Raw genomic sequence first — 288,358 nt, 5'->3', positions numbered from 1 at the left:
ACTCCCCAACACTGGGAAAGTCCTCCACCAGCTGATTACACTTGTTTGAGTAACACAGAGTAACACAGCCAGGTGCTGGCTAACCCAAGGAGTAAAGAAGTCTTAAAAGACAATCATTACATGCTTTTTTTGGTTGTTTCTTTTTGGTTTGGATAGGAAGAAAAGGGAGATGGGTAAATGCATCTACAGGTATTTATTTCAGAGTCCGACATGCAGGGTAGGATTCTCATTATGTGGGACTCACCCCCCAATGTTGCCATTGCACTAGATTCTGCAACTAAAATTGCTATTCTTCCCCTCTTCTGGGAATTTCTTTTCCCTGCTGCACATCAGGGCAGATACCACAGGGGTCTTCTTGTGCTAACCCATTCCCCTTCCCAGCCTCATGCTCTCATCAAAAAAACATGGTGCCTATTGCACCAGCCACCCCTTTGCAGTTAGAGTAGCATTAAAATGGGTTACCAGTGATTATGTCTGAGAGTATTAAAACAAAGGGCGCCGGTACCATTTATATCAAGTCAAAGCTTGTGCCTTTCACAGAAAAGTTAGTCCAATAAAAGATTACCTCACCTACCTCGTCTCTCTCCAACCCTGATTTAGGTATAGGAGAAGTACCCATAGTCCGTATAAACCAAAAAACCTTGAGAGTTCCATTTCTCACTCTACACAAAACAGAAACTCTCCATGGAGACCCTAGACAACGCTATCTCCCTTGTTATAGAGAGCCTCTGCTTATAACAAGTGATGATAGGATACCCTCTCTGGGCGAAGGTGCAGAGGTGAGGCAGGCCTTCAGGCACCTGCATGCTGTCTTCTGTAACCCAGGGAAAAGAAATTAAAGCATATAATGGGCACCTTATATCTGGACTGCCTTGATACACCAGCCCTGAGAAATATTTGTTCTATTTCAGGTGTCCAGGATACCTAACATAAAAGGGACACACTCCAAGTCAGGCGAATGAGGCTACTGTATCAGGGTTGTTTCTCTGTTTAACAGATCGTTTCTTCTCATTGGGGGGTCTAAAGAACAAAGATTCCCAAGGAGTTGCAAGAAAGGCAGTTTGCAACTACAATGTTGGGAGGAAAATAGAGACCCCTGAAAACAGAGCCCCTGGTGTGTGCAGATAGGATCTTATTCCTTTGCTCTCCAAAACTCTGGGATATTCTCCTTTTAATTGCCACGCCTTTTCTGCACCAAGGATTCCCTCTCATGTGGTGTGTGTGAGGGAACAGAGTACAAATGATGTGAAAAAGGCAGTTCACGATCATTTTCTTGCTTTCCAAACCTCCTCCAGAACAGAAGGAAAGCAGGTGGTGGTGGGTTTTTTTTTTCTCTAAACAAAAGATTCATTTGTGCAACACAACTGCAACTCATCTAAACTTGGGAGGAGAAAAAACATCCTCCAGTGAAAGCAGAAGCTCTTACCTGCTGGGGAGGTAGCAATTGTTCTTTCTCTCCAGCAGTCTCCCTCCTGCTCCCTGGTGACTGACTGCCATTAGGCCCTAACCACCCCAGTTGGAGCTAATTTAAAGATTCACAGGTGCAGTGATCATCACTCAGCAGAAAGTGAGGCAGTGTGGGTATTCTGCTGTAGGAAAGCTCTGCAACTGAAGGTGAAATGATATCGCTAAGGCTCAACAAAAAAGTCACTCCCTAACCCACACATACAGAGATGTAAGTTTAAGAACTAATGTTATAGTTGTGTGAGCTTTTTGAAACTTGAATCACGTTTGATGTGTTTTTATTCCCCACTTATCTGGTTACTATATTTTATCATTTACGTATTTGGCCGCCAGTTGCCCTAAGACATAGACTACACTACCTGAGGTCGATATACACCAATGACTCAACTAGTAACAATCACATTCTGACCCTGTTCCAGCCTAAGGCAGCAGACGCATCTTGTTCATTTTTCATGGAAATAAAAAATTTTATTTTTTTCTCTGAAAAAAACCTGATTTTTTGATAAAAAATTAGATGAAAAACTTCATTTTGTTTCAAATTGAAATCAACCTTTTGTTCTGGTTCCAGAAGTTGGCAGTTGACTCCAAACAAAATGAAAAATTTTGATTTGTGATAAAAGTTCGTTTAAAAAATGTGAAATGAAAATTTTCAAACAAAAAAGTCAATTTTTTTTCATGAAAACAAAATTTGGATTTTTTCAATTTTTGACAGACTGTATTTATACATATGCATGCGCATACAGAGCCAGCATTTGGTCCAAAAATTTCTACCACTTGCAGTTTCTGAGACTGCTGGAATGCACAAAATTTAATCAGAAAAAGGGTGAAGGAAATGCACTTTCAGGGCAGAAGAACATTCTCTCTTGCACACTGTGAGAGCTGGTCAGTCCCTGATAATGAAATACACTGCTGGGTTACAAACGCTAGGGCAAAGTAGGTGATTCAAAGACTGATTTTGGCCTTTAACCCCCACAGAAGAGGTGTTGGATACTGGCACTGAAGACTGTAGGCTAAACTAGTGTCCCATGACGCTCCAAACCAGTCAATGAAGTGCATTCATTCAGCAAATTCCGTTTCAGAAAGTCAGTTTCTCAGTCATTTCTAAGTAAATTACCCAAATCTACTTAATACTTGGAGCCAAAACACTCTCCCTCCGCCCCCATGTTCGCGTATCCAAAGCCTAGCAGATAACGGAGCACAGAGTATCCTCTAACACCATTATTTATGCTGGCTGCTTGAAAGGGAGGAAAGGCAGGGCAATGGCCCTATCACCACTTGGCAGCAGCCCACAGAGCAGTGCAGTCATGGAAGGAAGAGCAGAGCCTCCCATCATACCCAGAATTCCTCCCTTGTATTCCTGCTTCAGGGTAGCCCATCCCATTCTCTCCACTACAGGTCATTGCTTAATACTTGCAGTATGCATCCCAAGCTGCCTCAGTTTCCCCCTATTCAATGAGAGGAGATAAGACTGCGGGCTCCCTAGGCAACCCGAGGTGTCAGAGAGCCAGCTACCTGCTGAGTAGGGCAGCCTGGGCAGCCAGCTACCCATGAAGCCAGGCAGCTGGCTGCCTGTGGAGTTGGGGGGCCCGTGGCAGACTGCTAGGGAGCTGCAGACAAGTGGATGAGGCTGAGGAGCAGCCCTCCCCCTCCCCCTGCCCGAGCCCATGCTCTCAGCCAGGTGGCCTGCTGAGGAGCCAGGGAGGCGGGTGGGCGGACAAGCTGGCAGCCAGTTTGCCTGCCTGGTTTCTGTCGAATGTTTCAATGGAATCGACGTTCCCGTGAAACGTTTCAGTTCTTTTAAATCAGCATTTTCCGATGGAAACGTACCATCGGACAGGTTTTGATCTGCTCCAGCTGTGGAATGCAGGTGATCGGCCGAGGGAGGAGGTAGGGCAATTCACTATGCATTTTGTGAGGATGTATTTTGTGAATTTTATTCTTTGCACTCCATACTCTTGGTGTTAAGATCTAAACAAATGAATACTTCAGCCTAATTTTGCAGCCTTATTCAGGCAAATATCCCAGTAAGATCAGGAATTTCCCCTGGCAAAGATAGATCAGGAATGCCAAATTTTATCCCTGTGTGAATTTAAACGTAGTGGCATTTGCACTGTGAACTCCATTGTCAAGATTTTATGACTACAGTACAAAAAAAATTGCATATGGCTGAAACTTGCCATTCAACTTATCATAGGAGTAAAATACCATACTGTACCAAAAAAAAAAAAAAAAAAAAAAAAAAATTTAGCAGCTTTTTAAATTATGCAGATATTTTTAATGGCTTTGGAGTATTCAGACACTCACTCATATGTCGCAAAACAGATTTGATTTATAGGAATGACATTTGGCAGAGCAATTAATCCATGCTATGTTCTAATCATGTTTGGTACTAGGGGAAAAATGTTTTTAAAAAAAAAGAAAGAAAGAAAAGAAAAGAAAGTGAAACTTGGTTTTCAAAGCTGCCTGTGCCACTAATTATTTTCAAAGAAGGCTCAGAAGAGTTTTCCGTGAGCACAAAGCCTGGTCCCAGCTAGAGCTGATTCACCAACGAGGCACATTATTTTGGCAAATATTTTAATCAAACTCACACCCTATCTTGTAAATTGAGATTAGAAGATTTCATCTTCATCACCATCTCCAATGTAGTAGTGTGTTGGGTACACAGACTTCTGCAGGGGCAAGGGAGACTGATTCTCCTTTCCATGCTGCTCATTGGTTGCTACTCCTGGCTAGATTACAGCCTTCCCAGTCCCTGTGCCACTCCTCCACCCACACTGGGGATAACTATTGGTGGATTGAAGTAGAGCCTTGCTCCCTTCCGAGCCTGAAAGAAGGGCTTCAGACAGCCATTCAGGAACCCCCGCAGAGCCAGTATCCTCTAATCACAGGTTCTGAAATCTCTGCTGTCCTCGTGTGCAGTAGAATGGCAATGGTAGGGCCCTCCAAATCTGCATTGGTGGGGGTCTGGAGGAATGGGTTTATCCAAAGGAAACCTCTGGCCAGGAAACTAAAAATGGCTTCTGCCTAGAAATATTGGACCTCATCATCCAGAAAGGCTCTGTGCATTCCTAATTGCTTCTGAAAACAATGGGAGCCAGGAATGCCCAGAACCTGGTAGGAGCAATGAATAAAATTTAACCACTGCTGTTGTCTTAACCTATTTTTTATCGATACATGATCTGTTCTTTCATCTAGGAGGTGACATGGTCAACTGGGTGTTAAAAGATGTTCCCACTTGCCTATTTACCAGAAGGATGAGAAAAAGTTATTGGTGACTCTCCATTAGGAACTGGAGTGAGGACTCCAGCCACAATTAGAGCTTTCTGATTTGGTTTTCATCGATTATCATATCCCACATCAATGCGGATGAAAGCCTGCTCCTCTTTAGGAAGCACAGCCACTCCAGCAAGCTTGAGACTGCAATAGCTTCCACTGTTGCTGGAGATGATGGATCTGCAGAGCAGTAGGGCCTTGAACCTACCTTTCCTGACCACCAAGCATGGGGGGAGTAGAAGCTGCCCTGGAGTTGGGCTCTCAAACATGGAATGCCCCATGTGGAGTCCAAAAATCCTACATTCCCCAGGTAGCAGAAACACAATGGTTCTGCTGAACCGTGACAGGCCACGCTTGAGGGAAATGGCAGTCGTCTTCACTAAATGCACAGCTCTAAATCCCTAACCATGATCTTACTTTCTAGATAAGTATTTAACTGCTGAAACCTTTTCCAGAGCAGTTTGTTTTTATTACAAATGCCTGCGCCGGTGTTTTTGCTAAGTGTGAGACTTCGGTTCTTGTATTTCCACTGGAATCCTTGACACTGAATTCTGGGTGGGGCAGTGGCAAGTCCAACACAAATATCATTCAGCGTGACAGGTAAGACCATTAAGAAAAGCTTCTCTGACAAATTCATTATAGAATACAAGAGCAAAGGCTGTGGGGTAGAATTTCATTTAGAGACTTCACAGAAGCTGCTAGTTAACTTTTACTGTAACTGCACCATCTCTAACACAGTAACGGTCCCAGTTTGCTGATAAATTCCTCCTAAAGCCTATTTTGTCTCCAGCCACTTGGAATTTAATCTGACAGCTGTTCCAAGATGTCTCTATGCTAGTCCTGTGTTTGGGTTTGTACCATGGAGTGGTGTCCACTAGGGGCTAGGCTTATACCAATACATTTAAAACTATAGCACTTGGTTTGCTTTTTCTGTTGATTTAAAAAAAGCAAAAACAGACAACTCCCTTCATCTCCCAAATATTCCCATTCAACTTGTTCACAGCTGAGAATATAGTCCTCCAGTCTCCTATAATTATATTTCTAATGTTTTTTTTAATAGAACTAAATACATATGTTAAGCAAGTTGCTAGTAACACCTGCCATTAAGGTTGCACTATACCCATAACTTCATTTTCTCCTGCTCACAACTTTCAGAAATACTTGCCTTTGGTGGTTACTGGTTTCCATAGTTGGTTTCTGTCTGAAGATGAATCATTGACTATTATTATTATTGGGGAAAGTTTGAGCAAAATCCCTTCAGTCATTTCTGAGTTGCAGAATAGTGGGATGGAAAAATCTAATCACGCTTTTAAAAAAAAAAAAAAAAAAAAAAAAAAAAACAGGCTATACAAAAAAAACAGCTCAAACCTGACACGGACAGAGTCCTTGCTGAGAACTAACATCTTTGGTGGGAGGGGCTGGGAAATGTGTGTGCATGGGGGGGAGAGTTCTAAACCACTGAAAAGACACTTCTGGGCATGTTGTGTGGGCATCTGCTAAACTCTTTTAGCAACCTAATTAACCCCGCCCCCTCAGACATTTCTGCCAGTTCTCTCTGCCCATCCTGACGAGGCCAGAGTCTGCTGTTCTCAGGCAGCTGCCTGGACAGATTGCAAAGGGGGGTTGTAACTGTTTTTACACACACCAACCTCCACCAAACCAACCAACCAACCCTGCCCTTGCATTAGGAACAGGAAAAAAAATCATAGGTCCTGTGATTTTCTTTCCACAATTATGGCTGCATTTTGCAAATTCTATGCTTTTCGTTATATAGAAAAATGTCTGTTTCTCAGTTGCAAAGATAAAGATCGGCTGACAGTGTGAGCAGGTGTGTGGCTGCTTTATGAACCCAACCTTATAGAAGACTAATTGGAGCAGTAAGAGTAGGAACTCGACCATCTCTTAGCCTGTTCAACCTAGTATTAGGTGGGAAGCAGTGTGGCTCACACAACAAAGTATTGGACTGGAAACCTGGGTTCTATTCCTGGCTCTGCTAACGGCTGCTAGGAAACTTAAGCAATTCTCTGTGCTTCAAGTTCCCCATCTGTAAAACGGGGTCAAGGACACTGACCTTCCATTGTAAAGCACTTTGAAATCTGTTGATGAAAAGTGCTGTGTAAGAGCAAAGTAGTAATAGCCTGCAAAAAGAAAATTGAGATCTCAAAAAAATAATAATAATCTTGAAAATGTTTGTGAAATGAAAATTTAAAAAAAAAACTAAATGTTTGTTTCAATAATTTTGAAACATTTCTTTGCAAATCTGATCATTTTCATTTTTTTACTATAATTCAATATAAATTTCAACATCATTTGAATGAAAATCTAGAATTTTTGTTTTCCAGAAAATGCTGAAACAAAACATTTGGACAGTTCTGAAACTTTTCAGAAAAAAATTTCAATTGACAAATTCATTAAAACGCACCCTCTCCCACAAATTTAGTTTTTGATGAATCAGCATTTTCCAACATAAAAATTGTTTTGTCAAAAAATTCCTGACTAGCTCTACTCAGTATGGTCTCATTCCTGCAGTAAGCTCTATACAGAGAGATCTCTGTGCCCACATGAAACCCCAATGAAGGCACCAGTTCTCTGACTTAAATTACCACAACATCTGAGCACCTCACAATCCTGAATGTGTTTTATCCTCACCACTCACTGCTAGGATCCCAAGCTACCACAGCTATACTACTATTTTTAGTACACAAGCTCAGATAAGAGCTAGCACAAGTATGTCTACATGAGCTGGGAATCACAACCCTAGCTCATAATGTGGACATAGCCTAAATGACTTGCCCATAGTCACATGGGAAGTATTTGATGAAGCAGAGGATTGAACTTGGGTCTCCTTCATCCCAAGCTATTATCTGACCTCTGGAACATCATTTTCTTCTTTGCCTTTGGGCAGGGACAGAAGCATGGTCTAAGACATCACCCTGACAGGTTAAGAGGGACCACTTAAATACCAGTTATTAAGCCTATGCATTGCCCCTATCCATTCTCTTCAAAAATCAGGATAAACTATGTCACAGTAAGATGATAAAAAGCAGCATAGACAAAACCTCAAAAAGTCAGGAAATTCTAAAGCCACAGTTCAGACAGCAGCATTCTGGCTTTGAAACTTAAAAAATGCTGTATGTGTTGGACTTTCCATTTCTGCTGAAACTTGGAGCTTAATACTGTATGTTAGAAAATGTATGCTGTCAACATACAGGATGTGCTAGGAGATAATGCTGCTCTTAGAACCTTAACTGTTGCATTTTCTAACCATGTTATTGACTGTGGAGCTAACTTTGAATGATCACTGAGGGCTTTTTTGTGCCTCTAGGAACTATTGTAATACTAATTAATGACCCTTTTTAGGCCTTGTCTACACTAGAAAGTTTTGTCGATGGTAGCTTTTTCGGTGATAAAAAAGCTATAGCGCTTGCACCCGTCCACACAACACTCATTTTGTCACAAAAACACATCCACACTTGGTGCTGTAATATCGACAGTGAGAGCAGTGCATCATGGGCAGCTATCCCACCGTGCAACTCGGCAGCTTCTGCCACTAGGAATTCTGGGATGGGGGAGAGGAGCGCAGAGCAGCATGGGTGCTGGCTCAGTCTCCTATGGTTCATTGCATTTCCGTGGCATCATTCATTGCATTGCTGGCAGCGACTTGTGCCATTTTTTCAATGGCACTCTGCTGTTTACTGCACGCCCACCATCGCTGTCTGAAAAGATGGATCCCGCGCTATTCTCCATTGTTACTTTCAGCATTCTGAATACATCATGTCTGGTCACGCAGTACATCATGAGCTCCGAATCAGAACAGGAATCCAAGGAGCCTGACCTGCTGAGTGAGCTGCAGACAAACAGCACTGCCTTATGGCTGTCATTCATGGAGCATCTGCACACGGTGAACTACCACTTCTGGGCCCGCAGGACAAGCACTGAATGGTGGGATCCCATCATTCTGCAGGTCTGGGATGACGAGCAGTCGCTACAGAACTTTCGAATGTGCAAAGCCACCTTCATGGAACTCTGTGAGGAGCTGGCCCCTGCCCTGCAGCACGAGGACACCACAATGAGAGCTGCCCTCTTGGTGGAGAAGCACGTGGCAATCACTGTGTGGAAGCTGGCAACTACAGACTGCTACCGGTCAGTCGCTAATCAGTTTGGAATCGGCAAGTCCACCATTGGAACTGTGTTATCGCCAGTGTGCGGGGCCATTAATTGCATTTTACTGTGAAGGACTGTGACTCTGGGCAATGTGCATGAAATAGTGGATGGCTTTGCAGCAACAGGATTCCCTAACTGTAGTGAGGCAATTGACAGCACACATATCCCAATTTTGGCCCTGGACCATCTTGCGATGGAGTACATCAATAGGAAGAGGTACTTCTCTATGGTACTGCAGGCGCTTGTGGATCACCGTGGGCGTTCCACAGACATCAGCGTGGGTTGGTCAGGAAAGGTGCATGATGCTCATATCTTCAGGAATACTGACCTGTAACAGAAGCTATAAGCAGGGACTTTTTTTCCCCCAGACAAAAAGATTCCAATAGGGGATGTTGAGATGCCCATAGTGATCCTAGGAGGCCCAGCCTACCCATTAATGTCATGGCTCATGAAGGCAACACACCGGCTACCTGGACAGAAGCAAGGAGCGCTTCAATAACAGGCTGAGCAGGTGCCGAATGACTGTTGAATGTGCATTTGGCAGGTTAAAGGCATGCTGGAGATGCCTTTATGGCAGACTGGTCTTAAATGAGGACAATATTCCTGTGTTTATAGTCACCTGCTGTGTGCTCCATAATTTATGTGAAGCTAAGGGTGAGAAGTTTGCCCCTGGGTGGACAGCCGAGGTGGATCACCTTACATCTGAATATGAGCAGCCAGATTCCAGAGGTATTAGAGGGGCACAATGGGGGGCATACACATAAGGGAGGCATTGAGGGACCATTTTGATAATAAGAACTCATGAGGTGTTTTTTGAAACTGCGCTGTGACATTCTATGACTGCTATACAGCTGTACATGTGTGTTGGTGGTAGGTGCACATATGTTCAACACATAAAGAAAGACTGCTTCTTGTTTAGAGAGCTTACTTTTATTATTAAACACAAAACAGCACACAACACAAACAAATCCTAGAGGCGGGAAACTAGTGAAGGGCAGTTCCAGCTATGACAGCTGCCTGTAAGTCCAACTGTCATTCTCATAGCTGTCTGAGGGGGTGGAATGAAGGGGGTAGCAAGATGGCCCGTGACTTTGGTAGGAATGTGTAGGGGGAGTTGGTGGAGTGCAGGGGAAGAAGTTTTGTTGTGGCTGAAAAGGGGGGGTCTTGCAATGCAATGGCACAATGACACTACTGTCTTTAGAAGCTCTGTCTGCTCCTCCATGGCCTTGATCATTCACTCATGCCGGCTAAAATTTTTGTTCCTGTCTGTCCATCTTTTGAGATTCTGACATCGATTGTCTCCATGCTCTTCTCTCTCTTTTGGACGCCTCAGAGGACAGGAGGAGTTCCTGGAACATCTCTTCCTTGCTTCTTCGAGTTGCTTCCTTATCAGTCATAGGTGGTCTGCCAGCATAGAAGCCTTGGCTGCAAAGGTCATATCTGTGTAAGAACAAGAAACAATTAACAAAATCATTAGTGTGAGTGTCCTAACAGTATACATGAATCACTGTGAAACATCTTATTCTCACTGTCCCTCTGTGCAGAGTACAGCTCCTTGATCAGCCTGAGAATGGCAAGTTGCGGCTGGGGGTTGGGGGCAAGACCACATAAATAGGTCTAGGTTCTGAGTGGGTGCTTGCTTGGGGCATAAATGCAGGTACATGGGGAAAACAAATTTCAAAATGTGCCACCATTCTCCACAGGCAGGGGCCATAGAAGCAGATATATCTCTCCTTGGAGTCAGCAAGGATGCTAGGATGCATCTCCTCCACGCAAGCAGCTTCAAACCGGGTCCCTATGCTGCGCAACTGTGCGCTGCTTTGGTCCCCACTCAAGTGATTGCCAATTGGTGTGGGAAAGAGACCTAAAACAGGAGCAGAAACACAGCTGCTCTGCTCAAGAATCTGACGCAGAGAATCAGAGAGTACCTCCAAGAAAGTTTCCTAGAAATCACACTGGAGGATACCCATGAAATCTCAGCATGGATTAACATGCTTCTCAGCAATACTGCCTAGATGTGCAAGGGAATGGGAAAGCACATGCAAACACAGCTACTCCTGTGCATTTCTATTTCTTCAAGCACCTGTATGCTTTAGCTAAGTTAAGGACCCCCATGCCTCCAGTACACAAGCAGCATCAGCTTCCAAACACTTACCAGAGCTCCCCTCTCCTGCATCCTGAGCATCTGAGCTGAATAGCTGGGGCTGGCTGTAGCCTTCCTGGTTCAAGAACTGCTCCTGACTCCCAACCTCAGCAACCAAACTGTTTTCCAGCTCCGGGCCATCCTTCAGTTCCACTTTCTCATCAATGACCTCTTTGTCGGGGTTCAGTCCAGAATCTGGTGGCCCTGGGGCTGCAGAGGTATCTATGGGCATCTTGGGGTTGGATGTGGGGTCACCACTGAGGATGGATTGCAGCTCTTTGTAGAAGCAGCAGCTCATTTGCTCTGCGCTAGAGAGACAGTTTGCCTCCCTGGCCTTGTGGTAGCTCTGCTGCAGCTCCTTGATTTTAGCTCAGCACTGCAGTGTGTCCCGCTCAGCCCTTCTCCGCCATGGCACAAGAACGCTGACTGTAGGTATCAAAGTTCCTTCAGCTAGAGCAGAGCTGAGACTGCATGGCAGACTCCCCCCAAATGCTGATCAGGTCCAGCAACAGTGTGCAGCAGTGTGCTCCAAGCGGGAGAGCTGGCATGGTCAGCTGGTAAGATGAGATGCAAGCTCTCCATGCCGACCAAACAGGAAGAAGTATAAAAATTTCAAACTTACCGCGACTGTAAAGGTGGAGGAGCGGGTGACTGTAGAGCAGCAGAGTCCAAATGGATGTCCAGAGTCATCAGAATTGGCATTGTGGGACATTTCCAGAGGCCAATTACTGCGACAAAAACATACAGCAGTGTCTACACTGATGATTTGTTGCTAAAAGTTTGTCGCAAAAAGCTCTATGCCTCTCGTCAAAATGGTTTAATTTTGTCGACAAAACAGGGCAATTTTGTCGACAAAAGGGTCATTGCAGCGTGTACACCAGGATTGTTTCATCAACAAAAGGTGACTTTAGTCAACCAAAACTTTCTAATGTGGACTAGGCCTTAGTGATTGCATCGCAGTTTCTCCAGCATTCTGGGTGAGGGAAGTTGAGCATTCTATTCCACTGCTGCAGAGATTTTTTCCAGGAGCCCTTCTACATGGGCTTGCTCCATTCCCAGGATTGCCCCTTACCTAAAGAATGATCTTCGTCTTGGCACATATTTGTGACTCAGTCCTAATCTTGCTACATGAAACATCCTGAGGAGTTGCTTACCCAGGATGTCACTGGATAAATTATCTTTGGTGCAAATAATTGAGCAAGAAAAGCCCTACCATAAAACTGTTTAAAAACATACCTAGTGTGGAGTTTAGAATCCCATTCTTCAGAAAGGACCTCAGGTCTTATTATACTCCACATTGTGCCCACACACAATCATTTAAATAAAATGGGAAGAGATGAAAATCTCCGAACAATTTTTCATGCATAAGTATTTTAGGAGTTGAGTCAAAGTCCATTAATGTCAATGGAAAGATGCCCGTGGACTTCAATAGGCTTTAGATCAGTCACCTAATTAACAGGCCTCCTTCAGACTAGAAGTGTCTACTAAGCATTTCAGTGTATAGCAGGATTTTTTGCCATTAAACATTTCAATTACACATACTTGAAATCTCCTCCTATGTTTAATAATAAATAGTACTTCTCTAGATACCAATAGACAGATCCAGTATCTGAGGAGTCATTATTTCCCATATAAGTACATGAAGCTGATAAATGTTACAAGTTTGATGTTACAACTGCATGCTGTCACCTTGGTGTGTCTCAGTGCTAGTTATGCCCTATGTGTACTCTGAGTCAAAGCGTTTACGGTTCTGCTGGAAGGCTTTCAAGTACTCTGTGTGAATTGAAATCCATAGTTTTCCCACTGCCTTTTTATTTTTTGACAAGTCATAATATGAGTTTTTACAGAACATCTAAAAGAGCTTGTCTCTTTAATAGACAGGATGATTTACAGAAATTTTGCTGAGGAAGCATTGAATTAAAAAATAATAGAAGAAAGGTGTTTCCTAAAAGTCAGAATTTCAAGAGCAGTCATGTGAATTTTTCAATAGAAGCGGCACCATGTCGGTATCCTCTACCGTTTTTAGAACTCAAGTTGCTATAACAACTCACTTCATCTGTGCAGTCAAGAACCTATGTCTCATATTTTTGCTTTTGGGTACCCTATTTTCCAGGAGGTTTCTATCAGATTTTTATTTAAGGGACCAGCTCATACCCCAGTGCGCAGACAGGTAAGTAACTGAAATGAGTCAAAATTTGTGCTGAAAAGGGTGAAATCTGCACTGAGAATGCAACAAAACAAGGCAAATTAAGGACTGATCTAGTTCCCATTGAAGTCAAAGAAAGTTTTGCCAGTTACTGAGTCTGTTTCTGATTACAGGCCACAGGAAAGTGAAAATGGATATTGCGGAAAGTGGAGGACATTCATACCAAATATGGACAAAGGACCCTGCAATCAGACAATCCTTGGCACAGTGAGTAGTAGAGTACATCAACAAATGAGGCACCTCAGAGTGAGCTGGTCATAAAATAGATTTCCCTCCCCCCATGGAAAATTTTGACTTTTCAGTGAAATAGTTTGGCCAAAAATAAAAAAATGATGGCCCAAACCCCAACGTATTTTATTCCTACTGGTGCTGTCAAGACCTTTATGGGAGTTGTAGTTCAGGCAACTTATACTTCCATTCTCCTCTATGGGCTAGACTCTCTGCCTGGACTACATCTCCCATGATGTTCCACATTTCCCCCCTCTTGGGAGGTGACTGGGTGCATCATAGGAATCCCTGCTGATGTGTGTCATGGGAGATGTAGTCCAACCAGACAGCCCAGCCTGTGGAGGAGAATGGGAACATAAGGCAACTGAGCTACAACTTGGATGCCATGGACTGGGTATTAAAGGAGCAGCCTCACAGGGGGCTTGAGGGTGCAGCAGGCTACAGCTAGCACTTATCCTCAATTGTGCTTGCACATGGCGATACTCCTACCTGTGCAGGTGAGCCACATCCTGACTGGGTCTTCTTTGCCCTGTACAAAGACTTGCAGGACCAACCCAAGGTAATGCAGTGCTGTGTGGGCCCCTGATAGGCACAGGCAGGCTGGCTTCCCATTTGTCTCATGGTGTGGAGGGTAATTTTCTCTGAAATCACACCTTTCTCCTTCAAACACTCTGTATATATTGGACAACTTTTACATATGTCATTTCTGTATGAGAGCCACAGCTCCCACCTGGAGTTTTGCAACATTGTCCACATGTTATCTTTCCTAGAGGATGTAAATGTGTTGTGGAGACTATTTTTGCACCATCGAGAGAAAGTGGGAGGAAGAGAAAGCAGAAAAGATTAAGTCACATTCAAATGGACAAATTGTGGCTCCCTTTGCACCATGGGGAAAGGGAACACAGGGGCTCCTTTCTGGAGAAAACGTGCTAACTATAGCAGTGCGGCCACAGCAGAACCTCAGGCTAGCTACCTGAGTACGTACCCTCAAGCCTCCCATGAGCCTGTTCCCTTAATCCCCAATCCACGGCATCTGAGTTGTAGTTCACCCCTGCCACCCTGGCTGCTCTGCTATTTTCACTAGCTCAAGCAGAGCTAGCGCACATCTGTCTACCCACATTGGGAAGCACGCACCCGGCTGCAGTGTAGCCATACCACAGCAGGCAGCCAGAATGATGCACCTATCACTCCCTGAGTGCAAGGAAGAGGCTGGCCAGAGCAGCTGGGAGTGCTGCTGTGTCCCCAAAGGAACATGACTGGTGGGTTGGGGTGTGACCTCACATCTCCACCCCAACCCACTCACCCCTAGAAGTTAGTGTCGACTTCTACTGTGATGTTATTACTGTGTGATAGACGCCTCAGTACAAATACTGTAAGAAGATAAAAGGTGAAATCCTGGGCCCACCAAAGTCAATGGTAAAACTTCCATCAACTTCAATGAGATGAAGATTTCACCCAGGGTTCCTGACCCAAAAAGCTTCTGATCTAATTTCAAACATAATTAATTTAAGTGAGTATCAAAACAGGAGACAGAAACTGAAGCAATAACACAGTTACTTAGCAAAGGCTTGAGTGCAGCATGGTGAAGTGCATATTTTAAAAAAGTAGCAGAGAAGAGTAATTAGTTAAATCAATGTTATTTCTCCATAAATGCTGTACAATGAAAGTTTTGTTTTCATTTATTTTGAGGTTTTAAAAAATCTCCCTGAGAGTGTCCCTGGCCCACATGCAAATCCAAATTGTGCAACATTTAATGGTGGAAGAATTAAACAAAAGATTCCCCTTCTAAAAGCCAGAATTCAAATGCACTCCATTGAAGAAACACCCCAGTAAAGAGGTGAATTTTGTCATATACTCAGTAGGGTAATTCACACGCAGAACTGACTTTCATTCATCAACAAACTATGAAAGTGCATTGTGGATCCCAGCAGTTCTTCTGTGGTTCATGGACACAGAACACTTCCTAATAATCCATAAATCATGCCTTCTCTCAGGCTCCAGTTGCTTCTACAAGATCTAGGCTCATTGTCATGCACAGCCTAGATGCCTGTGGACTGGAAATCAGAATGAATCAGTCTAGCAATGCACAAACAATTGTAGTTGCTGCTGAGATGTCACACCATCACAAATGGGAGAGGAGAGGGCCCCATGAGTTGACCTCACTGTTAAGATGTGGTCCACATGCCAATCCTTTTGCAGAATGTTCGGTCTGCACTGTACACTCAAGCCAGACTGGCAAGAACCAAAAGAATCTGAGAACTCCAGACACTGCACAAACTGAAATGTGCCACCAAATTTCTCAGTGTCTCAGTAATTAGAAAATAATCAAAGGGTGCTCAACTTCTTAAACAGCCATTAGAAACAGACAGCTATATATAAATAGAACAGCAACAAGAGGCTAAGAATTGAAAACATTCCCAACCTACATTTGTTTCTGTTACACTTTATTGGATTAACCAGACATTTTAACTCTGTCGGCCAGATCCTCAGCTCATGTAAATCAGCATAGCTCTATTGCTGAGATACACCAGTTTATACCAGCTGAGGAGCTGGACTCTGGGTTTAAAGTCTGAAAAGCATATGATAAATCACTAAGAAATGCTTAATGAATATTTGTTAAATAATCTAAACATTAACACTTTGAAAACTGCAGCTATATAGATAGAGAGAGACATGTTTTCCTGAACATTTAGTTGGTTTATGTTCTGGAAAATACCAGTGTGATCCAGGGGATTAAATTTAAATGTTTTAAAAACAACAAAATAACACTGTTCTCTTTCCATCACAAGCTTTTCTTACTGATATGCTGTAGGAAAGAAACCACTTAGACCCCTGTTGATATTTAATGACCTAATTGATGAGTTCATTGATGAGTTTCTGTAGATCCATGTATTAACTACAATTCAGAACCCTGAGCAAAAGATAGTTCAGCTAGAGTAGAACTTTATTATAAGCTTGGTTCAGTGCTATACTATCTAACATTCTATAACAAGCTGATTGATGAGATCAGACACTGAGCTCTCATTATTTCAAAGTGATGGACTTTCAGGAAATAGACTTTTGATTTAAGGAATAAGCAAATGAAATGGTAATACCTTTTAACAAAAGACCATGGCAGTTTATTTTATGAAAAGTCTGTCTTTGGGCTTTGGATCAGACTTTAACTGAAGACATCTGGCTATATACTGACACGATTTACATCCATATAAGTCCACTGCTTTCAGTTAAAGGTAGACTTGGGCCCCACTCCAGGAGTCACACTCAGAAGTGGGACCAAAATCATGACAATACTAAGTGAAAGTTCTTATCTTTATAATGGGGTGAACAAAAATCCTGGAAGCAAATACCCAGACCTTTGGGATGACCAACATCCAGATTTGGATGTGAATGTTAGGGCTTGACTCCATTGTTAATTTCAGTGGAGGGTCACAGGGAATGTAGCTAAGGGCAGGTTTTTGTTTTATCAGGCAGTAAATTACAAAGTGGATACAGTGTGGGGGCCCCATTATAAGGTCCTACTACATGTAACCTGGACTCTTTGCCACATGGGTAATTAGCACTGACAGTTCATTAAGGGCCTTCTATACATCCTCACCAAGGAAAACATGAGAGATTGTTAATATTACTAAGGCAGGCTGGGAGCACACTCAGAACAAGAGATGCTGGAAACTCTTTTCAGTAGGCAGCACTTCTAGCACCACCATTAATGCTGTGCAAAATGGAAAACAATACTCTTTCTAGCACAGTTTCAGAACATTTTAAATGATCATTCTAATTACTGCCTAATAGCACTGGAATGCATGCTTGAATGTTTTCAATACAGAGGGCAGGTACATTTTCACTTCATTAGTATACTGAACTTTTTATCATGGCTGATATTTCTAATTGAAATGTTTGATATTTCTATTTGATATTCCAAATTAGAAATGAATGAAACCTTCCTTTACCATTAACAGAGATCTAGCCCCCTGGCACATTAATATATTTTGAAAAGATCAAACTATAGCATGTTAATTCCATATGGACATAGAGCTACATTTTGATCATGGGGGAGCAAATTGCATTCAAGAAAGATTCAAGCTACCTCTGTCATTCTCACATCCAGAAATTTTCTACAGCAGAAATAAAACTAAACCTTTTTGGATTCTGAGACATCTGAATAATTTTTCCCCATTTCATTTCCAGCCATACTTGGAAATTCATGTCTCAAAGTACTATGAAGAAGCCAGTTCTCATGATATACCCAGCCCAAGTTTGCCAGTTCAGCTTTGGATATGTAGCCAAATGTTTTGATGAGTGTTGGAGAGAGTCCACATTTACAACTCTTTGAGGTTTGCCCATTACTAATCTGAGGTGCATTTAAAATGCAGAAAAAAGAAAGGTAAAGTCTAAGGGACAAATTAGGAGAGGAGTCTAAGCAAAAAAGCACATCTTGTGGAATCAGAAGGGAGAGTTCTTGCAGGAACAGCAACAAATAGGAAGGGCAGGAAGGCTTAGAGTCAGATTTTAAAAGGTATTAAGACATCTGAAGTTGTGGATAGGCCCCTAGTGGAATAATCAAAAGTATCTAGGCACCTTTAAATATTCCATAGGCACCTATCTGCAACTTTAGGTGCCTTAATCTCTTTAAAAATCTGTCCCTTGCTGCTTAGAACCTGTGCTAAGAATATGGACTGATTCAATTAATACAAGTCCCTCTCTTTTTTCTCCTCTAACAAACAGCTATTCAGCATAAACATCTTTGTTTGGTATATCTCGAGGAAATCTGCTGCTAATTATAATGCAGAACCCAGATGCTGACGGAGGAAATTAAACTATGTTCTGCATAGCTGGTTGGGCTTGTTTTGTTGGATTTGCCAAATATTTAGTGAGACCCCCATATGACTTTTATTATCTCAATAGAGTTATAAAGGGCCAAATGCTGATCTCATTCGTACTGGTGTAAATCTAGAGTGATTCCACTAGAATAAATTAACATAGTTACAGTGCTCTGGATTTACAGCAATGGAACTGGGAACAGTTCCACAATTCAAACCATTGATCGGAACTTGCATACTTCATTTAATAGTGTAAATAATCAGAATTTCTATCATGAAAAAGTCCAATATTTCAACATTTTTGTCCCAACTTGGGATGAAAAGTTGAAAAATAGAAATTTTTTGCAGAACAAATTGTACTGCCAAATTTTGATTCAGCTATGGGGACATGTTTCATTTCGGCTCAGTTTGATATTGAGCTTCAGTACCTCATGATAGCACAGCAGTCATGGGACTCCTATGATGCACTATGATGGTTCCACTACAGGACTGGTCCTGGTGAAAAATGGGAGATGTAGTACAGGTAGGGAGCCTAGTTCATAGAGGAGAATGGAGGCATGAAGGACCTGAAATGTGGACTCTCATAAGGTAACAGCTCAAATAGACAGATTCAGGTCAGTTTGACGTTAAACAAAATATTTCAATTCAGTCTGACAGACCAAAACATTCCTATCTGAACTGATGGCACCTCAAAAAATATTTTGTTTCGATTTTCCTACTGTAAAATTGAAAAATGGAGGCAAAAAAAATTCAACATTTCCTCACAGAACATGGTTTTGTGGAAACTGCATGTTCTGTCAAAAAAAATCATTTTGACGGAAAATTCCCAACCAGCCCTACATATAAGTTGAATAAACAAAAAGAAGATGCCTGTGTAGTACCAATTCACATTTAAGACAGCAACATGAGACCTGGAGACAGGAAATTTCCTGGGAACTTAATACCTGCTGAGAGAGTTGATGGCCTCAGGTACAGCTGATGGCTGCTCACTCCAGCTGGTCACTGACTTCCAGGAAATGCTCTGTCCCTCAGCTGGTGCTCTGACTCTAAGCAGAAAATACACATTTATAAAATAAGACTATGGATTTTTATTTTAAATATTGGGTTTCATTTCAGCTGGTATTGCCAGGGCATTCAGAGTGCATTGTAATGATACTTACCTTGGTAAAGCACCTTGAGATCTGTGCATATAAAGTGCTAAGTATTATTATGGGCCCAAATCATCATTCCTAACTTTGGGCGCCAGGGAGGGAGAGGTGAAAGGATAAATATTTGCACTGAGATCCTTGTCAGGAAGAGAGGATTTGCCACCCCATAAGTTAGGTCATGGAGCCTAGTTTGAACCTTGGATCCTCAGGGATCCAAGGGTGCTGGGACCATCTGTATGAACAGAATAAAATCCAAGTCTCAAACTGACAAGAACTGAGTGGGGTGGATACTAGACAAAACAAGTCCATTTTATCCTCTTTGGTAAAGTCCTTTGAGATCCTCTATGGTTTATTGCTACTCCAGGAAGCAAAAGAGGTTACCCATTTCTCATCCCCCCCAACCACATACCTTTTTCTTCATAGCAACTTCCCTGCCCTGTCACATTTGAGAGAAAGCTCCTGGCAAATGAGAACATATGCTGGCTTTCTCCACATCAGTTCTTTCATCTGGGAATCCCTTTCTACTGCAGAATTTAAAGCACTGTCACCAGATAAACTATTTTATGACATTCAAATCTTTGCCCTTCATTTCTCTTACTGTGAAGTTCGACGTGGAGCAGCTTAGCTATCATTGTTGCTACCTGGATTTAGTCTGTCTTTGCCTTGTCTACAAAGAACTGTTTGAATGTATTTAACTGACAACTGCATTTTCCAAGGTAGCAGTGGCAGAAATAATTGTATGTGCTGGTAGGCAGGTTAAGTATCCCCCTTCACTGCAGCAATTAATAACTATTCTTGCTGCCAGTCACCTCTGTAGCGATTCAGGGTGCATTCAGCTTTGAAGTGGGTTGGACAGCTCCAGTGCTCTGTGTCAAAAGCTAGTTCGCTTTTGGACAAAAGCAAATACAACATAATTTAGCTTTACACAGCATTGATCAGACGCACGATACTCCAAGTGCTTTACAAAGCAACATGGTAGATTCTTGTAATATAGTGATTGCACAGGCAATCAAAGTACCCATTATTTGCTACGCAACATCTAACACACAGCCTTGGCCATTAGAATAAAAAATAGGGGAGCCTGGGATCTTAAACTTCCACCTGCACAGTCACAGTGAGAACATCACTGTAGGTAACAATGTATTGATCAATCAGCATGAACCAGAAATAAGGTTAAAAAGAATGCTGTAGTAGCAGCAGATGATGAACCCTTCCCACTACGGACTCCTTTGAAAATTCACCCCTTCTGTCTTCAGGAAGAGAGAATATGATCAAAATGCGTTTGAATGAAATGGTAACAGCCCAACACAATGCATTGCAGCTAGAAAAGATATTAACATATAATTATGTAAAGCAAAAGGCATATCCAGTGCTGTCCCATGAACCCATTTCCTTAAAACATATGAATGAAAAGGGTAAACTGGATGGCCCAGGTAATTATAGACCTCTTGGTCTGACATTGATCCCAGGCAAGATAATTGAGTAGGTGACATGGGACTCAATTAATAAAAAATTAAAGGAGAATAATATAATTAATGCCAATCAACATGAGTTTATGGAAAATAGATCCTCTCAGAATAACTTGGTATCTTTTTTTGATGAAATTACAAGTTTGGTTAATAAAGATAATAGTGTTGAGGTAATATACTTATATAAGGCGTTTGACATGTTACCACATGACATTTTGACTAAAAACTAGAATTATATCAAATGACCTGGCATGCTTTAAATGGATTAAAAGCTGTCTAACTGAGAGGTTTCAAAATTTAAGTGTAAACACGGAATTGCATCATTGAGCATGTGTGTTTCTAATTGGGTCCCACAGGGATTGGTTCTGATTCTGTACTATTTAACATTTTTATCAATGACCTGGAAGAAAACAAAATCATCGCTGATAAAAAGTTGGCAAGACACAAAAATTGGAGAGTGGTCCATAATGAAGAGGACATGTCACTGATCCTGAGCAATCTAGACCTATTGCTAAGCTTGGTGCAAGCAAACAATACATTTAGCCATATTAAAACGTTTGTAACAGCATACATCTGGGAATGAAGAATTTAGGCCGTGCTTATAGAATTGGGGATTTACAGGACTCTGAAAAAGATATGGGGGTCATGATGGATAATCAGCTGAACAAGAGCTCCTAGTGTGATGCTGCGGTCAGAAAGGCTAGTGTGATCCTTGGATGCATAAGCAGTGGAATCTCAAGAAGGAGTAGGGAGGTTATTTTACCTCTGCATGTGGCACTGGTGCAACTGCTGCTGGAGTACCGTGTCCAGTTCTTGTGCCCAAATTCAAGAAAGATGTTGACGAATAGACGGCTCAGAAAAGAACCATTAGAATGATTAAAAGATTAGAAAACATGCCTTAAAAGGAGCTCATTCCATTAGCTTAAAGTAAAGGTTGAGGGGTGTCTTTTTCACAATTTATAAGTACCTACCTCAGGAACAAATATTGGATAATGGGCTTTTCAATCTAGCAGAAAAAGGTACAACACAATCCGATGGCTGGAAGTTGAAGCTAGACAAACTCAGATTGGAAATAAAGGCACAAATGTGTAATGGTGAGAGTAATTAACCATTGAAACAATTTACCAAGGGTAGTGGTAGATTCTCCAGCACTGCCAATTTTTATATCAAGATTGGCTGTTTTTCTAAAAGATACACTCTAGGAGTTATTATGGGGTGGTTCTATGGCCTGTGTCAGACTATGTGATCACAACAGTCCCTTCTGGCCTTGGAATCTATGAAACCATGAAAAAATGAATGCTGCTGTAGAACAGAGACAGAACACAATAAGCTGACACAGGATGCTGAACAGCATGATACAGCTCAGGGGCTAATTCATCAGCTGATGCAAATCTTTGGAGCTATAGCAATTTACTTCTGCTGATGACCTGGTTTTGGAAAGAACTCAGTTGTATGAATAGAGAAACAGACACCCAGGCATGGGTAAAAAAACAGGAACAAGGTTATTAAGGTAAATAACTCACTGTCTAGTTCACAACTGCCCAGATGGGACAGCCTGTACTCACAGAGCCAGAGGGAAACACATAGGAAGGACACAGAGAGGGTCAAGCTCTAAGAGAGACCTAGCGCGCAAACAGTACACAAAGAGATGTTCACTTTAACCTCCAAGCCCAAATAAGATATCTCAACTGGCAAATTGTCTGTAATATTTGGTGCTGTTTGGTAGAAATAGGCCTGAATGAACCAAAATACTGAACATGAACAACTCAAACTTTGAAAAATTCAGATCTGGATCTTTACTTTGCAGTTTGGCCAAATCCATATATTTTCAAGATGCCTAGGTATGGTGTAGGCTTCTTTGTGCTTCCAAAACTCATGTTGCAGCCTCAGCCCATAGACAGTTAGAGGAACGCTAAGAATAATGGAAAGAAATACTTTGTGAATAACGTTAAAAGCAATCCTCAAAACCAGTGCTAATTGAGGACAGGAAAGAACAGACAAGTTCAAAAATGTGTCAAATATTTCTCAACTTCTCCACACCAGAAATGCAACCTGCCCATTGATACTGAGAATCTGAATTGGGTGGCTAAGCACAGCTAAATTTCAAGAAAGTAAACTTGACATAATATCAAAAAGTGTACAACTAGAGCTGATTGAAAATTGCGATTTCCATCCCCCCGGAAATTCCCGTATCTCAACATTTGTTTTTTCTCTCGAATTGGGGCATAAAGATGAAATATCAAGATTTTTCATGGAACAAACAGTACCGAAAAATTTCAATTCTGAAATGTCAAAACATTTTGACTCAACATTTTCAATTCAACTGAAGTGTTTCGACATTCCCAAATAGAAATGTTTCATTTTAAATCTGCTTGACATAAATCTGTCTGCCTGAGCTGCTGCAGCAGTTGTAGATCAGGTGCCTCGTGCCCCCATTCTTCTCCATGCCCCCATTCTCTCTCCACACCCACGCTGGACTATATCTCCCAGGATGCATTCCTCTCAGGGGACTCCCATGATGCACAGGGACAGCTCAGCCAGAAGGAAGACTGCAGTGCATGATGGAAGATGAACTCTGTGCAAAAGCCCTGCCCATTGATGAAAATGAGGGCCTGATGCACCTAAACTGCAACTACCACAGCAACTGAGCCAAAACTAAATGTTTTGGTTCAGTTTAACAAACCAAATATTTTGAACTGGGTCAACTTGACCTGAAACATTTAGATTTTTACAATGGCAAATTGAAAAACTTGGACAAAAAACACCATTTTGCCATGGAAATTTTCAATTTTACAGAAACCACATTTTCTGTGGGGGGAAAAAAAAGGTCCACAGAAAATTCCCAACAGCTCTGTACATAACCAAAGAGGCCAGCTCAGCAGGGACTCTCAAATGAAGTGACTGATTTTCCAAGTTGGGACAAAGACCACATTAAAGGTCTGCTCACTTACACCCATCTGCTTCTCGCACCATTAGTCATAAGAGCTCATGGAGAGATTTCCTGGAAACCTTACATACCAAATGTGATCAACATCAACACATTTTGATGGCAGTGGAAGCACACTAAGGAACAGCTAGTGACAAATATTGAAAAATTAGTCAACCACATTAGTGTGGAGAACAAATCTACACGTGGTTTAGGCAGCACCCCATTCAGGAGAGCATTAAGCATATGGTTATGTCCCACTGAAGAGGGGGCATTAAATGGAAGTTTCAATCAGTCCCATAAAGAAAGAGATAACTCTGACTGTTGTCTAGGAGAAAGAAGCCAAGCCCATCCTTAGCTGTGTGAGTTCTCCACTCAGTGCACCTGAGGAGCAAGGAGGCCACTTTTGAGCTCCTCCCAATCTCTGGGTTGCAGGAGACTGGTTTAACCTCCACCACGCAATACAGCAACCGCAGGGCTGTTCAAATGTACACTAGCTAGTAATGGGGGCAGCTCAGAGAGACTTACAGCAAGGCGTGCTCCATTATTAATTTTAAACATGGAGATAGCTGGGGACCAGCAAACAAGTACTTTGAACTGCACTGAAACTTCCAGGGTCACTTGTGATAAGGGAATCCTTTAGTAGAGTCCCACTACACCACTGTTTTGACATAGAGTCTAATCCCAGAGATCTGGAGATAACACAGAATACAGTCAACCCCCTACAATATCTATTTAATTGAAAATATGCCACACTTATATAAGGCTTCATACAAGTGTCCTCCAAGAACTTATCATCTGCACAGGTAAATTACAGTAACAGTTTACATCTGAACGAGAACAATATGTTTCAGAAAGCAGAGTAATATAAAGCATTGTACAATTATTTTTCATAAATATAATCTGTATGCAATTAAAAGAACATAATGGCCATACTGGGTCCATCTAGTTCAGTATCCTGTCTTCCAACAATGCCCAATGCCAGATGCTTCAGAGGGAATGAACAGAACAGGGCAATCAAGTGGTCTGTCCCCTGTTGTCCAGACCCAGCTTCTGGCAGTCAGAGGTGTAGGGACACTCAGAGGATGGGGTTACATCCCTGATCATCTTGGCCAATACCTATTGATGGACCTATCCTTTAAGAACTTAGAACTTAGATAATTCTTTTTTTAATCTAATCGTACTTTTAGCCTTCACAACATCCCCTGCAACAAGTTCCACAGATTGACTGTTGTGCGAAGAAATACTTCCTTATGTTTGTTTTAAACCTGCTGCCTATTAATTTCATTGGATGACCGCTGGTTTGTGTGTTATATGAAGGACACACTATTTCCTTATTCATTTTCTCCTACCATTCATGATTTTATAGATCTCTATCATATCCCCCCCTCGTTCATCTTTTCTAAAATATACAGTCCCAGTCTTTTTAATTTCTCCTCCGATGGAAGCTGTTCCATATCCCTAATCATTTTTGTTGTTCTTCTCCGTACTTTTTCCAATTCTAACATCTTTTTTTGAGATGAGGAAACCAGAACGGCATGGAGTATTCAAGGGATGGGTGTACCATGGATTTATATAGTGGCATTATGATATTTATTGTCTTATTACTTGTCCGTTTCCTAATGGTTCCTAACATTCTGTTAGCTTTTTTGACTGCCACTGCACATTGAGCAGATGTTTTCGGAGAACTATGCACGATGACTCCAAGGTCTCTTTCCGGCATGGTAACAGCTAATTTAGACCCCATCATTTTGTATGTGTAGTTGGGATTATGTTTTCCAATATGCACTACTTTGCATTTATCAACATTGAATTTCATCTGCCATTTTCTTGCCCAATCACTCAGTTTTGCGAGTTCCCTTTGCAACTGTTCACAGTCTGCTTTGGACTGAACTATCGTGATTAATTTTGTATGATCTGCAAACTTTGCCAACTCACTGTTTACCTCCTTTTCCAGATCACTTATGAATATGTTGAACAGCACGGATCTTAATACAGATCCCTGTGGGACGCCGCTGTTTACCTCTCTCCACTGTGAAAATTGACCATTTATTCCTAATATTAATTGTGGTATAGTTTTGATTGTCATTCAATCTGCAATAGATGCTATCAGCATATTGAGTTAATACTGCTGAAATGTTAACTAAGATTATTGATAATGCCCTGTATTTAGTCTATTATAATCTCTACCTAGAGATTGCAGAGTTCATAATGGCTAGCAATAAAATATTTTTCATCCATATTACCAGACAAAGAAGATAATCACTGCATGTAAACCTTGCCCAAATATAGTCGATAGCTTGAAATTTCTAACTGTATAATACTTGTCCCAGCTAATGTTGAATTAGAGTTTCATAAAGTTCATTGTGTTGTCCTTTTAGTTACAAATTATATTTTTTCAAGGACAACTTAATACAGAGTCATTTAAATTGCTGGCATTTATATCTTTAATAAGCTATAACCAGATAATCGTGGGCTATAAAGGATTAATTTTTCACTTACGTTATCAAAGAGCAGCCATAAAAGTACAAAATCCACTGTTAAACCTGTGTACACAGTACTGATGACAAACATGGAGCTCTATCCTGCAGACCTGGGCAAGAACCAAAGGGCTGAGCCTTTTTAAAGTAGAACATAGCAAAGTTTCCCCTTCAGTATTTATTCATTATCTTCTTGCTTTCTCAGATCAAATGCCTAGCTGGCTCCCATAGTGCAGTAGCTGCCTTTTCCCTTTGTTCTGTTGCATTGCCATTGATTTCATTTTGAATCTATTCTTATTTACTAACACTGGAAAACTTCCAGCCCAGATTTTACAAGTTGTACCACTCACAGTTTTAGATATTTCTACATTGCAAGAAATCAGGGGAAGTGCTTTATTGATTTTACAGAAGGGGATTAGACATATACATCTGGGAAGCTGTTATTTTATTTCATCCTTAAAATGTATTTCAGCTACCCCTTTATCTTGTTTTCACCTCAGAGTGGGATAAACATCTTATTTGGATTCATTTTATACACAAATTCATCGGCAGTGAAGGCATTTGGAATCACAGGGACAAAGGAATTGCCAACGCTGGGCTAGACCAGTGGTCCATCTAGTCCAATATTCTGTCTCCTACAGAATATCTGACTATCTGCTTCAGGGGAAGTTGCAAGAAACCCTACAGTAGGCATTTTGTGGGGGAATCACCTGCCCCACCCCTTTCTCTGGTGCATATTATCCCCCTTTACCCACTCCACTTCCCCTGGAGGCTGCTGTCCATCCCACCCCCTTTTCCCCAGAAAGATCCAGTCCCCGACAGCGCCTCCTTTTCCCCTCTGCCTTCCCCCTATCCTCTTGGCTCACTTCAAGCCATGAGAGGCAGTTATAGGAATAGGAGATGTTAGAAAAAAACTTGGATTGGAAAAAAAATCAGGACAAGTTTGCTAACTATAGGCCAGATTGTAACACCCTTCTTCCCCTTGGATAGCACACCACATGTAGTCCCATTCACTTCAGTGGCAGTGCTGTGGACTGAGGTGGTACTCATTGTGGAGTCTTTCACAGGGACAATCTGTCCCAGAGGTCTGACTTGCTGTGACAGTCTCCCAAGAGAAATGGTGAAAGCCCCGCTTTTCTATCAAGTTCTCGCTCTCTGTCCCCATGTGTGCATGCATGCATCAATATAAATAGACCCAAACAAAAACACACTCGTTACTAATAGTGTTTACAAAAAACCAAGTCTTTAATAATAATGGACTTTCATTTATGGACAGGCTGTAATTCCATAGCTTTTACAGTCAATAGTTCATCTTTAATTTTCAATTGGATTCTGTTGCAATTCAGGAATAAGAGGATTCCTTTGTATAGCTTATTTAACACCTGTCAGAACCAATGGGTAGTACTTACGGACTAACCTAGGCCAGCAGATCTGAGACTCTGGTCCATAGACCATCAGCAATCCATGGAGCCCTTCCAGGTGGCTGGCAGAATGAAATGTCTTGGGAACCAATTAGTTTTTAGACCCAATCTAGAGGATTGGGTTGTTGGAGTGATGTGGGTCCCTGATGTCTCCTTTATGAAGCACTCTGCAGAATGAAGAGGATGGAGAATCCTTGGCCTAATGTACTTCATATTTCAAAATGTGTACTCAGTTTCAAGCCATTAAATTCAGAGCTGTTTATTACACCTTCTCCCATTCAGGTGGCCAGAGATCTGTTTTTACCACTTGTCTAAAACAAAACCAACGAGCCTGATTCTACTTGTTCTTGCATTGGTTTTACACCAGTATAACTCCATTCACTCCCAATTTACACTGGTCTAAGGGTAAGGAGATCCAAGCCCAATGGGTCAGATTCTCGATGCAGTCATTTACACCAATGCAAAGTGGGTGTAAAATGCTACCATATCAGAAAGACAGTGCAGTGCACCCACTTCGCACTTTGCAGTAACTACACAAGGTGCAGGGAACTGGAAATTCAGGCCTAACATCTTTAAAGTCAGTTCAGCTGCAGTACCCCTCTCCCCCTGCCAATGGGGCTATTACATTCGCAGCAAGAGGTGGTTATTGAAATGTTGAAGGAACCAGGTCTCCATTAAGGGCTTATGAAATGCAAGAGCCATTCTGCACAGTCCCACAAATTAAATTTCAGTAATAAGGTTAAAAAACCATCCTTGCCAACTATTTGAGAGGAGTGACGTTTAGAGGTTACAAGACTGATTCTCCTCCACTTAGAGTTACAGCCATATAAAACCAGCATAAGTGAGAGCAGAATCAGAGCCTGTGTTATCTTAAAATTCTTCACTGAACTGCTAAGTGTGGTGAGTGTGTGGAAATGCTGTCAGCAGCAAACAAACAATTAGGTCCACCTGGAGCTGCAGGAACTCAAGTAAAGTTCAGGAAAATGGAGATCAGGAGTCAAGTACAACTAATCATGTTAATTGGGGCCAAGTTTAGAAATACACTCATTTGTCAGATCCTTTTCATTCATGTTTAGGAACAAAAGACAGGCGTGGTGCTGAGAAAACACATCTCACTTAAAGAGTAGTTAGAGAAATATTCACTATCTCCACATTCTCTCCAAGAAAAATATTTATAAGATGGAATGTTTTTGTAAAATATCAGACTTAAATCACCTTTTTAAATGTTGCCCTATGGAGCGTTCTCTTCCTGTGCATGTGTGCTTGCTGTGAAGTGTCACTTACACAATCACAATTCACTCACAGAAAGCAGCATGTTGAAAGACTCTCCCTTCAAGCAAAAGTCAGCAAAACTCACCACATTTGTGGATTTCACTCAGCCAAAGACTTTGCAGTGAACCTCTCCTCAGTGACAAGATCTTTCCACGTCCCATTAAAGATGGACCCAACTAAAACCTCAGATCTGTACTACCTCAAGCTTTGAGATGATTGAAATCCACATCTGGACTTTTTACCTTGGCCCATTCTACCACACTCTTTTCAGTCAGGGCCTGCTCCAAAGCCTATTGAAGTCAGGAGGAAGCTTTCCATTCATTTCAGTGGGCATTGGATCAGGTCTTTATTTTTTTGCATTTGTTTTGAGAAAACTTGGGCCAAAATTTTGAGAAATTGGTGCTTCAGATTAAAAACACGTAAATCCACATTGAGGCACCTAAAATAACTGGACTGATATTCAAGCTAAACATCTCTGAAAAATCAAGACAACTATTTAGCCACCCGCATTTCATAATTTTGGATTTCCTGTCTGTTTTGGTTTCATTGGTATCAAGGTATGCTAGTGAAGACTCACCTTTACCCTATTACCAGAATCAATTATCTCTTGGGGTTCCCTAGGCAGAGATTCACAATGCTCAGCTCGCTCAAGTCAGATGAAAAGGGCCTTCATCAGCCCCTTCACTATGAATCACAAGTTTGAACTTTTAGTAATTACTCCTCCTGGGCACCATTCAACAGCAGCAGCTCAGAGTACATGCATATACCGCAGCTCTGAGACACTGGCTATTTCCTCTCAGACCAAAATATACTCCTGTATTTCAGAGCCTCACTTCTTTTTCTTTCACTATCACTTCTTGGTCTCTGTGGTTCAGATGCTGCTCTCCCTCACACAGACTAGAGTTTTACAGTGGTACAAAACTGGTGGAGGGAAGAATCTATCCCCAGCCCTGTGTGTGAAACTGTTTTGATCAGTCTCTTTCTGTCCTCATAATTTTGTAATTTTTAAGTCTGGCCTCAAGGGGGAGATACCAGTGTTATGGATCTTTGCTTATCAGCATGTACACATTTTCATAGTCTTAAAATTCTGCTAATCCCAGATTACATTACCCAGAAAACCCTGCCCATAGGTACTGGTTTGCCTAATGCCTTCAGGCCCATCCTCACTGGCAGCTGATAGTGAGTTCATGTCCAGTTGAAATTTGATCCTCCATCCTGCAAACCCTGATACACGAGTAACTTTACAACCACGAGTAGCCCCATTGAACTCTCATGTCTGATCCAAAACCAATTCAAGTCAACGGAAGTCTTTTGGTTCAGCTGACTGGGTTTTGGATCATCCCCAGCCAGACTACTCAAATGTGTAACTGTCTGCACAATCAAGTCCTTGGTTTGCATCACATAACACATTTTCACAAACAGCTTTGGAAGCAAACTTTTCACAGATCTTCACCTGTCCTCAGTGGCTAAATTCAGTATCATTTATGGATGATAAACAGGTATCTTTAATATACTCTCTCTCTCCCCACAGTGTGGAAGCAAAGTCTGAACCGTCTCAGCTGAATCAGTTCAATCAATCCTCCTAACATCCATTTATCGCAGCCGCTGGCCATTCTATGCTGCCTTTGACTTCCTTTTACAGGGGACTTTTTGTCTCATACACTCCATGCTATGTATTCCACAGGGTAATTTACCTACAGTATTTACATCAAAACAGGTATAAGAGTGATGGACTCTTTTACTGCCCATGTCAGTAAGTGATCACTCAGCTATTCAGCACATGGCAGAGGTGAAGACACTGATATTGACATGAGGGAGAGTTTTGATCCAAGGTCCGTTCAATTGTGTTATCAAAAGCCAGCGAGTCTACAAGCAGACTTCAGACAAACTCACCAAAGTAGGGTTCACAACAAGAACTGAACAATGCCTGGAGAAGATTAAAACAGTGAAGTTATGGTACTGAAGGTGTAAGGAGTCCAGGATCACAACTGTCGCTTCAGAGCAGAAAGGAAGACATTCTCTTTGATGGTGAAGTGACAATGTATAGATATAAATAATGACGCAAACCCTCATGCATACTCAGAAGCTATCATCTTGACCTACAGAGAGCACAGGGCCAGTTACTGCACAGATACAGATGAGAATGCATGAGGGACTAAGGGTAAGGAGCTAGAACTCCAGCAAGGTCAGTACCAGATGGAGAGGACAGGGGTGGCTTTACTTTTCAGTCCTTGGTCCTATGATGTGAGAGGGAATTCAGAGGCAGGCAAGAAAATTCCAAAAGTTCAGATTCAGTTTGGTTGGAGTTTATCTCCTCTTATTTGTCAACCACTATAAGAAATCAGGCTTTATACTGAGTCTATGTGCTAAAGCAAAATCCACCCCCTCAAACCAATGGCCAAATTCCACCCTCAAATGCACATGCAAGGCTCCAGTTGAAAGGAATGGGAGAGCCCCTCATGCATCTGAAAGCGGGATTTGGCCTTGTATATTTTCACTTTACACTTGCCTGAAGTTTCCTTCGCAATCACTGTGTAGTCGTATAATACATCTGTATTCTTTCTATGAATTGTGTCTCCTGGTTTCTAACTCTTGTATAATTAAAATCACATGAGGATGATGTAAAGTAAAGCATCTCCACTCATGAAGAGTTTTGGAGGGAACTTAGTCCTATTACTTGTGCATCCAAACTCCCACTGACTGTTAATCTACGGGCATTTTAGGTGCACAAAGGAATAAGATTGGGTCCTTCATTGACCTGATCCAGTTTCCATTGGAAATCTTTTGGTTGACTCCAGGGGAAGCTGGATCAGACAGTGTGCAGGCACTGAAGGCTGTAAGGACAGAGGATGCCAACAGAGCAATGGCTGATTTGGTTTGAACAAAGCTATGCTACAATAAATACAGAACTCTGCAAAGCCCTAAACTCGCCTAAAGGAATAGAAAATTCACTTGAGAAAGTATCTAAAATTATACTAGGAAACAGAAAATAAAATAAATTCCCCTAATGTACCACAAATATCAACCACGACACACTACCTACAAACCATATGGTTTCCCCATCTGTTCTGTTATCTTCAACTAAATTTATAGTATTTGGGCTATCAGAAGAATCGTCAAGCCTGAGTTGGGCAGCATTATAAAACCTAGGTGTTATTACACTTGAAAATAAATGGTCCCTTCCCCTCCTCACCATGTACAAGACAGACATTTCTTTTTCTGTTTGGTACTAACATAGAATGCCACTATTATTTCTAGTAATGGAAGGTGATAGGACATCCCCAACACCACAGAAAAGCACTGAACTCCATCACATGGATTTTTCTCTCTTTCCATTTCCTCTTTCATGTTTTTTCCACCCTTCACTATACACAGGTCAAAAAGAGTCAGAGAAAACAGAGCAGTAGGGCCAGAACCTCAGATTATGGTGAACTGACGGAGCTCCGCTGAAGTGAGCGAAGCTCTGCCAATTCCCACCAGCCAAGGACAGGGCCCACCTTCCCACAGTCTCCATAGGAGTACTACCATAGCTCAAGTTGAATTTCTCCAGCCTGAATGTCCAGTTCAACATCAGCCAATGCTGAATGGGCCTGATTTTCAAATGTGAACCTGTATGAAAAGGTAAATGCACAGGGGTGCAAAGATAGGCATTCACACATGCAAGCTAGGTTGAGGTGCCGTTGAGAATCAGGCCCCATAAACGACTGTCGTCATCCTGATAGTGATAGGTGATGGCTTTTATATGAACACACCCTTCATTCCCCACTAGGCAGTATCTTAGGGGTGCTTACCTAGTGTTCCAGTGAGCAAAAGGATTGTTCCTCACATCTGCCCACCATGGGACATCCATGCTGGGGCAGGATACAACCTATCCTCATGGGTCTAGAATTCAAGAACTCTTAGATATTCTCATTACGGTCACATTTAAATACAGCCTGGACAGATGTGATCACTTATCTTTACTACTACTCTTAGGGCTAGATTTTCAAAAGAGCTCAGCATGTATGGTAACTGAGTTCAGCGAAGCAAAACTTACAAATGAAACTTTTTTTGGAAGAAAATGCTGTGATACCAAAACGTTTTGCTTATTTGTGATGGTTTTCACCAAATTGTTTGTGTAAAAAAGAAATTATAAACAGGAAACTTCTCATTTTGTCATTTTAAAAACAAAAAGGTTTTGATACCTCAGTTTAAAACAAATTTACCTTTCAAATTTTCCTTTAATTTTATTTTTAAAAATTTTTTTTAAAAAAGCTTAAATCCAATGAAACAAGGGTTTGTTGCGGTTTTTTTCCAGCATTGCCAGTGAACTGAAAACTCATTTCTTCACCCACCGTAGTAGTGAGCTCTTTTGCAAATCTAGTCTTTGATCCTTTGTGGGCCATATTTCAAAATGTGGCTTTCATTTGTGCCTGTGCAGAACTAATACTTGCATGTGCATGACACAATATGTCATCTTCTTACACAGTGACAGTGCCTGAAAACACATTCGTGGACAAATGGAGGCCGGTCTGAAAACCTTGTCCTGACTGTCAAGTCATCTAATGCCCCTGTACAAGGAACACCACTCCCTTTGTGGACAGGACTTTCCCCAGTAATATTTCCCCTGTAATATTTTTCTGTGTTTAAACAACTTTGCCCTAGAAGTGCTATGCTCTCGTGGCTTCAAAATCCTCCTAGTAAGTACAAAAATAAACACTGCTTGGAAGATTCCTGTTTGGTTTTTCATTTACAAAGGTATTTGCAGGATGAAGGTAAATGTAACACTCTTTGGCACAGAAGGTCTTTAAAGAGTGTGCAGGATTCCAATAGTTGTCTAATTAATGTCAAGTCATGGAGCAAATGGCGTCACTTTCCTGCTGCTTTGTCCACCTGCCCACTGCCAAGTGGTGCTGTCCAGCACCCTGCCAACCTGCTGACTGCCAGGTGATGCTCTCCTGCTATCCTGCCTGCCTGCTGGGTAGCTGGTGCTGCCTTCAGATCCTTCTCTCTACTAGTTCAAAGAGCTTATTTTGGAAATGCACTTCCACATTTCAGCACTGATTATCCAGAAAGTCCTCCTTTTTCTTCACCCTTGGACAAATGTGCATAGAGGACATGTTGGCAACATGCTATGTCCCTCCTGATTTCCAGGGCAAATGGCAGGTTGGAATGTGATTTTGCTTACAGGCCATCAGAAATCAAGTTTTTGCCTGTATTAATCAACAGTCATTTAAAACTGGTTAGTGTCACACAGGAAATAGATTAGTTCAACAAGGAGCTAAAAGTGCCTCTATTCTGGAAAGTGATGCTGGACAAATGACATTGCAGGGTTTCACGTTTAATGTCTCTCAATGGCTCTGTATCAAAAGGTGCTCAATGTACAAATGAATTATTTTCTTCTAACTGCAAGGTCAGTCAACTCATACTGGGATCTGAGAGTCAAGCTGGGTTCTTTCCATCTTGTGCATCATTACCCATAATGCAGAGATCTCCACCAAATAATGTTTTCAGCACAACTGGGCAATGGTATAAATGAGGGGGGAATTCACCCTCTCAGCTATTTAATGCAAGCGATGGTGCACAAGGAGGGAAGAATTCATCTTGGCTTGCTGATCCCAGGGTAAGTTTGCAGGGCTGGCAGATAGAAAGTGCATCCTAAAATTTGTAAAATGAGCAAATTTGATATGGAATTGGCGAGACTGAATCATCGAACTCCAGAGTGCCATTTTCAGTCACCATCAGAGTAGAACAGCCCTTTCAAGCTGCTTATGTTTGGAGGAATCAAAGCTTTTATTTGATGGTTAATCCAGGATTTTAAAGGTTTTTTTTTTAATGTAAGACATAACAGAGAACGATGTAAAGGATAAGCAAAGACATAGATCTTACATATTCACAAAGAACAGGCCTGCAACAGCAGGGCTCACAAGTGAGTTGTTAGATCTACAACTGCTTTCATTCACATACACACACTTCATTCTAAATCTTCCTACGGTAAGATAGCTTCCCTTATGTAAATCAGTAGAGTGCTGGTACAGTGAGACAGGATAGTAACTGTTTGTCTATGATCAACCAGCCAGCCAGAAAGAACAACATCAGCGTAGGTGTACAGTCCTACCTTTCCCACATTGAATGGGGCATTAATTTCAAAGTCTCTGACCCCTTAAATCTTTAACAATAATTAATAGAAGAAAGACAACTAATATTTATGTTTGCTCTTAATCTATAATGTAAAAACAAAAAAATCCAAAGGAAGTGGCAAAGTCGACAGCATTAGTATTCCTGAATTTGTTTGGGTTAACTCAAATGTTAATGCTTTACTCAGACTTTGTGCTCCCAAATGGATTACACTTATTCCTGCAATTCCTAGATCATGGGGCTACTCTGCACAGACCTGGTCCTGTGGAGCTAATTAGAGCATCCTGATAGCTGCTCTAATTTATGCTAGCTGCCAGTGGCTGTTAGGGGCATCAGGAACTGCCACAGCACAGGGAAGCCCTGTTCATGCACCATTTCCCTAAATCACACCTCCTGGGCCAGCTGCCTCTCCATGCAGGGTGTTCTTCCTGTGGTTGGATAAGGGTTCTGTAGGACCATTTAGCACTCCAGAGAGGTGCAAAGGCCCTTAACATAAGGAAAAAGCTGGCTCTCTCTCTAGAATATGAAAAACAAAACTCTGGGGGTGAAATCCTGCCTCTATTGAAGTCAATGGTAAAACTCCCATTGATTTAAATGGGTCAGGATTTCAGCTCAGGTCCAGAGAGATTTTGTTTTTCCCATGCAGAAAAAGTAGAAAAAAGTACTTTCAGCCCTGATTAACTTGGGATATGTCTATACTGACGGCGGCAAATTCACCGCCACCAGATCGACCTATCTGAATCGATTGAGCGGTCAGTGAAGACCTGCTCAATCGATCCAGAAGTCGACGCTGGTAAACCCCCCCTTACGTGGCTTAGCGCTGCGTTGACGGGAAAGCGGTTCCCGTTGGTGCAGTGAAGATGGCGCACAGAAGGGAAGCACAGCAGTCGACTGGAGTTACTCAAGCTATTCTGCGTAGCTTGTGTAACTCCCGTTGGCTGTCGCCAAATCACCAGCTATATGTAGACCAGGGCTTGTAGTCATTATGCGGCTCCATGTTCATTATGTTTCTGTGATTCAGACATGCTCAGTTTAGAAGTAAAACAATGTGCTTCTCACAACCAGTCCAGCCAAAGCAGGTCTGGCAGTGAAGATAGGTTCCTTTCATCTTGTGCAACATCAGCTGTAACAATAGCCCACTACCAAACAGGGGCTTGCACAGGTGTAACTGATCAGGGCTGAGGAAACAATTCTGTTGTTGCACATGGAGGAACAGAATCCATCACAAACTTGGTATTAGCTGTGTCGGCTCTGCAGGGCTATTTGAAGTAAAAATGGATTATTTTCACTAAACTGAGCAGCGTCACTGCAAATACACACAAAGAATAGCTCAGCTGGGCAAGAAGGTGCCATTTTTACATAACCATTTTTCTATTTTAGGTATTTACATGCTGCCACGTTACCACAGTGTCTGAGCACCACGCAGTCTTTAACGTATTTATCCACACAACACCCCAGTGAGGTAAGGAAGAGCCATTAACAATATTTTCCAAGTGAGGACCTGAGGCACAGACAAAATGACTTGCCCAAAGTCACACAGGAAGTCTATTGTTGCAGAGATGGGAGTTGAACTCAGATCTCCCAAATCCCAAGCTAGAGTTCCAGCCACTGAACCACCCTTCCTTTTCAGAGTAGAGTGTCACTTTAAGGGAAATACAAACAAGTAGAAAATGTCTATGAGGAAGCACTATCTCACTCTGTAACAGACTCAATTTGCCTCATAAGCATTGCTCCTATACACAGGCTTGCTTTAAGGTGCAATACCATAGGATTAGACAGATAACTGTAAGGCTGTTTCCCGGGTATGTAGCCAAGTCCATCGAGTACACTCAGAAATTGAAGCAGATGCAGATCTGCATCTGAACTTCAATGCTCACATTTTGCTTGTTACAGGGAAAGATTCAACCTGTAAACTCAAATCCAAACCCAGAGCTAGCTCTGGGTTTTACACAGACCTCTCTCTGGGCAAGAATATCTTTTGGAAAACATTTTATTTCAGAAACTTCGTTCAAGAAAGAAGGATATTTTTCTAATTGACTTTCTAGCTCCCCTATGTCAAGACACACAAAATCAATATAAATGAGGACAACTGAGGGTTTAAAGGACATTGGTGCCTTCCCTGCCTATTTTTCTTAGCAACCTCAAACCTGCATGTCCTTAGGCAGTGCACAACAGGGAGAACGCCAGTGCAAGTGTGACTGGAGTTTCCACATGACCCTAAGGGTTAGCACCAGATACAATTTTGCGCATAAACAGAGTACAGGCCTGGCCATAGCAGGAGGTTTTGTACCAGTTTCACTAAACTGATGTAGTTGCACAGTTGCAAAACCAGGATAAGTCACCCTGGCACAAGCCCTGCTTTGCCCTGCTGCAGCTATGCTGCTCTCGTGCCATAGTATAGACACTTTCTACATCAACAGAAGAGGGTTTTCCACTGATGTAGTTAATCCACCTCTCCAAGAGGTGGTAGCTAGGTCAATACCCAGGTAGGATGCTCAGGATGCTCAGGGCGCAAAACTTTTCACAGCACAGAGACGTAGTTAGGTCAATCTAATTTTTAAGCATAGGTCAGGCGGGAGCATCAAGCCCTCTGCACACCGACTCCTATGCTCCCAAGAAGGCAGGGTGGGGATGTGGAGGAATGGACGTGTTGAGGAGACATGGCTCAAGTGCAGTTCTCAGCACCCAGCTGTGCACTCCCCTCTTTGGGCTTATTCCTGCTACTAGACCACAGATTTGCGGTAGTACTCTCATTAATACTGGACTGGGTTTCCCTGTGCTTCTTAGCCTCCTCATTCCTTTTACCATGAGCTGATTACTGCAATACTCATTATCTGCATTTTGCAGGGGAAAGCATGGGACATTTAGTCCTCTTGCCACCTCAGTGTCTTTTTTTCTCCCTCTTCAGCTCCTCCCCCCTTTTTTAAACTGGTCCAAATGATCACTGTGCAACACACATCTGCGCCACCCTGTTGATCCCTCAGGAGCTGCACTGAGAATTTGAACCAAAACCCACTGACATTAATTCTAAACTAGTCTCTACTTGTGGTTGCTAGACTATTTCTTAGATTTCCCATGAAAAGTGTCCTATAGTCAGTCCTACACTAGAGAGCTGGTCCCAGTGCCTCGGATTTCAGTAACAAAAAAGTGTCTGCTACATCTCAATCCTGCTGGCCAACACAGCTCTAGAAGACTGACTGGATTCAATGCTTAATTGGTAGTTAAGTTTCAACTGCAGAACCCGCACTGCTGATGATGTCAGTGCTAGCTGCAGTACGAATTGGCTGAGTTTGCAAAATTGGCAATTAGAACAAAAAAAAATGTCCTTGTAAATATGATACTGAAGTCACCAAGAGACAATAAACAGACCTCCACAAGGTCCAGAATGGGTTTTGTCCCTGTATCACTGGCTCTCTGCATGTTCAGTGGTACTGTGCTCCTTTGCATTACCAGGACATGGAATGGGCCTGTCGTTCTAGCCCCACTTTTCTGCTGTATTTCCCTTTAGCCTAAGCTCTTCTGTGCCTCCCTGCACTCGCACCGACTTTCTGCCAGAGATTCCTGGGGCAGCCCCCAGGAGCCATGCTCATCTCCTTGGCCTTCTGAGTTGCACTGCTGCTTCACTTCTGCTTTGTGGCTCAGATTGTGTATTGTTATTGCTCTCTGACTGGGGCCGTTTCCTGTCTTCCAGATAGCTGCATCAGCTGCACATGAGGTTTAAGGCAATTGTTTTAGCGTGAAGGTTTATTTTGCCCTAATATTTGCCTGTGGTGTTTGTTATTTGCTATTCACCATTCACTTGGGTTCTGAGGCTATGAGTCTATGTACTGCCACAGGGAAATGGCTTTAGGATTACTACCTATCAGCAGTGCACTGCAAAGCAACTCCAAAACAGGAGAGAATCTGGGCCAAAAACCGGGGCTCAGACTACTCTCTCCTGCTGCCCCACCAAGTCCTGTTGATTAGAACTGTCCGCCATTGGACCAAGTAACAGGGGCAAATGGGGAGGGGCGTCCCTCAGGACAGGATCAGGAGATCAGCATCAGTCTCAGGCCTGAATCTCAAAGAACTCAATTTCCTTTCCAATTCTGGAGTCCATTAAATTCTTTGTTAATCTATTTTTGTTTAAAAGGGGGAACTACTTAAGGCTGGAATTAAGAACCCTTGAAAGAAATTGAGGAAAAGAAAAATCCCACCCACTTTAGATTCCTTGAAATCCAATAATGGAACAAAATGGATTTTAAAAATAATGTCTCCTATTTTTAATAGAATTCACAGTCTGTTAGGGCCTGATCCAAAGCCCACTGAAGTTTTCAATGGGCTTTGGATCAGGTCATTAATGCCTAAACAAGATTCAGATGCCTAGTCATTTTCAGATGTCATTTGTAGAAATGGATCTGAGCTTCAAAGTTTAGATGTAGATCTGAACATTCCAGGACTTTGGCTCAGGTTCACCTCCACTCACCTGCAGACACAATCTGCAGTTTCCTAACTTTACTTGTTAAGTATAACACAGAAAGAGGTAAAAAGTATGGCTTTGTTTGTAAGAGATGGTCTATATGCAGTGTAACACTGGTTTTTAACAAAACCCATGGTGCAATCCCACTCTATACATAAGAACATAAGAGTGGCCAGATGGGTCAGACCAATGTCCATCCAGCAGGGCGGCCGGCAGAGTGAAGCAGCCAGCAGCCAGCCGCAACGTAGCAGCCAGACAACGGAGTGAACAAGGTACTTTCTTTCACACTCCCCCAACCAGGGACAAGGTGAACTCTGCAGCTGCACCTCTGAAATCTGGGTCTGCCCTGACTAAGGACAACAATGTTGTAGGGGCAGGAGCACATTAAAGGAACTTCTGGCTGTTGGATTTATGAACCTGAGGCAAAAGGAAACTACACAGTGTACTCTGGGGTGGGTTTTTTCCTCATGGTTTTATGTGTGAGAATCCTGCTTGGGGCATTTTCCCAAGTTAATATAAAGGGGAAAGGTGACCTGGCACTAAGTCTCTTTTCTACACTCAGGCCATGTCTATACTGACGGCGGCAAATTCACCGCCACCAGATCGATGTTTCTGGATCGATTGAGCGGTCAGTGTAGACCTGCTCAGTCGATCAGGAAGTCGACGCTGGTAAACCACCCCCTCAAGTAGCGTAACACTGCGTTGACAGGCACAGCACAGTGTAGAGAGCGCGCAGAAGGGAAGCAGAGCAGTCAACGTGAGTTACGCAAGCTACTCTGCATAGTTTGCGTAACTCCCGTCGACTGCCGCCGAATCTCCAGTTAAGTGTAGACCAGGGCTAAGTCTTTGTGCTTGCAAGAGAGGAAGTATTGCCTCTAAAGGGACCCAAGGGGTGTGAGTAATTATCACAGATTACTGGATGGGGACTCGAGCCAGTTGTGTTGTATTGTTGAAAGGAACCCCTAGATATTGAACCTGGCCCTTGTTGCTGCCAACTGCGCCTGGCAGAAGGGTTACACACATTTGAGTTCCTTCAGAACTCTTGGGTGAATACTATCCAATCCTGGTGACTTATCACTGTTTAATTCTGTTCCAAAACCTGCTCTAAATGACACCTCAATCTGGTACAGTTCCTCAGGATTTGTCACTTAAAAAGAATGGCTCAGATGTGGGAACCTCCCTCACATCCTCTGCAGTGAAGTCCAATGCAAATCATTCATTTAGCTTCTCCATAACAACTTTGTTTTCCTTGAGTGCTCCGTTAGCACTTCGATCATCCAGTGGCCCCACTGATTATTGGGCAGGCTTCCTGCTTCTCATGTACTTAATGTTTTTGCTGTTAGCAAAAGACACAAAAACTAGTTGCTCTTCCAGTTCTCTTTTGGCCTGCCTAATTACACTATACCACAAAGAGGGGAGCCAAACTACTGGAATTTAATGGCTCGCTCTCTGAAATGTATTGGCTGATGGATATGCACTATATTCTCATTTGGTGCTAATTTACTTTAACAAAAATCTTATTGACTAGTAGTGCCACATGAAAGAGGTTTCTATTTGGGAAGGGGAAGGGGAGAGGTGGGTGTGCTTTTCTCTTGTGTATAAAACTCACATACAGTAAGGAGGGGGAAGAAAGCTTAGTAATTTATCCTCATTAAATAAGAGGCACTCAAGTTCACCCATCTTAGTATTTAGATTTCTAACATTTGTAAATAAACATTTTTTTTAATTGTCATTTTTTAGCAGTCTGCCATTATGTAATGTAATTGAATGGGTCTCTTTCATTTGACTCTCATCAGATCCTACCCATATTTTATCGTCCATTCTCTCCTCCTTACTAAGGTATAGAGAATCTCCATTAATAGATCCTCCCCTAAGGGATGTCTCAATGCAAACCATGAGCTCTTCCACACCTGTCGGCTTTTCCCCAGCCCTTAGTTTAAAAACTGCTCTATGACCTTTTTAAATCTTACATGCCAGTAATCTGGTTCCATTTTGGTTTAGGTGGAGCCCATCCTTCCTATATAGGTTCCCACTTTCCCAGAAGATTCCCCAGTTCCGATCTAAACCTCCTCTCCCTACACCATCATCTCATCCACGCATTGAGACCTTGCAGTTCTGCCTGTCTAACCAGCCCTGTGTGTGGAAAAGGAAGCATTTCAGAGAAGGCTACCATGGAGGTCCTGGACTTCAATCTCTTACCTAGTAGCCTAAATTTGGCCTCCAGGACCTCTGTCCTATCTTTCCCTATGTCATTGGTACCTACATGTACTACAACCACCAGTTCCTCTCCAGCACTACATAAGACTGTCCAGATGTCTCTATTGATCCTTTGCAACCTTTGCGCCTGGCAGGCAAGTCACCATGCGGTTCTCCTGGTCATTGCAAACCCAGATATCTATGTTTCTAATGACTGAATCCCCCATTATTACCTAATAATTAGATCTTCCTAATAACCAGAGTTCCCTCCCATGGAGAGGTATCCTCCATCTGAGAGGATACCATGACGTCTGGAAGCAGAGTCCCAACTATGGAATCATTTCCCTCTGCTCCAGTTTGATGTTCTCCTTCTCTGAGACTTTCATCCTCCTCAAAAAGGTACAGAGGCTGTCAGACGGGGGGGGGGGGGGGGGGGGGGGGAGGAGTTGGATCGTTCAATTGTGTCCCATCTCATCTATGTACTATCCTCTCCCTTTGCTCCTCCAGTTCAGCCACCCTGGTCTCCAAAACTTGTACGTAGTCTCAGAGCCAGGAGCTCCTTGCACTGAATCACACATATGCCACTCGCCCATAAGGCAGGTAATCATACATGCAGTGTTCAGTACAATAAACTACACAGTCTTCACTCTGTTGCTGAGCTTCTGCATGCATTCTCTTCTCATTCCTGCAGCTCTTTCCTTTCTTTTGTTTTTCTCCACTTTAAAGAATGTTAATGAAGTGTAGCTAGCCACCCTCTCCCCCTTCTAAACACTCCCGTTACCTGCTCCTTTTGCTAGCTCCTCTGGGACGCTTAGGAGTGGGCTATTTAAAGAAATAAAATCTTTCAGAAAACCACACCTGTGTCATGGATAATTGCCCTCAAACTAGATCCAGCCCACCCCATGGCTATCCCTCCCTACACAACAGGAGTAACAGAAAAGGGTTTTCCCATCACAGAAGCCCACTCTGCAGCTGGTGTAAAGAGGTGTCACCCAATACCTCTTTCTCCAATGTGCAATCATTTCAGCTTTAGAATGGAGGGCTGGGTCTGCAAGGGATAGCTCACTGTTGCACTGCCCAGGAGCAGCCAGGTTGGGAAACAGATGGGGACATATCTAGGCTGCCCTCGTGAGGTGTGATTGCACCACATATAGGACATCCCATGCTAGCTAGATCAAATCTAGCTCAAGAAACAATAGCAGTGAAGCAGCAGCAACACAGGTGGTGGCCACTCAAATATGCACACACTCCAGGTCCCGCGTGGGTGGGGCCAGCCCAGGCCATTGCCTGAGCTGCCACAGCTTCGCTGCTATCATTACTCGAACTAGCTTTGACCCAGATGGATCGGATATGTCTACACATGGTGCAGTCACACCTCCTGCAATCGCACCCTCCAAAGTCTGACATGCTCTCTCGTGCTCCCTACTCCTCACTGATTTCAATGGAACTACTCGAGGAGTTGGGCTCTCCTCGGTGTGATCAAGGGTGGCAGATTCTAGCCATACATTAATAAGTGGGGGAAGATGGGATGGAAGGAAGAAATTCACAGAATCACCTGTCCACAAGAACTCCCTACGTGGTCAGAAAATTGAGCAAATATTTTACTAGGCTCAAAGGTCGCCATGGGCTTGGAGGTGCCTCAGGTTTTGGTTGCCCAATTTAAGACACCTGAGGCCTAATTTCAGTAGTGCTGAGCAACTGCCTCTGCCATGGACTTTAATTGGAGTTGTGGTGCTCAGCATCTCTAAAATCAGGCCCAGCTTGCCTCAAGTTGAGCACCAGCAGTCAATGGCCATTTCTGGTTGAAGGAAAGATGGTGATTAGAGGGTGAACATGAGACCTCAGAATCCCCACGTAACTGCCTGGTCTGCAGCCCAGCTAGTATCAGACTCAGTGCCCAGCACCAGCACCAGCACCTAAAGGAGAAACAATTTTTGTGAAGGGATAGAACTTGGTGGTACAGAACATACAGAGGTGCATGAAGGATCTCTAAGGCAGAAGTTCTCTCTCACAGACATAAAGCGGAGAATGGCTTCTCCTGAGGCTATCATTTATCAAGGAGCAGCTAAGCAAGCTGGCCTACTAGCTGGCTCAGAAAACCCCAATACACCCATTGCCGGCAGCTGCCAGAAACAGCAAAAAGGTCTAAGATACAAACAAAGAGGGAAAAGATTGTGTTCATATCATCCAAGAGTAAGTAAATCGAACAACAAAACACTCCTAGGCCTGATGTTGAACCAGGTTCCGATCATGGCAACCGTGCTCTGGAGCATGCCAAAATATTTCTGGAGGAACAGTTTTCCGTTGAAAGATGCAGTTTCCTTGAAATCTAAACGTTTTGTAGGAACGTTAATTTTAATGAAATGTAGAAAGGAAAAATCTAAATGTTACCGTGACAGTGCCAATGTTTTAGACTTATATTAAAATATTTTACTTTAATTACATGTAATATATTTATTTATATATTATGCATAACATTAATGTGTATATATTTACTATTAAAATGTAATAAGTCTCTAAATGAAATCAAAATACTAAAAAACACAATTTTCTGAGTTTTCATTTTGCAGGAAATTTCACAATTCAGGTTTTTGTTCCTACTCAGAATGGATTTCCCCCCCCCCCCCCACCACCACCACCACCACCACCACCACCACCACACGTGTTGGAATTTCCTACAGAACAGAAATTCTGGTTCTTGACCAGCTCAATGGTATACACTGGTCCAGACTCTCACAAACCCACTGAATCACTGATGTTACTCCAGCTGTATCCAGATGTAAAAACCATCAGAATGTGACTTGTGAAAGATATGGTAATTTCCTGCAATATCTTTGGGAGATCTTACTGTATTAAGTTTATGTAGGCCAGGGATTGTACCAGAGAAGTACTACCACCTGGATAATCTGGCCTCTACTGCTTCATAATGGAATCCCTAGAGATCCATAGGCAAAGAAAGGACTTTTGGATAACAAGCCTGAGTTTAAACAGAAAGAAGGCCCAGAGTCAGCAAATAGACAGGACCGCCTATCCAAGAGGTGCCCCAATCCTTCCTGGAAAGGGTTGGAAGGACTTTGACCTATAGAGGCCCCACAAGACTGATGAGTGGCCTCTGGAAAGCTTATTAGCATGAGGGTAGGTTCTTTTCATATGTTTTTTCCATAATGCTTTCACCTTAAGAATAAACATGCTGACTTAGAAAGGACTGTGGGATGACTTAAAATGTCTGGCAGCCAAGCTGGTCCTAGCATAAAGAGAGTGAAGTGAAGACACTGGCTGTTCAGGCAGTCTGGTTCACTGGGGATATCACAGAGTAGGTAGGGAACTCTGCAGCCCAGAAAAACTGGGGTCAGGAAAAGGTGAGGTGGGTCTTCACCCAAGAGAGGTGACAGCTGTGGAGTCAGACATCTAAAGAGCTGGTGTGCTGGTGGCAGACCACAGAGGGGGAGTACAGGTGCAGTTGCCTTAGAGACCTAACCTATTGAAAGCATTCCCAACAAAGCAAAAACTGTTTGATTTATTAGCTGATCACTTGTTGCATGCAAATGGGATTAGTGTATCACAAGTGAAGTCATGAGCGAAAGACAAGGCAATTAGTCCTAATGGCCAAAGCTTAGTCCTCAACTTCCTTTGCACAAGGAACAAAATCCTCTCCCACTGCACCACAGAGAACCAGCAAACTGCTACTACAGCTGAAGGAGCGTTATGGCAACTGCTGGCTGTTGTGTAATGACCAGCTGATCTGCGTAGCTGGGGACTGCCTCCACAGGTCACACTTGTGCCTTCAGCTGGCCAATCCTTCCCTGAAAATCCCTCCGTGTACCCCAGCATACAGAGGTTGCATGGTCCCACAGCTACTCTTTCAAAACCTGGTAAACCTTGTGCTGCCAGCATATTTCGGGCCTTGTATACCTGCAGATTTACTCCTAAATTGGTGTCTCTTATTAGTAAGAAGTCTAAATTACCCCATCAGCAGGACTAAAATGGCTGAGAAGACCGATATTGGGCTGCAAAAGTTTTCCCTTCTCAGTGATCAATTCAAATCTACTCTGGGAAATTTACAACCAAAATCTGTTTCCCTCTAAATGATAAATGGCCTCTGAAATTTGTCAGGGGTCTCTCCCTGCATCTATCCTACACATTTGTAAAGCATCCAATACAGTGGTATTCACTCAGGTAAGGACAGGGATATAAATAGGTGTCCCCATCACAAATTGTAGTCTCAGCAGATGATCTTTCAGGTCAGGAATGGGATGGGGCACAGGAATCTTGTATTACTGCTCCTGTTCTGTAGCTAGAGGGTCCAAGCCTGCATTCATGAGATGGGAAAATTCCTTTAGTGTACCAGTTTTACACATCACACAGAAGAAGTTGGCTCAAAAGGAAAGGGTTACAGACACTTCTGCTGTCTAGTACCTTTCATGAGCACTAAATTCATTGAAATATATATATTCATTTTCCTCACTTGGCTCAGGGAGCCACTTCAGGGTATGATGTTTATTCATTTTTTATATGTGTTTTTCAGCCTTGATGGCAGATGTGCCATCAAAGGTCTTTTGATCAGTAACAATTGCTCAGAAGCACTAAAAGCATGTAGAGGAAATATCTGAAAGGTGGGCAGCAGGAGCTAGTCCATAGCATTTATCTTAAGTGTCTGCCACACCTCCCTCCTCCTTACCATCCACTGGATCCCAGGCACTGCTACACACTGCAGTAGGGGGCATCTGCAGTTCAAGAGAAGTCTTTTGGCCCTGCATCCTCTCCTGCTTCCTTCCACCAGATCACAGTCTGGAAGCCAGTCCCAGAGTAACTCTTTTAAGGGTGCAGATGAATGTGATACAGGGGAAGGAAGCTGGAAGTGAAACACACTCAGCTTCTCCATACATAGCAGTTAAGAATTCTTTTACAACAGCTTAATATTCTTCCCATCCAATTGCAACAGGAACGGCTAGGAGGAAAATATTAAGCGATCAAAAACAAACAGTAATACACCTAAGGGGACAAGTTCTGCTCCCTTTAGTCTTTCAGGTCTTTAATTCTGTGTCCATAACCCTGCTATTTGAGTGCCTGCCCCTGCAAATAAACCCCCTGGTTCAGCAGGGCTGCTCGTGGACATATATGCAAGCAGGATCTGATCCCCAGCTGCACCTGAATGGGCTGCCAGCCTCGAGATTTTAGCACAAATCTTACAATATTTGGTGGTTTTTTTAAAGCCCCAGCTCCTGGTGTCATGTGAACACTTATGTTTAAATAAAAGCGGCGATTCCCAGGTGAAGTTTCCAGCCTTCCTGGTTGCAGAGTAAAGCCTGAAAACGTGCCCCAAGTGCACCCTACAGATTCAAAAACCAGAAAGGGAAATAAAGAACCCAATCTGTATTGACTTTTTTCCCCTAATATCTCATGATATTTAAGCCAATCACATGAGTTTGGCAGGCCTAATTCATTATTTTTGGATGTGTGAGCTTGGCAATATTGTAAGAATGTTTTACTGTAAAAAAACTAATCAATAGGGTTTTATATATAAATGAACTAAGATTCACAACTGGCTTTCAAAACTGGGACTCAAACTGGGTGGCGCAAAATTAACTGGTATTTTAGAAGCAATTTAAGGTGCATCAGTTCTCCACTAGCTTCTGAGAAAAATGGACTATCCTGACATCTTACAAATTTAACTTTCACTGTAGCACTCTAGGAAAGGATTCCTGACCTCACTGAGGAAAGAAATTCAGCTCTTTGACACATTGATTTGAGCCTGGGGGAAAGATAGAAATTCTGCAGCCAAGCTTTTCCAAGTCTCCATTATTTTTAAAATAGAGTGTTTTATTCAGTAGGTGAACAAAATGTGTACCTCCTTCTTCTCTTCATTCACCCAATACTAGTAAAGCTACACAGCAACACTACACAGCAACTTCTGGACACAAGATGACAATCACATCCAATAGGAACAGAGGGGAATTTAAGCAGCCAGAATGTAACATGAGACTCTCTCTGATGATCTAGGCTGGCCTTGAAATGACACAGCAGCCACTTCTTTTGCAACTGAAAGTCTTGTAAATTGTGACAAGCTATCAAGAAGCATCTGAAAGGCCAGGAGACTTTGGCTTAATAAATAGCAGTGCCTGCTTTCTCTATTTGCTTACAAAGTTATGGGCAATCAAATTAAAAAACTATAGCACATGAACCAACTCCTCATCCTTAGCAGAGCATGTGCATGTCCTATTCTCCCCATTGGCAAACGAGTTAGGTCACAAGGACTGACTTCCTGTGTTGCAGTGAAGATGTCAGATTATTTCTGAAAGCTCATGCAGTGCATTGTCTGATGAGGTTCACTTTTGGGGACAGGAAATCTCTGCTTCTTACCCAAATGGATTAAAAAGAAAACAGTGGCTGGTTAGCAATTTACATTGATCAGTGGCCCATATTCCAGAGTTCATATTCATCCGATTCAATTCAATATTCTCAAGCCTTGAGACACTGTTGCTTTAAGAGTTCCACACAGATGGAAAACTAGATTCTACTGGCTATGCAATGCACTGGAGTTGCGGATACCAAAAGCCTGCTACCTCTACAAGATTCAAAGGCACTGCAAGAATTTTGTCTGGGGAACGTAGAATGGTTTTTGGCTGAAAAGTCACCCCTTCAAACCTGCTGGAACACTGCTGCCCACTGAGCATTCACTGCAGCCAATCAATGGGAGACTGATTCCTGACTTGCTTCTAGTTTCTCCAGTATTCTGTGTATTCCTCCACTCAACCTGCTTGAATTGCAGGATCTGACGTCTACTTCACACTGCACAGATGTTTCTCCCACGCTACTGCATGGTTACTTTTCAAGGGACTTCTTAGAGCAGATGTTCCTGTGTGCATCCTCCTTCCCTTTACCATGAGCGTCAGGCTGCATTGCGGCTCTCCTTTGGATCGAAAGAGAAATAAATTCCCACACCAAGCATGTTTTGCTTTTCAGTTTTCTTGGCAGCAGCACATAGGGCCTGCTCTGCTCCGTTGTTGTCCTCCTTCCCCACAAAAACACTGCTGCATGCAAGGCTTTCTCTGGCCCTTGCACTTCCTTAGTCATTGTGTTTCCCTCTGCAATTTAATTTCTGGCACAGTACTTTTGAACTTTGGTTTGTTGAGCCTCTGCCTGCTGTGATTGTAGCCATTGCCCGCACAGCAGCTTCCTCAACTATTTCTTCCACTGCCTGACAGCTGTGAGTGTAGGCAGAGGCACGGATGCCACTACGCAAAAAGCCTTTATAGCGCATGCGACTACTGTTTGCCCCCCCCTCTCCGTGGTCAGCCTATCTGTTAAGCCTTTTCCATCATGCTATGGCAGCTCACTGCAGGACTGCCACTCATTTGCACCTTGCAGTTTGATTCCCTTGGTTGGTTTTGATCACAGTTTTATTCCTGTGGCATTAGGGTTGGCTAGCAAGAGCTGAGAGAAGACAACAGATCTCTCTCTAGCAAATGATCCTTATCTGCTGAGCCCTTCTAATTGTTTCTTTTATTAAGGAAAATTTAGAGGCTTAGTATTTTACAGTTCTTTTTACAATTCACCCTCTTATAGAAAAATTGCATTTCCTCTCCCGGTTTTCATTTTGCAAGATCATTCTCTTTTTCCTTTGCATTCCCCACCCACTCTTGCTCACTCTACAAAACAGAACTTTTCAATTTTAAGGGGGTGGGTGGTTACAACTAGTAATCCATGTGTGTTGTGGAAATGGAGAATCAGATCACTTTCCACCTTCGATGTGATTCTCTTGTTTGGAGAGTGAATGATGCCAATTGTCAGCCAGATTCTGTCCCCGTGACTCACACTGAACGGTGCCTTGTTCCATGAGTGAAAACCATGGGGTCACTCATGGAATAAGGTGCTATTAAGCAGAGTAAAGGAATAAGAGTCTAGCCACTATGCAACTGACCTCAGTCCCCATCAGTGAATGGAAACAAAAGTTGTGTGGAGTGGCACTGGGAGTGGTGGGGGGGGGAGGCTGAAATTCACTAAAGTTTTTCCGCCCTTTCAGAAAACATGTCCATTCATGTTTAGCTGCTTTCCCTTGTTGTGTGAAGTTTTTCACACCCACGCATGAGAGGGTAGGATTGTCCATCTGCTCAGCAATATTTTTAAGTCTCATTGGATCCAAAATCCAGTGCTAGCAGTGGGCCCATTCCAGTTCCCATTAAGTCAAGGAGAACCTTTTCTTTAAGAATTTCATTCAGTTTCCTTGAAGGAAAGTCTTGTCCATTTGAGCGTTTCCCCAGAGCTGCCATCAATGGCAGTGGGAGACTGCTTTGATGTATACTGTTCTGCAAAAGTTAGAGAACTCAAGTGCAAGCCCCAGATCATCCCAAGTTTGAAGATATCCAGTTCCCACCTGAAGTTTGCACCTTGGCTTGTTGTCAGAGATGTGACCTTATTTCACTACATTTCTGTGGCTGCTCTCTGATCTGGGTTGGAGTGGCCCAGTGATTCAGCTGCTACCTGAAGAGCTGAGTGCCATTCCCCTACTCCTCCACAGACTTCCCGTATCACCTTTGGTAAGTCACTTTGTCTTTCTGTGCCTCAGTTCCCCATGGATAAAGATTATTCCCATATGAGAGTAGTTCTTCCATTTCTCAAGAGATGATGGGGTGAGTACACTAACAATTGTGAGGTGCTCAGATATTACATTGATGGAGGTCATGTAAGTACCATAGACAGAATGAACGTCTTTGTTGAAAGCCAACAATTGAAACCACCATTCTTATTTATAGTAGCACAATACTCACATTTTATGTCTTATTTCACTGCCCATGCTATGCCAAATAGGTGTTCTTGTCAAGACAGATCTGATAGCCTAGTAAAATTGAATCTAAGGCAAAGAAGTGCTTCACCCTGGGGGTTAGAATTATTTTATTATTATGTGAATATTCATGTTAGATTTTTAAATCAAGGCACTGTATTAAGAGGCAGCTCGACCTACTTCGCTATTCCATGTCAAGTACAAAATGCTCTAGTTAATTCATCACTTAATACCTCAAAGAAATCACCTAAGGTTCTTGGAACTGTTACCATTTACGTTCACGCAGCAAGTTGAGAATCAATAATAGTTAATGGTGTTTTCTACATCAAATGTGAAATGCGTTGCAAATAAAGCCAGAGATGCTGTCCCATCATATATTTGCATCCTCCCCCTGTGTTCTAGAATCCCACCAAACTGACCCTTCATCCAGGAACTAATACCACTAATAAAAATAATCAGTATAGTAGGTTATGATAAAATCCAGTTTCATCTCCCTAAACACTTCAACATTTGCTGTATGTCCGTTGGCTTTCAAAAATCCATTAGGACTGGAACCACGTGGACAATTTTTCCTCCCCTTTTTTTGGAAGAAGATATTTCTGGAGCCAAAGAACTTGTAGGGTTACATTAATGAGAGATAGAAGGTGAGTTAGCCAGAATGTAACTCAGGATTCCTTTGGATCAAAGGGCAATTAGTTGGCACCACAATCCTAGTCAAAGTGCCTGGATGGACTTTAACATTTTCGGAGTACTTCAAAGATTGAAAATTAACTCTCATGTTAATTTTCCTTCAGGTTGCTTAAGTCTTTTAAATGCAAGAATGCAGTAAGTCAAACTGTTCTCTGTGGATGGCACACAGCATTAGCATCTTAATGTTAGATAACTATTGTATACGGGACTGAAACCCTCAGCTGTAGCACAAAAACGTTGTGATTTCCTTTATATATTGGGTTATATTCTACAATTTATTATTTTTAAACACACACATCTCCATTAAGAATTCTGCCACAGAATATTAGTTGCAGCTATAGCCCAGTAATAAATGAATGAGAAATTTGGCCCATATATAGAGAGAATATCGACCATTGCATTTATTGTTTTATCCAACGGCACTTTTGGTTTAAAAAAGCATCTGACATGAACTATCAAGAATATACAAGGTATATCAAAAATAACTGACCAAATAATGAACAAAATACCAGGGTGGTTTTAGTGCAGTAACTGGAGAAGTTTTCTCAGACAATAGCGACTAAAACAAATACACTTAGACATACAAAAGACTGTGTCCTTTTAAAAATATTTTATCATACTGTAGCCTATGGTTGAATTTTTTGTTTTTGTACCGTAGGTAAAGCACATTACATACTATATATTCATACACATGCACCCGGTGACTATATGGGGAGTTTTAATATGGGAACCACACTGCCCCTTTCAGTAGTAAGCTTCCTCCTCATGGAGAGTTTCTACAGCTTGGTCTACACCCAGTTTTTGTCCTGCTGTAGCTATATTGGTTGGTGATGATGTTAAACCAAAATAGTTAGCCCCAGTATTGATGTAGTTGTACTGGTATAAATGTGATTTATACTGTTATAGCTCATTCCCCTTTCCATATGAGAATACGCGACAGTGGTAAAAGCTTTAAACCAGTATAACTGCATCGCCACCATTTTATCTAAGCCTGCTAGAATGGTTCCAAAGATAAAATCTTACCTGGAGAGTTATTACAGCTGACTCAGCTGTTTGGGGCAAGTGGAGGCTCAGACTGGGGTGAAAGTCTTTGTGTCTGCATACTTCACACTCTGCCATAGGAAATAAAAAATGAGCAGTCAATAGTGGGCTATTGTTTTCAGTTCAGGCCATATTACTACTAAAAGTAAAATAAGTATCAGGGTGAATTCAAAGTGCCAGTCCACTTTGGGGGAAAAAAGTTTATGGAATCTATTTACATGGGGAATAGTATTTAATATTAACAAACACTTGTTAATGCATGCTTCAATCCAGCAGAGAAAAGTATGATACAATCCAATGGCTGGAAGTTGAAGTAGACAATTTTCAGACTGAAAATCAGGCGTAAACTTTTGACAGTGAGGGGATTGATTTAATATGGGTCATGGTGGAGCTCCATCACTGACAATGTTTAAAAATCAAGATTGGATGGTTTTCTAAAAGATCTGCTCTGGGAATTTCAGGATAGTTCTATGGTGTGTGAGATACAGGATATTAGGATACATGATCATAATGGTCCCTACTAGCCTTGAAATCTACGACTCTTGCTCCACAGACCTGTTCCCTGACAATGAAAATCACCCTACTGAAGAGGCCCAGAAACAGCTACATGTGCCACTTACTTCCCTCTTGAGCACTATTTTGCTTGTAGTGGCCTTCTGGACAAGGATGAATTTCACCCTTTCTAGTTTAGTGAAAAGAAGTCCTACTTTGTACTCCTCTTAGCCATGTGGAGACAGCACAGCTAAAACAGTGAGCTGGATTCGGTTCCTTCTTGTAGATTGTCAACAAAACTGATTACTAAACTCCAGTTACAGGGGTGATCTGTTACAACTGGGCAAATCCATTCAAGGCAATGGGTCTGAGCAGATGCCAATCAGGGCATTCTTTTAATATGGGTTGGCTGCCCAAGTGTAACTGACAGCAGAATTAGGTCTGCAGAACCTTACTATGGCGATGATGTTGCAAGGAAAGAACCAGGTTGACAAAGTCCTCAGCCTGAGTTCCCCATACTGTTAGCTAGAAAGAAAACATTTTTACTTCTAAACGTCTTACATTTGATCTGGAAGTTATTATTATATAGAGACAGTAAACATGGAACCCCGCAATGCCATTTTTGCAGAGTCCCTCTTCAGAGCCAAACCACACTTTATTGTACACTCCATAAATATTAGTCTGACACCCCTCATTAAATGTAAAATAAATTCCGGCACTGAGGGCAGATTGTTTATTAATTCTCTTTGCAGGATGGCAATTTTAAATAAAGCATAGTTATTCACAGACCTGCGTCTTCTTATATCACTGTATATCAGGACTAAGTCTATGGAAGTCAATGATGCAAGAGGAGAATTAGGCCCCGTAACTTTACATTTGATGCATGGGGATTGCAGACAAGCATCAAAGGGCTAAGGAAACAACCAGCGATACTGGAGAGGTCCAAGGTCACACCCCACACCCGCTACTGCCACCAGTTTTCCAGTGCATACTTGCAAACTTTTTGAGAGAAGCAAATCAGACATGTTTTATCTAAAAGTAGCTGGCGGCTCAGTAACCAAGCTCCATAGAAGTTTCATTTGAAATGAATGGCAGGCCAGAAAAAGCAGCAAAGGAGGAAATTGTTTGTTATTCCTTAAAAACAAACATTTTTAAGCACAAGTTGATCATTTAAAGCTTCCAAAGAGGTGGCATGGACTCTACCCTTGAAGTCAAGGTGGCAGTTGCATAGAGGTCAAGCAGGACTTTCTTGGAGCTGGAAATCCAGCATCCCATTCCATTGACAGTACGGTATCTAAAATGCCTTCTATAAACCTTCAGCATCTTTTAAACCTGGGGCCAGGTCCTCAGTATCATTCTGGATGCTTTACAGAACTAACACAAAGCTGCCTTAAAGGGGCAGCTGAGGATAAATAAAAGTTCTGTGTCACACTCTCTATACCGCACAGCTGCAGAGAGAGAGTGTAGAAAAATCAAGGCAATGTAGATGATCCTGGGATAAGGCCATTCATAGGCAACTGATCCAGCTAGCACAACAGAATAGCCCCCAAAGGAGTGAAGGTGTTTCTCCCCTATTTCAGGGCAGATGAGGATTTGGCCATTAATTCTAACTCTTTACTTACAAATACTGAAGTCAGTTAGAATAAATATGAAAAGATCCTTGAAAAGCTACTAGTTAGAGATACATAAATCTAGGATCAAGGCCCAGGTTTAACTTGGCTTGTGTTCACCATTAGAGCAATACAATTGTTGCACTCCTTTACTATCATATTTTCACGATTCCTTATTCCATTACACCTGTGGCATCCTGGCTGTCCAATTGCAGTGTGGTAGACCTTCTGGTTGGGATTTTCAAAAGAAAGAGGAAGTTAGGAATCCAACTAATTGAAATTCAATGGGAGCTGGGCACCTAATTCCCTTAGGTTCCAATTCAGGAAAGCCTTTAAGTGCAGAGTTAAACGACAAGCTTAAAGTTAACTCTCACTGAAGTTAATGAGACTTAAGCGTGTGCTTATGTGTTTTCTTGAATAGGGAAGTATTCAGCATGTTTCACCCCAATTAGGTCCTTGAACTCCCAATCTCAGGACCCAGAATGTCTAACTTGTTACTCGGTAAAATAGCCAAATATTAAAAAAATACGGACTCTTTTATATGGATATAGATTCAAATTAATCTATTAAACTTTTCACTAGTTTTAGGAGCAACATATGAAAAGAGACAGATGACAACTTTCCTAGCTTAATTTAAACCAGCTATGACAACATAGGATTTAGCTGCAATCCAGTTAATGATTCCAATACAAGAATCCCACTAGTTGTTTACATGTTTGGTTTTCAGGTTTTTCCAGCCTCTTTTAGAGGTCTATATGATGCATTGTTAATTGGTCAAGTTAACACTTAATAAGGGCAGATTAATATACAACAAATGAGTTGGTGAATTACAGGCTCTTTTGCTTTCTTTAGCAAGATCTATAACTTCTGCCTTTTCCCCTAGAATGTTCTAAAAAGGCCGAAAGGTCACCTTTTAAACAGGAAAGTCTGAAGTGCAAGTTAATGGGGACACATCTTTGGTGTTTACTTTTTTCTTTTATTGGACCTTAATTCAAAACTATACACATTAGGGCCAACCCACTCTACCAACTGGAAGATCAGAGTGTGGTTCTCCTCACTATAGGAGCCAATAGGGGTTGGAAGCCCATTGGTACACACAGTACGGCCTTAACGTTCTCCCATCCAAGAAATTTCTGAGCTAGCCGAGGGAAGGAATTAGAAAAGTCATTGACCCCACCATTCAGTTTGCTACATAGTACATTACTTTACCAGTTGCACCCATTTTCCAAACCCCCATATGCAATTTACACCATTGTTGACATCATAGCTGTACTTTACCTCCAAGGGAGTTGTGTCCCAAATCTGAAATTTAACCCACTGTATCTCTTTTCAATATATACAAGTTTCAGCTCAATGTTGCCTTTTGATTGTGCTTCTTTGTCACTTCCGAGCTGTTTTTATTATACTCTGTCATAAATTGTATTCACACTTTACTGTACTGAAAACTAGTATTTTTAAACTGACCATCCGTAACCCAAGATGAGTCCGTGGACACAAAGCAGAGGGATCTCGTCAATTTCTCCAATGTCTAGATACAGAAAATGCAATGTGTGTGTCCTATTTTGAATAAAGTATAGAAAATACTACAAGATGTGAATATGACTTTTTTATGACTGTCCCTTAAGTGCTTCCAACCATGGATAAAACAAGCGTTGGCAAGAGCCAAAGGGTCTCACACTGACTTTTTAAAAAGCATTTATTAGAAATGCCCTGGATACAGATAAACTTTCTTTTGCTCAATATTTATTATGGTTTCACCTGACTTGAAGTAGGGACTGCCAGCACTTTGATAAATGGACTGAAAGCTTGTCTAGTTTCACAAAGTATCTTTGCACCCTTTACTGAAATGCAGAGCTGTGAATCTGCAGAGAATCGCAATAGATATCCCTACACTCTTGGGGGGGAGGGGGGGGACTATTTTAATAGATCAGAAGAAATTACTGTCCATGCTACATTGAGGCTTTAATCCTTTTGATAGGGATGCCCATAGGTTCAACACGTAGAATACAATCTTAACAATCACTTCCAGCCCTTCAATACATGGGAAAGTTCCCAAAATAAAGTTTCTTAAATCTGCACTTTCAAAGAACGCAGTTATTGTGAGCAATATTGTGAGACAGAGAGACTCAATGGTAGCATTGATCCAGTTAAATTGCCATGATTTGGGGCTACATAGCCACAAGGAGTGGCATCAAACACTCTTAGTATTGACCAATATGTGCTCCCACTGAAGTCAAAGCATGTTCTACCATTCACTTAAATGGGACCTCATTCATTGACTTTGAGGCGAGCAGTTTTTTACTGAGCACCTTTTAAAAATCTTCCTCATCTAGGAACCTGTAGAACTCACTTATATGGAATGGGTGGGATTTTCACAGGCAAAAGGGGCCATTAGGTGCTGATAATAAGATTTAACCTTGATTTGTGCTGGGGGTGGGGGGAACCCTCACAAAACCTTTATCACAGCCCCATATGATAGGGGGCTCGGAGGGCCAGGTGGTTAGTGCAGCAGATCTCCAACCCTTTGTCTCACTGTCAGGGGGTGGCAGTGGTGCCTGGCCCCTGTCTCCAGGCCAGGAGTGTTTGCCCCCCCTTGCCCTTAAGGAGGGTGTGATACGGAAAACCCAGGCCCTCCCCCACCACTGGGTCCCAGGCCAGGACCCTGTGGGAAGTAACACTGGCAGATTCCTCTCCAGAAAGACTAAGTCTTTCACCCTAAACTACCTACGTGCCCCATCAGTTTGGGGCATGACTCCTATAGTCCAAACAGTCAATAGTTTCACAGAGTCCCAGATGAGCAGGGACCTGCAAGACCTGCAGCTTCTTGATATTGGGGGAAGGTGCTGGTGGGTGCCTTACCCACTATGTAGTCACCTCTCAGGCTTCACCTGCTGTCTGACTTCCTTGGAGAAGGACTCTTCTCTCCTTCAGCCTGTCCACCACTCCTTGCCTGGGCTTCTAAGCTCCTTTAAACCCGCTTCTCCAGGTCGAGCCTGCTCTGCAGGCCCAAAGAAGCAGGGCTCCCTGGGCCCAGTATTGCCTTTTAACTCCTCTGGGCACAGTGCAAGATTTGTATACCCCTTCTCAATTGTATACATGCCACATATTTTACAGGGGAAAATAAATGCATTAAACTATTTTTCCTATCTGTCCAGATGTTAAAATATCCAGAAAATGAGTGCAGTATCGCTATTGTTTTTTAAAAGCATGAAACACCCTAACCATAGATTTAAAAATCTGTTTCACAAACAATCGTAAGTGTAACCAAACAAAAGCAAGCAAGAGGGAGGAAGAGACTTTCTGGATAAGAGGTTAGTGGGAAAAAGATTTTCTTGTGTTATCCCTGAAATAAAAGTACAGGAGAACTGTAAATGAAGTTAAATGTCAGGGTTTCAATAGAAGCACAAACTATTTGAACTTCAAGGAATTCTGGTGACATCATAGTAATCAAGTGATGTGCTAGCCTCATGGCTCACAGTCATTTTCATAGTGTTACAGAGTTGGGCCCACGCAGCATTGCTTGGAGCCAAACTCCTTCAAAGATTAGGGATGTTGATTACCACAGAGAGTAGAGCTAAAGGTAAAGTTCAGGACCAGATCCAAACTTCCACAACATTTAGGTGTATTCAACATTGGATTTTAGTGCAGGACCATCTCAAATAGATACATACAGGTTTTTACTAGTTGTTCAAAGTATAATGTAATCAATTACAGCAATTCAGCTACAATTGAGCATACTTTTATACACAATTCCTAATAAACTCTAATGAAAGAAATAATTTCCTGATGCCTCTTTTCTTTCTAACCCCGTAGCATATTCCTAATACATTTTAAATGAAATGTATTATTGCAGTTGAAATATTGCTAGTTTTCCTTTCATGAGGTAAAACAGTGCTGGAACAAGAGATTACAAACTCTCCTGCTTCAGTTGTAATAGCATGTTAAACTACTGTGCTTTTTCTCTCTAGGTTTACAGAATAATTATTATAAAATGTTATATAAAATAATAAAGTGCATTTAAACATGTTCCAACACAAGATACCCAAATTACAACCGCACATTAGATAGTGGTCCTGATTCTCCATTACCTTGTATAATCATTTATATCCGTGAAGAGTGGGGGTAAAATGCTAACCCTTCTAGTTTGTTAGTATATTACCTATAAACTCAGTTTGCACAAGATGCAATGCAGTAGAGAATCAAGCCCTAAGCTTTTGTGCTGTTACTCGACTATGTATTGTACCTGATGTTAGATTTCTTCAGTTAGAATGCTAAAAGAAATAGATCAACATAAGTATCACTAAAAATGCCTAAAGGTTCACGCTGATCTCTCCAGAGAAAAATGAGGCTTGTTGTATCATCTTCAATAGTCTCACAACAAATCACACGCCATCAAAGTCAGTGGAAAAAGACTCCTCTTTAATTCCACTGGAGTTGGATCAAACAATAATCTGAAGAAAAAGGAAATTTAGAAGTTTTGACAGATTCAATGAGTCTTGATCTTTGTATGTTTCACCCAGCCATGATCACATTTAAAAAAAAAAAAAAAACAACAAGCCAGATTCACTCCTGCTGGTGTAGGGAGGCATAAGTCGCACATCTTTGCCAGCCTGGCCAACTGCCCCCTATGGAGGGCAAGTGGCAGTACTACCGCTCCTGGCACTTTGCACCACCACAACTCACCACTGGATAGACTTCTGCCCTCGGGGTCTCCTGCCACAATTACATGCCAGCTTGTGCAATATGGCAGCAGCTGCCATCTTCAGAAAATCCTTTCCAGAAAACAGATGCAGCACTTGGATGTTGCTGCTCTTTTTTCAAATTTCCTTCTGGTAAAGGTGAGCACATCCTACTACCTAGAGATCAGGGCATGTCTGTTTCTGCTCTAAAAGGGTGAGGCCTTAACCCAAACCCCAGGGCCAACCTCTGCCCTCAGTGACACTAGAATGAACCCACTGAAGTCAGTGAATTTTAAATTTACGCTGGTGTAAACAAAGACACAATTTGGCCTAAGACAGTCAATTGAGCAGCCTTAGAGCTAGAGTTCAGGCACCTGGTTCTACTCTCAAACTGGTTTTACACCATTGTAATTATTAGAGCTGCTAAAAAATTGTTGTTTTGATTCCCTTCCTCCCCTCCCCTGGGAAAATTTTCCCATGAAACAAGTATTTTTCATTTCATTCATAAATTTCACTCCCCACCTTCCTTTTTTTGGACCAAAAAAAAAAAAAAATCCCAAATCTACATTTTTCCAGCAGGGAAAAAAAGTGGGGAAGGGAAATTTTTCAAGAGGCAAAATGGGAAGTTCCCCTCTATTTTGAAACTGACAAGATTATTAAATTTAAGATTTAAAAAAAAAATCAAACCAAATTGTTCAGTGAAAAGCAAAGTTGATTGGACAATACCCCCGTTTTTCAATAAAAAACATTTGGTTGGGAAAAACGTCAACCAGCCCCAGTAATCACATTCCATTGACTCAGCTGGAATTACATTTGATTCATACCGGTGAGAGGCAGAATCTGGTTCCAAGAGCACATTGCTCTAGTGCACCCAGTATTTTCCAGCACACAGTTAGGAAACCTACGACTAACTCAGACTGTGGTCCCTCCTGAAGTGTCTATGGGCCAGATACAATTCAATTCTCCAAGTTCAGTGCATGTCAAAGGAATCCTCCGCCTGAGAGCATCCTCTGATGTCCCCATCTGGAGTTTAAAGATCGCTCCTCTCCTTTCAGAAGGTGGCAGTACAAACTACACACACTCCCTCCAAGAATGGGGCTTCAGGGGGGAAGGGTTCAAATTTTAGATCTCAAAAAGCCATTACACACACATCACTAACATTTTAAATAGAATCACTGCAGATTTAATAAGACACTAATTTTATATAATTTTTGAAAATGTCTAACTATAATATTTGATATAGTGTGCATCATATGGCTGTTAAACCAGAGACATTTCATAATCAATCGGTATTTCATATTATACTAGCTGTCTTAGAAAAATCTCAGTCAAATGATTAATCAGGAACTTTAATTGAAGGGCTACCCACAGTGCCATAAAACTAAAGGAGAAGGGGCCTGCATCATCTGTAAAGAAAGGAGTATCATCAACTTCTTTGATATACGGACAAGCTGTGGTCAGATGGAAGTTACACCTTTTGTACCACAGCACACTGGCCAATTTTCCAAATGGATATCTCCACCCTGAGCACAGCCAAAACACAGCATACTAGAACACTGTCTAATGACCTTCACTGCTAGGGACACTTCCACATCTTGCCCAGCCCACCCAAGCAGCAAGAAGCTTAGGACGTGGGAGCTCTCATAGTTTAAACTTTTACTTGATAAACCAAATGTTAAGAAGCTTTAATGAAGTGATCATTCCTCCTAGATGCAAGTGTGAGCAAATCTTTACCTTCCCCTTCTTTTGCATAGAAAGGACATCTGCCTCCATAATACTATTAGATAACCGACACAATCCATTCCCATTCTCAGACCGTGGAGAGCTAGCCACAGATCATCACATGGGAAGGTTGCAACTGAGAGGGAAGGGCAAATGGGACAAATGCCCAGTTTTGAGGGAAGAAAAAAAAAAGTGTCAGGCTGTCTGGGAGAGGGTTTAAAAAGGGGACTGTCCCAACCAAAACAGGATGTACGGTCACCCTAGCAATAAAGCCACTAAAAAGTCTGGCAACCTCAAGCTGCGCTGTGCATGGCAGATGCATCAGGGGAGAAGAACAAACAAGGCATCCTGGAGAGCCTGCAGAGCCCAATGGTTGGAGCAGTCACCACATTTCCTTACTCACCCCTACAGAGCTAAGGATGGAGGAATCATTCATATGTGGATATAGTCCCATCTCTCCCCCCAACCCCTTTATAGCCCACACACTGCCATAGGGAAGACCCTGATCAACTGCAGCTCCAGAGAGGGCATGGGTTAGACATTCACTGTGGAGCCCCCAGACTCCACTTCCCACTACCCATTTCCATTCCTTCGGTACCCTTGGGTCCATACAGGACAGGAGGGTGTCTGGATTTATCCTTTAGAGATTTAAATTATAGATTTCCTCTGGACTTGCTGTCCGTTTTGCTGTTTTCTTGATGGATAATTTAATTCCTCCCCCTCCCCTTGATTTTTCTGGGCACCAAAGACCGAGCTCTGCTTGGGCTATGTCCCTTTACCTGAATTGCTGCTGGTCAACTACCTTTTCCCATCAAAACAGCTACTTAAATAACAGTTGCACTGATGGATGAGAAGCTTTACGGCTGGCAAGGGGCCATAGAGCTCCACTTTGTGGTAATAATTGTTCACTATGGCTCCCTCTGAAACATCTAGCATTGGCAACTGTTTGAGATGGCACACTGGACTAGCCTGACCACTGGTCTGATCCAGCACGGCAATTCCCATGTTCTGTAAGCATGTATTTTTCACATGAAATACAAAGCAATTCTTACATACCTTCAGACTGTTTTTGATTTAGTCACACACCCAATGTGAAGCAGTTACCATTTTACTCCCCGCCCCTCACTTTGCCCCCCACCCTTATTTATTCTGAATATTTGTAAATAAAATGGTCATTGCGTGTGTGCACATGCACACAAGCTTTTAAGTGAGATGGGGTGGGGGAAATAGCTGAACCCAGGGAAGAGACCAAGAAGTATGACAAGCTGAGCAGTATGAAGCAGTGGGTGGAAGAACTCCACACCCAAGAAAGGCTTCTGGAACACTGGCAGGAGGCAGCAGTACTGTTTTTTAAAATATCACATTGGTGGCCATTTTAAATACCCATTGTTAGTACTTTTTCTGTGTGTGAATACGGACATGGTAAAATGGCCAGAATCAGGTACAAATGGTATTTTTGCGGGGATGCGGAGGAGAATTGCCTTGGTCCTTCTTGCAGTCTTTTGCCAGGTTATTGTAATTTAACACCTAAACTGGGGCGCATGAAGTTTGTTTCTAGCAGCTGCTGATTCCCAAGAGCTGAGCCAAGGCAAAGGACAGTGAATAAATTCACAAGTGGTGCATTGGCTCTGCACACAAATGCACTGTGCACGCCACCTCTGTGTCAGCTGATCAATTACCATTTTATTTGGATGTGTGCACCTTGGTTTGAACCCGGATTCTTTTGAGCTCTAGGTTTTGTATTTTGGGATTTGACTAGTTGTCTTTGTTCAGGTGTTCTACTCAGCTAAAGTGCTTTAGCTTTGGCATTACAGGTTGTGAAACAGACTGCATCCTGACATACAAGACAAAAGTACAGGTCTACTGTACATTACAGTGTCAGTGGCACTTCTATATACCTGTTTATCTCTACGGACAATGAAGGAAGCTGTGCTTTGCTAACAAAAGGTCTGACCCATATTCCTTGTGCACCCCACACTCATTATTATTTATAGATGGAAGCACTGCAAGACCCAAGTGGGATCCCATTGCACTAGGAACAGCACATATATGTGAAGACACTGAATTTATTTGGAGGCATAAGGCGTGTGGATTGGGATTCAACCAGTTGCTGAAGTTATTCTCATTCTGGAGCTAGAAAATGAATATGAAAAGCACCAAGTTTACATGAAAAATTCTTCACATTACTATATTATTATTAGATCAGTCTCCCATAAATATTTATGCTAGAAAATATTCTCAGTGAAAGTACTGGTGTCTTTGTTCAATGACATCAATTTAAGCATGAAAGGCTAGCAACGTAGCCATATCCCAGAATATATTCCAAGACCCAGACAAATATGAAGTGGTACAAACCAACAGTGGGAGGATCATTTATACTTAGTGACTAGCTTGTCAGTGTGAAAACCTCAAGTGGGTTGTAAATACAGGGTTGACTGTCTTTGGTTTTTTATATTTGCTGATTCAGCTCTGACAATCAAGGGATTTTTGTTGTTGTTCAATTTGACTAAGCAGACTAAATCAAATGATTTCATGTTTATTCTCAGTTTTGTTTGCCTTATCGCAGCTCAACTCCATGAAAATGCTCAATTTTGGCTGATAACTGGGCTTGGTAAAAATCCCTGGCATTTGCTTTAAATGCCAACTACTTTGAAGATGTTCCCATTGCCCTTTAGTGGCCACAAAGCCAGACATTTACATAGCAACAAGCAAACAATAGAACCTATTCTGTGTCCCTTTAAAACAAAAACAAACAAAAACAAAGCAAAAAACCTTCTACATGAAAAACCAGCATTGAAGGCTGTCGCCCATCAAAGGGGTTTGTAATCCTGACAATGCATTCTTCTGATTAATGCTAAAACAGATAATCTTCTTAATATTGCCAATTAAATGACAAAAAAACCAAAACACTTAATACCATGGTTTCCTTCAACCCTTGCTGTAATTTGAATGTGCATCTTTTTCATGGTCCTTGATCATTACTCAAATGAGGCAATGCCACACACACATGCTCGCTAAATATTACTTAGGCAGTTTTAAATGGGTCCATCAGTAAAATTCCAAGGGCTAGGGATTTAAAAAAAAAGATCTTATGCTACCTTAGAAGTTTATAATTAACGAACAATGACTCTCACACATTACCTATGTTCTATGCACAAATGGTAGGATTTTCAAAATTGCCTTGCGCCTTGTCGTCTCCCATTGAAGTCAATGGTAAAGCTTCCATTGACTTCCGTTGGAATGGAGTTTGGAAAATGCTGAGCTCTTTTGAAAATCCCAACCAGAGGAGCATAGTTAAGTAATCAGACCAAAACAGAGAAAATTCATGTGTTTCAGAATTAAAAGCAAAAACAGATCTCAGAAATATTCCTCTCCATATTAATTACCTGCATTTCTTAGCCTGGTTAGATGGTATCTGCTTCCTAGGAACAACCGATAGCTTTCTAGCCCAAGACTATCTCCCAGGCTGACAAACACCCCAGTTCAGCCCTCAAGCATTCCTTGTGCTCGCTCACCTTCCAACATAGTATGAAAAAAATAAGGCCCTGTTTTGATAGGGACAAAATGGTTGGTCAAATAGTTCTGCTAATTTCACAAAGATGCGTGATAATGTTTTACATATGGTCCTATGCTTTTTAACAACAGAAATTGAACACACATTTCGAGACAAGTTTGGTTGATATGCTGCTGATAGCATAGGATAACGGTATGCCTTTTGGTTTCAATTATTCTGAAGACAGCCTAGGGATTTACCCATTTGCCCAGAGCTAATGGGTTTATGGGCTCTTTAAGGAGCAAGATAAGCCCACAGATGTGACAGTGAACAGCATGTAGTCAGAGCTACTGCAGGGGCTAGAATTCTGGTGGACTGAGGTTGTTTAAAGGTATCAGAACAGAGGGTGTGGCATAGTCAGCATTCTTTGGTGCAACTAAAATACACGTGTGTTCTCATCCTGTTGGAATACTCTACATTGTAAACAATGTTCCATTTTATGAGGTCACAGCAGGCCAGCCCCTCAGCTGGTTTAAATGGGTCTCCCTCTGCTGAAGAGAATGAAGTACTACCCATTTTCACCAGCTGTGGGGCTGGCCCAGTTCATTTAGGTAAGCTGGCCAAAAGTGTTCCCTCTTTGCCAGATGACAAATTTGTGAATATTCCTGAAAAATCTGCTTTTGTCATATCGATTTTCAAAACTAAGGGGATGGGATAGGAGGCAGGAAATGTGCTTATCATTAGTCAACATGGCTAAATCAGCAACAATTACCTTTAAGCCAGAAGGTCGTATACATTTCTAATAGGTGTAAGGTCCCATACCAGTGCTTGGACTGATATAGTGACAAAATGTGCACGGCCAGCAAAACTGGATGGGGATTTACCATTGGGTTATTTACGTACTATGTACTGAGCACCAAGACCATACTTAGCATTTTACAGACAGGAGAAACAGTCCTTATACTTCAGGGAATGGACAGTCTAGTTCAAATACAGGCAAAATCAGATTAGAATAAACTATATCAAACTCATAGCTTTCTAAAGTGCTTCTGGATGTTTTACACCCAACTCTGATCTCACCTAAACTGATCAAGCACAAGTTGGTGTTATTACAGATTTATATTGGTATATGGCTGATCAGAGTCAGGACCTTTGAGTACAAGAGTTAAGGCATATTAAACAACATTCTTTTCTACAATATATCTTCTCTCTCTCTCTATTGATTTATTCAGATACAACTGTTAGGTAGATTATGCTAAAATGTTTTAAAGAATAACTACAACAGATGGAATACAAACCCCTAGCAACACCTCTATGGAGAGAGAGAGAAAAAAAATGGGTCAGGGATATACCAAAGAAAGGCAGAGAACCTAGTGAACCTTGGAAGCACTAAGGAGGCATAGGCAATGGTGTGTTAAGTTTCAGAAAGAGTTATAGATTAAGAATTGACAGTCAGACTTTCCCCAAGTGGATCCAGAAGGTAAAAACGCAAAGGCTTGATTCCGCTTGCACTGGTGAAAGTCAGGGCATGAGAGAAGAGAATCAGGCCTATTGACCTCAAAGGAGTTACTTGTGATTTACATGGGTGTAACCTGAGAGGGAATCAGGCCTACAGAGTTCCAGCTCCTTGCATTAGAAGTTTTTCTTCTGGGCAGAAGATCCTATCAATTTTGCAGAGGTTTTCAGCCCATTCTCACATTACAGGTAGACAGTTGTCACAAAGCATTAGATCTAAACAAGGTTGACAGTGTAACTGCGAGCTAGCCCCAGGCTTGGCAGGCTGTGCACCACCTGCAGCTTCCAGCACTGCAGCCATAGGGCAATAGTGTGTGCCATAAGAGATAGGCTGACATCATCTGCTGTGAATCACTTTGAATTGTTGCCCTTAACTGACAGTCTACTCAAGACCAGCCTGCCTTTCAAACAACACAGCCACTGCCAGAAGCCTGCTTGCCCCCATATGGCAACAGTTTAAAACCCAGCATGTGTGTCACGAGTAGCGTATGTACCTTTTGATCCCGTTGGTCATTGGTGGGGATTCCCCCTGGTAGTGGTGATCAGAAAGAGTTTCTCCCTCGGTTTGTTCAAGATACCATGTTCCCTAGGAGGCTTACTCAGCACAGGAGAAAGAGAGACTGGAGTTCTGTTCATACAAAGCTAAAAAGGGGATTGAAATCACCAGCCCTAGAGAACTAGCCGGTAGCAGCAAAACATGAGAGAGTCATCAGGTGGCTACCAGTTCCCACTTGATGGGAATTATGTGGTGATCAGCTTACCCAGCAATGGCTGCCAGCATCCCACCTACTACGTTTTAGTTCTCTCAGCACTGAGCCTCCACTGCCAGAAAACAATGGTGAAAGACCACATGGAAATGATCCAGATCGGAAAGGTTGTTTTTTTTTTTAAATGCAATGATCAATGTTGCTTAGTGAGTGGTTTTAACAGGATGGCCCTGACCCTGTGGAGAAGGCTGCGGTGTTTCTGTGTTGAGAGAGGGGATGAAGGCAGATGGTTCTTGGATTAGGAAGTGTAAATTGATCTAGGGCAAGCTTGAGGCTGGATAGGAATTTTAGAGAGGCCAAGGGGATGTTCTTCCATTTTGCTTACATCCTTTGTCTGCAGGATGCCCATGTAGATTGTAAGCTCTTGGGGACAGAGGCCTGTCCAGCCATTGTCCGTGAAGCAAGTAGAACAATTTTGGGTGCTATGTTCATAACGATACTATTCTGCCTTTGAAGATTATCCAATATATTTTCTGTGTTCATTTATTTTAAGGAACCTGAAAGCTTTTGTATGAGCTGCTTATAAGTGAAATGTACTCCTTACAGCTGTTGCATCTTTTTGAAAGGCAGTCACAAGGAAGCATCATAAAACCTAAAGAATATTACTTTTAACACACACACACACACAAGTACAGCTGTTGAGTCAGTGTTATTACATACGGTAGGAAAAACCCATCAGATACTTGATAGAGAAGATTGAGATGGTAGTGAGAAAGGGAGGTTGAGTAGATGACAGCTACCTACAAGGGGCCTGATGCTGAACACCTCATAAAGGTCCTGAGTGGCCTCAAACTACAGATGAGCTTGTCAATGGAGCTTAACATCATGATAATTATACTGAGCGCTCGTGACTTGCACAGATATGAGATTTGCGGGCAAACCGCTGAGAACAGAATTCAGCCCTATAGAAGTACCTTCTGAATGGCTCTCTGCGCAGCCATGCAAGAAATTACTGTTCTGTTATCCCTTTTGGTAGAAGGAAAGATACAGGTGACAGGAAATGGCCTAGTGGCTAGAGCACTGGACTGGACCTCAGGAAACTCAACTTTTATTCCTGGCTCTGCCACTAGTCTGCTGGATAACTTTGGACAAGTCACTTCACCCTTCTCTGCACCTCAATTTCCTCATCTATAAAGTGGAGGCAATGATACTAGCCTCCTTTGTAAAGTGTTTTGAGCTCTACTGATGAAGAATGCAACTTAAGAGCTAGGTATTATTTTTAGTTGTTGCTAGAACAGGCAGGTAGAGTTGAGGGCCAAAAGGTTTCAGAGTCATATCTCAGCACAGAAAAATTCTGTGCTCCTAGGAGTGAGAGAAGCCTAGCACTAGAGAACAGGGCTAACATTGCCTGTAGGGCAGGGATTGTTTCTTTGCTCTAAGTTTTATACCACCGAGCACAATGGGGCCCTTGGCTGTGGGTACTACTATGATGTTGATAATTGGCTAGGAGGGATATACTGGCTGATCTAGTCAGGCTTTTTTCTAGCTCTCATTTCTTTTTTGTATACATTTAAAAATAAAATGCATTAAAATGGTAAATGTGGTTGGATTGTGAGTAAAGGTATAATACAGCAGTGTACTAGAGGGTCCCACATTTCTGTATAGTACCATAGTCACCACCACCTTCAAACAAGAAAAGGCATCCATAGCCAGCTGGGCCCAGTTCTGGATGGTTAATCCAATGTAAAACTGAAGTAATTCCAATAACTGACTTTGGCTTTGTAATGGTGTCAATGAATGCAGAATCTCATCCAATGTGTCTACATTAAACAAGCCTATATTCCCTTCTTCTACCCGCAAAAGCAGCCTCTGAGGAAGAGCTTGGAACATGAATGATCTTTCTTCCCTGTCCCCCCCACTTCCTATATGGAAACCTTTATCCTAAAAACTAGTTTCCTGATTCTTGTTTACACTGTGACCCCTTTACACTGGTTTGGTAATGTTAAGAGGCCTTAAAGTGGATGTGAATTAAATTCACAGCCCCCTGACACAATCAAAATGGTGTAAAGAGGCCACAGTGTAAATGAGGATCAGGCCCTAATAGTCCTTAAAAACTTTAATTTTAAAAAAAACTTTAAAAATGTATACTTTAAAAGATTCACAAAGGGTTGGTTTTGTTTGTTTTTTAATTAAAGCTTTTAAGAAAGATTCAGCAAATTTTTTAAAATACACAAGGGTTGGTGGGTTATTTTTCCTCTTTCCTGATGATCTGATTCTTTCTCTGCCACAGATGCAGTATTGTTTGTTTCCTAATGAGAAGCCATAAAAAGATCACGTGACTGCAGGAGTGGTTTTCCATGACCAGACAAAGCCCTTTTTGTTTATTCTGTTAGCCAACTCAAGGCCTGGTTCAACCAGAGACAACTGGCAAAAACAATGCAGGTCCTACCCATAGATGAGCAATTAACCCCAGTCTTGCTCTCTCTCACATACACCCACCCACCCCCCACATACAACCATCTCCAAACTCTTCAGAGCTTGCTCATCCCAGATTTACATTTCAAGAGTTAGTTTGTAAAGGGACCACCAGCAACAAATGTCAGATCTGGTTTAGGGCTTGGGTCAAAGGCATTTAGATAGAAGAATAATTGCACAGGGATGTGGTTTGCTCTGGAGAAATAAAGACTGTGTTTAAATGTCTGAAATTCCTGGTGACGCTAATAATTGCAACCTCTGCCTCAATAAAATGCACAAATAATGTTATTGAAACATTTCCAATCAAAAAGGTATTATTTTTGGTTTAAAACAGATGCAGTAGTCAGTATTTAAAAGGAAGACGTCTGGGTGGGTTTACCTCTATTTCAAGGGAATACAAAACTACTGGAACTTTGGTCAAGTCCTTCTTTCTCTATTTTTATAGCCTTTTTATTACAATGTGAAAAGTTTAATACAGATCTTGGGCTGCCTTTTATAAACAACCAGAAAGTTCCACTCTCCGATCATCTATTAAAGATGTTTTCACTGTGACACATTGGATGAAGATGTGTTAGAGAACAGCCTAATAGTGGGACCTACTGAGCTTCTCCGGAAAAGTACTGAGCACACAACCCCCCCTGACCCCCTTGAGAATCCTTGACACCTCACAGGATCAGCCCTTTAACCCAGCTGTAGGCATCGATCCTGCAAACACAAGAGGGTCCAAGTGATTTAGAAGCTTCAGTCCCATTTTCAAACGGGATGGACATTGAATGTGAGATACCTACCTTTGAAAATCTGGATTTTAGAAGCCTAAGTTCCAGAATTTCCAAAGGTATTTAGACACTTAAAGGAATCTGCCTAACCAGGACCACTAATTCCAGGTGTTACGTGCCTAATCTGCTTAGGTGCTTTTGAAAACCCCACTAAGTGCCCAGCTGCCTCTTCTCATGCCTGTAGATCTTTGAAAACACGACCCCAAATGCCTGTCACTTTGGAAATTAGGACTGAGGTGCTTTTAAAATTTTACCTTTCTTGCTTTACTTTGCTCACGTGTCTTATCCCATTGAAGTCAAAGTCTTTACTCATGAGTAAACTTAAGCATGTCCAAAAGCATTGGCTGGACTGAGGTCATAATTATAACATATCATAGGCCTAATAAGTGTCTTCAAGTAAAATAAAAATTGTCTCCTATCATTGCACTTGATAGATATGATATCAACACATATTGAAGAAATGTATTGCTATAAATACTCAGGCACTCTTTATTATTACCCCCCCAAAAATAATCTTTAATCTTTCTATTGTACAATCATCTGAGACCGATTTGAACCCAGGTTTTTCTGGCTCAATTTAAACTTTTATATACATGATCATTTCTGACAGCTGGCAACCCTACATTCTTAGGGTATAGTAGTTCTTCTCTAATCAAACATATCTGCACAGTAATGTTACACAACTTAACTTTTTACATTCAATGTATTACAAAAAGATTCCTTCCAATTGCACAGAACTATGACAAATTAGGCAGTATAGGTAAAAACAGCTTTTCTTTAAGTTAATGATTAACATTACTCCAGGAAATAACTGAGACTATTGTCTTATTTCCAAAGGTTGTCCTGGGGCAAGTGAAAAGCTAATTTCATTAGACATCATACATATTACAAGGATAGATATGCAATCACTGCATGCATATGTATAAAATCATTTTAAAAAGCCCTCTTGGACAAGGAAGTCAAAGAATACTACGAGATGCCCATCAGAATGAAGGATAGAAAAATAAACACACTGGGTCATATTGTACCACTGGGGTTTAAGCAGAATTCCCAGTGATGTGAATGGGAGTTCTGCATAAAGCTCAGTAGGACAGCCTGGTCTCCCATTGTGCCTGGAGTTGATAATGCATGAAAACTTTCCTTGTGCTGATTAAAGGTGAGTGACTGGCCATTTTACAAGCCATATGTTGGGTTATCAGAAGAGAAAATACATGCTATTCAAGTGGCAAGCCTCATCTTCTTGAACTCAGATTGCATTCCTGGATTTAGGATCACAAGGCTATTGCACATTTTGTGCCTGAGCCTGCACTATGGAAGTCAATGAGAGCTTTACCGTTGCCTTCAACAGGATGCAGGATCAAGACTTCTGACAAGGATAATAAGTACAGAGCTGTTCTTGGTTACATCACGGACTTCAGTGGACTTCATCTGCACTGCCGTGAATGAGTGCCACACACCACGCATAGAGCAAAGGCAGATATGCAAGTTACTTGAAAGACTAATGATATCTTAAAAAGGGAACCGCAAAAATTGACAGCAGCCAGTAGCTAAAAATGAAATAAATTGTCTTTCATGTACCTCTGGGAGTTGGATGAAATTTCACAGGGCTATGAAGAGTAGCCCGAGTGTTTTGTTTGTTTTTAAAGTTAATGTAAAGCTTTTATGGATAACTGCTGGATTGACAGCCCTGAGAGTAGAATCTTCTGTTCATCCACAGCACAGCCTAGGTCAACTTCCCCCTACCTCAGACATATTCAGGAAGGACTCACATTTGATGTAGTGCTTGAGGATAAATGGGACACCTCAGCAACACATGAAATTCCCCCATACACAGAGAGCCAGCACAAAATCTGGGCACCACTTAAGAGAGTCTTGGGCAGTCTCTCCACATAATGGAGGAATTTGACCTAATAGGAGTTGAGAATGTATTTGTAGAGTGGCTAAATTCCTGCAATCCCCTCCCTTCCCCTCAACCTCCCTCCCAAAGTGGTCCCAAAAAGTACTGCGATCCTGCTTACCACAGTTGTCTTCAGAATGGGCTTATTGGCTTACTCCTATCTTTCCACTCTGCCCTGCAGTTTCCTCTCTCCGAGCCTTCAGGAGGTGTTGTAGAGCCATTTCCTCCTCTCCTAGAGTCTGCCCAGTATAGACTACCACCTTCCTTTTCTTGTCTATGAGTCAAGCATAAGCCAGTCCTTCCACGCCACACACTGCAAGGCGAGTAGGGAAAACACTTCTTCCTCTAAATAGAGGTCTCTCCCGGAGGCTTGCTAGCACCCACATGCTAAAGATTTCTTGGTTTGGGTTCTGCAAGTATCTTCTAGATAGAATCAGTCCCCAGATGCTGAAACAGCTCCTGTGTATTTAAGTAGATGGCCAAACCCCAGGTCCTCACTGAGCATTGCCTTTGTTTGAGCATGCAACGAATATTGAGCCCCTTTTACCATTGAAAATACAGGTTATGTGATTAGTCATCATTAAACATTTTCAGCTCTCAGCCCTACAACACTTGTGCAGCTGAATTAACACTTGCAGAGGTGCCAGTTACAGTATTTTCTGTTCCTCTTTCCTTCCTGTGTACAAACCTTAGCACCCTACTCTTTTTTGAGTGTTAGTGTACACCATAAAATAGACAAGATGTGTAACACTAAGAAGTTATCAGTGTGAGGGCACTCTGAATTTCTTAACTTTGGAGAGCTTGACCTTACCATCTTAATGCTGCATTGCTAGATTTTAATTTAATTTAATTTTTTTTTTTGCACATTTCATTGTGAATCTGTTTTTACAATACACAATGCAATACATTTTATTTGTCTGTGGAACTTTAATACCCTCCGCAAAGTGTTTTATGATGTAATGTGTGAGTGTCTGTTAATCATACGCTAAATGGAAAAGAAAAATTTAAGTGAGATATAAAAGGTGAAGTGAGTGACTCAGTAGGTCGGAGGGAAAGCAACAGGAGTTCCAGACATGGGACATGACTAACTTTTCTACCTCTTTTTTCTCCCAAGTCTTGCAGGAACTGCTGTGTTTAAATAGTCAATCATTAACTTTTTGATGATGTTTTAAAACCTGAATTGAATTCTCTGAATATGACCAACTGTCATTTCAGGGTCTGCATCACTGCAATGCAAGTCTCAGAGCACTTTAGCAAGCGATAGCATTGAATGCAGTATTGAAAGCTTACTGTTCCACATTGGGAAAAGCCACCAAACCAAGTCAGTTAAGTTTCAGATTCATATAGGTCTGGATGATGCTTCAAGAATCAGAGTGGCAATGGTTAGCAGTATGGCAGAGCTATTGCTACCAGATAATGCTATATTTTGTCCATGAGCATAGAAAGCAACAGAAGTTTAATGGAGTTGGGCTTACAGGGAGTGGTAATGCGATCAGTCTGTGTGAGAAACAGTTCCCAACATGGGTACGGCTGAAATTCTGCTGAACTAATATGCCTGTGGTTTTGTCTAAGGAACCAACTATGATCCACCTAAAAATTCCGTACTTTAGTCCCGATCCTGCAATTTGACCCAGATAGGTAGCCCCTTCCACTCTCACAATATCCAACTAACTTCAGTATGACTCTTCACAGCTGCCAACGCCCATCTGACCAAATCACATTGCAGAATTCAGGCTTTATTTATTAATACCACTGAGTACCAACCAGCAGAACTCAAAAGCAGGGCATGGGGAACAGTCCTGCAGACCTTATACAACAAAAATGTCCATCGATTTCAAGAAAAAAAAATTAAGAATTTCCCTTCTAAGACTCCAAAGGCTAATTGACCAGATGAGGGCCTGCTGAATTTGATAGAACTAGGGTGGATATAATCACTCAATAGAGCCAATAAGCAATTAACTGAATGGATTCAACTGTTTAGAGGTCTCTGTTTATTAAATATAACATTAAAGGTCAATTTCTTAATATGCTTCTTAATATCCATTATTCCTTCATTTGATTATTATTTAGAATGGCATCAATATATTTTACACAATGCAAGAGTAAGAAAAGGGCAGGAATTGCACATCTGGAGGTGGGGAATATGAGTGGACAACGTCTGAAGCCAAAGGAAGCTATAAGAAAACAAGAAGGGTGGTCTTGTGACTAAGGCACTGGAGGAACGCAGGGGGAGGGCTCAAGAGAGTTGGGCTCTGTCACAGACTTCCTGTGTGTGGATCTTGGCTAAATGACTTGGGTTCAGATACTCACACATACCTAGGTACCTAACTCCCAGAGGAAGTTAGGAACCCAATTACCTTTGAGGGTCTGGGCCACTGTGCTTCCAATTTCCTGTCTCTAGACTAGAGACAATACCTTACTCCTATCCCTTGTCCATTAAGTTCTGTGGGGCAGAGACCATCTCTAACTATGTATTTGTCAAAAACCTAGCACAATGGAGTCCAAGTCTCTAGCTGGGGCATCTTGGTACTACTGTAAAGCAAATAATAAACAAGAAAAACTGGAATCTTATTAAAAATCAGTGATCTTTGATGCACCCATTACTTTGAGTAATTCTTCCTGATTCCCTAAAAAGGACCACCAGCAATATGATCAACATAACCATCTTTTCACATTAGTGCCACGGTATGGCCCTGTTTTTGATGCCTCATTCTGCAATGGGATCATAAAGAATTTTTAACATATTTACTTCTCAAGCACTTTGTGATACAGGTTGCACGCAAGGTGCAGTACAATGGGAGTTGTATGGTATATTATATCAATTATTTCAGAAGGCAGCATAATTAAAAAAGGACTGTGAATCTAGTTCCAGCATCCCTACTGGACAATCTCCTTTCCTCTGCTCTGGCAGAGAAGCACCAAGGAGCAAAGATTCAGTCCTAGCTATAGAACTATTTCTGAGGAAATGATGCTGGAGCTATTGCAAAGAATGGGAGACACAACAGAAAGCTGATTTGCAGGGCTGGGGATTCTCTCCATGCACTGCACCAGTGTGTACTTGTTCGGGGTGGGAGTGCATGCCTTTCCCCTCCTCCCATGTGCAGTCAATGGGCGTGGGGTTAAGCCTTCATCTGCATGGAGGTAGAGGAACTTTTAGCCGTCAGAAAATGGCTTGGGAAGTTCAGCAGCAGTATGGAACATGCACATTTGGGACTGTGCAGTTGATTCTCACAGCTAGTAATGGGCCTGGAATGATAAGACACAAACCATTGTTTAGATAGTTACATATAGCATTTTACAGCTATGTAAGAAGACAAGATCCTTCCCAATATTTTATAATCCTCATCAGATTAATACCATACAAACAGATGGCCAGGTGTAAAAGTGAGAGCAAGCAGCACCGGACAAGAGATCAGCACTGGAAGGAGAAGCAAAGAGAGGGGTTTTAACAGAGAGGTTGCTCAGCATATAGGAGGACAGATGATGTCCCAAGCATTGAGGGTAGCCTGGAAAAAGGTATGGAGAGAGAGGGTGAGCATCCAAGAAGCAGCCTTTTCACAGAAGGTGTACACGTGCACATGCACTCCCAAAGGGGAAAGACAGCCCTGTGCCTAGCCACAGCACCAGGATGAGGAGATCCAGAGTGAAAACCCAGCCTCACTGAGGTCAATGGCAAACTCCCATTTATTTCACCTCTAGTTCTAGTCCTGGCTTTGCCACACTTCTTGTTTGATCTTGGATAAGTCACTTAGGGTCCATTTTTTAAAAGTACCAGTGGGATTTAGGAACACAAGTTAATTGACTTTCAAGGATACTTGAGATCCTAAATCCTTTAGACACTTTTGAATATCAGCTCCTTAATGTCTCTGTGACTCTGTTTCCCATCTGTAAATAGGGATGATAGTAATCCCTCAGCAGTGTGATCTGAAACTCATTCAGTCACATGCATAAAGTGCTGTGTGGTTCCTTCCACTGGGGGCCTCAAAAGCGTACAGGATTGTTATGTAGAGAACATATCCATATGTACGTTTATGCACATATGCACAGCATACATTTGAGGGGGAGTTGAAAGGCAGGTATCAAGATTACTTGGAAGCCTGTCAAACAATGCTATAGTGGGTCTGGCATCTGATCTGCCTCCCAGATTATAAAGAGTAAAAAACAACTCATTCTTATATGGCACTTTTCATCCATAGTTCTCAGAGTGTTTTATAATGCTTCCAACCTCCTTTGTAAAGCAAACAAGGCAGGACGTTACTCTCCTGGCCTGTTTTGACACATGAAAATAGTTATCAGTGTTTGGAAGAGTTTAGAAAAGGGCAGTTGTTGAAATGAGCTGGGATTCTGGGGCTGCTAGGTTTCAGAGAAGGGGAGGGCTTCATGTACATTCTGTTAAAATTTAATAATATGTAGCACTGTATGAACCATAACTAAATTGTCACAAGTCCTCTGAAGCAGGTAAACGTTATTGACATTTTACAGATGCTGAATGCACAGCAGCGGTCAAAAAGGCTAACAGTATGTTAGTAACTATTAGGAAGGGGATAGAAAATAAGAGAAAAATATCAATGTCACTATATTAATCCATGGTGTGCCCACACCTTGAATACTGTGTGCACTTCTGGTCATCCAATCTCAAAAAGATAGTGAAATTGGAAAAGGTTCACAGAAAGGCAACAAAAATGGTCCAGGGTGTGGAACAGCTTCTATATAAGGAGACTAAAAAGATTAGGGCTGTTCAACTTAGAAAAGATATGACAAGGGGGGATACGATAGAGATCTATAAAAGTGTGAACAGTGTGGAAAAAAAGTGAATAGAGAAGCATTATTTACCCTTTCCCACCTAATACAAAAGCCAGGGGTCACCCAATGAAATTAATAGGCAACAGGTTTAAGACAAACAAGAGGAAGAACTTCTTCACACAATGCACAAACAACCGGTGGAACTCATTTCCAGGGGATGGCCAACAGCATAACTGGATTCAAAGAATTAGATAAGTTCATGCAGGATAGGCCCAGCATTGGCTATTAGCTAAGACGGTCAGGGACATAACCTAATGAGCAGGTTGACCCTAAACCTCTGAGTACCAGAAGCCAGGAGTGGAAGATAGGGGTGGATCACTCCATCATTGCCCGTTACATACAGTCCCCTGAAGCTCTGGTACAGGTCACCATCAGAGACAGAATACTGGGCAAGATGGACCATCATCTGACCCAGCGTGGCAGTTCTTCTGTTCTTTTGTTCCAATGTGGAAACACCCGCAGAGGGATGAAGGCCACAATGTTCAAGTGTAGCTATATAAACTTAAATACACCCCTGGATGAAGAGCCCAGACGTAGGCCACCAGCTTTGAAAACTTTAGCCTAAGTGAGGTGGTGACAAAGTCACTAGCCACCCAGGGATTAGTTCCTTGCTCCATCCATTACACTTGTGGCCCCTCCTGTAGCCACAGGTCATTCTAGCAGCAGTCTCTCAGGGACTTTTCAGCAGCAATAGCTTGGCACTACCCCATACAGCTGTGATCTGTGGGACCCCTTGAGTTTAAGAAAGACAAGACCATTGCTATTCCTAGCCCCAGACCCCAGCCCTGGGTGACTGTTCTCTAGGAAGCTCCTAGCCCTAATGATCGCTTTCTGTGGGTTTATATTTCCAAGGCTGCATACATAAAGAACAAAGGGCTAGATGTGTACTGTTTTCAGTAACTGAAAGCAGAAATTCCCCTTTACTTTTCCAACAAACAGGGAGGTTGGGGTCACAGCCATGGGCTTTGTAGGACTGTCTAGCTCTGTCCAGATAGACTGAGAGCTCTGTCCAGATAGACTGTCCAGATAGACTCCTTAAAGTCCTGCTATTGTGATGCCTTGCAAGAGCCTTCAATTCTCTTAGTATGCTTTGTCTTCCAACTCACAGCCTGTCTCTCTTCAGATGCATGCTTTATCCAAATAAAAAGTCCCTTTCTCTTGTCAGAAAGCTACTGAAGGTCCCTTGCTGTCCACTCTGGCAGTAAATTAAGAAGTTAAGGAATAACAGGGCACTGTACAAGCTTCCCTCTACCCACTTCCACCCCCTGAAATCCGGGACACTGAGATAATGATCTCACCCATGAAGAAACAAACAGCGCAATCTACATTTTTCATCTGTTCCCATATATAGACTGTCACGTTTTATCAGGCAGCCTTCTGGTGAAAGTACAGGCTTCCCTTTTGGAAACATGACTCTGAATAGAACTTGAAAAGCCCCTTCCATTACGGCAATGTTATGATTTTGTTCATTTCCTTCGAGTACGTTTCAGTAGAAAGTTTTCTGTCAGTGTACAGAGCAAGTCAAACACTGTGAAGGAGATTCTGAAGGCGGAACTGAGGAGTGCATGGAAGGAGACGATCTCTCATATAGTTTTTAGGAGTTTAGCTGAAAATCATCCAAGACACAGGCGCATTGCTGACTATCTTACAGCAAAATGCAGAGGTTTGTCTAATGGATTTTAGTTTGTAACTAAATATTTACTTCTTTCAATATGAGGAACAGCAATACAAGAATAGTGATTTCCTAATGTAAATTGATCCATCACAGATGAGTACTTAGATCAATGTGTGATGTCCCAATTGGAATTAAAGCCATTTCCATAAAGACAACAGGCACAGATAGATTTTAGATAACAAAGTGTAATTTTAAAAGACTGAGCCCACCGACTATGAATTCACCCTTCCCTAAATGCAGTCTGCCACCTTTTAAAGGCATCCAGTATCTTGGAAAGGAGAAAAGGTTTGGAAATAAAATATGCAATGCACAGAGGACCAAATCCAGTTGCCACTGAAGACAATGTGTTTTGTAATTGCCGTCAGTGGAATCAGGATTCAGCCCTGGCATTTTAAAGAGCTAGTAGAGAAGCCTACCTGAAAATCTGAGGGCCAAATTCTCTATAGCTATAAACTGATTTAGCTTAATTGAAGTCAGTGGAGTAGCACTAATTTAGACAAGCAGAAAAGGTGTTTCTTGATTTCTAATGCTGCCACTAGAGAGAGAGAGAGAGAGACTAAGGGGCCAATTTCAGAGGGTGATGTGAATTGTAAATTGTAAAGGTGGTGTAAATTGCCCAGAATTAGAAGCCCCTAGACCAGTTTGCAGAGTCGGTCAGAATAATGTGCACGTGTAAGAAAAACTTAGTTTAACACACCCACTGCATACATTGGGATGGGCTGGGGATGGGGGAGGCACTGAAGTCGGGAAGCAGCATGGTCCCAAGACTGGGGCATTGGACTGGGACTCAGGAGACCTACCGTCTAATCCCTGTTTCTAATCCCACTGACCTTCTGCCAGCCCCTTCACCTCTCTGAACCTCTGTTTGTCCCTCCAACTTGTTATCTGTCTTGTCTACTTACATTGCAAGCTCTGCAGTGCTGAGACTCTCTTACTTCACGTTCATACAGCACTAGACACGATGGGCCCCTGCTTTCTGTTGGAGCTGCTAATCGCTATCATACCAAAAAAAACCAAAAACAAACCCCAAATAATTTTCACCATGTTAGATTCCCATCTGACCTTGTCTCAGGGGAGTTGGTTCTCTTTTGGAGGATTTATCATGCCTTCGAAATTTAATGTCAGACTCAGTGAGCTGCCATCTTAGTCCTTGTTGGATTGCCTGTCCTTGGAGAGATTCAGCTGGTCGCATGGCAGAGTTTAAATCTCACTCACCCCTGGAGATTCACACTCAGCTCCTTGGTTCTCTCTTTGGACTGTAGGACTGAGTCAGTGCCAAGCTTAGGGAGGATGGTGTGGAGCGCTTGGATTTGGTTTGCCCTCAGCCCCCTTGTTCAGCTTTCCTTAATTGGTGACACACGAGGCATCGTGTTGAATGAAGAGTTGTTGGACCTACAGCTCTGAATCTGGTGGCACCAGAGGGCATTCTCTAGCCTTCTACTTGAGATATTTGGCGTATTCTTGAGGCCTCAAGAATGCTGCTTATCCACTCACATTATACTGGAGTTCACTGGATCTGGAAAGCGGTCTGCCATATGGGATAATCGCTGTATAATTTGTATCCGATCTATTGACAACCCATGTTTTTTCATCTCTATGCAGTTAAGTTAATAACTCCAGCTACCTTCAAGTCATGACTAACAAGGGTGTTTCTGTTCACAAAGAATAGCAATGAGTGCCTTTCATTATCTCGCTTCCATGGTGCAGTTTGTTTTCTCCCTTCCATGCTGAAGAGGCTTTTTAAGGGCTATGGCAAGAGATGCCCTTTGCACAGTTTGGCATTACAGCCTATATGTTTTAGGGATCTGCTGCATGCAGATATATTCCGTATTGTCATGGCGAGGGCCAGCTACTTGAAGTGCATTCAGAATGGAAGTTTCTCATACTGAATATGAAAAGGCAATAGAGAATGTGAAGAATACACAAGAAGTCCGACAGCAGCATGGTGAAGGACGTAAAGCCACAAAAGCAAGGAAACACGGAATGAATGCTACTAGCCCTTTGGCCTTAACTCACACAGTTGTAAACTTCAGCCTGTTTAGAGGACATGGCTACGCGGCTGGATTTATAGTCTTAATCTGACTTTGCATGGTGTTAATTTTGACCCTTGTGGCTCACATTTTACAAACGTATTATTTCTGCTGACTGAGATCAAGGCTCCATGGGGCTAGCCACATAACATATGCATAGTAATGGAGACTCTGCCTCCAAGGAGCTTGCAGTTAGACGAGAAAGGAAAAGGATGGGAGAAAAATGAAGTGTTATTATCCTCATTTTACAATTGGAAACTGAGGCACAGAGAGATTGACTTGCCTGAGGTCATAGATGACGCCTGTGGCAGACAGGGAATTAAATCTATGTTTCCCAGAGTCCCAGTCCAGTACTTTAATCACAGACCACTCATCCACTCTGTGAAACCCCTATGCTGTAAGGGGTTGTGTGAGCACTACACATTTGAATGCTGCTGGGAAGCTCATGTACTTCCCACTTGGAGATGCAGCCTGAGCACCAAATTTAGACTGGCAGCCAGTAGGAAAAGAGGGAAGGGCCAGGGCCCAGAAAGTGCCTCATTACTGCACTTTTGGGGTTCCTCATGTCATTAGCAGTGATATAGACTCTCAGGAAGCACAGGACACCTGGAGTCTGGCTGCCTGCTGTCCAGCTGCACAAAGGACAGCAAGGCTGCTCCTTCTACCCTCTTCTCAACACTCACACCCTGGAAGGAGAGCCCGAATGGATGCCTTAGAATAGAAATGATCACCAGTGTGGGCTGCTGGTCTTAAGCATCCTTCAAATTAAAGCCTCCACTCAGGGATGCTTTTGAAATGCCAAAGCCAGATCCCATTGAAATATATGGTAAAACTCCCTTTGATTTCAGTGGGACTAGGATTGGACCCAGAGCACATAAGTAAAACCAGCCTCTTCCTGTGAGGTGAGGAGAGCATACACTGCCCACTAGAGTGTTTGCATAAACAATCCAAAGGAAATCTTGGTTATAGACAGCTGTGGAAGTGCCCCTTTTAAAGTATATTTTGTAATGCTGGCACCTAGCAATGAGTCTTACATTGAGTGAAGGATGTCACCTTTGACAGAAACAGACAGCAATGAATTAAATCATTGAAAGCAAGAGTCTTACCACAAAAACAACAAAACAAAATACTCACATACGCTACAGATACCTAAATATTAGACATTGAAAGCAGGACAGCCTAGGTTAGCTAACTGCTGTGATCACACTGAATTCAGATAATTGAGGTTTCAGGTAATCAAAAGAATTTTGGATATACATAATTCACAGGGAACATGTTTTGGCTAATGGGAAGTTTTGGATAACAGAAGTTGTTCTATATGTGGATAGAAATAAAAACACCTGAGAAACTAAAGAAATGCTAAGATTTGGAGTAAGGGGACACTTTCCCCATTCTCACGAATGTCTTAAAGCAATGTCTTAAGAACAGAAATCTAGCTATACCATGGCAATGAGACATACAGCCTTTCAACTCTAGGTGGCAAATTCAAATGCAACTCAAATGAGTAGATGCTGAAAGTTGTGTTCAGATCTGACGGCTGTTTGGTGGCCTTTGCAAATGAGTTTGATGGTCTTTCAATCCAATTCCCCAAGGGACAAGTGTCCACATCTCAAAAGCCACAACCAACCTGATTGACTAACTAGTGGTAAATAAAAATAAATAGTAGTAATAATAAATATCTAACTCTTATACCGCTGTTTCATCAGTAGATCTCAAATGCTTTACAAAGATGTTACAAATTGTTTTACTTTAAAAAAAAAACAAAACACATTTTCTCCTTTTACAAATGGGGAAACTGAGGCACAGAACAGGGCAGTGACTCGCCCAAGGTCACCCAGCAGGTCAGTGGCAGAACTGGGAACAAGACCCAGATTGCCTTAGTCCCAGACCACTGTTTTATCCACTAGAGCTGATCAACAGTTTCTGACAGAACAATTTTCTTCAGAAAATGCTGATTCCAGAAAATTGAAACATTTCACAGGAACGTACCGATTCCATCAAAATATTTTGTGGGACATCGTCAAAACATTTAATTTCAATATGGACAAAATGTTTCATTTTGAAATTATAGTTTCAACTTATGTGGTATTATAGTACATAAGTCAAAACAATAAGGTCAAAACAAAATAGTTTTGTAATATTTCATTTTGCAACATTCTGAGATTAACTTTTTGTCCTGCATCAGGACTAAACCAAATTTCAGAATTTCCCATAGGATGGAAATTCCAGGTTTTGACCAGCTCTACTATTGGCAACCTTACCAGCAGTTGCAGCAGATTCCAATGACTGCATAAGAATGGCAGCTCAACTACCCTCTCCCTCCTACTGGTGTTCTCCTTAGGGCAGGGCTGAGACACATTGGTAAAGCAGTGTGGAGGGAGTTGATATGAATATTGTTCATGCACAGTGTGTTCTGCAGTCTGGTAGAGGATTTCACTCCCGAGCTGCAGTGGTGTACCGGGGGGGGAGGCCCCCAGGCTCAACCTGCAGGGGTGGGAGCACCAGACCGGCCCTCAGAGCCTCCTGTGCCACCCACCTCCTGTGCATCGTGAAGGGTCGGGCCGGCACCCTCACACCAGGCCAGGAGGTGAGGCCCCCCCATTCGAGTCAGCGACGGGCTGTGGGGTTGGAGCGGGAGAGATGGGTGCCGTGCAGCAGGAAAGTGTGTGTTGGGGGGGTCCACCCCGGGCAGGAGGAAGTAAGCGGAGTGTTCCCCCCTACAGGTACAGAGCCCCCTGCAGACCCCTCCCTCCCTGGGACCGCTGGTGGGCAGCACTGTCTTGCAGGAGCCAGTGACCCCTCCTCCCCTGCATGCGCGGGAGGAGGGGCACATGAGGCCTGGGAATGGGGGGCCCAAATGCAGCCTTGGCCCCGGGCGCCAGAGACCCACGGTACACCACTGCAGAGCAGACAGTCAGGCACCTTTGGCGAGCACTGAATTCACACACAGCCTTTTTAGAAGCTAGTTTTAAAAAGCTAAATATCATCCCTGTAGCCTTTAGAGGGAAAGTTAGTGCTAGTGAGGATGAACGGTCCCAGCGAGGGCCCATGAGGCATGGACCTCAACAACGCAATCACTCCACAGCGCCCTGCTGTTGTACCTCAAAAACGAAGGGGCTGAATGGAACCAGCTCTACTAGTGAAAGTCACTTTATCTTCCGTAGCCATTCAGCATGTAGCCTCTATGGAGAGACTGCCAACCATAGTACTAGCCAGTGGAGAGAACTGATACAAAATATAAGCCTATGCCCCCCAACAGCACAGCTGGGCACTCGGTGCCAGTGTTTTCTCACCAGATCTTCAGTTTATCAAATTCAGCCTTATTCTAAAATGACAACAGTGCATTTGCTTTGCATAATAGAGAGGTGTAACATAAAAAGCAACAACAATATACAAACAACACAAGGCATGGCCTACTTAAACATATACCCTCCTGAGAGTTGCTTTTCCTGCTAGCCCTCATGGCCACCTCTAGCCCCTGGCTGTGGGTGAGTTACATCTCGATCTTTTCGCTTTGAAAGTCCCAGTAAGCATTTCCACTCACCACCACAGCATCTCTGGGGTCACAGGCAAGTGTTGTAGGGATTCTTCCCTCAGGTGCTTCCTTTTGTCACCCAACGTGGCTCATCCACAGGCTTCTTCTGGCTGACTCAGTGCTCCAGCCAGCTCACATTTAAATACCAGTTCCCTTCCTGAAGTAACAGAAGTCCAGTTTAAACCACCAAACAAAATATCCTACCAAAGGTGGTTTTCGCTTTCACAGGCCTCACAAGTCCCCCGGAACTCCAGCAGCTTCTCCCAAAGCTCCTCCTGTTTCTTATAGGCCCTAACTCAGAGCTTCCTACAGGAGTCTAAGCTGCTCCCTATGGTTCCTGTCACGGCTTCTTCTTACTAGTCTCTTAAATCTATAGATTATGAGGCTCAGATGTTTGCCATAGTAACACATGACCCCTTTAGTCTCACCCCCCTCAGACTGAGAGACAATTAATTACTGCACAGGTGGGGCTGCCTGAATAGAGCTGGGCTAGCCCAGCTGGGCAGGCTATAAAGCTGTGGTATGGTAAAGGCAACTTATTTTCATCTCCTTGGCTGAGTGGGACCCTGTAGAGAATTAAAGATACCCATCCTTGTGAACCCAGGGAATACCTTGCCAAGATGTAAAGCCAAAAAAGGACCCAAGTCTGCTCCCACTGAAGTCAAAGGCAAAACCCCCATTAACTTGCATGGAGTCAGGATCAAGATACAAAAACAGTTTGTAACCTAAGTCTCCATTTGTAAAGAATATGGGGGGAGATTTTGCCTAGGTTATATAGCGGCTGCATTTGGTAAAATGCAGCCAGATTCATTTCAATATAACTCTTTCTGGTTTTCTGAGCATTCCCCTTATTTCAACACTAAGACAATCATGGTATTTTTACTTCTTAAAAAAAAACAAAAAAACAACGAAGTGGCACACTGTCGTTTTATTTCCTGTATGCAACTGTTGCTTCTTTTGTGCCAAGACAGGTCAGATCAGTTTTGTGTATGAAAGGGGAGAGAGGGGCATTGATTATAGCACTATTTCAAGCTATTTCAACAGTTCTGCAGTGTAAAGAGAAGTATGATCTATGAAAAAGAGTGAGTGCCGGAGATCAAAGGGACTGAAATCGGAAACAGCTTTTACCAAAGCTCTTACAGATCTGTTTGGCCCTTTAGTATAATGTCAGCATTTAACTTTATACTTAACAGTCCTGCCATAGCAGTCCTCCCAACATTGTGTGTCCATTAAAACGTCAGTTTTCTAGACAAGCAGTATACACGTTAAAGCAAAAAGCAGCCACAGACATGATGACAGCAGTTTAACAGAGTTGAGACTAATGTATTCCTTTTACGGATATCACACAGGAAACAGTATGTTTTGCCACTTGTTTCGTCCCTGATGATTTGTTTGCTGTGTGTGCTAATAGACTATTTTACATTTGTATAAGCCCTTTCATCCTTAAGGAACCCAAAGTGCTGTACAAACCAGGGTGCGTGCTCACAGGAAAACAGGCACCACTGGCACAGAAGAGGCATTGGTTTGCAGGAGAGAAGGGTAAATGTTGGTGAAGGACCGATTCAAACTCTCATTATTATAGAAATGGGCCTGGAGCCTTAACTGACCCTACACACAGTGGACATGACCCCAATTTGGAAGGTCTCTTCTGAAAGATCTGTACCAGATATGGGACTCAGTGGGCCAAATTAATTCCTGGTGTAACTTCACTGAACCGGATTTTGATCTCATACTGGCATGTGAGAAGTCAGTAGAGTTAAAACCAGGATAAGAAAATCAGAAGCAGGCCAGTTGATTTCATAGTTACATTAACAATGCATTTGGCTAATCTATCTACTGCAGAAAGCTGATTCAATTCTGCTGGAATTTGCACCATGGTTCCAAGAAGATGAGAGGCCCAATTCTGATCTCTCATTAATTTTACACTAATGTGATTTGCACTGACCTCATCAGAGCTACTCCTGCTTTACACCATAATCATGAAATCAGAACCAGGCCCTAGCTGTTTCACACCCAAAGAAGTGATGCAGATTGCATCCCATTGACTGCAGTGGGGCTCCCTGGAGGGTGCAGGGATCTGCCTACCCAGAGCTCATTGCAGGACTGGGGCTTGAATTACCCTCTGGCCAAGGGGCCTTGGTTTATGTTACCCATCACACGCAACCTGCTACTGACCATCTACTTACATTTAGATTATAATCTCTTCAGGACATGGACTGTTTTTAATGTTTTAATGTTTTCAAATCCATTCAAAACCAAAAAAGTCATACTAATAATAGAAATAGCTTGGAACACTTTACAGTTATAATCACAAAAGATTAGGGTTGGAAGGCACCTCAGGAGATCATCTATTCCAAACCCCGGCTCAAAGCAGGACCAACCCCAACTAAATCACCCCACCTAGGACTTTGTCAAGACACACCTTAAAAATGTCTAAGGATAGAGATTCCACCACCTCCCTAGGTAACCCATTCCAGTGCTTCACCACCCTCCTAGTGAAAAACTTTTTCCTAATATCCAACCTAGACCTCCCTTACTGCAACTTGAGACCATTGCTCCTAGTTTTGCCATCTGTCACCACTGAGAAAAGCCTAGTTCCATCCTCCCTGGAACCCCCTTTCAGAAAGATAAAAAGGCTACTGTCAAATTCCCCCTCATTCTGCTCTTCTGCAGCTAAACAAGCCTAGTTCCCTCAGCCTCTCCTCATAAGTCATGTGCTCCAGTTCTCATTGGCCAGAATCTTAAAAAATACCTCTCCACCCATCCCGCATAAAAATGTGTATAGAATACGTGTATCTCCATTATTACCCTGAAACATTACCAGGGAATCAGAAGGAGTGGCTTGTACATAAAGAAAAATGAATTTTCTTTAAAATATCTACAAAAAATGTTAGTTGATCACTAAGGCCCTAGTTCAGGGCAGCCTCTCTGTTCAGGACAGTACCTTCATGGGGAGAAAATACCAGGTACAGAAGGACTCTGTAATCTAGCAGAGAAAAGTATAACAAGAACCAAGGCTTAAAGTTAAAGCCAGACATATTCAAATTTGAACCAGGGCAGAAATTGTTAGCAATCAGAGTGACTAAACATTGGAACAAACTATCAAGGGAAGAAGTAGATTGTCCATCTCTTGATGTCTTCAGATTTAGAATGGTTGTCTTTCTAAAAGATATATGCTTTAGTTCAACACAAGTGATTTGACTCAATGCAAGAGTAATGATGAAATTCCATGGCCTGTGGTATATAGGTCGAACTGGATGATTTAACGGTCCCTTCTGACCTTTAAATCTATAGGCACTTAATCAACTGCCTTGAATATGGATGAACTTAAGTATGTGTTTAAGTGCTTTCCTGAAATGAGGCCCAGGGCCCCATCCTGCACGGGAGTAACGTGTGTACATAAGGTCTTCAGGACTGGAAAACCTTGGTTCAGGGATTGTCTTTTTGTTCTGTGTTTGTACACTGCCTAGTACAGTGGGATCCTGGTCTGTGATTAGGGCCCTTACGTACTATAGTAATATGAATAATAAACAAAATAATAACGCTGGCTACCTGGCGTGAGCCAAGCTGCTCAGCAGCACAGCCACCTGAGCATTTGAATCCTTTAATGGCCAAAGCCAGACAGGAAATGGATGATCTGTTGAGCAACTGGCTCTTCATTTTACAGATGCAGGACTTGATTCTGACCTCATGCCTGGATAGCCCCACTTCCTTCAGTAAGCTACTCCTCCTGATTTACATCTTTGTAACTGAGATCGGAATCTGGCTACCAATAAGCAAAGAATTCAAAAGCAAGCAAGGAGAAAAGCTATTTAAATCATGATTCGGACCAATGCCTTACTCCTCCTCCGCCTCCTTACAATCCTTCACACATACCCTGCCTGGCACGTTTCCCAAGATCTGCACCACATACAAGAAGCGAGAATGCAAGTTTCATGTAAATTGAATGAGGATGAGCTGCAACACCTTTTGCGCTGTTTGCGTATAAATAAGAGAAAGATCTCAGATAGGGAGCACAAAAAGTCAGCACTCCAACACTCATAATGTACCATGGCAATTGCTCCTCTCCCCATGGCACATTGTTTATTACTAGCTTCCCCTGATGTAGCTAAAGGTTTCAAGGATTTAAGGTTTCTACATGTTCTGCCTCACACTGGCCTTGTTTCACTTCCTATTCTCTAATATTCAGCCCGCCAGCACGTCTCCCTTGGTTGACTTAGCTTGTGTTGTTTTGTGTTAAAACGGGTATGTTTTTTTAATGGATATAAATAAATTAAAGCCGCATCTTTAATTAATCAGTGCACTTTATATTGTAAATGGAGATTTTTTGTAATGACTGCTTTATGATTTTAAGATGACATTTTGCGCACTTTCCAACTTATTTCCGATGCTCTAGCTTTTACTCCTGCATGTCTAACAAGTCCATTTTGTCAAGAGAACATTGATCAATCAGGGATGCTAATCAATTTAATTTAAGGAGAATCATTGGTTCCTGGATACAAAGAAGGAGACTGGGCTTATAGTTATACTTGAATGATGATGAATTGTAGGCAACAATATGTTGCACATAATTTAAAAAAAAATCTTAAATGTTTATTTTTTCAGTTACATCGGTTTTTAAATGGAAATACATATGTCTGGAAGCCTAAAACATGTCTAACAGACAGCAGCAGCAGGTAAAGTGTAGAGAAATAGAAGCATTATTAATAGAAATATTTCTACCCTAGCAGCTATTAAATGATTGTTTTTAAAGGTTTGGAAGAAGTATCCATATGTTTGTAAGATTTTTTTTTTTCAAATTAAAAAGAAAATAGTGTGTGTATAAAGAGGTTTAGAAGATAGACAAAAATGTTAATGCTGCTGTTTCTTTGATTGCCTGCTACAAGACGCTAAGCACCGACTGGTTTAAATGGTGATAAAGGCACTCAGCACCTTACAGGATCTTTAAAACGATTGCACTGATCAGAAAACGGAGAAAAATGATGAAACATTTGCTATATTTTGTTGACATTTTACTTCAATGGAAAATTTTTAATGCTTTAATGACCTTCTTTACCTGGGACACCATGATTTAGCAAAGGATTCAAGCAAGTGCTTCAGTCCCATTGATCCTTTGCTGAATAAGGATAGACTTCAGTACATGTTTAAGTACTTTGCTGAATCAGGTCCCACTGAAGACCACTGAAGTCAGCAGAAGCCCCAAGCCTGGTCCAGCAGCTGCTATGCATGAGGATTTCACTGGTAGTTCAGAGCACTGATCAGTCCCTAATGCTGGGCTGAAAACTGCCTGACTGATGCGTCTTTTCAGTTACTAGGCAAGTTGTGGCTTTGACATGTAAGAAGTTTGGTTAGCAGTCATGGTGTCTGTCTATAGAGACAGTATCACTGTGTTCTTATTACTTCCTTTGTATCAAGAAAAAGGCCGTGGGGTTCGTTCAAAGGTAAGTGGAATAAAGTGAAAAGTAACAATTATGCATGCCAGAAAAACAAGACACAACAAAATGGAGCTGTGTGTGCAGCTTCCAAGTGCAGCAGCATTAATTTAGCATTCAGTTGTTTTTAGCTGGTCGCTAATGAAATTCCAAAATTCAATTGACAAGCAGGTGGTTGGGTATCATAAGACACAGTTTATCTATTGTCCTTTTTTTTTAAACAAGGAAGTCTGCAGATGTTTCATATGGAATGAAATGAGTCATTAAGGGAAGAACCGCTGTATCCTAGCTATAGAATTAAAATGGGGGCAGGGGTGGAGTTCAATATACATTTTTTTCTGCTAGAATTGAATCCAGGCACTCACTACTTTGTTAGCTTAAGAATTTTGAGCAATTTTTTCCATTTATCTGTACTCCCTCAAAAATCATTTTCACACATTTCCACAGATACATCAATCCTTCAGGCATTCCCCTAGACACTCAGTAGGATGCCCCTGCCATAAATATAATAAAGCCTTTTATTATGTCCATTAAACATGGACATGTGTGCTCCAAAAGTTTCCTGACACGCAGTCATTTGTGGCTTTTTAATTATAAACAGAAATATCTACCACTGAAATACAGGAGCAGGCTAACAAATATCTTTATACATTTGAGTTCATTTTGCATACCGTGCTTCAATTGGTTGAAAGGCAGTCCGCTTACACCTCCCTTCACATCCTGTAATAGATGTTGTGTGTATGTATACACACACAGTAAAAATCCAGTAACATAATGGGTCAGCTTCTCAGCTGCTGTAATTTGCCAAAGCTCCGCTGACTTCAATGGCCATATATGGATTTAGCAAACATCTGTAATGACTGGTAATGCTGTTCTGATCAAATCTTATTTCTAAAATAAGAACACTTATTTTTTCTTGATTTCATAGGCCTGTTTTACTTGAACTGAGAAGGAAAGAAAATAAGGCCCAGTGAATTACTTGACAAATGAAGTCATATTTATTGAATGCGTTTTATTTCAACAACCAAAAAATCTAACAGCCTAACAATGCACATAAGTTAAAAATTAATTATCACTTAGTGATAACAAAGATAAAGTTGATTTACATGGAAAAAAGAACATTTACAATATGTTAATCCTTATTCACATTGTTGATACCGCAATAAAACACAATTTGTTTTTGTTTTTGGTTTTTTTTGTTTTTTTTTTCATTATTTTTTATTTCACAAAAAAGGCGGAAAATTGTGCTTTGTTAAGAGGCACTACAAGAAAAGTTTCTTTTTCCAAATAGATATTATATGATGGATATTGAATAAATAGACATATATGCATTGTAATTCGCAAAGTTCTGGCAAGACCACAGGCTAAAATGCCCACAGATTCACTTAGAACCACTGCAAAACTGGCAGTGAAATTAAAAATAAAAGGCAAGACTCAGCATTGAAAAAATACCTAATAAAATTTTTGGTTGAAGTGTAAAGGATACCAAATGTTGATGCCATCAACAGATGAACAATCTTGCAAGGGCAAAAATCAGTTTCCTTTTACATGTATGGAGTGATTTCAGTAACAGTAAAAGAAGACAGTTTTGAAAGAGTAACTCTTCAAAGAACACAAAGCAGCAACCATTGAACTTCTGATTAAAGCTGCAGCGTACTACAGAAATAAAGGGTGAGGAGCAAGAAGGACTTAATGAAGCAAATCACCATAATTTTGCAAAGGTACATAAAATTAATGCAGAGATACCGTTATGTTTCAAACAGTATTTGAAAAAGTCCCTTTAAAAACTCCAGAGGTTACTGAGCAGCTAGAATTAGCTTGTATTGCAACATGTCTTCTCCCTGTATATTGTACGTTCTGAGTAAATATCGACACAGAGGTTTATTTTTTTGTTTTTACTCTGACTTTTTATACCTTTCAAATATATAAATAGTATTAACAGTTATATATATTACAATGCCTGGTGTAGTAAACAGAAATAACTTTCAAAATGATATTGCATGAGGTCTTTGTCAAGGTTACATAAAAGCACATCATCTACAAAAAAGACACCCTGCAGACGTGGCTCTGACTGCAGTTTCAAAGGAGTCTGCAGTAAGTCCAGCTGCAATAGTAGTGGAGGTGAAGTCTTCTCTTGAAAATCATTACATGGAAGTGAAAAGTAATGCTACTTGGTGTTGCTCCCGACAAGATGCCTCAGAACAATTGGAAACTATAGTAGATTGCAGCTTTAGTGCTTATACCATTGAAGAGTCAGTCAGCATTAGTTCTGCTTTATGTAATGTAATTGCTATGCTAGTGACTGGGAAAACGTTTCAATTTATGACAAGAAGGTGACTACACAGATACCGCTTCTCATTCTTATCACCGAGAGCTGCTAGGCTGCAGGAAGATTGGAAATCTGTTCGTACTTAGGGCTGCCATGCCCCGAACGTGGGCTGCAGTTTGTGAGACCAGTGGCTGAAAATGCTTAGTACACCACTGGCATAATGTACATGAAGCAAGGGGAGCCTAAGTTTAAGAGACATAAAGGGGGAAAGGAAAGACAATAGTGGGAGACCCCCTTTATTGATCAGCAATTTAATTAGACAGTTTTTTTACCCATGTGGGTTTTGATGTTCTAGTTTCCTAACTTGACTTTATGTTGAATTAAAAAAAAAAAAAAAAACCCAAACACAACCTAAACTAAAAGCAACAACAACAAATAAAAGGAGCAAGTGTATAAATTTTAGAAACTGAAACAGAGAACAGGTAAATAAACTCCACAGTAAAATGTGGTTCATTGTATGAATTCCATACATCAAATCTCAAAATGCTATTTTTTAATTAACGGACAAGTCTTCTATGCACTGAATTTCAGTTTTACTCATTTTGAATTCCATGAAAATTCATCTCTTCACTACAGAAAGGGCCGTTTGAATAATGGAACTTGCTGTATCATTTTAAGCGTGCACTGTGATTTAAAGTACTTTAATGTGGTAGTTGTTTTTAAGGTGCCCTGATTTTTTTTTTATTTTTTTTTTTAATTTTCTCTCTCTCTTTTTTTCTCTTTTCTTTTTTTTGGCAGTGTTGATTTATGTCTTTAAATACATACCTCAAAAATTACCCATCAAGTTGCCAGATAGGAAGCCATATAATAACAATAATAAAAAAATCAGGGATAAACACAGAAAATAAATAGGAATTCAAAAATAGTCACCACACCCTGAGAGCAGGCAGCAGTTATCAAAAAGCCAAAGCAACTCATTGTGAAGTGGTTTTAATACATAAACAAGTTTCGTCTTTAAAGAACTCATTTCACAGTCTATACTTTCAGATTGTAAAGTTCTGTACCATGCAATTTATATATATATATATATATATATATATTATGTAAATATATATATATATATATATATATTTATGTAAATATATATATATACACACACAGAGCGGTAGATTTTCCTTCATTGATTTCATAGGTCGTTTTCTTCCTGTAAACTTGCTAGATGTCCCTTTCATAAGTGCAAGATTAATGAAGGCATAATCCTACGTGATTACAATTATTATCTCAGTCAAACGTAAAAGTGTAACACTTAAGTGTCTATGTCAAGGCGATGTTTGATTGGACAATGCTGAATTCATTCAGTCTGCACATGGATCGTGTGCAACAGAAATAACAAAAAACGCAAAAAGAGAAAAACTAATAAAAATAAACCAAAAATCCTTGGATCAATGTATTGCTTTCTGTGTCACAGTCTCACATTATCTCTGGTCAATTTCTGAAGGGGTTGCCTTGCTTTTGTCAGGATTCTCCTCTTCGGGTTCCACTTTGTACATTTCCTCAGAGCCTTCCTCACTGTCATTCTCCTCCGATTCAGTCAGCAGCTCCTCATCTTTGTACTCTGCCACATCGACCACTGTACCCAAATGCTCTTTTAGCTTCCCGTGGTGCTTTACGTGGTAACGTTGGTTCTGGAAGAATTTGATGATGGTGTGTTTGGGCAGATCCAGCTGAGCAGACAGAGTGTGAATGGCCTCCTGGTCAGGATACAAGCCTACATCATGGATAAAACTTTGAAGGATACCTAGAGCTTCCAAGGATATCTTGGTGCGGGACCTTGGCTTTTTGGCACAACTGTCCTCAGCAGGTGGTGGTGGGGCTTCTTCTCTTGGAGGTGAGTTTTCCTTTGCAGGCTGGGACTGCTGTCTATGCAGGACCTATATAATTAAACATACACACATATTCAATGTACTTTCTACACCATTCAAAAAATGCGGCAGCCCTCTGGTTAAAAGGGCCACTTGAGATATGCAGCAGTTTAACAGAATTTAGACAAGGTTTTATTTTACCCTTTACTACACAGAGGTACTTGCGAATTTTAATTCTCCACTCCCATTCTTCTCCACAATGCAACTGCACCATAAATGCAGATAGGTAGGACAAAATATGAAATCTCAAGTAAAACTGAGAGTGCTAGAAATTAAGTTTGGGGAGTATTGTAAGTTAGTGGGCATGGGACTCGATTGAGAATCAGGATATCCCAGCAGATTAAATTCCTCGCTCTGCCACAGATGGCTTGTCGTTTCATTTCTTTGTACGTCTCTTTCCCCTCTCACTCTTTGTCCTGCCTATTTAGATTGTAAATTCTTTATGACAGGGACTGTCTCTCAGTATGTGTTTGTACAGTGCCTATCACAAGGGGTCCTGGTCTTGGTCGGGGCCTTTACATGCCACTGCATAACGAACCATACGATTTGGATTAAAATCTATGAGAACTGCTTTTAGACAAAGAGTTAAATAATGGAATTTTTCAGATAGACGTAGGAAGGTTTTCCTTTTTAAACATTGTGATGCTTGTCATAAAACCAGTGACACTCAGACTGAGGCACGCGAGCCGCAATTGGCTCTTTAATGTGTCTCCTGCGGCTCTTTGCAGCACATGATATTAAAACACTGTGTGATTTAATTATTAACAAATCTATGTTATTTACCAATCAGGATGCTTTTACTATGTTATTAACCAATTTTAGTTGATAAAATAATTATATTTGGTCAGTCATTTTGCTGTGAGAATTATACATATATATATATTAGAAACAATGAATTCACACTACTATGGCTCTTTTGGGAAATGCTGATTGCTGTTGTGGCTCCACAACCAGTGAGGTCTGAGTATTACTGTCTTAAACAATCACTCAAGGGACAGACAAACTTCAGTTGCTTAACAGAGACGCCTTGTAGTGAAGGAAGGGCAGTGTAACCAGAATGGCTAGGGAATACTCTGGGGAATCTGTAGCTGACTCGAAAGTTGCCATACTTCTACAAAAAAACTTCAAAAACAGACTTCAGGGAGAAACTGCAGAGCTGGAACTCATATGCAAACTCGACACAATCAAACTGGGTCTGAATAGGGACTTGGAATAGTTATCTCATTACAAGAAGTAATTGTCACTGTTCACACATTCTCACCTTCTAAGCAATGATTGTGAATAGGCCTCATCTACTCTAACTGAATGGACTTTGCTAACACCTCCCCTCCCCATTGTTGTTCCTTATCCTTGGGTGTATATATATATATACCCCCTATCTGATTTCTATTTCTTGCATCTGACGAAGTGGGTTGCAGCCCACGAAAGCTTATGCCTGCAGAAATTAAATTTGTTAGTCTTTAAAGTGCTATAGGATTCTTGTTGTTTTTCATCTGAAGATCAGAAGTTGCCATGTGAAGGGTGTCCTTTGAACAGGTTTCACTGCACTAGGTCTGTATTAATTTCATTATCTTAGTAGCCTTGAGTTCAAATAATTAGTTTTCCTGCATTCTGAGGAAGCCTCTGGACAAACACAGTTTTTGACCTTCTAAGGGGGTTTCACCACTATTATAATATATATAATTATAATAATACTTTTTGGATGAAGGTTTAAAGAAAGCATTTGTAACTCCTATAGATTCCTAACAGCCATTTATAATTACCAATAAATTATAATTAAGGGCCTTCTCAGCCATTACCTCAGATGAAACTTCTATTGAATTGTTAGAACTGTATCAGAGTTACAGATGCTTTCTTTAAAGCAAAGTCCATAAAGGAGATATTACTGGCAAAAAAAAAAAAAATCCCACAGGACTGAAGGCTGCCTTTGTCCAGAGGTTTCTTCAGAATGCAGGGAAATATCGATTAGAACTCAAAGCTACGGCGCTAACAAAATCAATACGGACCTGATATTTAACAAAATAAGAAGAAATCTTGGCTTCCCACCTGTAAAGTATCCTTCAAGTCTTTGTTTTATATATTCAAACACCTTGCATGGATCGTATCATGAAAATCAACCCTTTGTTAAAATGGTTTAGAAGAAATAAAATGACAGAAATTTGTTGAGGGCTCAGACTGAATTTTCTAAAAAGGCAGTTATTCTCCTTGAGATGCCAGTATATAGCGCGCATGCACGCACACATAGAGCAGCACCTTGCTAATTTAAACTAATATTGGAAGAGAGGGATCCATTGTGGATTGCCAAATTGAGCATGCAAGCAAACAAATATTAAGGCATCTGCATGAGAGTGACCTTTATTCATTGTCCACCCCTGCCAGAAGAAAGACAGAAGGCCCTTGGATATAGTTTAATTAGGCTGCAACTTTATTCACATATAATATCTGGGAGTACACAGCAACAAATTGCTTGCAACCTTATAACCTAACCCCCCTACTGCCAGCTCGATCCAGGTAAAGAGGGCCTTTTACAGGGCTACATGGGGTATAAATACACCCCCATTCTTCCAGTCAGCAGGAAGGGCAACACAGGGTTCTTGTCCTAATCTGGCCTCAACAGCTTCCTACCCATCCCTGTGAACTTTCCCACTTCTTCCCATCTGCTGTAAGTGAGACCTTTAAGAGGTAATGCCCCTTTTCTTCTCGCTATCCAGACAAAGAGCCAATCTCACAAAGGTGGCAGTGGGCTCATTTATTTGGCCAAATGTCATTATGTTTTATTTAACATAATTGTTCAGATTATACTAATAAAATGCATTGTAACATATTTTGTAAAAGAAGCAACGTGCTGCTATTAAACTATTGCTGAAAAGTGTGTTGAGATTGGCAGGGATTCAGTGAGAATGCCAGCGCTTTCAGATTTAGGGAAAGATTATGTTACCTTTACTTATGTTATTCCATGAATTAAAATCAACTCAACTACTTGACAACTAAGATATTACTCAACATGACTCAAGAAGGCAGAACATGGTGCTGAAATAGATTGGTTCTAATCTACCTGCACAAGCATGGTAGAGTTGTTTGTTTGAACAGACAGACAATCTGTACAGAGATTAAAAATCTATACAGCAACAACAACAATCAGTCCTGAAGATGCAAAAATCACATCTGTAATGAAATAGCAACTGCTGGTGGTGATGAACTCTAACACACTGAGTAATAAAATAGTGGTAAGGCCTAAATAATGTCGACCAATTAAAATGAACATTCCTGGCACTCTCGCTTCACCACTTTCAAATAAGAGAAAGCTCATGTGGTCCATTGTGGCATGCTGGCATCAGCAGAAAAGTGAGAACTACAGTATTTCAAATCCTAATTATATTAGGCATAAAAACACCACGACAGCCGGTAGCAGGGCTGCCCTCCACAGTTAATAGGCAGTGGTGAAATGTAGGTTAGTACAATTCGGACAAGACCCATCTACATGGAGGAATGTTCCAATAAACACATTCAATGTCAATGTATCAGAGTTCCATTTCTGTACACACAAAAACATGGGCTTTCAGAGCAGTTGAATTAATTGGGAAAAAAGACAAAACCAAAATGAAAAGTCTGCATTTTCTGTTATGCCTGTCTTCTGCAATAAAATACTTCCAACTAACTGAATAATTAGATCATCTTTGGGGATTTTCTTTTGTCTATGGATTTGTTTTAAAGAGATTTTCAGTAATTATATTTTTAGATAAAAATGATCCCTCTTAATAATGGCTCAGATCCTCAGCTAGTATAAATCTAGGTAGATCCATTGAAATCAGTGGAGCTGCACTAATTCACACTAGCTGAGGATCTGGCCCAGTGCATGTTCTAACATAGGCCATTTCTGAACAGTCTCCAATAGCTGTGCACCTTAGCACTGGAAAACACAGAGAAGTCAACAGCAAAGAGTTTAACTACACGAACAAACTGAGTATGAACTTACAGAAAGCTGTGTACTAGAAGAAGTATCACTTATCAGAAATGCTGAACTTAGGCAGTAACTACTGTAAGTACAAAAGCATCCAGAAAAGAGAGTTATTCAGTTTGTTCTTGTTGAAGTTGGAAGTGACTTTTTTTTCATTCAATAAACAGCATGAGAAGTGATCCACATGAAAAATGTTACAAGACTTTCAATCAAATATAATGATGAAAAAAACCAACACAGGATCAGCAGCAGTAAAAGGTTTAATTTGAAGGAAATGAAGGGATGCCTACAGCATCTTGAAAGCAATCAAATCACTAAAGAGAGGGCTGTGCAAAAAAAGATAAATGCAGTGTAATTTTTTTAACCCATTTTGAGATGGAGCGACCTTCCTGACCTTCCCAGAAGGGAATATGCTGACCATGGGTTATTAGTACACTATATTAGAAAAGGGTTGGGTTATAGCTGAATTAATATCTTCTTAAATAACAGAAAGTCCTAATCCTACTCTCAGTTACACCAATGTAAATCTATAATTACTCCACTGACTTCAATGGGATTACTCTGAGTTTAGATTGGTGCTAACAGCAAATTGTAGTGGTATTATATGCATATACAAACACAGATACACACCGACAGATACCTGCACACTGCAATTCCTCCAAATACAAGCCACAAACAAACAATTTTGTATCTCCTCCTGATTCCATACATTATAAACCAATTCTGAATTAGTCAGAAGTTTGTATTTCTATGGAAAACCAAGCAAAGTTCAAGGACTATTATTTAAGTGAGAATTAACTTCATGTTCTATGAACAATTCCTTTGAAGAAGCTTCATAAAATCCACTAATCGATTTCTGCTGTTCGATTATTTCATGTACTGTTCTGCACACTACATCATCAAAAAGAAAACTAAATAGTTTAGAGTAGTCCCAGTTCCAGGATTTAGGGTCATCATCCTGATCTCCATGTAAAATTCCTAAAGACATCAATGGATGTTCTGCATACCACATTATGTACTCTTGTATTTTTGGTTAATGCTGTTCTAGCTCACTTACAGAATAAAAGCATCACTGCAGATTCTCTTTATAGTTAAAGCATGGGGTATAAGCATCTGTGTCTACATGCGTGTACAAGTAGCAAGTTATAATCTGTGACCGATCGAAGAAGAATATGCATGAAGTGTCTGGTGGGCTGTGGAGGGAGGGTACAGAGAAGAAAGACGTGCAGCAAACACATTTTTTTCAAACTAAAACTGGTTATCTGCTTGGTGACGGATACACACATACTATACAGAGTCTATTCCCACACACCTCTCTTCCCTCTCCCAGGAGCACGACTATGTCTCACCATTTCCTAGGCTACAGCTATACTGACGGCAGCAAAGTCGCCATCATTAGATCGATTGCTCTGGATCAACTGAGTGGTCAGTGAAGACCCGCTCAGTCAATCTAGAAATTGACCTACTAAAACCACCTTCGCAAGTGGTGTAGGGCTGCGTTGACGGGAACATGGTTCCCGTCGGCGCAGTGCAGTGAAGACAGAACGCAGAAGAGGAACCCAGAAGTTGACGGGAGTTACGCAGGTTTTTTGCATAGCTTGCGTAACTCATGTCAACTGCCGCAGAATCCCGGAGGTAAGTGTAGACAGGGTCTCAGACACCTTCGCTGCCTCGCTATTCACTGAAGGATTCAGTTCAAATTTGCCCCCCTTCTTTCTAAAACTCTCCATGGACTTGTTCCTTGCTTGTCTCATAGGCCTCCTTTTTCCACTCTCCTCCTGCTCCTCTAGAATGGCTCTCCTCTGTCCCTTCACACCAACGGTGAGTGAAGTTGTGCAAGAGTCTCCTTCTCTGCATCTTCTGGCATCTGGAGCTGAGTTCCTGTCTTCCGCCCCTCACTAATTCTCCAACTACTTTCCAATCTAATTTGAAGATATATATCACACTCCTTACCCAGAGGACTTATTTTTCTGTCCATCTGATAGATTTAATTTTCGAGCTGTAAAAGCAACATTACACTCTAAGCCATTTTAAGAAGAGACATTGTCGGAAAGATGCTATATGAAATAGAGCTTTATTCCAAAGTACTCTAAGCACACACATACGTTCACTTTTCATACACATTAGCCACCACCGACAGAAAACGTACAAGAAACTAATATGATGGAAGTTGACTTAAAAAGATAAAATGACTAGTCTTAAATCACACAGTATTGAAATCTGTTTCAAAAGCCACAATGAAAACCAGCTGGGAGCCATGTGTAAAATATAATGGTACATGCCTTCAGGGAAGGAAGTAAGATATTGAATGATTAAGTTTAGGAAAGTATATAATGTAGTATATCATTCCGGGAGTGAGCTGGATTAGTTGTCATAAGCTTAGGTTTTGTGGTCTTTTTAAAATCTGAAGTAAAAAATTATTGGGGGGATAGGGGGTCACTGCTCTGTTTTACAGGTAGCTGCTCTCCATTTCCACGAAGATGATTTTGGATGAGAAAATTGGCTTCAGGTGATGTAGGTTCCCAGAGAAACAAACCAAACTGGACAAACTCCATTTAACTACAGTTCTCCACCAGCACACTATTCATTTTTGGCTGGATTCAATATCTCATTAACGTTCATTTCCACCCCTATCCTCTTCTCCCCATCTAGAGCAAAAGATGACAAAATGGCCAGTCATTAAGGGAACATGTACTCTCTCACTCCTCAATAAGACAATTGAATAAGTATATGCGTGTGTTGCATTTTGCATTGAATGTCTGCCAGCTAGCTAAAGGTTAACAAAGCTTACTTTGTGAAAAACAGGTTTTGTTGCCTATATAACTGTCACAACTGATTAGAAACAGGAACCACATTTCTACATGATTTGTATCATCAAAACCCCAAATTCTTTGTTTCACAATGTGGTTCAATTGTTTCCTTCTTAGCAAAGACAATGAGTCCGTGAGATCATTACTTCTAACACATTCTCCCAGAAACTGCTAACATTAATATTAGGTGTGTCCCCCCCACCCATCCTCAGAGCCATCACTGTCGCTGCTCCATAAAATTACTTTCCCAAAAGCGAAGACAAGACATTTTCTAACTACAGGTTCTCTCTCTGCAGAGATTATATTGCCAGAAGTGACACAGAGCAGCTGGATGCTCTTAGGGTGGCTTACCCTGGGCCATATCAGTTCCCATAAAGCTACTGGAAATGAAGTCAGAGGCAGCAAAGATTCTGTAGACCTTACTTTCTCTTTTCTGAGGGGAAAGAATACCCACTTTTGCAAGAGATCTAACACTTCCTGGGTGAGGAAACAACCCTGACCCGGAATTTATTATACTATCCTAGACAACCAAGAAATTGTAGTTGCATCAAGAACTCTTATGATACCGTTAATGAAAAGTTTTAGTCTACTTCGGAGCAATGAAACCTTAATCTTAGAGAGAGAAGAGAGATTACCAGAGATTTACAAAACAGTGGCAGGTATACTTAGACCAGTTATATATTGCATCCACTACAGACATTTGGGCCCGATCCTACACCCATTAAAGTCAATGGGATTTTCTCACTGACTTCACTGACAGCAGTACCAGGTCCTTCATGTGACTTTCAATTCACCACTTAACACATTAAGCATCCACTTCAGAACAGTTACTTTCCTTGGCCCTGATCCAAAACTCACTGAAGTCATTGAATTCCGTGGGCTTTGGATTTGTCTCATAATCATTATTTGCAAGACTTAACTTTGAAATCAAAGGATTCCCATGCTGCTCTGTCAGTGACCCCATACTCTCACACTTCACAATCAGGGTGTTCTACTTCCCAAGGCTGGGATAAATCCTCAGCATGCTAGCATTTACTCTAACCAGCCAGCCAAAAGTCATGCCTAGAAAGATGTACGATCTAGCTGTATTATATTAATCCATTGGAGAAACTTATAGATCTATATACACACAGCTCTGTATTTACAGATCTTTATTGCAAAGAGTCAGCTTAATATATTGTATTGTACAAGAATAAAACAGAAGACACTGCAGTAAACAAAACTACACACAGGTTTCCAGTCTGAAGGTCACACTGGCAAAAGCATTAATTAGACAGAATTTCTGTGCTGAGACACTTTACAGGCTTCTAGGAATGTCTGCATGAGAAACTATAACAGAAGTTACAATTTGCACCTGTGCTCATTTTTCCTTTTAAAGTAGTGGTTGTTAGACTTTTTTTTTTTTTTTTTGTGCCTTGCAAAATATACTCATTAAGAAAAATATTGCAGCACCAGTTGCAGCCTCAAATGAAGTATTTTCTTTGGGTTCATTCACATGACTGTGATTTCACACCTTGACACTATAAAGCTGTGTTAAAGACTGTGGCTTAGTTCTGTTGCTTTTCTTGGATTATACAGTATCCTAAGGTAAAAACTCAGAAAAATCCAAACTGTTATTAAAAAAGAAAAAGTATCTATGAAGTGATGACAAATTGCAGACTACAGGTGTTAGATTACATTTTGACTTCAGGCGGGTTTAATATATTTTGGTTTCCTTTTACAATTGCTCCTAGCAGGTACTGTTATGGGTAAGGGATTTTAAAAAAAATGCGGTGTTCAATAAAAGAAGACCATGTCAAAAGAAATCAATATGAGCGTGCAAAATGGTAGGAAGTCTGACATGGATATATATGTTCACTTTCATCTAGTTTTAGTCTGAGCTTCCTTTAATATTGTAACCAAAATGCTAGTGGCATTTCTCGTGTATTGTTTTTTTTAAATGCAGTTTAATAATTGCTTCACAAGAGTAAACACCAGTACCAAAGATAATCATACAATTTGTGATATATAATGCAACTCATTTTATCAGGGCCCAAATAAATCTTTATGGGTTAGTTGGTTACAATGATCTTTAAACCAACAGCCCTAATTCTTCTTTGCAGCTGCAAAGAGTCAGCAGCTAATTTGAAAAATAAATAAATAACACAGCCACTCAGCCCTTCTATATTGCTTTTAATCCAGGACATATTCACTCTCTGAGCTAGATCGAGAGGGAAAAATGGGTTCCAAAAGGAACCCAAACTCAAGTGCAAGCCCAGTTTCTAGATGGGAATGAGGAACCAGTTGAGTGTGATTCATTTCAACAGCTTTCCAGCATACATTCCATATGCTTCCTTTTGCTTTATGACAGTCATGTTGCTTAAGGGCAAGAAATAAACAGTGATAGGAAAAAAATGGCAAGAGACAGAACAAACACCAAGCTTCTGAAACAAGGGATCAATCCTGCATTCATTGTGCACCCAACAGTTTCCAGTGCACAAGAAATGCAGGACTGAGCTATCCTGGTGTTCTTAATTTTTTTTATTAGTGAAGCAACAAACTTTAATTGCATTTATAAATAAGGGAGACAAAGGAATGAGCTGTTCCATCCTTCTTAAAAAAATATGAGTTGGAAAAAAAATCTAGTAGTGTACTGTATTTGCCATCACATCAGAAGTGATAAGTGTAAAGAGTTAGCAAAATTCAATTAATCTTGTTGACTTAAAAAAAAAAAAAAAAAAAAAAAAAGGTGTACTCTCCCTTCCTAGCATTCACTGCTCCCATTAATGCTAATAGGGGCTTAGCATGCATCAAAGAGCAAATACACCACAAAACATTTTTAAAAGCTATCATCACTGGAGATAAAATATAAATTACAGCCTGATTACACTGCGCTGCTAAGAGGCTACATGTGTGATATGACTCACAGTGACAACTGGGGATGACCAGATAACATTTGGACAGGTCTATGGTTACTATAAAAAACATCTGGGCATGGGAATTTTTTTTAAACATAGAATTACTGTCTGCACAGTTGTTTGAAGAATGTTTACAAATCAGTCTTAAAAAGAGAAAAATTTCTGCCATTACTTTACCACAATCATGACCTTATTTTCCAATAATGCGTAGCTTATTTCCCCTTCCTGATTTAGGTTAATAGACAGCACGTGGCTGCACAAGAGTTTCTATTTTACCAGTGTAACGTTTTAAAAAAAAAAAAATTACAACCTTGAAAATGCAAAGTAATTCCTGGGTGTCTGGAAGGGGTGACTTTTCATCTCTAACACTAACTAAACTCTTCACACAAAAACACAGAGAAAACTTTCATTACTGTGCAGTGCACTGATTTTATAGTAGTATAGCATAAATGAGCTCATGCTGATGATCACTTGATTAGTTCGGAATTTCCTCTCTCTTTCTGGTTTAAGCCAGAACCTTATGTTTATTGTATTATAGTTTTATGTGAAAGAGAATACACTCCTCTTCAATATCTATCTGTGCTCTGATAATTGTATAAACAACATTGTTTACCCAACAGGTGGAGCCATCACATGACTACTGTGTAGATACTATTTTAAAAAAGACTACATTCACTCCAGCTTCTGCTGGTGAAAACCAGGATGCAGGGTCTCTGACATTAGAAAGGCCTTACTATGGACATGGGTTGTAGCACAGGGTGGCTGCAAACTCTCATCTGAAAGAGGGGGTGAAGGAATCTGCCCAAAAAGTGGGCAACACAGACAGGGGATGCAGTATGGCCATTGCAGCTGGGGGATGCACTTTGTTCTCTGCGCGTGTCTCAGCCGGCAAGGCTCTGATGGATCCCTGAAGCAGCGAAGGCAGCCCACTACCTATTGTCATTCATGAAGGGATTGAAAGGTGAAAACGCTGCCTTACTCTGCCATCAGTAATGAATCACCCCCAAAATACAGGAGCTATCCTCAGCACATGGAGGTACACATACTCATTTTCCACCAGGCGGAATGACTAGCCCAACAGATGACCACTCTAAATACCTAAGCCTCTTGAGTCTGAAAACCTGGGCTGGAAACCTCTGAGGTGACAGCTTCCTATCAAGATTTCTGGCATTTCCTGCTTCAGATTAGATTGCAAATATTCTGAGAACAGCCTGGCAGAGCCTACACCCAAAGTGGTGAGAAGAAATGAGAAGAAAACAGGGGAAGGGAACATTACTGCTCTCTTCTGTCCACTTCATGTATTTCTGGGATGCCCATCATCACAGCGTCTACATTGCCATAAATGTCTGGCTTGGGTTTCTTCTGATCTCTGGCAAAGCAGGACTTCCACAATAAAGGCCTCTTCACTGAGAATGGCCCATCTCTGGCTCTTGGGAACTGCATTCTGGGCACTATTGACTGCCAGCTAATGCACAAGTAGCTGACAAATGGAGAGGCTGCTTCAGAGGCATCCAGACACCATCTCATTGAGGGCCATAACAATTCTAGATTAAGGCCATGAGCTGGCTCCAGAAGCTAACAGGACATCAGTAGAGGATGCAAACTCTGAGTGGGGTGGTTCTGGGGTTGTTTTCCTGCTCAGGAGGCAAGCTGCTGCATTTTGTGTAAGCTGTAGTGACTGTGTCAACCCACTCTCAGACACAGAGAGAGGGAGCTGCAATAGTCTAATGTAGTCTGAAGGTGAAAAATGCTTAGATTGCTGGAGCCAGAACCAACTTCAAGAGAAGAATCAATGTTTCCTGACTAGCTGGAGGTGGACAATGACATTTTGGGGCACTACCGTACTTAGAGTCCTGCTTTTTCCCTCTGAATTCGGTTAGGGTGCAGTTCAAGTTTTTGGCAAAGATTTGGGTTTGTTCTTATTTTATCCAAAACAATTCACCAGTTCCTAATTGAAAGCTGGCAAAACAGCACATTGAATAACAGCCATTTTTTCAGTCATCATCATCCAAAAATGAATCTAAACTTTTGACATATTTTTGGTACTTTCTGTATCTTGAAAAGTTACCACTCTAAGCATTTTCTTCTTTATTCCAAACACCATAAAGGATTTGCCTTTAGTCTGGGGGAGATCTTTCCTGCCAAATTCCAGCCTAGAGCAAAGTTTAAGGTCAAGTTATAAACCCCATAACTATGGTGGCACAAATGGCGCCACTATAATCATGTAGTTTTCCAGCTACTTAGATTAAGAAGAGGGTTTCGAATTATTTAAAGGGAGGATATGTTTGGATTAGACATTTTATTCTGGCGGGTAATTATTTGTCCCATCAAACTGTTTTAGTCCTCACACATGACTATTTGGGGTTCCAAGCATATCCAACTGTTCTGTTAATTTTTACAATAGGGGCAGTCAGAAGAACCTGACTGTTATGGTTAGTGAAAATAGTAGATTTGTACTGATAAAACACTATTCAGCATGTTTTTTGCTTTCTAGATGTAACCACCAATGCACTTAATAACAGGACTTGAGCAAACTGTGCTGTGTGAATCAAACACATAAAAGTAGAAATATTCCTTTTTTTAGAACGCAAGTCTGAAACACCGCATTATATACAACCGTCATGCTAAAAGGCAAAATAGCCAGCATTACCACACACCCAACTGGCATAATATGCTTTATTATACCCTTAGCTTAAAACTGGGTAAATAAAGTCAAATGATCAAAGTGCTGTGTTCTCCGCAGACCATGTGACAGAACACAGTAGGTTTTTGGGAATTATATCAAAGATCCTTTGTCTTTGTGTTTCACTCTTGAAAAGGTGTGGAAGTCTTGAACACAGGGGAAGATTATCTGATTTTGCTAGTCTTGTTTCAATTGCCATTTTTCCCTGGACACTAATTATGACTAATACTAGTTTTCCTATGGCTGATGGTGGGATGTTGTAAATTGCAGGCTGTAAGGAAAAGTTTCCTACATTGTTTGCACTTGTGCGATACTGGCAGTACACGTGTCTTCTATTCAGAAAACTAGGCAAAAATGGAGATGAAAAATAAAATGCACTTAATTTCTTTTCGATTAAAAAATCCAAACAATTCAGTGTCAATGTGGATGGCTGATGCAAAGACAGGGTGATGTATTCAAAGGCCATGATAGCAGAGAAATGATGATCTTGTGGTTAAAGCACTGGACTGGGACTCCTGAGATTTGGGTTCAATTCCAAGCTCTCCCACAGACTTCCTGGGCAAGTCACTTCATCTGTGGGCTTCAGTTCCCAGCCTATACAATAGAGCTACTAATTACTTCACACAGGAGTTAATTCAGGGAAGGCCTGTGTCATGCAGGAGGTCAGACTACATGATCACAATGCTTCCTTCTGGCTTTATAATCTAAGAAATCACTAGTGGTTAGAACTAAAGACCGGGAGTTGACACCTCTGAGTTCTATTCTAACTGATTCATCTGAAGAAGATAGCTGACCCTTCTGTGCCTCAGTTTACTTAATTCATGTGATATCATCTATATTACAGGGGTATAGTGAGGTTTAAAGTAGGTTTGCAGAGATCCCTGTAAGATGAGCATCAGATTTGCACTATACATGCAAGATCCCTTATTTATATCATTTTGTACCACCAAGAAATGGAAGTTTATGGCAAGAGGATCTACTATTCTATTGTGCTACCCCTATAAATCCTGTTAGCATTTATAAGGGTTGTATGCCTGTACTGATGGAAGAACAAACCCCCAAATGAGAAGCAATGTAGTTTATAAAAGGAACTGAATCTACACGTCTTCCCTATCTCAGAATCCAATAAAGCTTACGATTTCTATGCCATAGGGAAGTCCTTCGGTCCATGCAGCACTGATAATCAGTTTGCTTAGAAATACTGATGAAATTAGGAAGTTACTTAAAACATCTTCAGCCCTGCAACTTCTCAGAGTTAAATGCATATGTTGCTGTTACTTGCCCCCGGGAAAAGTATGTATCTTGGAACCTGTGGACTGGTTCTGTTGCATTTCACCATGACTTTGTTCCATCTCCCACGAAAATCAGTTAGACTGTGAATCAAAATGACCATAATCAGCTGCAACATGCCATGGAAGGGATCATCTTCTCCCATTATTTTCCCTTATCCCTCCTATAAGCGTGAAACAGGAAATCTGCAGCCTTGTTCTACTTTAGGCAACCCATGCATTTATAGGCAGAATCCAACAGAGCCCTGCTATATAGAGAGAGGTATGGGTCCTAATTCTGATCTCATTTACACTAGGGTAAATCAGGAATAACTCCACTTAAGTCAGGGGTGTTTCACTGGTGTAAAGCCAGTGTGAGAACAGAATCAGGCCTATAGAGTGGCATCGAGAGGTTTTCTCCAAGCAAATGAGCAAAGAAGCCAGGCAAAGGAATGAATCAAAACCAGGGGGAAACTGTAGTTTTAAAAACAATAGCACTCCTTTCAGCAAAGGAAAAGCTCGAAGTGCATGATAAGTGGCTGAAGACATAATCACATCAAGATCTAGAGACAAAAAAAGACTCTTGACTGACTGAAATATAAATTAACCTGGCCCTGCTACAAAAGCTTCCAGGGGAGAGTAGAGTAGTCATTGTCATGAAGAGATCCAGAGACCCAAACCAGTTTGCCTCAGACTAGTACTGCAGCAGTTAACTCACATGCAATCTCACATGAGGAACACACACACTTTGGAAGTTGAGAGTTGGAGAAAAAACCATTATAGTTTCCAACTGACTTTTCCATGCAGCCTTCCTCCCCAAATGAGCAGATGGTTTACAGTTCGTCAGGGTCAGAAAATGCCCTTGTGGCTTGCTTCCTGCCTGCCTGCCTGCCTTTGTAGCTTATCTAGATCTTATCAAGATACACAGTCGAAAATAATTAGAGAAGCTAAGTACAGAAATTAGGGAAACTAAATACAAACCAAGACCCATTTTGCACTTGTAAGGATTAACACACAAATCAGTGTTCAAAGCACATTGGGCCTGAGTTTGAGAGGGGCTGAGTGACCCTTTTACTGCAATCATTGGGAACTGCGGTGCTTAGCACCTGGGAAAGTCAGACCAATTATTTTTAATATACTCATGTCTACCGAGGTACCACAACAATGCCCAATTTATGTAATGTACTTGGAAGAAATCTGACTCTGGTTAGACTGTTTTCTAAAACTCTGGACCTCAGACTGCTACTTTACCTCGCTTATCAACTAAATGAAAGGCCCAATTCTGTAGTCTATACTCCTTATTAACTCATGGAAAGCTTCCACTGAAGTCAATGGGAGTTTTGCCTGAATAAGAAATGCAGAACCTAGCCCTAAGCCCCTTAATGACGAATCTCATAATAAAATAACCTTTTTTGCATCTGCAATACCTGGCTACAGAAAAGCTCACTCAAAAGGGTTCCAAGTGTGCAAAATATTGTTCAAAAAGCTTCAGATGCAAGAAAATTATTAGTATACTTCCAATGCCCCATAATGGAGCAAAGCAAAAAGTCTGAGCTAATGGAAGAAAGAGGTTGTGAGATTAAAATCTGAAAACCATATTGGTTCTTCTCGTTCTGAACTAAGGACAATACTTTCTACAGGAAATCTCTGAGGTCAACCAGCAATTAACTGAAAGGCTCTGATTGAATATGCTATTGACTGCTCTCACATCAGACAGCTTCCTGTTTATTATACCTTATGGGCTGTCTAGGTGCCAAGACATTAAACTGTCAATAATCTATTAATACTGAACTACTCCCTCCTCCTCCTCTGCCCGTATGCAAATGATCTCAGGGTAAGGAAATGTACTAAAAAGATGCAAATTTTAAAAAGAATGGAAATTATTTCTTTAGGTTATTTCTTTATTTTGTTCTGTCTTAAATGTACAGCAATGTTAATAAACAATATGCTATACAGTCTATAAATACACAGAAAAATGTATTAAAAAATCACAGATATCATTGGGACCATACCCTGAAATCTGGTTTTCCTTTCCAAGCCATCTTAAACAGTCTAAGTTAAATTTAATTAACAATTTACAATGAGGAGACAGAAGTTATTTAAAGAGAGGCCTACAGGTCCTTAACATTCAGTGTCTGGGAAACAGTTGTATGTAAAAAAAAGTTTTAATGAATTTAATAGAGAAAAGCACTTTAATTAAATGCTGTCAAAGAGGATTGTATTAATGACTGCACACAAAGGAATTTAAAGCAAGCCAAGTATATTTAGCAAATAGGAACTGGGCTTTTGAAGGCTGTAACTATTTATGTTTCCGCAGTTGCAATGCATCTAGAAGATCTCCGTGCCAAATGAAACCAGTTATGTTATTAGATATGATTTTATTTATTATGGATTATTAAAATTTCAAATGCCACAGGGAAAACATTTATTTCAATTCCAAAATGAAGCAACAAAAATATTTCCTGCTTGTTCAGAATGAGGAAAATATGAGAGGAAATAAATAATAAATAATAATAATAACTTAGCACTTAACTAGTGAAGTGCTGTCCGTACGCATCTTTTAAGGGACACATTAAATCTTGAAATGTTAGCATGTCAGCTGATTTCTTACACAACTGGATAGATCCACAGTTCTAACTGCAGTATCTCATAATGCAAAGGAAATAGAGGAACTAATTCATACCGTCTTTACAACCATATTTACGTTATATTAACACAGTGAATTTTTGTAATATGTTGAATATCTGAAAGCCAAAAGCTGTAGCAAATAGGTATCAGGTTTTCCTGAAAGCATGAAGGAATCCAGGCTGTCATATTTTTCTACATCTGAAACAAGGTCAGAAAGGCTGAAATTTTCAAACCCAACTAGGAGATTTAGCCACCCAACTCCCAATAAAATCAGTGACAGCTGTGCGGCTAAATCACCTAGTTATGTTAGTACAATTTCAGACTACTTCTGAAGAACACCCCTCAGTCTGGATGAAATTTGGGACAGGGATGAAGAAGTTCTGTCTCTTTCTATTAGCCCCTATATTCTGGATTCAAGAGAAACACATAATACACATGGGGATACAACCCGAAATCCCCATGGGTGTCAAAATGATTTTCTACCATGTTGATGCAAATGTAATTATCAAAGATATGGCCCTTGGGTTATTCAGAATAAACCATTGGAAACTGGGGTGTCTTTTGGTCTTATGTGAATGACAGACCTATGACTGGTCTACACTGGCAGTGAAATTCGGCAGCAGTCGACAGGAGATATGCAAGCTATGTAGAGTAGTTTGCGTATCTCCCATCGACTTCCTAACTTCTACATAGCACGGTGTCCCCACTACGCTGTGCCGAAGGGAAATGCCCTCCCATTGACACAGCGTTAATCTTTTTGCGGGGTGGATTAATGTCATCGACTTCCGGACCAATTGAGTGGGTCTCCACTGCCGCTCAGTTGATCCCGACGAATCGATCTGGTGGCGTGGACAGTGCTGCCATGAGTGAAGACATACCCTCAGTCTATGAAATCCAAACAAATGTGATGATTTACTGCATCTTTCTTGCCAAACGAGTGAGTGTGTTTGTGTGTTTTCTTTCTGTTTTTCCAGAAATGGCAAGTGATTTTGGATGCTCACATTTTTGGATGCCTAACCTGAGACACCTTATAAAGGTGTGTTTTTTTTCAGAGGGTGGGTGTTGAGCTTTTCCAAAAACTAGGCTCCTTTTAAGGTATCTCAGAAACCAAAAACTGAGGCACTCCAAATTGATAGTCACTTTAAAAAATGTAGGCCACATTATATTCACATACACACACACCACATTATATTTATACACACACAAAAACTTATAATTCAAAACATGAGGAAGAGGAGTGGAAAGCATTTGAAAAGAGGCAGAGGCTGGGCACCTACCTTCTTTCAGGATTATAAAATGATGGAGAAAGAAATGGAGACTTCCAGCTTTCTAAATAAATTATCTAATTATTTTTTAAGTCTTTTATTAAAGTCATGTGTTTGATCTGGGTTTATAATGTAGCCTTTGTTGTTCTGCACCAAGGATCTAGCAGGCAGCCTCACTTTTCTGTCTGTGCTAAGATATTTTTTGGAATATTCTTTGAAAGTGAAGTGTAAGCGAAAGTAAGTGTAGATGAATGTGAGAAAAAAATATGTGCCACTGTACTTCTATAGATATTCTATGTGAGAACTGTGTATGTACAAAATCCAGTTCCAATTTTGATATGTACATATAAAAAAGAAAAGAAAAAAAGAAACCCTATATAAACATTGTATACACTAGCAGAAAGTCTCCCCCTGCAATGTGTGAATATCTGTGTATGAGCCACCATCAAGGAAATAGCAGCCTTACTCCATGGAGAGGAAGGATGGCCCAGTGATTATAGCACGAGCCTGGAACTCTGGAAAAGTAGGTTCAATTCCCTGCTGCATCACATGTATGTACTCTTGACTATCTCTCTGTTCCCCACCTGCAAAACTGGGATGACAGCACTTCCCTATCCCCTAGGGGTGCTGTGAGGATACGAGATACACAGCATTAGATGGATAATCAAACAAGAGTGGGCTTCAGTGGCTGTATAAGGAAGCTGCGATTGTCACGAGAGGAGAGGGACGCCAGACATCTGACTCCACTTCAGAAGTTCTACTAGCCAACAGCTGGCTGACAAGGGTCAATAGGGACGTGCCTTGACCAGATGGAATCTGTTTCATACCAGGAGAGGTGATGGATGTCCTTTTCTCTCTTCCCCAATGTCTATGTTGAATACCATTTCCCTGCCCACACTAATTTGTGTATCTTTACATTGCAGAAGAGGCCAGCTTCACTGGGATTGGCAAAGGAACACTGTATCTGTATGAAGCTTTACTCTCTTACTCCCATTTGAAAGCTCAGGTTAATAAGGCCAGTGTCCTAGAAGTATCCACCACACTAGTTAAGAGTGAATTTAATGGTTATGCTTGTGGCCACTTTCACACATCCTCCAACTACTGCATCATTTAGAATAAAATGGCCGTCTGTGTTTAAGGGAGCCCCAGGACTGGGGTCATGTATTTATGTGCCTATAAACAGAGACAATGGCAGCCATTTCATCCATTTGGCCACCACGACAAAGGGGTGCATGGATCCATGGAAAGGCTTAGTCCTGTCAATGTAGAACACAAGAGTTCTGCCGCTGAGAGCATGGAAACGCCTTTCTTCGTTGGAGTTGTGGGGCTTCAGGAAGAAGACTGGTAGAAAAATTACCCAGTGGACGTGGAATTGTGATATCACCTTTGGCAGGAATGCCAGATGATGGCATAGCTGGACCTTGTCCTTGTAGAATACTGTGTAAGGGGGTTCAGTGGTCAGAGCCTTGATCTCCAAGACTGGCCTCGCCGAAGTAATTGCCATCAAGAATGCAACTTTCCAGGATAGGTGCATAAGAAAGCAGGATGCCAAGTGCTCAGAGGGGAGCCCAATGAGCATGGATAGGACCAGGTTGAGGTCCCATTGAGGAACTGGGTCCCATACTGGTGGAAAGAGCCTCTCCAGGCCTTTGAGGAATCTGGCTGACAGCTCATGCGAGAAGACCGTTACGCCCCATATAGGGGGGTGAAAAGCCGATATGGCCACTAGGTATACCTAATTGATGACAAAGCCAACCCTTGTTGATTTAGGTGGAGCAGGTAATCCAAAATGGCTTGGATGGGCGATTTAGTCAGAGAGATATTCCGATGAGATGCTCAGCAGGGGTAGCGTTTCCACTTGGCTAGGTACGCCACTCTTGTGGAAGGTTTTCTGCTTCCCAACAGGACCTGTTGGACCCGTGTGGAGCAGGCATGTTCTTCTAGGCTTAGCCAGAGCATCCACAGTGTCAGATGCAGGGAGACTAGGTTCGGATGAAGCAGTCGGCCATGGTCCTGCGAGATGAGGTCCGATTGGGTTTGGAGTGCCCAAGGAGCAGGGGGTGGGGGGAGGAAAGGATAACAGATCTAGAAGCATCCTGAACCAGTGCTGACCTGGCCAACCTGGGGCTATCAGGATGACCCATGCCTTGTCCCTCTTGATCCTTATGAGGACCTCGTGTACAAGTGATATTGGTGGAAAGGCATACATGAGGTCACCCACCCAAGTCAGAAGAAAAGCGTTGGAAAGCAAGCATTGTCGAGCCCTTATAGGGAGCTTCCTGTTCCGCCTGGTGGCAAGGTGATCCATTCAGGGAGTGCCCCACCTCAGGAAGATCAATTCAATGACTTCTGAGTGCAAGGACCACTTGTGGTGAGAGAAAAAGGATCTGCTAAGGCAATCTCCCAACATATTCCTGACCCCCAGAAGGTGCACAGATTTCAGGCGGATATTGTGATCACAGAGAAGCCCCATAGACATAGGGCCTCTTGACAAAGGACTGGGGACCTGGCTCCCCCTTGTCTATTGATGTAATACATTGAGGCTATATTGTCTGTCAGTACTTGAACCACCCTGCCAGCCAACTAGAGAAGGAACACCTTGCAGGCCAGCCGGATCATCCTGAGCTCCCTGACATTTATGTGCAGAGTCAGCTCTTCTCTGGTCCAGAGGCCGTGGTTCTGGAGGTTACCGAGATGGGCCCCCCACCCTAGGTCTGAAGCATCTGAGGCCAGTGACAAAGTTGGCTGTGGGGCCAAAAATGGCACCTCTCTCAATACATGATGCGGTTTTGTCCACCACAACAGGAAGATAAGTATCAGTTGAGGGATTGTGAGGATCATGTCCAGATGGTGTCTGCTTGGTGAGTACACCGTTGCCAGCCACAGCTGTAGAGGTCTGCTGGACCATGTAGGTGCAGGCTGCCATGTGACCCAGCAGCCTGAGACACACTTTCACTGTGGTGAGAGGGTGGGCTGATACACGGGCTATGAGTTCCGATATGACCTGGTCTCTGGAAGGAGTGCTCTGGACTGGACAGAGTCCAGGATGCCCCAAAGAAGTCTATCCTCTGAACTGGTATGAGCATTGATTTCTATTAGTTTATTAACAGGCCCAGCACTTCCAGGTGGCCTGGACAAGTTCGATGCTGTGTTGGACCTGCGACCTCAAATGCCCTTGATGAGCTAGTTGTCCAGGTAAGGGAAGACCTGTATGCCCAGACGTCTGAGAAGGGCCACAACTACTGCCAAACATTTGGTAAACACTTGTGGCATGGTTGATAGGCCAAGGGGAAGCATTGCAAAGTGGTAATGCTGCTTCCCAACCACGAAGAGAAGGAAATGTCTGTGGCCCGGAAATATGAAAGTAAGCGTCTTTCAAGTCGAGGGTGGCATACAAGGCCCAGATCCAGGGAGGGAATGATGGAGGTTCAAGAGACCATATGGAACTTCAACTTCTTGAGATATCTGTTGAGGCCATGCAGGTCCAGGATGCCCCTTTGGGGCCATTCAGGTCCATAAAGCCCCTTTTGCCTTTGGGATCAGAAAATTACAATAGTAAAACCCACTCTCTCTTGGGGAACTTCCTCCATGGCGCCCACCCACAGGAGGGCTTGTACCTCCTGGGCAAGAAGTTGCTCATGAAAAGAGTTCCTGAAGAGGGACAGGGTTGTGGGGGTGGGGGTTGGAGTCATCCTCTCTGGCCGGGTTAGTCCCTTCTGGGGCTATTGTGGGGACCCTCTTCCTGTCCGACTCAGCATCCAGGTCTGGTATCGGGTGAGCAGCTGCCGATGATCTTGGCATTGAGGTTTTGGAGAGAGGAAACCCTCATGGGTTCCAAAACTGCCACAGTGCAGGCCACTGCCCTTGAAGCCAGAACGCCATCTGAGGTGTCATGGGGAAGCCCACAGCCACAGTAGAAGTCTGCCCTTTGGGCAGGGTCACCTCCTCCCCCTCTGAGTCCAAGGTGTTGTTCCCTGGGCACCATGGGAGTGCTGATGCCATTTTCCTCTCCCCGCTGTGCCGGAAGTGTCGGTGCTCTGGTGCCAGGGAGCGGTGTCGGGAGCCTGGGTGCCACATCTCTAGTGATCAGCTTTTATCTTTAGGCTTTCTGTATGGGCTTGGCGACCAGTGGCAGGATTCCAGGAATATGTGCCAGGACTCTGGGGACCGGTGCTGGGACTTTGGCTACCAATGATGTTCTGGAGACTGGGGCAGTCATTCTAAGGACTGATGCCGTAGGTTCGGAGACTGGTGATGAGAGCCCAATCTTCCACGGTGCAGCTCCAGGGACCGCTGGCATGGGTCTGGGGACCGCTGGTGGGACGGAGACCGACGTCTCGGCATTGGGGATCATTGTGGGAGTCTCATTGCAGGCTTGCCTCTGGATGGCCCCATGGTTGGCAGTGCTGATTCCTGGTCCCAGTGTGGAGGCCTTCCATTCCAAGGTATCGGGGGCATGGGGATTGCTAAGAGGTCTTTTACTGATTGGAATGCCTCTGGTGTAGTCTGCACCGTAAGGTGCTGGGGCCCCTTGCCACTCCCAGGAGTCAACGGTGGGTTTAGGGTAGGACTTGAAACCCGGACACCCCAAAGGACACCCCAAGGTCACCCCAAAGTCCGGTGGGGACAGGAAGTCCTACCCAGGTCTCACCTGATCTCCTGCCCGTTTCTTATCCTTCAGTGCAGGCAAGCGCCCCCATTCAGTATGCGTCTTCTTTGGTCTTTTCTTTGGCTGCAGAGATGTTGATCAGTACCGGGAGGAAGTTGGTTCTGGGAGGCCAATCTGCACCGAAGCCGACATACTCGATGCCGAGTCCGACCAGCTTGGTTCCAATGCCAGTCTAAGTGCCAACTCCATCAGAAGCGCCTTCAGTCTGATGTCCTGATCTTTCTTGGTGTGAGGTCTGAACCCTTTATGGATTCTGCACCTTTCCCGCACGTGAGCCTCTCCCAAACACTTCAGGCAGCTCTGGTGCAGGTTGTTAACTGGCATAGGCTTCTTACACGAAGCGCACAGTTTAAAGCCCAGAGACCAGGGCATGCCCCGTCCCTGGGCCACATTCGTTCATCTACACTGTCTCTAAATGCACTAACACTTAACAAGTAACTGAACTATTTACACTATGAAACTATGAGAACAACCACTGGAGTTGGAAGAGCCTGCAGTAGCAAGAGAACATTCCAGCACCATCACAGATGGTAAGAAGGAACTGAGAGGGGGGGAGGGGCGCCGGCAGCACCCTATATAGCAGCACATAAGTGCATGACCCCAGGGGGTGCTAAAGCTGGCCATACAGATACCACTAGAGGAAAAATTTCCGGCACTGGTGCATATGATGCACACACACACCTAATATGGAATGGACATGAGCAAGCACTCGAAGAAGAACAGACACAAAACTGAGCAGAGCAGCTTTAAGGGAACATACCGTTTGGACCAGTGCTGTCAGTCTCTTGTTTCTCTGAGTATTAAATTCATCCACAAACACATTTTAATGGGGCTTATATTACTTGTATCCTGTATACTGTTTAGAAGCATAACTATGACGAGCAGGTGATATAAAATGTTGGTATTGACCTCCCTGCTTCTTCCCCGCTTACATCTGCCACCTCACTTGACACACCGGCCCCAGTTCTCCTACACTGATGTGCAACTGACTGAAAACTCCCAGTCCACCAGCTGACATAGAGCGGGCTTTACAATTTACGTATATCAATTAAATATCTAAAGGTACAAGGTCATTTGACTAGGTGAGCACTGCTTCTAGGGAGACCACTTTGAAGAGACAGAACTTACAACCACAGAAATGACAGAACTATACAGCCTAGTTGCTCTCCCCTTTCTAGGGTTAAATAAAATAAATTAATTTCAGAACTGAAGCAGTTTCCCTTTAATTGCAAGTGTGCTTTTACTGTCATTATAAGGGGAGCTGCAGACTTCAACTTAATAAAAATCAGCAGCACTTTTCAGCCACATTAGATATCCACACTAAACAGAAACAGCTGAGAAGGCGCAGTAGGTAGGTTTGGCTATAACAGTAAAAACTCAGTGGCTTTCCACTGCAATTGTAATAACTATCAATCATAAGAAATTCTATCGGATACCTCAGAGTCTAATATAAGGGGCCCATTGTCTGTTATGTGTTGCTTGTTGGCTTTGTCAAAATGCACGCAAGCCTCACTGGGGCAATGTTTCTGAGCTACTGTAGACTGTCAGAAAAATGCTCTAATGGTGCTCATCAAAAGGTGAAGTGGTCAAACATTCATTAAGATGTAAAACCACAGTGCACAGCCACAATTTTTTCCAAGTAGGGAGGTTCTGATTCCTGAAGAGTTGAGTAACAGAGCTGTATAAGAACTCCAGAGAGTATGCAGTCAAGAGAAAAAAAACAGTATTGCTTTGAGGGTTCCAAGCTTTCCAACCACCCTTTCATTTACACACACATGTAGCTTTCCATGTAAACAAGGCCACAATGTCTAAAGCAGTCACCCAGTTTATACACCCAGTTTTACATACCCAGGTGTTTTGCATACCCCCAAAAACATAGATGAGTGTTGCAGTAGAAGGGATTTTGCTGCACTGCTGGCTTTCTGCCACAAGGGGCCATTGTGCAGATCGGGCAGCAGACATGCCCAGTCTCTCTCTGGAAGACTTGAGTCCAAATCTCACTGGTTTTTCTGCCAGAACATTTTTTAAACTTCTTTGCCACCGAGACAGATTCCAAGGGGGTTATTGTAAAAGAGGGTCCAGTGTGGGGGCTATATGGCCAGTTCCCCCTCTCCACAACATGGCGCTTAGCCAGAATGAAAAGAAGCCAAGACAATGGTGCAAGCTCCCACTTTCCTGCTGCAGCTGCAGCTCTTCAAGAGAAGTGAGGTGCTGCTGATATGGGGAAAGCACCAGTTGTTTTGTTCCATAGCTGCTCTGATGGAGGATATGGTTTCATACCGGGGGAAGAAATGACCCAATTTCTCAAAGACACTCCACACGCTGGGGCAGTGGGAACAAAGAGGGACTCAGTAGCGGATGGGGACACACCCAAGAGGCCCTACATGATTTTATAAAACCCCAATCCTCCCCAACTGCCAGAGGAGAGAGAAACATATTAAGATATACTAGCATTTGCAAATATAGGTCTCCCATAGGGTGACTTTTTCTGATTTTAACTGTATCATTTTAACACTGCAGTGATACAAAACTTGCCTTTATTTACCATATACACATTTTTCAAAGTGTTTTGGATTTTTTTAGGTTGAAAGATGGTACAGAAATGGAAGCTAATGCATACACACAAACACAAAACTCCAGGTCACATTCAGTGGTTAGACATTGTTTCCCAACCTGACAGATTAAGATTTGACACACATTTTTCCCCCTAGCTCAAGGTCAAATAGCACATAAATACACCAAGTTCTCAACATAAATATGCCAGCTCAAATCAAGTTTATAAGCTTTCAAAGACTGGTTCAAATACAACTACACTACGAATACAGTACAACCTGGTCAAGTGCACCCAGGCTTGCTGGGTAAAGCCTGTTTTATCCATCTGGCCTCATTCCCATTTTGAGCAGGGACTGACGAGTAGAGGTGACATTTCTGGTATGCTTTGGGGAGGTAGGAAGAGGCTGAAGCTAACACAGGAACAAGAGACTATATTCATGCAAAGGAGTGGAGTGGAGGCACAAAGTGTCTGGGTAAAATTATAAGCACAAATGGCACAGAGTTAGTTTGGGATGGGAAAGTGGCTTTTGCCTAAGTTGCCAACTATGTGAAGACCACTGTCCTTCCCAGCTGAATACATGGACACAATGAGTGTGCAGATCATGGTGCAGGGATTCTGCATGCTCTTTTCCATGATGGAACAATATTGCCTTGTTTTCTTCCTACCTACTGTTGACTCAGAGTTACTAAACAGTAGTATTTTTAAGTGGAGGAATTTTACATCAGGTTCTCTCTTTTTCTTCTAATCTGCATATCGTATGTATTGATTGGCCTGTGTATGCTGGTGTTAGTGCCATTTAAAAGCTGTTTCACTAGGCTGCAGTACTGGGGTGCTGATTCCCTTCATCACTTCTATAAAAAGAATACGAGATTAGGGTTTCATGGATAGCCACCTCCTTGGCCTTTACCCATTTTCATGGTGACTCATGTTCTGATGTTTTATATTCCCTTGTAATTTCTAAAGGATTTGTTCTATGCCATCTCCCACAAAATGGCAAAATGATCTCCTTTACTTTTGTGATGCATTTTTTCCTGGGTATTTGAGAAGAGACTGCAATGTTTTCAGTGCTCCAAACAACAGACCAATACTAAAAGGCAGCTTTCCACTATACCTGGGGTTTTTAACTAAGATTACCCCAAAATGTATGATCTGAAATACTATAAATTGCCAGATTTGTCTAAATCAAAGCTCCTGGAGAAGAAGAAAGATATCCTTAAACAAAATAATTTGACGAAAGTAGCAGTGTATCAGGAAGAATATGACATACATTCATGTTTCTTCTTTAAAGACAATGTTTGACTACACTTAAATCAATATGTATCTATGAGCTTGAGCAGATCTGTTTGACAGCTTATGCAAAAAATGAAATGCAAGGTTTACTTGCTCTTCGAATAGCAGGTGCTTTGCTGCAGCAGTGGCTCATTACTTTAGGGAACTAGTTTATCCATCCTGACACTCTAGAGACAACAGCTTGATTCATCATTCTCCCAACTGAGTCAGGTTTCTCTGCCCCAGCAATTAACAATGAATTAGCCCTATATTAAAGCACCAGGCTAGAAGATTGCTCTCTGGAATGGTCACCTGGGGGAGGGCAGAAAGGAGAGAAATGTGATTTACTGTGTCCCAGTGTGTCTGTAATGAACCCCCAGATTTCAGAGTGGGCAAGCTTCTCTAGTCATTGGTTAGCTTGAATGTTATGGAAGGGTAGCTGTGTGTGCTTTCATAGGACAGAGATTAACCCAGGAGCAATGGTTTTAAAGGCTTATGGGAGCTAAGTGAAATATAGGGTAGGAGGAATAACCCCCCAACCCAGAGGCATGGCAAGCAGAACACCTTGCAGCCACTATATGGCCCTGATAATTGCGGTGACCTGTCAGAAAAATGGCCACTGTGCATGTAATTTATCCAGTAGATCTACATAGTTATGGTCTTCCTGGCCTTTTCCTTAGCTCCCAACTGAACTCTACGCTGCCATATCACAAGGCTCCATGGGGCCTACAGTTTATGGGCTCTTTGGTATAAACATGCTTCCCATGAAATCAAGTGTGTTAGTGAGAATTTCTTCTGCAAGTAACTTCCACCTTAGCACTGTTCACTTGAGGAACAGGAAAGCAGGAAAGAATCCAATGGCAGAGAGGAAAAAACCAGAAATGTCAGCCATCTCCTGGTGGTCAGGGACTGCTGCCGCCTCCTCAAAGGAGATAATGCATCTAACTGTGGCAATAATCCTTTTAAAATATCAAGAGCCAAATTCTTCACTCATTTACTCTGCTGTAGAGCTGAAGTAACACAATCCAGGGGATTTACATTGATACTGCAGAGCAGAAGTCAGCCACCAGTGACCACTGGTATCTAATCCCTGAACTACACAGGAGTTTTGATATTCTGAAGTCAACACGTAAATGAGACAGAACCCAGTGCAAAGGAACCATCACAGTCTCCAACTTACTCCAACTAGCCAAGGAACTGGATTTAAAGGGTTGCTTTTTTAAAAACTTTTGTCTGTTTATTGACTTCTGCCCAGGTATAAGTCCCCAGATGGGTTTCACTGCATAGGGGCACAAGCTCCAGGAAGAGGAACTTCAACGTATTTCCTCCACACTATTTAAAAAGAGGGCGTACAGTTTGCCCTCATTCCATTACCCCAAAAAAGCAGCAGAGGAATCGATCTAGAAGCCCCAGATGCGGGGTGGGGAGGGATCTGCTGGAAGCCAGAAGGCATGAAGGGCCTGTTCCTGGATGGAGGGGAAGTGCTAGGCAATGACATGAGGCTCTCATCCTCAGGTTTCCTTTTAGTTTGGCACTCGGCCTGGGCAGCAAGGGACCAAACCCAATCTCAGACTCTTTTTACCAAGTGGCAATACTGTTGCTAGAATAATTGCACCACACGTCAATTCTTGAACATGAATGACTGCCACACAGCAAATCTACATTTTTTTTTTTTTAAAAGGAAGATGGAAGAAAATGAAACAAACTGGAGATATCAAAATGGCTACCCACCACCTTCCTTTGGGAGCCTTGTCAGCAATTAAGACTTTTAGAGCTTTGCATGTCTTGCATTTACAACACTGTCACTTGTTGCAGTGTTTACTGATCATCACCTTGGCAGCAAGGCTGAGTGGTAACAACTTACATTTACATAGCACCTTTCGACTCGAAGACCCCCAAAGCAGAGTACTTCGGTAGCAATAGATATAGGATTATTTTACCCACTGCTAAAATGCAGCCAACTCAAAATTGAAATGGGGCAGGCATTCTGCACCAGCAACTGCTTCTAGGAGGAAATGAGACTAGCTTTCACAACTGACACTACTGAGGGAATTTTAGATAGGCAGAATGTAATTACTCCAGCTGGAGTTTCGCCAGGATTCCTGGGGCTGGAACCCTACCCTTATGTAAAGTGTCACAGAATTTCCAATGACCCCAAAAGCGAGGACCTCAGCTTTACATCTCTGATACTAGCTGTCATTGATTGTTCAGAGCTAATTGCCTACTAATGACCCGCACAGCAAAGCTAAAATCAAACCTTGCTGTTGAACATGACTTGAATAGCAGAGACTGAAAATATCATTTAGAATAAACCAAAAATCACTCTGTCCAGAGTTTCTTTTGACAGTAGGGGACAGGAGGACGCTAAGCCTTCTGTGTTTTGTACTGGTAGCATGCCGTTCAGAAAACAACTGGGAATTTTGGATGGGCAAACAAAGTCCTTTAAAATGCAACATCCCCAAAACACAAACCTAATGTATCAACCTTATCCCAGAGTCTCCAGAGTTTTGCTATATGCAGTTGCCAGCTGGTTCCATTTATTTTTCTTCATTTTTCATATTTTGACTATAATAAATAATTAATCCATGGCTTTGTAACTTGCTGACAAATACAAACGCATCATATTGCAATGCAGCATAACATGTCACTCAGATGCGACACCTTGCACTATGCAAAAAAAGTGATTTGCAGAAGAGTTTTGAAAGTAGGCTAAATTATCAAGGTCACTGGTTAAAGCTAGAGCCAGCTCAGGGAAAAATTATCTTGAACCGTCCCTTTCATCAGGTCCTTAAATCTGTTGTTAGTACCAGGGCTTGGTTTTTCCAATTATAACAGTTTCCTTTGTGTATCTAACACAAGTAAGAGCTACACAACGTTGGTAGCCTTCCAGCACAACTGTTATTTTTTCTTAAAAGAGAGAATGCTCTGATAAATGCAAACTCTTCTAGCTTTGTTGAGTATTGTTATTTATACAGTGCCAGAGGTGAACGTGGTCCATTACAAACATGTAAGAAGACATTTCTTTGCTCCCAATAGCTTACAATCTGCAGAGGGGTGGGGTGCCAATGCACCCTGGCCCTCTGGTGCTGGGCATTTAGGGCACTTTTTGCAGATGTGAGATTTGAGAATTTGAATCCTGGTTGGTAAAAACTTTTCCCTTTTGTTCTTATTTATATTTTGAAGAGAGGAAGATGGAGGCTGGGAATAGGAGAAAGTCAAATAAGGAGAAAGTCAAAAGTTGAAAAGATATGTGGCTGGATAGGGCAAAAATTGACCAGGGAGAAGGGAAGTTGTTTAGAAAGGAAGGGGGCAGAATTCAAAGGAGAGAGAATGAAGTGGGGAAAAGCCTGCACAGGAACAGAGGTAGAGAACACAGACTGAATAGACAGGCTGGGGATTAGAGTGATGAACAAAGCAGTTCTAGAAAAGAGCAGAGAATCAAATAACCGAGGAGAAGGTAAAACTGAAAGTAGAAACAATGAAGCTGAAAGACAGGAGGAAAGTGAGAAAAGAAGGAGCATCAGAAAAATGAGAGCGTTTAATAGTCTGGAAATCAGAAAAGGAGTTACAAGGTGGACTTGAATGAATGATGAAGTCCTCTTAACAATTAGTAGTCAGAAAGGAAATTCAGAGAGAAAAAAATTGTTAACCTCTTCAGTGATGTCTAGACCAAGAAAGTCGACTGAGATGGTGTGCAGGTAATCAAGCAAAAGAGGTTAACGAGATGACTCAAGAGGCAGCAGAATCAGAAAAGTTGAAGTGGAAATTCAAGATGCCCAGGATAAAATTAACAGATTGGGTTCATAAGAAGAAAGAGTCAACCATCAGTATCAGTCAAAATGGAGGAAGGGGAGGCTGCAACAGTAGACCATGCTACTTAGAGGGAGATGAAGTGAAGAGCTGGGTGGAGTGGACTTCAATAGAAGCACAGGAACAGCAAGTGAAGGGCTGAAACCCACCCAAGGTAGAAAAGTTTTGGTTGACAATACCAATTTCCCTTTCACACAGATCCAGGACCTGGTGGTTATCTTTGACTCTGCCTGGTTACCTCACATTCAGGCTAGACCAAAGTTTGTCACTTCTTCCTCCATTATTTCTAAGATGTGATCCTTCCTTTTAGCACAGTCAGTAAGAACTCTCATCCAAGCCACACCTTGATCATTGTAATCTCCTCCTCTCTGGTTCGCCTGGACATTCACGTTGCCCTCTTCTAATCCACACAAAAGGCAGGTGTCAAGATCATCTCCCTTCTTTTTCTGTGCATGTATGTGCCTATTTACCAGTAGAACATCTCATTTCACAAAGAACAACCGAGACAAGGCTAATATAAAATTGCAAAGAATCAAAATCTAGGACATGAGTCAAGAATGGAGCCTACAAATATTCAGATATCACTGAGAAGGTTCTGAAATGAAGCTCTGCTTTCAAGGAAATGTTCACCCTGCCCATTTTTTGAACACATCAAATTTCAGTGAATACTCACGTTGCAGATATTTCCAGAGCAGAGCTTCTCCAAATGTTTTAGACTACTTCACAAGGGACAAACCCACTCATAGACCATGTCTCCTCCCAACACCCCATATTTCCTGCAGTATTATTTGTCTCTTTCTAATGATGGATCCTCCCAGCATTTTTGGACAGTAGAGCATAGTTTGAGAATCCCTTTCAGAAGCTGTGAGAACTTTGTGGGTTAAGCGCATCTACTCAAGTTCCCTGTCCCCTTTCCTCCCTCTAGCTACACACACACACACATGCACACACTATGAGAAATTTGTTCTCAGTTTCTGGAGAAACATACTTTGGGTTATAACTCAGAGCCATAACTCTAAATCACAAAAATTTAGATTAGGTAGATCCCAAAATACCACAAGGTCTTCTACCTATTGAGTCTTACCTTCACTTATTGCCAGCATCAGTAGTTTGTTTTCACCTCTTCTTTGGTAACCCAACACACACACACACACACACACACACACTCTCTCTTACTCTCTACAGTATGTACACAAAATGCTCTGAGAACTTGGAGTCCTGGTCTGTATTCTGCCTTGCAGACAAAGATTAAAATTGGTGCTTCTCAACCTGAAAGCCAGAGGGAAGCTGGAACCAGTTGCTCCTTTCTGCCTCTAACAGCTGTTGCAACACAAAGAACCACTGGAAGGGAGGTTAGTGCTCTGACCTGCACAGGCTCAGAAGTGAGCTGGACGATGTGCTGCATGCGCTCACTGTGGTGATGCCTGGATTCTTCCTCGTAGATCACGTCTCTCTCATGCTGGGGAAGGTTCAGGAAGCGGCGGATGGTGCAGAGGTTTTCCCAGAGGGTGCGGTTTTCTGGGCTTGGGTTCTCTTTCCAACGGAGCAGCTCACACAGCCAACCCTGCACCAAAAGGGTTAGAGTAGTTAGCTTGCCAAGCACTGATGAGGCAGCTGTGAAATGAACGTCAGCTATATTGCAGACTTTGCTGAAGCACTGTCTCAAGTTCTGCTGTCTTGATCTGACACAGAAGCCCCTCTAATTTCCAGCTGCCCTTTGGTGACACCAATCTGTTTTACTACTAGTACTTTCTGTGAAGGGAAGAAACAACAATGGTCAACAGAGCTCTGCTGTAACTAGGAATTTCAATTTCTTGTTGATTATCCCAGTCACACACATCACACAGAACTAGAGGCTCAGATTTAACTCAGTTTAACTGTGGAAAACCTGTGTTGCAATAAATCAGCAGTTCTTAACCTTTTCCCGAGCAGGACATCCCTCCCACTTAGCAATACAGCAAGGGGAGGTTGGTTGTGACCCCTGACATCTGCTAGTGACCAGCTCAGAAGTTCTGACCCTGCACGATAAATGAAAACTTTTGAAAAATAATACCAACAAGTAAAAATCCTTTGAGTTAGCTGTTGCTACATAACATCCACTACCCTAATTCGGATCCCAAATAATACTTGCCAGGTGTAAATAATCAAATGCCTATTTAATATAGGAAGATATAGCCTTATAGAAAAGTCCTATAGAATAAAACAAAGAGGCTCTTTAGGAATTACTCCAAAGATCTATGGACAATGATATCTGTTGAAGAGATTTCTAAACCAACCCGTAGAGTGTAACTCTAGATAATGATATCCCTGTTATATACTTCTGTAGGTTAGCTTGAAATTCTACAGAAAAGTTAGCACTCCATTAAATACCATAGGACTTTTCCATAAGCGCCAACAGGCAAAGATTATTGGAGAGTGAAAATAGTGCACTCCAAGAAAGGAGCTGACTTCAGAACATGAAGACTACCACAGGGCAAAACAACAAGACTTATTAATGGCATCACACACCTGGCTCCATGTGTGCATTGAGCATGGCTGTCTGTGAACTTGGGCCCTGTGCAGGTTAAATATAACTGCACCTGCAAGGATCTGAAAGTTGGCTCAGTGCACACCTGCAGGCAGAAGTCTCCTACTTAGCACTGAGGATATGATTTCTTTCTTGTGCCTGCACGAGAGAAGATGCAATGAAAATGATGGAGTACATGAAACCAATGCTGGGATGCTGTCAACGCGGCTTACTGACTCTTGTCAAAATATTTTACCTAGTAGCTTTATAACCTAATGACTTCCAAGCTACAACTTGGCATTTAGACACCATTTTGACAGGCACCTTAAAATACCTAAATGATGGACAGATCGATGTTAAACGTAGAGAACAGGAAGTTGCCCAAGTTGTACATTTCCAATGTAACCAAAGAAAGCTTAATAGGCAGGTTCATTAGAGGCTCATACAATCCCTCCTAAAAAAGAAAGATTTTTATATAACAACTTGTAAGCCAGTGATGACTCCTCATGTGCATTATAAAAATCCCATATAATATCATAAGCATTGTTTGTCTAACTCTCCACTGTGTCTTCTGTCTTTACCACCACCACCCCCACCCAAAAGGAAGATTTGATTATCTCCGCTGCATCAGCCAAGACAGCAACACCAGCTGTTCTCATTGTGCAGCCTCTTCCTCACGGCCTACATGTTAATAACCTGATCATTCCATTTTCTCCTTCAACTGCCGGCTGCAGCACAGCGAAGAGACAAAAACCCAGGCCCATCTGCAGCAGCTGTAGGCACTGAACTGTGAAGCCACTGGGGATTTATAAACTAATCTGTAACACAACACTGCCTTGTTTTTACAAGTGAGAGGCCACATTTGTGCAGACCTGATCTTTTCTTGCAATAAACTGGGGGTGAGGGGGATGAAAACAAGATATCTAATCATTTGCTTGGAAAATATATGTATATATTTTTAAGTATTTTACTTAGTATTTAGCTAACCTCAGAGCCAGGTCATGGCTGAATTTCTAATACAGTTCACCTCCTCCTCCCCATTAAAAAAATACACCCAAAACTTTGTGTCTTAAAAAAGAACAAAAAAAATCTTCCAGACCCAAAGTGTTTTCTCAGGGGTTCCTTTATACAAAGGAAATAATTTTTGAAATGGAAAATAAACCATCTGTGGAAAAAATAAGCTCTTATTTCTCCATCTTTTTTACTGATCTGAATAAGTCTCCAACTGGACTCTTTCAAATGTTTCAAGCAGGTATGTTTAACATCTCCCAAGGGATGCTGTAGCACGAAGACCAATCATTTAACAGAAAATAAAAACAAAAACCTACATCTGTTAAAAGATAGAGTTCTGAGAGATACAGACCTTAAGGATGAGAACACCTGCTGTTCTGATTGAGGCAGGAGTTGCATTGTGGGAAGCCCCAATTTGAAATGAGACAGGTGACAGCTGAGTGGTACCATCTCCACGTATGAAACTTGGAATGTCTAGCACAACATTCATTTCTGCATTTTGATTTATATGCACCGTTATAATCTGTGCTCATTACAATCACTTAGAGCAACACTACAGGCCTCATTATGGACTGTGTGCTCTCTGCCATTAGTCTTTAAGAAGTATAGTGCTCAATTTGCCCAGCAACATGCGAGGTCCTGACCTTGAAGCTATTAGGGAGAGGATTAGACTGCAGTGTGACCATGTGTGCAGACATGAGCAAACCAAATTAATTTCTGGCAAAGGGAGGCACCAGGCAAAGACCCTGTCCTTAGGACACCTGAGAACTTCTCAATTCCCCAATGGAGATAAGCTAATGGTGTGTCTAAAGGAGCCCAATTCTGTAGGTAAAGCACATTCATGGTATTTAGAGGAATATTAATCCAGTTTCCCCACAAAGTATTTGCTTGGCTGATCAGATTAAGGGATCTTGTCTTCAACAGCACGCCCCCCCCACCCCCACCACAGCAGGCCCCAAGAAATCTGTGATACTTCACAGTCTCAGACATATTGCACCATGTGTACCCAGCTGCTACAATAATTAGCTTATGAATGTATCAGCTGGTTCTGTGATTTTTATAAATAATAACTAACCTACAGAGCAGAAAGATTTTCATGAGCCTAATATTAGCAAGAAATTGCAAGGTGCTCCTAACTCTGAATTGTCATTGTGCTAAATGCCCTGTTTACACTCATGTTTTATACTACTGGATTTCCCCCTGATGCCATTTATATATATTTATTTTGCATCAGCGATGGCAATTTATTTGTGCAAGCTTTCTTCACGACAGCCATTATTTGTCCCCCCCTCGACCCTCTGTGCATTTGTACACTTATCTACATCAAAAATATCCTTTCACCTGCTCTTCTTCTATCCCTCCATCTATTTATTCAAGCATTCATTCACTCACCCATCTATTTTGGACTGTCTATCCATCTACAGTATCTGTTGTTAGGTAGCAGCGTGGCTAATGTGAGAAATCACTAAACCATCACTACACACACAGACACCCTATCACTCACCCCTTTATAATTGCAAGTAAACCCCCTCTAGGTAAAGATGAAAAGTCTGCATTGGTTTTTTTTTTTTTTGGTTTTTTTTGTTTTTTTTCTTTCCCATTTAAAACAATCTTAGTGTGCCATCCAAGGAAGTTTTACAGTACCAGGCAAAAAGAAAAAAGTGTAAATGTCAAATAAAACAGTGACAGATGACAGTATTCTCTATTGAATAGCACCGTTTCTTCGTGCATGTTCAATGAGAACTCATGAATTATTAATAAACAAATCTCCTTTTCCTGTTAAAAATCTCAAGTTGGGTTTTTGATGGGGTTTTGTTGTTGTTGTTTTGGGGTTTTTTTGTGGTGATTGTGTTGTTCTGTGTATGATACATGGAGCTTTCCAGGAAAATTATTTTCATTTAAGAAATGCTGATACAGAAGTTGACCAGGATAGAGCAGTTCATGCTGATTTTCATTTGTGGCTTGATTTATTGGGAAGGGGGAAAAAAACAAAAAACAAAAAAAACAAAAAGGGAGATTTCTACCCCGTCCTCACTCACCTCACTCATCCAGGATCTTTGAGCTACTTTTCAATGTGGTTACAAGTGAAGCCAGCTTAAAAGAACTGACCGAGAAGACTGAAAAATGACACACCCTTCACAGAGATTTCGGATCCCCCAGCTCCCGATGCTGCATCCATGCACATGTTGAGTGGCACTCCACTATGAAAGCAGACCCATTGATTTCAACAGGGGGTTTGACACTAGTCAAGGTGAATAAGGGTGACCGAATCTGGCTCTTAATGTCTGCTTCTGAAGTTCTTAAACAGGGCAATGTCTTCCATAAAAATAGGAGGAGGAAAAACACCACAATTTTGTGTAAAAAGCTTTTGGCTCTATATTCAGGCACACCCAGTACTTGTGGTTACCAAGGAATTCTGCTAATAACTTCCTTACTTTCACCCCAAAACCTGAACTTGTATTTAGAGCTCTGCCCAATTTATCTTCTTAAAAGGAACCATAGAGAAGAGCTGACCTCTATTTTTGCTGTTGTTCCAGTCAGAAAGGATGAAGATTTTCCAGGCATTTTATTAGATAAAGCAAATAATATCGTATTAATGTCCTATTTTTAACCTCTCTGTCTCCTAATCAAATACATTTCCCATAGCAAAACAAAACAAAACTGCAGGAGGCCAGCCGTTCCCACTGTGCCTTTATGCTGTTAGAGGAACAGCCTGCTTATTACACTAAAGCATTTAGGCTTGGTGCACTTGGAACCCCCTTGAGGGATGGGTTAGTTGGTGCAACAAATGTAAGCCCTATTTGCTGTCACTTATCATTGATCCCTTTTTAGCAGCTTGACCCTTTTACTTTTGTAGTACTTAACATAGCATGGGGGAGGGGGAAGGAGGTTAAGAAAAATGGAAGCCAGAGGTATCAGAGGCAGATAAGACTAGATTTAAAAAGCTTTAAGAGGGTGCATACAAACACCCCCATGTTCTATGCTTTCAGAGCCTCACTTGTAGTCAACGTAAGAGCTAGGTGTTATTATTAAATGATAAGAACGCTCAGGTGAAAAGTCCAGATTTAGATATATTGGTCTTGAAGCCAGTGGCTATATTCAGAGCAGTACATCTACTGATGTCCACAATGGAAACAGGTTGCCTAAGGTAACTTATTTAGATACAGCATAGAGGCGTGCACAGGATACTGACATGCTTTCAGCACTGATAAAGCTTTATTGCAGGCATGTAATTAAGCTGATTCTGTGCTTCCTCGTGTTCAGATTTTTTTTTAAATCAGAATTTTCTACACTGACATTTTACAGGGATTCCTGTGAACGCATGAGTAGGCAAATGAAGCGTTTTTAGTGAGAGTGATTCAAGATTCCTCTCAAAATAAATGTAAAAGGCCATTTCCTCACCCACATCATCAGTGCAGAAAATGTCAACATATGTGACAAAAAAAAAAAAAAGTAATATTTGATGTATGTCTTGAAAGATTTTTTTTTTAAAGTTACACTACTAACCACAGAAGGATCACTTGCTAAATGGAATCACATGAAGTCCCTTGAACAAACTTTCAGAAGCACAGAAAGCTCTCTTCTCTTCACTGATTGGGACTTTTCTGCAGTGCAAAATGAGCCAGATAATATTCAGCTCTTGTTCCTTAGTCACCAAACTCTCTTTCCATGAATCCAATAAGTGTCTATTCAAATAAATAAACCCCCTAATGATTTGAGATAACCTAATCAAGAAAGCTGAAATGGATAAAAGACTAACTATAATGGAGAGTTCTGTCATAGGCTTCAATGAATTCTTGATGAGGAGGTCAACTGAACCTTAAAAGCTTTACACAGAGATTTTGTTACAGATCAAGGTTAATCATTTTATACCTTGAATTTACTAACTAAAACTGATCAGTATTTTTTCCTCTTCCAAAATTTCAGACCAAATACTAAACCACTTTGCTATGACTAGTTTCCCACTTTCTTTATATAGTAACTTTAAATCCTGGCATATTCCTAGGCTAATAAAAATGAAGTTTGTTTGCAGTTCCTGGTACGATATTCCTGAATAAAAGGGACCTTGTAAGATTTTGCGTCTATTTAGGTTCACAGATCTCAAAAGAGCACAGCCAATGATATCTCCTGTAGGAGAGGAAACTAAGTCAGTGGTTAACACAATGGACTGGAACTCATGTGACCTGGGTTCTCACCTCTACCAGAGATTTCTTGGGTGACTTTGGGCAATCACTTAATCTGTGTGCCTCAGTTTCCCATTTGTAAAATTGGTATATTTCCCTACCTCCCAGATTTGTTGTGAGGATAAATTCATTATGTCAGTGACTTTGTGTAATGGGGATCATATAAGTGTCAAACAGATTGTAGAAAAGATTGTAGACTGCAGAGAAGACACTGGTGTCTAAAGATACACAGAGATTTGAAGATCACTGATTCAGGGGCTTGTCTTTCTATATTTGCCATGTGACCCTATGGTGCTGTATCACACACACTGAACCTATGGGTACAGACATATCATTCCTGTGCATTGCACTGTAGGATAAACGTGTCCGGTTGTGCATGTTCATTAACAGCTAATTAGATGATCACTTATAAGGTTGTTGAGGGGTATGAAATATATCTACGATTATTTAAATGAGAAAAAAAACCTTACCATACTAAATATATCCACATAGATTTCAACCAGAGAGAATGAAAAAAGCAAGGAGTTTCTGGAGTTACCCCTACCCCAGTGTCCTTAACTCAACCTCTTTGTTCCTAGGTCTTACGACATCTATGATCTCAGTACAGGGAGGGCAGTTTCGTGCCTGATTCTGCTCTTAGCTACACTGGTGTAAATCGGAGATGCTCAATGGTGTTACCCCTGATTTACACAGATACGAGTGAAAGCAGGTTCTGGCCTCTCTGGTTTTGTTTGTTTGAAATGGTGAAAGGAGCTGCAGGAGCTAGACTAGCATCTCTCAGGGCCAAGTCTGCTACTTATCTAAAGCAGAAGTACAACTGCCAACTGTAGCAGTGCAAGCTTCTCCATAATGTCCCATCCCTTTTCTGGAGGAATGCCTTCCAAGGGAGAGAGTGTAATTTAGTCTCCTACTCCCACGCAGTCCTTGGCCTCTCGGCTGAGCCTGCCAACAAGGGTGCCAACCAGCGTCCTGTCTGGGACTGAATTAAATTCCCCAAGATCATTCCACATAGGCCATGAAACAGCCATCAGATATTACTACAGCTCTTTAGCCTCTAATAATGCTTTTCACTGACAGATCTCAAATTGATTTACCAACGAGGTCAGTATCATCATCTGCATTCTACAGAAGAGGAAACTGAGGTACAGAGAAGTGACGTGACTTGCCCAAGGTCACACAGCAGGTCAGAGGCCGAGCTGGGAATAGAATCCCAGGTCTGCCGACAGCCAGATTAGTGCTCTATCCAGTGGACGACATTGCCTCCCTGTGACTTTCAGCCCAAAGCAGGCCAAATTTAAACCGTTGGCCTCCAAGGGAAAGTCTCTGTATCCCATTAGCAAGCCCCTGAGACATCTAGCTCAGTCAAATACATTCTCTTAAATACAGTCCAATTTCCCTCACAAATAAAATGTAACCAAAAGAACATGAAGTGGAGTCGGATACCTAAGTACTGAGGTTCACCATGCTGCACTTGGAAATAGTCACAAGACTGTGCACACAGCCTAGAGTTTCTCTGAACAATGAGGCTACTAACGAAGAACCTCCTTGGAGCAGGGAGCCTTGGATCAGCTGGCTCTACTCATAAGAGTTGGTGGCAATTTAACTAAATAGGGGACTAGCAGACAAGTGGACTGAATTTCAGAGGTGCTGAGCACACAATTCCTGTTGGCTTCAGAGGGAGTTGTGAGTGCACAGTATTTCAGAAAATCAAGCCATAAATACCTGTATTTAAATTGCAAAGGATCAAACTTCAGATAAAAACATACACATAATGAACAGTAGAAAGTAGAAAATCGGAGATTAATGGTCTCAGGACTGAGATCATTACAGGGGTTAAATTCCTTAAAGAAGACTATCGCCATATTATCTTCACACCCTTACCTCTTTGAAGCCCTGCATCTTTTATTTACCCTGATTTCCAAACACCACAATCTGTGTTGTTGGTTCATCAGAACCCTCACTCCTCTAGCTGCTAACCTAATCTGCAAAGGGATTTAAGAACAGAGATGGATGAGTATTAAATTAGAGGCCAATTCATTCCACCAGTGGATAATCCCAATTACAGTAGCCACTTTCATTGGGTACCAACTCTTCTTCCAGAAAGAGGGCAGAAGAAATGGAGTCCCACTGACTTTTGGCTATGTGAGAAGCATCCTAATATTAAGGAATTTTTAAAAAAATGTCAGATCCTTGTCTGATACTCATTGGCAGTTAACACTGTGAAGATCTCATAGTCATAGGTACCGGTTTTGAAAGAACAAAAGCAACTGCTTTGCTAGTAAACTGGACTGATCCCAGTGGTCAGGGTTGGGGAAAAGGAAAAATAACAGGGGAAGCTTATGCAATACTTCAAAGCCTGACCTGGGGAGAACAGCAAAGGAATGAACCCTGGAGAAGAGTCCAATCAGACTCTCCTTTAATATTTTCTTTCTTTCAAATCTTATTTCCCCTCCAAATAAACAGATTTTCAAGAGCGTTCTGAGTGGCATTACTCCCACAGAAATCAATGGTAACACTCACAGTCATTCAACGAGAGCAGAGTTAGGCTACACAGAGTGCTTCTGACCAAAGGCAAGGTTATGTGATGAGAGTCCCACAGCGCAGGGGGGTGGTTTGAAGGGGGACTGTTAACACCACCCTCACAGCAGGCGCCAGGCGCTGACTTCACATCAGCTGTGGAATCTTACTGGAGCCCGGAGCTAGTCTATGGGGGTGGACAAGTAAAGGGTCTTCAGGCACATGAAGAGGTGCAGCACAGTTCTATTTCAGTGACAATCACTTGTTCATCCTCACCCCTCAGTGCACCCCATAAGCCAGCTCTATGCTCCAGCAGTGTGTCATGGTAGTTAGGACCTCTCACGATGGTGAAGGCTGGAGCACCACAGGGAGTCAGCAATGTTGCCTTGGCAGAGCTGTGAAACTAAACAAACATCAGCTCAGAATCCCTTTTGAACTGGCTGCTGTTGGGGGCCGTCAACACAACCTTACATTTAGTTCATTCTAGACAAGGACGTTCATGGGTCCCTTTTTCAACCCTCTGCTCCATGTTTTCAAACTCTGTCACATTTTTTTTTTTCAAGTGGGACAGGAGGGGGCTTATTTTCATCGTAGGAGAATGGCTGGTGTTCAGTTCTGCCAGGGAAGGACTCAGCGCCTGCTCACTTGAAGCATTTGAATTGGCACAGATTGACACTGGTGAGCCACCCGAATTATTTTTGGGTGGTTCAGTGCCTCTATTTCAAGAATCCTCTGGGTAAAATGACAGGAAGTTTGCAAGCAATTTCGAGCCAAACCTCAGAAAGACTGGCTTTCAGTCTGTGCTAAAAGCTCCTTATTAAAAACTGCCCTGTCCAGACTGTGTGTGTAGCTTCGATATTTGCATGAAGTAAAGCAGTAGTTCTCAACCTTTCCAGATGACTGTACCCCTTTCAGGAGTCTGATTTGTCTTGCGTATCTCCAAATTTCACCTCACTTAAAAACTACTTGCTTACAAAATCAGACATAAAAATACAAAATTACACTATTACTGAAAAATTGCTTACTTTCTAATTTTTACCATATAACTATAAAATAAATCAACTGGAATATAAATATTGTACTTACATTTCAGTGTACAGTATATAGAGCAGTATAAACTAGTCATTGTCTGTACAAAATTTTACTTTTTACTGACTTCGCTAGTGCTTTTTACGTAGCGTCTTGTAAAACAAGGCAAATATCTAGATGAGTTGAGGTACCCCTGGAAGACTTCTGCTATCCCCCAGAGTATGTGTACCCCTGGTTGAGGACCATTGAAGTAAAGAATAAGGGGCACGTTTGCAAAATCAATTGTGCAGTTTTTATATTTACTGCACGTTTACCACATATGTCATTTATTACACAGTGGAAAACCGTTAAATGCACAGTAGTTGTGCCAAGTGGCATTATGCTTTTAACAGCTTTATTCGTTTAACAGCTCCAATTCTCATTATATTTTGCCATGTGGTATATGAGATTTTTATGCATTTAACAGTTTAAGAGGGTTCCATGGTATTTTCCTTTTATGTATTTCATATTGTGCCTGTGTGTTGCTTTTTTTTTTTTTTTTGAGAGGGGGGGAGTTGTCAGCTGTAACCCATGCACCTCCACATAAGACAGCAAAGGAAAATAACGATTAAGAAGGGAAAGAGAAAATGAAGAAAGGGAAAAGGAATCAGCCTATGCCAGGGTATAAATACATATAAGGGTAAGACTCTTATAACAGTATAGAAGTATGGCTTTTAAGGCCTTGTTTCGATGCCTTTCAATTTTTTCATCAGATTTATTTTACTTCTGTTTGAATACTACTGTTTTCTTGCCTGAAGGAAAGGAAAAATATATGTATCTAGCAGAAAGTGTGTACAGGCAACACACTCTCCCACATACACACAGGTTGTTGCCATCTCATAACAAAATTGCCCCTTTCACACAGACTTAAACAGCTCCTTCTAAGCCAGCAACACATTCACTGCCCTCCCTATACCAAACTCTGCCTACCACCCTCTCCACAAATTTGTTCTGGCAGATTTTTTTTTTTTTTTTTTAAAACAGCTGGATAAAATTTTCATTTAGTCGATTCCTACAAGAATGTTAGCCTTACTTTGAGTTCCCCGGTATGTGTTTTCTGTGTTCAAGGTGAGAGCTAGTCAAAGTGAACAAACTGTTAGCCCTTCTCCCCCAGCCCCTCCTTGTATAACGGCAAGGACTGACAGTGAATAATTTAAAAGGCAGTACTGTATACAGTAGATACTGCATGTAAAAAAGAAATATCTGCCTCAGCTGCAGTTTCCTATTGGTTTCCCAGAGTTAAGCATTTAAGAAAACAAAATAATTTATTTCCCAAATGAGGAGGATTTTTGGAAGCTTCTTGTTCCACTACCAGAAATTTTAGCTTACACATCAAAGTGGGGAGAGAGGTACGTGCATCTAAGTGACAGTGTACAAAGTGTACAAAAACAAAAACAACTACTTGGGATCATGAGCCGGTCCCTTTTCCATCCTATTTTAAAAGGAAAAGGAAACCAGTCAGGAGGCAAAAGACAAAACACGACAGGTTCCCCAGAGGTAATTATTATTGTAGGAACAGATGTATTTTTATTGGTAGGAGGAGGAGAAGGGTCTAATTCCAGCCCCAGTATTTGCTCTTTTAAAAAACCACTCACCTGACTTTTATTGGCAGCCACTTTGGCAAACAGGGCCTGAGACACCTTGGCCCTTTTCATCTCCTGTTGGATCTCGTCATAAATGGCAGCTGTGATGTTGATGTTGGCGCCGTCCACCTTAATGGGGAGGTCTGTTGTCGGTGTCGAGGTTTTGGCCTACCAAGAGACCATGAAAATAATAATTAAAAAAGTGCTGCTTTCAGCCCAGCCATCTGTGCAGAAATTATCAAAGGATTTCAGTCAGCTGATGCCAAACTGCATTAGCTACAGAGGGACACTTCCTGTCCATTATTCTAATCAAGTTAATTGTGATTGGAAATAATTGCAATGCATTCCTATAGGACGTGCAGGGCCCTGTCAACCCTCTTTCTTCTCTCTCTCTCTCTCAGCATATTTATTTTGAACAACTTAAAGACAGGATAAGTAGCTGGGCTCTAGGCTGCAGGGAGACAACTAAGTTTCTTTTGATGGTCTCAAATGCAGCATATATGTGTGGATGTGCCTTTTTTTTTTTTTTTTTTGTTCTAAAAATGGCATACCTTGGAGGAAGAGCCAATTCTCCCAGAAAAAATGAGTAAATGGGTAGAGGTCTCTAAATAATAAATTATTACTCAATTTAATGCACTCCCTCAAGTCCTCTCATTCTTTATTAACGCTATATGTATGTCATTTGAGTATGTATGGTTTCCAATCATTATCATCATTATGCTAGCCAGACAGTCACCTAATTTCACCTAGGAAATCAGTGGAAATTAAAAAAAAAAATCATTTAATAAAGCCAGGCTTTGGCATGCCTTTGATGTGCCGCGCTCATTCTCCTAAATTCATATTGCGATTTTGTGTGTTCTGCTGCACTCCTTTTAATTGAATGATTTCCCATCAGCTTCTGTGACAAATGAAGGACAATAACTGAGGATGCCAGCACTTCCCTAGGTTGGGCTAACCTTAAAAGGGGGTTTGTACCAATACAATCCAGCAGGTCACTATAACATTTTTGTTTTAACCTCCTCAGCAGCACTAAAACTTTCTTGATGAGTAAAAGACTGAGAACTACATGCCCTTGCACTGGTGATTTTACAGGAGACGCTCAGTAATCTGTGTCAGCAGCGTCAGCTCCTCAAAATGCCAGATTTCATTCATTTTCCAGAGGCTAAATAGCAGAGCTATTAGAGCTGATCTAAACTAGGCTTTAACTCTGAAACAGCTCACCCTGGAATCCCTGCACCAGTCAGGAAGAGCCCTTAACGAAGGATGTATGTCACACACATAAATTGCCTGTTTGCGGTGAGGTGCAAAGGGCTTGGGAAAGTGATGGGCCCAAGTGGCAAAGCTCACAGCACATTCCAGATCCAAACCTCTCCAAAAGTTCTGAGTGTGGGTGTTCCAGTCTCAGATTTTGGTTCGGCCCCTTATAAATCTTTGCAGCTGGCCCCTGCCTTTATAGTGCAATTCCCCAGAGTTTGGGGTAGTTATAACAGGGTTTTGGTTCAGGCCCATTTCTAGTGTTAATTCTTAGCACTAAACTGCCTCATTGTCTGCATGTCAACAGAAAGGTCACCTAGGCCAATCAGAATTTTCTGAGCTCCCGCTCTTTTCTTCCTCCTAGCTCTTCCCACCACAAATCCTTTCCTTAAATCTTAAATCTTGAAAGGTTTAGGTGCCCCAACTTTTGACCCCCAGGTTTGAAAGCTGTCTTGATACTAATGTGAAGCTGGCCATTATTGGAATCTCTCATTGCAAATAATAAGCAAAGGAAGAGGGTAAGTGTGTAGCAACAATGTCAGAGCTCTTAAATCCTGTCTGTTATTGCTGCATCCCTTAGGCAAATTCGCCGCCGTCAGATCGATTTCTCTGGATTGACTGAGAGGTCAGTGAAGACCCGCTCAGTCGATCCAGCAATCGACGTATTAAGACCACCTTCTCAAGTGGCGTAGCGCTGCGTCGACGGGAATGCGGTTCCCATCGATGCAGTGCAGTGAAGATGGCGCGCAGAAGAGAAGCAGACAAGTCGACGGGAGTTACGCAAGTTTTTTGTGTAGCTTGCGTAACTCCGGTCGACTGCCGCCGAATCTCGGAGGTAAGTGTAGACAAGCCCTTAGTCTTATATAAAACAGAATGGCAAGAGCTGGCCATATGTATGCAACGACCTTTTAAACTCTCTGAGTTTGTTTTCAAAGCACTCAGATCCTTTTGCTGCATTAATATGGTACTCTCACCTTACACTGGTCCTTGAACAATACCGGAACATACCAAGGAAACACCCCACAGGGGAATTTCATCACCAGCATAGAATTATAGATGCGTGGCTAACTCCCCATCCCCATTATATCAACCCCCCCATTGCCCCTTATACCATATTAATAGTAGCTGATGATACCCTCTCGTTTAACCCTCCACACTGAAAAATCATTCCCAGAACTACTGCCTCAGGAGACTGGTATCTATGGAAACAATGTTTCAAAATGCCATTATATCAATTTCTCTAGCATTGTAACATAATTCCTAGGACAGTACAATTCCTCTTGGCTAGCTACCTTTGCTATATCCAAGGTCCCTCTTCTTGGTATTTAAACATCTCTGCTGGGAGGCAGCATGTGCAGGAATCACCGTACTTGAGATAAAAAATATACTGGCCTCACCCAAGCTAATACATTGTATATGGGAAGCAAAGTAAAACATGCTGCCTACAGGCTGGTCAGCAGCCTTGTTTTCAAAGGTGCCCAGGTCTTCCCAGAAGTGCCTACAGCATACCTTGGCGAACGCTGAAGTGGGATTTCACTGGTACACAGACACCATGCCGGCCCTCTGCCAGGTGGTGAGCTTCCCCCAACGTGCTCAAGAAAAGACAAGCACTGAGTACACAAAACTCTATTTGTCACCATTGCTCATCAATAGAACAAACATGTCAAAAACCTGCTGCCTCATTCATCATATCAAACTCACCTTAAAGAAGAGCTGGGTATACTTGCCTGTTATCCATTATGGGAAGGTGTTATCCATTATCCTCACTTTACAGATGGGGAAAAGGAGGCAAAGACGTGGAGTGCTTGACTAGCAGGCTGGGGGCAGAGACACAGTCAGAACTCTGGTTTTCCAACTCCCACTATCCACTGAACCACACTGAAACCTACTCCCAGAGCCAGAGTGCCTCATACCTAATTCTAGCTGTGGAATTTATTATACTTGAATATTTTTGTGAATCAGCAAATTCATTAATGTAATAATTAATGCAGAAACCTGTTTGGTTATGATGTTTTAAAATATCAGATAGAACAGTTCTCTCTACAAATCCTCATTTTCATGAGATGGAAACTGGGAAGATAATAGTTAGGCCAATGACCTGGGTTTGCAACACAAAATTCATTTTCAAATTTGTGTGAACAGAGTATGCTAGAAAATTATCTGCAATTAAAAAATCTTTTACGCACTATGTAGGTATAACAGGTATTAAAATGCTAGGATGTATTTGAACCACCTCAATTGTTTCTACAGAAACAAAATCCTGTCTTCATAACTAAACAGTTTGTGTTATGCTACCACCAATAACAGGACTGAGAATTGTGGCATCCAAGCTACAGCTCTCTGATATGAAACATACCCAGTAATAAGATTAGAAGTACAGATAACATGTATACAGAACTACAACTCCAATGCTTTACAGACTTCAGAATACTACAGTCACTCAAGTAGGATGGTTATACATGCCCATTCATCAGTAAAGTTTTGAATCAAGTTAAATGCTGGAACTGAGCTGGGTTGGCTCTGCAGTAAGGAATTTCAAACTAAACCTATGCAAATGTTGTGATGAGTGACAAAAGTGATTTGCTGTAATCACAATCGCCTAAGCACACACCCCTTTTCAGAAGCCTGTATCTTTGTAAGATTGCTTTCAGTAAGGGAGCAGGAGAAAATACACTGCAGTGTGTGTGCCCACGTTCTCTTCTAGTGGCAGATGAGCATGCTATATGGATAGTTAGGAAAGTGCGTGGTAACATAGCACGGATAAAAGCTTACAGAAATCTGAAGCTCCATCAATCAGAGAATAGTTGGTAGCAAATAGCAAGGAGTGATCTTCTGTTTCAACACTCCACCCACCTCACATCTCCATACTTGTAAAAATGATTACAAATGTAAACCTCTAAAATAAGGACTCTGACTTCCTAGGCAGAATACTGAGCAAACTGATTTCTATGAGATTCTCATTCACTGGGAAGCATGTACTCTCTTAGCCACACAAGCTTATTCCCTGCAAATCACATGTGAACCCAGGTCCATCTCTTCTCTCTGCCCTGCCCACTGTAACAGACACTAACAATATAGGACACAAGTTAGAAACATGGCTCTTTCCATAATCCATTATGTATTAGCCATACAGTGGACATACACCATTCATCTGTATACATAACACATCTATCCTCTTCCATGTACTAAAATACGTGCATTCTTCTTTGTATTTATGGCATTGATCATAGGTAAAATAATTACAGTGCCTTGCTTATCACCAATAAACACCTCTTAACAGCAACTCCAAAACGCTAAAAGAAATTTCCAAGATACATCTAGGTGTAGGGAACAACACACAGGAAAATACTGCGAAGCCCCCTCTCCAAGACCTATCTGCAGGATCTCAAGAAAAAGAAAAACAGTTAAAGAGGGGTTGTGCCTTACCTGAGGGGTTCTGGAAGAACTTGGACTGCTGGCTGCCGAAGACACCATGCTCACATTGGGGTTCATACTCCTCTCTCTCTCGTCCTGATATATACGATCCCGCTCTGTGTCAGGCAGGTTGAGAAAATTCTGCATTGCCCTCAAGTTTACCAGGAGGGATTGGGAAGCTGTCCTAGGGTCTTCTTCTTTACGCAGGATCTCTGACAGCAATCCCTGGTTCAAAAAATTAAAAAAAAAAAAGCCAAGTCATGTGTTGTTTTTTTTTTTTTTAATTTGTTTGGTGTAACCAAGCGGGTTGCAATGCTGAGAACCTACATCAGATTCTTAAGGGTTCTCCAGAGGGGGCACTTTGTAGAAAAGTGTTTGTCTTCTGGGGGCTGTGATTTATTTTGGGACTGTCCTATTCTGACCCTGTAATAACAATCTGAGCACGGAGGTGCTAGATAGAAAGGTAGATGTCTGAGCAAAACAGCAAAACTACAATTACCACCAGGTGCCTCCTGAAAATAGTTTAGGAACGGTTAGATCTCTCCCTCTCCCTGCTTGAAGCTGGGAACACTTGGCAGTCCTGTTCATCTTTACAAATCTGCCAAGTTTGGTAAATTTAGTTCCGACATTTAAACAGCACAGGAGGTTTATTAAAAAGAAAAAAAACAGCGTTTGGCTGGGTTTTGATGTTACAGGCCATTCATTTCAGCCTGGACAATATTTTCTCGTGGGAGAGAATGCAGCAAACATGAAAGCTTTCAAACCTATCTTCAAGGATTGATTACTGTAACCCTTTATTTGCTGCATCATTTAAAACATCATGGGCCTCACAATGCAAACATTAATTAATGAATAGCATTCATCCAACGTTGATGAACACTTTCATGCCAGCAGGTAGCCAGTACAGCAGAGGGCACTCATTTAAGGAGGATTTAGGGACATGAAAGTGTTATTTAATAAGGCCTTAAAACCAACAAAGGCACTTAAACCCATGCATAACTCTAGGCACTACCTTGACGTCAATATCACTATGCACAGACCTAAGTGCTTTGCAGGATAGGGCCTAAGACAAAACGCAATTTGTTAGAACGTACAGGATATACGACTGTACTCTACAGGGTCGTATTATACCTGCTATTGGCTTATGGATGTGTGTTTCACTTCCACAAGGTTACACTGTGGTAACTTCCTTCAACATATATATATAACTTTATTCAAGCAATAAGCACAGAAGGATTAGACTCGCAGGGAGAAGATGTATAATACAGTACTGGACATGCCAGTGAAGAGGCTCAGAGTTGGAGACTTCAAAGTATTTTTAAAAAAAGGCTGCTCTGTCCCACAACATTCATATGCCCTGTCCACCTACCAATCTATCAAGTTGAAGCATTACTCCAAGAAATGCTGACTAGAAAAGACTTTACTGCTGAGAATTCCATTACATCGCTAATGAAGCTTACCTAAAGCCATCACTGTTAAAGGGTCAATATTTACCAACCAAATACCGGGGAAACTGTAGTACCTCAGACACAACTGTGTGGTAACTGTTGACAAAAATATACCTCACAGTTATTTTACAGTCACAGCCCAGTGAAATCGCATTAGAGTTACAGTCAGTCTTACTTCAGTGCTCTTGTAATGCAGCCACATACTAGAAAACCCCAAATATTTACTCTTGGCTTATTTTCTGCCCTCACATCAAATAGTCCCCAATACCCTTGTTGGACATTTCCAAGATAGTTCACCAGTGACCAAAAGCCAACATTTTCCAGTGTTAATTGGCCTTATTCACTACACTTATTGACAAAACCAACAGCCTAGAAAACAACACATCTATGTCTGCTTACATCTGCTCACACACTGCCAGAACATACATAGAAGAGGTTTGCTTGAACTATGATCTGTTATGGCAGAAACCCCAAAACTGTTGTACACAGATCAATGGTGGTCCCCGAAGAGCTGACTGGTCAATGTCTCTCCTTAAAAGAATCTAAAAATACATTCTCCTAATATTACTTTAGCATGTAAGCCACTGTGGTAGCTGTCACAGAAGTACAATGGCATTGGAAATGGGAGAGTATTGGGACCATATGAGGAGAAGTGAAAGATGGTCTGTGAGGAAATCAGTCTGTTGAGATGAGATCCACACTATGGAAACATTCAAAGACCCTCTGGTGGTAATGGCTCTGGTGTTTGCTTCCATTACTGTACTATTTGTAACTTGCGTCCGCCCACTGCTAAAGGCCCCTCCCCCTAAAGGGGAGGAGTCACTGGACCCAGGACACAACTAAGTGCATGGGTCACTAATGAAAAAAGGAGTGGGTGTGGGGGTCACAGGTTTAAACAAAGGAAACCAGAAGGAGACACTGAGCAGAGAACCTCGGACAGCGCCCACTGCTCCCGGAAGGTGTCAAGGGAGTCGGCGGACACTGCCCGGAGGAACTCTGCATGGATGCATGAACGGACAGAGGAACAGAAGCAGGCCCCACAGTCGAGGCGGTGTGGCCTCCCTCTGAGGCCGACACTGAGGGGACGATGCTCACCACTTGGTGGGCAGGCCTGGGTACCACCCTACTGGCAAACCAGAAGCACAGGGGCAGGACAGGAAGTATAAAAGGCAGGCTTTGCAGCTCAGTCAGGGGGAAGCTGCTGGAGGAGAAGGACGCCTCTCCCTCTTGGGCTGGGATTTGAGCCCAACCCTGGGCCCGCTAAAGGGCCGCCTGATCTACCAACTGGCGGGAGCTTTGAGGGCCTGCCCTAGCGACTGGGAAGGGTTGCCAGTGGTCAGTGTCTGGGAAGGGCTACCAGGGGCCCGCCACAGAGATGAACTGCCCACTGCCAACGATTTGGAGGAGCTGCCTGCTGCCTGTGACTTGCCAGAGCTACCTGCCAGCAACAACTTGGAGGAGCTGCCGGATGCTAGTGACCCTGAGGGCCTGCTGGGACTGCCCCTCACCATTTACCCGCAGGAGGTGGACCACAAGGGGGGCTATGGGTACCTGGATACGGGGTGGAGGAAGTGGCCCAGGGATAGCCGACCTCAGTCTGGCTGTGCTCAAGCCTGGGCACTAGTCAGCGAGCTGCAGCTGAAGCCCCGCTGATCCAGTGGCCGGGCGCCCTGCCACTGCTAGGGCCCAGGGCTGGGACGCAGTGGAGTTGGGTGGGCCTGCATCCCCCTCCTCATCCCTCAGCCTGCGAAACCTCCACAGGCTGTAGCCGCTTTGCTCTGCTTGCCCTGCCCAAGACAAGGACTATTGACTTTTTACTGCTTTGCCTGCCCTACCCTGCTTGAAGGGCCTGGGCCTATAGACTGTTTACTTTGCCTGCTCCACCCTGTCTGAAGGGCCAGAGCTATAGACTGCGTGTTGGGCCTGCCCTGCCCAAGGGCCAGGGCCCACAGACCCTGTGCCTGATGGTAGCAAAACAGTGTGGCTTCCCTCCAAGGCCGACAGCCCAGGTCTACCCCAATCTGTTAGTTACCCACTGTAATATTGGGTCAATTTGTTAGCGCCCATATAGTTTCAAGACATTTCAAAATGCTTTTCAAATTTTCCAGACTAACAAACCCAGGGAGAGATTAACTGAAAAGGGGATAGATGTCCTAGAGGTTTAAAGTGTGAGATTTGACCTTAACCCTTTGCCATTCCAAGACAGATATATCAAATTCCTGCAGTTTTCCTTTAGATTCAATGGAAAACTCTCCAAATGGGATAAAAAAATTAACAAACAATTTTGCAAGTTTCCTAACTCTTGATTCTCTGGCTGTTTTGTGGCTATACCAGAAACAAACAAACAAAAATCTCAGCTTCCAAAATATTGTGTGATGTGGGGATTTTTCCTTATGCTCCCCTTTCTTTTCTTCCCCAACGCCAGGTTGATTTGAAAAAGAAACTTGTGAGCAATGGGAATGTACTTTAAGACAGCGTGCACTTTTTCCTTCCCCCTCTCCCCTCCCCACAGTATGTCTGAATTTATGGTCTAATTGCAAAAATGGAAATCAGACACATACACGAAAGTGCACCAGCAATTCTTTGCAAGTGCAGTCACTGACTCCATATGTAAATCGGGTATTTGCACGTACAAATGGCTATGCCAGTAAACTTTTGAATGCAGTTTCCAGACTTGTGCAATCAATCGAGGTAACTTCACATAATCTCAGATAACTCCACCTCTTTACTCTGATTCCCAGTCACATTTGTGCATGTGGAAAATTTGGCTGTACAAATGTTATATTGGAGCTCAGTCCATCTCAAAAAATGAGGGTGGATACGTTTGGTAGCCTAATGATTTATATGAATAGCAGGACAGCTAATGAGAAATGACAAATTCAGAGGGAGAAATCCCATTTCCTTCTAAGACTGAAGAGAATGCTGTGATACAGTGCACCAGCAAACAGTGCAGACAACAAAGTGACAGAAGAGACAATACCAGAAAATATCTTGAGAGCAATAACATTTACATTAATATAATTTTGAATTACCAGAGTATACACAAAGTAACCAGCAAGCACCATTATAAAAAAATAAAGTGATACTAAATAATCTGTTGAGCCTTTTTGTCACCTGCAAAAAATTAGGCTTTCAATATGCAAAACATCTTCCTTCCAGAAAAACAAATGATCGTGATTTCACTTAATTGTAATTTAATGAGGCATAATTTATTTTTTTTAAATGATATACACCAGGTGTGTGGTGAGGAAAGCATCCCAGCCAGACAAACCCTAGTGTTTCTATTTTTGAGAAAAGCCTAAAGCTAGCCAGAGACTGTTTTCATTTCTGCAAATTATGTTTCTGCTAGGGGGAGTTAAGGAGGGAAACCCACAGCATTCATACATTTGTTATAAAATTCCATTGGCTAAATTAGCTCATTCCAACATATATATATTTCCCATATTAAAACACACACACACACACACACACACACACACACACACACACACACACACACACACACACACACACACACACACACACACACACACACACACACACACACACACACACACACACACACACACACACGGCAATTTGAAGAGTAACTAGCTGTGCCAAACTTAAAGGGACACTCAAGGTCTGTCTAGTCTAAATTAAACAAATGAATAAATGGATATCCTTCCATCAAATGGAATCCTTAAGATACTTGTAAAAAGCGGGTATTTTGATAGGAATTGCGCTTTCTTTTCCACCATGGTGCTTATGGTTTAAAACCATCTCAAGTGGTGATTAAAACAAATGTAACAGTTAATGTAGGTCCCACTCATAAACAAAATTGTATACATTTCCTGAAGCCAGGTATCATACACATGGACAGTTTCGTTTACAATTCAGACTTATACCAGGAACTGTGTTTTACTTAATTACACATTGTGTCAATAACTGACTATAAAAAGCAAACACAGATCTGGAAAAAAGCAGTGTACATATTTCCAATCAAAATATAAAACTTTGAAGGTAAAATTTAAGTCTAGAATAACTTTGTCAGTGTCTCTTTAAGCTAGTTGAAAACTGGTTCACACAACTTTACTACTGGCTTCAAAAAATGAACCAGTTAATATTCCTTAGGTTTTTGTTTTGCACAAGTTCTATGGAGCCTTGTTTGCGATTTTATTTGTTTTGCTACCAAGAGAATTTCCACACTGAACAATTGGAACCTCAAAATGAAACCCTGTAATCAACTGTGGACAAGCAAACCTGCAAACTGCTGTGCGCCTCCTGAGAGAGGATGCATGTCTGCAGTGCAGGCAACAGGAGCAATGGGTGCTCCAAACCTTGGGGGATTGGGCCCTATGTGAACCATGGTGGTAGTAAATAGGGTGGAGACCTCGGTCTGCCTGGCGCAGTCAGTAGAGACTGACTATAAACTTTAATTGCTAGGCAATCTATGGGCTTGAGCCAAAACCCAGTGCAGTCAAGAGGAGTCTTTCCACAGTCTTCCCAATGGGCTTTAGATCAGGACCTGTAACTGATAAAGGACTCAGTGGAAAGACTGATTCTATTGTTACTAACTGGAAAAAAATTGTTGCTTTTTAAGCAAAGCATTTCAAAAGCAGTTTGTGTTGAAGGTGGAAATTAAATTGCAGTGTTGGCCAAATCAATGCACCGGGTCCACAGGGATAAACAGAATAGTCTAACGCTAAAAGATCAAACAAAGCTCAGGACAATCAAAGCCTCTCCCTTTTGCACCACAGTCTGGGTGGAGTTTAATACTTTGGACCAAACTTGAACAAATCCCACCTATTGCCCAAAAGCTGGTTTTTTGAGACAAGGTTTTGAAAGTTTGGATAATTTTTTCACGCTTTTTCTTTTTTGTGCACCTCTGCACTGCCTGGCTTTGGGAAAGGGCAGAAGGGAAAATGCTGAAATAACAGAGGATGTCTACAAAGCAAAGAAAAACCTGCGGCTGGCCCGTGCTAGCCGACTCAGGCTCGCAGGGCTCTGGCTGCGGGCCAGTTTCATTGTTGTGTAGACTTCCAAGGCTGAGGGACATGAGGGTCCCAGAGGTTGGGCTCCATCTTGAGCCCAGAAGTCTACACAGCAATGAAACACCCTGGCAGCCACAGCCCTGCAAGCCTGAGTTGGATAGTACAGGCATCCAGTTGCTTTGTAGACATACCCTGAAAGACTTGCTCCCATGGCTCAATCAGAAGCATGAAATAACTGGAACTCTCATGAGAAAGCCAGCTCTCCTTCCCAGCAGGTCTGGATAAGATTCAGATAAGCATCAGAACCTTTGGTGCTTATTCAAACTCAGCCTCATCTCTGAAGCATTAGTGATGGTTGACGCTTCCACACTCAGGGGGCAAGAGTCTTTTCACACCGGAGGGCAGGCACTGAGACACACCACTTCCATTTTTGTGAATGAGGACACTACACTCATTCCTAGTGGGTGATATCGAAACTTTACCCCCACAGCATCCAACAGTGAAACCTAATTTTACCATGCTAAAATGACCAATTTTTAGACAAACTATTATTACCTGCAATCAAAAGATAGAAAAGGAATGTTGTCAGGTGCACTGTACTTCAAGTCATTTTTAACAGCCGTTAGGCATATAAAGGAATTTCACATATTGTATACTTCTTGTCAAGACAAGTCTTTGCCATGACATTTCTCCAACTTCAACACTTATAGTATTGGCAACTGTGTTGAACAGACCATTAATCAGAGTGTTATATGAATGGCGTATTTTAAATGGTTTTTAAAAGACCATTCCTAGCCTACAAGTATGCAACAAATGACAAAAATATCTGTGTAATAATATGCACTGAAGATGTTTCTCATGGATTATTAGGATTAGGATTTGAGCCATTTTTATTATTTTCATTATTTTCCTTTCTTTGGCATTTCTCTACTCATCCTAGTGCCAGCTGGGATCTTGCTGGGACTCTCTTAGCAAAGTCTACCCTGACAATTTTTTCAGTTCAATTCTGCAGGCCAAAGAAGTTTGGATAGTCAATGGAAGTTTTGAGAGCTTCTGCAAACCAAGTACCGCTTAGGTTCATCCATTCATAGCTGAGAATATGCAATATTGCATTTATACTCTGCCACTTGAACAACTCTTCTAACGTTCCAGTGGGATTAATTCTATTCTCACACCATTGTAAATCCAAATGAACTGAAGTCGTAGCTGCAAAGGAGTTATTATGGATTTACACCAATATAACTGAGAGAACAGTGGGTCCCTCACCTCTCAGAGCAGTGGAATACAACCCATCAGCTGCCTGGTTTGGTTTTTTTAGTCTTGATTCCCAAATTCACTACCTATAATCCTGGCACAAGCATGATTCTTGAAACTCATTTAACTAATGCTATAAATATATACATCTCGAGAGATAGCTGCGTAGGCATGAAATGATGGCATTTAGTCTGATTTGACTAAAATATATTCAGGGTGCAACAACGTCAATTTGATTTTTATTATTAAAAATGAAATGTTTAAATCCTCAAAGAAAATGGTGTTATTGCATTAGTTTAATAAAGCCTCTTTTTTATTAAAGTAACTCTTTTTATTAGGGAAGACAGTATATGCACATGGATCTGTATGTTAAATCTGGAGGGAAAGAAGACAGAAAAAAAAAAGTGAACACCTGCAACAGCAGTACCATTTACACTACATACGGGGGGGGGGAGGAAGAAACAGAAATGGAGGAAGACATACAGCACACACTTTGTGTATCTATACATTTGTTTCCAAGGATCAGTACTCCTGTGTATCAGCTGAGTAGCCAGTAGCACTGTCCTACAGAACACATTCTGAAAGCCAGACTCTCATACTACTTAAGATCTTTTCATCCAGCCTATTGAATACAATGAAGTTAATTGAAACTGAAATTTTGGGTAGTGCAAAACCCACTGTTGGAACAAATATCCATATACCAAAAATCTGCAATTTATTAATTTAAGCACTTCCCTTACAGACTGCCTTCTTTCCTGTGCCACTTGTGCCACATTACACATAAGAATAAAACAAGCAGGCAGCATGAAAAGGTTTCAGTCAATTAGAGTTTTCTTTGCAAACAAACAAAAAAACAGGCCCTTCCTAATTGAAAGTCTATGTAGAATGCTGTAGACACCACAGTGATGAGTGTGGTATGAATGTCTAAATAGATAGCAGCCAGAGGATTAAATGCTGCTGGTCTTCTTTCCACTTAAATCAGGCAAAGACACTCACAGGAGAAAGCGGACCAGGATTTAGCTCACAGTCAGATATACATGGAAGTTATTTTGACAAAACAGATTACAAACCAGTGGGCCTGATTCTGCTGCCATATAAGTCAATGGGAATTTTGCTAATTCAGTCCAACAAGAACAAGATTGGACCCATATTGATGCTTTTTTTCTCCTTTCAAAGCTCTTCACTATAAATGAAGATTCATTATAACCAACGTTCTTATCTTATGGCACCCACCAAAGTAGTGTCTCCGCACCTCACAGCAGGAATAAATGTGTCTTCCACCTATGAGGTGGTTTCATTTTCCAGATAGGTAAATGAGGCAGAGAGATCAGGACTTGCCCAAGGTCACATAAGGAGTCTGTTGCAGAGCCAGGAACTAAACCCAGATCTCCTAAGTCTCAAACCCGAAGTCCTGATCGCTTTTCATTCTGCACAACGTAATGCACTGAAACAACCTGGGACTTTTTCTTTTATTTCATTCTAACTGGAGTTTCATTACACCCAGTTCACTAAAATGGAATTCCACTCTCTCCACACGCTCCATCCCTTTTGCCCAAAACTATCTTCAGGCAATAGCCAATGAGCTACTAGCAGAGCTAGGCAAAGACTACCTTCAAATCTTCACACTAGAAAGCTGATTATTCCCATTCACAGCTAACGAGCTGTAAAAAGAAATAGGTGAGGAGGTTGTTCATTGGGAAGAGAGTCGTACGTGGCCTCTTCAGCACTGAAGATACTTTTTAAAAATTTTTTGCCAGCTCTCTTTGTATCTGGCACCACGACTGTTTCATTCAAAAAGCCTTGGGTTCACAGATATTCCCAGTTTCTGCAGCTGTTCAGTGAAACAAGCACTGGCCATTCGCCCAAAAATTTTACTAGCTTTGGCTACTGTGTCAAAAAATTGGCAAAAAAGATGCTTTAAAAAAAAAAAAAAAAAAAGACTCAGACGGAATACATTTGTTCCGTCTATAGGTTTTTCAGTCCATCGGGGGTCCCTTGAGCAAAGAAAACAACAATTCACTAATCTAGTAATTGAGTCAGATGGATCCTGTAATATGGAGCTGGTCTTTTGTTTAAACGCCAGCAGCTTTCCTGGTTTGAACTCCAGTTTCTCCATCATGCCTTTCCTGCACAGAAAAAGATATTGAAAGAATGGGGAAAGGAGTGCAATGTGTTTGTTCTGCTCATGCTGACCATACAGATCTCAGTTCTGGAGTTAAGCTGCCTGTTGGTTACCTGGAGAATCCCACGTCAGTGAAGTCCTAACCATTAGGGATCACTGCAGCTAAACTAGAATTGACGGGAAACTTTCCAGAGAATGAAAGGATAATTCATTCATCCAAAAGTGTCTTTTTAAAAGGCTCCCCTGTCACAAATGTTACCTTATGTGCAAGGACGTTTCTATACCAGGTTCTGGCATAACATTTTGATTGAAATTTGAATTCCACGTTTGCAGAAACTTCAGACTGAGTGAACCGGCATGAATTTGCAGCGGGGGCTAAGGAAGAAGGTGCAAGGAACTCCATGCCCTGAGGAGCATCAAAATCTAAGAGTGCTCTTTACACACAAGGCACATGGTCATAGCATCACCAGTGGAGCTACCCGTCTCAAAAGGAAGGTGGCTGGGCATGGCCCTCCCTCGCCTTCCACAATAGCTGGCAACTTCAGGCCAGAAGGGAGCTCATCCACCTGTTTTAGGGTTCGCCTCCACATGACCCCTATTCCAGATTAAGGTAGGATGAAAATTTGAAGTGGCATAGATATTCTGGAATTACTCCATGCAGATTCTCTTATTCCAGAATAAAAATGCCTTTTTCTGGGATTTCTATGGTGCCCATCACCTTCCTTTCTAAGACTTTGCTCTCCCAGCATATTTAGAGGGATATTCTGCCCTTTTCTGTCTTCTGCAGAATGCCTTTTGAAAGTGCCTCTCATTAACCTTTCACCCTTTCCAAGGCTATGGTTTTAAAAAAAATCACACACACAGATGCAGCTCTACCTATATGTATGAGCTGCATCTGCCCACCTTTAAAAACTACATTCATGTCAGCAGCTTAACCCGGTGCCCATTTGAACCCAGGTCTCTAAGAAGTGAAGAAATTGTGGATTTGCACTATTTATCAATCCTTCCTTGGTTATTTTCCAAAGGATTTTCATGGCTGTAAATAAACAAAAAAACCTGAAATATTACAGTCTTTTAAAACAAGCAAGGAAAAAATGCAAGAGCTACCACGAATGCCTATTTTCATAGCAACTTCTACTTATAGTTTGGTTTAACATAAACATGCTTTTTCATATGCTTTACATATTTTAAAATAAAGATATTTTGGATGCCAGCATTGCTTGGGGTTAGTGATGGGATACTGAGAACCTTTAGCCCCTAGGGCACTGGTTTGAATTAGTTTGTATATACTACATACACCAGCTTTTAAGATTTAAAACACGATAGGCCAGATTGGAACATGTGATTCATTGCAGTAGTCCCACTGAAATCAACAAGGCCACTCCTGTGAACAACAGATAGTGAAGACTCAGTGTCTACACATTCCTAACTCCCAAGCCTCTGGGCCAGCTAGCACAGAAGACAGCAGAGCTCTAAAGGGAACTCAGGCCATGGATTCCAGGGAGCTGAGTAGACGGACGACTATTCCTCCCTGAGCTAACCTGTAGCCCTGCCTCTTCCAGGCATGGCAGAATAGCTGGACAAGTATATCCCTAGTGGGAACAGCCACACTAAGCAGAATGCTATCTATTTAGATACATATAGGAGCCCCATTGCTGTAGCATCCAAGCAATTAACAAACTGTACTTCACACTGCCTGGTGAGGTCGGGCAGTCCTATTATCCACATTTACAGATGGAGAACTGAGGCACAGAGAGACTAAGTGACCCACCCAGGATGTCTATGGCACAGCCAGGAACTGAACTCAAGTCTTCTGAATCACAGTGCAGTGCCTTAACTGCAAGAATATCTTTTCTCCACAGCGTAGATCCTCCCTCCACTTACTCATCCTCTGTGGCCCCTGGGGCAGTGAATATTTTGCAGAGGGGGAGAAGATACCTAAATGCGGAAGTATATAGGGGCCCACTCTGGTTTCTCATCTCTATGAACACCTGAAACTTCCAGTCATGTTAATATGAGTTATTGCAAATTAAACCAAAGTCATATTCTGTACCCACAGTCCTCTGCTAAAAGGAGTCTCTCTTTGCTTACACTGCAAAAGCAACCCTGCAGCAGCGAGACTTGCGATATGGGGCTAAATATTGCAGTGTATGTGCTAGAGCCTGGGTTCTGAGGCCTACCCCCTGCCACGGAGTTTCAGAGTCAAGGCTCCAGCCCAAACAGGGACCTCTGCACGGATATTTTTAGCACTGCAGCAAGAGCCTGAATCAGTTGACCGAGGCTCTGAGACTTGCCACTGTGGGTGTTTTTGTTTGTTTGGTTGGGTTTTTTTGCAGTGTAGACATACCTTCAGTTTTAGTGTGGGTACTGAACGATAAGATCTCATCACAGTTCACACCTGTAGTTATGAACTACAATACCACCAGCATTCTCAGAGGAGACTAAGGCCGTGTACATCCTTGGGGAGAGAATCTCTTCCCCATACGCACACAGAGCTCCCATCACAGCTAACTGGTTCAGCGGTCAGAAGGGCTTTGAAAAATATTGTTTTATGCACAATTAAATGTAAGTATTTTAAAGCTTATGCAGGAATTCCTTACTTGCTGGAATTCCAGACTATGATTAAAAATAGTAATAATTATTATTTTCTCTCTGTTGGCCTTCGAACACCATCCTAGTTCTAGTGCATCCTCAATAATGAGCCTCAGAATGATATAATAAGCCAGGTGTGTTCAAACAGCTACTGTGATTCAAAGATAAAACAAAAGAATGCACAATTAGTCCAATGAATTAACTAGAAATTCGAGCAAGTCATACTTTCTGAGGGTATCTGATACATGTTATTTCAGAATAAACTTGCTAAATACACTAATTTCAGATCTTTCAAGTCAATTAAAAAGTATTCCTCTCATTAGCAACACAGAGGGGACAAATTGCTGCTGTTAGGTGCTCACTGCAGATCTCCTATCCACAATATGGATACCGATTGCTTCTTCTGCATCTTGTCACATGCAAAACTCTCACTGACATCAGTGGGTGCTCTTTGTACTCGGACACATGCAGAATTTGCAATAAAGATCGGTGGTGCAGACTGCAGAGGAGTGTTTTGCATGGTGTGCAGATTACAACATAGCCCTAGGCTCAATCAAATATGGCTGTCTCAAACAAGCTGCAAACTTTTAAATTTTAGGAGAAGCTTCAGAAATTACATGAATCACATGACTTTACCTCTGACTTCCTTTTCTGACCTTCTCTCCCCCAATACACACACATACATGTGTCAGGCATTTGTTCCAATGGATTTAGCCTAGTTTGGATCAAAGCTTCCTCTACTTCATTTAACAGATTTGCTCAGATGGAAGGTCTCAGGGGAGAAATAATGTTAGTAAGAGGAGGTTTTCAGCATCTGAGTATGTAGGTCATTGGACTTTAAAATAAATTAGAGAATAATTTATCTATTAAACAAGCTTCACAGTACATATTTTATGAAGCTATCCTTAACTGCAGGTTAATGTACAGCACATAACCACCCTGTAGAAAGATCACACATGGGCCATGATTGGGTGATTAATACAATTATTAGCTGGTTGGTACAAGGATTTTAATGCATACAGAAAAATTGCTACAACAAACCTTTAGTTTTTAAGGGCACGATTCCTTGTAAAATTTAACAAATCTGAACACTTCACTATTTGACATGTCAGTGGGCTGGGTCTGCACTGTCTTAGGACACTAGCCCTGAGACACATAGTGCTGAGGTGACAGTAGATGAGGACCCGGCCTATGTCTTATTTTTTTCTGTGATGTTTATTGCTTCGTTATGGGCCTTTGAGAATGTCCATGGATATGTCTTGTGCACCAATAGTGAGTCTGGTCAGATTTGAACCCCTCTCCCCTCCTTTTCACCTTGTGGCTGAGTATTACTCGAGACGCTGGTCTCCGGCCAATGGAACAATAAAAAGAGCTAAAAAGTTTTGATTTAGAATGAAGAGCAGAGGACAGAGAGGCATAAAAATGTGGCAAGATACTGCTATTAAAATAACGTGTCCTTGGGTCTATCTATACAGACTGAAGCAGCCTGTGGCAGCGAACCTCCAAGCCCAGGTCAACAGACATAGTACGGTAGCGTGAACCCTTTGAGCCTAAAAATAGCTGTTTAAACAGTGTTTTTAACTTGCAGCTTGGAGCTCGTCTCTCATCTGGTGGCCTGGCCTCAAGGAACAGTGTTTTGTCCTACACAAGAGTGCAGGTGGGGCATGCATGACAGGAGGGGGGCTGGAGATTGAATCCCCATGGAGCACATGGCAACAAGACAAATTCCACTGAAGAGCCTCAGACACTTCTTTTTTTTTTTTTTTTTTTTTTTTTTTTGAGGAAGAGTTGGGGGAGAGGTTAAGGGGGTATCTGGATGGTAACACCACATATCCCAAAGAAGGGCTCCAGTCAAGAGGTCCAAGCCTGGGCCCATGCCCGATAGAGCCATAGATCTAGAAGCAGTGACTAGACCTCATCGGCTTGGAAGCACATGGGAACCAGCAACTGGGTCCACTTGCAACAAAATGACGACCATACCAAATAGTAGTAGGCCAGGTTGTAATTCTGAGAACAAACTGACCCTAACATCAGGCTAGTTTTTCATACAGATGCAAGATGATAGATAAGAGGAGAAATGTCACTGCAGAACACCATAATGTTACTATATCCAGTACCCTCTGAGCTGTTTAACATTCAATATCTTTTATCTTCAGTTGGATATTAAAAAGGCATTCATTCTCTTCACTCATTACAATCATTTTGTAGACATTTTCCAGAACCCAACCAAAGTGTGACTGTAACTGCCACTTTTTTCTTTTCTTTTATGTCACTGGAATGCAGAGATGCATGGTCAGATTCAAAGGGTGGCATCTGATTTGAATGCCAAACGTGCATAGAGAGATTGCACGCACAAGATATTAGTTGTTATGCGCTTTTTTTTTTTTAAGAAAAAAAACAGTAAAAAATGTACAAAGTAAAATCTAAAATAGATAATCTGGAAGTCAGTAAGACTTGAGGTCCTAAGTTACTTGAATGCTTTTGAAAATTTTAACAGATGTGACTTTCCCAAGGTCACACAACAGGTCGGCTGTCAAACTGGGATTCACACCCAAGTCTCTCAATTCCCAGTCCAGTGTCTTAAATCAACTGGACCTATACCACGAGAAAGTGAAGAAATGTTCTGCAGCTGAATTGCTCCAGATTTCAAATGATCTCACAGGAAACTACGACATGATCTCCACCATAGAAGTTAATAGATGATACTGGCACATGCAATATTGTGCAATTCTTGGAATAGGGCCTGACTGGCCTATCTGATATGCTTGCTCTTCTGTTGCAGTTCTGGAAATCTGACATTGCAGCGTTCAATAGGTGACATGTATGCATAGCTCAGGTTTTTGATACTGTCAAAATCTGGTCACCATTTACATGATATAGCAAAATAGCTGATTTAATCTAAAAACTCTACAAGAACCTTTACATTTTAGGAATCAGGTTTTGGTTTACCGCAGACTACCCAACCCATTCAGCTTTCACAATCTTGCTAAAACGCAGCCTCACATTCAGTGACAGTTGTAGAATCCGCGAAGGCAGTATTACTGCTGACCTCTTGCTCAAGTTCAAAATCTGTCATTCTGTCAATACCATCTACCTTAATTACACTGGGCTTTATATACAACAGGTTATGATCCCAGACGGATGAAAAGCTTTTCCAAATTAAAAGCAGCATTTTGAAAGGGAAATACTCATACATTCCAATGTAGTTTTCATTTGATGTCCTCAAGGCTAACCCCAGAACTCAAAGTCATATTAACTGAAAGTGCATATTTGCTGGGTGTAGCCATCTTATGAATTTAATGGCAGAAGGGAAGTAATAAAAATGTGCTCCATACTTTAATTAGTGCCCTCATAACATGGCATTTCCAAAATGGCTATGCCAAAGAAAATCATTACTCCAGGAGAATAGACAAAAGCTCTGTGCAGTGTGTGGCACAGACCTCCAGGAGACAGTGGGGTGAACAGAAATACACATCTGTCCGTGTTTTGTCTTGTTTGCAAAGCCACAATCTCAAGCCCTCTTTGTTCCCTGAGGCAATATTTTACTGATACCTCCCTTGCAAATAGTCAATATTTGTAATCTATACACACCTAGGTTACTATAAATACCATTCATATTATGTGTGCACATATACATAAAGAGACCACATGGGGCAGCCCACGGGAAGGCACAAAGCTTGCCTTTTTCAGCCCCAAGTCCTGCATCTCATCTGGAGGGGACCCAATCCAGCCCCCACTGTCATTCGGAACAGTCTGAAATCTGCAGTCAGATGAGCAGGCTGCAAATGACATGAAAGGAGCCAAACGTCAGTAGAGGGTGGGATCATCCCAACGATGTGCGCTTTCACCCAGCCACGCCCCTGACACCAGCTACAAGTAGCAAGCTATGCTGGCTTGACACCACCAGGGGATCTCCGCATTGGCAGAGAATCTTCCCGTGGCTGACTAACCTAGCTTTGCACCCAGAATTCACAAGTGAGACACTGAAAGGTGGCCAGATCACCACTGGTGCCCACAGTCGTATGCACAATGGGTTAGGCCTCGCAGCCCCTCCACAGGGTCAAAACTGAGCAAGTGCCATTGTGACCTGACACACAAGGGCCGCAGCACCGCTCAGGGAGGGGCTGCGGGGCCAAACTTGAGCATCACTGCGACCCCCATTCACCAGGTTGCAGCACCCCTCACTCAATTTTGGCCCCACAGCTCCTTCATTATGATGGAGGGACCATGGGGCCAAACCTGAGCAAGCAGTGGGGAGGCCAGCAGTGCTCCTCATCACCACGCTGTGGGGCTGGCTCCGGCACTGGCTCTCCCCAGAGGCCTCCTTACTTCCAGCAACCCATATCTCCCCTCAAGGACAGGTTGTGACACTGTATGGGGGCAGACCAGACTAGAAAGCAGGGCCTGAACATGGTGGTGTGAACTAGAAAGGTGAGGGGTCAGCAGCTGCAGTGGGGTTGGCTCCACCGGGATTGACAGTGAGAACCACAGGAAAAAATTCTGGAGGCACCCCTACATATCAGAGCAGAGATTCAGGCTCACAGAATTATTTTATCTTAAAGTGGGATCCTCCTAGCATTAGGGTTGCAACTGAAATTCATACAACTTTCTGCAGAATATAAAGCTGCATCCTGCAATTATTTTAACAGCACCCAAGACTGATCAACTGACCTAACTGGATAATTTTGAAAAATGTATAACTGTGATGACAATAAGATGAGATTAGAAAAGAGAAGCTGATATTTCCTAGGTATGTTTCTTATCATGACCTACAACAGGGGTTCTCAAATTGGGGATCATAACCCCACAAGGGGTCGCGAGGTTATTATGAAGGGGTCGCAAACTGTCAACTCCAGCGCATGCTGGTAGGGATGGCCTGGCACAGGGGAGTCATCACTTTTGTGGGGAGTTGTCACAGCTTGAAATATTTTCAGAGGGGGTCCCAGCACAAAAAGTTTGAGAACTGACCTATAACAACCATGCAACCTTGTAAAGTTATGACCTTTTAGATCTGCTCTTTTTATTAAGTAGAATAAAAATTGGTACCTGAGTGCGGTTGAATGCCACTCTTGCAAAGACAGCTTGGGACACACTGGCTCTCTTCAGCTCATCCCTGACTTGCTGGTAAATATCTGGAGAGACTTCCACTGATGAATTCGTTGGCTCTGGTTTGATAGCTCTAGGGATAGGTGGATGATTCAAGAACTGTTGATTGATAGCTTGTGGGTGTTGGTGAGCCAACAGTCGGCTGACAGCAATCTGCTGGTTTATCAGGTGGGCCATTGCTATCTGCTGCCTTACCAGTTGTGGACTGAGCTGAGGAGACAGGAGACCAGGGCTCATGATTGGCTGCAACGTTGCCACTTGGTTTCGGATTGGAGTACTGTGGTGAATTTGGCCGTGAGAAGACTGTTCATTTGTTTTTCCTAAGATGGCCAGTTGGTTGATATTTGGTAAGTGCATGGATCGCTGACCAAGAACACAATAGTCTGATAGGTTTTCTCTTTCCACTGTGAAAAGATAAAATGAGTTCACTATCATTTTGATTTGCACTTCCAGCAGGACTGTTAATATAACAATTATTACAATTGACTGTATTTTCAGGACATATAATAAAAGTCGGTTAATGCTACTGTACTACACAGTGAAATTATTTACTTCCACTTCTACAAGCTTTACTTGCAGAAACATTAGGATTCCAGGACAGACACATAGGCAAAGACATCACCAAAAACAGCCACCAAAAAAATCTTTTTTTTTTTTTTCTTCAACTTTTCAAAGTTTCATCCACTGCTTACATGAGCCTCCCTATAAAACTGCCAGCAGCTATGCTTTTTTTAAAAAAAAAAAAATTAATTTGCAATGATTAAGAACTGAAGGACAGAGTCTCCCACCACATGAACTACAGCTGCAAATGAAAGTCTTGTACCCTGTACAAATCAAATGACAGTGATGATGAATTCACCTAGACAGACCTGGCTCAGAGGTAACTAAGTTTTCAATAAACTTATATATTAAATGCATCCAGAGTGGTTATATCTATGATGTGATTAAAAGTTTTCCAGGACCTAGTATCACATACCTAGAAAATTAGTGACTCATCATAGGAATGTTTTCCGCAAATAATGAGGCAAAATTTCTCTCATGAATGTCACAATAATATTATAACTTGTGTAATCATTAATGTTTGCACAATACTTTGAAGATTGTTTATGTTTATCTTATATAAGGCTTTGAAGCTTTAGATAGTTAATATACAGGTTGACAGCTTATTGGGGATCTTTACTGTTCTTTTCTGAATGAAACATATAATGTTATTGATTCTTAGGGAATCAACAAACCTTTCAAGCGTAGAGCTAATCCCTCATGAAAAGGGTTGTGGTCACACTGGTGAGATAATGTGGAAAAGTTCTGGGTATACACACAGGATTTCAGACTCTAGAGATCTCAATCCAGCATCTCACAAGAGTACTAACTACTACAGCTGCAAGAACAATGATATTTATTCTTGTGGGAAATTTCTTGCATTTATTCTTTCTATGAAAAACCAAAACCTGAAAACCTTTCAGCTTTTGGTTAGAAAAAATCAGTTTCTGAAAACAAACAAAAAATTCTTTTATCAAAAACTAAATAATTTTACTGAAATATTTTGGGTTTCCAGTGTTTCAAAAACTTCCAATAAGTTTTAACCAAAGTGAGGATTGGATTTGAAATTTTTCATTTTGGTTGAAAATCAACATGCTTCAATTAAATTTTTTTTTTGACCAGCTGTACCCAAGACACAAAAATATTTTGAAAATAAAACCACAAGTTTTTCTGATACAATAATCAGAGCCTATTGTATTATTCAGTTTTTTTCAACGATCTGGTCTCCGGACGAGACTAGTCCCAATTAATGAAATAGGGCTACTGCACAAGGACAATTCACGTAAGAGTTTGCAGGAACAGGTCCTACTGTATCATTCTCTGATTCCATATCTTGTCAATGCCAATCTGCATTATGAAATATGTGCAATGTTAATACAAATATATACATACAACTTACAAAAGCATTTTTAGATATTATTGAACCTGTGCAATAGCCACTTCTCCAGCATGAATTAATCTTCCACAAATAAATTTTAAAAACTAATAAGGAAATCTAGTGCTTGCTATAGACCCAACATCAGAAGTATTTATGCTGAAGAAGAGAAAAGAAGGACCAAGCTCAGTTCTCATTTACACCACTGTAAATTCAGAGCCATTCTACTAGTATCAATCGAGTTTACCTCAGTTTCAAGAGGGCTGAATTCAGCTCTAAGCAGTTTTGTAGTTAAGGAAGTGCAAAAGAATAAAGCACTGAATCTGGTGAATTTCTAAGAAAACCAAAAACGCAAAGGTAGCCTAGTAGTTTTGAAAATGTAGTAATAAATAAAATTCCCTTTCCTGGCTTGACTCTTAACTTGCCAAGTTTCCACCCAGACCTAGTTTAAGTGCCAAGTTATAAACCCCTTTAAAAGTAAAGTTTAAGATGAAAATGCTGACAGGCTGTTAACCCGTTAATCATCTGACTCCTTTGATATATTTTTCCCCTTATCATCAGTTTCCTTTTTCCATTATTTTATACTGTACAGTAATACATATGCCTCCCATAAACAAACCAGATTCTAGTCACTTTAGCTGCCTCAGTAATAAAAAAAAGTCACCGTTAACGATCATTTTGCATGGGGAAAAAATGTGATTATCCAACTCCCTCTACACTGTAGTCTCAGACTCACTTTCTAACAATGCTACCCATATTGTATGCCATGTTGCTCTCATAGAGTTTAATGCCAGAAGGGGCCATCAGATCATCTAGTTTGACCTCCCATGTATCATAAGCCACCAACACCACCCAGCACCTGTCCACTAAACCCAACAACTGAAATTAGACCAAATCATGACAATTCACAGGGGGCTAGAGTATGATGTGCCACAGGCAGAGAATAGGAGGCACTGAGGAGCTCCAGTCCTGAGGTCCCTGCAATAGCAGGAAAATTATTAAGTGATAATCCTGGCAAGTGACCTGCACCCACATGCTGCAGAGGAAAGTGCCAAAGGCCACTGCCAATCTGACTGGGAGGGAAATTCCTTGCCAACACCACATATGATGATCAGTTAGACACTGAGCATGTGAGCAACAACCAGCCAACCAAGCACCCGAGAGAGAAATGCTCAGTGCCACCTCAGAGACATTCCTTGCTGCCCAATGTGTCATCTCAAGCCGTGTCCAGTAGGGGCCCTGTAGGCCCAACCTAGACAGTGAAGTCAATGTAAGAATGCTGAAATGGTAGCATGGTATCACCCTGGGACAAAGAGCAGCCCATGACAATTTATGAGAAAAAGAAGGCAATATACAGAGTTATACACCAGGCACAACGTATGAATGATGAAGCTGGATGCCCACACGCTGCCATATTAATATACAGCCTCATGTCATTGGTAAGTGATAGCCTCCCTTTGCACTGTCTGATTTCCACACACTCCCACACAGTCTTATCCTCCTTGTCTGTGTGTGTGTGTGTATCCTTCTCATACTATCTTTAAACTTTTCCCTTTGTGCCCATATCATATTGTCAAGAGTTCTCAAACTGGGGATCATGAGGTTATTGGGGGGGTGTCGTGAAGTGTGAGCTCACGCACGTGCTGGTAAGGGTGGCATGGCCAGGGGGAGGTCATCTCTTTTGTGGGGGGTCTTCACAACCTGAAATATTTTTCAAAGGGGTCCCAGCAAAAAAAGTTTGAGCGCCCCTCTACCTATTTATGAAGCTCGTTACCCTAGAGGGTCCTTGTAAATAAAAATGCAATACTTTCTGACCCACACCCTTCCAAATTTCTTACACCAGTTAGGAAGATTCAAGGTGGCACTAAGGATTAGGCAATGGGTGCATTGCTAGAGCTCAGAGAGCCGCTCAAGTAGCACTTCAGGAAAGTCTCTGTTAGGGTTGGTCAGAAAACAACAATTCAGCTTCACAAAGAATTTGACTTGTGCTTTTGTTCTGCAACGGAATGAAACCAAAAGTGTATATATATATATATACTATTACTGCTAGACAGAGACCCACCACCGTGGTCAGGGCACTCGCCTGGGATGTCGGAGACCCTTGTTTAAGTCCTTGCTCCAAATCAAACCTGAACTTGGTTCATCCCAGATGAGTGCCCAGAGCATTAGGTTACTAGCCATTCTGGGGTGGGGGAGCCTCTCTCCCCATCCTGGACTTGAAGAAAGTTTAATCAAAACATAAGTTTCAATGTCAACAAATTGGTATTTTCTGGTGAAAGAACAGTTCATCAAAAATTCCTGACCGGCTGTAATCTCTGTCCCTCAGTTCTTATGACCTAAAGAGTCACCAAATGCCAAAGAGAACCACAGACCAACATGGTCCCCTGAGTGCAGTAAACTGTCCTATTTCTATGCTCCTCTTTCCTGTTATAATGATTACCATGTGTGTCAAACCATTACAGCTTCACTAAGAAGATGCCTGGATGCAGAGAAAAAGCAAACCAAAGCATATCTCCCCATATCCTCTATCTGAATCCACTTTGGACACTGTAAGAGCTGCTGCAGCTCACTGGACAAGAGCATGAAAAAGGACTTTCCATTCAAATGAAAAAAGATGAATTGATTTAAATCAGATGCTTTTAGGTGGAGAAGAAAGGGGGTTCCCTCTTTTCCCCCCCACTTTATTTTTGCTTGGTTGTTAACAGGAACATTCTTAACAACAGCCTCTGGTGCATTTAGGGCTTCTGAATGACACTGGAATTGACTGCCCTCTCTAGAAACCAAATTCCTCAATTCATTCGCAGAACAGGTACAGTGCAGAGAGAAATAGGGCAAGCTTAACATGTTTCCCCACCAACGTGCACTACAATCTTGACATAGGTAAGTCTCCTTTAAGGAGGAAATGGTAGACCATCTTCCAAGGCACGTTCAATCCTTGGCCTTTTCATTCCATGGGGCTACAAACTCTTTGACTGAGACCTCCAAAAAGCAGCAACTATAATGGAGGAGGAGGTTGTTAAAAAGAATAGTTTATAGTAGGTAACTAGCAGGCAGAACTGCTTTGTTTCAAATGTGGTTTTAACTCACCATCACAGGAGAGCAGGTGCCATGTTGCAGTTTTTCAGTGGAACTGCTTCTGAGCTTTGGTAGTTTTTTGCTTCATTTTATTTTTATTTAAAATCTGATTCAATCTGATGATCATAAAAGTCAAAGATTCTGGCCCTGGTAACAGCCAAGTATAGATTGCACAAGGCAAGTTTCCACATACTGCTCTGTTAGCAAACCACACTAAGCCCTGCAATACTTCTGAGCCATAAAGGTCAGTCATGTGGTTAGTACACGTCATCAAAGACGTTCAGGTGGTGGCACCACCAAACACACTGCAGCAGGATCTGAACCCATGACTCTACTATTGGGAGCCAGCCTGTTAAGCCACAGAGTCACCCTCCGCCTAGAGCAGCTGCCATGGCACATCCAGAGGCTATCTGGCTGTTTTTTTCTTCATAACTACAAGCCACCACTTTGGAAACAACAGAACCATTCCAGAGCACAGAAGGTGCCTTTAAAGTGGTAACGTCATATCTTTTAATCTATAATTACCATAATTACTTATTTCTTTTCATCACAACCCACTTAGCCACTTCAGTGCAGGGGACTGGCTTGAGGAGCCTCATTTTCTTTCAACATCTAATCTTCAGTGTCTACTAAAGCCCTTCATTTACCATCTGCTCTTTGGCCAGGCCATTTGTTCTTGCAGGACTGGGATAGACAGGGTTCAGAGAAAACGCAGATCACCAGAATGAGACAGCCTTGATAAGAAGTTTTAACTTTTAAAATCTCTCCCTGCCTCCACACCCATAACACGTGAATGACCCAACAACAGTTATATAGCAGATATGTAATGATGGGGGGTAGGGCACAGGGAGATGCAGTAAAGTAATTCTCTGTCCCAACCTAATGGAAATGCCAAACAGGGAAAACCTTTGTCTGTTCTTGATTGTGCCGCGTTTAGTTCCCTATCTCAGGCACCCCCATGTCATTATTTGTGTATTTGGATTAACACTAGCATTCCCAATGTGAATTGGGTACAGGTGAACTAATGTTCTTGACCAACCCACCACAGCCAAGCCTACTTACAGGATTCATTTCTGAGCTCCATATGCGTCAGCATATTTACAAAAGACGCTGAGACTCCACCTCCTCTCTGTCTCTCACTAAGGGCTTGATCCAAGTGGAATAATAGAAAGGCTTCCAAGGACTTCAGAGTGAATTGGATCAGGCTCTAACTTTGTTTCCTTCAATTCTGTTTAAACATACAAGGCCAAATTTCGACCCTATATATATACACATCCTATGGAATCCCACTGGTTATCCCGAAGTGTCATATTTTTTCAGATCTCTTTTGCACCACTGTACACATGAAATAGAACACAGTGCAGTTTGAATTCAGTATTCCTAACCATGTGCAGTCTAGGTCACAGGTAGGATATGCTAACTGCAAATTCATATGATACAGAGAGGGGCTTTACATGGCAGCCAGCCTGAATAAAAATGAAGATGAAGAAGAACATTGTCAGAATAATTTTACAGGAACACAAATATTGCTAATCTAGATGGTCTCGTCCCGTATGCCTATGACTATGTAAAATTATTCTGAGAAATGCTTGCCCTGCTAGGTGGGCATCTTCCCAAGAGCTAGGCAGTGATCTATTGCAGATGCTGCACCATCCCAAACCATACCTGACCAATAGTGCAGTCATGTGTGTACCATGGGTGGAGATCACTTCCTGAGTACAACTGCTAGCAATTATCAGGAGAAATGGATTGCCCATGTAACTTATTAAGGGGCACATCAGATAACTTGAGTGCTGAATAAATGTAATTCTGTTTTCAATGGCAGAAATAAATTTTGTATAATCTGCAAGTCAGAGGATCAGGATATAGTAGTGCTGCACTTTCTGCCACAGCAACAGATATGGCTATTTTCAAACTTAATCTAGTAGTTCCTTTTCCATTCTCATTTTCACCTGATGTTAACTTTCTCAAAAATTCTCCTTTGGAGCTGAAATTTCCTGAATTGGCTTGAGCCTGGAAGTAAAAAAAAAATTATTTTTTTTGTTAAGTGTGAGGAAAATCCATTCAACCATTTTTGAGTTATCTGTGATCAAAAATGTTTTACACTTTTTTTTAAGCTTAAACGGGGGAGGTTCTTTCCTCCTCAATAATTAAAAAATGGCTCAGCAAAACTCCAGTCTTGGCATGTGACTGCTCCACAATGAGAAAGTATCTTTTAGCTAATTTGGAAAACAAAAAGTTTTAAAATAAAAAAGTTAAATGATCGACAACTCACTTCTGAACATGCTCAGTTAAAATTTACAGCAGACACTTAGCAGTGACAACACATTGGGGTTTGTAAGGACTTCCCGTTCTCTCTAGATCAATCAAAAAATAGGAATGAAGTTTTGCAAAGTTGAAATTCCCCTGCTCCTCTTTTTCATTAAAATTCAAATTTCAAAATAGCTGAGCCAGTTCTAATTCTCTCCATCCTGCTTAACAGCCACGGGAGCCGCAGCTCATAGGGTTCCAGAATACTATGACCTGGGCAGATTGTGCCTCATTGGAATATGAGCCACACAGTCCTTAAAAATAAAAAAAGATGTCTTAACATCGTGGACAGGAGAAAAAGAAATGTGGGTGTGAAAAGGTGTAGACAATTTTCAGGTATCTATAATGGTTGCTGCATCCTGTCTATTCTGTCAACTCTGCACTCATTTAAAAAAAATTAAGACTGCATTTTTTTCCATTGTAAAGATACAGTTGTCTCAATGTAAACCAATGCCCTATTGTCTCATCAAAGCAGCACAGCAGAAAAGAATCTAGAGCTTAATAGCATTAAAGATGTGAGCTCATACCTCAATGAGCTGCGACCTTCAAAGCCTAAGTGGGCCATCTAAATGCTAACAATATCAAGACAGATAGTTTATTTTCTTTCATTTTTCTTAAAAAATACTTTTAAAAGCCCTATTGAATTCAATCTTATGTAGCGTTGACTGTACAAAAGTAAGCAAAAGTTCAGATTTTCAGATTAGGAGGAAGAGACCCCAGCTGAACTGAAAGGCCATGCTTTGGCTTAGCTCCAGGTCAACAACTAAAGTGCAACCAAAAAAACCCCACGAAACTGAAAATTCTTAAATAAGTTATTTAAATATCTAAATCGATAATGAGTGTCACTAGCCATCCAAAATGCCGAAGTCCAATGGGAACATTAGGATATAGGACAATTTAAAGCAAAAATCCTGAGTGGAAAAGAACTGCCATCTTTCTAAGAAGCGTCTATAAACACCTACTCCAGCTGAACAATTCAAAATAATTCTTAAAGAAAGTCATAGGAATTTTCAGTGCTTTCACTCAGCAGTTGCTGCCTTGAGTGGGAACCTGGGTTCTGTCAGCCTGAGAGTAAAAAAGCTGGAAACTCATGCAGATGTTGCTGCTTCTAAATTCTCTAATCCTGCAACTGCTACTAAGACCCATGGTCAGAAAAAGACTCTCTGTCGATCTCTCTGAAGCTATAAACAAGTTTTCAAAGAATAACAGGGACTGCAACAACAAAGAACAAATATCTGAAAAGCACAGAAGATCCAAAAAGATCAGACTACATAAATTATGCTCAGTTTAAGGAAGATATGCAAACCTCTTTCCTGCAACAGCTAGCTCCTGATCTACTGAAATTAGAAATAATTCATTTATATTGAAGTGATTCATCACTTCACAAAAAGACCATCAGCCAACACCTCTGAACTTACATCAAGATGGTCTCTGATCTGAGGGACAAAGATAGACTCTTCTTATAACCTGGACAAATAAAAGAAATGTTTAGCTTGTTTTAAAGTCGCATCATATTTGTTGTTTCACTCCCTCCCCACAGCCTGAGCCCAAATTCTCAGGCAAAGAGAAAAATTTTCACACTACTAAAAAAACCTCTCACTAGTGAAGGAGTGGAAGTTCCTACAAAACTCAACTTGGGAAGGGAACATATCGATTTAAAAACATAGATAGCTGAAAGACCATTAGCAAGAAATTACCACAATGACACCAAACAATGAGTAAATTATTTCTATGAATTTTATTACCTGAAAATGCTTTTGATTGTTTTGAAATATTTCTCTGTCTGCTCACACACAAACACACACACATTGTTTTTTAATCTATCTATTCTTTAATTTTTATAAACAGGGAACCAAAGTAAGTCCATGTTAAAAGCTGCAGAATCATGCACAAAACAAAGCAAATAATGTGAAGAGACTTATTACTGCTTTAACTCATTGCAGACAATTGCTTTGCCTTTCAGTGCATTTGAACATATTTTATATTTTATTTACAAATGGACTAGAACAGAATATTTACGCTGGATTTTGATACAAACGAACACAGAGAATACTGACAGAATATCTCATCACTTTTGGACCAAAGACTGGGCTTCATATTATTTTCTGCTAAGAAAGATTAAACTAATTATTCAGATCCTAAATTTCAAAGGGCTGAGCATCCATACCTTCCATAAACTTCAATAGGAGCTGTTTGTGTTCAGCATCTCCGAAACCTATGCCATCACTATCTGATCATGGTTGATTTTCAGATATTGTATACGTTCAATCCTCATTAAAAACTGGGGGCCTGGATCCTCATTTACATGAGCCCTTTTCTTCTGCTCTGGGAATGTAAAGGGCCTTATGGGATAATTTTACATCCACTTCAAGGCCTCTTTCCCCTGCTAGGGTAGTGCACAAGGGCCTCATGTAAGTGAGGAACTAGTCCTGTAACTTTAAAAAAGTGAAAATTTAAAAACTAAAGTTAAATAAAAGATACATGTAGTAATATTAATGTACCCCATCTCACATGTATTGTGTATAGTTTTGATTAGTAATTAAACTGCCAAATATTATATCTAAATTATTACATGTGTGCTGTGTGGCAAAGAGAAAGTTACTGAGAACCTTAACTTTCTCATTTCCCAACTTTTAAAGTTAGAACTGTATTAATATAAGTCCTTTCCCCCAATTACTCACACAGTATATATTGTGCACAACAAACAGGTCAGAAAGATTTTTCCTGATCTCTTCAATCCTACTGTCCCATTCACCCATACCCAAACACACATACAGAGTGCTAGACCAACAGCCTGGAAAAGATGGAAAAATCTCCATTTTCACACTAGTAAATTCCAGAATCTGTATGTATACTAACTCTTGTGCCACTGAGTAAACTGTGAATTTCTTCAAACCTTAAGGAGAGACAGAGAAAGGAGGAGAGTCAAGCCAGAACCATATTCTATCATAGCCTTGACACAAGACAAAATTAACATGCTCAGTTGAACTAACCGAAAACTTTTTAAAATTATAAGCATAAATAATTTAGCTGTATTTTCAGTAAGTTCAACAAAATGTACACTAAGAATGCTTCAAATTTCATACAATTCCATTTGTATATAGTTTTTACATCTGTTGCTAATGATATAAAATTATTGATTGTTCACTTTCTTATATTTATTTAAACATTAACTATATACTCTGCAACCTGATGCTTTTCTTCGTTTTCCAGGGGACTTTTTTATTTTTGCATTGCTTTAGTATATTTACTTTGATCTTCCACAGTGTATAATTATTTTACTGTTTGTTTATTTCTATGAGAAAGGAAAAAAGTTTGACCTAGGAGATCTATATGTGGCAATTTGTAACAGAATCACATAGCTTATGTTTAGGAAATCATGGTTTTGATTAAGAAGCAACCATTTAGTTCCCACTGTTTTATTAAAACAGACATTAGCAGTTAATAGGAAACACATTTAAATACTGTCGACTGCATTTAGTTTGCGACGTCAATAGTTATTTTGAAGCCCCTTTCTATTTTGCATTTACCACAGTGCATATGAATTGGGTATTTTTCTTTTATTTGGTTGTTTTTGTTTTGTTCTGTTTTTATGTTCTACTAACCAAATCTCTCTCTCTCTCTCTCTCTCTCTCTCTCTGTGTGTGTGTGTGTGTGTGTGTGTGTGTGTGAGAGAGAGAGAGAGAGAGAGAGACCCAACAACTTTAAGTCAATGGGTGCCTCACAGTGATATCCAAGGGCAAAATTTTACCCTAAATGCTAACTGTTGCTGTTATCCAGTTTTTTAAAAAAGCATAACTTTTTATGTTTTATTAAAAGGGATGTGTGGTGATTTATATTTACAAAGTCACTAATTTCCCATATGAAATGAGTACTACTGTAGAAACCACTGGCTGTGCAGTAGAAATGAAAACATAACAAAGAAAAGGAGATGAGAAATTAGAAGTACCAAACTAAGTGCAGAAATCTTCCCTTTCAGAGGATTTCACAGATTATTGCAATGAAGTTCCATAGCTGTTAATTTTCCATACCCAACTGTACCTGCCATGGATTCTTTGTTTTCCCTCCCACTCATTTGGTTGATGAATCAACACCACTTGAACTGTTTTACAGCAGCTTGTGTTTACTTCACACATACCTTAACCTTCTCTTTTCTCCTCCTACTAACACACACATACTCTTCCAAACAGCAAAGACTAGTTGAATCTCTTTGAATAGCACACAAACAGTTATCTGGCAAACTCTTCAGGTTTGGATCCTTGACCTTTTGATTGAAATCAAGGTCTCCTCCTGCTTTTACTGCACTTAACGATTTAACTGTGCACTTACTAACTAAAAAAAATGAAAGAGCTTGAAGAATTGAATGCTTTAAGAACGGAAAAAGTGGAAGATGCGCTGTGCTAGAAACACTTGGGAGTCTATAGTGGCAACACTCAGAACCACTACAGTTAAGGGTTTCCAGTGCCTCTGGAACTGGCATTACACCATAGTCTGATGAAATAGCAAGCCCATAGCTTTTCTCCTGCAACAGTGAGTGAAAGCGATCTGCTAAATGACCTTGAAGCTGTTTGATTCCTTTGATTTGTTTCAACCAAAAGCACATTTTAAAAAAAATCTTTAGAGTCATTTAGAGAAAAGAAACATTTCTGAGTCACACAACTGTGATTTAGAGTGAGAAGGAACTATTCAATTCACCCTGCACAATGGTAAATATTAACAACATAGTAAGTGACTAAATCAAAATTTGCAGATGATCCCAGCAGAATTTTACAAGATGAGAAGAAGTGCATCTTAACTCTTTTACGTATTTAATTTACACACTGTTGCCTGAGCTACCTTAATCTTCTACACAAACAATTTTATCCTAAAACATCATCTCTCTTGCTAGGACAAATATAACTGCTGAACACAGGAGAGCTCTGATTTGTACAGGTGTTTATTCCGTACTCTATGCACACGTGTAACCACACTACAGTTAATGGGAAGTAGGCACGTAAATCAAAGGGAAAACAGATCCCTCAGTGTTTGCCTTGATATCTTACGCAAGTTACAAATATTCCCAATTCAAAAAGAAGCTTCCTTATTACATTACTGTGGTGGGTTTATATTTTGCCCTAAATTAATTAAGAAGCATCCTTCCACATCCTATATACTCTACTTTTTAAGAGCAAAAAAAGGGCAGACATTTTTAAAGATTTGAGTTTCATGAATAAGAGTACATTTGGTATATTCACGCCTCAAGAAGTTATGGGCACCATAATGGAGTCCTGACCCAAGATTTGTGAATCTGACACATGCCCTTTCTAGCTGGTGAAAGAAAGTCTTAAGCTTCTGGTGCAAGTCACGCCTGAAATAGCCAATGCATTCCAATTCAGGGAAAGAATCTTCCTTTCCTGCTTCAAACATGCAATAGTGAGGCTGACACTGAAGAAACACAACCTCTTAGATACATTGGTTTAAGGCAACTACTGCTCAGTATCAAACCTTCTGTTACTGAGCAAGCTTACAGAGAATCTAGCCACAGGTCAATTATAAACATCTAATTTAAACTAATATCCTAGTCCCCCGAATTTGGATTCAGACTAGGCCATGATACAGAAACAGCTTAAGTACCACCGATGGATGATCTCCTGCTATCAGTGATTAGTGAGCAGACATCCATTCTCATCTTCTTTGACCTGTCAGCAACATTTGACACTGTCGACTATGAGATACTGCTGTCTTGCTTGAGAGAGGTGGCAGGGGTCCAAGGGAATGTGCTAAAAATGGTTTAAGTCCTTCCTGGAAAGACACATCCAAATAGTAGTGATGGGAAACTACGCCTCCATCAGCAGACCCCTTATTTGTGGAGTCCCACAAGGATCAATTCTCTCTCCATCCCTTTTCAACATCTACATGCAGCCATTAAGTAAATGGCCAGATGACATAGACCTAAGTGCCAGAAGTATGTAACAACATATAGCTTTACCTTTCGTACAGAAAATATGAACATAAGAATGACCAGTGCATTGGCCATCAGACCAATGATTCATCAAGCCACATATCCTGTCTTCCCACAATGAGCAAGGCCAGATGCTTCAGAGGGAATGAAAAGAACATGGCAACTTTGAGGCTGTGCTCCATCCCCTGTTGTCCAGTCCCTGGCAGTTGGAGGTTCAGGGACACCCAGAGCATGGAGTTGCCATCGTGACCATGTGGCTAATAGCCATTGATGGACCTATCCTCCATGAACTTAGCCAGTTCTTTTGTGAACCCAGTTATACTTTTGGCCTTCATAACATCCCCTGGCAACGAGTTCTACAAGTTGACTGTGCATTGTGTGAAGAAATATTTACTTATGTTTGTTTTAAACCTGCTGCCTATTAATTTCATTGGATGACCGCTGGTTCTTGTGTTATGTGAAGGAATAAATAACACTTTCCTATTTACTTTCTCCACACCATTCATGATTTTACACACCTCCAACATATTCCCCCTTAGTGGTCTTTTTTCTAAGCTGAACAGTCCCAGTCTTTTTAACCTCTCCTCATATGGAAGTTGTTCCATACCCCTAATCATTTTTGTTGCCCTTTTGTACTTTTTCCAATTCTAATGTATCTTTTTTGAGATGGAGCGACCAGAATTGCATGCAGTATTCAAGGTGTGGGCGTACTATGAATTTATATAGTGGCATTGTGATATTTTCTGTTTTATTACACATCTCTTTCCTAAGGGTTCCTAACATTGTTAGATCTTTTGACTGCTGCTCCACATTGAGCAGATGTTTTCAGAGAACTATCCATGATGACTCGAAGTGGTAACAGCTAATTTAGACTCCATCATTTTGTATGAATACTTAGGATTATTTTTTCCCAATGCACAGTATTTTGCATTCATCAACACTGAATTTCATCTACCATTTTCTCACCCATTCACTCAGTTTAGTGAGATCCCTTTGTAACTCTTTTGCAGTCAGCTTTGGACTTAAATATCTTGAGTATTTTTGTATTGTCTACAAACTTTGTCACCTCACTATTCACTCCCTTTTCCAGATCATGTATGAATATGTTGAACAGCACAATTTCCAGTACAGATCTTTGGGGGATCCCACTTTTTACCTCTCTTCATTATGAAAAATGGCCATTTATTCCTACGCTTTGCTTCCTATCTTTTAACTGGGTAGTGATCCATGAGAGGACCTTCTCTCTTATCCCAGGACTGCTTACTTTGCTTAAGAGTCTTTGATGAAGGTCCTCACTGGAGACTTCTGAATGTCTAAGTGCACCATATTGACTGGATCACCATGGTCCACATGCTTGCAGACACTCTCAAAGAATTCTAATGGATTGGTGAGGCATGATTTTCCTTTACAAAATCCATGTTCATTCTTCCCCAACATATTGTGTTTATCTATGTGCTGATAATTCTGTTTTTAATATAGTTTCAAACAGTTTGCCTTATACTGAAGTTAGCCTTGCCAGCCCTGTAATTGCCAAGATTGCCTCTGGAGTCTTATTTAAAAAGTTGGTGTTACATACCACCAATGCTTGAACAAGATCAGCTGGTAAATGAAGAGCAACTGATTGGAGCTGAACCCAAGCAAAACAAAGGGGTTTGCTGGTGGGCAGAGGAAAGCACTTTGAAGAGTATGCAGTAACAGTGCAATTCCTTTAGTTGAATATGCACACCCACAATTGGTCAATTCAGTCTGTTGTTTAAAAGTACTCTTGGATTCTTTCCCGAAACTGAACTTTCACATACTACTGTTCACCTCCAGTTAGCTAGAAGACTCCATCCTATCCTCGCAGATGATGACCTGGCCTTGATTATATATACACCTTTATCACCTGCCATCTGGACTAAAGTAATGTGATATACCTGGACATGAAGCCATCAGTCCTTAGGAAACTCCAGCTAATACAAAATACTGCAATTCATCTTCTTAGCAACCATAGGCTATCATGAGCACATCAAACCTGTCTTTCACTCTCTACACTGGCTTCCCAAAGAATATCAAGTCAAATTTAAGGTCTTGGACCTTATCTTCATGGCGCTCAGTGGCCTGGGCCCAGCATAGCTAAAAGAGCCTTAAGTTTTGAGATGAAGACTTTAGCCAACAACGCCACTCTTCAAGCAAAATAGAACTTTCTACCATATGTGCAAAGCTTGTCTGCACAGCTTGCTCAGAGTCAGTCCGAGACTGTGGAACAAAGGATCATTCCAAACCCCACCAGCTTCCCCTTCAAATACAAGGCGCACTTCTTCAACCATTCTTTCTCAAACACAAATACATAGCAGCATATTTATTTAAAAAAACAAAAACCAAACCCTACAAAAACAAAATGTTTGCATTGCACATACAGTTCTCCCCCTGAGGAAAGGATAAGAGAAAGAATGAATTACATGTTAGTAACGTACTTAATGCACTGCTGGAAGACGCTCAGACATTATGGCAATGGGGACATTATAAGAACCTATATAGAATAATGTTACTGTATGAGACATTAGTATTTCACCAACTAACATAATTCCATTCCATATAATAAAAATAAAGGGCTATTTTCAGCTTGGTGCAAGTGGGAATAGCTGGGATGAATTTAGCTTCCAAACAACTTGGTCTCAAATGCACCACTGCTACCTAAATTTCAGATGATGTGACATGGCAAGAATTCCAATATACTTAATAGTATTTAAACAGAAAGCAAGGACACAGTTAACTTAGGAAGACAGGTTTTTAGTTTTCATAAATAAAATATTATGAAGATGATTTACATAGCAATTTAACTTTTCAATCCAGATCTGCTATAATTGATTTTTCCCCCCCAAGATGTGTTAGTTTTGTTATACACACAGTTGATCATTTCAATGCAATTACAATCTAAAATGTGATCTATAAGCATGTTTTCTTTAAATGGTCCTTTCTTTCACACCATCCTTGTTCACAATGCATTGCATTTAATTTCCAATGTGCTACAACTTTGCAGATAAATTCACTATTATTATTAAGGCTTATCATCACCCTTACTTAAACTAAAATTTCAAATAGTCAAACACAGTTCATTGGCTTGGAAACGAACAATAACTGAAGTTAATTTACCTTTAATCTTCTTGTACTTTTTATACCATCGCCCAAACTCCTGGCACTTAGTTGCTGACACATTGGCATAGTATGTGCTATTTACAATGGATGAAATCATACTCTGGAAGTAGAGAAAGACAGAAAGTGTGTTAAAAAACAATTAAAACTCTTTCCCACAGAAAGTGAATGGCATGCAAGCTCACACTGATCACGCATTCATGCCTTCAAAACCTAACAGTCACTGTTAAGTGTTCAAAATAGGCTATATTTCCCACTCTACATCCCCAAACATGATTACTCTGGTTCACTAATAATGCAAAAAAGATGTGTGAACCAAGACTCCTGTCTCCAGCTCCCACTGACTTGTCACTTTAATTTATACTTGTGATGTCACAGAATCTTCATACTAAAAGCGTAACTATGGGCAGTATCATGTTGGGGGGGTGGGGGCACTCGTTAGATGCAAGGGGCGAGAACAGTTGTGATTTAGGAACCAGACCCTAAAGGTAAGATTAGATGCTCCAGCATGCATAATCCAAATAATGCTTTTCAGATGCTTCTGTTCTGCTTCCAACTGCAACAAGACCACACAGCCAAGAACTGGAGAACATCCGTGCTACTTGCTGCAGAACAACAGTTAGGCAAATAAGTTAAATTAATATAATTTATAGAAACGTGCGATTAGCCCTTGTGTGAAAAATCACTCAACAAAAAAATTAACGGTGCTATTCAGAGAGGATTAAATTAAGCACAGTACAGTTACAAAGTAACCAAGGGCCACAACAAACTGTGGCACAGCTGAAAGATTCAAAGTGCTTCACCACCATCCCGACCCTACCCTTTGCAGCTTTCTTCTGAGCAACTACTGCTACAACTGGAAGAAGATAGTAGATAGAGTTGTTCTGCAGCACCTGACACACACGAAAATATTTTATGTTTCAGGCACTTCTGACTTAAGGGCAGAAAATAGTTTTGTTACTGGCAATTATCTCGATTTTATAAAGTAAATAACTTTTACCTCTTCCAGAGCTGAATCACTCCACTATGTGTATATCTACAGCTATACAAAGATACATAGATATATACATACATATTCACTCTGAAGCCCAAGAATTTTAACTAGATCTGTGAGCCAATTCAGCCTTTCTTTAAATCATATTTTTTATGCCTAAAGTCATGCCAGAGTTCAGAGAAATGTTGGCACCTGTTATGACACTTCTGACAGTAGAAGAGATTAGAGAGATAGCATGATATCAAAGCAATTGCAAGCTATTTACCACAGGTTCGAACTCTGGCACTCAGGCCCCTCTAGCCTCATGTGTAAGATGGGATCTTATCCATTTCTGTTAAGATACTAGGCTCACTTCTGGTTTACTCCACTTTTACAGTGCTTTACCCTACTCAAGATCAATTCTGCAATCATTCAGCCCAGTCTGCTACTCTGTTGCAATGTCAAAAGACTCCAACTTTTCCTGACCTCTTGAGTTTTGGGGACTTAGGAGGTTGAGAAGAATTTACTTTAGAGAGTCTTCTTAAGGCAGATTGGATGGTACAGATTAGTTTCAGTCTTTGAGGCATGAATTCACTTTAAACACAGAGTTTCTTCTTCCCTGTCACTTTAACATTTCCACTTGAATGCCACTAAGCTGCAGAATGGTAGACTCTTCCAATAGGTATAAAATAAGGGCTGGGAATTTTATTTTAAATGGGAGTTCTAATCACCAAAACTCAGCTTCCATTTTCTAATTAAAATTCAGATTTTGAGACCTAAACCTTGTACTGTAGAGTCAGCAGCACCTCTTTCCTTCTTGCTTGTTCTAAAGTGCCCTTGAGAAAACAGGAGCATTTTGAAGGCATAACAGAGTGGAAGCTTCTGCTCCAGAGCAAGAATGAAGCAGGCATAATCCACATTTCTAAAAGTAACTGTAGTTACGTTTCTTTAGCCTGGTGAGCGTGGGAATGGTGTTTAAAAAAGATAAAGAGCTTATTTTTCCAGCAGGTTTTTCTTTAAACTCTTAGAGCTCTGTAATAAAATGGGCATTACTAAGAGTGTAGTGTGGTGGTTCTGAGGAAGAAAAAGAGGCAGAAGCTCTTCTTCCACCACTCCCACTCCACCCCCAACCTCCCATCAGTAGGACTGTTAAAGAATTTAACAATCTTCCCCTTCATATTGGGGAAAGCAAAGTTTGGTAAAACAGCACTCACACCCTTGATAAAAATCCCAGCACAGACTGTCTTCCTCTGCTTGACATGAGGCAAAAAGCTGGGGGATATATCTATAACTATTTGCCAGCTATACAGAAAAACATTCCTATCCATTAAATTTAGAGAACCTGAGGTGCAGTTCACATAGGAGCCTTGATAAGTCTCCAGAACGGGAGTACCTGGTCAGGAGTAACTTAGCGAGTAAACCCATTGCTGTAGTTATGAAATTCCTAACACAATGCCTAGGCTAATGAGCATTTGCTTTGGGAAAATATTTAAAAAGCAGAGAAAAGAGAAGGCCAAGTAGCAGATATGCTGGATTGTTGGGTGGCCAACTCCATCACATCCACGTGGAAAGAAGGCTGGCATCAACTGATACATATACTAGAACTAGCAGAGGAGTCATATAAACAAGATATAATGTCGTAAGTTAAAATAAAAGGAGAAAGCTATGGGATGGGGGGAAAAAAAACCCACCAATTCACAACAAGGAAATGAAGTTTATACAAGTATGCAAAATACATGAAAAATGTTTAAATGATTTGTACAATACACTTGGAAGACAGAGGTCTCGGTGCAAAGATGGAAGTGCTGAAATTATTGGATTTCCTTTCCCCCCACCCTCCTGCCTTGGTTAACTGGGATTTATTTGTCTGAACAGCAGCCTTATGCTAAGGGCAGCTAAACTGCAAATACATAATACACCTAGCTGGAAAAACAGAACAATTTTAAATCAAAGTGAATGATTACATTTCCCATTAGTGGCAATCAGAATCTCCATCTGGGCTGGAAAAGAGCTCATGCACTAAGAACAAGAGATGGATCATGGTCACTGGTGGGAAAAAGAAAGCTCCCTGTGCTGCCCCTTTCCACTTCTGCATAGAGGAAAACTTGATGCACTGTGAACACATTAATAAACAGCAGCATTTACTCTGCAGTTTGACTCCTAGGAGACAGCTCTGTAATTTGCTGCTGTCAATAATATATTAACCACAAGGGGGTTGTAATGACATTTCACATTTGGCGCGATATTTTTTTAAAACTGATTTGGGAGAAGGAATTGTATTAGAGGCAAATTCAGATAATGATAATAGACAGCTTCTATACAACCTTCCATTGTATCTTTTACATTTTGAGAGCCACGACACCAGAGGTTAAAACTTTTTGTGGCTCTAATGCAAAAAGTGCATTTATTATGACCTGACTTCAGGAGTCCACTGCCATTCAGCAAATCACTTAAGTACATGCTTAAAGGTAAGAACATGTGCAAATGCTTTGCTGAATTAGAACTCACAGAGGATGTCTCTGTACCTTTATTCTCTGCATAACTGCCAGCATAGAGATTCTTTCTCCTACAGTTCTGTCATCAGTCATCTTGCTAATATATGTCAGGATGAGTTTATAGAGGGGTAAGCCAAATACATGTTCTCATATGGAAGGCTTTGAAACTGATGGAAAACATCCCTAAACAATGAATTAATGCCACCACATGACATGGCTCACCGTTCAGTTACAGAGCACTGGGACACACGGGAGTGAAGACCAGGTGTTGTCCTCCATCTGAGAGTTGCAGGTATCTAATCTAATTTCACTTCTTGAAATGTAATTTTTATACGCTGGTTTTGTTACCATCAGCCAAAGTGTCCCAACCTATGTGCTGGAACTTTCGTTAGATTTCAGATTTCTTCTTTTGCAGTGCCCATTCTATATATAACAGCAAACACTTACAGTGTTGTTCTATTCTGTAAAAGTAACACTTGCTTATTCAACACATCCACACTTCAGTAAGTAATGTGGGTTACACTGCTTTTCTACTCCTGTTAGCTTTGCAGCTATGGGAAGAGGAGAGGGATTCTATTCTGGACCGCATCAACTGCAGTACTTAACTCTGCCCTGTATTACACCTGTGTCCCCCTACAACCTTTTGAGAGTTGCACAGATCTAATGAAGGACCAAATTTGGCCTGCAAAATCTCTATCACTGGTTGTGATGTATGATCAGCGAAGATTTTTGATTTATGAATCCTAGGTTGAGTTCGTGGTACTCGCAGCTAAAAACAACATCTTTTAATTTATAAACTAGCAAATTTGATATGGAAGCTCTTAAGACCTAATAACCACAAGACCACTTTTACAATCTACTTTAATCAGTCATCTCCTGTTCCTGATATAAAATGCAAAAGATGGTGTGGGTTAGATCATCCTACTGTACAACAGAACACCTTCATGTTGGAATGTGTATATTCGAGTTTGTTTTGCTTGGCTGTCTCTAATCTATAAATTGAAGGTAGGCAATAATAGGAGGACAACATTCAGATTGGTGTTAGAAAATTAAATGAGTTTTAGCATTTAAGGGTTGTTTGGTTATTTTGGGGGGGCAGAGAGGGAAAAGATTAACTATAAAAGACATTCTTTTATGTTTTTAAAAGACAATATAAAGCAATATATCACAGCTCTACCTCTGTCCTAATGAAGACTTTTGTCTGGTAAAATGAATCATTAGATGCTGCCTTTTTTGGTGGTGCAGAGGGGGCTCAGCTAACCTTGCCAATTTTATACAGGGGGGAGGGGGAATCTCACACAGACTCATTATGCAGTACAACTTTGTCACTTGCAATGAGGACACAACCATAGCTCAGACTCCTAGTGAAACTGAGCTCTTGTTCAAATTTCTCACATTAAGATTTTTATAAAGTTGGCAAGGTTAGCTGAGCCCCCCTCTGCGCGCGCGCACACACACACACACACACACACACACACACACACACATTTACTTTTGTTGTATTTTCCTAGAAACTGGCACGCCACTGATATGAGTCATATACATTTCCTTGTAATCAGATACTGATGAAAACTATGTGTGTCCTTAAAATATGCTGCAGGCTTCTGCCAGTGAGGATAAGTGGCTCTTGCAATATAAGGTATTGAGTGGCAGTGCAAAATTTGGAGATGATTTATATGGAGAACTTGGGGTCCCTTTGAAGTTCAGGGCACAAACCAGCTGATCTCCTTCCAACAACACATCACAATTAGTGCACCACAATTAAAGAGTAAAGAGATATTTTCCCAAATGGATTGTAATTTCTCCTTTTTAATTAAAACAAAAAAGGATTAAACATTTCTGGGATTTTGTCTTGCAAACACCTTGCTAAACATTTACTGGCTTTGGATTTTATAAAGCTGGATACCTTTAGTACGGGTAGAAACACTCACCTGGGAGAGAGGGCATTCTTTGGCTAATGTGCTCTGATTCATCTCTTTAAGCAGTTCCTTTAAGGCATTGCGGACTGTGGCATGGTTCCACTGCTCTGCTGGCAAGTCTTCCAACTTTGAACAACTGTAAAAACAAAAAGCAGAAGAATAATCAGATGGAAAGATCAGCAGCAAGGATACCTGTTCTCTGCATGCAACAACCATAAATCTTTGGAAAGCCATTCCCATTTTACAGTCCTATGCTCAGACCCTTCTTTTTTTACACCTCTGCTGCCCGCCCCCCACCTCCCAACAAGACATATGCTGCAACTAAGAGAATTACAGTACATGCCAGAAATCCAAGTTAATCCTTCATAAGTGATATAACATGTGTGCCTAGCCATTTCCTTTGGGGCCTGAAGGAGTGCAAAGTGCTCTGCTTAATGCAGGCCACACAAATGACTGGAAAAGGCAGCCTCTTAGGCAGAGGTTGATGCTCTTCCTGAAATAAGAAAACCATATTATACTGTCGTACACAACATGGTTAAACAGTGAGGGACACTCATTCTGGAGGGGCCAGGCTTTGATCGAAAGACAGAATTATGTTCTATGCTGGTCTATATCCTGCCCTTGTCACCCAAGTATCTGAGTGCCTTCCAGCAGCGCCTTACACAACATGATGAAAGTCTGTCATGTGCAGGTCATTCTCTCGGTCATTCTCTCCGCAGGTGGGGAATTGTCTGTGGTTTTGTAGCATTGTGTTTCAGAAAGATTTTGTTTCAGGTGTGTTTGGTTGTTTGGTTTTAAATACACACGCTCTGTGTTTGTATTAGAGAAGGCAAGGTCAAAGAAGTGCGCCCTGCAAGCAGTGGGAAATGTGGGGAGATTTGTGAGGGTCCTTTGTTCCTAGGGGACTTTGTTTTAATCTCAGCCTGATCCATGAAACAGACAAACTTTACCCTTCTGCTAGAAAGTGTTGTTGTGCCTGAGGAATGGAGTTGTTGATCAGAGTCTTCATCTCAGAACTTGAGGCTCTTTTAGATTTGCTGAGCCCAGGCCATTGGGCACCCTGGTGATACAGAGCAAAACCTTAAAGTTGACTTAATAACCTTTGGGAAGCCAATGCAGAGAGTAGAGGATGGGTATGATGTTCTCACAGTAGACTGCGTTGTTGAGAAGATGCACTGCAGCGTTCTGTACTAGCTGGAGTTTCCTAAGGGCTGATGGCTTCCTGCCCAGATATATCGTATTACTGTAGTCCAGCCAAGAGGTGACAAAGGCGTGTGTAATTTGGGCCAGGTCCTCGTCCATCAGGAGGGAAGAGAGGTTCTTAGGCAACTGGAGATAACGGAGTGTTATTCTTAAAAGCTTCTATGTGAGAGATTGGTATCAGAAAAGATCCAAGGATACTCCTAACCTACAGACTGAATTGACCAGTTGTGGGCACATGACTTCAATCAAGGAGACTTGGTCAGAGAGACTTTCCCCTGCCCACCAGCATACCTTCTGCCTTGCTCAGGTTCAGCTTCAGCCTGCTAGTCTCCATCCATGAGCTCATCTCACCAAAGCACTGGGGCACTCTGGTGTCAGGAGTCATAGGTGGTCATAGGTAGTGACGGATAGACAGAGCTGTGTATCACATGCATATTGGTGGTATTTGAATGCATGCTTGTGACATTACCCACAATGCTGTCTGACCAAGTCATCTAGTTGCTGCATGTAGATGTTGAAAAGGACTGGAGAGAGAATTGATCCTTGTGGGACTCCACAGATGAGGGGTTTAGTGGTAGAGGTGCAATTTCCCATCCTTACTCATTGGATGTGCTCCTCCAAGAAGGTCTCAGACCATTTTAACACATTACCCAGGACTCCTGACACCTCTCAATATCTTATGGGCAACAGTGTCAAATGTTTCACCTTCCTCTATAGCATGGGGCACAAGTCACTTGCTGGTGGATTCTCTGTACCTTGAAGTCTTAACTCAAATATAGGTAAGGGGACTATTATAGGAGTGGGTGGGCGAGGTTCTGTGGCCTGCGTTGTGCAGGAGGTCAGATTAGATGATCATATTGGTCCCTTCTGACCTTAAAGTCTATGAGTCTATGAGTGTCAGAGAGGTCAAGGAGGATGAGAATGGATGTCTGCCCACCATTCCTTGATGGCAGGAGATCATCCATCAGTGGCACTAAAGCTGTTTCCATACCATGGCCTCGCCTGAATCCAGTTTATGCCTGGCGTAGTAGATAAGCTTTAATTAGATGAGTTTGTAACTGGCGCCTGTGGCTAGCTTCTCTGTGAGCTTACTGAGTAACACAGAAGGTTTTACACTGAGCAACAGTTGGCCAGAACTGAGGTATTAAGAGGGTTGGTTTCTTCAGTGTCAGTCTCACTACTGCCCATTTGAATCAGGAAAAGAAGGTTTCCTTCCCTGATTTAAATGTTGGCTATTTCAGTCATCAGTGACGTCAGTTGCTCATGACTTTTTTCCTTCAGCCAGGAAGAGCATGTGTCAGATTCATAGTTGTTGGGTGGATATTCATTTAGGGTGTTTAGTGCTTCTTAAGGAGAAAAATATTGCCATTAATTAAGCCAGTGAGGCTGAAAAGTATGCAGCGCCATAAGTTTCAAAGTACTAGACAGCCCCAGTGCAATGCATAGGGATCAACCTGGCCATGCAGTGCCAACTTCATACACGCACACAAAGTGCAGCAAGATCCTCTGCTGTTTTGCAGGAGGTTTTTGCAATGGGATTTAATTGATAGTGCTCGGATACAACAGCCATGAGACTCATAATTATGATAAAGTTAGCATGAAAATTTTTGTATGGGAAAGTCATTCCCGAATTGTCCACTATTTCTAACTCCTTTCTGCAAAGCATCCAGATCACTGGACTATGGTAGATGGGCCAATTTTCTGATCTAGTGAGGTAAATCCTAGGTTTACCACAATTTCTTAAGAACTTGGTGGATGCTTTGCTGAGGCCATTTGGAGAATTCTCCACCCTTTTCAGTGAACAGCCCAGTAGCCTCCAATTGATGCTTCTTTAAATGGCCAGGAGGGAGAAAGAGAAAAAAAATAAAATAAAAAGAGTTTGCAGAATTTTCAGACAGAAGCTACCACTTTGTCCATCCGTGTTCAAGTGAAGGCAATAGTTTAAATTACCAGAGGGAGCAGTAGAGGCAGGGTCGCTCCCTACCCACAACTCTGTTAGGATTACAACTGGAGACCAAAGAGAAGGCAACAAGCTCTCTCGGCCTTTCTGTGTGAGCCACAGTTAGCAGAAAGTCTAGACCCTAACCCAAATCCTGGAAACAGATGAGGTGTTTATTTTTCACATACAACGTGCTAAACATTTAATCGGGCCTCGAGGACCCATTAAATTAGGAGTTGTGGAAAGTTTCCCTTTAAAGGCTCCAGATCTCCAATGATTGATGGAGTTCCCCCACCCACCTACCCATCCGCCCCCACCACACCACCGCTTTACTGCTTCAAAAAATGAAATGTAAAAACAATTGGAAGGTTTACCGAGAGAGCTGCCTCGTGAAGCACCTTTCCCTTCATTTTCCTTTTCATTTCATCAAAAGCCCAGAAATTAATGAAGACAGGATGTGCTAATCTCTGTAGTAATGCTGTGATCAACGGAGCAGCTCAGAGAATAGAGGAGGACAGATGTTCAGAAACACCCACCTTTGTAATTGGATTTTCAATGTCACAACATGATAGACATCTTGCAGGATGTCGGCTACTGTCGCATCTGGTGCATCGGTCACATAGCTGAGGGGGAGAGGGTTCCACCTCCCAAGTTTGATTATTCCTGGAAAGAAAAATAGAATACACATCTATCAGCTGTTTATGAAACCTTTTGGTTAGTTGCTTGGCCAGGGTGTTAAGACCTGCCCTGAGATTCATTGCAATCCTGAACACAAAGCTATTTTTTTCTGAAAATTGAGCCTAACTAAGTGGAGGGGAAGGAATATATTTTAAATTGTTAACAGAGAGCTGTTTACATATTCCTGTTTCCTGAATTATTATAGAGAAGCAAAGGATGCTTCCCCCCCCCCCACGCAGCATCACCTCTCCTCATCCCACTAAAGCCTGCACTTTCTAAGTTAAGACAAGCTTTAAATACCCTGCACTCCTGATTTCAAAGCCTGCAAAACCCTTAAGTAAATAAAAGATTTGGTTTTGAATTGAACAAAAAAATTCCTGTGTGTGGGCTCAGCACACAGTTACATCCTGACTGTGGTGCGATTCCCAGTACAAATAGCATTTGAAATCGATGAAGTAGTTAGAGTTCACTCCCAGATATGAGTTTCACCAGGCAGATGGTTGCTTTCTTTGGCAAAAAGCAACAGCTCTGTACTTGACCACAGATTGAAAATAGCGCAGTTGTCTTTTAGGTCCCTTTTTATACTTCTGGCTGCTCCTTCAGTAACAGCAGCAACACCCTTCCTAGATAGGCTTGCTGCAAGAGATCGTGAATTTGCACGTGATAGTGTAAACTCTTTAGCGCGGGAACCTTCCCATCTTTTAAATGCTCATATAGTGCCTAGCAAAACTTGGGCACTATCAGAAACAATTGCTAATTATTAGTAAGGATGAACTTCCAGGAAAGCATAGAAAACAGGGAGACTTTAGAAATATAGTGAGGCACAGTGCTGCCACAGTGGGCAGATGTTGTACTATCAAAACTGCTGTTCTGCTTCACTCCATCTCCTCAGCTATATTCCTGGCTTCCTCTTTGTTCAATCTGCTTATCTTCTATGGGCCAAATCTTTCAAGGTACTGACTTGCTCTCACTTAAACTGATGATGCTCGGGAACTGGTCCTTGGCCTGTTCACACACACACAAGGCTCCAGAAGAAATCAACAAGGCAGTCTGCAAACATTTCCACAAGCAACACAGAGGTGACTCTTCACACCTTTGTCACATGGTGACACCGCATTGTTTGTACATCTGTCTGCAAGCTCTCAGTCATTCAACAACAGTGTTTCTAAACAGAAATGACAACCCTGCCTATCAAGAAAATTCATCGGGAATCTTCTAGAGTAATATCATGACACCAAAATCAACACAGTTCCCCACATGCAGCATTTTAGCCGAATCTAAATTTTGAAGTCACCTATAGTTGCACCTAGACTTACCAAAGCCTCTGTAAAGAAAGAGAATGGTTATGAGACGGCAATTCAATGGCTTTGTGAAAATGGTAGCACAAGAGTCTTCCTTACCCCGTGAGAAATTTGGTGCAGTGCTAATACTATGGTAACATTTTTTCTATTTCTGCACAACACTGGTAGGATAATTTTGGTACAACTACAGTACTCTTCCCACTTGTAGCATTTCAATATGTGCATATAGATTTCTTGGGAAAGATTTCTGAAATTGGTACACAGTGTATTCCATTATCACACTGTCATAGAGAGAGAAGCTGGAGTAAACCTGGGTTACCTTTACTAGTTCAAAGTCTCAGTGTGATACTCTGGTATAGACTCGATAGCATTTCAAGAGTATGTTATGAAGCTTTTGGTAAGGGTAGATCTCGTGCAAGACAAACAAAGTTAATAATTGTTGCTTGACATCATGTGCTTGAAAGTGGGGCATACACAGAACAAAAACATTTAAATGATGCACTGTTTCAGTATTCAGATTTAACAATCTGGTGCTGAATATGCTGCAGTATAAATAGTGCCTGGACTCAGATCCAGTAAAGCAACACACAGCGCTCATTCACAGTACCGTATGTCTCCAGAGCTGGCTCCTCAAGCCATATTCCATTTGCCAAGAAAAGCTGTTTTTCTGAAGGGGATAGTTTACTTAATGTTATCTCTGGTGACAATGAGAGTGCATATAGTACAGCATACATTAGTCATGAAATGAGCATCAAGGGTCCACAAAGTGAAACACATGCTAGTGAAACACATTTTTGTTGCCAATTTCCCTTGTCCCTTCTACTATGTAATAATTTAAAGCAAAATCACCTGAAAAATCCAGAAATCTATACCAGCTTTGCAGAACACTGGCCTTCCTATTTTTAATCACTCCAAGTTTCCATATAAACTGGAAAAAAAAGCATCATGTGCCTCATACGTCGCATCTAAATTGATCACATTTTACAAAAGGCTTTCTTCTTCATTCAGTTACAGGAAGCTCTGTGAGATAACACCGTCTCCGAGTGTTTAGTGCTGGCCATGCTGGAGTGAGACAAAGAGGCGGTAGAGATCCCTGGAGTTAGTGAGGAGTTGTCCCAACCTGGGAAACTTCAAAGCAAAACCATAGGGCAAAGCATCATGGGAAATGCTATGCAAATTGCTTAACAGAAAATGTCTGCTATTACTGGTAATTAGGTAGATTTTCTATCCTTCTCTGCAGTTGGAAAGGAAACTGTTTTGGCTGGAATTAGACAAACACAGGTGTTACCATAATGCCTCTGCACGTTAACACCTACTGTGATTCCTTTACACCTTGTTACAGCACTGCTGATGCACACTATTTTTTCAGCTGGTGTGATGACGGGTGATTTTTTTTATTTTATTTTTTTTAAAGAAAAAAAAAAAAGCGAGTTAGTCCATAGGATAGCCAGAAACTATGATTTCCATCCAGCTCTTCAGCAGGCTCCATAGGTGGTTTCGTTCATGGCACCGTAGCTGCATTTAAGGCATCTGTTGGGCTGCCGATAGGATGTTGGAGCCAACTTGTTTAAGCATGCCTGTTCTCAGTGTAATAGTATTGTTTCCTCCAAATAACTTTCCATCAGGATTTGAGCAGTACATACAGTCATAGTTTGGCTAAAGGAGGTTCCCTTCTCATCTGTTACCATCGAGATGTTTTTAATGCAACATTCATCATGATAGGTGAATGCCACGATAGCTAGGCAGCATCTCCCTAGATATATACCGTAGTGGCCTCATTTCCAATGTTTAAGGCTGAGGTCTTTAATTATGCAACTTCACTCGTATCGTATAGAGTTTTTATCTTGTACTGAGCCCTAAGGTTATGTCCACATTCTATCAGACCCCTGCAACAGGCCTGAGTCAGCTGACTGGGGCTAATGAAGCTCAGGTTCCAAGGCTATAAAATTGCAGTGTAGATGTTTGGGCTCAGGCTGGAGACTGAGGTTTGGGACCCCGCAAGACAGGAGGGTCCCAGAACCCGGGCTTCAGCCTGAGCCTGAATGTCTACAACACAATTTTACAGCCCTGCAGCTTGAGCCCGAGAAGCCCGAGCCAATTGACAAGGACCAGCCAGGAGTGTGTTTAATTGCAGTGTAGACATTCCCTACGAGACTTGGAGAGAGTGTGAGAATGAGTGAGGCACTTTATAAATGGATTACTGAACAAATACTCTATTTTAAACAGGAACAGTATTCCGCCTTCATTAAGGCCTTATCTACACTAGCACTTTTTCTGGCAAAACTTTTGTTGCTCAGGGCTGTGGAAAAAAAATCCCCTTGAGAAACAAGTTTTGCTGGCATAAGCGCTTGTGTGGACAGTGCTATGTCGGTAGGAGACGCTCTCCCGCCAACATATCTATCACCACTCGCTGAGCAGGTTTTATTGCATCAGCGGGAGAACTCTCACGTCGACATAACATGGCTACACAAGCGCTCTTACAGTGCGACAGCTGTACCGATACAACTATGCCACTGTAAGTTTTAAGTGTAAGACTAGCCCTAATACTGTTTGAGGAAGAGATGCAGCAGAGCTCTCAAGAAATCTGTAGGCAGATCCTTTTAGGACTTCACAACCTTTTTCCATTCACTAATTCAATCACTCTTTCACAAACCAATGACCCCTTTGGGGCTTTTTTTGTAGCGAGTTGGCAAACAGTGCACAAACTCTAATTGCCAGGAGTTTATTCACTAAGCCACTACGTCAAGCTGAGGAGATTTTGAGGCCGTGTCTACACAGAGAAACCACCTGTGTGCCAGAACAACCTTCAAAAACTGATCTTGAAATGGTTGGGTGTGAAACAGCCAGCTACAGGGGAGGTGGAGGAGAGGAGAGGAGAGAAAGAAAGATCTTTTAAATGGTTTTGTTTGAAGAAAAGCTTTCAGCAACTCTTTTTAAGATGTTATTCTCCCTCTACTCTGTTTAGCTCAAATGTGTTATCTGGATCTATTTTCAAGATTAGCTCCTGAAAACCATTTCCCTCTATAGACAGGCCCTCTTACAATTTTGATTTTCAAAAATGTTGCTGTCTTTCACATGAACAAGGTTCATTACTGATCAAAGGATATGCAGCCGTTTTAAATTTGTACATCTCCTTTCACTCAGAAAAATCCCAAAGTACTTTAAAACTGTATACATCAAGCACCACTGAAAACCACTTGTAGAGGAGGGGGTGCAATTCAAATGACCCTCAGTGGATGGAGTGGAAATCTTGGCCAGACACTTGGAGGGTGACAAGCATGCTTAGCGAAAGCATCACAAGAACTTTAATGAGCTCAGTTTTTAAGGTCTCATCCAAAAGATTCACACTCAAATAAATGCCATGGATTTCAATGTATTTAATTCACAAGAAAATGAAGGGCTGACTCAATGCTATTAGGATTTGAACCTGTGAATGTGTCTAGATGTTTCAAAACTGCATCTTAAATCACTAAACCACCTTTCTAGCTATAGCTTTTCTAGATCATTAACAGAATGAGGGCCAGACCCAGCAATCCTCATTTATGTGAATAGTCCTTACTTTATGTAAGTACTGTCACTGAAGTGAATAGAACTACTCAAGTAAGCCAGGATTATGTATGTGAGTATTGCAGGATCAAACCTTTAAAACTGGATTACTTCCAAATTTCATTCACAACCAAACAGAATGTACAGATTACACCAGAACATGGCCTATTGTTAATTGCTTCCTTCACCTCTACCACATTTATTCCCAATTCCACCTTTTACAGACTCACGACATACCTGAACAATATTTTTTAAACGTATTTGTATTAAGTTTGCAAGGGATTAATGTAAACTATTTTAAAAGTTTTATATGCCAAGACAGAGAGTAAATTGTATGGGTCAAATTAAGAGTATTTTAGAAGCTCAGGTTCATTCCCCCAACCCTATATTTTACAGGTACACAATGAAAATTCAGCAATACTTCCCCAAAAAAGTGAACGAAGGCAAAGAATTCAGTATTCCTTGGTTAAAATAAAATTAAAAAATTGATCAGAAAGAAGAATTCTGGTTAACGAACACTGTAAAGGACACTATTGATCAATACTAACTGTGCATTTTAGCAGATGCACAACAGCAGTGTTGATGTAGATGTGTCGATCCCAGGATATTGGAGACACAAGGTGGGTGAGGTAAATTATCTTTAATAGACCAACCTCTGTGGGTCAGAGATAAACTTTCAAGTTACACAGAGCTCTCCTCTTCCCATCCTGAGGAAGAGCTCTGCATAGCTCAAAAAGCTTGTCTCTCTCACCAACAGAAGTGGGTTCAATAAAAGATAGTATCTTACCCACCTTGTCTCACTAAACCTTTGCTGAAGACACTGATAGATTCTTGTGATACTGATTGCCTCTGTTTACCCTCTTCAGAGTGGTCTTGTCCTTATGCTATGGCATGTATTTTACTGTTGCTCAGATGTACTTTGTTAAAGAAATTAAAAGCTGCCTGTCCTTTATAACAAGTACATAGAATTACTTATCCATATATCAGTTCACAGGAAATCACTATCCTACAGCATATAACAACTCAGCCTGCATGTCTAACTTGCGGCCTGGCTATAGCATATCATCAAAGCATAGCTGAATAAAAGCTATTGTAGTTACTATTGTTAAACTGATGCAGGGAATGATTTTTCAAGGAGAAAGCGAACAATGAGGCACATTTTTTTTAAACTGATTGCATTAATTTTTTATTTATATTATTGAGCTGCTTTTTCAAGCTTTTATACCACTGTAACAGATTTTGTATTGCACTTGGAGCTTCTTATATGGGGGCCTACATTTTTCTATTGAATTTTAATCAGTGACATATTGAAGTGAGAATAGATGGAAAAAATAATCCTCCTTTGCACTTCCAAAACGCCTTTCATCTGAGGATCCCAAAGCACTTTAAAAAACATTAATTAATTAAGCTTCATAACGTCCCTATGAGGCAAGCAGCATTATCCCTTTGACACACTAATGATTTAGTGACTGAAAGCACACAATAAACATAATCCTATGTTTATGCCAATACAAAAGAACAGCCCCCCACTTCAGATCATAATAAATAATGCAGTGAGAGAACAGGAATAAACTCTGCAATTATGTTGTGATGTACACATCCACAAATCAACAGGAACACCCACACCACTTGAATGATTAACACTCCATCCCAGTTGACTAGACATGTACAACTTCAGATTGTGAACAAAAGGGTGACCTTCACTTGAAAGGACTGTAGTTGGCACGAGCTTTATCTTAGCTTTGGGGGCGAAAGTGTTCTTTTTTTGTTGTCCCCCCCTCCCACCCCCCCGATTACTGATGACTTTTTAAAACTATGCACACAACAATATGCATGATTAAGTGGAAGTCTATGACTGGTCCTTTCTGGCCTTAACAATCTACATTAATGTGACTGTTTTATATATATGCAATTATATAAAATTATATATATATTCGTAGAAAAAACTGTCAATAGAAGATCATTAGTGTTAGGGATGAAAATAGCTTTGATATATGGCCCTCTCTTTGGGCTTTTAATTTTTTGAGAGCTAGTTTTGCTCATTCCCCTTCTCCTGAATACACGGTATTGAAATATTTGACTTGAATAACATACTGAACTTTCTGATGCCTTGTAATTCTATATAGGGGCTTAATATGTTGTTGTATAGAGATTTTGTCTCGTGTAATAGATGCTGCTTCACATTTGGGAAACGTTATGTTAGAACCCTGACTTTTATTAGATTAATTTAATATAGTCACTAAGTAACTAGTCTAAATTAATAAAGACCCTATTGAAAAAAAAGAGAACAGAATTATTCTGCAAATTCAATAAAACTTTCTGAAGCTGGTTATTTTAGAAGCCTTTATTTAATTTTCAAAACTCCCATTCTTTTTGAAAAACTGCCAAAATATTGGTCAGGATATGGAAAAAAAAACATGTCTGATGTTCAGTTATTTATTTCGTGAGATTGTTATTTAAACTGTTCTACAAGGGAACACAAGAAATGGTGGATTGCTGAAATATCTGTTCGGGTTTTTTAGTATGTCAGTTTCTCCTGTTTATAAAAGTATTTACTTAGCATGATATTTTCCTTTACGATTTCTGAGATAAGCTTGCTGCCTGGGACTAAGGTGAAGGCCTGTAAAAATGAGAAACAAATGCCTTTCTCTCTCATTTCTTTTGTGTGAGACAGAGAAAACTTTTTCTCTAAAACACCATGTCCAAGGCATCAAACAAAGATCTTTCAAATAATCAAAAAGCGTGATGAACAATCTACTGTTATCATATTATACTGATATTAGCAGATGCCTTTCATAACTCACATTAGCTCTGTGCCTCAACTTCCTTCCTAAGGGAAGGAGCTACACTCAATGACAGCCTAAAGAATATGCTTGCCTCTCATATCTTGCACCTGTAGAATGCAACCAGATTTGTTTCCACCCATACTTTTCAGCTCCTCAGTGTTTAGGGGATTGTCGGTCACAGAGTGCTGCACTAGTGTAATACCCATTAAGTACAATGTTCCTTAGTTTCACAGCTGTCTTTTGGGCACTCTCTGTTTTCTACATTTAGGGTCTTTCAGGCCTGGCCCTGGGAAAGGCTGATTTCCCTCAGCTCTGAATAATGGGTACAAAAAGATGTACAGCACCTCTCAGAGTCAGGGCCTCCTGGGAGCAGTGAGTGCCGAGCACCTTTGAAAAATCAAGCTATTAGTATCCAAACTCATCATATCTTTTGTTCAGAGAATTTTCTTTAAAGACTGTCATGTGCAGAGACCCAGACTGCCATTTAATAACAATTCCCGATGGTCGTGCTTTGGAGTATTTCACTCAGTCAACACATTACTGGGACACAACGCTGGTTTCTTCCCCTTCATATTATATGATAGCAGTTTCTTTAATAGAAACACACCAGCAATATGATGCCCAGAAGGCCCCATGTTAGTTATATTCTGCCCTCAATGTTACCCATGCAAAGCTAACAACCTGTAAGGAGCAGCCTGGGTATAAACAACGGCAGAATTTTGCCCTAACCTTTTTATTTTTATCTTCAACTGTTTACTGTCAACATGATGAAGAATACAATTAAAACAATGTGGCTATCCCTCCCTCTTACATTCCGGGGAGCATGGGATCCTGAATGTTCAACCTTTGAGATCTTCAAAGGTCCGAGCACCCAAAGCCTTGGAAAAGTCCTTTTTTTCGATTTTACAATTTGTTATTTAGAAGGACAGAGATAGCAGAGAATTTTTCCCTCTCCCTTTTTTTTGGGGGGGAAAGAAGAAATTCCTGATTTAAAAAAAATTCTAGATGCTTTCCAAGAGCCCCAAATAATTCCCTCATCTATACTGCCCAATGCAATCTCACACCCAAAAATCTCATATAGAAAAGAGAGTAAATGCACTAACATTGTACAGCAGCTTAATATTTCTAAACGTGTTTTTTAATTATATAAATGAGCATTACTAATAGGCATTGTGTAGGCCAATAGGTTAAAATCAAACCTACTGACATTGTTTTGACTCCTTTAGGACAGCTATATTAATATGAATCCAAAATACCCTGCCTGATCACAACAGTAGAACTGTACAGAGGGGAGAAAGCAAGGCCAAGATTGCAGAGATAAAATACCAGAATATCTTTCTATAGAAGCAGGCAGAAGTATAAGAATTCAGCAGCCCCCAGTTCTTGAGAATAAGATGACATACAAGTGTCAGGAAGAAGATCGTAAAAGGAAACCTACTTTTATACACAGGTGAAAATTTATGTAGGTTGATGGTATCCCTTTAAAAGCAAAATACAAAGGAGAAGATAGAGGTGGACTGTGACATGTTCCCCCCCCCTTTTTTGGGGGGGGGGGGGGCTCTTCTTCATGATGTAAAAAGGTAGTCTAACAGTTCTTCACAACATTTTTTCCCTTGCTCCCCCACCCCACACTTTAAAAAAAAAAAAAAACACTAAAAATTCAGGTTTGTTTCTTCTGGGAGGTTATATGAACTACCAGAAAGTTGGTAGAGTGGTGTCATAAGGAAGAGAAACATAACCAAGGAAGAGAATCATGAACAATTGAGAGTGGAAGGAGGTAGTTGGTTTTTGTTTTATTGTTTTTGCCCAATTGCTTAGAATTATGACTGTTTCCACCTATTTAACTCCTGACACACAGCTGGGGAAATGTTCTTTTTGCTCCCCCACTTCAATTAAGATCTGAATCCACTATGAGACCTTCAGTGAACTTGAGAAAACTTAAAGTACCTAATATTTGCAGTTAAAAACAAAACAAAAATGGGCAGGTTTTGTTTGTTTGTTTGTTTGTTTTTGTTTTTTTTAAGTCTTCAGGCCTTCCTCATACCCTACAGAGAAGCAAAAACAAAGGGCATAAACCCACTTTTCCTTTGCAGAATGATTAGAATTAGAGAGATACATAGAATCAAATCCTTTAAACGTTCAGTATTTCTTTTCAAAATATTGTTAAATTGATCCTGTTGTCAGAATTCCAGCTTCCACCAATTTGAAAGTATTTAAAGCTTTCAGAAATGTAACGATAAGTTCAATATTGACTCTGGGGGCTGGTTTTTCCTTTATTAAATCCCACTTTAAAAATGGCTCATGCTCAGATTCCTCCCCTCCCCACTTTTCTTCCAAGGAACAGCAAAATACTTCCAAATTTAGGATAACTGTAAATAAAGTTCTGCTGGTTATTGGGCTAAACTACACTGGGTGTCATATCAATCAAAAACAAAAAGAGGTGACTTAATGAAACCAGTAATTGTACCCAACATCACAAAAAGCAGCTTCCAGTTAAACTGCAGGTGCACTCACACTACACTGCAATGAGCCCAGATTTTGTGTCTTGGCCCATTTCCTCTCAGCATTGCCTTTATCTTTTCCAAACTGCCAACTTCAAGTGTCCAAAAATGATGAGTCAGGCCACCAGAAGTGATTAATTGACTTTTAAAAAAAGTCATGGTTTTCTATGAGGTTTTTTCAATGATAAATTTGAGATAATTTTTATTTACCTTTTAGTCTTTGAGCCTTTAGAATACACTCAGGGTCATGTTTTCAAGTTTTTCTCCACAACTATGAGGGCTAGAAATTTACTGTTGTTTTCTTTAAATGAAAGCTGAAAGTCTCCTGTAATCTCAGGATTCCAGGAACTGAGGCTTTAGAAAAAACAATAAATATTGCAAGACTCGCAATGAAATTAAGAACGTTGGCAGCACTGCGTGTCTCTTTTGCAATGGTGAAGGTGCAATACTATTTCTTCATGAGTTTTCAAGGCACCCACCAGAAACTCTTGTAGCTGCTGGCCAGAACAATGGTATCTTAGGCCTCCTTAGCTCATGTGTCATAGGAACCTCACCAGTGGCTCTTTGTGGAGAAGTTTTCCAGGTAAGATAACACTGACAGTATCAATATTAGCTTACAAAGTATATTTCTGCAGTACCTCAGCTCCGCTTCCTCCCCCCTCCCCTGCACTGTCCCCCAAATTCAGGAGATGAGAGATTATCTTCTTGGATTGCCCCCCTCTGTCCCACGCCACTTTCCCCCCACCCAAGGCAAGGCACAGAGCCTCAAATCCATGAATACACTTCAGGGAAAGGAGGTAGAAGAGGTCAAATTGCCATTTTCAATCATCTCCCTACATCCCTGCCAATTTTAGCCTATACTTCCCCAGTTTCTGGCTCAGCTGTACCTGGAAGGGAACCAGATGGTACAACCACGTGTTGGTGTGTAACACCAAGCTAAGATGTTCAGATGATGCCTTATTCACAACGTGGCATCATCACAGTAAGACCCCTGGGATCTAATAAGGATCTTGTTTTACTGTGAAGTACAATGTATGTTGTTGCAAATGATTTCCAGGGCATCACGCATACACAATAACTGATTGAGGCCTACAGGTGTTACCAGATTAATAAATAATAATACTAAAGGTGCTACCACAGTATAAATAATAAATAGTAAGTCTTTTTGCTGGTATCTATTTCCACAGACCTATTGAGAGGCAGAGGGGAGGACAGCTGTATAGGCTGCATGTTTCCCAGAAAGAACATACAGAATATCCAAAAGGCACAAGGGTTCAACTACCTAAATATAGTCCCCTTTTCCTTGACCACATTAGGAACCAGAGCAAACCTTTGCACCAGTGGGAAACCATACACAACAAATCAAAAACGAAGAGGAAGGTTCTGTTAGCTTTACAGTGTTCAAGACCTGATCGATTTTAAAGGTCACTCTGGGAGAAATGCCTCAATTTGATTTATGCTGACACTGACACTTCTGTTAACTATTCTCTGCACTTAGCATCACTGACGGTGGGACACAAAGGTGCACCAGGGGTATCTGCATGTTAATTTGAGGCTTTACCGTAGTGCCCCAGAGCCTCTTGCATGTTGGATGACTAAATGTTACAGGCTGCTTCACACCAGCTGAGTCACAAAAGTCAGCTACAAAATGCAGTCAGAGGTTTTTGAGATGCTCCCGCACTAGAAACATGTCCCTCAATACCCCGCTTGAGGCACATAAAATAACTCTTCAAAGGATGGGTGGAATCATTCTTGCATTGTTTCTAATAAATGGTTCTTCAAAAAAAAACCAAAGGCAGGGAAAGGAGACGATCTGCATGCATAAAGGCTGCCCAATAACGATCCCAAAGTCAAGAAGACCTTGAATTATCCTTCACTCTAGTGTTGGTCTCATAAGTTTAAAATTCCAGAGCACCTTTAATGCAAACCTCCCTCCCGGAGATTTTCCAACTTTGCTTTGTCCCTCTCTCATCTGAGGCAGCTTTTACTTTCTTCCAGCTTTTTTGCCACCCTTTTTGATTGGCAGCATGCATTGGTGGTAAGTGCCAAGCACATATCTTAATGCACAGCCACAAACTTAAACAGATCTCGTAGAAGTGCCACCCCTTGTTTCCATTTAACGGCTGGTTTTATGGGGGATGAAATTCCAATCAGATTACCATTGGTATAAAACAAAAACAACTCTTGTTTTCCAGATTGCAAATGCTTCGGGGGAAAAGCCATCATTTACTATATGTTTGTACAGGCCATAGCATAATTCACTCCAGCCCTGGTGGCCACTTGACACAATGGCAATATAAATCCAGAACACCTCCATCCAAAGAAATGAATTCTAAGCAAAACACGAACTACGATGAGTTAGTTATGGGTGAGTCATTAAGAATCAAAGGCAAATGCTGCTGTTTTCTAGGCACATGATGCCACTGGGTGTAGGTGGGCATCTCACGATGAAACTTCACAAATTGTTCAACGGCAGTTTGTTAAAGGGTACGTCTACACTGCAATTATGAACCCACAGCTAGCCCATTCCAGCTGACTTGGGCTTGCGGTGCTCAGAGGAAGGGACTGTTCAATTATGGTGTAGACATCCAGACTCGGGCTGGAGCCTGGGCTCTAGCACCCTGCGAGGTGGGAAGGTCCCAGGGCTTGGTTTAATGCCTGAGCCTAAAGGCCTACGCCGCAATTAAACAGCCCCTTAGCCCAAGTCAGCTGGCACCGGCCAGCCACTGGTGTCTACTTGCAGTGTAGACATACCCCCAAAAAACTGAAGCCCTGTCTAACCTTAACAATAAGGGCCTACTTTCTTCCTCTCTTCTTCTCAGTGGGCCAACATACTGGCTTCTTTCCTTATTTTGTGGTTAAATTAATTTAATTGCTTGCATGAAAACAACAGATTGACAGTCTGGGAGGCTGAATCCTTTTATTTGCCAGCTGAACTGGTGCAGAATAGGCAATAGCAGGGCAAACGTCTCCACACATCACTCACTGCCAGTATGTCTCAAATACCTCCTGGGAATACCGCCTCTAGGACCAATAGAGTAGGTTGGTTTCTCTAAATCCTTGGCCGTTCTGTTGAGAATGCCCATCAAGGCTGCCAGTTAGTGCCAGATAAAGCAGGATCAGGCCCAACGTTTATTAAAACAGAGCATTACAGTAACATACAGCAGACGAAGCTGTGCAAAGGAACTGGTAAGAGGGTTACAAAATGTGATTCCCTTGGCCCTCTTCCTTTACGAAACAAAAAAAATCTACTTTTCAATTCAAGCGTCTTATAAATAACTGAACATTTTTTCTGCTACCAAGATGGAGTGGAGGGAAGATCCATCAGAGTTTAGATAAACTTTCCCAATCCCAGATGACAACTCACCTTCTACTGTGGAAGAGTCCTTCTGCCACTAGTCAGATCCTATTCACCCACCAATCATGTGCCACATAATTTTCAGCTTTCTTTTCCCTTCCCACCCACACCAAACGTCATTCGTCTCATAATTCTGGCTAGTCACCTCCAAAAAGCACAACAATAATAATCCCAAAACCTCAAACCTCTAACATCCCCTCCTCCTACCCCAAAGGCAAAGAATTATACTCTGTTACAGTGAGTCACAATTTCTCTGCCCATCCCTCTCCTGGGCACATTGTTCGGCAAGTAACAATTTAAACCCAGGACAAATAGAAGTTAACCAGGTCTCAGTCCACCCAACCTACTGGGATCGGTGAAGGAGCATTCACTTCATGACAGCTGCCTCTTAAAATATCAGCCGTGATTTAGCTGTAACACAGGTGACATGATTCTGCCCAACAGAAGGGTGTATAGGCAAGCTGCCAGGAGCCTGAGGGCTTCACTTAATTTGTGTAAAATAGAGCGGTCTGTATAAGATGGCAATACAGCCCCCACCAGGCGACAGGTCCCAGTACGCAGAAGGGCTGCCCTCTTGGATTAAAGTGGAACATTGCATGCTGGTATATGTAGTCTCCACATTACACATCTGCACATTACAGTTACATGCCATGTTGGAGAAATCTACAGGCCACATTTAACCTGCAGGCTGCACTTGGGATACCCAAAATTACAAAGTAATGAACATTTTATTTTTCCATCAACCCAGTCCATATTGATTTCCTGCCATAGGAAGTATATATCTTTTACATAACAATTTCCCATGGTCAGATTTTATAACTGTTTGACAGAATAAATATTTTACATAAAATTTGTAATGTCTTTCATAGCTGCAAATATTATACACACATGAAGTCAGAATTGGCAGTTTATGGACAATTTCACTTACTGGTTCTCAGGTATTAGCACAGTGACATAATAAGGTAGCAAACACTATAGTGAAATGGATACTTTAAAATAAAAGCTGAATTTAAATTAGGAGGAAAAGCAGTAGATTTATATTTAGGTTTTGTAAAACCCTTTTTCCTCCCCCACCAAACCAAAATTTTTATCATAACAACTGGACAGCTTCCCATTAAAAATACACACACACACACACACACACACACACACACACACACACACACACACACACACACACACACACACACACACACACCACTGCTCACTTTCTATTTTTATACATAAATAAAATCCATAATGCCTTTATGGACACATATAGTGAAACTACATGTGGGTGTATCACTAAGATGAGTGAAATGCAAAAGGTAAACCAAAAGCCTAAGTGTCGAAAGTTACATTCCACTTTTTTCAGTTCTTTCTTCTATAATATTGTAAGGTTTTCTTAGTGACACCAATAAGGAATTTTATTCACACATTTATTTTAACCCTAACAGTCTCCCATTGATGCTGGCTTAGGTGAGACATTCTGAGCTTGAAGAAGATTAACTCATTAATTCTGCTATGGGAAATGATCTTTTATCCCATTCTGAGCCTTCCTCAAGCTATCACCACTGAACACAAGAATGTGATGCTCTTTCAGGATGACTCTTTGGTAGCACCAGCCAGTTCCCCCAGGTGACTACCAATGCCAAGTCTAAATGGAGTGACTAAAATTTGAAATATAATCACCAGCCACATTGCTAATGAGACAAGCAGAGCCCAACACCAGGTTAACTGTAATAAGCAATAATCTAAATTGAACTGGCTCTCATTCAAATCAAGGTATCATTTAAACCAGGCTTTTCAAATGAAAACAAATCTTGGGAATTTATTTGCCCATTCAGTACAGGATTCAAACTTTTCAAAAATTCCTGCCCCTTCCCCTTCAAGGAGCCAAAATGATTATTTTTAATAGCGTGGTGTATGTTAGACAAAAATACTGAGGGCGATGGGGGCTTCATTCCACTGAAAGCCCCTGTGCACTTTTTGCTTGTCTGATCATGCATCTGAACTTGGATCTTATTCCAACCAAAGTTTTATTTGAAATCATGGCTACCAGTTGATGAGAAACCCTTTAATGGACAAGCTTGAAACATGGGAGGAGCACAGGGGACCTTGCACCATTAAAAAGTACAGCTGAAACAATAGTACAAAGAAAAAGTTCCCAAGTGCTTCAGAGATGGCTCAAGTGAAGTTAAAGAACACTTAGCTTTGTTTCTAATTTTGGGGACACAGCAGCTCCAGCCTAGCAAAAGAAATGCAAGCTACCTTCTTCTTCCTGATGCTTTCCCCCCTGGGAAAGTCCACATGAAAGACTTACTTCCCCTGCTATGATAATGACCCATCTGCTGCGATGTGACCGAGGTTCCCAACACAGACAGCCTTACAAATGATTATTATATCATTAATTGTGAGAAGAAAAGAATTTAAGTGGCAACTCAAACTGTCATAACCAATAGCTCCAAGATAATTGTTACTTGCTGTAATTAAAACAGTGTACATTATTTTGAGAAATGTTTAAAAATACCACTGGGGAGACCAGTTCAGGATATAATTCCACATGGGGAATCTGTATAATTTTGGTTGTAACCACAGAGGAAAAATGTATAATTTAAGACAGAAATTATTCACTTACTATGCACAGCTGGTATAAAAAAAGTGTATTCATTTAATACGAATGAATGCTGTGGGTGTAGTTACAGTGTTTTATGTGACTGCTTATCCAAAAAAAAAAAAAAGAGAGAGAATGCAACATTTATGGAAAAACAGTTCTCTACTCAATTAACCTTTTTCAATTTTAAAATCATTTGATTCTTTGTGATTGTAGGTAAAAGATAAGTCACACTGTTGGTAAAAGAACAGGTAATCACATTTTAAAGCATTCAATCCTCCTTTTCAAAGCTCAGTATTAGGGCCAGATTGCATACATGGGCACTCAAAACTCCAAAGTTTAACGTTGAACATGAGATGTGTTTAATAGAGATGATATGGTGAAAAACTTCTCAACTAAATAATGTTAAATGAAACAAAAGAAAATCTCTACAGCAAATAATATGAATGCTGATGCTGTCAAATAAGAACTATTAAACAGCAGAAATCTTGGCTCTGCCTTTAATGAGATTCTACAAAAAGTGTTCTTCCATGCGTGACTCAATGAGTGGAAACTAGTGAATAACTATAAATGCCTTAGTCTAAATGGTAACTGGTAAATATCGTGCCATAGAAAGCACCTTCAACCAGGGTTGGCCCAGTTCCAGTTGACTATGCTGACCCGAGCTAGTCAGAAAAATGTTTTTAATTTGCGAAAACTTCTGATCAGCTCTACTCTACTGAATTCTCAGTCAGTGCATATGGTGTATCTGCACAACCCTCACATCTGCATCTCCTAAACCGAATGATGGCACACGCACACAGCTAATGGGGGCGGTAACCCAACCCGTGCGCAAACGACTATTTGAACATGCTAATGTAAGTTTTACAAACACGCGGGATGAACGGATATACTTTTGATTTGCAGGCGTGATCCAATTAACTCAGTTTAGAAAATCTAGTCCCTAAAAGCCCCCAAGACCATCTTTGGAGCTGAAGTCAGCCCACTCAAAATGCATCCTGGGATTCTGAGGAGACACGTCAGAAAGGCAGTTACACTGACCGCCGATGGATGGCAGCATGCGCTCTCCTTCCCATCCCCTCTTCTTGCCCCTGTTCTTGCCCTCCGGGACGGAGCAGCAGCCTGGCCCTGTTCTTATGCTGCTCCATCCACACTCTGGCTGCAGGGAGTGCAAGGACAGGGATTGTAACTGACCCCTTCACAGAGGCATGGGGGGCCCTGGTGCTCCCGTGACAGACCAGCAACACTAACCACCGGACTTGCCATAGACACACAGCAAAATAGCAGCAGAGTTAGTTGAGAACAGGACCCAGTGGGCCTCCTGACTACCTGCCTTGTGCTTTAGCCACTAGACCTGCTGTTGCTGTGCTCTTCTTGTGCAGTTTTTCATTTACAGATGGACACAAGGAGGAGAATGTTCTTTTTCCAACACCAGCAATCACGTCACACCGAAGACTTTGATTATTTCTGCCAGATGGCCCTAAACATCAAAAACATAGCCCACCATCAGCCACTGACCAAAGGTAGACACACATATAAGGGACTCCAAGGATCTGTCCCACCCAGACTAGGGACTCCACATATTAGGTCAAATTAGTACAATTCTTGGGGTTTTGCAAGCCATATGCTACCCTGGGCCATTATTTTTCACTTTAACACCACGTCTTCCATCAATAAACCATGGCTTTGAGTTTACTCTTTCCATATCTAAGCCGCCCCTTCATGTGTAGGAGGAAGGAACTTTAGTCTTCACTCCCTCTTAAAACTGTGTAAGGGCCACATCCTACCGCTGCTTTTTTTTTTTTTAAACTGATATTTTATTTTATATTATACATATACACACACAGACATATAAAATTAAGCACCTAAAGCTGCCTGATTTTGAGCATTAAAAGCAAACAACCTGTTCTAAGCAGCTCTTCCTATTGGATTAAAAATATGCTAGGAGGCATCCAAATCCTCATTTGTGTCTTTGAAATTAGCCTTTTGCTAGAGACCAGAGAAAAGGCTGGATGGCGGTAAGGCTATAGCTTCAAGTAAAAGTGATTAAAGTGGTTGTGAAATAGCAGAATAACATTAAGACAAGCAATATAAAGGATCTTGGAGTTCAATTTCTTCTTCCAAGTATCTGAAATCACTAAGGAAGTCCTCTACATACCTGACACTTTGCACCACCAGCAGCCAATAAGCAAAACCCACACTGGACAGCTGCCCATATCATTTTTATTTGGGAAAAGCACAATTTAGCTTGAAATAAAGAAACAGTTACCAACAGAAAAGATATCAAAATCTATAGTCCCCATCTATACTTGGCAGAGTTACCAAGAATCTACTCTGCTTGATTCAATGGGAGTTTAGTTATTTATTTCAATTTATGAACAAACTATAAGTACCCACTCAAGCCTCTGAGCATTCCAACAATTAAAACTCAGAGGAAGCTCAGACACCTTGCAGCACTGAGCTCCTATTGACCAAAACTTTATTAGTTAAAAGGAAATAAAAGTAGAAAAACAGATGCTGATCATTCACAAAAACACTTTTAAAGAACCACACTCTGCTCCAACTCTTAGCGCTGTAATAGACTCCCTTAGGAATAGCTATTTCCATGGCAAGACAGTGCAATAATGCAATTATCACCGCTAAATTAATTTATGCTCTCAAACTCTGTCTCCCTATAATTTCTAAATATCTTGCTTTAACATCAAAATGGGATTTCCTGCCCCATCTTGCCATAGCAACACCTGTAACAAATGTCAGTGTCTGCACAAAGGGGGAATCTCTGCTCGAGCATGAATGCACTGTTTGACGTGGTTTTGTTTTAAAGACTGGTCACAGCACGATGCTCCTTTTCTGTCATGTGGGGTATAAGAGTAAGACGTTTAAATCAAGGTTGCCAAACACATTTTGATAATGTAACGATACTGATGCTAAATCTGGATTTAATTACAAGTCTGCGAAGCATCTCTGCAAAAGTTTGCTTCATCTCCTTCCTTCATGGTACATTTTTTGCCACAGTGCTATGAATATCTTGTGTAAGTGTTTTACATTAGATTGTTAACGTTGCCTTCAGTTTTTTGGTCTCAGTATAGTAGTTAAGGTGATTTAAGGGATATTAAGCTCTAAAGAGTGAGACCTTTGTCTGCCTCCATCACAGGCAGACGGTCCCTTTCCTCCCTCTCCAAGCTCCAAGCAAAACCTTACCAAGAATCCTTGACCTTTGGCCTGAAATGGACACATAGACCTACTAAATTTATCCCATCTCCTTGCTCGTTCAGTTTCACGATCCGTTCGAAGCAATCATTACTGACTCAGCTACATTTTGTGGTCACATTATAAAATGAATCATTATTCAACAGTCCAAGACTGCTAAACTCATTTTCTCTGTGGTTTAGAGCAGTCATTGGTCACTCAGTCTCCTTAGAGCTGTACTCTCTCCAATCTACTCACACAAGGCAAAATTCACTTCAGTTGAGCTACTCCAGATTTACAATGGTGTAAACACAGCAGAACTTGGCCTGCAGTATTTGTTCTTACAAGTTCCCCAGAGCTAACTGGTATTTTTCAGTCACTCATTTTAGGAGATTTGACCTCAAAAAGTCTCTGATGTTTGTACAGTTCCAACACATGGAATTCTGGGAATCTGAATATATATCACTCCTGTAATACAGACTAGGATTACAGCTTCCAAAGGGCATCTTTAAACTACATGTTCCCATATGCCACATTTTCTATTTTAAGAGTGTCTATGGAATATTTTATGCTTCAGCTTGGTATGAATGAATGAATGCTCCATTATTCATCCTGGTGGTACAGGGTGGCTACTCTGAAGTTTTACAATTCAGTGTATTGCCGTAATGACATCATATGACATCATAAACCCCTCATGACTTCTAAAGCCCATGATTAATTTTCCTACTATAACCATCCTGTTAATAAATGAAAAATGAATGAATGAAAGAAGTTGCCCATTTATGGACCATTTAAAAACCTACACTCAAGCACTGAACATCTCTATGTCAAAATAAAATTCCTGCTGCCTCTAGTTGCAAAGGAAAGATGCCACCATCCCCATCAATGAGTGATACTATGTATGGAACCCTAATCTTACATTATAACCTCAGATAAGGAGACTAACAAAACCGTTTCTGTAAGAGGGGTTTATATGGCATGGGTTATAATTAAAAAAAAAAAAAAAAAAAAAAAGAAAGTAAGATTTGTAACCAGCTTTCTGAAAATAAACGGGCACAGTGCCTCCCTTTATGTAGCCAATGTTAGAAGTGCTTCAACCCCAAATATTCACAATTTTAATGCATGTGTAATTCCCCCCACACCTTGAAAACACACACAAGCTATGGCTGTCACAATCTGGTCCTGAGTGTTTGCACAGTCTGTTAGGACAAGCAACTGTGTAACTACAGACAATTTTGCTTGAAATAAAGGAATATGGACATGCTAAAAATGAAAATATTCTGTGGACTACTGCTGATAAACAAGGAAAAATACCCCAGGGTAAACTGGCTTCAATTAATCCATCCTGTGCATTATACCCCATCCCATTATTATTCCACTATCATTAAGGAGTTTTGTTGCTTTCTTCCTCCCTGCCCTCCCTTGTCAGAACATTGCTGAGGGATCATTCACACCGTAAGTGTCTAAGATCCTAAACTGGACCTATTCACAGGACCTATTGAGGTTTATAAGCCCACAGCCAGATATATCTGCAGTTGTGCTACCAGTGCTGTAGTCAACCAAAAAAAAGTTATAAAAGCTGATTATTTACTTTGCACAGTTCTTCAAACAGAAAAATAAAGGTAAGCTTAAACTATGGCTTGGCACAGATCTAGTGATAAAAATCATGGGTCAATTTCCGGTCACAATAGCTTCAATGTAAATCCAAAGTCACTCCGCTGTCTTCAAAAGTATTGCCCTTTATTTACACTGGTGTCACAATTTGGCCCGATATATTTTTTAAAAATTCCTTGCCTATGTTACAGAACCAACAACTATTAAAATTAAAGCAATATACACACTGAATTTATATTTCACCATGTACAATTGGATCCTCGTTTAATTTTTTCACTTCACTTGCCTTGGACATTGAAACTAAACTTCTCAGTTTCACCTGCTAGTTTTCCTGCACTAGCACAATGATGCTGCATTTGAGTTTCCAGCCTGAAGGGAATGTTTAAACCTGAGATCGCTCTTTTCACTGAAGTTTTTTTTTTTAAGAGGATTATTAATACATTTCTACACTGATTTGGTTTCTTAAAATTCTTCTCTCAATAAAACAAAGCCCAAAACTAAATTTTGGCCCCAAACGACTTACTGTCCCTAAAGACATTTTCATGCTGTGCAGTCTGTCATTTTGGGCCTATCTTCCCATCCCCTCTCTAATCTGTCTCAATAGCTCTTCATAACAGCTTTCAGTAAAAGCACTGTATTTTTTCAAGGTTTTGAGCAAACAATCTCTCCCACTTAAGCTCCTTCCAGCACTAGCTTCTGTTGATCCCTTAGGGGTCACTGACAGAGCTCCAATGCGTTGCAAGGTGTTGTGTATAACTTCAGGGAAATGTCTGCTGTATTACAGTTCAAATTGCTGACAGGAGTGCGCAGGATAATCAGCTGTTAGCGCCGAAATCCTCCTTTACTAGGCAGAATCGCAAAACATGCCAACAGTCCTATTATATCAGAGAATTGGTCAGTGGTTTGATAAGTATGCCCACTGGCCAGGCACATGCCACAGTCTATATAAGCCTTATAACTTAAAAACATGCTGAGGTTTCTGATTTATTAAAGGCTACAAATGGGTCTTCAAATCTAGATTTTGTTCAGGGTGCAATCCAGACCAGTAAGGGGCTGTGTCACCTGTAGCCCTGAGTGCCTTATAATGCCTTGCTACCGTCACTCCCAGCCTGGGAGGCTCAGGGTAGGTCTACACCTCAATTAAACCAGCGGCTGACCTGTGTCAGCTGACTTGGGCTATGGGGCTGTTTAATTGCAATGTATATGTTCAGGCTCAGGCTGCAGCCCAAGCCCAAAAGTCTACATAACAATTAAACAGCCCCTGAACTGTTTAGAGTCAGCCACAGGCATCTAAAAGTCTAAAACTTATTCTAGCAAGGTACAAGCTTTGTTCAAGACTGGTTTTTTTTCCACCAGTCATTCTTCTTCTCAGCCATGGCTGACTTTCCCCTCAGTCAGGACCTTCCACAGAAGAACAAGATGTTGGTTTCCCTGGTCTTCCTACGTGAAAGATCTTTGCCTAAGCAGGTTTCTCACCTATACTCAGTTTCCAGAGACTTCGACCCCTCCTTGGTTGAAGGACCCATATGTGTTCCCTTGTGTACATCTAGTGATAGATGCCAAAGCTGGCTTCTGTCTTTTCTGATATACCTCTTCCAAAGTACAATTACTTTGTTTCAAGAGGCAGGATGATCTCATGTTTTTCCCTTCCTCTGGGCTTCCCAACCCTCTGTAGGTAAATGACACTTCAATTGTTTTGATCCACCATGCTTAAATTTACATGGCAGACAGGTAAATAGCTGCCTTCTTCCTGTCTGGGAAGGAACCTATTTCTCCCTATTTGGCTACAGACTTTAAAGCATAATATCATTAACTATCCATATCTCCTGATGTAGTGTTAATACATACATTTCACAATGATATTAATCACCAGTGTGTCATTAGCTTTCAGAAAAGACCGCACTTTATACATTTTTATAATACTGTAATATTGCATACAATCAGTTGATTCAACTGCTTATCACGTGAAGTTCAGCCCCCTGGTCATTATAGACCTAAACCAATGCAATGTATTCTTTGAAAAATAAAACCCAGACCAAGCATCTCTCTGCTGCTGGGACACAAACACCATCCTGGCTCCTCTTCCACTTGTGGGCTTGATAGCTTTGTTTACCTAATATGTAAAAATAGATCTTCATTGTCTTTGCCTGAAGACTGGGCTGGTCAGAGAATCAACTACACATTCTTTTGTGTAAAGCAGACTGTGCTTATATATTATTTGCCAAACACATTTTAAGAATATAATTCTGGTGCATATTCATAAGTTTGTGTACACACCCTATGCGTACATCACGCAAGAATATTAATGATTAATGAGCTATTCGTTTTCCCAGGATATCTTACATGCCACCTTTTAAATAAAGATTAAGATTACAGTGTGTTAGGTGTACTGAGTATGTCAGGCCTGTTAAGAGCTGCTGACACAGTAGGGAACCACAGATGGGCCTCCCTGTCACACCCGCCTCCTTCAATTCCCCACCCCCTCGCTTTGATGCCCAGAGCTCACAATGGAACAAAGTGGCAACACTGAAGTCCCCATGATGTTTGGAGTCGATACAATGTAGATGCATGCACGCACATATAATTATTTAAAATTATGCATTTTAACACACACACACACACACACACACACACAGGGTATAATATGTTTCCAATACCAAAACTCCTTTTTTTAAAAAGATTAAAAGCTGAGATTTTTAACTTAGTCACATGCATTGGTCTTTAAGAAAAACACGAGAAATAGGCAACACAAGCACTGGCAACTAATTTTACCTTTATGTAACATTCTTTTTATGTAAAATACATTACTTCCAAACAATGGGATAATGCAGTCTCATACTCCAGGCTGTAAACTCATCACCACATGCTTCTGGAAGGATCTGGGCTAGGGGTGGGGATAGATATTGGCCACTGGGTGCTGCTGGAGGCACAAGACCTAGCTAAGATGGACCAAAAGGTCGGCACTCAAATTAGAGCATATTCGGTGTTCCTACATATATATCAATGCATTGCACATAGCAAATGCTACTAGAAAATAATTCCATAATTTCTCATAAGGGCAGATGCTTTACAGAAATATGAAGTGATTCAGTCATAAGCCAATTACTTTTATATTTAAAACACATGGAATAGGGATTGCCTATATGCTATAGGGCAACACATGCTACAGCTACAGTACTAAAAAAAGCAAATTTAGCTACATATCTTGCCACATATCAAATAAGGTGGTTTTGGTAGAACTGAATACAGAACATATTAAAAGTTTTCATCTGTATGCCGTTTCTGGACATGCGGACAGATAGAAATCTAGACAAATGCTAAATGCTCCACAGGAAAGCAAAGCACATGCAGCGTATTAATTGTGCAGGGTTTAGTACAATGATTATGTAATCCTCAGAGGAAAAATGAAAGTTCCTTTTTAAAAAAAAAATATTTATTGCTATCAGTTGGAGCCATTTATTTAAAATAGAGTTGCACAATTTCCAGACAACTGGATCCGTGAAGAAAGTTTTATGGCTTTGTGCCAGTTCTTTCAACATTACCCTGGAGCAAAGGCTAAACTAATTTTATTCTATTGTTATTCGATTGATTAAGTATGAAGACAGTGTTTTTCAGTCTGGAACGTCATTCCCTTCCCTTGTGTCCACTGACACCCCAATCCCCATTTATGCATCGAGCTGAATTACAATCCATGTTCAGAGGGATGCTTAGGAACCATGGAGACACTCAGATGGGCGTTTTGGTCTGGATCAGCGATAAAACTCACAGAGTGGCCTGCGGCACAGATCCTAGGGCTTCAGAAGGAGACACCTTGCTTCTGTGTAAACTCCTGGACCCCTGTCCAAATTTTGGCTTCAGTAGGAAGGGCAGGGAAAGCAGGATGTGTTTGATTCCCTTCCCCTGGGGCAGCAAAAATTGACAGACATCTGAGAGGCATGATCTGGACTTTCATTACATTGCCAAAAATCAAACTATCACCCTTAATGTGTGTATAAAATCACTGGCACAGACGGTTTAAACAAACTTTGCTGGAACTATTTTTTTTTATTAAATATTGCAACTTCTTTTTCACTCTGCTTCTCCATACAGAACGCCACCCCCAGAAGCAAGTATCCTCTCTTAAGTAGAGAGAGACACAAACAAGATAAAAATAACACATGGTATTAAAATAAAAAAAATATTTACCCACATTAATCAGAACACCTTTTTTATTAGGTATGAAAATATTTTAAAATCTAATTCACGTTTCACCATTCATGCTGCATTATTATTCTCCTATAACTCAACATGGACTGTGAAAGGACTGTAATTAAAAAAATATACTAAACATTTTTTCCTATTAGGTTTTATAAACAGCCTGTACTCCTGCTGTGCCCTCTTTTAAAAAAAATTAAATCTTGAGGTTTAACCAATTTGACACCGTCTTTTTAATATCTGGTGGTAACAATCAGCTTCATAGCAGCAGCTTCACACTAGCAAACCTCTTAATAAAAAAAAATACACTTCCTGTATGATGATATGCATGTACAAAATGCATGATTATACCAAGTGCCAAATTCATCCCTGGGATAACTTTGTTAGCTTCACCAATATTGAATTCACAGATGAAGAATTTGTTCCTTCATGTAAAAATATATTTATGGCAAAATCTGGAGAATTTAATACAGATGGATCCAATAGGCTTAACTAGAAACTTAACAGTGATCTACAGGAATTACTGTAAATATCTATACAGTTTAATAGAAAACAATCTTAATGTAGATTATTTTAAACATACATTTCTATAGCAGGGATAAAATTCCCTACAGAACTGTTTATATAAGGGTTTCTTTCTTTTTTTAAAGGTCATCGTTTCCTATCAAATTCTATAAGACATTTCCATAAGGGTACTCAGCACTTAAAGAATATAGCACTTTTTATCCATAGATCCCAAAATGCTTTCCAAAGAGGGTAAATACCGTTGCCTATCTTTTAAGTGGAGAACAGAAGTAGGGGAACTTTAAATGACTTGCCTACCTTAACAAAGCAAATAATTGGCATGGGCAGGAAACAGAACCTCAGGTTTCCCGACTGGCAGTGCAGTGTCCTTTACACTGGACTTAGCCACCACCAAAGTAAGTCTAACAAGAAGCAGGGCTACTACGATTCAAATACATGCTCAACTCTAAGCTGTAACATTACTCATGAGGCTATGTCTTCACTCAGATCGACTTATCTGGATCGACTGAGCAGTCAGTGAAGACCGCTCAGTCGTTCCAGAAATCGATGTATTAAGACCACCTCCTCAAGTGGCGCAGTGCAGTGAAGACGGCGCGCAGAATAGAAGCACAGAAGTCGACGTGAGTTACGCAAGTTTTTTGCATAGTTTGCGTAACTCCGGTTGACTGCCACCGAATCTCCGAGGTAAGTGTAGATGAGCCCTCAGACTGGGAATGCTATTCTTGGGCCTGACCCCACAGTCTTCACTGGGGAGCGAAAGGGGGAAAAAAACCACACTGAAGTCAACCAGCCTTTCCCAGAACAGAAAGTGCAGAATCAAGTTCCTAATTTTATCCAAAAGGCAGATTTCACAACTTTTAAGAATGGGTTTAAGATGTATTTGTGTTTTAATGGCTTAGCCAGTTCAAGAGGTTTTGCTTTATGGGTTTGTTTTGTGCTTTAAAAAAAAAAAAAAAAAAAAAAGGTTTTAAATCATCTTTAGACGCACTGCACGAATGGCTGCACTATAGAAGAGCAGTTTGTATCGTATTGTGAAATTTTCAGACATTCGCCGCACACAAATGGCGTTTATAATGAAAATACTGCCATATATCTTAATTTGTACTAGAACAAATCAGTTTTATTAGTTCATTCTGTGGTTTAGTGTCATAGGTCTTTTAGAAAAGATAATTTATAATTCCTTATGCAATTAGATATGAAATTAAGTCATCTCACTTCTCCAGAAGAATTTATAATAGAGCATCAAACTCTTCCAGGTTAAACCAGTTCCACTGATAATATTTTGATAGTGTCAAAAAAGACGACATAAAGCTCTTTAGTGTTTTAACAAATTAACACATGCCTTTTGGATAAATTACTGTACATGCTGTTAATCTTTTAATTAGGTTCTCAATTTCACATACACATTTATGGTGGGGGATTGATAGCAATCAGAAAATGCAAAAAAAAATGGTGTTGATATGGTCTTTAATAAGAGATGTCAGAAAGAAAGAATTGGCATATGTAATTTTTTGTTTTAAAGTTGCCTGATAATACTAGTAACTACTGTGAACATTATAAAAAAACCCACCTCAACACTGTTTTATACAAATGGATAGTCTTTAAGTTAAAAAAAAAAAAAGAAAGCCTGCTCTCCATGCTCATTGCTCAGAAAAAGATTTTGGGGCTAAAAGAAATACCACCTATATTCACATTTAATTTAACAGAAAAGAATTCCTTTGTCTTGCATACCTATGTAATATTTGTTACATAAAAAGCTGCTTAGTTTATGTAAGAATAATCTAGGTTTGCAATGCACAGATTGTTTGCATACACACACACATCCGGCACATATAATAAAATATCTGTTTATATAGCATCAATCTATATTAATAGTGATAACTGAAACAATTATATGGTAATGTTTCACAAAACACCAATTGGCTCATGCTGCTATAATCCTGCTTGAGTATTTCTCTACAACATTTTTAAATGGTTTTTATATATACAGCTCATTATTTGATAAATCCTCTTCCTCAAACAGTTGGCCGTTCTTAGTCAGTTTCAGCACAAGATAAACATTTTTTCCTTAGTGTTCTTTCCCCCCCTCTCCTCCCAGACTATTCCACAGAATCTTCACATAGTGCTGAAAAGAAGACTATGAGAAGCAGACAAACTGCCATCGGTTAACGATCCCTGTGCCAAGGGACATTTTTAGCATGGAATTGTCATTGTGAAAGTAGGAACTATCTACTAGCTATCCCACATAATGATTTTTATTAGAAAAAGGAAGAGGGCCAAGATGTGGCTAAGCAGCAAATATATTATAAAAACAAAGTATGAAAGCAATTTAGCAAAGAATCCTGAATGGCACACACACATTCTCTTTTAAACTTACTCTAATTAAACTCTTATTTGGAAATTTTGGGACTATCCAAGTGAGAAGGGGAAACAACTAAAAATGACTGTACATACAGAATGGGGGAGAGCAGGAATTGACACCGTTCTCTAGAACTGGCATGGCTTTATAATCAGATGACACTTCATTCAAGTTATAATTTTCGTTGGAATAAGCATGTAAGTGATACTATCATTGGTATCAAGAAAAAGAAGCCATTGTCTCAAAAACTTTCCTGTTCTCATTTAATGTAATGGAAAACCTCTTAGGGTCAAATTCTACCATAAGATATAAAATCATAAAAGGTACAGCTGGAAGGGAACTCAAGAGGTTATCTAGTCCACCCCACCCCCAAGGCAGAATTAAGTACACTTTCAGTGAAAAGTGCAAAACATACATCCAAGAACAGTTTGGTCTTGAGGCCTAAAGATTACTCAATGGCCCTGTCAATCCTAGGAAAATGGAGTGTTAACAAACGGGCTTAGCCAGAATGTATTAATTAACACTTTGTTAAACACCACTTGGCAACTCTACCACAAACTATCTAGGTCTATCTAAACTAGGGCTAGCCTTCACTGCAAAAAAAGGTGTGTGTTTTATATTGAGCTCACTATGTCAAGTTAGTTAAATTCCTAGAGGAGATAAGGTACTGTATTTTTACCTCAGTGCAACTAGTTGAGGTAAAGGCCAGTTGCGGGTTACAGGGTTGACCCTAATTAATTCCATCAAAGTAAAAACTACTGATGCCTTGTCTCTGCTATCTTGATGTGAAACCCAAATGATTTTAATGTAAAAACATACCTTTTTCTGAAACGAAAGAGGTAGCCTTGGTTATGAGGTGTTTGGAATAAGCTGTGTTTTAACATGTTAGCTGGCCAGGTGAGCCTTACTGGGCACCCTAGGGACCATCTTGATGAGCTAACGTGTTAAAATACAACCTCCCCTGTCTATACTAGGATTTTAAAATATGTTTGCTTATTAAGAATGTACCACTTATCCTAGTCTGCACGGACCACTGTTAAAAAATGTGATCTACCCTGGAGAAGGGTGGAATTAGGTGTTTCAAACACCGGTGTTTGTCAACATTACCTGCTAAGTGATATTTTAAAATGTGTTAACACATTAGCTATCATTATCTACTAAACATACCCTGGATAGGAGAGTAATCTAGCCTTTTTTAAGAAGTACTACTACTTTTAAACCAAAGTTTAGGCCCACATTAGGTTGAAATGGCTACACACAAATGTTTCAATAAAATTACTATTTCCCAACTTTCCTAAAAAATACTAGAGGTTCATGTGGGCAGTGGAGGGAGGCAGAAGTGGACCAAAAATAATCTGACTTTATTAAAAGCTGGTCTGGGCTTTTAATCAAGTAAACGCAGTCTTTTAGGAATGAACTTTATGTTTATTTTTCCTCAAATGCGGCTGTAAGGGTTACTGGGCCATAGCCCCTTTTCTGTCACAACTTCACCAGCATCTTGTTCTTGGGTTTACAGAACTGACAGATAGAATATGTGAAAATATTTCTCTCAAGAGGGTAAAGCAATGGGACACACGTTTTACCTATCTGCATATAACTTGCACCACAAAGAGGGTGGAAAGCTTTAAGGAATACAACCTTGTAAAAGAGCAGTGCAGATTTGCAATTATGTCCTGGTGTTATTTCTCAGAAACAGGGGGGGGAAAAAAATCTTTAATGTTTTCTCTCAGTGACATATTCAGAATTTTACCAATTACTGATATGGAACAAACAAATGATACACACTCCACTGAAACACAATTTAGGATTCATTAGAGCCCTCAAATCAGTCATCAAAATATGTTGTATTTCAAAGCACTTAATTTAAAATTCTCATCATGGACATGCAAAAGCTCAGGGCATGCAGGAAACGAAGTATGGGTATTCTACTGTGACCAAAATGTGCTCCGGTCACTCTTCTCTCTCTTCTTTTCATCCCTGTCTCCTCTTCTGCTTGTGAACACATGGTGTTTTGCTCACTCTCAAAACGCACATGAGATGGGAAGCAGCCATCAGAAGTGCTAAGCTATTCAGGGCTCCCTTTGGTTACTCTCCTTTAAGCTGTTCAAACACTAATAAATTGCCCATTTACTTAGACTACCCAGATGTTTGCCATCTAGAAAAATAGATTATTTGTGTAAGTTTTTGTTCTATCACAAGAATCCTGTAAATAATACAAAGGAAGCAAAGAGCCAATGCAACATGCAACTTGCATTAAATCCTCACTTTGATGGGGGGCAAAAGCATTTGTTGACCACTGTTTTAAAGTTAATAACTTTTGTAATGAACAAAGAAAGGAATGTAGGGGGTTATGTTTTCATAACGTAGTGACACTGGAAGTATTTGCTTAACAATGTTCAATAAAACTACCATACACCATTTCCCAACTTTCCTCAAAAATTCTAGAGGTTCATCTGGGCAGGGGAGAGGGGAAGAAGTGGACCAAAAATAATCTCAATTTATTAAAAGCTGGTCTGGACTCTACAAAAAAAAAAAAAGGTAACATGCATGGATGAGATTTAAAGGAAACCTGCAAGATGTTTTTAAATTGGATTTGGACCTTTTTTTTTTTTTTGCTTTTTTATGACGTGTAAAGAAAGTTTAAAATATTTTTTTTCCCCAAAAAATAAGGCTTTTCATGCTTAAGAGAAGTCTCAAGTATGGTCTTCCATGATTTTGACAGAAGACTGCCTGGCGGTTTCAGTGATGTTTGCTGGGAGCTCCCATGCCTTATCTGAAGAGGTCTGGATGTTGAATCTTTAACAAAGACATCCCTTGAGCGAAATACGTGGTTCATTTGATAACTATCACTCAGGTTCATTTATAACATTATAACATTAGAATTTTACCAGTAAATTTACCAGTAAAGTTCATTTTGCAAACACAAAAGTCTTGACAATGCAAATCCGGACTAGATCTCCTTGTCATTTATTATCATCTGTGCTTTGATCTAAAGAACTTGGGACCCAGCCCTGCACACACAGCTCTGAGCAGTATTAGCCAGTGGTCTTTGTTGAGGAGTAGGAAGAGATACCTATAAACTATCACACACACTTCAAATGAGCAGCTTAGACCTTATTCTCCTCTCACATCAGCTGTCCATGAGATAGCTCCACTGACTTGAGTGCAGTTACTCCTCTTACTTGTACTAGCTGTAATCAGAAGTAAACTCCTTGTCTTTCTACGTGTCTGTAGCGTAGTTAGCACACTACTGCTATCATACGAACAGTAACAGACATAGATTAGCAAGGTCCTATTGTATTTATCTTTCTTGATAGAGGAATATTAAAATGATTCTTTTGTGTGCTCAGTGGTAATAAACACCAGCATCTGACTGCAGGGTGAAAGTAAACCAGTTACGCACTCTACGCTAATGTTACCCCACAGTCCAACAGATCTCACTGTTGGGAAATGTTTCCTAGTACTTAGCCCAAATTATTTTTCACTTAGTTTCCTCTGATTACTCCTAGCTCTATTCTCTTGGACCATTCTAGGCAATTCCACTCCCTCCTAGGTATTTACACCCTTCAAATATTTGTAGATAGTTATAGTCCCACAAATCACAACCTGGTTGTAATAGTTATCACACAGTGCAACTGAAGAAAAAGAAGCTAAGTATTCAGGCTGACACCATTTCACACATTTGGTGGACTGTGTTTTAGTGGTTGGTTGTTTTCTAAATGGCAAAATACTCAAAGCGACTGCGCTCACTCTTTCTTTCTCTCTCTTTAGCAAATAAGGGCATCTAATAATCATGGAGGACATTAGGTTGTCAGCCTGAGGGGGGGCAGACTCTAAGTATACTTACACGTTCAAAGACTTTGTTTGCCCCCCTTTTTCCAAGTGGAAGGATGGTTTGTGGTTAAGGCACCAGGACTTGGGAGCTCTGGGTTTAATTCCTGGCTTTGTCGCATTCACTATGGATCCTGGGCAAGTCTTTTAATATGTGTGCCTCAGTTTGCCCAGTTGGGATAATGACATTTCCCTACCTCTTAGGCATGCTGCAAGGATAAATTCCTCCCTGCTTGTGAAGTTCTCAAACTCTAGAGTGCCAGAGGCCAGATAGATTAGCTAGCCTAAAGAAAGTCCCCCACTTCTTTCTCTCCCTTAGATCTCCTGTCACTTTCTTGTTTCCCTCTACTCCACCTGGCAGCCTCCTACCCTCTTTTCTGTCTCCCCATTTTACTTTTCTCCCTAGCTCCCCCATGCAGCTGTCTTCTGTCCAGCTGGCTACTTGCCACACGTTTCGCTGCTGGTAATAGGATCCTGGAACAGATACGTGTTTTCTGAGTGGGTGACATCACACAGCAGAACACCTCCTAAAGTCACAGCAGTCCCTCCTGAAACAGATACCGTTTATCTAATCTATGGCTAAAGCTGTCACTCTGCCTTGGAAACTTTTATTCACAAGGCAGGTATGAGATGAGCATCAACAGTGGAAGACTCTGCACATTGCCCAGCCAACCCATCTTTACCCTGACCTAGCAGAACCATCTTCGGGAAGTGGAAGGATAGTTCCATCTTCAGGGCCCAGTCAGTCTTTGACTTCTCTGCAGAGTCTATGATCAGAGCTAAGCAACAAATAGAAGAAAAATCTCACTGAATCTTTTTCCCCTGGTTTCTCTCAGAATTGCAAAATTTGCCAAAGTTTCCAACTAGGTCTACTAACTAGTATCCACGATGGTAAGGAGTCTACTTTCACAGCTACTTAATTAGCTGTAGGTTTGCACGTAAAATGGTGCAGATTGCAGCTACTCTTATTTTTAGTATGGAGGGGCAGCCTGTAGAGACCTCTGGTCCCTGCATTCATTGCTGTATCTTTATCTATCTTCATGCAGCACTGACTGCTGAGATTCATCGTCTCTACGGGCTGCCTCTTCTTATTACAAAGATCAGTAGCAGGTCGCAATGTAAAACTCTACTGGCCACCCAAAAACTGGCCCTGAAGGCTCCAGTTGGGACAGAAATGCTCCAGATGAATTATTTTCTTTCCGCAACTCCCTCCCCGGCCACAAAAGATAAATGAAAAATTATTAGCAGCGGCATGTTTTATATTTGGATATTAATTTTATTAAATTCTGCATAGGAAAGCATCCTTGTTAAGAAGAGCTCTGTGGTATCATGTTCTATCCATAAAGAAATAGGTAGCAGGTATTCTAGTTTCAAGTGTAGACTCAAATGATGAAAAAAATACATAAATGTTTATTAAACTTTTATGGATTTCAAATACCCAACTTTCACACCCTAGTGCCATGCTGTTAACAAGTCCCTGTCTGTTACAGAAGATTTTTTGCAGCTTTTGTCGAAGAACTGTAGTTTCATGAGGCCAATGTTAGCTGGAAAAGGCTCCAATCTGCCATACTAAATGGAAAATGCTTGTAAGCACAGCTTGCAGGATAAAAATGCTCTACCCAATTAACTCAGGATAGACAGGAATGATAAAACAAAAAGCTTTCTGCAATAAGGTATGGCCCACCTTCAGAAACCCTCCATCAGTACATCCTACTGTATATTTGTCTCAGGGTTGTTCATTCTAGTTCGGTGAGCGATAGGAAAAATAGTAATGGAAACTGACGCAAGTGGTCTCACACTTGTAGCACAAAAACCAAGTGATATTTTTTCCCAATTGGACCTCCAAAGACAAACACATACAAAGGGCCAGTGATCCTACTGGGGGCAGTTTTAAAAGCAAGCAGAAGTTTTCCTAAAATCAAATGAAGCTTGCCAATTACACCCTGGAACCAGACAAGAAGAAGAAAAGAGAAAAATTAACATATTTTCAACCTAACAGATTACAATATCTGGAATTCTTATCCCACAGCTGGGTTACTAATCACTGCCTTTACAATAAAGACACATGTACCAGTTAATGTTTACTTTGTCACTAGGATGTCAGGACAGCTCTTCACATCAGTATCCTAAGTCAGTTTTTTACAGAGCAAGTTACTCAAAGTTGTATTGCATTTAGAAAAGCATTAGAGAATCCCGAGCTTCTCACATTGGCCTTATAATTTAGCTGTTTTCCTGTTCACAGACATTGGTAAAGAGAACTAAATGATTGTGTACCAATGCATATTTTAAAAAGAAATCAACACTAATAATCACAATTGTTGACTAAGTTACTGGCAGTATGCCATTATCAGAGAAGAAGAGACCAGTTTCTCCTGACACAGAGCAGCTGAGATAGCCTCAGAAAGGAAAAAACAAATAGATGTACTATAATTTTTTATAAGTTAATGCTAAAACAAATCTTCACATCACCACCTTAGACCACCCTTGTTTCAACCCTACTAGACCTCAGAGTGAGGATAATAAAAGCACAACATAAATAAGAGATCTAGGAGCTGATAAAGCATTATGAAAATTTCTTTCATTTTTTTAAGTACGATTTCATTTGTGATGTTTAATGGTACAAAGGACCTGCTGGGCAATAATACCAAATATAATAATGGAGCAATTAGGCAATAATACCAATAATACCATATAATGCCAAGAGAGGCAATTTCTTAACTAAAGGAAACAATTAGAGATGTGATGTTTAAATACTAGACCTTTAAAACACAAGCAAACAATAGATTAATATTTTAACCTATTCATTTTCCAAAGCTAGAGTTCAAAAAATGCAATAGCCACTGCTCGGGGGGAAGTGGCTAATTTTCTCTGAGTCCCTCTCCCTCTACTGCTTGTGCCCCCAGTAGAGAGGTACTGTAAGAGAGAGGTTTCTTCAAGCCAGATACTCAGCTAGCGCGGGTCACTGCATACAATGGCACGCCTCCTTGGAGCAGTTTCCCGGTTGAGCCCCTTCCCTTGGTAGGTGCCAAAAATCAAATCTTGGCTACTTAGCGCAGCGTGTTCCACATGTTAGCTCACAACATGTTGAGCAACCGTGTTAACTGAGATGGATAGCGCTGTCAAACAGGAAGCTGGCTCACCAGGATGGAAACAGTGGGATACTATGACCTTTACATTCAGAGAAAAGTGTCCCTGAAATGGCATGAAATGTTTTTAAAGAAACCCTAACTTCTTTGCTTGCTTTTATTGTTGTGTTTTGTAACGCAATGTCGCTGTGCTTGAGTTTTGCTTGGATGCAAATCCTGGATCTCTCTCAAAAAGCAGAATAGCTGACAGAGGAAATGAATCATTATCACACTGTTTCTTTAGGAGCGCTACATTATTATATCCTTGTTTCCAGGACACTTGGATTCAAATACCACTGCTGCTCACACTGAATGCAGCCGAAACCTCCTGGCTGCCTTTTATTTCTGTTTTTTAATAAGGAAATACTGACTATCATAGCTAAAAAGCCAAATTTCCAAGCAAAACCATTCTTAAATTAGTCTAATTATGCATTGGTTTTTAAAAAATCATGTCAAGATTGAACTGAAAGTTGCAGATTTCTCTTCTGAAAATTAAGCATTACCTAATCAATACAGACATTGTTTTTCCATTTTTTCTCAAGGGCTTTTTTTGTTTGTTTGTTTGTGGTTTTTTGTTTTGTTTTGTTTTTTAATACATCCTTACTGCTGAAGAATCATCTACAGCTATGGAGTGACATACACTTTCCCAAGAGGCTTTCTAACACTTCTCTAAGTAAGCCAAAATAGACATTGGTCTAATATTAATAATCAGAATAAGCTATCAGTCATAAAGGGAATCCAATATATACCATTAGGGACAAAGTAATGGTGCAGCACAGTCATTTTTAAATACCAAATTATAATCCCTAGGTGTTTGTGTGTCATTGCCCTGAAATGAGGAGAAAAAGATAGCTTGCACATATTGTACAATGTTATGTTTTACACACAGGTGTACTACATGGCTCCTCTGAACAATGTTCTTTGAGGCAGCAAGCTTGAGATTTTCCAGTAAAGAATAAAGCGAGTCATAAATTTTCTCTGCTTGATCAGTATTACCTTTCATACTTCAGTACGATTTATCAAATGCTTTCTAGACCAGATAGTGAGTTTGGGGTTGTTACAATCCCTGTTTTAAGAAATATTACTGATTTAACTGCTTGCTAGGTTTGCCACTAATTCTCTTACTTCACCCTTCCACAGTGACCTCAGGTGCTATGAAAGGCTGTTTTCTTATGCCAACAAGCATGAAAAAGAATGTGGGGGGTGGAATACCTTGTGCCTGAGCTGCAGAACTGTGGGAATACCCCAGAGCCAGGAGCGCCGTCTCCACCAGCTGGCTAAAGAGCACATCTTTGCGAACCAGAACGAACTCAGCATGCTCCTCTCGATTATCATATTCGAGAGAGGTGTCCAACTGCTCCACCACACAAAAGACAGGAATCATCAAACCTAGGCGATAAAAGTTTTTAAAAGAATCATCAATAACAGAAGAACGGGAACAAATAAGTCATTCATCTCTGATTTAAAATGCTAGATTAATACACCTCCTGGAGGGCACATTTTAGCAGAGATCTGCCTTTCTTCCTTGTTTTCATTAGATGCAGAATAGTCTTTCAAGGGAAATAGTGAGTACCTCATCGCTTGACTCATTTAAAACCACACTAGGTAAAGGTCCAGCGAATACAATGTAAGAACCAATCCCTTATTGGCAGGGGGATGAAAAAGATGCTCTAATAAGACTTTCCAGCTGTAGTTTACTATGATTCCATATATTTTCATACACCCAGCCATACACGAACTCTGCATTTAAATGTTGTTCCCTTCCCCCCCCGCCACATACACTGAACACTGCAAGAGCATTAAAAGACTAAGGCTGTCCCCATGCATAGTTATGTGCTCAGCGGGATGGCGTGTGGTCAATAATACATGTATAGATTGAAGCCACTTAGCTTGTTTGTCATATTAAGAACTACAAAAACACACAGTAACAAACTCACACTGTTCATGAGAAAACCCACCATTAGCAGGCGCTGGTCCTGCAGAAACACTGAGGCAGATGATTCATTACCTCACCGTAGCATAAGGCAGGCGGGAGTGGCTGTCTAGAGAGGATCTGGACTAAGCAGTCCTGGGAGAGGACCTTTAGAAGTAGCCCAGACTTGGGACAAAGTTTGGGCAGGATTGGTGGATTCTGTATTATTGCACATTCCTTTCGTGATTCCTGGAAGGTTTGCACACCTGCTACACCTTGTGTGGCCTGTGTTTGAAACAGACTGGCGAAAGCTACCTCTCACATAATAGTACATGTAACCATATCATCATCCTTCCTTTTCAAACTGCTGATTAGCTCTGGTACTAGCAGTTTATTAATTGGCTACATAGTGAGTGAGTCACTAAACATACTGGAAATCATTGTGAGGTTGGAGATATATCTCAGCCTAAAATGGTAAAACTAGTTCCTATCTATATAGTCTAATGAAAGGAGTTCCTTAGGTCTTTTATTGTGGGGGGCAAAAGCTCACCTCATTCTAAGGAACAGCAGTATAGCTCTCTCTCTAATGGAAAATAAATGAAAAACAACTGGCTATTTTTGTGTTATGTTAAGGAGAACATAATCATTGCACTGCACAGCACAGGTCGAGCAAAATACATGGAAAACTGCATTTCGAGCAAACAATTCTCCTTTCTTACAAAGCCAATTAAAACCTCTCTGAGGTATGCACTACGGTTCTGTTCAGTCTTTAGTTAAAGATCACTTCTGGATACTGACTAATGTTTGCTGGCTCTTTTGGCATTTTTTTGAAAAAATTCCATTTCAGAGTTGCAGCCCTATATCATAGAGGAGACAGTGAAGTCAATGACAACTATAGCACGCAAAACTAATGGGCTCAAATCCTTATCAGCTGTTGGTGCAAAAGAGGAAACTCACTTAAAAATAAATTGTAAAGACACAACTCTCAATCTTTAGGTTAGGCACTGATCAGGTTCCCTTTAACGAGTACAGCTGTGCTGGTTGCAATAGTAACAAACTCAGGAATTAACTTCTCAATATCAGGTTGCTGTGTTTCATTTTGTTTTAATACAAAATTGTTCAACTGAAATAGTTCGCAGTTCTGCTAATGCAACATCAATAATCATATTGCTCCTTGTCTTATTTCTTAACTCTTGGATTCTGGCGTATGTCCAGTGGTTTTGCAAGTTCAAGTAGCGTTGTTTATTCCTAATGTCCTCAAGAACATGTACCATGAAGCCAGCTGTGGGTCTCTTTGCTGAAAAGATGTGGAATTGATCCTGCTCTCCCACTGAAGCCAATGACAAAATTCCTATTAATTTCTATGGCACCAGGATTGAACACCAGTTGCTTGTAAATCTCACAACTAGTTAAAACAAAATTCAGTCTCTTGGTAAGTAAAAATCTCCTGTTTTATTCAGATATGATTTGTCATAGTACTTTTGTTGCCCAATTTATCATTAGTAATGCCAACAATCTGTAGTGTAACTATTAATATGTTGTGAGACAAGTTTATGATGATTGTAGTAACACGTGGCCAAATTCAGATGCAATGCTAATGGTTGCATAAATTACACGTTGGTAAATTAGCACAAGTGGGTGAATGCAAGCTGATAAGAGATATATGGGTGCTGTTGAATCTTTTATCCTCCTATTAGTTGCTTTTCTTGCTCCATCTCTGTCTATCCGCCCCCTTGACATATAAGTTATACTGATTCCCCATGCAATTCATACAATCATTCACATCATCTCTGCAGAAGCAGCTCTCAACGCTAAAAGCCAAGCTGCTCACAGTTTAATTTTGGGGTGATAGGATGAACCCACAGTATTACTGCAGATCCTCTGTAATGCTCCCAAATATTGGCTTTTAAAACGGTCCTTTCTCATCACTAAAGCTTGCTGGCAGCTCCAATACAGAGATGGTGTTTCCAAGGACAGGATCTCTGAGATTTGTGACCCAGCAGAAATGATGATGAGCTGCTAATAGTACATTAAAAAATGGGGGGCAAAGGGCAAATTGTCACATCCTCTAATGCTAAGGTGTTTTGGTTCCTCTAGCTACAACCCCTAGAATTTTAACACCAACCCTATTTTCCTAAACACTGATGGTAAATCCAACTCTTTCCACAAAAAAATCTCATTCCAAGGAAGTACCATCTGCTTTGCCCTCTATCTAGCACTGGACAGAGGAAAGCTATCATTTCTTCAGTGGATTTATTACCTCAGAGTCCCCTGTTTCCTGATGGTATGAGAGAATAAATTAATATTCTTTGCTGTACATTAAAAATGAGAGAAGAAAACATTTTTGGCTTAAAGCCAAAACCCCTCTCCCAGACTGACATACACAACTCACTCCTAGGTACATAACACCTCTCATACTCAACCCTAATATAATAGATTAAAAGTAGAAGTGTGTAAATTAGTCAATGCTCCTCAGCAGCGCTAGTTGGAGAATTTATAGCAATATTTACAAAGCTAGGAGAGTGACCTTAGACAATGAAGCCTTTACTCAGTTAAGTTTAACATTGCTTGGTTCTCTTCTCAGGCCTGATCATCCAGAAACTAAAACACAGACAAAAGAAAAATCCTGATCCAAAAATTTTTTGTATATTTGGTTTTCCAGATTTATAGAGGACCTCCAGCAAGTGGGTCTGTTTAGCTCCTGGTACAGGACATAAAACTATATGATTTTCATATTCAGAGGTTTCAAGAGATGGATTGGAGGCAAAAGGGAATATTTTTTCTTTCTTAAAAGGATAAAGGCAATGACAGACTGCACAAAGGCATTCATATTAAGCTGTCCAGGAATTTTTTTTTTCTTTTTGTTAATTTATTTAAATTCAGCAACTTAGTTGCTTTTCTACATAAATGCAGGTGGTGCTTTGACCCTGAACACATAGCATTAGCCGAAAGAAATAAAGGAAAAAGCCGAAGATCCTAGAAATCAGCGAAAGCTTTCATGAAAACATCAGTACATAACAGCAATTCTCCACACTCTCAGGAAGAGGCCAAATCGCAGTCCAATATATGACAACTGGTCATAGCACAAACTGCTATGACTTTCCTCCAGTGGGGCACATGGATAAATGGTGCATGATAGAACTGATTATGCCTGCATATATTTTCCAAAGCAGGGGGGGTTTAAGCTGCATGATTCCCTTTCCACAGGGAAGTTGGTCAGCTAAGGCTTTGCACATGGCTTTCTTTACTTTTTAGACAAACTAGTCAATTTTTTTCTGAGTCTGGTCTCAGGTACAGAGAGAGACTAGAAAGAAAGCACCACTTAAATCATGTACCTGACATTTGTATTTCACTGCACATTTTCTCCTCCTCATCAAGTTCATTCTGCTGTGAACAGCTCCTTAGTAAATAAAATACATCCATAAAAATTAGAGCCTGGGCATTACAAACTGAAGGTATTTCTGAAATTGTCTGAGTCATCTTTGTTCAAGAAGTAGTTTTTGGCTACATCTGTATACAAACTTTCACCCATTTAACTAAAAGTTGAGGTCATTTCAAACAACAACACCTCCCTTGAATGAAATCAATATAGAGATCTAAACCAATGTAAGAATGTCTACGCAGGGGTTTGTACCAGTTTAATTTGATCAATGTGGAAAAAAAAATTTTTTAGCTAAACCAACCAGTGCAAATTGTGTGTGGACCAGCCCCTTTCTGTTCCTTTCAAATGACTATTTCGAGGCACAATATGGAACACTGGTTCTTTCAGTAACTTTCAAGTGTTATCTAGTCCGATGTGTTTTCAAAGTGAATAATAAATTCTACTCTATAGCCACTGGGCTTCCACACGTTGTCCATTTGCATGCTAACACCATGTGTTTGCTGTCTCCGTATGAGGAAGAAAAGAAGGAATGTGGGAAGCCACTGATGTTAAATAAAAATGCAATATACACTCACCTCTCCAATCCCACTGAATGGGAAGCACTTCCCTTTTATCCTAATAAATATTATATGAAGATCAGCTAATAAGAGTAGGATCTAATAAAATGTGTCTTTTCAGATTAAAATTTGTTTTCATCAGCCCAAATTTTAAGATCTGTCTAGGTGTTATTTAATTTAATCTAATTTGAACAATTTCCAAACATCAGTTTGATTAATTTCAACAGCATGGTGTTATGGAAAGATTTACTGTACTGGGGTTCGCTAGAAGAGAATTAATAAAGGAGCCAAGTTCTCAGCTCTGAGTAACACAAGGTTTTAAGACTTCCCAGATTTCTAGTGGGAATACTTCATAGCACAAGCATGTTTTCTTCTGGGAGTTAAACCCACCAAAATTATTAAAAATTGAGATCAAATGGTGGTGTAAAACCCAAAGGAAATCATATGATAGTGGAGAGATTTTTATCAAATGAAAAAAGTAGAAAATATAGTTTTTATAGCACACACACCAAGTAATCCCCTCACAGAGAGACAAAGCTAACGTCTATGATTTGATATTCAGAAACCAGGGCATTTATTGACACTTAATAGACTACAGAAAGCCCTCCATTACTGCGTAAGAAAGCAGGCTTTGCCTAGTAGGGATTCTAAACAAAGGCCACACTAAAAACAAGCCTCTTTCAAACACAGAGGGCCAAATTCAGTACTGGCTTAAGTAAATACAATTTCAATGACTTCACTGGAGCTGAATCTGCTTACACCAGGGCTGAATTTGGCCCAGAGGGTGACGACGTACCTTTCCTAAGTCCAGTGTACAGAAAAGATAGTATCAAATCTTCAGAGGAAGCTAAAATTAAGTATCCCCCTCACCCACTCACCAATACTCTGATGCCAGACAGCATCTCCAAATTGCAATACAATACCTAGCTTATGAAGGGCCCACTCCTGCAAGCCTTTCAGATGCAGAACTGCCATTGACTTCAGTGGAACCTCTGCACAAGATGGTTTTCATGACTAGGCCCTATTTTCGTGACAGAATCTCTCGCAACACAATTCCATCTGCAACACAGGGGTTATCTGGACAATTTCCCTGTGATGAAGGTCATATATTTAACAACAAAAATGCTTTCCTCTCTGATATGATCATCATTCTAGATGAGCAAAACTGAAAGATTTCTTAAATCTTATTTGGTTCCCACCAGTCATGTACTTTTCCCTCTAGAGAGGCATTTCATGTAACATGCACAGTGAAGAGGAACTGGTCAGTTTCTTTTGAGTCACTTTCACTTTCTGAATCTCAGGCACTAAGAGAAAGCTGAATTTAAAAAAAAAAAATGCAATGGAAATATTTGTTATCCAGTTCCCCCATCCTTTCTTTTAAACAAATGTTACTTCTGAGCATAAACTGACAGTATCCTTTCAAGAACATCATATCAGAATTCACACAACAAAAGAGCTGTTCCTCTGTTCTCTTCCTCGTTAGAATCCACTGCCTAGTCCCACTGATTAAAAAGGTAAAAACCTCTAGAATTTAACAGTTCCCAGTTCTTTAGAGCTACCTGGATTTCAGCATTGATGAACTCCATCCCTCATTCCCATGCAAATGTAAAGTGATACCCATATTTACCTAGTCCCATGTGTAACTGCATTATTCCCACTCTTGAAAATCATACTGTGCAACACCAACCAAGATAAATTCAGCAGCAAGGCTGCCGTAGCTCCAAAATGATATCACCTCTGAAGACCCTGCAAGGATTCTGATGAATGAATATCTAACACATATACTAATAAACAGGAAAGACTCCTATTTGAGCTTCACTAGCTGAACCAGTTCATAATTATAAGGACATTCTCTAATCTGTGCTTTTCGAAAAGAGGGAGACTACTGAGAATTATAAAAGACAGCTCATCATTCTTATCTTTTCACATCATTTTTATTGAAAGCATTGCACAATTCTAGCTGGAGATGATGTGAGATCTTACGCATAAAATCCTAGAGTCCAATTAAAAATTTAATATTTAGGACACACAATGATAGACTGAAGAGATGCAAAGATACTGTTTCTAAAGTGCAACATACCTATCACTATTCCTGCTTAAGAGCAATCTGTCTTGAAACTGATAGGAGGCTCAGGTCATAGCAGTACAGCACAGTGGAGTGGTAGAAGAAACAGAGCTCAAAAACTTCAGCAGGTATTAGTCATGTTCTCTCAGAATCGCTTTCATGTGATCCATAAATCTTAAATATAATTACATTTGACAGAATATAAGCTGTTGGCAGTTAACTTGTTTACAATAAAAGCTTGATTTGGGTAAATGGACTGTACTTCAGCCTTTTAAATAACAAACACAAACCTACAACAGTCCCCTTATGAGGCAGAGAATTCTTTCACTGTAACTGGGGACCGGGGAAATTACTTTGCAGCTTGTTTTCCGCTAACCACTTGGAACCATGTGAAAACCGCTACATGTATCCAGACATGAGGCTAACTGGAATTCTATACATTCGAAGTAGAGATTGCATCAAGACCATCACAACACGATGGTGCTGCCCAAAATAAAAATTAACTCAGTAGGGCAAAAACTTCATCTTTAAAAAAATAATCACAACATTTGCCTATAGGTCACTCCAGCTTTTTTAGATTACTTGTGAACTAACGGACATTTGTACTACGACTGACAGAATTTCACTGATTAACTCCTACTCTTTAGGGGTTTATACACCAGTTGTAAAAATCTGCTCCAGACTGAAATTTGGCATAGACGATCTCAGCCTATAGATTTATTTATTTTATATATTGTAGTATGGCTCCCTTTTTGGGAGGGCTGAGGGGACAAAGTAGGGACATTACCTTTCTCCACCTTTTCCCCCCAGACTAAGTATTCAATACATTCCTCGTCAGGAAATATTCTTCAACATATTGTGTTGTAGCCAATGGCAATAGGAAACCACAGCATACTGTTTACATCATTCTTCAGCTTCCAGACCTTCTGAGACTTCAGTTCCTCTACCATCCCTGCTATCTAGAAATTTCACATATAAATCACCAGCATAAATGCAGATTTCCCCCAGTTCTGATAGTTTTACCAGCCCAAGGATTCTTTTCCTAAAAGTGAAACACAGCTACACTGTTTAACAGGAAATGTTCTAGGCCACTAGTCCATGATATGAACGTATTATCAAACTCAGAACATGATTCAATAATACTCTAGTTTTACATAAGACCATATAAATAAGAGACACTAACAAGAAACAGAAAAATAGGCATAATGCTGAATCTCCACGTCCCTCACGCCCTACTGCATATTGAATAGGAAGTTGTAGCTCATGGGAAACACAATCATCCTATACCCCAAATAAAAGAATCTCAGCTGCCTCTGATAACTCAGATAGTTGTGCTTAGTTAAGGATGGAATTCAGAGTTTGTCATCTTCTCTGGGTTTAAGCAGTTATCTCCCTTCCCTACCCTATCTTTTAGCATAGGAGTTTTGTGCCTGCATTTTCTTCACTGCCAATGACATACCCATAGGTAAGTATGTCTCTATTTCTCCATCTGTAAGGCAAGGATGATAATCCATACCACAAAGTGGTGTAGTGAGGTTCTGAGAGTCTTGGATGACAGGCAGTGTACAAATGCAAATTATCATTGCCATTACTTTAGCCTAAAACTTTACTTTCCCCCTTCTCTCCCACAAAAAAAGGCAACAGAAAACAATGATGTCCATGGAAGATGTATGCATGCAGTATATAGCCTTAAAATATATATATTAAATATATGTTAAAAAGCAAACATGAATCCATTATAGTACCTTCCTAAATAAAACAGCTAAGTTTTTTTTTAATTTTTTTTAAATACATCCACAGCACTACTTTACAATATGAACTAATGGAAAATATTACTAAGATTTCACTTAAAAATAGTGAAATCCTGTTAGAATTAAATTGTTATATTTTTTAAAATTCATCTTAAGCTATTAAGTGATATTTGCTTTTAGCTCCTATAGCTTAAAAAAAACAAGGTTGGCGTTTTTAGTTTTGTAAGTTTTATTTCAATTATGTTCCCTTAGGTTTAAAGTTCCCTTAGGGGTTAAGATTCTTTAATTCTGGGTGGAACTTGGCATAATTGTAATGACCATGTTATAAAGCCCTTAAAACTAGAACCTGCTGATAAACCTGTAGACCTGTGACTTTGGTAGTGCTAGTAGATGCCATTATATTATACAAATTTTAGAGTAAAATCCCTCTCCTAGCAGAAACATTTTAATGAAAGCTCTATTAAATGGTCTCCCAGTAGTGGAATGCATATCTTGGAATGTAACAGCACAACTTTCTTATTTGGTTTAAGTTTCATTTCTGAAGAAGAGTTAAGTAACACTCAGACCTGTTTGGGGATCTTCACTGGAACTTACTATTGAAGCTCTCTCTCTGTGCACGAACCCATCAGAAAAGTAAGGAAATGGGAGAAAAAGAATCAGCCCTCACCTTACCAGAGAAGTAGCTGACTCTAGCGGCAAGAAAAAGAGGGGACTGATCTGCAATCTTCACCTTCGCACCTCCTTTCCCATTGGTATTTAGACTATATCTACACTATAAAAACTGGGTGTCAACAATGGATGCAGTCAAACTGGTGCCAGGCACAGTTTAGCAGGAAGTATGGACAAGAGCAACAATGGATTGATCATGGTGTAACAACTCAGGTCCAAGCATGGTTACTGAACACAGGATGACTTTGTTTACACTTTCAGCAGAAGTTCAGCTGCTCCCATTGCTGAAATCCATTCTCAGTAAGAGAGAGTTTCTTAGGCACAGACAGAACCATTGAGACCTTTCTACAGACCATACAGAGCAGACATGAATGGAGGAAGGAATCCACAGCCTAGCAAGCAGGGAAGTTGAGTGTTTTCTGTCCCTTTTAGGAAGCAGCTATTCTGCTCCATTCACATTCTCTTTCAGCACACTGCCTGCAAAAAGCCTCCCAGGAGAGTGGGCATGGGGCAGGAGCACATCAGAAATTATGACTCAGCATCTTTAACTGAGGGTCAAGCCACAATCTGGTTTGTCTCGCATGGAGGGAGCCAGTACTTTGATCTGTGTTAGCTGAGGGAAGGAAAGTGAGGGCTGCAGAGGAAAAACTTAACATCTTTGCACAAGGAGAAGTACCATCGCTCTGTTTAAAATTTGTCCCTTTTTCAGTAATGCTTTCTTAAAAGCTGGTACCGTACATTTACCATGAAGTTTTTAACAGTAGCCATGCCTTTACCAAACAGGTCACAAGGGAAAGGAATTACATTTAACAGCCGCCAGAGCTTTACAAGTATATATTTATTTTGTTCAATCAGCGTGCCATATTTGGCCACAACCTCCAGAATGGAAAAGGACCTGTAGGGGGCAGCCCTATTTTATGGATTTTTTTGGAGGCATTAATTACCCATATTTTGGGGGCTCTCCAAAAAGAATTGTGACAAGATGGTACACACAGACCACCATGGAAAGACAGACACCTCAGCTAGTGCAGAATGCAACTGCTTGCTTACTTAGAGCCCTTCCTTCTCCCCCACCCCTAGGACTCCCTAAGTTTAAATGGGTGGCAGGTGATAACAACCATCTCTAACCATATTGAGTAACAAAAGGGAGAATTAAACAAGTGACAGAAAAAATTATTTTACTATTAAATCAACCATGAGTACAGAGATAACGCCTAACCTCAGCTTTAACATCTTAGTAGTCTCCAGTTACTATGGCTTCATCCATATCTGCCATTGTGAAGAGCCTAAGTCAAACATCTTCTACCATAAAAATAGACGTCAGCTGACAAACAAGATGAAGTAAACTAAAAAACATTTCAGTTACTCCGCATTTTCTCCAAGTCTAAAAATTGGTAGAGTGTATGACAGGTCCACCTCATTTTTCTTAATGATGTTTTTATTATTCTTTCACTCAATTAAAGCAGAAATGGATATTGCATTTTCTGACTGTATAATTGTTATTGTAATCTGTTTTCGATCACTGCTTGGGAAATGGGTCCAAAACAACATAAACTATCCACAGCCTCAAAATACAAGTCATTTTCTTTTACTACGATACTTAAAGAGACATCTATCATGCTGCTCTGCTAGCATGTTTGTATTATGGCAACAAAGTTATTTGTAAGTTGGAAATAGACATTCTGAAAAGCACCTTTTACTCCAAAGTAACGTATAACGTACCATTTATAACTTCATTCCTTAGTAACAATTCAAAATATCAAGTCTGAAAACTGTGCACATTTAATTTTTAATATATATAAATAAAGGAAATTAATATCAACTAAAAATGTAGCACAAAATATGAATGCATATGACTTTAGCTATATAGTCTAGTTATGGTTTGGAAAATGACTTGCTTTAATTCCAATTTTTGCCTATCAGTGATATTTATGACAAAAGAACTCCCCGTGAGTTTATATTACTAGGATATGTGGTATTTTACTTAGGTTTCCTCCCTTATTTGAAGCTTCATTCCAAATTAAGATAAATTGAGCAACTTCTAGATAGTATAGCACGAAGTGAAATAAACAAAACATGGGTGACATTCAGTTATGAATGAAATAGTACATTTGCTTTCAGATAAGATGCAAATATAATAAGCAAAGCACCTCAAAAAGAAAGTAACCTAGTGGCTAATGCAAGATGAAAAGCAAGGTTTTGGTATGAAGAATTTCTACAAACAGTCCTTGCCAGAGTCTCGTGCTTTTGAAAAGGCTTGCACATGTAAAAAAAAAAAACAAGAAAGGCAGGCCACATACATATAGAAGTGGGAGCTATTTATATTTCACTTTGACAATGCAATATGTATATGGCCAAAGTGCAGGATGTATCAATTTCATATGAAAAGCAATTTGATGGCATGGTGGTTTGGTTTAAGGCTTTCTCTTAACCTTCTTACCTTTGCTGGCATTGCTGCAGATAAATTTATTTCATTATTCTGACTATTTAATATTACATGTACTATAATCTACCCATTGATAAAAAGAAGTGTTGGTTTGACTTCAGTGACAGCAGCATGACCAACAAGGCATAAACTGGAATCCATGTAATTCTATTCAGAAAACAAGCCGTGTATTTAACTCTTATCCACAACGACCTGTCCCTCTTTTCCATTTTCTCTCTATCCCTAATGGAATTTCATACAGCTACACACGGTATTATAATGCTACTTTTTCTCTTAGCAAAACAGAGTAGCAGCTACTAACAATTTAGCATTTGACACAAGGTTTAAAATATCTCCAGTGCAAACATGCACTCTCCCCTCCTGCATCCAAATGAAGATAGTAGAACTCTCTCACTCACACTGCACCGCTTTTACATTTAAAATCATTTGACACTGCTGTAAGTCATCCTTGCAGCTTTGTGTCACGTAGAAAAACTTCATGAGTGCATACGTTAGCAACATTAATTTTCACATGTACTCTAAATGTTAGATATCAGGTACACTTAAAAATCATAGAAGAATCTTACAAACTTATTGTACGTTCTTATCACAACAGTGAGCTCTAAAATACTTTGCTCTAACAAAGTTACAATGACAACTTTTCATAACTGATTTTAGAAAAAAAAAAGATGGGAATAATTTTATTTTAGACCAGGTTTAACATAAGCACATTTATCAACTATTTCAATCTTTAACAGAAGTTATCTGAACTTTTATAGATGGTATCATAGTGACAAACCATTATTAAAACTGTAATTCTCTAGCCTAAAAGAAATTCAATTCTAAATACTTAATTCAATATTATTCCCTCTTACTAATATGTAGATCAGTACAAAGACTAAAGAACAAGTGCCAAAAAAGTGTTTGCTTCAAATAATTAACTTTTACTAGAAGTTACTGTAGCCATAGCAACTTAAGTAGATTTTTCAAGAATTCAATTTCAAATCTGCAACGACACAGTTGCCATTTAATGCAAAGAAGTTTGTTTGTTTTTATTATATATATATAAATATTATATATATTGTATATATATGTAATGTATAAATGTAGTAAAAACTCTGAGTGAACTGAAGAACCTAACAGACAGGCTGATATTAGCATTTTTAATTTTGATGGAACTGTAGTTTCTGCATTCTGTACCACTAATACATTTAAATTTGTTTTTATGTAACACACCAAAAAAATATACATATATTTGTAACTGACTACCATTCAGCAACAAATACTAAACTTAAATACAGGTAGGCTAGGAAGGATTAGATTGTTATTAGTAAATGCTGATAAACGTCAATTTCACAGTACATACACAAACCAATGAAAAATATTTCCATCGATGATAATCAAAATTTACAGATAGGCAAAGAAAAATGCTGCTTGAGAACTTATTAGAGTTTGATTTAAGAATATTTACTTTGTATATTTTGATCATAAAAAAAATTGAATTCCGACAAGCCTAAATACAGGAGGAAACATTTATAGCATGGCTAGCGTTATAAAATATATTTTTCTCGGAAGCCATCAAATCCTCAGCCAGCTTTGGTCTGTTAGGGCTTTTAGTTCTTAAGTCAGTTTCACTTATTGAACAATGTAGAAATGTATCTGTTTCAGGATAGCTGGTACAGTAGGAACCAATTAACCTAAGATTGGTTCATCACTTATCTCTCAAAAAGTATGTATTTTTAACACATTCTGCTATGTTCAAAACTTTTATTATGTGTTGCCAAAGGAGAACACTAATTTGATAGCTACACATAAAAAGCCTAAATCAGACACTGGTTGAGCTAAGTGCTGAGCAACTTCCGTGTGGTGCAAAGCACTGTCAATTCACATCAATTCAAGAGGAATTGATTATACTTAGTACCCTGTAGGATTGGGCCTTTATTCTTGAAATACATTAAGTGTTACCAACAGGCAGGAAAAACTCTGTAAAATTTGAGTTAGCCAAAATAAATTATCCAATTTAAGCTCATTATGTATAGAAAGATAGTAAACGAAGAGCAAACTTGTCCAAATTATAACTTTTGAGGTAGAGATAAAGATTTCCTAGTTTTAAACTTTCAGTTATTTTAAAAGAACTTTCTATTTTAAAAAGATTACAATGAGTTAAAAACAATCTATTTGTCCATTCTAACACTTTACACTATATACACACACCCCAAATCTTCTTAAATGGCCTGATAATTTTTCATTCACAAAGTCAAGTTTTCTCCTATTTGGGACACACAACATCATGAATGTGAACATGATTGCAGAAAGTGGTCTCAATTTTATAACAGCATAGATGCCAATTTACACTGCCATTTACCGTGTCACTTTGCAATGACAAAAATGTTACATGTGCCAGCTCTTGCTTTACACAAGGTCCCAAATACCACTGTGCCCCTTTTATTCTCATGCAGAAGGCATTAAAAATTAGTGTTATTGCGCTTTTGTAACTTCATAAAAAAGTATTCAAACTATAATTTCACTGCATAGCATTATGAAAATGAAGGCTTTTCAAGTGTATTAAGGTATTGGATAATATGTGGAAGTCTGGAATACAGATTAGAAATATGAAGTGTAACACATTTAACTGAAGCTTATGACTACTTTATTACAAACAATTACATGAAACTAGTTTTCATCTACTATTAAATCTTCCTAAAATATTTCACATTGCAAAATAATTTCATTAGGAATATTGATATAGCTAGGAAAGAAAAACAATTGTTTAGCCTCACCTTTAGGAGTTTATCCATAACAAAAAAGTTTAATAGTTTTCCTTTCTCAGTCGATATCTAAGCTCTTTGTCTAAATTTTGGTTGTGAAAATGTAGCTATTTAGTTTTCTCCAGCAAATGTTCCACTGCTGTTCTATACTGCAGTTATTTTGGCAGGGACCCTTCCATGTGCATGAAACCAATTCTACAGGGTCGCTGTCTGTTAGAATCACATTAACAGCACTTATTTCAAAGAAATGTCCTGTAAATAATTGACAGTAAATCTGCTCTGTCTTATTCTATTGACACTAAGTACAGCAAGTGCACTGTTTATAAAGAGAAAGAAGAATTAACATTTAATTTCTCAAAGATGTTGGTCCCTTTTCTTTTCTTTGGTTCATGATGAAGACAAAGGCATCTAGTAATTTACTGTGAGGAGAAAAAAAAGATGCCTATAGCTACTGCTGAACAGTTGTGGAAAAAAAAATCTTATTACAGTTAATCTTCAAGTCACAAATACATAATGGTCAGTGGCTTTCTGTAGATGGAACTTAAGAGTTCCAAAATTACACTAAACATCAAATTATGCCTAGGTCTCCGAATGGGTGGATACCCTATATTCTGTTTAATGCGTATGTTCAATTGCATGTATATTTTAACCAACTGTATCTTTATTTTAATAACAGACCAAGTATTGAAAACACAGAGAAGGGCTATTTTTCTACCTCAGCAAAAATACAGATGATATACTGGATGACCCCAGAAGAGTGACTGTTAAGTTTATTCTATTTTGAAGATATCAGTTATGATCAGGAAAGAAAAATCATCTTTTTCAGTGCAAAAAGCAGCTCTTTTCTAACAATTAATCAGTTCACATCTGCATTACAAGGAGATACCAGAGTCCCCTTTTCTCTATTGTTCAAATGAGATGAGGGTTTTTTTCCTAGTGATATACTAGTAATGCGTAAAAGTAAGAATCTGCTTTCTATTTTAATTCATACCGAATTAAAGTAAAAGAAAATGTAGTGTTTTCCAACTACATTGCAACTGTATACATGATATAAAATACACTAGTGCATTGCCAATTCCCAAGCTAATAAGGCTTTGTGGTTTTTATAACTTCAATATCTAGATATGCTCAGCCCTTTCAAATATCCAAATACCTCTTTCAGACAGTATTAAGATATTCTTCAGCTAGATTTGAACAACATCAAAAACCTATTACTTTATTTTACCTGATCTATTTATAAGGAACGTTCTTTATGCAGACAATTAAAACATGCTAACAGTTATTGTAGGTAACATTCAGCTTTAAATGATACACTAACAATTTAGATTATAATATCAAATGTGATCAATCTGTATGCATCAGTCTGTATAATCATGGATTTCCCCCACCCCCCACAAGGTATTTCTATCCTTGAAACAGATACAGGATAACAAAGATTAACTAGTATTCTTCTGTAAAACTAGCTGTAAGACACTGATTTTAACAGACAGTACTTTAACCACACTTGATTGGCATTTCTTTCTGTTGAGAGAAATATTAAAACAGATTTCTGAAATGTACCTACAAAGATCACAATATGTTTAAGCTTTAATTTTATAAAGCTGAGAACAATTAGCAGCATAAAATTATCAGGAACACCCATAGAAGAATGCACAGCATCAAGAAGATTTTCTATATCTGTAGCTTCCTATAAGCATTTAAACCATATGGTAGATTTAAGTACCGCTCATGCACTTTAGTTACAACTGTTTGAAAGTTCTCTCTCAGACAGATATTATAAAATTAAATTGCATGTTTTAACAGTTAAATGAAGAAAAAATTATTGCTATTAAACTGGTCTCAAAATCATCTAAAAAGCAAATATTATACAATCGCTTCCTGCCTATAAGTTGATTGTGTTATTTGGGTTCTACGTTTAATTCTTCTATACTGAAGCATTAAGTAGCACATTTAGGATATTAATATTTTAAGTTACACTCAGACTCTCAATTCATTTTCTGTCATCTTAGAAATAAAATACACACATACAAATACAGCTTCACTTATGAACAAACAGGTTTGCAAGTTTAATCAACAATTTTGCAAATCTGAATTTCCTAGTCATTAATCATCCTTTTTTCAAAATCCTTATGGAGTGAATTACTAACTGAGAAGGGACGCCAATTCTAGTAAGTGAATGTTACCCAACAGGAATATAAAGCTGTCAACGCGATAGTGCTCTTACTCGCTCTAAATTCTCTCCCAGACTTTGTATGTTTTTTAAAGATATATTAGCCTTTTTTTCCCAGGGTCCCTCTATAAAACCTGCCAGTCATGAACATCTGAGCGCTTATGTTTTATTACATATATGCTTTAAAACAGACTGCTCAGATAACTGGTGAAACGTTTTGGAAAGTGCTGGACTAGCCTGAGCAAAACAAAACTGGGCTCTAACACCTTCAGATGAAGCAAACAACATTGTAAACTGTACAGAAACTTTAAAATTCCCTATTGAAAACAGCCTTGATTACCCTGTTTATCTTTTCGTGATCTACACACGTTTACTACAGCTGCCATAATGGCCCTTTGAATTATGTACATTCAGCTACAAAAAAAGTCAGAAGGCAAAATTTCTCGCTAGCAGACCTGGTATACTGTTTGCCGTGCTTCATGTAAAATACTCTCACTGAGAAATTCATTGAGAAAAGTAGAACATCTGTGAACCTGATTTCTCTCTTTCTCAGGGAAGTCATTGTTAAAGAAAAAAAAAATGTAATGAACACTAAAAGTTATAAAACTTGTTACCAATGGTCATCAGTTCCATCATAGCTTTAGATAATTTAAATTAAATTTCTTCATTTTTAATGAACATGTGCAGGAATACATATTCTTGAGGTGTTCAAAAAAGTGGGCATAATAGACAGAAAAAAAACATATCAACATTTCCCTACATAGATCAAATGAAGGGAAAATAAGAGTAATCGGAATGTGATTTGTTAGCATCTTATTGCCCTGGGGTTCAAATCTTAAAACACATTCTACAGAAATGAAAAAGATTGTAATTAAATTGTCTTTAATTAGAAAAACATTAAAAAGATTTCACTTTTTGAAAAGTACACGTGTTTTATAAAACACATTTTACACTTACAATGTAAAATCAAACAGAGCAAATCAACTGAAGTCTTGGAAGTCATTTCACTATGCAACATTTCAATATAGTTTGTTTTTACTGAAGAGTCTTCATCTATGACTAGCACTGGAAAAGTGGTTTATTAACTTATTTTTATAGACAACGTTTTATACATGAAAGTATATTATTTTCTAATCCTCAAATATATTAAAATATATAAGCGCTCTTCAAATGCCAACATTTGAGTATCACAATTAAAGTAATAAAATTATTACCATTTCAGTGTACATTTGGAGCAATATGAACTTCTGAAACCAATAGATACGGTTATTTGCATTCGAAAGACATTACTTGACACACAAAGTCAAAATAATGTGTTCATATACATCAGATCTTAAAAATAAAATGGGAAACATATCTCTAAAAAATAGATATGCTAGTTTATCCTGAAAGCTTTTCTAAAAAATAAAAATGAATCTTATATAGCGTCATTAACTTACAAAAAAAATATACCTTAACTACTTTAGCACTGAATAGTTGACACAAATAATTTTGTTCTTGCTTTCAATATGAACAAGAACTAATGAATAAACTGCATCATGGTACTCTTAACTATGAGAGACTCAAGCAAGCTGTCTAAAAAACACAAGGTAAAAAAACAAACAAAACATTCACCAGGATTACCCTACATTTAAACACTCCAGTCTACATCAAGCTTATAACAAATAGATAACAGTGAATAAAAATGTAACCTCTTAAAAGTTTGTCTTCAGAAAGAAAAGTCTTCATGTCAAACTGAATGAAATGCTCCAGGGCCAGAGTCAATCTGAACCACCAATATAATCACAGAACCCTGTAAACTTCCTTTGGCAAAGCACAGTTGCAATTAGAAAGCAACATATATATTCCAAAATGTTTGAAATCATCCTTTTTTTAAGTGTATTTTAATGGATCTCCAAAACTTTAGTTCCAAGTTCTAATCTTTTCTTTAAAATGAAGCCATAGTGCTTCAGTCTTCTAAAAGGCACCTATCGCTATAATACTTTATAGTATTTTCAGATAAAACTAGTTAGTTGGATCCCACTGTTAGCCAGTTAATTATTTTCCTATTAATTTCTAATTGGTAAAATAGAACAAGTATTTACCTGCAAAATTATTTCTCCCTTTGCATACTTTAAAAGAACACAAACATAAGAAGTTTAAAAATGGAGAGGAATTAATCAAAAGCACAAGAAACTGCTGAACTTTTTTACCCTTCAATAAGTAAATATACAGATCACTATGATTAAAAAAAAAAAATACAAGCTGCAATCTATCAGCAAACTTCAGCAATTGGAAAGCCTATTGAGAAAGGATGTTTAAAACAAGCATCTAATGATAAACTGCTAAATAAAACTCTCACAGTACACAGTCATGTGATGACAATATCAGAGTATCTCTTCCAAATGTCCTTAATACTAATCCATTCTATTACGAACTGATTAGATTTGTGTGTCCATCCTGGACTAGATTTATTTTTAAAAAACCCACATACATCTACACCTACATTAAAGAATTACATTTTTTACAAAATATAAAGATGTCCATGGCCTGCTTTGTAATATTTTTCTCTCTTATTACCTATTCTGCTATAAAACTTTAAAGATATTTTTCTAAATGTAATGTTACATTATAGCAATCTTGTCAACATCAAAATTAAGAGGAAAAAGCAGGACGTTTAGGAGGTCACTGGAGAATTTACCTTGAGCAAGTAGTTGCTTGAAAAAAGCAGCCACTCATGTCACTGAAACATGCCATAAACACACAAAATCAAATAGCAACTAGGCAGTAGAGCAACTATGAAATTTAAAGCTCTGTAGAGAGTAATTGTACCAAAGCTGCAAAATGAATCTGTAATAATTATTATGTTAAACAAGTTGAATCCTAACTTTGTGTTTGTCTTGCTATGTCCTCTCCAAAACAGGTTAAGTGCCTAAAGATTTTATAATTGTTCATATAAGTTCCATAAAGTATATACACTCTACAAGTAATGTGTTGTAATTCTGTAGAGCAGTTTTTTTCCCATTTATGTAATTCCATGCATAAAACCATTAGTGTATTATTATTTATTAATGTCATGATATATTTTAAGACACAAATAAAATCATGTTAACTTTATTGTGTTATCCGATGCTCTCTTTTGCTAATAATTATCTACTGATGCATGAGTAAAACTGTAGTTTGCCCTCTAAAAATAAGGCTGTCATACAGTACAAATTTTAAGGTGACCTTCCACTGTCAGTTTATAATTATGTGTACTCAATGAACACGTTCTTATTCAGAAAGCTTGGCATATTTGGTCCCAATCATATTCCCATTTTTCATCAGTAAGGCCATGTTCCCATTTTTCTTCAGGCCCTTCAGAGTTGGTACAGATATAGTGATGGACTAAGGGTGGTACTAAAAAGGTCTTTTAATAAATATTGTTAAAAGAGCCAAAATAAAATGAAGACTTTACATGCACCCATTTAACACTGGAATCGAGTTTAGCAGCTAAAAGCTTTCCCCTAAAAGCTAGAAACTGCTAGTTGTGACATAAACCTGCCAACACCTCACAGAGTGGCCCAAAAAAATGCCATCTTCTACATAAACCACTTTTCTTTTTAACAGTAAATGAGGCTGCTAGTTACTGATGAGGGGCAAGCAGAGCATTGACAATATGCAATCCACTTCCTGTAATCCTACACCCAAACAGAAAGCTTAATCAACATGAACCCTGACACTATGCCATTATAATTGGGCTGCCAGTCTGTTATGTATACATTAATACTACTGGATGGTTACCTCCCACTGATTTGGTCATAGAGCCATTGGGCCTCCCTCGGGTTCCCATAGGACTGCCGTTCTGCTCGAGCCTGGACACCTTCATTGGGGGAGGACCTTTGCCATCAGGGCTGCCGCTCCCTCTGTCTGGACTATCCCTTAGACAGGGACTCTCACTTCTCCGCTCCATGCTACTTTGACTTGGAGACAAAGTTCCCACAGGCAGATCACAGTAAAATGAACAAGGACCTATAGAGAAAGAAACATATATAGTTTCAGAGGTGTGCAAACCGAGCATAAGGAGGGGATTAAAGAGATAGTAATCATCATTATCCGCTAACTTTATCCAAATAAAGCACTCAGAACCCGGCTTTCAGGATCAAATTCATTCTCCATAGTATGCAAGAGCTAAACTGCCTGAAAGTTGTTAATACATTGCCTACATAGACTGAAGAACAGGCAGCTAACAAGTCCTGACTCAAACCGGCTCACCGGAGTTATTCATTCATTTGAAACTCAGTGGCATAAACCATGTTATTACCGGAGCCATTTTACACGTTACATTTCTGTCTCGTGGGTCAGTTTAAGAAAGTTGGGAACTTTGGAAAAGACAGGTGTATTAAGTAACCCCTGTGCAGAATTAACCCGAGTCACATGGACGGAACGTAATCTGAAAAATCGGATTGTGAATTAAGACAGCGATATACGGAAGCATCGTCTCTCTTTGGAAGATTACTCTTTAAAAATTAATACTCTATGCCGCGCAAAAACGCAAGGATAACATCCAGATCTAAAAATGCTCTCCGTTCCTTGCAAATATAACCTCATACGTCTGTTAGCAAACGTGTATTAAAGTAAGCAAGCCTGTCAAAGTAATATACGACAGGTATCTTGATTACACCTCTCTGATCAAAGCGCCGTTAACATATCACGTTAACAAAACCTCATCTTAGTTCATCGATTCTCTGAGCCAAATCAAACTCAAGTTCAAATTCACTCCAAAAACTTTCCCTCCCGGTCTCCATACCTTGCATTCTAGCGTTAGTGTTCGCAAGGCAGATGCAATCTTGGGCACCCAAACGCTGTTTAAAAGCGGGTGTGCAGGCTTGACTACACAACCAAAACCAAAAGACCGGTGTTCCAGTCAATCCTGCTGGGCGGATTCACAGGAATAAGAAGGGCCAGGGCATCGCTGCAGGATTGTCTCGCTCGCAATTCACACAGCCGTTGTTCGTTCAGTAAATACTAAATAAATAGAATGGCACCAGCTAGCGCCTCGCGATAAAGGCTATTGCAAGCCGCGCGCCCACGCGGGTCTGTCTGCGGGAGTCTCCTACTGTACTTACTGCTTATGGTCTGTCTGTAAATTGGCTGACTTCGGCTCTGTCCATGGATCAAAAGTAGAGAATCCAGGGTGGAAAGTTTTCTTGTTTCCTCCTTTTACGTTCGTGTTTTCTTCCTTTCCACTTCCTTCCCCCCACCCCCAGGCTCCCCTTTTCCTCGAATGCCGAGGTTTAAGGTCCTGGGTCAGGGTGTCTCCTTGGGCAGAGCCCTTTCAAACAGGGCAGCTGGGGTGACGAAGGGGGGCGAGGGTGCTGGGTGGGGGGGGGGGAGAGAAGAGGTGAGGCGGCTGGCTCCGGGGTGGGGGGGGTGGAGGCCCGACTTCTCACACCTTCGGCAGAGACAATCAATAGCGGGGGAGAAAGGGGGAGGGAGGCTGAGTCTAAAGGGGCCGCTATCCCGGGCAGCGGGAGGAGAAGCGGCAGCAGGAGGAGCCGGGAAGCGGGCGCTTGTGCTGGCGGTGAAGAGGCGGCAGCCCCCGATGTGTCACTTTCAATCGCTCCCTCCTCTGCCAGCAGCAGCAGCAGCAGCAGCAGGAGGGACTCGCCACAGCGAGCGGAGAGAAATGATTATTAGTTGCGTTGAGTCATCCAAGCCAAGTGAGTCCTTTTTGGGGTTGTCCTTGGTTTCTCTGTCTGTGTGTGTCTGTGCGCGCGTGTGCTTCTCCCGCCGGCCCCAGATCTTTGCATCCAAAATAGCAACCACCCCCCGCCCCTGTCTTCCTCCCCCCACCCCCCAATAAATAAATAAAGTCTCTGGGGCAATCTCCAGCTCAGGTACAGAGAGGAGAGAAGCACCCCACCGGCCCGCCCCCCCCCCAGCAAATGCTGCCGCTGCTCCAGCCACCCCACTGCCTGCAGAGGGGTGGGGAAGCGGGGGGGCGGGGGCGAAGAGACTCGCCTGGCAGGAAATTAAACACCAATAAATAAATAAATAATGAACGTCCCCCGGAGTCAGCACACAGGCTGGAGAGCCGAGCCAAGCACCGCGCCGGCGGGGGGGAGGAGGCAGGGTTAGGGGAAGGAGGCGGCCGAGGCAAAGCAGGCAGTGGAGAGAAGGGCAACACAGGGGGAGGAGTTGGCGAGCAGGCGCTCTGCCCGTCCGCGGCGCCGGGCTCCGCGCCAGGGGCGAGCAGGCAGCGCAGAAAGGGGCCCGGCCGGTGGCAGCGCGAGCAGTCTGCCCGCGGCGCGCAGCTGCGGACCACGGCCCGGGCGGCGGGGGTGACTGGGACAGATCGCGGGAACGCGACGGGGGGCACGGCCGGAGAAAGCGGCTGCTCCTCCTGCCTGCTCAGCGTGGGGCAGCGGCGCCCCACCAGCCATAGCCACAGCCGACCCTGGGCGGCTGGGCTGGAAATTGCGCCCTCCGCCCACTCTGCCTGGGGGCAGCTGGACACGTGCGGCTCGGGCTTACAGCAGCCCAGGGGCGGGCAGAGGACCAGCTTCCTTCCCCCTTCCCCCGCCGGCTGCAAGGTGCAATCGCAGCCCCGACAGTCCGCCAGCGCCGAGCCCTTGGGCAGCCCGCGCGCCGCCGGGCCGGGCCCCTCCAGCCCATCCCCGCCTGCAGCCCGCAGGGGCCCGGGCCCGCAGGGAATGGGGATGGGGGGGTGTCCCGGCCCGCTCGGAACTCTCTATCCCCGGCCCCGCCGCTGCCTGGCTGCGCCTGCCCCGAGAGGTGCCGCGGGCCGGCGGGGGGGAGGGGTTCGGGCTCTGCCTGCAAACACCGCGCCGCCGACTCCCCTACCCCACTCGGGGCCGCCCCGCAGCCGCCGAGGCGGCGACAGCACCAGCCCCGCTTTAAGGTGGACCGAGGAAATTCCATGCCCCCCGCCCCCCTCAGCGGCGCGGACGGCGAGTCCCCTCTGCTCGCTGGCGGGGAACCCCATGCGCCGCTCACGCTCCGACAGGGACCAACTCACTCGCCCTCTCAACGGCTCGCGTTGCGGCTGGCCGAGCCCCCTTAAGTGGGCCTGCTTTTACGGTGGCGCCGGAGGGTCAAAAAAGAGGGGGTAGAAACGCGTTAAAGGGGGACACATTCGAGATCTGCGTATTGGGGGTGGGGGGTTCGTAGAACTCTGCGGCTGGGAGTGAGGGAGGAAAGGCGCCCGGCTACCGGCGCGGGAGGAGGCGCAGCGATACCAGAACACGTGCGTTCCCCAGGCTCCGGCCTGTCCCAGACCGGTTGGGGAGAGCGGTTCAGTGACTCCTTTCGGGACAGGGAAAAAGAACCAAGAACAGCAACAGGTCTTGGCCCCTGGCAACCGCACGCCCTCTGTGAGCAGCCCTGATGGGGAGAGGGGCGTGCAGGCAAGTATATGCCGCAGCTGCTGTTCCCCGAATAGTATCATCTTCTGGAGCAAAAAAGAGAGCGCGAGACCTAGCAACAGTAACTCCTTTCCTCCCCCTAACCTGCGCCCCACGCGTGCACAGGGCAATCTCCGCGGGGATCCTACGAATATAAATGGTAGAAAAAGCAGAAGCAGCAAGAACAGCGGCAACTTTTAACCCCGCCACCAATATTGCAATCCCAAGGGGGGAGGAGGGGAATCACGTTATTTGGAGGTAAGAATAAGAACTAGCACCAACAACTTCACCCGCATCCTATTAACATAAATTGGTAGAAAGAAGCAGCAAATACCAGCAGCTCCTAGCCCCACCGCCACCATATTGCTTGCAATCCCTGGCGATAGGCTATTAACATCATTTGGTGGGAGAGCGGCGGCAGCAGCACTGCCGTTTCTTTGGGGGTTTGGGCTCCTGCAGCCTGGTGGCGGTGGTGGTGGTGGTAGCTGAGCTGCTGCTGCTGCTATTGCTTCTCCTCCTTTTCTCCAGACGATGTTAATAGGTTGCAGAGTGGTCGTGTCTCTCTAAGGGCTTTGGGCCGTGCAAGGAAGTGGCGTTGGGAGCCTGTGAGAGGCGGCGGAGCTCTGACCAGGGTAAGAGAGAAACTCGCTTCACTCCAGATCAATCCCACTCTCAAACCCGGTGCAGGAGGAGGATTCCTCCACCCCGGAAAAGGCAGCAGCTGCTCGGCTTCCACCTCCCGGGCGAAAGACGGGTTTCTTTCTTCCCCACGCAGTGCAGGGGGAGGAACAGCGATCTCCCGCCGCGTGGCTACGAGGCATCTCGACAGGGTGTAATCTTTGCCCCCCCGGTCAGGAAGAAATGGAAGGGGTGGGGGCGGGGGTCGTAGCTGCGGTTGAACTTTGTGGGGCCCCGAACTAGAGGCTCCTGACAGCAAAAGGTAGGGAGGGTGGTGGCGTGAGGCGAGAATTCTCCCCTAAGCACTGAGCAACGACCCGGGCGGGCAGCTTGCATGAGTTGTTTGAGAAGGACTGCAAATCAATGCATCTGAGAAATGCAGACTTTGGAGGAGTTTAAATTCAAAGTAGCTGAAGTATGTCAGCCAGAATTCGTATTTGAAAGATTACAGATTGGGGGGGGGGTGGGGAGGGGAGGAGAGAAAGAGAAAAGAATCCTGGAAGTTTGAAAAGCCAATTTTGGTTTTAATACCTAGTGTAACTTTAAAACAACTGCATAAAAGGCTGCAGCAGGTCATATGAAAGTTCATATTTCCACCAACTACTGAATAATTGAATAATGTTTTATTCTTACCTTTGATGTTGAACTACGAATTCCTTCGGATCAATGGCCAGAAAGTTAGAAGAATTGGTGGTTTAGGACTTCAGTACTTCTGGAAAAAAATACCAGTGGTTTAGCCAGGATCTTCCCTGTCTGATTCGTCACTATTATTATATCTGATGATGTGGATGGAGAGAGTCAATCCAAGCCCATTAATGAGCTATTTTATAAACACCACTGTCTGAAGATCTTCATTTACATTTTGTCAATGATCCTTTCGTTAACATCAGAGTCGTTTGTCAACAGCGTGATTACAGGACTTTAGTAAAGCTCCTATACGAGAACACAACTGGCTTGTTAATCGATTAATATTTTATTATTTGTAAATATTTTATAAAGTTTTTAGGGAAACTATTGATTCTAAATTATTAAATCATTCAGTGGGGGCATCTGAATAATGCATACAATTAAACACATTTAAATATATACGTTGCAATTGCTTTATTTTCAATTAATCCCTTTCGCCGCCTTTCATGTGTGTTTTGGGTTTTTTGCTTTCTGCTTTGTTTTACATTTGTGCGTTATATGGAGAATTAAGAGCTGTAAAACTGGTTTTATACATATAAAACTCCTTGAACTTTGCTTTGTTGAGTGGTAGTATCTGTGACACGGAAACTGAGAGGATTATTATTAAATACACGCAAAACTGAACCGATTACTTATAAATTTCTGCCGGTTAGCAGTTTCTGTTTCGTAAACTTTATTTTATTCAAACAGATTTATAGGAGATTTTAAGATATGTTTATTTTTCTTTTACAGAATATTTCCTAATAAAGGCCTTTTCTGTTTCAAATTACATGTGCTTTTTCCAGTACAAAATTTTCGCGTTGTCTTTTTTTCACTGAGAGAAAAAAGCGATTGCTTTCCACCGCATTTTTTCTAAATTTAAAAAACAAGCTGACTTCCTTTGTATTAATAACCTCTGCTTTTTCATCATTTAAAACAAATTCACATACCAGCGTTTTCTGCTGTGACATAGTCTGATAAATGCACAGTGGATGCGCTTATTAGTTTGTGACAATCTTCGTTATTTTACTTTTTGAAATCCTCAAGTGGTTTATTGACAAAAGAATTTTCTGAACCAATATCTCGCTGGAAAGGTTTGTTTTGAATCAGCTGTCACTTTTTCCAGCCAAGACGCGTTCAAACCATTTCAGTTCGAGTGTTGTCCAGCCTTCAAAAGCGCAGGGAGCGAAAGGCGCACTGCCTGCGCCTCCTTTCCTCGCTGCTCATCTGCTCGGCTCCCGTGCGTGGAGTTTGCGACATTTGAAATGTTGTCCCCGGGTGGGATCAGAGGGGCGAAATCTTCTTGCTCTTCACAAGTTCGCCCACCGCGATCAAATGACAAATTGCTCCTGTTCAATCTGATTTCCTTCCTTTTCTCGCTCTTCTTCAGGTTTTGCCTATTTCTCTCGGTATCTGTCTCCTTTCCTCACCTTCCCTCTTTTTCTTTTCCTTCCTAGAGGCTCCTGCTGCTCTGACCCTGCCTTGTGCCCCCGTGACCTACCTCCCCCCCTGGCTTCTCGCGGGTGTGTTGAGCTCGGACCCTTCTAACGCCTGCTACCGGACTGGGAAGCACCTGGCTCCCTGAAGCCGGCGGCCAGGTTGCAAGCAACAGGGCTAGCCCTGCCCTGGAGAATCAGCGGGCATTTCGTTTTCTGTTTACACCGCCGCTTAGAGCCGGAAGCCGGGGCCCTCCTCTGCATCCCAGCGGTGCTCCCAGGCCATAGGGGCTGTGCAGAACGAGAGCAGGGGAACCAGCAGCAGCGCTTGAAATGCACCGGCTGTTGCTGGGAGTGGAAAGGGGGGCGGTTAGAGTCTTTCTCGGTGGCTAAATCGGCGCAGGGCAGAAGGCCCCGAGCCCCAAAGTGGGCCCAAACCTACACTTGCAAAGGGAAACCACTAGCAGAGCGCAAGGAAAGGCCAAGAATCCAGCGATGGCTAATCGTGCGCATTAACTAGTCCTCCTCAGAGTCTGAGAGCCGGGCTGGAGCAGGGGGAGTCCTTTGACTCCGCTAGTGTAATGAGAATGACAATGACAGGCTGCAAACCTTGGCCGAAATCTTGCCAGGGGTCGGAAGGAGAGAAGTACGAGCGCGGCCGGGGCTTGTGTTTTCTAGAGAACAAAAGGGAGAACCAAGAAAACACTGAGCCGGAGAGAATGAGTGTGCTTAAAACTAACTCGCTTTTGGCAATAGTTAAGGCAAAAATGCAAACCACGCAAGTTCAGGAAAACAAAGATCGCCTCATTTCTAGAGCTGTAGGGCTCGCTCGCTCCTTTCCTTTATCTCAATCTGGATACAATTTTGGGATTTGAAAAGTCTGGTATGGGAACTGGGAAGTGAAGGCCCGGGACAAGAGGTGAGGGGAGCTGACAAAGGAATGGGGGATCGGGGAAGGAAGGGGCTGGGGAATGGGGGGAAGTGCGGATGGAGGAGGATGGGAAGGGAATGAAGGGAACAGAAAAAAAAGAGAAAAGAAAAGAAAAAAGGGAGAAGTGGGGAAAGGAAGTCTGAGTGAGAGAAGGGGGTGGTCAAGGTAATACCCTGGGTGGGTGTAAGAGGACTGGGCCGAAATGCTGGGGGAAAGGCGCTCAGGTTCTTGGGGAGGGAGGTTGGGGATGCATTGGGTTTGGGGAATGGCGATCTACTTGGCAAAGAAAGGGGGCTGGACTCTAGCTGGGCTCACCTTGCCTGGCAGGGATTTAATACAGGAGAGAAATGAGGGTGTGTGGCTGCCCGGCCTGCATCAAAGCACCCTCTGGACCAGAAGCAAAACCAAGAGGGTTGGCAGACGCTCCCGGCGCCTCACCCTTGACTCCTTGGCCACGCAGGACACAGAGGTGCCGGCATTTGCAGCTGATCCCCCAGTAAAGGGGCGAGGTGGCAGGGGGGCTCGGGGGTGAACTGCTCCCGCGAGTTCTGCCAGCAGCGGAGTTATACAACCCCTGCGTCAGCTCTGCAGCAGGGCAGCCCGCGCCGCGGCCCGGCGAGTGGCCGCGGCCTCAGGGAGGCTCGCAGCGGGGGCCTGCTCCCGATTCCCGTCGCAATCCCGATTCCCAGCGAAGCGCCCGGGACCACCCCCAGGCCCAGCGCACAGCGCCGCCCGACACCAGCGCCCCGAGGCTGCTTGGAACAGCGCCACCGCGCGGGCCGCCGGGGGAGCACAAGGCCAGGAGTCGGCAGCCTCGCGCTGCCAGGGGACTGGTGCCCCGGGGGGTTTGCTGGCCCCTGCGGGAATCGGGGCTGCGGAGGCGTCCAGGGGAGCTGGCCCGAGCTCGAGTGAGCCCCTCCCCGCCCCAGCGCGATCGGACCCGGATGGCCCTTCCCGTGCTGTTCGTTTCCCTCTTTCACAGGGCAGAGGGCATCTAACCCCCCACCCCGAAGCACCCCCTGCTGCCCGGGTCACATCATGGGGGAGGGTGCAGCTCGGGCTCGTGTGGGTTCTCGTGCACCCCTCTTATAACGAGTGGCGTGCATTAAAGTGGACACCGCTCTTTTCTTTCTTTGCCCTCTTCATTTCACCGTGCCAGGGAGAAGGGAAATATTGCAAGAGGTGCAAAGGGGTCGTGGAGGCAGGGGGACGGGGAGGGAACCTGGAGGAAAATCGGGGGAGGGGAGGAAGATACCTGGTGCATGATTGTATTTTTCTCCCCTCTTCCTTCCTGATTCTGAGGGGAAGAAGCCTGATTCTCAGGATCAAGCCCCCGGGCTGAGAGCACATTGACCTTCCCAGAGCGGGTCCCCTGGTCTCCGGCACTCTGCAACCCCCCGCATTACAAAGCGATCACTCTCTCACACGGCGGCAGGTTTAGCTGGTGGAGACGGAACAACACACACCGCAAACTAGCCTGGCCGGAAGAGCGGTGAATTAATAAAGCCCTAAGGTTTCCCTCCTCTTCAAGCAACTATTATTGATCACAGTTGTGGGCTCAGCATCAGGCTAGAAACTGCGTGGCGTCCAGAGCACGTCCCTGATCGGAGCAGGTTTAAAGAGCTACAACAGCCTCTGCCGTCAACCTACTTTCACCCCTGGCAGCCCAGTACGGGACAAACTCACTTGCAGGATTTTCTAGCGCCGGGTGTTTATTGAGCCTTTAAATTCGCACAAATCAGGAACGCAGCCGAAAGGCGAAACAGAGACAGGCATTAACAGTAGCTTATGTGAGCAACTGAATATGATTAAACACTAAAGATCAAAATTAAAGGGAGTTTTAGACCCGGTTAAAATGCTCTTTTGGCCTTGTCCTGCTATATAAACTGGCTGCTGAGATGTTGGCTGGTTGTTCTGCATTGCAGAATGCAAATACGAGCATTAAAAGCTACTTTCCTGTGGCAGGGTTGTTGGGGGTTTTTTTTGGGGGGGGGGAGGGAGATGAGGGAGGGGTAGTCTAATTTGTACCGCGAGGATTTTAAAAAGACCTAAAGATCTTTAAAGGCGTCAGGTCTTTAAACAGATCAATTTCATGAAGGCGCTTTCTCAGCAAAAGCAGCCCTAATTCTCCTCTTTCCACCTTCTGAGGACTTTCTTATTAATACATGTGCCGCTAACCTTAACTGTATGGAGAGGAAACTATGGATTTGTACTGTACAACTAATATAGTAACGATTTGTATTACGCAAAATAATTGCGTACGAAAAAACTGGCCGAGCATTTTATAAGCATCAATAACGTATTTCGTAGAAACGCTCGCAAAAATGCTACTTGAAAAAAATCGTGATTTTGTAGATAGGCCAACTTGCCACTTTCCACACTCGCGTCTGCTCCCGGTTCAATCAATAACCAAACTCCCGTGATTTGAGTTATATTTAAGAATTAGAGAGATCGGCCTTTTCCTGGCATGCCATTGATTTTTTTTTTTAAAGTAATCTGTCAAAATGTTCAGGTTCTGGTGAATTCTAAGTATCTTAACAGCAAAAGCAAGCAAACGTGTTGGAAAAAGCAAAGTTTCGTTTCCCTTTAAAATATAAATTTTAGTAATAAGTGTATTGTGTAAGGGTTGAATGGAAAAAGTTATGATTTACATTTTCTGAGACAGCTGTATTTTACGTTGTACAAAGATTAAATGTGTTCAAACTTTTTTGTTTTAAATTACTATTAAGATAATTAGTTTCTAATGTTATATAAATCTGTCTATTATATATTATATTTAAATGTCATGTACACTTTTTAAATAACATACCTATTTCCGAAATATTAATATTTGCTTTATTATATCTTACTGCTAGTTAAATAATTTTTATCAATGATCTATTTAGGAAGCTTGCCTTCATTAGTGTGCCATATCTGACTTCTTTTTTATATAAATCTGCGTGGGCTTAAAATTTTTATAAAAAGGGATCATAAAGCAGTCATTTTCTATGCGATTTTTCTCATTTAAGGTGACAGCTAGCATATATAATTTCATGGCAAGCTGCAGTTCTTATTTCGGTTGTGGAAAAAATATTTCATTCGATAAAATAGAAGTTATTTACCAAGTACTCACGATCAGTGCAATCAAAACACCACATCTTTTAAACTGCCTACTACGAAGCCACGGAAATTCAAATGAAATTCATCTAGCTAGAGGATAAAATGTACATGTTCTATAGGGATATGCTAAGAGCTGCCATTTCGAATGTAAACTATATCGACGCAACGAAATGAGTATCATTTCTCTATCACCTGGCCATGATCTACCCGATACCGCAAGTAATCGCAAAACAAAAATACGTACATGAACGCAGAAGTGAGCCTCATCTCTGCATTGTTACCCCAAACGCGCTTACAAGGGTGGTGATTTCACAGTGGAGAATACTGTTCTCTATTAGTTATTTCACGTAACTATTATATTTATTCGGTGGGGGTTTTAGGCACTAAGGTCTCACCGAGACATCTTAAGTGTGCCATACTGAGCTCTTGGACCCCAGAGGCATGGCTCATTTAAATGGCAGCTCTCTGTATTTTATCTTTCTCTAATGATCTGCGTAAAAAAGCGAGATGGATTTTCTCTCTCTCTGTTCCTAAAGTAAAGGGAAGATCATTTTCAACCCACGTGGAAAGCAGCGCTTCCCAAAGTTTCTCAAAGTTGCTGCAGCAGCCAAAGACCAAATGTACAAGGAAAACATACGGAGATTGAGAAGACAAGCCCGTCATCAAAACCCCGTCCCCAGAACCTTCAAAAATAGCATTAATCTCTCTCTCTTCTATCCCCTCCTCCGCACCCATGCGCGTCCCAGCTCAAAAGTGGTTTATTGGAGCGGGCGAATTTAATTATCAGTTCAAACTCTGGAGTAAAAAACCAATCGCCTTCTTGCAGGATGCGGTTTCAGTTTTTCGTCTAGACCCAAGCTTTCCCTTCCCCTGCAAACAAACAAACAAACGAACACAAACACACTCCGATCCCTCCAGAAACCCCTCAAAAGAGAACCACCAGAAAAATAGCGTTCCGATCCTTCAGTGTTATAACAATCAGCATCAATTAGATCTGAACTCCCCCTAGCTCCCCGCCATTCCTCAGACTTAACACGGACAATATTGCTAGAAAACTGAGGGATCTGAAAAATAAAGAGAAATTAGAAAGCGCATCTTAAAATGCAAATCCCGACTCTGTCTCGTCCGCCCAAAGCTCTCACTTCAATCCAAAGGAAGTTCTTGCAGCATTGAACCCAGGAGGAGTTTTGGGTGCCCAGAGACGGAAGGATCGGATCCTGTATTTGTATATGTCTATACAAATTACTGACCTTGCAGACCTGCAGATACACAGACGGGTTGTCAGGGAATTTCAAGTGAAGAAGATAAGTATCAGAATTATAAAGACTGAAAAAACAATCTCCCTTATTGAAAGTTTAACAGTTCCAGGGAGTGGACTTAATCGCACTTCTGTACAACCCAGGCAAGTTTTAGACAATTAAAAGTAAAATACCACAGTCACACAATAACACAAGTCATGGTTCCACTCGGTTACTGGGGTGCATGTTTTCCCTTGAAGTTACAATAGCAGGGAAGCTATAGGAGACTGTTAATTAATCCTCAGTACAACCTTTCCGAGTTTTTCAATCATCTTAAAAGATATTGCTTGTAGAGAGCATGTTGATTGTCTGTATTTAGCAGAAAAGGGCTAACTTCAGTGGTCCTTTATCTCGCAAAACACACACCGTGCTCCAATGTACGTTACTTTCATTTGGATTTAGATAGGTTTTGGGGTTTTTTTCCTTCTCGGCTCCTAGGTGTCAAGGCTGCTCATGGCCAGATAAGGGAGACCCATCAAAGTCCTGGCTTGTGGTGCGAGATGTGATTTGTCTGTTGACGGCAGGTTCAATTAAAGCAGTTACATCTCTGCAACTCTTTGGGCCCAATCACGGCACTTCCATTAGGAAGAGACACAGGATCAGCGCTTACACACGGCGGGTCCCGGAGCCCAACGCTCGCTATTTATAACAAACCTAATGAGACTTGAAGCGTTGTTGAACCCTTGATTGCTCTGCCATTGAGCTGACCAGGTAATTGCCCCCTTTTAAAGAAGTAGGTGTCTAGCGAAATGAACTTTGCTTTGTGTGACACAAAGAGAGAGGCCTCAAGAGGAAATCTGTTTGTAGGAGAGGATGTGGTAACGCTGAGAGAGCCTGTTTAGCCTTTTCAAATAAGCCGTGCTTCAAATAATCGGGCTTTCATATGCCTGTCTCCTGGATCAACACTCCAGTTTTCAAGAAACACTCAGTTCTTTAGACCCAGGGATTGTTTTAGATGAGAAATATTCGGCTCTCTCGACAGGAATTTTTCTTTTTCCTTCTTCCACCCGGCCCTGAAGCCTGCTTCCCACCTCTCCCCTCCCGCCCCCGCCCCCGCCCCCTCCCTTTAAAATTATGGTAAACAGAAATGTTTTTCTAATTTGTCATTATAAGAAACCCTAGACAAGTGCAGTGTGAACCGCTCAGCAACGTGACGCCAGGGGCAGGGTGGCACGTACAGGCGAAAAGCTCATCAAATAAACATTCTCACTAGCCCTCCGGTTTAATGAATTTCCAAACATTTCCCCGAGCCGCGTCGCCGAGTTTCAGGTGTCTCCGTGTATCAGGAGAATCCAGACTTTGAAACGGTGCAAAGTTTCCAGGTGAACCCGGAGGAACAAGCTTGCATAGAAGGGGGTCAGATCCTGCCGGCATTATACCGAGGGCAACCAGTGGGACTAAAGCCGGCCCGGCAGGAGCTGACCCCCCGGTATTTAAATCTGAACCTGATGTGATTGGAAACGAAGTCCTGCACATCTCAGGGGCTGAAAAGTGGTGCTGAACTAATGAGCCACAAGCTCGTCCCCGGGCTAGGCATGGCGAAGGAGCCTTGTTTTTGCCGCTTAATGGAGCGGCCTCCAACGCCGTCTCCCTTCCTCTCCTGGCACCTCTTTGTAGCTCTTAAAAGGAGCAGCAGCAGCAGGCGAGGGGAGTTCATGTCGTTTAGACATTCCCAAACCCACGCTTGCTTTCCCTGAGCAGAGGCGACAGGGCTCCGGTCAACGGAGCGAGGAACTAACTGCTCAGTCTGATTCGATTGAAAGGTAAAGTCTGCGGGTCAGTTGCCTTCTCGGCTACCAGTGTGAAACCTCTCATTGGCTCCAGGTCTGTGGTTGCCTGGGTTTTTTTTTTTATATAGTGGCTGATGTGCGTACGTATTCACACATCTGTAGTGCCATATACCATATGTAGACGTGTGTGCATCTCTGCCGAGACATACACGCGCACAGATGTTCAGAATCCCACATTACACCAGGTCAGAGTGTTACTCGGATGCTACACCTTTCAGACCCGCCCTCAGCTGTTCGCTTTCCTCTGTAGGAGGAAGATCCTTCTCAAAAACAGCCAGCGAGTTTTAAGCCAAATTTCAGATTCTAAAACGGACCCCGTAGCCCTATTATCAATCACTTGACTAACGCTTCAAGACCCAGGTCAGCCGGGGGGGTTGGTCCGTTTCACCTCCCTGAATCGATCTCCTAAACGAAGATCGAACAGGCTAGTGTGTCTCCCTCTGACAGACACTAGCAGGAACTCTTTCTGCAACGCGAAGCCACTCCACGTAGGCTCAGCCAGCCTTTCTCTCTAATCCTCCTCTGCGCTGCTGTGCTTCCCTACGAGCAAATTGAGAAAATCCATCCTACGCCCAAGAAGCTGTTTGGTGCTGCTGCCTAATTTGTCCTGCTGTTCCCCTGCAGCGCTGCAGGCGTCTGGTGCCCAGAGGAGGGGTCCCGTGTAACTCCAAAAGCCAAACTCTCCAGGATCTCTGCGCTTTGTCAGCCCGCTGGAGTATTTGACATGCACAATTAGCTGTAAACACTCCGATAGCTTTGTGTATGAAACACTCTTTCTTAGCCTTAAAGTTGGAATCTGATAAGTTTCATTGGGGGGGGGGGAGAGAGAGAGAGAGAGAATTGGAAACTATTGCAACTGTATTGGAGGAGATCTGAAAATTAAGCGCTCAGTGGTCAGTTATTAATAACACCCCATCTCCCCACCCCAGGATTAGAATTAAGAGAGATGTTCTGTAATGACCATCACGACCTTCTCCCCTAACGTACCCTAAACAGACAATAGCCAAATGATTTAAAAAAAATACTGAAGTTAATTAACTATTTAATACTATCAACAAAGAGAAAGAGAGAGGAAAGCAGAGGCTGATCGACAGAGCTGATTAAAAGAACATTAGACCACACCGACAAATCGCTTCACCCCTGGGTAGATTAAGTGACAGATTTCCACTCCTCTCCGTTGCTAGAATATATCTGTCCACATTTACAAAAGTAATGAGATCGTAATTGGTCATTCTGAGCTAAACTCCAAGGATTTCACACTGGAACAGTCGCTCTAGGTTTCCTCCAGTCTTTCTCTCTCTCCTCAGCTTTCCCTGCCCATCACATAATAATTAGCAGCATGGAATTACCTGTCTGCTCCTTTGCCTCCTTCAAAGCAAAGAAGGTAAAAGTCACCTCACCTATTAGCTCGTATAAGTGATGAAGAGGTGGTAACTCGGAGCTACCACATTTTGCGATTGTGTGTCACATGCTGTGGCATAAATAAGGGTGTTATGGCCCTATTGATTTACTGGATCAATTCATCTGTGCAGCAATTTGTGGCTTCTGCAGTTCTTTGCACGTACTATTCTCTCCCTGGGAAGAACTTCGCACACACTGAATCTTGCCATTGCAAATGTAAACAACAGCTCCCGTATTTTAATAGCGTCTCAGTCACTTCACAGTGAGGCTAGAATTCTCTTTATTTATCAGCTGGTTTGTCCATATATGTCAATTTCTAATCAGATTCACCCTTTTTCTTCAGAGGAATCTGAGTATATTTCATCGTCTCAAATTTCAAAAAAGAAAGACAACCACCAAGATGTTGCACTTTTTAAGTTGCTTGCTACACACAGATAGTAACTTCATTTAATTATCTGGGCTCGTTACCGGGTGTAGTGGGCAGCTTCAAAATACACGCCGCCAATGTTCTATATAGGTTATGCAACTTCCTTTGTAAAAGTTTTGCAGTGCCTCGTTACACCCTTTGGAAGTATTCTGATCTACAAGGTAGAGACTCTTCAAAAGCCTAGAGATTGGAACAACTCCAAAACAAGTTTAAATACATGGCTAATTCCGTTTCAACAGCAGCATCATGCGTTTGCGAATTCGTTGTGTCTTCTATTTATATACATGTAAAAAACACAAACAACCCAAATTAAACAGAACGCGACACTATGAAGACGATGGCACCGAATGACCAAAAAGGCTCTGTTCTTAGTTGAAGCTACTGTGCCATTGCCCCCTCCAAAGGATTGGAGTCAGGTACCATTCATTCCTGGCTTTGGGGCCCGAGCCACCTCTTCTTACCCAGACCAAACTCCAATGGGAATTTTGCGTGCAGGGGGAGGACCTTGTCTGCCTTTGGTCAGCTAGTATCAGCTGGCATCAGCACCTTCCTACCCTGGGTGGAACGCAGCCAGGAAATGAGAGCTCCCCCTTTGCGGAGCGTGGGCGCGGACGGAGGGGACACCGTTGCTAACTTACTTAACACGTTCTTCGTTGATACTGAACCCAGCACAGACCCACGAAGGACGGCGCATGCAGTCCGCTAACCAGTTCATGCTTCTGATGTCACTACCTCTACATTGCCAAAGAAAGACTTTGAAGGCTATGTATGGGACCCGATCCTGCTCTTGTACAGTCAGCTGCGATGTTTGCCGCTGATTTCTATGGGAGTTGGATAAGGGGCAGGGCAGCTGCACAGACGTGGGTCCAATTCTCCTCTCGCGCCGGTTTTAACCCGGCTGAGACTCTATTGCCCTCACACCAGCGTGACAGCAGAATCACGGCTTTAAAACTTCCAGTTTCCCATTCAAATTGTGCAGCCAAGAGCGACAGGCCGGGGTTTGAGGAAAGGACATCAACTTCACCACTTTCCCAACCCCGCTGGCTTGGCTTCTGGCGCTTCAGTCTAACACACACCTGGGCCTGAGCACAAACAGTTGCAAGGGAGACAATTTGGTGCTCCAATATCTGCGCGGCTCATTCAAGTCAGTCGAAGGGGCTGCAATCGGACTGCGAAGACGGTACATGCCGCATCTTTGCGAGCGCAATTAGAGCGGGGCACGGTCTTGCTAATACGTGACAGGCTGAACAAAAGGAGAGGCGATACTGTGTGTGTGTGTGTATGTGTGTGAGAGAGAGAGAGAGAGAGAGCGCGTGTGACCTGGACGTGTACTCAGATCTGGCCGCCTGCGCTCCACACCCGTACGTAGGTGGCTGGCGGTTTCTACCAGCCCCATCCGGAACACTGTTCAGGCAAAAGACTGGCCGTCTTGCTTGAGTGGGGTCTGCAGGTTCGGGTCTCGTCTCTGGCTTTTCAGCTACTGCTCGTGGGTGGGTTACCTCGGCTCCTTTTTTAGCAGAAATGGCCGATTGCCAGCGCTCAGACTTTAACACTGGTACTTTGGTAAAGGTTACAGCACCCACGTGGGGAAAAGGAGCCAGACTCCATCTCCCTAAAGAGGAGCCAGAGGCCGCCTGTAACATTTCCCTCGTGTTCCCCGGAGCGGTTCGAAGGCCAGTTGCAGAGAGACGCAGAGAAATATTGTTTTCTCCAATAAGAGTAAGTCAGAAAAGTCCGAAAAACGAGTGGGAACGGCCCCGTTTGTCAGTTATTCGCTCTGATTCAAGATCATCCCGTCGGCCCAGGAGGCCCGTGGAGTCCGGCTGGCCGTCGGCACTGGGCCGGGTGGCAGCGGTTCCAGCCGGAGCCGCCCCCGGGCCGGGGCTCAGAGAGAGACCTCTAGGCTGTTTGCCTTGCGGGATGAAAACAGCCATGCGCTGATGTTTATCTGGGGGCTAAGACTTGCTGCGCCTCGGACCTGCGGCGCTTGGAGCGTGTGTCGCTGAGCCAGCAGCCCCAGGCGAGGCTACGAGGGCTACCGACCTGCTAGCCTGGCCCGAGGGAGCTCGCACTTGGGCAGGCAGAAAGCCCCATCGTCAACCCTTAGGGGCCTGCTAGCTTCCGCATCCAGTAATAGTCACCACCCCTGCCAGGCCCCGCTGGAGTCCCGCACGGCTCCGCGCTAGCTCCCCGCGAAGGCAGAGCTTGACGTTATTCTCACGGGGAGCAAGGGGCAAAGAGTGGCACGGCTGTGCCATGTGTTTCTGCGTGCCTGGGGCCACCCGACCTCCCCCCACTCCTTGCTCTGCTGGCCCATTATGTTGGCCTCCCCAGGCCTGGAAATCGGTCCCGCTTTTCACCCAGGGGCATCTCTAAAGCCCCTGCCGTTTTGCAGCCCATTCTCTTGAACTAGCGGCCTATGCAAGCGAGTCTCTCAGCCAAACACTGACCCAGCGGGCTGGGAGTTGGTTTCTGTCCTAGGTCGGCCTGTGACAGTTCTCCGCACCGCACGCCGCACGCCCTCTGCACCGCTGCACTTCCAGCCGGCCAGAGGCTGGATCCTTCCTGTCTTCCTTCCCACCGATGCGGTACTGGGCCGCTCCCCAGCCAGCTGTGACGGAGGCGGGGGGACGGGGGACGGGACTGGTGTCATTGGGTCGGCTTGCGGAGGGCAGCCTGGCTGAGACAGGCGGTGCTTGCAGGCTGCTTTTGGATGACTGGCAGCTCCTTCCAGGGACCCACCGAGGCGGGGATCTGCCGGCTCCCTAAGGCCATTTCAGGCCCCCATTAATTACAGGCCGAATTAAATAAAAGCAGAGGGTGGGGCACGAATCAGGCGGCTCCTGTCAGCCCACGTGGCGGCTGCTGGCAGGGGAGCAGACGGTGGGGCCAAGCCAGGGGTGCTGAGCCAAGTGTCCAGCGAGCCTGGCAGGCTCGGACGGCCACCAGCGAGCCACCCGGACCGGGGGAGGCAGAGACCCCTGAGCGCCGAGCTCCTGGGCCCTGCACCATCTGCCTTGTGCATTACCACACGCAAATAAATATTTGCAAAGCAGGCGCAAGTGTACGGCTAAAAATAGATCTCCGGCTTCCTCTCCTTCCCCTCCCCCCGCGTCTCCATGTGCGTGAGTCCAACTGCACAAATGGGAGCCAGCCTCCCTGTGATCCACCCGGCGCTAGCACAGGGCCTGCTCTGCGGGGCGGCCTGCCTGCCTGCTGCGCTGCGCTGCAGGGCGCTCTGGCGTTGCTGGACTCTGCGCTCCGGCAGTGCGTGTACTAGTAGCAGGCCCTTCTAGAGATGCTTGATCTCCCGGCCCTTCCCAAGTGCTGAGTCTCCACTGCCCCCTCCCAGCACCTTTCTCCGTGCCCTGGAATCAAACACAGCAGCTAAGTGCAAAGAAATGTGGAACCCAAGCTTGGAAGGCTGAGCGGGAGGGGGGCAGAGGAAGGGAATCAAATACATCATTTTGTCAATTTCCCCCTTGATTATATGGGCCTGTTTTTATGAGCTTGTCCTGCAGCCTGTGCACACACATATTTAAACAGCTTTTGAAATACTCTTGACAGTAAAAGCTCAACGAACTTCCAGACCCTGTTCACTCCCATAAAGCAAACACAATGGATCGTCTCTCCCTATTTGAAAGAATATGGTTGTCAAATAAATAACACCCCGGAAAGGCCAGCAATCCAGTGGCCCCGGATGAAGAACACCGGACTGTGCAAAGCTGATTGCCTTATGACTCAGTAAAGATGAAGAGTGAAACCCTCCGGCAACGACTCCCTGGGTCTGTTCTCTTCCCCCTCCCCAGCCTACAAAACAGCCATTGGTTTTATTATGGCCTTGGATCTTTTTCAGTTTGGAAAAAGAAAGAAAGGAGAGGAAGTCTGAGGTCTATTTTTATTCATATATTTTCGATTAAAACAATTAAGTAACCCGCATAATGTAGCAGCTACTCCCTTTTAACAGTTTCCTTATTTCTGTAAAGACAGTTTACTAAATGTGGCTAAAACAGGCTTCCTGATCCCTTAAAAATAATTAGAAACAACAGCTAATAAAGAAGCTAAATATGAGGTAGGATGCATGGGAAAGGACAATTGCCAGCCTCAGATTTCTCTTTCATTTATTTATGATTCAGGGATAATACACAACTCATTTCCCCAAAATCCTAAGGTTTAGGGCCTGATCCTGCAGTCCTGGTTTAAGGAAAATTTGACGATTTGCTTGGAAAGGATAGCAGGGGTTTGCCCTTAAGTGGTAGCCGTGGTTCTCATATTATTGTCTATGGACCAGTCCAGTGCCCTTCCTGAGGGCCTGGGACTCAGGAGTGCTAAGTCCAACTTTCAGCTCTGTGAGAGGCTTGCTGTGCAGTTTTGGTTACATCTCTTAGGACATGTCTATACCGCAATGGAAGGTGTGATGGCAACATGGGTCGGCATACCTGCACTGGCTTTAATTTAGCTAGCACAGCTGAAAATATCCATGAAGACTCAGTAGCCTGGGCATCAGCATTGGTCATACAAGTATGCTGCAGCCCCGGGTACATATTCGCATTGCCAGTCCATGCTGCAGACCCTGCTTCCACATCTTCACTGGTATTTTCTAGCCACGCTAGCTGAATTAAAGCTGGCCTGAATATGCAAGGCCTCATGCTGCAATCACACCTTTGATAGAAGTATAGACATACCTGGACTCTCTCTTTGTGTCTCAAATCTCTGTCTGTAAAATGGGGATAATGTCCACCCTCAGTGGCATCCTGGTTTGAAATAGTTGGTGAACCTCAATTGGGCAGTACTCAAATTAACTATGTAGAGGTGATACTGATGAGCTAATTAGCAGCACTTTCCCCTTTGAGATGATTTTCCATCAATGCAGCTGAGTGAGGTTAGGGGCCTTGTGCTACAGGAGGTTCTCTTTCCCCTCTTTCTTTTTTTCGACACTAAGATGTAAAACTGAGGCCCTGATAACCGAACCACTGGATTGTCCATAAAGCGTTTAATCCAAGTGTCCTCGCTGAATTCCATAACTAAATTCCCCATGCAGTTTCAGTGAGAAAAGGGTAGTCCCTCGCTTCTTGATTTAAACTGCAGTACGGTGCTGCTGTGCCTTGTTAAACAGTTGCCAAATTTCACCTCAGCTGCTGCCTGCCTTTCAGTGGTAGATGAACTGGCACTGTGTATAATTTGTATTTCAGTCTAAGGTCACAATTCTGTCGCCATGCTACACACAGAGTTCCCTTTGAAATTACTTGGAATTCTGTGCAGAGGTCTGTGGAGCACTTTGGGAGTTTGAGGGTGAAGGGTCAATATAAGATAATTAGTAAGAGATTGTGTATAGTTTAGTCTTTGGTATAGGTTAAAAAGGATAAGTGACTGTCACCATGGCATGTTTCTCTCTTGCTAGTTATGTGATGTCACTGTAAGAAATGGTGCCAGTAATTCCCAAAGGTTCTTGGTATCTAATTCATTTGATACAGCTTCTATTGAGAACTTTTTTGCTCCCGAAAAAGTGGAGTGGTTTTCATTATTGCTTTTATAAAGATTTTTTTTCATTACAAATAGTTTGTTCTTTAAAGAAAGCATCTTTTCAAACTCCCAAATGAGAAATAGGAGGAAAAAACTCACTCTAAAAGAAAAATGACTTCAGATGAGTTTTGAATTGCAGACACAGACTTTGTTTACATCTGCCTGACAAAATGCCTCTCACATATTTTCTGAAAGGTGATTATATTAGTCAGTGGGCCATTTTAGCAGTTTCACATTTCATAGCACCATAATAGCACCAAATGTATTCAGGGATATGTGTCTATCCACTTTCTTTACTGTGGTATTAATTTTCAGGGACTTTACTCTGCTACCATTCATGAATGCTAAATTCATGCAATCTCCTTCTTCCCCTGAAAACAAAATAAAAGCTCCCTACACAATCAAGTGCTTTTCTAGGACTTAAGCAGGGCTGGAAAATCATTTTTAGCTGTAGGAAACTTGTTCTAGACAGAGACTTTATTTCAGTTCTTCTCGCCTTTCTCCATCCTGATCCACTTGACTGACCCAAAGATCATCTTGCAGAGGTGCAGAAGTTTTTGGGCCCTTACTCAGTAAGGTATTTAAGCACATGTGAGTGGTTGCATTAACTTCAGTGAAGTCAACAGGAATAGTGATATGCTTAAAGTTATACACACGCTTAAGTACCTTACTGAAGTGGGACATTATTGCTAAGGTTAATGAAGATTTGAGCTGAAGTAGCACTGACATTTACTTTAAGCTTCAAAGCTGTGCTTGAGTGGATTTTAAAGAAACATACTTTACTTAACATTTCACTACCTATGAAAGGTGCTGGCTTGACAGCCATGGAATTTGCAGTCCTCTATTTATCCACCAAAAACACGGGCGACAGAAGTGCAAACTGATTCACAGACACCACATGAAAAGGCAGTTCAGTTTCTACATCCAGTGACCTTTCTTCTGAGAGTGCCAACAAGAATGCCAATTGCTCAGTGGAATCTGGGCAGGTAATAGAGATTTTAGAAGAGAGTTTAATCTAGTGATTAAATGTGGTACCGAGAGTCAGGAGTTCTGGGCTTCCTCATCTCCAAATGTTACGCTCCTTCCCTACTTCACTGGATGTGAATGAATTTTTGTAAAGCTCTCTGAGACCTTTGATGGGAGATGCTATGGAAGTGCAAAGTATTGGTTCCAGTGGCATGTATATTAATGAAGAATGCCACAGGACATGTCCACACTAGGATGTTTGACAAAAAAACATTCTCACAGGCACTGCCACCAGTACAGCAGGTTTAGCTACCAGGGTTGCAAGAATACTTGAAGCTAGCAGAGCATTCCTTATACTAGGGCCCCTACCAACGCTAGCACTGGCTGGGAAGTGGTTGTAAAATTGTGTGGAAAAGGCCGTAGAACGATAGGGACGGGGCATAGCGAATAAACATGAAGAAGGCCTGGCAAACCAGGACAAAAACAAAAACTATTTTGAATTGTGCTTCTTTCCTTGCTGAATTGTGTCCTCTTTTTTCTTTATTCTATTTACATGTTCCCTTTATCCAGTCCACTAGAAACTTAGCAGAGACCACAACAGTTTGTTCAAGAAGACACTGAGTAGCCGTCAGATGGCGACATGTGTCAGTTACTCCAGTCATTGGGCCGTGAGGTGAAAGCTTGAATAACCTTTCCTAGTTCCTTGGCTGGTCATTTTTACTCTTGAATGAGACTAAATCTGTACACTCACAATTCATACATATCTAACACCTATGTCCATCTGATAGAGGAAATGTACCACTCACAACTGATACCATTTAAAAACAAAGCATAGGTGGTGACAACTACGGACTGATTTGCTAATATCTTCAAAAAACTCAAGTAGCCCATTGAAGTCAATGGGATATTCTTGACTGGTTTTAAAGGTTTTTGGATCAGACCCAAAGTGATGCCTTAGCTTAGTGAGAGAGCTCTCTATGGTAGGCAAGCAGACTCAAATTAGAAACATATAGTTTATTAAAATTCATTGTGTTCCCCTTGGTGAGGGACAGCTTGCTTGATTATGGTTCCTCAAAACAGGGAGGTACAAATGGAATCAGCAGAACAGTTTCATTTTTCAATAGTGCTTTTGGTTTTGGGTAGTGGTAGTACATATGACAGGAGCAGAATTCAGGATAGCACAAAGAATGGTATGAAACTTTAGGACATGATGTAGTCAAGGATTGCCTTGGATCTCATCCATTACTCTACCTCAGAGGTGGAAATTCTGTAATAAAGTAATTTTAAGAGCTCACTCTAAGACTTCCTTTGTCTTTGCCATAATATTTGTATTGTGATTGAGGGTCTGTAAGGAATTATGTGATGCTCAGTAGGCCAAATTCTATGCCAACGTACATCTTGTTAATCCCACTAAAGTAAACGGGATAGCATGGGACAAAGATCAGTACAGACTTCGGCACTGTACATACTGGAGAACACGAGCAATGAATTGTATTGTATAATTTGTACCCATCTGCTGAAGACAGAAAGGAATGTAAATGCAACATTACTGTAGCTTACGTAGAGACATGCCCCTCACCATTACAACAGGGGGAGAGAGCAAATTTTAGTTCTGTATTGATCTAATAATTTAGTTTTCCATCTTTGTACAGCATCGTTGCTGACTGAAGTAGAGTAAACGTCAATATACAGTGTAAATTTTGGTTGTTTTTACAATATTTTAGGAAAAGCCTATCTTTTCATTGACATATATATTTCCTTAACATTTTATGATCAGTTTTATTAAAATGATGTTCTATAACTAAGATTCCCTTCCTTCTTCCGGTTAAATTGTGAAATCCTAGCCTCCAAAACCCCCATTGTCTTCATTAGTGCCAGGATTTCACTTTAGCTATTTAGGGCCAGATCCTTAGGTAGTGTAAGCCATTCAAGTCAATGGAGCTGCAGCAATTTATATATGCTGAGAATCTGGCATTGTGTTATAGGACTTACAGGACTTGACTCATCTCTCTAACAGTGAGAAGCAAATTCCATTGACTGCAATGGACTTAAAACATTTTAGAACTGGGGCAAGTGAGATCAGGACCATAAGGGAAAAAAAAGATTGTCAAGGAAAAAAGAGGTACAAAAAGACTTTGACATCACAACTATTGAACAGAGAGCTCAAAGCTGGAAATACATCTGACATCTACTTTTGAATCCTGATCATGTTAGCCATATTGAGAGGGGCAAAGGAGTCTTGCCTCTTTGCCTCAGCTTTTGCTCTCTGTCTTGTTTTAATTGATCACAGACAATGCATGTACACAGCAGCAGGAAGGAATGAAGAGGGAGGAGGAGAAAGAGTTGGGATGGCTGATGGCATAGTGTGTTAAAGTGTACCAGGTGAAAAAGAAAAATGTGTTGATGACGTGACATTTGTGCAGTGAGCTGAGGGCAGAGTTTACTGATCGCACTTACAAATGTGAAAATCAAATGCGAATACAATGAAAAACACACCTTTGTGTGTCTATCCAAGGACTGATCCCAAATGCAGAATGGACTTTGCACTAAGCCATCATCAGATTCTATAAAGCGTCAGTAACCTGCACGCATGAACTCCTCTTCGTGTTTATTGGTGCAACATTGGTTGAAAATATTGGGAGATTTTGTTTTCTGCTAATTTTTAAAACAAATATTTAAAAGGAGGGGAAAATCTTCTCTATAGAAAAATGATTTGCAAACAAGTGAATAGAAAAAGTAAAGGCAAAATATTAGTTACAAGACATGCCTTTTCTTCAAATGTTTTGAAAGTGAGTAAAACTCATACTGCACATTGATACGTTTATCATGGGCCAGATCTTCAGATGCTGAAAGCAGCTGTACACTGATTTACTCAAGCTGCAGAGCTGGCTCTATATTTTCAAGAGGAAACCCAGCTTCAGATATAAAGAGGTGTGCTAGCAATACAGAACAAGCTCCTCCTTAGACTGGATCCAACCTTGTGGGCAATGGGTGTGGATTCCGTACGGTTGCAGCTGTGTGACATAAAATAGAATTTGGCCTATGGGACACAGTGCTGAAGTTTTTTGTTAAATAGTTTCCACATGAGCAATCATTTATTATAATTCATTAATATCCGGTGGAGCAAGAGATTGTTTAGTTCCTATTTTACAGAGACAGTGTGTTCTAACGGTTAGAGCAAAGGCCTGACAGTTGGGAGAACTGGGTCACAGGCAAGTCTCTTGGGATGGGATTTTCAGGAGAGCCTAATTGACTTAGGAGCACAAGTTTGAATGACTTTCAATGGGATTTGTGTTTCTAAGTCACTGAGGGACTTAAACCTCAATCTCAACTTCTATCTCAGTTTCTCCACCTGTAAAAAGAATGTGATCTGATCTCCTTTCTGACCTCAGAGATGTAAGGATACACTTGTTTATAACTGTGAAGTGCTTTAACATTATACTTGCTAAGAATTTATTCTTAAGGGCAGATCCTGCCTCTTCCTCTCTGAGTGAGGAGGGCTCCAGAGACAGTAGAACTAATATAGTTCCAATATGCAGGGGGCAGGATACAGGCAGGTTGCACAAGGGATCCAATGTAGACATCTCCACCTAGTCGTCATCCATGCAACACCCTTCTGTACATTTCCCCATTTTGCAGGTGAGGAAAGTGAGTCAAGGAGCTGAAGAGACTTTCCCAAGGCTACATAGCCAATCACTGGCAGATTCCCCAGTTATTACCAATTCCCAGTTCTGTGTGTTCTTCCAGACCATGCTGCCTTCCAATCTGGGAAAATATTTCCAAAATGTATGACAAAATTCAAGCTCTCAGATATTAATTTGATTTTGGATTCATCCACAAACTTTCCATATTTAGAATGGTTTTGAATTGTCTGACGGGACACAAATATTTGGATTAGACACATTGTAGGCCTTTTAATAGTATCAGCTAGAAATTTGCTAGGAAAAAATAGCAATCTTATCTCTTGAATTCAGGGCAGTTGAAAAATTATTTGGCTCATCACTCATTTGCATTAATAATCAATCAGGTCTGCAGATGAGGCTCCAAAAACAAGGCCCAATCCTGCTTCTGTTGAAGTCAATGGCAAAATTCCCATTGATTTCAGTAGCTTCTGGATCAAGCTTTTGTCTTGTGTTGTGCATTTAACTAAGGGCTAAAATGTGCTAGCCCTTTGAATTTCAAAGATCAGTGTTAAGTACCTTTTAAGGACCAGCTTACTAATGGTTTATCCATCATAAATGTGGTCTTATTTGTTTTTTCAGGTGTAATGCACTAGCAGTTGATATGTTATAGAGTTTTCAATGTTGAATAAAGCCTCTGATTATCCCTTACTTTCCTACTCTGATTTCAGACTTGTCTTGGCTGTATCCATTCAAATACAAATTAAAAGGATCTTATTCCACAGTGAAACTTATTAACCTTCTGGGGTTTGGCTTTATATAAAACTAAAACAATAATGAGATACTATAGAGTTCAGCTCAAACCTTTTCTCTTTTCTCTTTGGCTACTCTTAGGATTCCTCCCTCAGGACAGCAAAGCTCACACTCTAAATCCTCTTTCTCTCTCTTCTCTCAGAAAGCTACTTCCACTTTCTTTGCATCCAGAGAGTTAAGAAGTTCCAATCTGAGTGCATCAACAGAATCATTTCTCCCTATGGGAAGAACTGATATCTACTAATGGGGGTGGGAGAATAGGTTTCAGGCAAACATTGCCAACCAGTTACATCACCTTGGTTGAATTTCTTCCCACCTCATGATCATAAGCAGCAGAAACCACAAAGAAAGAGAGAATATAGTTGAAATTAAAATTAATAACCATCCTCACTATATATTGGTCAGGCTCAAATCAACAGTAATAAAAATGTGTGGCCCTAAACAGTGAAGAAACTCAGCCTTGTTCCCCAGAGTATGCAGTAGCCTGAATACAGTTCAGCTGTGAATAATTTCCAGACAAGGGACAGGTTAAGAGCCAAGACTGGTGTCCAGTGGTTTAGGATATCTCCAGGCAACTTTAAGTTGAGGAAGAAATAAGACCTACAAAGTATTGAATCTCTGATGGACTTGGAGAATTCTGCTATACAGGGACAACCCAAAATAGGATAAATTAGACTCCTTCGCCAACAACCCATGTCATCGACGACTGGGTGAGATATCTGTCCTGATGGAATCATCCATTAGCATTTATCTGAAGCAGGACAAACACTCACCAGCATTTATTGGGTTCCCTCTTATGTAGTTTCATCCTGACTGTGTACAGGCTCTATTGTTTATGGTGTGTTGTTCTTTTGCAAATCCTGCTGCCTTAGGGTGTAGAGACTTTCAGTTTAAACAGGTGGCTATAGTTAATTATTCAAAATGATTGTCAGGAATTTGGATTTTTTTTTTTTTTACTGACAGTGCACAAGTAATAAGCATTGTACAAAAATAAGACGATTGCATGCTGTTTGGGGTATTTCTAATTAAAAAAACATGGCTTCAGCTTATTGTAGAGTTTCTGCAGGCTGGCATTCTTCGTGAGAACTTCATTTGTTGAAACTGTTTTGGTTTCATGTCGGTTGTGTATTTAAAGAACGATGTCAGCTTAAATGGTTTCATATGAAAAGTGGAAGTCTACTTACCTCTAGGAAAGTGAAACCATAAGTGTCTTTAATTTCTAATTTCATACGAATCCATGAACCATTCGCCACACTCATATCTTGCCTCCCCCTCAGTCTCTAGGACCCCTGGCTTCAGTGGGATCTCAGTAGAGACTTGGCTGCTAGTGGAGAAAGTTCAGCTGTTCATCCAACAGACTTATGTCACTCGCCATAACTCAATGATGGGCAAAAGATGAGGAAGCTGCTAGTTAGCGCAGCCATAGGAACGAGCCGGAAGAGGATTGGAACTAAGATATCAGATAACTATTTCAGCATCTTTTCAAATGCCTCCAAAATTCAGTCCTTTCCTGAGTGAAATATGGCAGCTATTTAACACTATGAAACAACACTACACAACGGCTTTGACAGAAGGAGAAGAGAGCTACACCCAGCTGAAACAAGAGAGGGAATTTAGATAGGTGGATCTTTCTCTGTCATACAGACTGCCTTTTATAACAGAGTGTAAGAAGGTGAGACAGTGATTAGGTAAACTTACGTCAGGTAAAATGGTAAGAGCTTAAGTGTATTTAATGGCTCATATATATCACATACTAGTTAGTAATATATATAAGCAAGTGCATAATCAATATAAATGTAGGCCTAGATTAGTGTGGTTCATCAGATCTTTGAATAATCCCTTTTTGGGAAGAAGTGCAAAACAATGTTTTTGGCTTACTATGTATCCTGTTCTTTCACTTCTTGAAATGTCCCTGATACTGGGAACAGAACAATGATGGAGTAACAATGAGAGGTCACGAAGACCCTGCCAAATATCATCAGGATAAACAAGGAAAGTCCCCAAAGTCCCTGTCAATTATTAAGATTGATAGTTTAGTTATTGCCAATAACTCAATAAACATGTTACACAACTTAGTGTGTAATGCAGAATCTTATATTTGGTCATAGATATTGTTAATCATTATTATGTAATGAACAGAGAAGAAGGGTGTTGATAGATAGTAGGACATCATCTTTGGTGTAAAAGAGTGTATGGAGACTTAAGTCTTTGCCTTTGTTTGTGTACAGCCTTGTCTGTATATACTTAGTCAGATCACTGGCCAGTCATGCTTCAACTGTTCACTGGGCTATCGAACTCGGTACCTATGCTGAAATAAACCTGATCCTTGGCTCTGAACTCTAGCCGTGGTTTTGTCTGCTACAGTGAATATTGTTTGGCTGCTTTGCTAGGTCCATAAGGTAACCTGTGGGCCTGGTTGGTGATCCCAAAAACATCCTTGCACAGGGATGTGCACTAGTTTGTCCCTCACAGCATTCCTTTTCAATATTCTGTGGCTTCAATAATGTAAAGTACATCACATCCACCTCCAAAAAAACAAAGAACAAACCAGTATGGCTGATAGTAAAATGTTTCTGACAGGATCATGGTTATGGTAGGGTAGGTCCATTTTAGTCCTAAAAATCTTGGGAATGTCCTTTAAAAGGTGACCCAAATGCATACCAAACTACAATTGGTAGAGTATGTTCATTGTTATAATACAAACCAAATGTTGCCATATAAATATCAAGTCTGTACAAGTAACAGCTTTTTCTCTTCCCCAAGATGACGTTTATTGACTTTTTTAAAAAGAAACCCCCAACATTCTGATAGACTCAAATAAAAAATGTAAGAATACACAAGGAGAAGCTGTCCAATCAAATAACGCAGTGTTATGTGACTTAAGAACTATGGGGTAATCATAAAACCCAAAAGGTTACATAGAAATATAGTTAATTTGCTGTTGAAATTACTTGGAAAACATAACCCAACCTTCATATCCCTTTACGTAAGACTCTGTGGAAAGTCTCATTGTAGGCTTTGTTCCTCAAGGTCTGTAGGACACTTAAGCACTTTTTAATGATATTATCACTATCTAAATGAACAAATCTGCCTTTTTAAATAAATATTATGAACACAGACAGGCAGTTTGCTTGCTTGCACTTATATTTCTGAGAAAGAAAATTCAGCTTTTACAGAAGCTCTGAGAAAAGAAAATTCCTCTGCTGGAAAGAACAATTTTGGGAAATGAGTGTTATTATTTAGTTATTCTACTCATTTTAGAAAGTAGCCAAATTCCCTTTTTTATAACTATACGTGTACCCTACAGTTCATTGACATCAATGTCCTTTAGAATACAGATATAATCAGAATTAGAAAGTCATAGAAGCAGATGCCTTTTCCAACCTCTACTAACAATTTTTTAATATCAGCATCAGTTCTCCCATCCGTACACACACACAAATGCCATTCACTCTAATGGGAGTTATATGCCCTTATTTTTGAGTGGGATAGAAAAGGCCCCCTTCTTCTTCAGAGAAAGAGGTGTTCTCTCAACGCTCTGAGAACCAAGAAATATTGGCTTGTACAGCCAGATCCTCTCTTTCTCTAACACTTCTTTACACCATGGCAACAATACAAAGCAGATCTACAGCTGGTTTAGCTGGCCACTGAAGGAGGACTCCTTCATAAGTGAAGAGATGGATAGATCGTGACAGAGATCCAAACCCATAGTTTGAGAAGCACCGCTGGATCCTTCAGGATTACAATATATTGCATATATTGGGGTGTTGGGAGCGGCATAACAGGGATATAATCAGCTCTATGCAGAAACATCCTGAAGAAGGCAATGCTACCTTTTGTTTTGCAAGAGGTGTTTTTAAACACTGTGTGGAGTCAACAGGAATTAAGACCCTGGTATTCACAGTTGTGGTTATAATCCCTGGACTGAGTAAAATTAATACAAATCTAGCCGAAGGTTTAGATTGAATAGACATAATAAAATATTCAATCTACTAAAATCCATAGCTGTATTCCTGTACTTCACCTAGTATCATATTGTGTCTTCTAGTACATTACATCTGAATCAGAGTTAGTTACCAGGGGTTACCCTGTTCACTCCAGGAACTGCATAATGCACAAACAAACTGATTTATCCTTTCATCTCAACTAGAGCGATGCCCACTGCATCTGGTGCACTGGATCACAGCGTCACTGAATTATAAATCTGGATTTTAGAGCTCACACAACATTTTGCTCCTATTAAAATATGCCCTGCAACAAAAATCAAAGGAACAATTTCGAAGTGAGAGGGATTTGTGTAGAGACAGAGACCCACAAAGTCTGGGCCTTAAAAACCTCTTTTAAATACTTTCTGTCTATGAAGGAGTGGGGACATGCGTGCATGTGTGCGTGTGATGAAATTCTCCTAGGTATTATAGTGATGTGGATTAATACCTTTGTATATGTTGGAAAAAAAACAATGACCATGATATCCCTTTATTCAAAAGCAGGTCACTGTTAGAGTCTTTCATCTCTAAGTGATCTATTCAAATCCAGCCTAGTTTTTTAGTGGCCCAAAAGCTGTTACAATTTGATGTCTTATGTGTGAGATGAGTTTGGCAATCTCTGTCCAATTCCAAATCGAAGAGTCTATATCCGAAACAGTGACACTGGCATTCACCATCCTCTTGTTAACAGCCCTGGCAATGAAGCCAAGGATTTAATGGGCACAGGGATGTTAACTCATAGACTGGGATCTGCTATTAGTGTGCTCAGGAATTGACACGACTCTCGTTCGATAATGACAGAAAGGCTTTAATTACTACACTTATAAACATATAAAATGAGCCCCCAAACCAAAAGTCCAGTATATTTTAGTTGCAAAAGCAATTATCCTCACCAATGCAGGCAAGAGGCAGCGATGGTTTCTTAGCAGCTTCCCCCCGAGAGCCTGGATCCGTGGTCTCAGAAGACAGCTGGGCAAAATGGCAGGTCTTGTCAGTTTCTTGTCCAGAGTGACTCTTCACTCTTGAAGCTTGCTTGCCTTGCTTATTTCCATTGCTTCTCTTTTATATTCTTAAATTCAATGTTTTTCAAAGCATTTTGGTAATTACATGAGTAAACACAGGAACTCCCAAAAATAATCCAAGAGGGAGATCCATGTGTTTTACTTAGTTAAAAGGCGCTAGCCATCTAGATTTGTTGTTTAGTTTCAGTGTTCCACCCTTCAAACAAAGGGGTATTGGGGTTGTTGTGATTAAATTGAGCAATACCTGGGGTGGCATCCAGCCATGGGCTTTTCATAAGGTATTTTGAGAGATCTGGATCCATGGAGGTCTAGCACACCCTGCATTTAACACATTTCTGTTTATTGCATAGATGAGTTACTCCCAGAGGATAAGTTCTTTAGGGAAGATGGTCCAGACAAGAGAGGCAATTAATAAACAGTTATCTTAATGAAATACCAGACATACTTTGAGAATGGAAAGACAGCATGGGTGTATTGCGATGAGAAACAGCCACCCCTTTTCAAAAGGGACTCCAGCCACCATTTCACATACTCTGCATTATGCAACTTATTAATATTTGGTAGTTTAATTTTATAAGTAGGCCCAGCCTAGCTGAAATTTCACGGTCTACAGGGACTGAGCGATAGCCTTTTCCCTGAAGGTGGTCACTGTATGCCAGCATAAAGGCACACTGGCAGAGGCAGTGAAGAGGTGCTTGCAAAGCTGTTCTGTGATCAGAGAGGAGTTTATCTTTCAGGGCATTGAAACCAGCCCATTTCATGAGCACTATATTCAAATACAGACAAAATGGCCATTCACTACACACATTCATCTTTTTCCAGGATGATTTTGTAAGGATTGTTAGCCCATGGATTAGGTGCTGTTGAACTGTCTCTGGAAGCAGAATTAGGTCATGCTGCTACTACACAGAAGAGTGAGCGCTGGATCTCTGGGGGCTACTCAGGTCATGAATCTACTCTCCTATGTGATGTGCTGCATGGACTAGGGGGTCTATCACTATGTGAATCCTTTGGTCCCCTGTGGCAGGGACATAAGATATGGTTAGCCACTGGACAGAAGCGGTATTTATGGCCTAGGTATATAATTGCACTGCATCCTTGGAAGAAAAATTTCATCCCTCTAGGCCGACCATGGAGATACTAGATGAAATCCTGGCCCAATTGAAGTCAATGGCAAAAATGCCATTGACTTCAGCGGGACTAGGATTTCACCCATTCAGTCTTCTGCTTGTATTGGATGCTGTCTCTGAGTCTGAGCCTAATCTCAACATACCCCATATAATATTGGAACTTTAATAACTCAACAAGTACATAAAAATATAACCCCAACTCTAACCCCAACTCACACAGTTCCAGAAAGCTTGTTTTCCTATTAAATTAACATTAAAAAACAAAAGGATGGGCCCACACAAACAGACTGCTAAAACAAAATCAAAGTGATGCAGAATTAAGGCTACATTTTTATTCTCTGTTGTGCATGCAGCTTACAGTTTCAGGTCCTCAAGTAAAGGGTCTTGTGCTCTGCGTGAGCTGCAATATCTAGGCAAAACACAATGAATTAGGGACCCAGTTTTACCTTAGAGTGTGTGTGATGTGTGCCAGAGCATTCACAATGAGGCAAAGGCATCGAGGGGGCTGGAAGGAGAAGATCTTTCATGGAAAAAGAAGTGTATCTGGGCAGGATTTTTGCATGTCCCCATTGCTCTTATTGAAGTTGTGTGTTTTATTAACAGCTCAATGCCTTCAATTACCATATCTCATATCCTCCCTATCTAATCCTACAATAAAATAATAATCCAACATTTACATCAGCAGTTACCAAAGAAATGAAAGGGATGTCATATTCAGGATCAAGTCTCCACTGCAGGATCTAACTAAAGTGGCTGATGGGCTAGAAGGAAACATGCCCTTTCTTTAGACACCAGTAGCTTTGGCAATTAGCATGCATACAAAGAAAAAATATGAAAAGTAAGTGAAAGGTAAACAGCTGTAATTTATATTCTTACTAACCAGACGATCAGAACACTTGCCCCACAGGGCCAATCTACACTTGGAAAATTGCCCCACAATTTCTAACCCATTTGAGAACTGTTCCAACAAAATTGGTATTTAAAGTTAATAAGATTGGAAAAAAAAAAGCTTTATAATATGCTGCAGCAGTGAGTTCCCTGGGTTCATGCCAGTTTGCAATAAGGCTATTTTCTTTTATCCATTTCAAATGAGTTTTCAACTCCATTGATTGTCCTCTTTTTCCTGCATTATGCAACAGGATAAATAAATCTCACAAATAGCAGTCTGCATTTTTTGTTTGTTTGTTTGTTTCAGTATTATGAAACTTGGGGTATGTGTCAGCAAAAAAGCTCAGTGAACAATTATTTTGGTTAAAAATACTTCCATGATGGCTGTGATGTAACTCAACATTTTACATTACAATGGAAAGGATGTATTCTAAAACAAAAGATACTTTAGAGACTGCTGTTGACTTTGCCCTGGAAGGTCTGAGTGTAGCAGAGCAAACAATTGCCCTGAAGGGATTTTCCCACTGCTCATAAAAAATGTCACAGCATAATCTTGTCCCATCTGTACTGTGCTTTCTCAGGGCAACTTGAGTGCAACCCATTTGGAGAAGGCTATAATGTAAGTAATGCTGTTTCAAACATTACACTGAACAGTAGCAAGTTTTTAAGTTTAGAATGTTCTTTAAGAAGTGGATACAATTAAAAATATAGCCCAGTGTATAGCAATTAACTGCCGGAGAGTAGCAGGGCTGATACTGTAAAATACTCAGTTGCCCATGTTTTCTTCAGTTCAGGAAGGGGAAGATTGAAGAAAACAGGGAATAAACTGGGGAAACTGTGTGATCCTTTTCAAATAGATTAGGGAAATGATGCATTTCCCAGAAATCCATGGGACTATTTAGTGGGAGGAGGTGTTCCCCCCAATTTTAATTTTTTTTTTTTTTGGTGGTAATATGGGGTCACAGTATGGAAGAGATTGAAGACCAATGGTATAACACACTAGTTAAGTGTGTCAGAGGCTAAACCTACACAGAGAATAAGCACTTAGTACTGCCATTATCTTCAGCAGCAGGGGAAGAGGCCTATGCTTTTGTTGTTGAAGACATCATGTTCTATCCCCACAGACAACTCTTGCTGGTGGTCATTAGATTAGCAAGACATTTCATTTGAATATGATATAAACATAACTGACCAATTTTGCAATCAGTTTGTAATGAGAAGGGTATCTCTCCTTTCCCAGAGGATCCTGACGAGGCTACTTGTATTGGGATCTGTATCCAATTGCAAACTTTAACAAAAGTTTTCCAAGTGATAATTATTCAGTTAAGCTGGGAGTTGGAAGGCTGGATCCCTAGACAAGGAGTTGTGTGTGCATTCAAGTTATTTTTAAAATGTATTTGTCTTGTAACCAACATTAACTGTCAAACTATCACAACCATTCCTATTATGTAGCTCATTATTACTATTCCAGTTTTACAGATGACTGGATTAAAGGTGAAAGCTACTTTTGATGTGCCTAACATGAGACACCTTTGTTCTGATTTTCAGAGGTGCTGAGTACCCACCTTGACTAGTCCAGAGTGTCTCTTGTTGAGCACGGAAAAATTGACCACCCCAAAATCAGAGATCACTTCTGAAAACTTGGGCCTTGGAGCAGTTATAACAGGGAATAGTTGTGGACCAGAGCTGATGTGGATAGCCAGGGTCTCTGCATGGATCCTTGATGATCTTCCAAGTTTGTGGACCAACTCTGTGCCCTTTGCCACTGGGTAGGGAACCGCACTCACTCAACAGAACAACATGGGGGAACCTGTGGAGAGTTCTTCCCCAAAAGCCCGAGCCCCATACCCCCTAGCTAGGATAGGCATGGATACCCTGCCATTTAGGTTTTTAAAAATATTTTCTTCAGAAAAATCACTCCCTTAAGTCACTACCAAGTTGTTTTAAAGTTTCTTCTCTGATTTCTCTCCCTTTGTCAACATCGTTCTGCTGTCGATGGTACTCAATATCCCATTGTTAATTTGTTGTTTTTTGATTGTTGCCATTTTGTCTGGTTTATATATTTCAGTTTTTAAAAGGCCCCTGACTAGATTTCAGGTGCTTGTACATTTTTCTAAACACATACAACAAGTTAATTGGATCATATCTCCACAAGTAGAAAATCTCCCCACCCAGATCTTCCTCTTTCAATCCACACACACTCTTATTCAGACTGCCTCAGAAAATGGGAAATCACAGGCCTTTTATAGCAAGCCCTTCAGGTCAATACATCTGATCTCTTTAAGACTAAGGCAGGGAACAGGCTCCAGAGTCCAGGATCCTTTTTGAAAAAACAGGGATACCAGCTCCCGCCCATTTAAACCGGGACGGTATGGGCTCAAGAAACTCATTTGATCACAACTGCTGTGAGATTCCCTGAGAAGAGAGAAGCAGTTTCTGGGAGTAAAATAAACTGGAGTGGCTTGTCTGTCGTTCATTGTTTTATACACCTCTATCCTACCTCCTTTAACTCTTCTTCTTTTCATACAAAACAATCCTGTCCTTTTAATTAATTTTTCTCTGGATCTCCTCACCTTCACACTTCTAATCACGTTTGCTGCTCTTCCTCGAACCCTGTCCATTCGGAGAGGAGATGACGAACTGAATGAAGTGAGATTGTACCATTGACACTCCGATCTATGTTCAGATGAGAGATTGCTGCTTAAATCTCTCTCTGTAATGGGGGCAAGTCTGAACACTCAGATCTTTGGGACAGTCCAGATTCTGATCCAGACTTTGAATTCACAAGTTACAATATTGCAATCCAGCATTTTGTTTTTGTTCATTAGACACACATGAAGTCAAGATATGGGTGAATCCAAATGCCACTACATATACCACATTATACTTGAGCCCCTTTTTACATAAGCTAACATCTGTATTCCTCTTTCAGCTTCCACAGAACAGGATAAAATGCTGTGTAGTAATAGAAAATAGACAAACTGGAAATAATGGACACTGGCAATCAAACTATCATTTTAGGTACATTATGTTCAGGGTACTAAATTGGTAGGAGCCCTTTATTTTTAATTTCTGCTCATCTGTTCACCATTATTAAATGAGCTCAGAAATCAGAGGAGATTGAAGAATGACAGAGGGTAATTATACACTTTAGGAGAAGATATTTTTCATGATGGTGTTAGAACAGCACTAAGATAACAACCTATTTAAAAGGCAGCAGGCAGAGAGAGAGAGAGAATGAATATCTGTGTATCACAATATAACTGTGCTGCTGCCCTCAGACAGCAGACTTCACTTCAAAAAAAAAATCTTTCTGCTTCTAATTTTATTGTTTAACTAAAAGCAAAACTATACACTTTCCCTTTAATAATAGCAGTTGCTTAATATTTAATGCCTTTAAATTATGTAACTGGTTTTGTCAGTTCTGCATTTAAAAATATTTGTGATGCTAACCACAATCTAAACAATTTTCAACTGTTCTTGTGGGGATTTTTTGTTTGTTCACTCTTGGATACAATGAGATTTGTAAGTACAAGAATTTGTCCATGTTCACGCTCATGTAGTCCTGGGTATTTTAATGGGGTCTGGCACCAAGAAGTTCAGTTCATCATAAGGCTGCAGTCAGTGCTTGAGAGATATAGATATATAGATATAGTACAGGCCTTCTCAACCGGAGGCCTGCAAAGAGATATAAGTGGGTTATTTACAAACAAGCTGCCCTCCCCATATTGCTAACTGGGAGGAGGTTCCAAGTAGATGGGAAGGGGGTCTCAGTTCAGACAGTATCAGTAACCTCTGATTTAGAAGATTAACAGAACATCACCATTCTTGGTCCTGTCCAATGAAGTCCCTCTAGTCTAGTGAACTAGATCTGGTTGTGTTGTAGGTTCTCCTTTCACATGCAGAGCAAAGTTCCATTCCTCAGCAGCAGTCATATAATCCCATGCATCTACAGAAGATTATCATCTGACTATTGGGTTATCTCAGCCTTTTGTTCTGTGGGTTGGATCATCTCTCACCACCATCAGAAAAGCTATGGGGCGACAGCACCACAGAGCACTTGCAAAAATTGTATGTTATCCTGAATGTAGAAATCACCCCAGCTGTATATAAGGCCCAGTCCAGGTGATAATTTAAATTGATGTCATGAAGCACTGTCCTAATGCAGAGCCTCTTCTTTCAGACACATCATCTGACTCCATCTTATAACTCAGGATTGAGTAGCTAAGGCTTTGTCATGAGTAACAGTCTTAAAGGTATCAGAGACCAGATAGGAAATTGTACATGCCAGCTGACAGAAGATATTCACAGTGTCTGACATCTGGTGTTTATCTTCGGTTTCTGTAGGTCTAAAAAGCAGTGCCATGATTTGGATGATAACATCCATGATGATTTTGTCAGCCATGACATGAGAGCATTTTATGAATTTTCTTAAATTAGACATGAAAAATGGAACATTTCCAGATCTGGAAGGGATGTTGACCAGGGTTTGTATGTATACATTCAGTCAAGCTGTGTAATCCCATTTTAAAGGGAGGTCAAAAGGACTTTGTTTTTAGTCTTTCCCTTTCTTGCTAGCTGACTGCAAAGAGAATAGTTCATCTTTTCCTATCGCTACATCTTCAGAACTCCATAACCCAACCTGATACTAGTGGCAAACTAACTTGGTTAGATGGTACACATGGATTTCTGGCTCAAGATAAAGAAAAACATTAAAAGCATTTATTGTGTTGAAATTTTCTATGCCAATTTTCTGCTAAAAAGGAGAGATTTGAAAGGTCAGGACTTTTGCAGCACAGAGTTAGTGGCATATTAGTTACAGTAATTCAGCCTGAAAATTCCAGCAGAAATAAATACAATGGACTGCCATGAATTATAGGAGACCACAGCTTTAATCAGCTCTTGAGAAAAGAAAAACAAGTATTTGGTTATTGACAGTTGATAAACTGAATTATGAAGTTTGTAAAAACTAAAACAAAAGAAGAGTTCTAGGGGGTTTTAAAAGTAAACTAACTTTTGTTTTCTTTATTTTCTTTACTAGACATCGGGAATTTTTTTCTATTTATTATAGCAATATGTTTTTCAAAATTATTACCATTGTTGCTGGCACTTGGGTTTTCCAGATACTCACTGGACGGTAAGTATGGAGCAGAAAACTGGGAAGAGCATTTCTCTAAACAATATATTAAAAAGGGGCAGAGATCCTGAAAAGACTGTGATTAACTCTCGTCACATTGACAATAACACTGTGGCAGACACAGTAGGGCTTTTAAATATACTTTTAGCAGTCGGACAGAAACCAACAAAAACCAGAATGTTCAGAGTAAAGAGTAAACGTTGTTCTAAACCTACCTACTGTGTCTATTTCTAGGAGCCAACGTATTCTACAATTCTACAGCTCCCACAGAACTGGCTGCAGAGTATTATCCACCCGCCACCCTTGGCACAAAATTCTGCTCCAGAATTTAAGATTTTCTTCAAAAATTGTTTATTGCCCGCAAGGTTCCCCTCCCACTCACCCCCCCAACAAAAATCCTTGAGATCATGAATGGTGTGTTAGCTGATGCAGTATTGTTTTTGAGCCTGCAAACAGCTTGAAACAGTAGCTCTGAGAGATGTGAAGTGCCTCATTCATGTTCATGGATTGTTCACCCTGAAAGATGACCTGTTAATTCTACATATAATTGTTGCTGATTTTATTAGATACATCCAGCTAAACGGCTTATTCCACACATTTAAACTGCCTCCTACTTCTCCCAAGTCTGAAAGCCTCCTAACCTAGTTGACCAAACCTCAATGCTAATGGGGCATAACTGCACTGTAAAAGAACATTGTACTAAACTCCTTATAGCATATTGAGAAATGAAAATGTGGGATGAGTGTAAAATAACTCAAATTTCAAATCCAAAGTAAACACACAAGGGCTGCCATGCTGATGGTATTATTCATCTTCATGTATAATTCAGTACAAATCTCTATTGTGCAAAGCAAGTCACATTATCACAGAATTCCCAGCCTGCTACCCCAAAGAACTGGAGAACTCAGCCTAGCCTTGCCTATTTATAGTGTCTTTGTGATCTTATGCTGCAATACCCTAGAAGCAACAGACGATAACTGCAAAGGTTCATCATTAAATCGGAGTTCCCAAACTGTGATTTTTTTCCAAGTTGGAAACTTAAGGAGAAAGAGAACATTGCACGGATGTTGAGCCATGTGACTCACCTCCAAACTGCTATGCATTGTCGGGTTATATATGACAGAGTCAAACTATCAAAAGGGGTAGTCAACTGCATGAGTAAATCCTGCATTTATGTGTGCATTGCAAATGTGTAACATGGGTAACTGGATGCCTAAATGCTCACACAAATGAGCTCCAAAATAGAGCTGTCAGCCAGAGACAAGTAGAAGAGGCAGCTCAGATGCTGCAACATCCACAACCCATACTAACTGTTTTGAAGGGGTTTTAATGAATTCCCCTTCTCTCTCTCTCTCACACACATACAGGTCCCTCTTTATGGGTTACCACTGGTCCCATGTAGAATAGCTTCCCCAGTCCCTGCATGAGAAAGAGAGGATTCCAGGATCAATAGATACCAACTGAGGAGTAGCAGGAGCTCATATGTATGAACTAAAGCACCTGCCTGCCACATCAGCCTGAAACCAGCACTGGAAACATACATATAGCAGCATTGTTCTAGTTCATGAGAGCCAGAAAGTGAAGCCAGTCAGAAACACTGAAAACTGATGGATCTAGCTTCGCTACCCAGGTAAGTGCAAAAAATAAGCAAAGAGTATAAAAGGCAAAAAGAACATTCAGATTTCACATTGTCAGTTTAATAATCTCAGCAACTGTGTGTAACATGGGGAGGAATTTTTTATTTTAAATATGATTTTTTTTCCCCAATGCAAACTTGCAAAATATTACAAGCCTGAACCAGTTTTTAGTCCCATAAATAGAGCTACCATGGGTTTTCATCAACTAATTTCTTTCAAAAGCAGGTACTAGAATAATGGGGGAAGCACTTTTTGATGTGCTCTGTTGTAAGATGGCAATGTCAGAGGTTAAAGAAATCAGTGCTCCAAAGACTCTTAAACATGTCATTGTCATAATATAAAAACTGACTTACTAACTTAAATTATTTGGAGAGTTAAGTGCTTGTGTTATTGCAAATTAAACTAATTAGTATCATTTTCTGACAGCTGCAGTGAGCGATTGCAATTCCAGGGTTTTTTCTTTAGCCGCTCTATGGAATGAAGAGAGTGGAGACAGCTTTGTGATTTAATGGAATAGATTCAGTTTATCATAGTAAGGGCACATCATTCCATTCTTAACACAGCACTGCCACCTCCTCTGCTCCTTCTCAATTCATCAGCTATTATTGCACTCTTATTACATAGGAAGCTGTGTGTAGACAGATGTGAGTTGTCAGTAACTTTGCAAATAGCCAGAGAAGAAGCCATGCTGGAACTTGTCTGTGATACGTCCCCCTTTTGGAAATGTTGTAGATTATGCTCTCCATCCTTTTAACCAACATGGTAGCTGCCAGAAGAAGATCAGGAATTCATTTCCATACCACAACTGGCTTAACTGGTGTAAGGCAGCTTTGCAAACTAGCACTGATTGAAATCTCCAGCGTCTCTGAGTAGATGCACAAAGTGGAAAGTTTCAGTCCGTAACACCCAGGCATTTAGCAAACCATTCACATTTATTAAGTATGGAAAATGTGTCCTTAGAATGGTAGTAAAACCAAGTTGCTTACTTGTACCAAGAATTTCCATTAGGTTATATGATGAACAACAATAGCAGGCAATCCCAACATACAGCTTATAAAATGTCATATTGAAAACTTAAAGTAATCTAATCATTAAGGAAAAGTCTAGGATTTCTTTAGATGAGCCAGAATGAAATAAAAACTCTTGTCCATCTTCTACTTCACAGAAGCCCACACAAATGGATTAAATTACTTGGAATTCAATTATTCTGGAATTTGAACTTTCTAGAGACCATTGGGTGGTGCTTGCACTGTCTTATTAGATGTTCAGTTTGGTCAAATTTTGCTCTGCTTGTATTACTGAACTGGCTCCAAAGGTTTGCTTTATTTTGGAGCCACTGAGATAGATGGTAGTTTTGTGGTCAACAGAACAGATTAATGGTTTTGATTGTAATTAATTACTGATCGCCAACATCCCTACATGAAATTGAATTACCTCTAATTGTATTAAAAATAATGTTATATTCCCCTCCCCCGCAGTCACTAAGCTTCGGGTAGCCTTGATGGAAAGAAATGTATATTTCTGTAGAACCAAACGTATCAGTGAACAGCCTGAGAGTTTGCAAAAGGCCTGGGGTGGGAGGAAGAATTCTTTCCCAGTTGCTTTGCAGTGGCTACTGCATATCAAGGCAGTACCAAGGCATTTAACTGGCTTCCATTAGTATCATATCTGAGCATAATCTTTAATGGATTTATCCTCACAACAGCCTGGTGAGATAGGGAAGTGCTGCTCTTTATTATTAACCGTTGCATGGAGGACTGAGGCACAGACAGACTTGGGCTCAGTCTACACTACCAGCCTTTGCCAGCACAGCTATGTGGCCTAGCAGTGTGGGGAAAAAAATCAGCCCCCTGGCCGCCATAGTCAGAATGCTTCTGTTGGCATAGCTGTGTTGTCTGGGGAGGTGGTTTAGCTACGCCAGCAGAAGAACTTCTGTCGCATACGCTGCATCCAGAGTAAGAGGGCTCTGCCGGCATAGCTGTACTGGTAAAGGCTCTGTAGTGTACACAAGCCCTCAGTGACTTGCGCAAGGTAGAACAAGAGTCAGGAGTGGAACAGTGAATGAAACCTGGGCCTTCCACGTCCCAGGAGAGTGCCTTACTTACAACACCGGCATTCATCTCTGAGCCCTGTAATGAAGGTTACACTAGACCGGACTCTCCATCCCCAGGGGAAAATAGCCGGTGGATCTGCAGAGTCACTGATCCACTATCCCAGTTCCTCCCTGCTGGTCAGCCCGCAAAGCTGTCCTACACCTTGCAGTGCCCCATAAAGCTGTTGCAGATCTCTGCAAGGGAACCATACCCCTTCTGAAGCGGCCATCACTACCTGTAGCCATTCAGGACTTGCCTTTTCCTGAGCACGTTAACGTTTTAGTTATTCTCTTTCCATTAGGACTCCTTCCCACAGTGTGGTTTTTCATGCGGTAACAACTCTGGACGGGTTAAAAAAAGGCAAGACAAAGCTGTGTTCCATCTTCCCCTCCACCAAAAATGAAGGCTCGTGTAGGCTTCTGGGATCCAGACTGTGGCCCTATGCAAGCTAGTTATTTGATAGAGACAATGAAGCCTGGCTCAAAAAACATTTTTTTTTTAATTCAACAAGTAGAAGTTAGTCCTTAGTGAAAGGTTAAATGAAAGATCAAAAATGTATGTTCCCATACACAGAAAGCCTGTCCTATATTTTCATTCTGACTTGTTTTAGATTAAGGTAAACAAGAACCAAAGTCTTCATCAGAGAACACAGTTTGTGCCTCCTCTCTGCACAAACTGCTGTAATGTAACTCAGAATTACCTGCCTCTCTGCAGACAGCAAAGTTCTAGAGTACAAGGGGTAGTACCAAGAAAACAAAGGAATAACAATTGAACAGCTAAATACACCGGAGAGACCTTTAAATTGGTCATCTAAACTGAGAGCACTTTGGAGATGTTTTAGTGCCCATGCAGCTGATAATCCATATTGCTTTCTACCAGCACTAGCAGGGCATCTTGGTAGCTAATGAAGAAAGAGTATCTGAAAGTATTTTAAGTTTACCATTCGGACTGAGAGGGTCAGTGGCTTAAGGCATCCACAACCCACCTAAGAAGATTTTTGCTACGATTCAAAAATAAAGAGTTGAAACCATTTAATATTGGGTGGCCAAATCCGCAAGAAACTGCCCGAATACTGTACACTACCATAGAACAAAGCTGTTCCATCCTGATGCCCTCACTCAACTTGCTGGCTAGAACAAAAGCTATTTTGCGATCCGTGGCAATCTGATACAATAATCAGCCCCAGGAAACAGCCTCTTGGGAGATCAGAAGTTACTCTTAGAGAGAGTAGCGAACTTCTTGGAGTTTGAGGTTTTGCGGAGCTTTCAGATTATTTTGGGGTTTGTCAGATTAACTAGAGTATGACTCTTTTCCTGTAATTTGGGACATTTTTGGATCAAAAACTGGATTGCTCTTTAAATCATGCTTTTTTAATAGCAAAATGAAAGCTTGTGCTATATTAGAACCACCCTCAAAGCTAAGATGGCCTACATGGGTACTGTACATCCTATACCTATAGTTAATATCCAGTAGAAAATCTCCCCCAATCTCTGCTTTTTCCATACTAATTGTCCCACTCTGCCCCTTCTCTACTCCATTTTACACTCCTCTTTCACACTGGCACTTTTTACACTCTGGTCTCCCTACATTCTTTGATTTTACTGGATTATTTCTCCCCTCTATCCACCCCCACCTGTCCCCCATCAGTGTCTTAAATAAAATGAAGACTCAAGTACAAGTCAAATGTTTGAACCAGTACTGTTCGAGTGGGTCTGAATTTAAGTCAAATGAGTTTGCCAACCCTTGTTATGGCTGTTGTAGCAATAGTGTAACAATACTAATGGAAGTTGTTTCCAATGAGTGTTTTGTATGATAAAGTTGTATAGTTTTATACAAACCACTCCAATACATATGTGAAAAATAGCAGTATCTAATGATCCTGCTCCACTTTCAGTATAAAGTGCATGATTCTTCTTGATTTTCGTTTGTACAGAACCTATGTCACAGCTGCAGCTTTTGTCACAGGATCTAGTTCAAGAGCAGGACTTCACTTTCCCCTTTGCTTTAGCAGGAGTTGTGTGGTCACGGGGAGCTCATAACCAAGTGAGGGACTATTTTATTCTTGAAATTCAGAGGACTACCCCTGGATATAAGGAAGAAATTGTTACGAGCAGACTCATGAAATCAAAAGATCTGCCTACAATAAGAAGAAATGGCTAGGTGTGTGCTAAAATATTTTTGTTCAGATTGCCTGCTGTTGCTTCCACTGCCAGAGGCAGCAGAGCCAGTGTAGTCTGGGCTCCAGGCAGGGACTAGCATTTTAAGGTCCTTGTCTTCTAACCTTACTCAAGGCAAGCCTATATGACAGTGTGCTTGCAACATGGACAGCTACCAGTAGCACTCCCACTGATACCAAGGTGAAATGGGGGAACTGAAATGGTGGCAGCAGCAGTGGAGAGTTTTAGCAAGAATTTCCTAATGAGTACGGGCAAGGCCCAGTCAGCTGAGTATCTTAGTTTGTATCTCCTGACAAACCCCTGTGCACATCTGATCTTTCCCACTGCTGTGCTAGTGAAATTCCAGCTGTAGTTATAACAGAGCCATCCTGCGCACCCGTTAGCACGCTCAGTGGATTTCATTCACATATTTCTGTAGAGAGCAGACAGGAAGATAACACTGAAGTCAACTGAGTTACACCAGTGATTAGTTTGGCCCAGAAGGTTTAAGATGTGCACCAGAAACATCAGAAGTTTAATTGAAAATTTCAATCTGCCCTTTTTGGGAAGGGGAAAAGAGCAACCAACATATTGTACTGTAGGTCTCAATATAGTTAAAATCACAGATCAGCTCTAGCCTTGAATTTCTTTTTATCCCTCCTTCCCCTGCTATAAAACCAATTCTGACTACACCCCTACAATTGGAGAAGTTGGTGCCTGAAAATAAAGAGGAATTGGATCAACAGCTGTCTTGATCTGTCATGATTTTTCAAAAACAAGAGACACCTCAATTAGAGAAGATAAACACGAGTGCCTAGATTTTTCAGAAATGACTAGTCATTTTTGATGCCCAACCTGAGACATCTTAAAGGCATCTGGTTTTTAGAAAGTGCTGAGCACCCAACCTCTTAAAATCAAGTTATTTGAAGAAGTCTCAAATTGGTCATCTAAAATCACTAGTTGCTTTGAGAAATGTAATCTAAGAAAACTACTTGGTTTTCCCTGGGAGAGGAGACAGTCTCAAGGGACTTCAAGAAGTCACCTCAGGACAAACAAAATGTTTCTTTCCCAATTGGAAAAGTATATAGAATTTAGTTCCTTACCAGAAAAACATGACCATTTTCACATTGTAAGTTAGTTGCTTAAACCAAGGAAGCCAATTCTTGGACTTCTCAGGTTACAACAGTGACCACAATAATGAACTGGTGGTCCCAGTTGTGATCTCTTCCATGATCTCTAGCCAATCCTGTCTGGAAGACTAGCCACAGCAGTATCCACACCCTGACTTGCATTTGGGTTCTGCTTCTTATAAATGATTACTTTTCTGAGCTTGCCATGATTAGATGGCAGACATCCCTCAGACAGATATCTCCCTTGTGACAGATTATTATTCAACTATTACTCAAATAACACATTCTTAGGCTGAGGAGACAAGAGATGCTCTTGGCAAAAGGCTTTTGCATCATGTAGTTAAACAGATAAAATCGCTGCTCTTCTATTGCACAAAAATGCTTAGAGAACAGGGAAAGAAAGCTCACACATTCCTACCTGACTGATGGCTTCTCTGCATTGAGGTTTACACATTCAAGTAACTGCTGCACTGGTGCTGGACCAGAGCAAATGCTTAATGTAGATGCACTTTACTGGTGGGAAAAGTGACTTGCAATGGCCTGGTGTGACTCCTGCAGGAATTTGCAGATACACCAGTGCAAAAATCCCAGGGCAGAGAAGCCCTAAGAACATAAAGCTACAAATGGCCAGTTATAGGGAATATCATCATCTTCCCATCAGCTTTACCATGGGCATTAAACATCACATTTTCAAGGAGGTAAGTGCACTTTTGCCACACAGCTACCATTGAATTGAATGGAAGTTAAATGATAAAGCCCAAAAACTCTGACAGTTTTGGAGTTACATTTGTGGTTTTCCTCTGTAAGTCCATATTGCCACAAGTGAATCTTAATGGACGAGCCTTTTCCTTCTCTTATTTATGCTGCCAAAAATGGGACCCATAATTCATAACTAGCACTGCATTGCTGGTAGTAGCGATGGTGGAAGCTGTACTGTAGGTAGGACATATATTTTTACCATGTGGTGTCCAAATTTGGCAATTTGCTTTCTATTTTATCTGAACTGGGTTACCCATCCCTAATTGTCAAGTTTTTAAAATGAGAGCAGTTCATTTCTAACTAGCATAGGTCTAGTTAACACGAACGGACAAGTGTCTCTAAGGTTATATGCTCTACTATGTTTTACATCCATATGCTTTGATCTGTGCTTGAATCATGGAGCGCTTGTTTTGTCCTTGTTGCTTTCAATAGCCTATCCAATTAAATGTACAGGCTGGGTGTGCAAGAGTGAACGATGTGATCCTCTTGCAGCCAGCCCACAGAGAATATCACTGCTCCCTGTTAAAGAAATTCTCCTTTAACTCAAGTAGTAGAGGGATGGTTTGGGGAATGGAGAGTCACAGCGCCAATAATCCCAGTTTCCCAGATCAGCAGAGACTCTGTTTGGAAAGCAAGTTAGGCATACAACCTGACAGGCTGATGCCTGACCACGGCAGATGGCTTTTACGATTCCTAAAAAGAATCTTTTGCACTCCATCATCACAAAAATGGCTTCCAAGTCATTAATCTATAATGTGAATCCATTGCTTTAACTAGCATCTAATAAACCTAAACAGAACAGCTGATATGGTTAGCTTAACAGTAAATTGTCCAGTAAATTGATTTTTGGAAATAGTATCTAGAGGTAAAAATTAATATTCTATATTTTGGGTTTTGTTTTTTGTTTTGTAAATTTGCTACCATATACAGAATCGTTATGCACACCGCCCCCCCACTGATGAATGATAATTCCCCTAAGCACACATTGACATTCACTGTTATCAAGTATGGTCAAGAGTCCACAGATTTAGAACTCCTGAACTTCATATATCAAATGGACTATAACCAATCTATCACAAACTGAAAGAGAGGAGAAAAGAGGCAAAACCTTAGTTTTAAGGGTCTCTCATTTCAAACGCTGAAGCACCAATGATCTCAAGAACAGATTTTCTTATTGAACTCATCTTTTACCCATATGAAAAGTAATTAACACACAAGTCAATTCCTAAATGCCTTCCTTCCTCTGTACTCACTCCCATTTTCCTTTCAGACAGGAGAGAGAGAAACCTGTGTGTGTTTGGGGTAGACAGGATGGAAACAAAAAGGTGAGGTCAGCGGATGGAAAGGTTTTTCTACTTCCCTTTGCAGTCAAGTGTAGGTATTGGGGAGTCACTGACTCTCTAGGTCAGTATTAAACTAATACCCCAGCATGGTGCTCTTGGGAGTACTATCTTTCAGTGGAAATTAAAAAATGAGGAGGTGGACCACATGTTATTTATGTGTTTCACAATGTCTTCACTCTAGCACAATGGGGCCCCAAACCTGATTAAAGGCTTCTGGGTGCTACTATCATATAAATAAAGGTTGTGAAATATTCCATGACACATCGCCTCTTGCCACAGAGTAAGTTGTTAACTAGAGCTGGTGGAAATTTTCCTGACAGAATGGTTTTCCATAAGAAAATGCTGATTGAATGAAATCAAAACAGTCTTGTGGGAATGGCTCCATTTCATCCAACTTCTCAATAAAATATTATTGAAACATTTTGTTTCAATAGGCTCACTGGGCTTTGTTTTGTCTTTATAATTTCCACTTTTTTATTATATACATATATAATACACACAGATTATCTATAAATATAATATAATACATAATATAGATTGCCAAAACAAATTTTTTCATAAATTTTGTTTTGTGGGGAATTTCAAAATTTGGACACTTCATTCCAATTTGTGAGAAAAGGTCATTTCAAAGGGTTGGAATTTCCCATAGAAGGGAAATTCTGAGTTTCG

At 41.2% G+C, this 288,358-nt stretch overlaps 1 protein-coding gene and 3 long non-coding RNA genes across 6 annotated transcripts; 2 read left to right on the top strand and 2 right to left on the bottom strand.

The window, feature by feature from the left end:
* The first annotated feature begins 3,220 nt into the window (after positions 1 to 3,220).
* LOC137154110 (uncharacterized) lies at positions 3,221 to 33,717 on the top strand. The gene is made up of 3 exons (XR_010920075.1): positions 3,221 to 3,351; positions 13,364 to 13,457; positions 33,480 to 33,717. It is a non-coding gene; the product is annotated as an uncharacterized lncRNA (long non-coding RNA).
* Positions 33,718 to 43,493: 9,776 nt separating this feature from the next.
* On the bottom strand, positions 43,494 to 83,854 carry LOC137154109 (uncharacterized). The gene is made up of 4 exons (XR_010920074.1): positions 83,715 to 83,854; positions 52,279 to 52,367; positions 50,552 to 50,657; positions 43,494 to 43,699 (listed from the first exon to the last, which is right to left on the bottom strand). It is a non-coding gene; the product is annotated as an uncharacterized lncRNA (long non-coding RNA).
* Positions 83,855 to 90,135: 6,281 nt separating this feature from the next.
* Positions 90,136 to 240,365, bottom strand: SATB2 (SATB homeobox 2). Of its 3 annotated transcripts, XM_067548963.1 has the most exons (10): positions 240,138 to 240,365; positions 219,889 to 220,065; positions 183,613 to 183,739; positions 179,947 to 180,070; positions 174,548 to 174,650; positions 158,112 to 158,575; positions 140,689 to 140,901; positions 136,021 to 136,176; positions 124,506 to 124,703; positions 90,136 to 93,337 (listed from the first exon to the last, which is right to left on the bottom strand). In XM_067548963.1, the coding sequence occupies exons 1-10, from the start codon at positions 240,304 to 240,306 to the stop codon at positions 92,882 to 92,884; spliced, it is 2,187 nt and encodes a 728-aa protein (XP_067405064.1). In that variant the 5' UTR covers positions 240,307 to 240,365; the 3' UTR covers positions 90,136 to 92,881. The 3 variants fall into 3 exon arrangements, with proteins under 3 accessions (XP_067405064.1, XP_067405062.1, XP_067405063.1); XM_067548961.1 differs by lacking the exon at positions 240,138 to 240,365 and having other exon boundaries at positions 219,889 to 220,128; XM_067548962.1 differs by lacking the exons at positions 140,689 to 140,901; positions 240,138 to 240,365 and having other exon boundaries at positions 219,889 to 220,128.
* Positions 240,366 to 241,976: 1,611 nt separating this feature from the next.
* LOC137154108 (uncharacterized) lies at positions 241,977 to 245,559 on the top strand. Its single transcript, XR_010920073.1, has 3 exons — positions 241,977 to 242,056; positions 244,289 to 244,392; positions 245,113 to 245,559. It is a non-coding gene; the product is annotated as an uncharacterized lncRNA (long non-coding RNA).
* The last annotated feature ends 42,799 nt before the right edge of the window (positions 245,560 to 288,358 follow it).

Source organism: Emydura macquarii, unplaced genomic scaffold, assembly GCF_026122565.2.
Source record: "Emydura macquarii macquarii isolate MOO-44397 ecotype Brisbane River unplaced genomic scaffold, CSIRO-AGI_Emac_v2 contig_1253, whole genome shotgun sequence".
In the NCBI taxonomy this organism is placed as follows: Eukaryota; Metazoa; Chordata; order Testudines; family Chelidae; genus Emydura; species Emydura macquarii.
This window is presented reverse-complemented; position numbering and strand designations above follow the sequence as displayed.

What these genes read in the sequence shown, in the direction of transcription:
- SATB2 (XM_067548963.1), bottom strand. Translation starts at nt 240,306, where the DNA reads ATGGAGCGGAGAAGTGAGAGTCCCTGTCTAAGGGATAGTCCAGACAGA. An exon ending in TATGACCAAATCAGTGGGAG is followed by an intron (nt 220,066 to 240,137) that starts GTAACCATCCAG and finishes TTTATCGCCTAG; the next exon opens with GTTTGATGATTCCTGTCTTT. An exon ending in AAGAATGCCCTCTCTCCCAG is followed by an intron (nt 174,651 to 179,946) that starts GTGAGTGTTTCT and finishes CTCTACTTCCAG; the next exon opens with AGTATGATTTCATCCATTGT.